At 42.4% G+C, this 239,525-nt stretch overlaps 10 protein-coding genes across 16 annotated transcripts; 5 read left to right on the forward strand and 5 right to left on the reverse strand.

Annotated features, from left to right (window-relative positions):
* The first annotated feature begins 1,495 nt into the window (after nt 1-1,495).
* On the forward strand, nt 1,496-10,385 carry penka (proenkephalin a). Its single transcript, XM_080476716.1, has 3 exons — nt 1,496-1,782; nt 3,145-3,291; nt 9,520-10,385. Exons 2-3 carry the CDS (start codon nt 3,148-3,150, stop codon nt 10,099-10,101), a joined length of 726 nt encoding a protein of 241 aa, XP_080332842.1. The 5' UTR covers nt 1,496-1,782; nt 3,145-3,147; the 3' UTR covers nt 10,102-10,385.
* A 10,684-nt stretch (nt 10,386-21,069) lies between these two features.
* sdr16c5a (short chain dehydrogenase/reductase family 16C, member 5a) lies at nt 21,070-45,918 on the forward strand. Of its 2 annotated transcripts, none has more exons than XM_080485202.1 (7): nt 21,070-21,397; nt 24,388-24,715; nt 28,710-28,841; nt 29,881-29,980; nt 30,109-30,253; nt 35,685-35,810; nt 45,110-45,918. In XM_080485202.1, exons 2-7 carry the CDS (start codon nt 24,395-24,397, stop codon nt 45,204-45,206), a joined length of 921 nt encoding a protein of 306 aa, XP_080341328.1. In that variant the 5' UTR covers nt 21,070-21,397; nt 24,388-24,394; the 3' UTR covers nt 45,207-45,918. The 2 variants fall into 2 exon arrangements, with proteins under 2 accessions (XP_080341328.1, XP_080341327.1); XM_080485201.1 differs by lacking the exon at nt 45,110-45,918 and adding an exon at nt 38,025-38,678 and having other exon boundaries at nt 21,082-21,397.
* A 12,051-nt stretch (nt 45,919-57,969) lies between these two features.
* On the forward strand, nt 57,970-83,968 carry LOC308113685 (choline transporter-like protein 5-A; the record flags this gene model as incomplete). Its single annotated transcript, XM_080470105.1, has 22 exons — nt 57,970-58,057; nt 67,206-67,254; nt 67,456-67,529; nt 74,056-74,140; nt 75,034-75,118; nt 76,050-76,178; nt 76,264-76,324; nt 76,419-76,542; nt 76,628-76,711; nt 77,312-77,424; nt 77,514-77,645; nt 78,322-78,421; nt 78,518-78,610; nt 78,722-78,809; nt 79,707-79,975; nt 80,063-80,157; nt 80,253-80,356; nt 80,479-80,552; nt 81,473-81,543; nt 81,722-81,810; nt 81,908-81,992; nt 82,092-83,968. 22 exons carry the CDS (start codon nt 57,970-57,972, stop codon nt 82,187-82,189), a joined length of 2,190 nt encoding a protein of 729 aa, XP_080326231.1. The 3' UTR covers nt 82,190-83,968.
* A 2,120-nt stretch (nt 83,969-86,088) lies between these two features.
* Nucleotides 86,089-113,973, forward strand: agla (amylo-alpha-1, 6-glucosidase, 4-alpha-glucanotransferase a). The gene is made up of 35 exons (XM_080464718.1): nt 86,089-86,172; nt 90,647-90,774; nt 93,008-93,218; nt 93,918-94,087; nt 94,792-94,995; nt 96,730-96,911; nt 97,820-97,931; nt 98,016-98,142; nt 99,610-99,712; nt 100,404-100,501; nt 100,648-100,787; nt 100,946-101,133; nt 101,517-101,640; nt 103,261-103,424; nt 103,505-103,606; nt 104,342-104,497; nt 105,172-105,322; nt 105,397-105,521; nt 105,599-105,711; nt 107,258-107,392; nt 107,992-108,122; nt 108,218-108,354; nt 108,461-108,594; nt 108,941-109,116; nt 109,205-109,307; nt 109,631-109,754; nt 109,848-109,949; nt 110,243-110,354; nt 110,430-110,565; nt 110,752-110,864; nt 110,938-111,149; nt 111,243-111,340; nt 111,672-111,759; nt 112,591-112,724; nt 112,807-113,973. The coding sequence occupies exons 2-35, from the start codon at nt 90,687-90,689 to the stop codon at nt 112,922-112,924; spliced, it is 4,611 nt and encodes a 1,536-aa protein (XP_080320844.1). The 5' UTR covers nt 86,089-86,172; nt 90,647-90,686; the 3' UTR covers nt 112,925-113,973.
* An 802-nt stretch (nt 113,974-114,775) lies between these two features.
* Nucleotides 114,776-116,360, reverse strand: LOC308113767 (putative ferric-chelate reductase 1; the record flags this gene model as incomplete). Its single annotated transcript, XM_080470229.1, has 6 exons — nt 114,776-114,844; nt 114,924-115,005; nt 115,088-115,185; nt 115,305-115,381; nt 115,716-115,790; nt 116,156-116,360. 6 exons carry the CDS (start codon nt 116,358-116,360, stop codon nt 114,776-114,778), a joined length of 606 nt encoding a protein of 201 aa, XP_080326355.1.
* A 3,061-nt stretch (nt 116,361-119,421) lies between these two features.
* On the reverse strand, nt 119,422-143,446 carry LOC308118848 (ADAMTS-like protein 2). Of its 4 annotated transcripts, none has more exons than XM_080478482.1 (20): nt 143,292-143,446; nt 137,775-137,864; nt 136,879-136,982; nt 130,592-130,667; nt 130,406-130,508; nt 130,170-130,315; nt 129,919-130,042; nt 129,287-129,367; nt 128,132-128,307; nt 126,506-126,878; nt 126,158-126,226; nt 125,724-126,027; nt 125,499-125,599; nt 124,862-124,988; nt 124,537-124,750; nt 123,341-123,496; nt 122,226-122,396; nt 121,965-122,141; nt 120,049-120,202; nt 119,422-119,970 (listed from the first exon to the last, which is right to left on the reverse strand). In XM_080478482.1, exons 1-20 carry the CDS (start codon nt 143,388-143,390, stop codon nt 119,822-119,824), a joined length of 2,994 nt encoding a protein of 997 aa, XP_080334608.1. In that variant the 5' UTR covers nt 143,391-143,446; the 3' UTR covers nt 119,422-119,821. The 4 variants fall into 4 exon arrangements, with proteins under 4 accessions (XP_080334608.1, XP_080334609.1, XP_080334607.1 ...); XM_080478483.1 differs by having other exon boundaries at nt 125,724-126,003; nt 143,292-143,434; XM_080478481.1 differs by having other exon boundaries at nt 119,702-120,202; nt 125,724-126,003; nt 143,292-143,428.
* A 2,933-nt stretch (nt 143,447-146,379) lies between these two features.
* rnf2 (ring finger protein 2) lies at nt 146,380-155,906 on the forward strand. Of its 2 annotated transcripts, XR_013936356.1 has the most exons (10): nt 146,383-146,442; nt 150,228-150,324; nt 150,437-150,597; nt 151,820-151,902; nt 152,069-152,201; nt 152,283-152,382; nt 152,497-152,669; nt 152,756-152,945; nt 153,861-155,550; nt 155,771-155,905. XR_013936356.1 is itself a non-coding variant. In XM_080488603.1 (9 exons), the coding sequence occupies exons 2-9, from the start codon at nt 150,238-150,240 to the stop codon at nt 153,960-153,962; spliced, it is 1,029 nt and encodes a 342-aa protein (XP_080344729.1). In that variant the 5' UTR covers nt 146,380-146,442; nt 150,228-150,237; the 3' UTR covers nt 153,963-155,906. The 2 variants fall into 2 exon arrangements, 1 of the variants encoding a protein (XP_080344729.1); XM_080488603.1 differs by having other exon boundaries at nt 146,380-146,442; nt 153,861-155,906.
* Nucleotides 155,907-158,088: 2,182 nt separating this feature from the next.
* On the reverse strand, nt 158,089-162,699 carry LOC308114404 (actin-related protein 2/3 complex subunit 5-A-like). The gene is made up of 4 exons (XM_080471269.1): nt 162,438-162,699; nt 160,673-160,744; nt 160,404-160,580; nt 158,089-158,598 (listed from the first exon to the last, which is right to left on the reverse strand). The coding sequence occupies exons 1-4, from the start codon at nt 162,576-162,578 to the stop codon at nt 158,536-158,538; spliced, it is 453 nt and encodes a 150-aa protein (XP_080327395.1). The 5' UTR covers nt 162,579-162,699; the 3' UTR covers nt 158,089-158,535.
* Nucleotides 162,700-164,383: 1,684 nt separating this feature from the next.
* Nucleotides 164,384-174,068, reverse strand: LOC308119413 (uncharacterized protein). The gene is made up of 7 exons (XM_080479413.1): nt 173,827-174,068; nt 170,174-170,318; nt 169,981-170,076; nt 167,952-168,096; nt 167,716-167,861; nt 165,440-165,579; nt 164,384-164,817 (listed from the first exon to the last, which is right to left on the reverse strand). The coding sequence occupies exons 1-7, from the start codon at nt 173,924-173,926 to the stop codon at nt 164,669-164,671; spliced, it is 921 nt and encodes a 306-aa protein (XP_080335539.1). The 5' UTR covers nt 173,927-174,068; the 3' UTR covers nt 164,384-164,668.
* Nucleotides 174,069-174,589: 521 nt separating this feature from the next.
* cUnh5orf22 (chromosome Un C5orf22 homolog) lies at nt 174,590-200,337 on the reverse strand. Of its 2 annotated transcripts, none has more exons than XM_080479391.1 (10): nt 200,110-200,337; nt 199,184-199,329; nt 198,222-198,371; nt 197,986-198,119; nt 180,220-180,533; nt 178,720-178,782; nt 178,402-178,523; nt 177,636-177,702; nt 176,704-176,843; nt 174,590-175,913 (listed from the first exon to the last, which is right to left on the reverse strand). In XM_080479391.1, the coding sequence occupies exons 1-10, from the start codon at nt 200,176-200,178 to the stop codon at nt 175,757-175,759; spliced, it is 1,362 nt and encodes a 453-aa protein (XP_080335517.1). In that variant the 5' UTR covers nt 200,179-200,337; the 3' UTR covers nt 174,590-175,756. The 2 variants fall into 2 exon arrangements, with proteins under 2 accessions (XP_080335517.1, XP_080335518.1); XM_080479392.1 differs by having other exon boundaries at nt 197,986-198,089; nt 200,110-200,297.
* Between the last annotated feature and the right edge of the window lie 39,188 nt (nt 200,338-239,525).

Genomic DNA, 239,525 nt, shown 5'->3' on the forward strand with positions numbered 1-239,525 from the left:
TCACAACAATAAAAGCCATAAGGACGGGCTTGGGTGGGAGACGACTGGAGCGGATCAGATTCCTGAATGAACAAGGACACACTTGCCTGTATTTGGAAGGTTTAAACCATCGATTGGTTTCGCCCATTACCCTGAGCGAACAATCTGCATGTAATTCAGTGGAGGCAGAGAGCGATCCATGATAACACCGCTATAGGTTCTGCCCTTTTTAATAACTTAAGCTGGTATGAGTCGGGATTTCGATTCATTTCTCACTCAGGCTTCACCAGAGTGACGTTACAGTCGCTGATTAGTCGTGTTGTTACTCATCGTGAAGGTTTCTTCATATTAATCTGGAAAATCCGGTATCTTGCGTGTGTCGAACCATGCATGTCTCTCCGCCGTCATTCACGAGGTAATCAGCCTCTCTTGTTAATTCAGAAGCAGAACAAAACACAAGGACACCCCAAAGTGTTAGCTGCAAATGGAGGCCGTTGTAAGTGTGATTTCCTCTGGCTTAGTGAAGAAATGGGAAAAATGGGGAACTCCTGCTGTGTGTTGATTGTCTGTTTACACAACAACATGAGCCACTGAACTTTTGGAAATCTCCCTGACTTTGTTTCTGTGGAAACGGGGGGAAACCTTTCGGTAACGCTGCTATTGCACATGTGCACATGCTCGTGTAGATGGACAACAACAACGACGGTGGCCTCCAGAGTGTCATGACTCCCAGTCCATATGCTCCTGGGACTTGGTAGTTTTATAGTTGAGTCATTGTATTAATAGCATTCCCACTTCCATATTGGAGGTGCCTTAGAAAATCAACCACGAGTAATGCAACGTTGACGGAAATAAAAAAAAAACGGCGGAATTAATTTGTTTAGGGTTCGGGTTTTTCTTTGCTTCTGACATTGTTGAAAGAATATATCCACTCACAGCTTTAACCAGACACCTTTTCTATCTTTTACATTTGCCTATGATGCAATATGGACCATACAAATACTGTGGTCGTGTATTGAAACATCATGGTAGCATCCTAACTACCGTACAAAACACTTCATGTAATTGGATGGATGGAAGGATGGATGGATGGATGGATGGATGGATGGATACTCCCAACTTAAACAAACTGGCAGATATCATCCGTACCCTCCCTACATATAGCGGCTGGTCTCTCCATTGTGCCGCCCTTCATAACTTGCTCATGTAATTTCCCTGATTATGAAATGAGAAGCGGTGGCCCTTGACCAGCAAGCGGCTGGCGGGGGCGCCGAGGAGCTGTTCCTGCAGGCCCGTTGATATGTGCTAATGAATGTGATTACCATGACACTGGCCTGCCCGGGCTGGTCTGCAGAGGAGCCATCAAACACATGGCTGCACGAGGGCAGGGTCAGTGCGTGACAGGGGTGTGCGGGGAGGGAGGAGGGGGGGTCGAGGGTGGGTGTCGCAACGTCACTTTCTGCCAGTGACGTAAGCCGCACAAATTTCTTATAAACCAACGGAGCGCCCGTCCGCCGCACTTCTTCCAGCTGCGCTCTCCGAGTTGACGTGTGCGCGCCTGAAAACACCGCGTGGGCGCTCACAGACCCGGGGATTGACTGACTGACTGACTGCGCGCGCTTCTCGTGTGGGGGTTTTACCTGATAGGCTGCAGCGTCACCGCGTGCACGCGAGGGAAGCCGCTTATATTGGCCGCGCAGGCTCGCGCTCAGCAACAGTTTCCCACTCCGCCGGACCCCTGAGGGCACGCGCGGACGAGGAGCGCACCAAGAGGCGAAAAGTAACGGTTAGAACAAAGCAGAGGTAAGAAAAACATACTTTTCCAATGAAAATAGACTACTACTACTATTACTACTATTACTACTACTACTACTACTACTACTACTACTACTACTACTACTACTACTACTTTTTACTCCTGATTTCAACGAGGTCTATCTATTATTATTTCTTTATTTTATGAGTATTGTAAGTGTATAATAGAAGATATAAGTACTATATAATTATCAGTAAATATGTCATTGTATATGTTGTGCGTGCAAATAATGTATTTTTTTTAAATAATTGTTGTACTATTAGGAGTGCGATAATGACTGATTTATAATAGTAATTTAAAACTTATTTGATCGCATTTGAAAGATTAAAGGGGATTTATATTTTTCTTTTGAATAGAACAGAATAGAAATACTTTATTAATCCCAGAGAAAAATTCTTTAACATTCTTCTTTAACATTCTTGAACAGACTATTAAATACTAGTAAAACCTGAATTCTTAATAATAATAACATTAATAATAGTAATAAAAATACACGATTTTAGCAAAACTCTTTTTTTTTTTTTTTTTTTTGAGGAATGAGCTGTACTGTGTATAAATAATATATATCAAAATCCATTATACTAGCACCATAATTAACTCGTATTCTTAAAAGCTCCCTCAATACTCATAATCATAATGAAATGAAATGACATGAACTCCAAATTATACCTAAACTGTGACTTAATGTGTAATTTTATTGTTTGTAGAGGGGGGAATTGTGTTAGTGTTGAAAAGACTGATTTATTGATTAAAAAACATCAGTGTTAATCTCTAATTTAAGAGATGCGCTATCTATCTCTAAATAGTGTCTCTTTATTGGTCATTCTTTAACATAAAATTAGGGATTAACACAGGTTTTGATTCCCATTAGTGTTGGAAAAGATGATTTAGTGATCAAAATCAGTGTTGATCCACAATTTTATCATTTTAACAAAGCTCATTGAAGAGATGCACTGTCCAGACATTAGATTTAAATCGTCTATTTTAACTTCAGTCATAAGAACATTTATGTAAAAAAACTGGGGGGAAAAGTGTCAATCTTATATAACAGACATACAGAAAATATACTAAACAGCCTGTTGATGTAAAGGGAAACCAAAACGAGTGAAAATACAATAAAAATTGGGTAATTAAACATATATTTGTATGATACATTAGGAGAGATGAGAAATCCAGATCTATAGACACATAATTCAAGATTAAAGTAGATTAGGTAATTAAAACTGGAAAGGAGTTGACGGATTTATTAATAATTTAGTGATAAAAGTAATAGAAATAGCTATCCTGGTAAACTGTCTTTGAGTTTTCTGATTTTGAAATTGTGTGTGTGCGTGCGCGTGTGTCCTCAGTCCATGGCTGCCTCCGCACTCAGCAGCTGCTTATGGATGTTGGTCCTGGGAACGTGTGTGTCGCTGGTGGTGGGAACAGACTGCGGGAAGGAGTGTGCACTCTGTGTGTACCGTCTGCTGGAGCAACAGTCCGCCTTGTCGCCCCTGGTAATGCCAACAAACACACACAGCTGCTTTCATCTGTGTTAACGTCATTTCCACTTCTTACATTCTGAGAGATGTAATTCTCCACATTTCACTGTCGACATTGGCTTTGGTCTTGAATCAAGCCCACCGTGGAGACTATTCCCAGCAGTTGTCGGGGTTCTCCTCGTCCCCATTGTGGGCTCTGTATATCACTGATCAGCCAAAACATTATGACCGCTGACAGGTAAAGAAAATGACACAATGCTGATTAATATTAATCTGATGAGGGCAGCGCTACCGTTCCTCCTGTAATCTGATTGGCCACACCTCAAACCATCCAGTTCTCAAAGATGGCGACGAGGGCGTGAAGCATATGCACCCTCTTCAAGGACAAAAAGAGGAAAAACAAGCAAAACAAAGATATAAATGCACTAATTGTACAATTTCAAGAGTTTATTTCCATTCAGTATTCCAGCGAGGTCCATGCATTAATCGAGCAGGACTTGTTTTAGCAGTAAAAACACAAGGATGGTGATCATAATGCTATGGCTGATTGTTATTGAGAAGAATTAACAGCACCTTTATTTTCTCATATTTGTCTTCTCTGATGTCCTTTCTCCCTTGTGGATGTATCGCACCCCGCTGTGCTTTCTACACCCTCCTTATCATTCATTCATTCTTTTTAATGATCAGTTTTTGTCTAAAGGGTAAAGGGGGGTAAAGGGGAGGAAAACGTATTTTCAAAAAACTTGTTAAACTTGAAGTTGTATTTGTGAAATAATGCAGACAATTTAAAAAATTGCATATTATTGGTGCATAAGGGTGAATGAGAGCTTGGAGTTACAGGTGACTGGCAGGCTTTACTCAGATTTTAATATACGTTTATGGATGTCCTCAGTCTGATCTGCCTGTGAAGTAGCTTTAATCACTATGTAGGTGAAATAAACTTGATCCACTCTTTTCAAACCCCCCAAAAAATCACTCACATTGATTTTTAAGCACTTTACCTTCCGTTTTCTATCTTCTATTGTCTTTTTCCTCTCTTAATATCCATCATTTTCACCAATTTTCATCCGTTTTATCTAATTTTCTACTCCTTAATGACAGTAATTATAATAATCTTGCGCTGCAGCCTTTCAATACAAGATGAACCTTTTACCATTTAATTAATTGATTAAAAAAGACAAAATAACTAACAATTAACTGTTTGAGTGAAGCTTAAATAATTCAGTTGTTGATGTGTGTTATATGTTTTCAGGAATTTTACACAAAGGTTTTCTCTTGCCTGTATCTTGTGTCTATATAATCTTATGTAAACTATTCAAATACAAGTACTTTAAGTTTTAATCGAAAAGCACATCCTTTTTTAAGGTTTTTTTTCAGTTGTCGTAGGGCTGAAAGTGGATCCACGGAGGTGAAATATTGCAGTGCAGGGTGTTAATAAGTGTGTGACTGAGGTTCCATTTTTATTGCGGGTAATCTTCCATTTCGAGGGTTAGTAGTTTGATCCCTCCTGGACAAGATGCTGAACTCAGAATCACTCCCAATGGAAGCCAAATGACCATTTATTTCAACTGAGTATATAATAACTGCTGTAAAAAGGACAGTCACGACAATTCAGTCCAATTTGGCCACTAGAGGGTGCCGTCTATCACCTACTCCCCCCTGCGCAGCCCTCCCTCCCTCCTACGCCCCCTCCCCCCAGGTGACAATACATCCCCAATTCAATTTTCCTCTTCATTAATTCCGTCTTTGAAAGCTCAGCAAGAATCCCCACCCCCACCCCCGCCATGAGACGGGGGTCTTCTGATGGCTCTAATAAGTGAAATCCAATGACACACATAGCAGGTTATCCTGACAGCGTGCAAACCCACCCCGAGGGCCCCCAGCGGAGACCTTTGTCCTGATTACTATCCTGCTGCCACAGAGAGAACAGATGATTGAGATGATTGCGTGGGAGGGCAGGCGGATGGAGGGGTGCGTGGGGGTGCATCTTTGTTTTATGGGGGCAGCCTTCAGCTGCAACTGTTTATCAGGTTATGCACCAATAGCACTTTTATAACGGACGAGAACTGGTACTAACCTTTAAGCCCTCCCGAAACCGAGTACCGATATGAGTACTTATTAAATGCCATGAAGTTCAATATATGCTCCTTAAGCAAATGATATGCAAAGGCCATATCAGTATCAGTCATACTTTAATCATGTGTGGCATCATTGGTGTGTGAGCCCCGAAACTATTTAGCATGTAGCATGGCTATGTGCTGATTAGTTGAACTAATGAATGACGTTGGGCTAATTCTGCTCCTGCAAATGTCTCTGGTGATTAAGTTGCCGGTGTTGTACAAACTATCTTTCTCCTTCTCTTGATATTTTGACAGAACATAATTCACTTTCTGTCTTATTTCCCCTAATCCCCGGATATCGCTCATGCTCTCTTGCCGGCAACGTTGCTCACACGTGACGTCACATAATACTCGCCAAGTTGTACCGGGGAGCTTGTTTCAAATACTAGTAGTCAGTGCAGTATCGGACCCCATGCCCAATACTGTAGTATCGGTGCATCCCTGCTATTTATCTATCGACACATGTTCAAGATCAGCCAACTTAACTAAAATTACCATTGTCTGGTTAAGTAGCAACAATTTTAGAATGTTGTGGATCAGATCAGTAGGAATGACCTAATTTTTGGTTTAAGCTCCAGATCACAAAGAGGAAATCATTATCTGACTTTATTCCCAACCTGCAACGAATTAAAATTACAAATACATTCATTTTTCTTTCTGTTGGAAAAGTTGCATTTACGGCTACAGGATTTTAAATTTATTTTATTTTGGGGTTTTTTTTATGAATCACCTAACTGAAGGAGGGATAGATAAACCAGAGATCAATTATCCTTGGTAATTCATAAATTGATTATATTTTGACATTTTTGGGTTCTTTCAATCTTTTCTTTGGCATACATTTGTCAAATCATGTACAGTATTACTCCAAATGACATTAAAGTTAGCCATGAATATTTTCTTCAAATTGCTCTTATTTTTGATCCTTATTTGTCACTTATCTATCCATTAAAGACAGCTAACTAACTAGCCACAGCCTGCCCACTCTTGTAATACCGCTATGTGCCACTAAGTGGTGTTATGAGTCCACAGTGCGAAACTAAAAGTGGGGAGGGGCAAAAACTGTTTTAATAAGTTTTTCATAATCCATTGAAATAAAAACAAACAGAGCTTAAAAAACAATTGAAACAGAACATACTTTGTATATCAAAGAGAAATTATAATAATAGATTAAGACAGGTCCTTGTTATAACACTCGTATTTTCTCCCAAGCCTCTTAACAATAGTAAATAAATAATGTCATTTATTGAATGAGTCAAACTGCTGTTCAGTTTGTTTACTTCCAGGTTACTTTTTGCCATGAGGCAGAATAGAAAATAGAAAATGCTTTAATTAAATTATTTATGTCCAATATATTGGTTTATGAAGCATCCGAGTCAAATGTTTTACTTATGTTGGTTAATATTTTTTCTGTACTGCATCCAAAGCAGCATTCATCACTATAGCGATTTGAATCCGTCTGTATTAAGATCATTCAGAAAAATGGGAATATGATGAGCACTGTGCAGATATATTTACTCCCATTCCCCAACCGTCTTTTCATCCTCAGTCCAACAAGAGACAATAGAAGGAGTTAAATTAGATAGGAGACACAATCTACAGCTCAAAACAAGTATTACTTCAATTTTCCATGTTCTCTTCATGTGGGAAATTACATTTTGAAAAGCTGTTAGGACAATTTCTTCCCTTTAATATCCTGGTTTAATGAAAGTTAAAAGAGAAGCACAAGTGATGGAATGAGACCGGATGATTGGGATGAAAAAAAAACTTTTGTGGTGTCCACTTACGAACCGATTAGAAATTGTATTTCTTTTACTTTGGAATTCTGTTGGCTGGAGAAACCACAGCTCAAAGCTTTCACACTGTTGTCGCAGCACAAATTAAGAAAAAGTTCCTTTTTATCCATTTAAAAAGTGTCTGGTTCTCATATTCAGTCATTTTCCGATCTGAATGAACACATTCAGTGAGCTGTGGTCAGCGAAATGTGATGGTTTCTTTCAAGTTTAGAATTAGATTTGGGGAAAGGGTACTTGAAAAAAAAAGTCACTTTTCATACATTGTCATTGTCCTCATGGGTTTCACCAGCCTTTTGTTACAGATCCATCTGAAAATATCTGAAATCCAAGCTCTAACTTAAAATTCAACAGTATGTCGATGATATACTGTTATGATTTGCCAAAGTATACAATGTAAAATGCGCACAAATCTTTCCACAGTTCAGATTTTTCATTCCTCCATTTTCTCTATACTGATTGGATGAAGGCAGGATCCACCCAGATGGGTCGGAATTAGATTTAATAAAAAAAAGTAAGTTCACACACCTCTAAAAATGTTAACAAACCTTAAATTTCGTCGAGCATATGCAATAGTTCAATGAAAAAAAAATTAATTGTTTGATTAAAACACATTTTCAGAACTGACTTTTATTGTTAGCGTGTGTAAAATGTAAATAGGTGTAACAGTTGCAGAATAAATATAAAGACTAACAGGATATTTTAAAGCCCCCCCCCATTTCCACAAACAGAGTCAAAGTGCTTTCAAAAAGATCCACCTTGGGAGCAGTTTTCAAAAAACTTTCAGCACCTCTGAGCACCGTTGTCGTGTGAATTGACACCCAAAACTCTACGGAGGTTTTTTTGGTTTTCACTTGAAAACACTGTTGGGTAAACAAAGACAAATAAACCCTGATTGAATTGAAGCCAACTGCACCCACGCCTGGGGGTGACCTCACGACACGAGCACCTGCTGCTACTACACTGTTTACACTCAGTTTGTGTTTGACAGTGGGAAGCAATATGAGCGTGTTAGATATCATTTCATTTCAAAGAGACAAAGCAAATAAACCCCTGGATTATTAAAATATACCACCTTGGCGTATATATGGCTTACATATGAATACAGAATAGAATCGAAGAAGATCCTGATCTTCTTATAATATTTGTGCTGACACATGGTCTTTCCTGATCAGACTCCATGAGTATCTTTCGCCCACATAAGCTAAATTAAATACTTCCTCATCATCCCCAATGTTGCTACTGACATGTATGCAATTGTAGAAACAAAAGAAGTCTATAAAAATAGCAGTTTTAGATGGTGCTGACCTAATGTGCCAGATTGATTAAAATAGTTCAAGAAAAATTAAGAGTTAAGACCATTTAAAGGTAATATTTCCTCATGTAGTTTTACTTTTATTGTAGTTGTATACCAGACTGGCCGTAAGTGCTATTTTAATCCAAATGTAACATTTATTATGAGTGTGAACAAAAGCCAAAAAGTACTTGGTTGCTTTTTTTTCTCATTGTCACCCGTTCAGAAACCTGCTTCGTCCAGATCGTAGAGCATCTTCCAACTAACTGGTGTAAGTTCAGCTCAGCCTCTTGAGTAAATCAATCAAGAGACCACAGCTTGGCTGCTAAAGCAACAATAATACAAGTATGAGAACAATATGAAGGCCCCTTTAACGCGACAGCATTTCAAGTGAAAGTCCCAGGAATATATGGACTCGGAGTCACGACACCCTGGAGGCAAATATCCACTCTTGCAGGTGCAGAAGAAGTATTTATTACGGCCTCAATGCGCATGTGCAGTAGCAGTATTTCATCATCGTTCATGAAATATGTTTCACATACGGTGTACTCACGAGCTGCACATTGCCCAATAGGGCGAACGGATTGTGGGATACAGAAACAGTATGGGACATTATCAGACTGACAGTATGTATAGGAAAAAAGCCTTGCATGGATTTGCACTCCTATGTCAAGACAATACAAATTATAGCAACAAACACGTCACCACTAAATTACACAGTTAATACACCATCATCTGGATAACATGTGGAGTTTCTTCACATGACTAATGACGTAGGAGAGCGGACCAATTCCAGCCCTCGTAGTAGTTTCCCCTAGCGAAGGCTCTTCAGAGGTGATTCACGGTAACACGATCTGAACAGCTTTTAAGTGCTTTAAAACCAACAACTTGAGTTCAAACTGTGACCAGGAGGAGGCAGTCTTCAGTCTTTTACAACTTCCTTCCCTCAGCCCAGAAAACGACTCCGATTCTGAGGTAGGAGGGCAGTTTGAGCGCGTCATGATTACAGACGTCCTAATAGCAGCGTTGTTTCTTCCAGACATGCTCTCTTGAGTGCGATGGCGGGTTGGACAGCCAGAAGCTTCGTCTGTGCCAGGACTTCCTGCTGGAGGAGGAAAACCAGAACCCACTGGCCCCACAGCAAGACCAGGAGACGGTGGACGCCGCCGCGGCCGACGAGGAAGACGCGACCTCACCGGAGCACCAGATGGCCAAGAAGTACGGCGGCTTCATGAAACGCTACGGCGGCTTCATGTCACGCCGCTCTTCCCCCTCGTCTCTGGAGGAGGCCGTAAACCAGGACGAGGAGCAAAACATTCGCATGGAGATCCTGAAGTTCCTCAACGCGGCAACCGAGCACGGCGGCGAGGGCGACGGGCAGGGTGCCGAGGCGGTGAAGAGGTACGGGGGCTTTATGCGACGGGCCGACGGCGGGGCGGCGCAGGGCAACCTGCTGGAGGCGGTGCTCGGCCGGGGGCTCAAGAAGCGCTACGGGGGATTCATGAGGCGGGTGGGGAGGCCCGAGTGGCTGGTGGACAGCAGCAAGAGCGGAGGGGTGTTGAAACGAGCTTGGGAGAATGGCAGTGAGCTACAGAAGAGGTACGGGGGCTTCATGGACTAGGACGCCACCGTTAATGTCCCTTCAGTTTCATCTCTCCAGCCTTTTCGTGTCCGCCAATCACCCTGTAGTCCGGACTTGTTGGTGTTTCAACTGCCCCCACCCACCCACCCTAATGCTAACTGCTTCATCTGCCTTTGTATAACGTGCTGCAGCCTACGTCATTGGTTCAATTGGTCCTGTAATGATAAAAGAAAAAAAAGAAACATTCAAATGTACACAAATCATTTTGGGTCTTTTTGGTTTTCATGATGATATTATTTATTAAAAGAATTTGTTGATCAAGGCGTGTTGGTCGAGTGTATGATTTCCCACCTTATGTGTAAGCACAAGAGTTTAGGTTCAGCAGAAAAAAAATGACACCTCTTGAGGTTTTAAAAGATGCAAATATGGTTCATTTTTGTGTCGGCACAGCTTACGACAAACCAGTCTCCTATTACGCTTCCCAGGAAACTAATCCTCAAGCCAAAGCTCCATGTGAATGTATAAATACAACAGTATCATTTACACAGTCACTGGAATTAATTGAATATTTTGAGTTTTAGAGAAAACTGTGATCACATTTTATAATCGCTGTAAAAGTCAATACGTTCTACCAGACAAAGGTAAAAAGAAAAGCTTTTGCACGAGTCATCCTCTCACATTAGAATAGTCTTAGTTACTGAGATCCTTTTCTGCGTGCTAATTTGCATGCTTAAGCAAATAGACCCGGCGTTCAGTGTGTGTGTGTGTTCAGCAGGTGAAACTCATGATATTACAATGAGCAAACAGGAGTTTTGAAATAAATGTTTTGTGTGCATTAGGACCAGTTTGCACGATCACATATAAGAGCTCTTCAGGCTTTGTAACTCACTTTTAAATCCATTAAAAGCAGATGCATTCATAAACAATGCAAGATATAAAGGCACAAATCACATATACATCATATTTAAATGCATCTATTTACATATACCCCCCCACCATTATTTTGTATAATCTAGTAGAACTGCTCGACATTCCATAATAAATAATGGATTCATAAATGATGTGCATCTCTTTAATACAATCCACAGTGTGTCTTGTTAGTAGATCAGCTTACACAAACTGCCCACAATATTAAATATATTATTAAATATGTTATTCAATATTTAATATTGTGTTTGCCCACAATATTAAAGCAGCAGAGTACGTGCCCGGGGCGGGGCGGGAGGCTACGGTAGGGCAACGCGCACTCAGGCCCAACTCAGTACTCAGTACAGTAAATGTAGGCGGGGTTGTGAACGACGTGGGTATGTGTCGGGCAAAGAACGCGGAAGGTCCACGGCCGTCAAAGTAAAAGCCTCGATGCCTCATTTCTCCGTGACACAGCTTAAACTTTGTCACTCTGAGCACCGGCGTCCATCTCCCGCTGAATCCCCTCCTCTCCTGTCACTGAGAGGAGCTTCAGCACCTCGTTGGACGACCACGGTGCTGTGTCGCGCGCCGACGTCTCAATAAACCAAGTTAACAAAACAACCAATGACCACAAAGTGTCTTATGCCAACAACAACGGGAGGGTTTACGGCCGATGAAATATTAGAATATTGCGGGCAAGTGGAGAATGACGATGGTCACTGACCAATCAGCAGACGGCTGCATTGTCGGTCCTCCTGAGGAGATCCCTTCCTCGGTGCTCGATACCTCAACGGCGGGGTGACGACAAATGTAACCGGTAATTAAGGTTTTTTTTTTGTACAGTCCACAACTTTTCTCAGTGGGGCCGCATGAAAACCCGTCCCACCGCGTTCCATCCCTGCACAAACAGCGCGGTGGAACCGCAGCTTCTGTTTGCATTTCTTTTTTACAAGGAACGCACAGATACCAACACCAGTATCAGGTACCTGTCCGATACTTTATTAGTATCGGTGCATCCCTCATACTCATTAAAGTTTCCTGATACTCTGTATCAGGAAGTCGCCAAAAGTTAGTCTTCGTACTTATACTTTCAAAAACCTTTAAAACAGTGGTATTGGTGCATCCCTAGCTTTTACACGAGGCCTAAAGTTCAATAATCTTAACATTCAGTTTTGCTTGCTAAGCTAAAGTACGCTACTGTGAGCTATGATATGCTACCCGCACAATACAACACAATGCAATTATTTTTACCTCTGACGGATCCTTTTTATTGTTTTTTGCAATGATACAAGATGCTAATCCTCTAAATGGATCTCATACCATTAACTATCTCCATGCTTATTTAGATCAAATATTAGCCTTTAATTAAATGATATGCTGAACCTTGGTGTATGACGTACATGTATAAAAGATTTATGGATTTGAACAGGTATAGGGCACTTTATAATAATTTAAATTAAAAGTTAACTAAATGAAAGTTGGAAAGGTGCTGCGCCTTTTACAGTAAGATAGTGTTAGACAGTATATGGAAAATACTGCAGTCACCCTCGGTTAATGAACCGTATGGCATTCCCATTTCACAATATTCAAACATACACAACTACAATTCTAATTAAAATTCTAATAAGGTCCTGTAGTTCATGATAAGTTGCTTTTGAAAGGGAGAGAGAGGGAGTGAAGGATGTTTGATACACAAACTCAGAGCCGGGCTATTTGTCATGTACACAAAGTAAACCAACTTAATTTTCTAACTGCACAGCAAAAGTAATCTCCTTTCAACCCTCGAAAATATGTGCAGTGTTGTGGAGCAGGGCACGACTAAACTAATGGATTAGGTTTGACTGACCTCTAATTGTTTAAAAGAAGTGAACATTGAAGTGAATTGGGGGCTGCTGCAGAGATAATGGGTCCTGTTCAAACAACTAACTAGTACACTTTGTTTTGAATCCATTCTGTGGGTCCACGTGTTGAATTATTTAAAACATTACATGACCATTTTCTGCAGCGCCGACCTTTTAGTGAGTGCAGCTGTTCCACTTTAAGGATGCAAACATGAATTTTGGTGGTTCAGTGGAACAGTCTTGTAGTAAATGGTGACCAAAAGCCAAACAACAAAAATGTCATTTCAGAGTTGTCATTCATAAGACCCGTGGGTCAAAACTGGGCCACAAGAGGCTCCAATCCAGCCTGACAAACCACCAAGCAAATTGTAAAAATCTGAAAGAGTATATAGATTTTTATTTTAACAGGTTTCTCAAGAGTAGGAGACAAACGACAACACTGAGGCCTGTATGAAAGCTTGTAAACTAGCAGTAGCCTCAAAGCCATGCTTTCAGGGTTTGATTTGTCAGAGTTTGTAAAAACATGTATAATGCAACAGCTATAGGAGAAGACTTGAACATTTCACCTTATCTTGCACCCGAAGTTCATTAAAATGGTCTTTATGTTGAGATTTTAGTCATTTGTCGTTGTAATTCTTTGGTTTTTCAGAAAATACAGAAATCTTCCTCACGTATACTCTGCATCACAACAAAGAAAAAGATTAAAGTTTAAATTTAAAAGTTATTATGGCATCATGTGACCAGTCTGGCCAACTGTAGATGAAATTGAACTGGTTCACAGGCCACATGCAGCCAAATTGCATTTTGAACGGATTGAACTGGTAAAATAGTGCAAGAATAACCTTCAAATTTCAACTTTAGTTTTTCTTTATTGTGACGTAGAGTACACATATTAAGAATGTCTTTATTTTCAAAAAACCAACGATTACTACCAAAAATGAATGACGTGTCGAGGCTTCGAAGTGTGCGTTAAACGACTTCGGAGGATTTTTGTGAAGCGCTTGTAGAGTCGCGTGTTGGCGACAGACTTCTATCTGTTCTAAAGCTGTTGCATTACACATGTTTTTAAAACTCACCCGGACAGCAAAGCTATGAGGCTATCAATGATTAGCAAGAATTATTAATATCTCAGCTATGGACTCAGTGTTCTGTTGTGTTGCTACTCTTAAGAAATCCGTTTAAAAAAAATCTATGTTTTCCTTGCAATTGCCACGATTTGTTTGGTGGTTCGGCCGGATTGGAGCCTCTTGTGGGCTGGTTTTGACCCAGGGGCCTTATGTTTGACACACCTGGTCTATTATTTTACGTATTCCATTTCGGATGTACAAACTCCATTATTATAAGGGGGGACAAAATCCTTAATATAAATCATTTGGGTCTATGATGTCTATTTTTCATAGTCCCAATGATGTCATTGATCAGCTCATTTATCTTGTCCATCCTGTTGGTGCGCTGTTTCAAGAGCAAATTCTCCTGGAAGGCGGCTCGAGAAGACATAAGTGTCCTCAGATCTCTTTTATCTGTGTATTTTGTTACAAGTATCCTGATTATAAATTGCAGAAATTCACTGATTCTCTGTGTCCGTAATCAAATCACAGCTCCTCTTTCATTAGACGGTTCTCACTTCCTCAACACTAACCCTCCTTCATCCCCAGCCCTTCATTTCTCTTACTGGATTATTGGGATCAGTCTCATAGATAAATGAGGTAAAGCAGGAAAATTTGATTAGCCACGTCTGCAATCATCAGATAACACAATGAAAAAGATATTTTCCTTCCAAACTTTTTTTTTTTTTTTTAATCATATTTCTCGGTCGTCATATGACACCTGCACTTTTCAGAAACAGTTCGGAAACTTTCTCAAAAATCATAAGCGATCGCTCCAGCCTTGAGCATGTTCAGTAAGGACTAACAATACAAGTCGTTCCACGGAAATGAAATCAGACTGCAATGTGTGTTTTGTCGTCCCCAGCTGCTCAGAATTTGCCCTAATTACTCCCCCACGGCTTCTCATTCCTCCCGAGAACAAGCTGCATCGCCCGCCACCCACCTAGCACGTCTTATTCCTCTCGTCTTTTCTTTCTTCTGCGACGGGAGAAAACTTGAAATGACACATTACCTTTTTCTGATTGTTACAACGTGATTGTAATTACCACTAAATTGGGCTGCGTCAGTTATCCCTGTTTGAAGAAGAAAATGGATAACAATCACATAATCAGACAAAAGTTTGGGTGTATTAAAAATCCCTCACTTGATTGAGTGCATCCCATTACTGGCATTTCGGATACAGGTACGTTTGATGTTGGTGTTCTACCTCGGATCTATTACTCTTTTAAAACTGCTTTTTACAATATGATGGCGCTTTGAGTCATGCCGGTATCCACTCTGAACTCAGTCCAACAGAAATACCGCCAGATGACAGATTAGCATTAGGGAAGCACCAATACTGATACCTGCATTGACTATCGGGTCCTATATTGCTCTGTGTACTCCAATACACTCCAGTGAGTAGTTACTTGGTATCGACAAGTGGCTTAGTGTTAGTACTTTAAAGAAGTGGTATCAGTGCATCCCTGGGTAGCGTATAAACGCCGCGGTTCCTATAGTAAAGCAACTCTGCAACTATTTTCCTGGACACCGCTTTATTGGAGGAACAATAAGGCAATATTTTGAGATTGAAAAAATCTGTTTTGTAATTTTGATTTCAGAAGCAGTTTGCGTTTCCACAGCAACATCTCCAAAGCCCAGAAATGCTGAAAAGGATGTAGTTAGCACGCGAGGCCACTAGTGGATGCTGTTGGTGGTTTTTGTTAATGAAATCACACACGGAAGCATGCTGAAAAACTATACCTTAGAAATATTAAGAACAACACAGAGATTTGTATGGATAGAAAACCAAACTGGATTCCTATTCCGGGTGACTCTCAACTCTAAAACTATCCAGTCCCAGGAGGACATGGACTGGGAGTCATGACACTCTGGAGGCAAACATTGTTATGATCGTCAATCTACTCGCACATGTGCAGAAGAACTATTTACAGAACAATTTAAGAACAACTTTCTCCGGAACATTTGAATGGAAGGCATCAGATTAATAAACTATTCTATTCTATTCTATTCTATTCTGTGAGGAGTTCTGGGTCAAGAGTTTTTCAGTTGGGGTTAAGACAGTTTTAGGTGGAGCTGGAAGAACCAGACCAAGGTGTTTGTATTGACCAGAGAGAAATGTGCTGAGGGGCTTCATCTTCCTCCAGCTGAATGACGCCAAGAATCTTCTGCTGGGAGGACAGAGTGGAGAGATTGGCAGAGTTGGTACAGGACATAGCAGACTTTGTGGATTTTGGTGCGACAAGAGTCCAAAAAAATGATGGCCCCGATCATCTGCTAAATCAGAGTTTGTGGGAGTTACACTACAAAATTGATCTATACAGAGAATCTGCTTTGAGCTGCCGGGACTACTCTGAATGACAAAACAAATTCAATTTTCCACAACACTGGTATCACCTCCATGCCAAATTCACTGATCTGCTCCTGTTTCGGGTCACATTATTGCACTGTTATCAACTGCCCCCTTCTCTTCCACTGTTATGAGGACAGTTCATAGCTATTTTATGTTCAGTGAGCCCACTATCGCATCAGATAACTTTTTTAATAACACCTGAGTGACTCTTTTCTTTCTAGTTTTATCACATTCCCTCTCCGCTCACAGCTCTCTCCTCTTTTCTTTAAGTTACTGAAAGAAATGATTAACTGGATGGAAACAGAATCTTATTTGTTTTGTGATAACATCACTAAAGATATTTCCTCAAACTTCAGCAACATTCATGTAGATCAGGGGTGTCACACATTTTAATTCAGGGGCCACATACAGCCTGATTTCATCTTGAGTGGCCCAGACGAGTAAAATAGTACCAGAATAACTTTTAAATGTTTTAAGTGTTTCTTTGTTGTGGCGGAGAGTATTCTTTTTACAAAAAAACCAATTACTAATAAAACTGGCAACAATTTCAACAGACAATTTTAATGAAAGCTTCTGCTGCCAAAAATGCAAATAAAAAAAACTACATGACAACAACGAACAACAGCACCCACTCGTGGCCCTACATCCTAACCACATTGTTCTCAAAACATTGCAGTGTAAACATGAAACAAAAGCGCAATAATTATGTGTTTTCACATGAAACATAGTGTAAATGGGATCTGAGGCAAAGATGCATCAATACCACTATTTTAGAGGGCGAGTACAAGTATGGGTACTAAGCTTCAGCTACTTGCCGATACCGAGTACCAATACGAGAACTTCATAAATGCTATAAAGCACTATTTTACACATGGATACACCAAGGCTATTGCATACTTGCGGGCAACGTTGCTGCTCTCCTGACGTCACGTAATACTCGCCAAGCTTTCACGAGTACGAGTATTCTCTCCAGTACCATACCCTATACTGATACTGGTATTGGTATTGGTATTGGCGCATCCCCATACCAAGTTATTGAGTTGAAATCAGTTCTATAGTTCATCAAATATTATTTCTGGATAATGGCAGCATATCTCGAAACAAAGAAGTACAGGTTGTGCAGGCAGTTATCATAGGCGTGTTGGGTAACTTAACAATGCATCTTTCAAGCATAAATGTACTTCAAGGATTCACGTCATCACTGTGTGAAATATAAACCTGCTATTTTTGTGAAGCATAGACATTACAAACTCAGCAAACAAGTCTTTCATACCTTCAAATATTTTAATAACAGTGCCCTATAAGTCAATGATTCTCAACCTCTGGGCGAGCGCCAACTATTGGGCCGCGAAAAACTTTCAGTTGTGGGCCTTGGGGGCCAAAGGACTGCAATGCCTCTTCCCACCACTTGGGTGAATGACACGTCATTCAGTTGTTGAACACGTTTGAATAAGCAGCAGAAGAAGAAGCCGGGTATTATCAGAGTGTGCGCCTGTGTGCGTCGCCTCTCTTGTCATCAGACAGGGAAAAAAAATGAAATGAGAGCCATTAAGATAAAATTCAATGATGTTTGTCGGATCAATAAAATGATGCGTGTGCCCGATTAGCAAAACAATATAAGATATCCTTCACTCAAGAAGCAAATAGCATCAAGCACAAGTCGCCAGGATCTCAACTGCATCTATATTCCTTTACCAGTGACGTAATCGCCTTCATTATGGCAATATTGCCTTCAGGCATCATTGGATGGATTGAAAGCTCAGCAGGGGTTTCACCCACAATGTCACCAATTCTGTCCTGTGAGACAGTGAAAAGATCAAGGACCATCTAGTTTGTATATTTTTATGGCAGAATTCAGTCATTTCGTCATTGGTGCCACCCACGCTGTGAGTAAGAAGCTTTTGTTGGAGTTTGCCTACACCAGCCTCAGGGAACAAGGAGAGGCCCACCTTCTGAACGGCTGCCCAAAGCTTTGAGTCAGGTCGGACATCTGAGGCTCAAATGAAGCCGTGAGATTCAAAGGTGGGCGTGAATCCGCAGGAGCAGTTGATGCAGTCAAAATAGCACGATCAACGTGAGTGCGACTGTTAAGGAACGCAACGGCACAAATGTCAATTGGTGGGAACACTGACATAAATATTTTGACTGGAGAGCCAGAACACTCAAGAGGTGGGTGCAACGGAAGAACGCTTAGAAGTTCTGTCAGTGCCCAAAAAAGGGATTATATATGAGTAAAAAATCCCTTTAAACATTGACATTCATAACGCATGGTGTCAGAGAAAAAGAGGTAATCCGATCTTCCAAGGAAACGGCTGACTCGTTATATTACTCAAGGTGAAAGGGACATTAGAGTAACTATCGTCTGTATTGACAGGGCAGAGTCTTCATGCTTTGGGCCATGATGTCCTCTGGATTGATTCACTGATGGTCTTCTCCCCCTGTAGGTGATCATTTGGAATTAAGAAGGGATCCACTCATACCGATACCAGTATTGAATATCGGGTCCAATACTGCACAGCGTTAGTACTCGTACTCATTAAAACTCCCCAAAACAACCCGGCGAGTATTACGTGGCGCCATGCGTCAACAACGTCAGCAGCGGGTACACAAGGGAGGACGAGCATTATCAGGGATGTGTTTTAACAAGTACTCATATCGAAAAGTAGCTAAAGGTTTGTACTCGTACTTGTATTTGTCCTTTAAAAGAAGTGGTATTCGTGCATAGCGAGAGACGTTGAGAAGGATCGATTCCACGGTGTGCCAAGAAATTGAAGACAAACTGCAGAACATCAGCGAGGTCATCTTGTGACAAAGTACCAAAATAAAGTACAAATTCTGCAAGTAGCAAATGTAGACTTACGATCTGTTATGATAAGAAAGAAACTGTGATCCTTGACAACGTTACTTTCAGCCACAGCAGGCTTTCATGCAGACTGTCTGTCTTTTTTAAACTGATATTAAGGTTATTAAAGTGACAAGAAAAGGCTGAGACGGTTCTAGGACCACGGAAGAGCTTCAAAATAATGAGATGAACCAATGTCCTTGACTTTATATTTCAAATTAAAATCACCCTCATTTGATGTCTGTTGATATGATCTAATCGTATCGTCGCGCACCAAGCAACTTGTCATAAAGTTAGAAGTTCAGTTTAAGATTAATTAACACAATTAAAAATGAATATTAATTCCTGTCTTGACATCCAGTCTGAATGAAGATGGATGATAACTGGCATCACAGTCAAAACGCTTTTTATTAACTGTTCACTCAAACACTGAGTTGAGGGAGAACCGATTTAATGATATGTTACTGCACCAAAGGTCGAGATTGCTGTTTCACTTATTAATTCCTAAATTGAAGACTTTTAACTGGATTGTCAGCCCAAAGTTTTCTCTATAGAAAAACCCCCTCACAATGCCGATACTTCACATTGGAAGGTAATCTGGAGGACCATTTGCACCTGCTCTTAGAAAAGGATTCAAACAAAGTTATGTCTTTGGTGGATGCATGTTATCCACGCACTCTTTCATCCATTGTAGCTTATTGTTCTCTGCTTTTTAATTCTTTTTAGTCACAGCCCAAAATGTACAGAACAAACTCCCCATTCATAGTAAGTGACCTATCTTTTTTCTCTTTGACCTACCTGGACCAGCTCAATGTGTTACTATGATATTTAAAAATAAATAAAGAAATGCTGCAGTTAAAGTTACATATATTTAAAACCTCTATATTTAACAAGGCAAAATGAAATATAATGCTTTAAATTCTTCATTTATCTATTATTCACTTATTTACAGATTTACTTATTAAACTTGACTGAAGCGGTTTGATTTGAGTTCATCGACTCCCTCAGAGATGTCAGAAGAGAGACGACCAATTTTCACCTTATCTCTGAAAGCATCTGAATTTGCAATGTTTTCCCCCCTCTTTTTTTTTTTACCTTATCTGTATGAGCACTGAAATGGTGGAGGTGCTGATTTTTGTGTTTTTTTTTGCAGTCATGTTCAGGTCCAAGTTAATTTACTTATAAAACCTTGTTGTTACTGGCCAGGGACTTAAAAAGGGGGAAATGAAATTGCACGACATGGATCAAATGAATTACTCAATTACAGAAAAGGATATAAAGACCACATTTTCGATAGGCAAGAAAAAAAAAGTCTCAAGAACTGGGAGCGTGAGATTCAGCTGGGCTGGTTCACTCTGATGTCAGACAGTGGGAGTTTATGGAACTGAAAACGTAATGTTGACTCTGTGTGAACCTAGGACTGTTGCCAATGACTGCAAACATAAATGGCAACATGCATTATGGAGGCAAGGTGCTTTTAAAAGATTCCCAAAAAGTTGGCACTATGAAAATACAATGAAGACAACGCAGTTTGATTCAGTCTCATATATCAATATTTTGTGAACATATCAGTGGCAGTTTAACTGCATTCGCTCTTCTTTTAACAACAGTCTGACAACGGAGGAGACAGAATGAATGAAAGATTTGCAAATATTTGCATTTTCTTTTATTTCCATATGACAGGGTGCCCAAGCTTTTTGGGGGGGTTGTTTTTGTTGTTGTTGTTTTATTTGAATAATTAAACTCAAATTCTAATCCAAGTCATTGAATTTGATTTGCAGTTTGCAGGTTCGAATCCCACCTATCTATCCATCTATCTATCTATCTATCTATCTATCTATCTATCTATCTATCTATCTATCGATTGTGTTTGCAAAGATAAAACTTCATTTCCCATAATGCTTTGCGCTTCGCAGGAGACGCACGGGTTTGTGATTAGTCCATCTGCTGTCACGTGACGCGTCGGGCGTCTCCCGGAGTGTTTGTTGAGCTATAAGTGACATCCTGCTTTTCTTCTTCCAGCCAGCCGCAGGCAACAGAAACGCGTGACTCTCCTCCTCCTCCTCAGCCTCGCGGTTCACGTTTACCGGGTCCCTTCACGCTCCGGTACCCCTTCCTCCCTCTCGGCTGCCCCGCGTCCCTCTCCGCTCGGCTGTGCTCCGTTAAGAGCGGGCGTCGTGTTTTCGTAACGCTCGCTCGGACCTGAGAGTAAAGGTCGCGCTGAAAGTTGATAAAGTGGGAGCTGAAAGGACAACAAACGATCTGTGATACACACTCAGACTCGGTAAGTCAAGTTAATTCACTAATCAATAAAACGATCCAGTCCGAAACACTTCCAGCTGCCCGGGAGGTGGTTAAACTCCTGGAAGTGGTCGATTTGGTTCATTTTGAGGAATTAATTATATAACAATGATCGATCATCATGGATGACTTTGAGCTCCACACACACCTGTTCCAAATCAATCCATCATAAATCGGTGATTTATGATGACACTTGATTCTCTTATTTTAATACTTTGTGCATTTAAACTGGTAATGTTTAACAGCTGTGACTCCAAATTAATAACATTTTTCCAATTACAGCTCATTTTTCAGCTATTAAAAACAAATAGAACAACGTGTAGGTTCTTTTCTAAAAATTCCAAACTTTTTTGTCTGACCTTTTTTTTTAATTATATCCAGGTGTTACATTTTGTGACAATCCTAACCAGAGCAGGTCATTATCTAAGAGGTTGGGGCTGGTTCCTCTTTCTGGATCAAAGTTTAACCGTTTAAACATGTCGTTGAATGATTTAGTAAAGCGTTTCACTTGCTGACTAACCTTTATCTTTTTAAAGGTCCTGTTCAGAGAATTCAAGTTTAATTTAAAGAGGATCCGTGTTTAAATGTCCACGTGCACCTCAAACAGTCAATTATCTGGTTTCTGGGAAAAATATGTATTTTTTTTTAAGCATACGTTTACTTTAAAGACATAAAATCTGTTTTGAAAATTGTATTTTCTTGAATCTAAGTGTTTTTAAATGATCACAAAGAGACTTTATTCACTTTTTAAAGACCACACTTCCAAAGTTGAATTCTGTCTTGAAGAGGTTTGGAAAGCCCCGAGGCCTTTACTACACAGCTGGATTAACTTACCCAGACATTCATGAGCCTGATAAGCGATACTACAAAGCAGGTTATCAACTTGGTAATTCAACCCAGGGTTTTTTCCCACCATGATCAGTGCGTTCACATAAAAGGGGAGGAGTTTACAGCATCTGGCCAATCACAACCATGGAGAAGCCTATGAACCAGGCCAACAGCAACGCTGTTGTTGCAGCGAAGGCCAGGAAGGAATGCTGCAGAAAATCACCATATTTGTGAACGTGCAACTTTGGGAGATTATGTGTTATTAATTCATTGGACAATATAAACAGACCGGCGAGGCGTTGTGATCATCGGTGTCACTTTATGACGGCACGGACGTTTCGGGCAGAGTTTCCTCAGTGTTCTTCCTTCAGTTAATAATTTCCATTGAATTCTTTTGAGGTGTGTGTGTGCGGGTACATTATCAACCCCATTATTCCAGATCAACCCCCGTGGAGCCAAACAGACTTCGGAACAAGAAAATAAACCTTAAAAGCCTCAGTGACGAGGATTTATTTTATGTTAGAAGGATTGCGTTTATCTAAAATCGCTCTGTCTTTCTGAAGCGATCCGTGCACCAGTCGGGATCTTCTAAGCATGCGCAGGTCATTTTCAAAACGATCTGATTGGTCAGGAGGCGGAGCTTTTATGCTGTTTGGTCTCTTATCCAGGACGTAACCTGGTCCGGAGCAGGTTAGACATTCAGAGCAAGTTACCAGGATGATTTCCCCTGGTAGGAAGTGAACCAGCGTTGCAGTACAGAATACTCTAGGTTAATCCTGAAGTTACCCCCATAAGAGAAAATCCCGCTTTGTATTATAGGCCTCTGGTCTCTGTGGATACTTCTGAGATCATTGGTCTTGATTAAGAGGTCGTTAAAGGGTTTAAAAAACTAGTTGCCCACCAGACCAGTTCACTTTGTGCTTACATTGACATTTTTCACCCCGCTGTACCAGCAGATCATGTTTGTAGTTCTGTTATTACTCCAAACTCCCATGGTGGTCAGTGAATTCCACTTTCAAACATTTTAGTTGCAGCGTCCTCTACTGGATACGTAACACCGGACAAGAAGGACATCAGAAAAAACACTATTACCTGATTTTTATTAATGAAAAATAAGTCTGAACATTGACGTCAATCGGTCAAATTTCGTCTGGTTACCAATTATTCTCTAACGGCTATAATCGGTCGGCCGATCAATCAGCTGGGCTCTAGAAAATACTATTAAGTCTTCAAGGTTTAAGTAGATTTATATTTTAGACATCCTTTTATATTAAATTTCTTGCCTTTATCGCTCCACTTTAACAAAATTGGCGATGATCAGTGGTCGTAATACGACAGGTTTTAAAAGATGAGGAAGCTGTAACGTTGGAGAATCACCTGCAGTTGTTGGACAGACGGGGATGCTGAGGCAGAGTATCTCTATAAAGCTTGCTCACGGGCTCTCACCAAAACCTCTGGGGCTGTTTGCGAAGCCAGAATGCATTGCAATAATTGTCAACAAACGTGGGGCAGTAAATACAGTTGTCTGTTTGGATAAAGGCAATGCGGTTTAGATTTGAGTTGTGTTTAGGATTTTATACTGGAAGAGTTGTGTTTCACAATTGCAAGTCATTGAGACGGTGTTGTTGGAAATATTGTGTCAAAGTCTGATGGGAGGATCTTAATGTCATCAGTCCGTTTATCTGTGAGGATCAATATGGTGCTGTCGCTAAAGACCAGTCATTCGTATTGTGTATCTGATAGTTTTTTGTGGTTTGAGTGATTGTGTTTTGCATAGCGGACAAATATGGAAGTTGAGATGTTTTTTTTAATGTAATATCTCTTCACTATATATTCTGGTAGTTACAGTGATCTGGAATAGTTGATCCTTTTTAAATTCCATTTTTGTGGCTGGTTTTCTCATGGGTGAATAGCCTTTTTATCAGGAAGCTCCTCTTGCTCACTTCTCTAGACCCCGTGTTTGAAATAGGTTGGCTTCATAAAGTTAAAACAGTTGGAGACATGTCGACCATCATTACACTGTGGTGCTCACTCAGTTAAGACCCGTTAAGCTTCATGTGTAAAGTTTATAATTAAGGTTATTATTCATACTTGATTGAATCTTTCTAATCCTTTTTGTTCTTGTTTCTCTTCTTCATTCCTCAGAGAAACCATGAATTTCTTCCTGGAGACGTTGCGAGTCCTCCTGTTGTCCTTCTGGTACAACATCGAAGCGTTCATCCACCTCTTCGTGCCCAAGAGGAGGAAGAACATCGCGGGGGAGGTGGTGCTGATCACGGGGGCGGGCAGCGGGATCGGTCGCCTCATGGCCCAGGAGTTTGCTGCCCTGGGTACCGTGTTGGTGCTGTGGGACATCAACCAGGAGGGCATGAAGGAAACGGCTCAGCTGGCGACAGAGTGCGGCGCTATTAAGGTCCGCTACTATCTGTGTGACTGCAGCGACAAGAACGAGGTTTACCGAGTGGCCGACCAGGTGAGTCTCCACGAAAAGACCTTTTGAGCAGCGCTGATCAGTGCTGGTCCTGTTCATTCATCAAAGGTCTTCATCAGGCATCTTCTAAGCCTGGTGATCTGCTCGTTAAAATCATGTTGCATCAGGAGATCATTAAAAACATGGAGGAGTGCAGCTTTAGCATTGGAGGTGCTTTCAGCCTGCAGTATCTCACACTTGTTTGAGAGTAAAACATTAAGAAAATGGCTGAGAAACTGTAGGAAAATTGTCATTGTAGCATATCGACATTTAGTTTCAAAGATATCTAATTCAAGAAGCAGACAAGTCCATTTTACTTTGGTCCCCTAGTGGCCCCACACGAAAACTACATAGTTGTCAGCATTTCTGCCATTTCCGTGTAGACTGAAATCGCTTTCAAAACGTTGCCGTCTGAACGTGAAGCTTTTCTGATATTAAAATGCAAAAATCAGGCATTTCCACTTCAGAAGTTGTCGTGTAAACGGTGCCTGAGTGTCCTTAACTGCAGTTGAACAGTAGAGAAATATGCTGACACGGCATTATATGTTCAGTTATACTCCCAAGATAAAAGTTCTCATACTCTGCACATGCAGCAGCAGTCACAAACACATGACAACCAAAACCCAACAGGACACATCAAGTCATGTCATTGCTTCAAAGCCTTTAGGTCTTTAGCAATTCTGATTCCTCCAAGCTAAAATCACTTTTAAGTAGCTTTTTGGCTCAATCGTTTAAAGATGTTTTGGAGTAAATTTGTCTCGGGATTGTTTGTGTCAACCTGTTGGTCAGTTTTACATGATTTCATCCGGGATGCAAGTGTCGCAATACAAGGAGGTTTTTTGGGGGGTTGTTTTTTGGTTTTTTTACACAGATGTTGGTAGTGAGCTCAACGTGGGTCACGCTATATTTGCTTTAAGTCAATATAAATTGTCTTCTACATGTAGTGGACATTTTTACCTGCAGCACTGGCAGATTGGACATTGATGTCTAGCACTTGGTAAATAATCTGTGGTCAAGATTTAAGCTCTTTGCAGCAGCCAACCGGCAATAAACTGCTGCAACTTGGAGACAGACGGACCGCTAAGTGGACCAAATTGATGCACAGCAGCGACAAAGCACTTAAAGGTGGAATTAATTTAGCCTTTCAGACCTTATTAGAAGGGATGCCAACAAAGCAAAATAATGTACAAGGAAAATATGGCCCAACTCGGCCCGTTAGTGGTTTCATAAACCCTCAAACTGGCAGAAGATCCCTGACGCTGCTTGGCCTGTCATACTCTGCACATGCAGCAGGTCAAGCTTTTCTTATGTTTAAAAGTTGGATCTTTTACACCAAAGACGTCAGTGATGTGGGAACACGGAAGCATCAAAGTCAAACACAAGCGGAGGTTGTTGAACATCCTGTTCATTTGAATTATTTTAAGCCTGGACTCATCGGTTTCAGACTGATTTATACTGAAGCAGATATTGAAGAAATGGTAAATGACCCCGTTTTCGCATGTGAACACGTACCAAAGCAGGTGGGCCAACAAAGTCCTGCAAGAGCAGCAAGCATTTTGTAAACATTTCAAGGAAAAGATTGATGATATTAACACATTTTTTAAGAGTAGTGGACACAACACAGCACTGAGGCTCGAGCTGGGACATCAGTCATACTGCTATGAAAAATATAGACCCTTCTACAGGGTTCGCACAGTAAAATAAATAATGGCTGGAAAAAGACGAAGACTCAAGACGTGCAAAGTGCAGAGAGAGGCTGCGCTTGTTGGCCACATCACAGGGAAAAGGCACGGAAAAGCCGCTGTTGCTGCTCGTGCTGTGGTTCCTATTGCTGAATTTATCAGATGTGTCATTAAAATTGATGAACTCGCACTACTCTCAAGTCATCCGAGGACACGAACCGTGTTGGAGCCTGATGCGCAACAACAAGCCGAAATGACGGCTGGGGAGAACATGGCATGTTGAGCGCCCATGATTGTGACATCATAGAGCAAGTCAATAATTTATGGATGAAATAGGCAATTTTTTTTCAATATAGAGTTCAGTATGCAATAAAAACAATCATTCAATAGTTTTTACTGTAATTCAAAGCTGTGTTGATGAACTAATGCACATGTGTGCATGCTTGTATGTGTTTTGGTTGTGGAAATTAGGTGAAAAGTCATGGAAAATCATTGTGACTGTAACATTAAAGTTTAAATTTAAAGGTTATTATGGCACCATTGTACCGGTCCGGCCCACTCGGGATGAAGTTGAGCTGCATGTAGCCGCTGAACTAAAATGTATTCGACACCGTTGTTCTAAGGCGTCATATAATGTATCCCATCGGCACATAAATGTGATTCAGATGCTTTTTGTAGCCACAGTTGTGGAACTTGTTGCTCTCCTGGTCATTACAAGTGATTAATTTTCTTGGCAGAAAGGTTTCAAGATGGAAACACTTTTGTCTTATCAGGCTGGAATGGTTAAAGTATTGATCCTCAGAAAATAAACATTGTTTTGCTGCTGCATATTTGCATGACCTAGTTCCTGCTCTTTGACCCTTTCAGCCTCGACTGGAGTCGTCATGTCTGTCAGGAAATGTCTCGGATCTAAGGGAGCGAATAGCTTGTCACTGGCGAAGTAGATTCAACTCTAATTGTTCACACCTCAATGAATTTGTCAGAAATGTTGCTGCTTCATAAACCTGAGTCACTTTTAACCCTGACATTTCATTATATTCTGGATCATCCGCAGCTGATACCTGCCAGAGAAAGCGTTTTAGTAGTCAGTGTATCATATAGTGAGAGCAGTTATCAGGACCTTGGGACAGATAATCCTCCTGTTGTAGAACAGGGAGAAACTGCTTAGCGGGATCATTTTGGTTGTAAAAAAACCTCTTACATCTCTCATTGTGCAACAATAAAGACTTCCACATTTCAGTCAGACTTTGGCGACGTCCGTTTTGTTGATTCAATCTGGTTACTATTCTGGGTTCGTACAGTCTGGTTGGTGGTGGGGTGGGGTGGGTGGGGGGACGACGACGACGCAGTGATCCTTTGAATAGCTGTGCTGACGAGGACACAAGTTAATGGACTGAAACCCTAATCAGTTTGAAAATGCACCGTCTTCAGATTCTGGTTTAATTCTGAAAGTTTGGGTGATTTGTAATGGAGTCCAATGTGGAGGATGTAAACCCTCGTTGTGATCGTGTCTCCATAGTTTTTATCAAATTGTCCTCGCTGCACATTTCTGTAGTGTCGTCACATGTGATGGATTCAGAGGACAGACCAGGTCAGCTGAGCTTAGAATTTTTATCTGTAACTTTAAGAACTGCAGTGCGTCATTGATATGGGCTCCAGTTATTTGAGTTTTTCCATTTCTTATTGATGAGGTTGTTATCATAGTTTCCTCTGACTCCTGACCTGGCCCCACTCTCTGAACTAGTCTTAGACGGTGACTTCAAAGGCTCCAACTCAAAGAAAACGACACCAAGACAAGTTCTCTTTATAGAAAAGTATAAAAGAACAAGTGGTGACCCCTGTGGTACTCTTTCAGAGATATGTACATACTAATTGCTGTTGTATTTCCTGTTTATAGGAGATCGTTTCATACAATCTTTTTCTTTCCTCTGGGTTCACTAATCAAAAACCTCCTGTTGACACCAGGGCTGGAAAAAGAATCTTAACTTATTGATCAGCAGTTTGACTTTTAAATGCCAGAAAACCGAGAAAAGAAATGTCAACTGGTGTTTTCATGAAGCCCGAGATGCTCGGTACGATCTTTGGTCCTGTCCTGACAAACACCCCACGATAGAAACTTATTTAGTTTATTATCAAGAAGATTAAAGAAAACGGAACATTTTAGGAAATCAGGCAAACAAAATAGGCTCAGAATGATAGTTTGATTTCAGTGATCTGTAATAACCTTGGTAACTTAAGTATTTCTCTCTCAAGAACAGACTACAGAAGTAAAATGGATGATTTGATGATTTATTTTTTTTGTCTGTCTGGTGCAGGTGAAGCGGGAAGTGGGCGACATCGACATCCTGGTGAACAACGCTGGCATCGTGACAGGAAAGAAGTTCATCGACGCTCCGGATTCGTTGATCGAGAAGACGATGGAGGTCAACACCATGGCTCACTTCTGGGTGGGTCAAATAACAGACATTTTGCAGCATATCGGGCTTTGACCTTTGACCTCTATGTGCCTGTACACAAAGGCTAGTGTTGGTATATTTAAGGCCCCAATTACACGGCAACATTGTCAAAACAATGTCCGTTTTTAAAACGACGTGACAGATGCGCTTAAAACGATGTAGGTGGCATCTGGGGTCACAACTTGGCGCTGTTCGCTTGTTTTTGTAATAAAACCACACACACACAGAGAACAATATGCTATAAACATGAACAATGGAAGTACATGGACATTCGTATGCACGACCAAGTTGGAATCTGATTCTTGGTGACTCGACTATAAAACTCCCGAGTCCCAGGAGGATATGGACTCGGGGTCATGACACTATAGAGGCAAACATTGTAACGTCCATGTAGTTGCACATGTGCAGAAGAGCTGTTTACTACGGCCGTGTGCATGAGCAGTAGCAGCGTTTCAGAAAAGTTGCATTTTCCCCCGTTTCCACGGAGATGGAGTGTTTTCAAAAAGTTTCATGTCACTAACGTGATGCCGAAAATGCAACAAATGTTTTCACTCAAACGTCGTGTGAATGGAGCTTCAGATCATAGATACTATCGCTGCAATCCAAGGCTTCTCTGAAACTGTAGTTCTACCTTCCCATAGGTTGTAACCTTTCAGTTATACACATAAATCGGTATATTTCTACTCCAGGTGAAACTGCAAAGGGGAAAAAAAAAAAAAGACCCTACATGCTGGCAAACCAGAGTTATTGGTGTCATTAACGATGTCTGAAACGGCTGTGCACTACTGTCATGCTGAATATCGACATGTTTTACTGTCCATGTGCGATCAGTCCTAATTTACAGATGAATTGCATCGTTTCGTGAGTATGGATGTTTTTTGTGTTTTCTGTCCCATCTAATATGAGAGACTGTTCCATCCAGAGATCCACTTGGACACGTCACTTGGACACGTCAGATAAAATATTACTAGAATGTATGAAATGTTAGTTGCCCCTTTTTAATTTACCTGCTTTTCTTCGGTTCGCTCAGACCTACAAGGCCTTCCTCCCTGCGATGATCGCCAACAACCACGGCCATCTGGTGAGCATTGCCAGCAGTGCTGGGCTCATCGGAGTCAATGGCTTAGCAGGTATGGCTTTAATAATGGATCTGTATCCTTACGTATAGAGTGAAAATAATCCCTCTGATTATTAAATGGTACGAACATGGACTGACTCAACTCTCTGTGCGTCTGATCAATGTGGCTCCTCTCGGCAGATTACTGCGCCAGCAAGTTTGGTGCCGTCGGGTTTGCCGAGTCGGTGGGTCTGGAGATGCTGGCAATCGGAAAAGAAGGGGTGAAGACCACCATCGTGTGCCCCTACTTCATTAACACGGGAATGTTTGATGGATGTCAGACAAAGTAGGTCTTTCTACATCGTTTTGAACAAATAGTCAACAAAAGTCCAGGACAGTAGCATTGCGGACGTTCGGGAACATTTACCGTGAGATAAGATGGATTTACTATTGATAATAATAATAATTTTCTTTGGATAGCACTTTTCTCACCATAGTTACAAAGTGCTTTTACAATAAAATCACAATATTGAAATACAGATCATTAAAAAAAAGAAGTTTTAGGAAGGGAATGCGCAATATTGTGTTCTCTCTCGTGACATCAGCTATTTACATTGTAAAAATACAATAGAACACGGGTCCTAATTGTCCATATTAAACAAGCTTTGTAATGAAGCTGGTGTCTCTTACTGAACCATCATCCCAAAAGCAGCCATATCATGTGATGTCTACTCCAGAAATTATTCGATTGTTTTTTTTTTTTTCTTCAGTTTGTGATCAGCCGGCCCAGATTGTAATTCCATGTTGACTTTAAAGATTACACCAGTCATTCCAGAAAACATATGTGACGAGAGAACGTCATATTTGTGAGAGATTTGGGACGACAAATACCAATTCGGGAAAGTGAAAAGGAAAGTTTATCCAATGAAAAGGATGAGTGTGTGAGAGGTTTGAAAGTATTTCATACTCTTAATAGCTTGAGATGAAGAATGTTAATTGCTTCCTTTAATGTATTTCTTTTAATTGTTTGCGAAGCCCTGAGAATTGCCTTGTCTGAGTGGTGCTCCATAAATACATTTGCCTTGTCTTGCCCAAGAATGTATTGGTAATTTGAAATGCCATTTTAATTCAAATGGAAAATAATCGGCAAATTAATGGAAAGACCAGACAAACAAGTGCTAAACAATAATCATTGTAAGTAATGGATAAAATATTTGGAGAAGTGGAAGGATTAAATAAAATTTACTTCTTCCTCCCAAATGTCAGACACGTTGAATTAGATCTACGTGATTAGAATTCCAATACGGGCCGGCCAGATTCCACATCTGGTCTCCACATATGCTGTATATAGGTCAAGGTCACTTTATTTGTACCTGTGGGTAGATTTGTCTCTATGCATTTCCACATCAGGCCGCTGTTTTAATCGGACATTCAAAAAACTGCTTCTTTGTCCAAATATTCTTTAAATTGAAAAATGTTACAGTTGTTCATTCTCTTAATAGCCAAAAAATCGAGAGTCATGTCTTGTCAGTTACCACAAACAAATCCGCTTTTTAATCTCCCAAACTTGTAAGTGTGTCCGAGAGAAGACTTGAGTTATTTATTGCACTCGGCTGAAGTCGCATCAGTTACTAATTTGATGATGGAATTTGTTACGAACGCATCATTGCTTGAATAAACTCACTGATCGTCTTTCATCAGGAGATAAAACCACAAAAAGGTATTTAGATGTTTCTTCAGGTGCTGCGGATTGGAAACGACAAACTTAACTTCTCTGCACAGGATGTGCTGTAACTCCAGAGAGTAACTGATTTACCACAGTGAATCCATGCAGCAGTTTGAAGTCACTCCATTTTTTAACGGAGTATAGCTAATCAGATGTCACTGGGTTATTGTGCAGTTACTGACAGTTACCCAGTTAAAAGTTTGGGGATTGTAGTAGAAATCCCATAAATTGTCCATTATGTCCTCGGGAAGGGCAGATCGGGACAAAAATTGGCCCGATTATCCTGTCGCGTGTGCCAGCCAATCAGGATACTCTTAATGGAAAAAAAAAAAAAAAAAAGGAGGAGCTTTTGTGTGTTTTTCTCTGGTAATTGTGTGATTTGTTATGGATCCTCCTCCTCACTCCAATCATCCTGGCTGTCTTGTCTTTTCTTCATGCTCAACCAATTGGCACGTACGTGAAAATTTAAATAAAACCCCAGATGGTCCGTGTGGGAATGTTTCTTAAACCTCGTGCCTCTGACAGTGAGGAAAACAATGGTAACGTCCAGTATTATGTGAAGAGCAGAGCAGACATCAGCCCAATGACACTTATTTGAGCCAAAGGTCAATATAGCTCCTCTGATTCCTCCGATGGCCTTGGATGACTGGCTATTATCTCCACTTGTCTTGTGGCAGATTTAATAAACCACTTTCACAGCTTATCTCCATCTCTTTTCATCCTAAGATGATGAGTAAACCAAGCTTTTCCATTTTTGCATTATATTTTCGCTCCGTGCCCTTAGTAACCATGCGACTTATGTCAATAGATTAGTATGTGTTATTAGCTCTGCCAGTGATGGGAGCGAGGCCCTCTCGGGGAAGATGATGGAGTAAGACTTAATTTTTGTTGTCTCAAACTTTTCACTACAAAGCATGTACCACGTTTTCTGGACTATAAGGCCCCGTTTCCATGACAACGTTTCAAGTGTTTATGCGAAAACGTCAGAAAAGCTGAAAATGTAGTTGGCATGCCAGATCACAAGTTTACGCTTCTTCTTGTTTTTGTGATGAAACCACACGCACTCTGGAGGTCGCCCTGTTGTTATTCCCTCGTCTCTTATTGTTCGTGAATAAGAGACGAGGGAAGCTGTTCCTGACAAAATTGTCAACAAGCTGTTCTTCTATTAGACCATTTAAGAAAAAACAATGAGACCTAACAATGCTGCTGAAAATGCCTGGCTGATTCAAAGGTTTAAGAATTAGATTTGAAGTATTCTTCTCCTTTCTATTTCTCTGAACAGTTTTAATCCAACTGCTGTTCAGCCTGAATGGACTGTGCTTTTATTCGATTTATTTGATATCTCAAAACTTGATTTAAAAATAAGAAAAACTGAGGTTTGGAGTATTATAGAAGTCGTCACAGTGGCCCCAAGACTTTTGCACTATAACCGTCAAAGCTTTTCTGTACTGTCAATAACGCATGGTAGTCATTAATGGATTAGATTAAAATTCTTCTGCCATACAAGCTAAACAAAACCAATGTGAATGACCAAAAGTCATCCTGTTCATAGGGTTATTAAAATCAACTGACATCTCAATAATTATTTGTCGTTGGAGAGCTGAAACTTGCAGTGAGGACCTTGTTCAGATTCGTCGTCTCGGTTCCTAATTTCCCCCTGGGGTTATTAAAGGTGTTTGTATTCATTCTGTTCCACCTCCAACTAAATATCTTGGCTTGTCGGGTTAATTGCGAACTCTCTATTGGCCTTTGGTATGTTTATGTGTGTGTCCAGGTCACCTTATATCACCTCGTGCGACCCGACGTTGGACAAAGTTTATAAAGAAGGAAGAAAAAAAGCAGCTACTAAAATCAAGAAAAATGCACCCATGTAGTTGAGTGTGGTAGTAAAATTCCTTTCCTCACTTCTCCTAAGAACACACACACTGTCGCAGGACCCCGCTGAATATCCTGAGGTGATCTTTTCAACGTGTAGTCGGACTTCTGTCGGTACCGGTTTACATTCCCCCGCCTCCGTGTGTCCGTCAGCCCCCGAAGCTAACGGGACACATGCTTGGTGACATCAGCATACACCTGGCCTGTCGCTTCCTGGTCTTCACATCGCTGCATCCGCACTTAAAATAAACACAAAATATCCGAAAGAAAAGAAAACAGTGGTTACAGTGACGCAGTGAAGTTAGTTGGTGAATCTGTAAAGGAATAGTTGTGAACATAACAAAAACCATTGGAACAATGAATTGCAGTCATGTAGAAAAATGAAGGCGCCAGTAGTTTAGAATGAGATGTTCAGATGACGTTTGAATTATTATAACCCCTATACCAGTTTCACCCAGAAGTTGGGTTGTTGGAGGGAACGGGTTACTTTCAGGTCAATTTGCAGGATATACCCTACTCCGACTGAGTCATGATCTAAAACGGCCTCGAAAGGCCGGCACACACGACAGGATAATCGGGACGATTTTTGTCCCAATCTCCCCTTCCCGAGGACACAATGGACAATATATATGGACCTGCACTGCACTGTGATCCCTAAGTTTTACTTTATTATTCCTAACTGCTCTACTTTAAATTTGTTTTCCATCAAGTTGGTTCGAGGCCGTTTCCCCCGTGTGAATGCATTTTGTGTTGGAATATTAATTCCTCACCGTGATGGCAGAGTAGATGTGCGCTCCATTAATTCATGTTTTTGCAGTTCTATCAGACGTGACCATCATTATTAACCTCATTGTTGCAGATCAACCCTCATGGAGCTCAACAGACTTGCAACAAGTCAAGAACAGAAACATCCTTCTAAGCCTCAGTGGCGAGGTTTTATTTTATTATTTCCAAAAGATCACTCTTAACACTCTTGTCTCCGCTCCACTGCACTATGGGAATTCCACGTGGGCGGGACAATCCGTGCACCAATCAGGATACTCTAAAAATAGGCAGGTCATTTTCCAAGAGCTCTGATTGGTCAGGAGACTGCGCTTTTATACTTTGCTAGACATTCAGAGTACCAGGGTGATTTATCCTGGTAAGAAGTTAATCTGCTCCACAGTACGGAAAACCCAGCTTTAATCCTGATGTTACCTCGATAAGAGAAAATACTGAGTGGTAATATAGGCCCGAGGTTGAATTGTGGCAACATGATTTACATGTACATGCCGTGTAGAGCCTGACACTCTGCTGAAGGATCGCTTGGTGTGTGTGGTGAGCGCCGTAGTTCACGCCACACACCATCATATCAAAAGAGAGAGATCTTGCGCGATCTGTTGTGATGAAGTGTGTGTCTCTCAATCTGTGAATCTTTGAAAACATCCTGTGGTGCGTACCAGCCTTTAGGTAGTCTCAAACTCATGTGAGCTGAGGCCCCGTTAACATATTTCCAACTTTTGTTGCATTTTAGGTGTCAGTTTACGTGACAACGGTGCTCAGAGCCACTGAAACCACAACTTTTTGAAAACAGCTGCCAAGATTGAACTTTTAGAAACTGCTCTGACTCGGTGGAAACGGAGGAAGACGTAGCTTTATTCAAACCCTGCTACTGCGCATGGCCAGACACACTCCAGTACTTGCGCTCATCTTGTGTTTATGTTTAACTGCTGGTAAAACGTAATATTTTATTTCATTAAAGAGTAAGACTTCTTATGATGTTTATTCTACTACTGCTTCTTTATTGTGCATCACTGACTTTTTTTTGTTGATTAAGATAATTGGGGTTTCTTCTACCATTCAAAATTTGCAAGAAATTATTTTAATTGTAAAATAATTGGATTGTGTGTGTGTGTGTATATATATATATGTAATATAACCAGTCAAGGCCATGCTAAGGCAATCAAAATAAATATGGAGGATGTGTTTGGGTCTGGTAAACAATAATAAAAGATCCATATGTGGTTTAAAATCAATTAATCCAATATAAGAACAGTTGATTTCAAACTAATAAATAATCAAACAAATTTGCATAAATATGAAGAAACTCCAGGCTACGAAAAGACCCTGGAGACCTTGGAAAGTTAACTCAAGAAAAAAAACGTGACTTTAATTTCAGTTCTATTCTTTTCAACAGGTGGCCGACCCTGATGCCGATCCTGAAACCTCACGATGTGGCCAAGAAGGTCATTCAGGCCGTCCTCACAGACCAGGTCTACCTACTGATGCCCAAGAGCATGTACCTCATATCGGCTCTCAAAAAGTTAGTCCCTATCTCTTTTCTTCTCTTTCACCCGACAGTGAAATCACTTTTTAGTAGGGATGCACTGATGCCAGTATCGGAGTACTCGTAAAAGATCCCCGGTACAACCCGGGGAGTATTACATGACGTCATATTTGCAAGTAGCTAAAGATTTGTACTAGCCCTTTAAAAATAAGTGCTATCGGTGCATCCCTACTTTGCCAAAATGGCTCTGTTGTTTTTGTGTCTTAAATTTAGTGTTGATCCATTTTCTCATATGCACCTCGGTGTGTACAGATTAGCAGTACTTCTTGAATGGATCCACTTGCCTCATCAAGATTAGGCAGACGTCTTTTGCCAGAAGTAGGTTGGACCTTGATTCAGCAGTGTGCTGGAAACCTTCCTCATGGCTTCTCCTCCATATTGATGTGACAGAATCTTCCACTTATGGCACATTTGTCTGCTACACATCCATGATTTGAATCCCTCTGGACAGAGATCTGCTAAATGTGGACGTTCTTTGAGTCCATTGAGCTCATTTCCCTGTTCAAGAAAGCATTTTGAGATGATTTGAGGTTTGTAGTAGGGTGTGTTATCCTGATGGGAGTCGAAGATGGTACTTTGTGTTCGTACAGGGGTCAGCATAGTCAATGTTAAAAAGATATTCTTGGCTCACTTTGGGTTTGTTCGTACCCACTGTTAGACTACTAGTCGCAGCAGCCTGAACTGCCGCGACTAGTGATGCAAGGCAGGATGTACTCATGTTGTTTTTAGTTCATAGCAGACCACAGGGACAGCAGTCGCACCAGCTTCCTGTCTTCAGTGTGTTTGGTGTTTCAGAGACGCTCCTCTGCAGAACCAAAGGTTTAACCAGTGGCTTTCAGAGTTGCGCTCTGTTTCTGTCATCTCCAACCAGCCTGACTGTCCTCTGACTTGAACATCTTCACTTACTGGCCATTTTCTCTAACACCCTTCACTGAGAAGTATGCTGATATTTCTGTGTGGAAATCTCAGGAGATCAGCAGTTTATGAAACTCCGACATCTTGGATAAGTGGCGAAACCTTGAAACGTCTTTCAACACGTACGACCAAGTCCAGTTGATGTGGTTCAGCTGCTCCGAGAAGACGCTGAGAAACCAATGTTCTGTCATTTTAGTCATCTGATGTCCAGTTTGACCTTCAGCACCTCATCTTCACCATGTCTACATGACTGTTTTTTTCCAGCAAACCCATGTTTGTACTGACCCATCACAACCAAACGCAATGCCAACTGCATCTGTTAGTTACTGGACCTTCATCTAACATGTATTAGGCCGATGTTCTACTTCTTCCAACGATGTACCTTGCCAAGATATATGCCCACTGATAAGCTAGTTGGAGCTTGAGCCAACATTTCTCTGGTTGGGTTACTTCCAATCCCAAGCTTGCCTTTCTTGGCCTGAACTATGCGTTGAATCAGCTTGGGGACAACGATGAAGCCAAATGATCTCAATGGTCTACGAGTGCCTCAGGTGGCAGCCGTTGGTGTGCGAGTGGTTTGACGCTTTTGACTGAGCATGTAAATTGTTGCAGCTGCTCAAGTGGTAAAAAGCTCCTTATCAGTCAGTAAAGTGCATCTTGGGAACAAAGAATGGACAAACGTTTTGACAAAAGCCTCCTCCTGACAGTTGGATGGTCTTGTGGAGTGTTTTAATGACATGTTGGTGAGTACCTACCAAAAGTGTCCAGTTCCTAAGCTGATCCCATCGTTTGATCCTTTGAGGCTACACTGTATTTCAGATCACAGAAAATCTCACAGAAGCTCACCATGTGTGAGACGTCGTAGCCAGCAGTAACTGCAACTCCAGAAGTTGGCTGAGATTTCAGGAAAATATTGCAAAAGTAATCTCAAGGTCGGAACATAAGGGACGGCAGGTCCCTCAGTTCAATGGAGACTGGGTCAGCAACAAAGTTGTTTTACAAATCTGACATTTTCAGGCTTTCAAACCTGCTTTAAAAACAAAGGAAGCAGGCATTAGGAGTGAGAAATACAAAAAAAATGATTTATGAGTTCCCTTACTCTTTTCAGGCACATTTGAGTCATACTGTCACACTATCAGATGAATCCTTGTAACCGGCTTGTCAAAGGTTTTTGACCCACTAGACTAGATTGAGCAATTTAAAATGCAGGTCCAACAGGTGGGTCATATGAAACCAAGTCAGTTGATCTCATACTGTTATCATCCTCCTCTTCAGTGTCCTCCAGTGGAAGCAGAACTCCCTCCTGGCCTCTTACCTGGGATTGACAATCGAAGTAGACGACCTGACTAACGTCAGTCGGCACCACATGTTACAGTAGCGCGCGTTCGTCTTTACCGAGATCTGTGTGAGTCAGGATGTGGCACTTTACCGGGAAGCACGACCAACATGAGCTGCAGATCAATTTTCACTGAATGGGCTCCTTGAAAATGGGACTGGAATATCTTCTGACATGTACTTGAAGTGAAACTGACGCTGAGCTTGTTTCTAGTGGAAACTGACTTCACATAAAGCAGCGTCTTTACATGTTGGAAGAAAAATGTTTAGTTGTGTTCACGCTCGGCAACACACAAAGCCTCATATGTTACAATCAGTGTTTTGAGTCTCATTTCCGAGTCCCTGTCTTGTCTTACCCATCAGGGTAACTCCTGAAATGGGATTTACAAGAGCAGCTTTCTGATGATTATTTATGATGGCAGAGAAATGTTTGTATAACATAATGAAATGATCTGAACCACACAGGTGTGATGGGAAAGGTTTTTTTTTTTTTTAATGTTGGGGGAAACTGCACTGTGGGTGATGCTGAAGTGAATGGATGAACAATGGAAAAAAAGTACCACTAATAAACCACAGTGACTTTGTTTGCCCAGTTGATTTGTCGTGTGTGTTCACTTCATATTCAGAGCTCAAAGCACAGTCGACGTGGTGGCGTTGCCGTCGAACATGGTTACAACTCTGAGGACAGAAAATTAAACTGGAGCTTCTCTATAATGTAGGTGCTTGTCAAGCTGTAAGGCTAAAATCAAACCACAAAGTGAAAGTCCAATCGCCCCCAAATTCAACTACTGACTGCAAATGGTCTGAAAAAGCAGCGAACATTCTAATATAATGAATCTTATTGGAAACTCTGGACATTGACTGGGAGATGCTGGTGGTGGTGACTGATGCTCCATTCAGCCCCACTTAGTGGTAGTACAGAGTGCTTTTAATTATTGATGCTACCACTCTGTGAGCTATAAGCCATACATATTATGTTTTAAAATTGTTGTTAGAAGCTGTGGAACTTCTTCAGCGATCACCTTCCTTGATGTTGTGACTCGAGGACAAATTGATTAGACGTTTTTGACTAAAAGCTCTAGTTCATTTTACACTATCACCTGAACACTGGGAGAAATGTTCTTACTTTAGACATTTATTCGCCCTCAGAGGCAAAACGACGCATGTGAGAGAGAAAAAGACGTCTCCTGATCGCTCGCGGCGTTTTGTTAGAATCCGTGTCCACGAGAGGACTGTCGTTTTGCAGTCACTGATCACACAGTATCTTAAAGCGTTTGAGAAAATGAGGACATTTGCATTCACAAGGTAAGAACTGCAATTACAGTGATTCCTACTTTGGTAACTAACGGTAAAGTTGTGCAGATGTCCAAAAACCTACTTTATCAGAGCAGCTTTCCTCCTGCACCGACTCGGACATTTTAGGACAGTGACAGCCTTTCTCAATCTCCCCTTTGTCTCTGAAATTTCCCCTTGCTGCTGTGTGTTGTTTGTTCTCCCTCACACAGCCCTTCTCTGTTTACCTCTTTATCTTTATGTCCATTTTAATGGAATGTTTGCGGATTTTTCTGCTGGTACAATCATGTTCAGGACCTTTTTCTATCACTAAAAATAGGACATGAGCTAAAAAAAATTGCACAACATGAATCAAATTAATTGCACAAGAAGAGAAGAAAAGTCCAAGTGAATACAGTGTTGGTCTAAGGGACGGATGATGATCTTGACTTGATATGGACTTTGGACTGGTGCCAATGATTGTAAAAGTAAACGGCAACATGCATTATGGATGTGAAGAGCTTTTGCCACAAATTCCAAAAAAGCTGCGACGCTGCAATTATTGGCAATCATGGTCACGTATGTTATTCTCAACCAACATTAAATCTGTTTAAACTGACTATTTTCAATGAAAGAACTTGGATTTGATAGTGGCAGCAACATCATCTCATTCTCCTTAATGTCCCTGAAAGATTTGTGAAACTTTGCATTGTTTTTTTTTTTTTATCCGAGCTGCCCCGATACCAGTATCTGGTCAGATGCTGCACAGAATACTTGTACTTGGAAAAAGTTCCCCAACACAACCTGGCTAGTATTGCATGACGTCGTGCCTCGGCATCGTTAGCAGCAGGTAAACAAGAGAGGACGAGCGATGTCAGAAGATTCTTTCGTAATAATGACAAAAACATGCTACATATTAGTGTTTTGGGGCTCATATGGCGGCTCACAGCAAGCTCAATCCCTCGGTCTGCAGTTTATGCGCTGCGTTATGCGAACTGTAGACACTACACGTTGCCCTATGTGTACTATGAAGATTCCAGTATAGTACTGTGTCTAAAGTTGTTGGAGGTGTGCGTAGCGTCAACTCAGAGGCTGTGGTTCGGGGCAACGCATAACCTTCGCATATCGTTTGGAGTGTGAATCAGGCTTCATAGCATGTGATAAGTACTTGTATTGGTACTCTATCATCAAGTTAGTACTTGAACTTGTCTTTTCAACAAAAAAAAATCTCGGTGCATCCCTAGATTTTATGTACATTGAATACACCATTCCAACTTTCTGGCACAGTAGTGCTGTCTTTAGATCAGTGGGCTGCCACACCCAGTTCCAGTGTCATCATTAGTTTTATTTCTAAATGTTGGTTGCAACTAAGGCATGTCCAATTGTGCTTTAAAACACCCCACACGTTTGTAGTATTATCCGTCCCATCAACTGATGAAAGCCCACTGGAAGGCAAAATGGACCATGGAGCGTCTCTCCATGAGTCAAGAGAGACGCTTGGCGATCAACTTCTTTCCATGAACCATCAGGGTTTTAATGTCTCTCAGGATCGGTACTTGTAACTGAGTGGGGAAACATTGATGAACACATTGAAATGCTGCATTTTTAATGGGGTTTTTAGCATCATGAGCTTGTCTGCCAGAGGGAGATTTTTTTTTTTTTTGTAATGGCAGCAGTGATTTTTTGTTTTTTAAAGGTGGTCCATTTTCTCAACTCAAACAAATCCATTAAATAAAAAGTAAGCTTTTTTTTTCAATAAAAAAAAACAAAAACAAAAAAAAACTTGGCCTCTAAAAAGGAAGCTGTTTTCCATTTGGCTGCACTGCATAGAGATACTACTGGTACTACATGTAAGATCCAAGTAATTCTGTGTTTTTAAGTTTTACAATATTACTTTTTACACTCCATTTACAGTGTTTTCAAGTGAAACTGACAACTTTCATTGTGTTTTGGGCTTTGGTTTAGACAACGGAGCTCAGAGCCAGTGAAAATGGAACCTTTCAAAAACGCTGCAACTGCACATACACACTGTGGCCATTGTGAATAGTTCTTATTCACATGCATCATTCGATGGACAATAACAACAATGGCGGCCTCCAGAGTGGCATGACCCCCAGGCCATGTTCTCCTGGTAAAAGGAGACCTCGTTTTGAAAGCATTGCCTCAAACACAGCGTGATGTGTTTTCACTTGAAATGGGATGTAAACCGGGGATTTAGTTATTGCTGTATTACTGTACTTGAAACCAGTTTGTGGCCTGGATCGGTCGCCAGTTTATCACAGAGCAAACACAGATTGACGGAAAATCTGTCTAATTCACGGGCAATTTAGCGTCCCCCAATAAACCTTAATGGTTGAGTTGAGCAGTAGGAAGAAAACTACAAGCAGGATAAGATCATACACACTGGAGGGGCGATTCTTGCTATTTCAGCGTCACAACCGGCTCTGGCTGCTGCTTTTCCTGCACTGAATGCATCAAGAATGTATTGTGACTCTCTGCACCACCTTGTGGTACAAATTGGTATTACAATAGCATAGGAGCTCCACCAAGACTCTACATGGTTGGGTTGCTTTTGATCCATTCACACATAAAATATATACTTTTTAAATCAAAGTGGATCGGCAATGATCAGCTGCACAACAGAAACTGCCAGCCCACGTCGCCCATTTCTCTCTGCAAGACCTTGAGCCAGAAGCTAGAAGTGAATCGAACAGAATTGCTTCAAATTAAAGATAAAACCTTTTGTAATGATCCAGTCTGAGCTCAGACCTGATGCCTAAGAAGAAGCAGAGTGAGCTCAGATATTCACAGCAGACACATGAAGAATCTGTACGGAGGAATGGTCCGAAGTTAGTAAAGCTCTAATCATCCTCTAAGATGTGAGTGTTGCATGGTGGTGCTCAATAAAGACATTTTGGTTTGAATCGCAGTGTATGTCTCTGACTTGAGAGTTGAATGTTGGTAAGACCAATTAATGCTAGAAACTGGGACATTTCAGAAGGTTCAAACTTCATGCTTCTGGTTCTAATGTTCATAATAAAATTAACACAATTAAGTCTATGACCAAATGGTGGTCCAGCGTCATAGTGAGAGGGTTTTCTTTACCGAGCTCCAGTTTAGTTTCACCAACACTGCATGTGAGGTTAATGGCTGACCTGTCGGTGTGTGTATGACGCCTTCAAGCCACTGTGAGCTGGGATTGGCTCTGTGATCCTGACCTGGATGAAGTGGTGCAGAAAGTGGATGGATGGATGGATGAAAGACCTTTTAATAAAACTTATAGGATATTCTTTTATTCTAGGGCTCTATATATAAACGTTTCAGAATGTAGATCGAGACGTGCAGAAACATACTATGGTAAGTGAAACAACTCTCAATCTGTGTGTGAGTGTCTACACCCTCCATTTCCAACCACGCGAAGGTCCCAAACTGCTTTTTGTGTAGCCACAGCAGCTGGAGCCATCAGTTTTATGGTGATTAGGGCTCCGTTTATGGCAGCCGGCCTGGATATCTGGCAGGAGCCAGCTCATGGAGCACGATAATGGTCCTATCAGTGATTGTCTTGCAGTCGTGTTGAACAAATCATTTACAAGTACTCACATTTTGTATAATGTGGCTTCCTAGGCATATTTGTGCTGTACAGGAAGAATCCCAGTCACTTTCTTGGGTATAAAACAAGTCTGTCCGATCTTTCTCAGAAGATGAGTGAATAAGACACTTTACCTTGGGGATGTAATCTGCTACGGTACTTATCATACTACTCACAAAAGACAGTATTGTATGACTGATCAGGCAGCACTGCAATAAAATGTCAATTAGCGCTTTTAAGTTTAAGTCAACGTCACAAATGCAGTATCTCCACGAGATTTGACGTTTGTTTTTAACATAACTCGGTTTAAAACATTTTTTAAAAAGCTTGAAACGTTTTAAAGGACAGGAGATACCTTTTTTTTTTTATTTGGTATTAAATGTTCATTAAATTGAGCAGTTTCCTGAATAGAAGTACAGGTTCCTGTAGGGATGCACCGACATCACTAAGTATGAGTACAAGTATTAACCTATAGGTACTTGCCAATAACGAGTACTTATAAAATTCCAATAAGCCTAATTTAGATGCATTATAAACATCCTACAGTTTCTATGAAGAAGTAAATGGCAATTTTAACTTAAGTTGGTTGTGTCTAAATAGTATTATTACATGTTTGTCTGCTCTTTGCTGTGCACTCCAGGTTACTGAACAATAAATTAAGAATGCAGAATAATTCGGACAAAAATGAACAGAGGCACGTCGAAGGGTTTGCAGTGATTACTGTGAACTGGTTGAACCTTATTGAGATTAGTGTAGGAAACCAAAGTGAGAAGAAGTGACCCAACTCCCATCACCTGAACCCGAATAACGTTTTTTTTTTTTGAGTCCCATCTGGTGACTACTTTGTCTCTGATAGCCAGGCCTCAAGAAAGAAGTTATTTCTTCCTTCAATTGCACTTTATTCCAACAAAGTCTTGTCTCATTGTTCTGTCTTCTATCCATTCATCTGAGGAGGGAGCCATTATTCTCTATTAGAAAGATATTTGCCTCTGGAACAGTACCTCGGTCTGTCACATCAGTTCATTTTACATGAAAAGCCATTGTAGTCAGGCTTTTGACAACGTCTCGAAATTACCCAGCCTTGTCTCGGCTTCGTACTCGAACACTGTTTTTGTTCAAAGATTGTCAGTAAAGAGCTGCTAACAAGGGACGCGTTCAGGAGACGTGCAGCAGACAACATCCTGACTGGGAGATTTCATTGAGTCTTTTTGTACAAACCCAAATATATTGTCGAATAAGAAGGTGCTTGTGATTTTATACCTGTTTTTGACACTGTTCTGGTCTCCGTCTCGTCTCTTGGCGTCGGTACTCTATTCATCACAAATCTTCACCAGGACTGAAACAAATAATGCGGGAAACATGAAAGACGGTGTGTCTGAAAAGATGAAAGGAGCCTCCCTGATGGAAATTTGGATTTCCGGCGAAACAAGCTACTGATATCCTGGTGACCTTCACTAGAAGATGAACATATTGTACTTCCAGAGTCATTCCAAACGTGCACCACGTTTTCAGAAAAGTTTTGAGTTAATACAGCAAGGTTTTCAAAATGATATCCGTTTGACAGAAATGTTGAAAATAAAGCCAGGCTGTGAGTTGACGCTGTGGTTTTCTTTTTGTAATAAAACCACGCACATTATAAACGTTAACAAATTGTGAGTGCACTAATTGAGAGATGACCAAGTTGGATTGTTATGAATAATAAACATTGCTGTTATTGTTCATCTACACATGAGCAGGTTTTTGAAAAATTGTGTTTTCCCCCATTTCCACGGACTTGGAGTGTTTTTGAAAAGTTGTGTTTTCAGTGGCTCCGAGCACCGTTGTTGTGTAAACAAACCTCCAAAACACAAAGAAAATTTCCCCCTTTTACATAAAGATATTGCCGCGTCAACGTTTGACCCCTTTGTGATTATTCTCAAATGGTTGGTATTTATTGTTAAAGTGGTGAACCTGCAGCCTTATAAGGGTCCTGTGCACATCATTCAGGACTTAAAGGATCTGCTGCCAACATCACAACACACCTTCAGAGATCCATCATGGAGTCCATGCTTTGGATCTGTTCAGTCATTAAAAGGGAGACACACAATTTAGGACCAGGGGCTGATCTGTGTAAGTCGTGCTGAATAACTCGGACTGATTTCATGTCTTTCCCTTCTTTTTGCAGCATCCTCCCCATGAAGCAGGGCATTCTGCTGGGCCAGTACCTGGGAGCCTTCAGCCTCATGGATACGTTCAAGGGACGCTCCGGGAAGCAGGAGTAGGGTCACGAGAGAGGGAGAGGGGAAGACGTCAGGTTTTAATGTGATTTTAATGTTAATCCTGTCATTGAGTGGTAATATAGATGAATCAACGTTAGATTCCGGCAGAACAGGGGTTTATACTTCTCTATGTCAGGCTGTTCAATTTGTGCTTTAAGCATTCACGTCCTGAATGAAGTTGTTGGGATTTTTTTTTTTTTAATTCCATCATCATGACAGAAACAATTATTGGGAAATGAAGAGACAAATCGATGTTTATTAGCTGCAGTTAGCGGGACCATTACTGATGCATTGTGGGACCCAGTGATCGATATGCTTTGAGATCCTGCGAGAAAGTGAGCTCGCTGATGTTTACAGAAAGTTTCCAACCTTTCCCGAGTGTCGACCCATGAGCCGGTGTCACATGTGCAGAGAGGCAGGAAGTTAACGCCTCTCAATTTATTTCTTCATGAAACAGATGGTTGACTCTTAACATTTTCACTAAACATTGCTAAAATAACAACCTACAAATTTGGTTCCAGACCATCGCTATACACTGTACACTAAATACTAAATACAAAGCTTGTATAGAAAGAGTCTATTAAGGGTCTGCAACCTTTATGACCAGAGGGGAAAAAAAAAAAGTTTCCACCAAATAGAATTTGTCTGGAGCCGCAAAACACAGAAATTATCTAAAATGAAGAAGAATAAAAACATCTCCAAATAATTGCTATACAAATAAAAAAAAAAATAGGTTGTATTGATTGTCTGAGGTACAATTTAAATATATTTTCAGGTCTTATGTCCAATTTTAGTTTTTTCCCGCTCTTTTTTTAAAATGATTTTTCCTTTTTAGTTCATAAATACGTCTTGGCTATTTTACCCACTTTAACGATTTATGTGCGTTTCTTTGTCGTGAGAGCAGTTTTAGGTATACTAGCAAGTATTTTTCAAAAATTTTTCCTTCTTCCCTTTTTTCCTCTTTTTCTTTTTTTCTTTTTTCCTTTCCTTCATTTAGATTTTTTCTTCTTTTTTCTTTTTCTTTTGTTTTTCCTTTTTTATTCTTTCCTTTTTCTTATTTCTTTTTCCCCTTTCTTTTCCCTTTACCTAAAACTAACTATTAGCTATTTTATTCATCTTATTTTAAGCATTTTTACTGTATTTTATCATCATACTGATTATTTGAATAGTTTTTCATTATTAAGGTAGACAAGGCGAATTTTACATGTCGTGCTCATATTATCGATTTGTCTCGTGTGGACTGTTCCGTGAACCGACTAAATGCAAAGCACATGACCTGATCTGTGAGCCAATTGATAACTGGCTCCTGTCATATGATGATGTCACATGAGAACTACCTGCAGGTGAGAAAGGTACGAGGGAAAGAGAAGCATGTGACACCGATGCTCATTGGTCACGTTCATCCATTCAGATGGGGGTAGGTGGAACCAAACTACATGAAGCAACTCGACATCTGTCGTAAATATTGTAATATGATATATATATATGTGTTTATTTCTTTTCACCTGATTGGATGATTGGCTGGATCCCCGCCTCTATGGATCCGTGTGTGTAGCCATGACTGGTGCCTCTGTACTCTCGTTCAGTGCAGCCTTGTTCCACTCACTATAGAGAACTATAAACTTCAAATCATAGAATTACAAGTGTACAGTTGCAGTTTAACATCTGCTGACCACTCTGAATGCTCATCCAGATCCAGTGCTTTTAACTTCTCGAAGTTTATCATCGTATCTTGCCTTTGCTTTCCTATTGAGCTTGTCATGGTACGAACCCACTCCCTTTTCTTTAGCCTGGTCTATTCAATGTTATTTTTCAAGGAGCAGTTGGCGTTGGCCGGCAGATACTATAGAAGACTATGTTGTTTTGAATACTTCCCAGAAAGCGTTGCATCTTGTTTGACGCAGTCTTCCGTGTTGGTGTCATGCTCAGGCAATCTCTCTTTTCAATGAATATTTCACATATAAGCTGAAAAACATTTCAGGCTGCAGCAAAGGGGAAATTATGAAAATGCACAAGAAGATTAAATCCATCAGTGTGCAGTCGTGATAAAGGATGTAAAAAAAAAACTAATACTATGAAGTTAGAAAAGCTCTGACACAAAATTACAGGAGAAGTATTGAAAGCAAGTCATTTTTAATTTATTCTTTCAAATGCCATACTAATAATATAATAAGGCTCCGTTTACACATTTCAAGTGAAAATGCAGAATTTTTGCATTTTTGTTTCAGAAGCTTCAACGCTTTGAAAACGAAATGCTGAAAACTCTGTAGTTACACTGTTTGGCCACTAGTTGATACGCAGCAGAGAACAATACGCTAGAAACATCCTCAATGGGAGTACATGGACTCATGACACTGGAGGAAAAACGTTGTTATTGTCCATCTGCTCACACACGTGCAGAAGAACTATTTATTACAGCCGTGATGTGCAGGTGCAGCAGCAGCAGCGTTTCTAAACCGTTGCATTTTCTCCCATTTCCACGGAGCATTTTCAAAAACCTCCACTTTGGAAGCCATTTTCAAAAAGTTGCGTTTTCAGAGGCTCTAAGCACCGTAGTCCTGTAAACAGACGTCCAAAACGCAATGAAAGTTTTCCATTTTCACTTGAAAACGTTGTGTAACAGGGCGTGAATGTAGCCATAATTATTTACAGTTTTAAATGTATGAGAACATTTGCATTCGTTACTTTTTTGACATGAGTTTTAATTTTTTCCTGGAAGTCCTCTGGTGTTTCTTAAAGTTGAATGGCTGCAGCAAAGACCTGTAGACTAAAGCACTTAAAGTTAAAGCGAACTGACGTTTAACCGCGGTCAACTGACGAGTTCTGCGGTTGTTCCATGCTGTGAGAAAGAAGTTTCAGCCATGCTTGTTGTACGCACTCACTCCCGATGCATCGAGATGTTTTAGAAAGCTCACGAGCACAAATAGATTCCACGCTCAGTTTGCAGCAGATCCCCTCCGAGCACAAAGCAAAAGTTGCACGTCTTGATGCAGGAAGGTTTTAAATCTGAATAAAAAAGCACAATATATGAGTCGAACAGTCACAAAGTTAAAGTTAGATAACATGGAAAGTATTTGATGATAAAGTCTGCAAATAGAAGTCGTGGGAAGCCAGATGAGGAAATGCCTCCACCACAGTAACACATGAGCTTTTCGCCTCCTCTCGATATTTTTGGCAGAACATAATTTGCAGTCTGCCGTACCTGCGGCCAACGTTGTTGACGCATGAAGTCGCGTCCGTGCAGTATCGGGCTGCAGTTGTATTTATTCGAGATGCACTGATATCGATGTTTTCAGACATAGTCGATCACATTTCGCATTGTACTTTTGTAGATCATTCCCACAGTGTCATAACATCACGCCACAGAGCCGTATGACAACAAATGAACCAACTTCCAGTTACTTCTCGTCTTTTTGTTGTGAACTGTGCAATATGTGTCGCCCCTACTCCAGTGTTTTGATCAACAAACTGCTTGTAACTGCTACGAGCTGCAGCCTTCAGTGTTACTGGTCTTTACCACTCAGGAACATCTTCAGCCATTTATTTCTCTAATGTTGAATAAAGACCGATTAGCTGCTATAGGGACTCCTTCCTTTACGTTGTGGTACAACGTGACATTTCGAGACCGATCCAGTTGTTCCTTCACATCCGTTCCATGCAATAGGTTTGCGCATTTGTAGCTCTCGGCGCAAATCGTAGATTTTAAATGCAGGTCAGCACAAACTCAGGAAGAAGCAGACGCACAAGAAGACGGTCTAGTTGAAGTGTGAAGTCTCACGTTGTGTAGCCGACGGTCCCGTCCATTTCAAACTCTCAGGTCGTGTTCACGCCTTTTCATCTTGCCTTCAACACACTTTCCTCAAGAGTTCTTTGCCAGTTCACAAGCCTTTTCCAAGAAGTAAAAACCAACTCGTGTCAAACTGAGCTGATTTCTGAATGTCAGAAAAATCGTAACCTGAAGTAATTTTTTTTATGTTTCTTTTTGTGATATTTTTTATTTCCACATACAATTTAATTATGTCATTTATTCAACCTGTTTACTCCATGTAATACGGCAATGTAAATAAATATATAACGTGTATCTATTCCGTGTCTGACTTTGCATTTGTGTGCATGTTAAATACGCCCACCGTGACTTTAGATACACTTCAGTCAGTTCTGGTGAGTCGGTGATTAACTTATTGTTTTTCACATTAGTATGTAGCTCAATCTGTTTGATGTTGAATTTTTAGCCAGTCGTTGAATTCTTGCAGGTTTGCGGTCCGTTACCTTGAGCTGATCCCAGGTTACACCGAGGACAGATCGCCACTCCTTCAAAAAGTCAATTTAACCTCAGATTCACCTAATATGCATGAAAAACTGCTCCACCCAGAAATGCCCCCAAATCTGGACTCGAACCAAGAATATTGTCACATCGGCGTTAATTACTACATCACTACAAACACGGTTCTATCGTTGATTTACATACATGTTTGGTCAGATCCTGGCATTACAGGACATCATCAAGAAAATATCCCAATTCTATAAAATCATTGTGGAGTTTGAAACTATTTATACTAGAGAAGCATGGTGGAGGCAGCATCATGGAATGTGCTGCTTCCAACTTCCATTATTTTCTCTACCACGGGCTTATTTTCAGTTGAGTGAACACTTGATGTATCACTGCCGTCACATTGTGGTTTGTGGTTTAAAGCCTCCGTCGGCCACAAATACGTCGAGCGATCGTTCATTAGAAAAACAACACTGGCTGTAGAATATGCCTTTCCATTTGTCTTACATTCTTAATGGCTCAGTCAGTTGTTGGAAAATAATGAGCGTAGGAAAGGATTTGGTTAATGTTTCAGTTTGGGAGGGGTTTTGTTTTGAGGGCTTTACGCAGTTCTTCTGGAAGTTCATGAAAACTTCTTATAAATCTGCATCTTCGCTCAAATGCAGCACCAACGAGCTTAAAACCCCTGCTGACATGCAGCGAGCTGTGAGCTGTAATTTGACACCAGCGTCACTTTTTGTCCCAGGAATATGCTTAATATCAACCTCCACAGTTTGTATATTTATATACAGTGGCAAGAAAAACGTAAAATTTTGCTTGAAATGATCATAAATCATTTTGCAGCGTCTTGATTCAAGAATAGATTAAGAAACAATGACGCCTCAACTTAACCACGGGTTGAAACTCTGTTAAAACTCTTCCAGCGGCGGCCGAACAGAGCTGCACAAGGAGTTCTGTAACCTTCCTCCTCACAGAGCTGCTTCTACTATGGCAGGCTCTTTGGAAGCAGCCCAAATCATGATGCTCCCTCCACCGTACTTCATATGAAGTGATTCAAGGTACATGTAAGCCTGTTGTTCTCCATGTTGTCAACTTTATTTGTTGTACTTTTGGAGGTACTTAGGAGCAATAACAGTTTTATTTTAGTCACACTGTGATTGTTTATTTGCTAAACACATAAAATTAGTTTTTGTTGTATTGGATGCATTTGACTTACGGAAGTTGCAGATTTGTTAAGTTTTTATCATCATTTTAAGTACAAACTGGAATACTCCAAATATGTTCAACTTAAAAGCCTCATAAATCCTCATCAAGGAACAATTTGAACCTTTTCACCACATGTTTTTTCGAAGTAATTACACTAAGTTTTCAGGATTTTGCCACGATGAGCACTCCTGAGCTGCACACTCACCGAGGATCAATGGAGCGTGCCAATGACCAGTTTTAATCTGCCCACAAATTACATTTCTCAGATTTACCACAACACTGAGGATGTGTTCATTAAAAATTAATGATGCAAGAGTTTATTGCACCGGTTTCAACACCAACGCATAAAACTGGCTTTTTGCTAATGCCGGCAGGCTGCAGTAACAATCTGTAGCCAATAACCATCTATTCAGCTGTATAGTTATACAACTTGAGCCACGATTGTTCATATTTCTTGACGTGCTGACAACAGCTTTACTTGAATTATTAGAACCCCTCCAAAAAATCTGATGCAGAATCTTTACACAGGACTGACCTTATTTCAAAACGTCACCACCTGCAACCCGCCAATCATAAATCTGTCCACGTCTATTCTTAGCAGTATAAATTAACTTGACTGTTCCCATGCAGACATACATGTTATAAAGTACTGTAATATACCTTGATAGATTCTAGCAAACCAACCATTGACTACCATTTTCATAATCTTTTGTCAGCTGCAAAGCTCCAAAGCAGTTTTTTTTAACTCTGTTACTATTTCAGAAAACTCATGTTTATACTTTTTTTTTTTTTTTTTTTTCAAATTTGATCATTGTAAATTGCTTGTTTTACTTTTCACTCAATTTGACTTAACTACAAAGTCACAAATATTTACAAGGCCTTTTCTTTTTTAAATCGCATATCTACAAAATGTATTATTTTTCAACTAATCACCTTTCAGATGCATCTGCAACATCACGAGAGTCCATTTCTGGTAAGTACAGTTCATTGGTCATGCTGTGTGGAGACATACGCCTATATGAGGTCCAATAGTTGCCTAAACCATACCCTGTAGTCCAAGGAATTGTCTCAAGACTTCCGAACACACGTGGAAGGATAAACAAACATTTCTGCAGCATCCCAAATGAGTGCAGAGGTGTTTGTCATCCATTTGCAATCATCATGACCACTCTCAACCATTATTATAGAAAAGCCTTACTCTGGGGGGGTAGGGGGGGGTGTCACCAAGAACCCGATGGCCTCTTTGACAGAGGCATTGGTTGTCCTCCCAAAAAGGCTCCACCTATCAGACCTGTTTAGCGGAGTTTCAATATGAAAGTGATTCCTTTCTACGAGGGACATGAGAACACACTCCTGTGGTCTGTTGAAACAAAAGGTCAAACTCTTTGGTCTGGAGATCAAATATCACATGTGGAGGAACCTTGCATAACCTGGACAAATACCACTCCTATAGTGAAGCATGGTAGTGGCAGCATCATGTTAAAGGGATTGTTTTCAGCAGGGATACAAGTCGGGGTTGAGGTAAAAGTTGACAGCAACAATATCTGGTGTTGTTATTGATAAGCTGCTACAGAACAACGTGGACCTCAGCCTGGGGCAACAGTCATCTTCCAACTAGGCAGCGACCCTCAGCACACGGCCGAGATAACACAGGAGTGGCTTCCAGACCTGAACCTGATTAAAGTCGCCGCATCCAACGTGATGGGACGACAGTGGTTCAACAAATAGAAGTGGGATAAAGACTAATAATGGGTGGGCCAAGTTTGTAGCATCGTACAGGAAGAGTAACGAACCAGAGTATTTAGCAAAGGCTGTGAATATCTATAATGTTCAGGTTTCAATGTTTGTGTTTTTCACCAGCTTTTACATTCCAGTGGAGCAGAACACTGGTAGACACACCTACTCGCACATTAAAAGACATTGTCATTACTTCATAGATACATCCAAGAAACACAGATATATTACACATATTACAGAGCATCTTCCTCCTATAATATCCAGATTACAGAGCAACTTCCTCCCCTGGGTTTACCAGGTATCTCAGTTAAAAGCAGTGTTATTGCCTATTGATCCAAACAGTGGTTAATACTTTGTCTTAAAACTTTAAGAACATTAGGAAATCCTTCATTCAAACAAAAATGGCTTCTTACTCTGTGACAAAGCCTGAGCAGTGTGAGAGCTGTGTGGAAACAATGTGGTTGCAACAAAATATCACTTTTTTTTGTGTAATTTCAGAGTGAAAACAGGAAAGGAACTGTGTGTGACAAACTTGATGAAATGTTAGCCCGGAACATTACTGCTGAATAAGTTTGTGGCACGCAGGAACTCATTATTGAACAATGGCACACTCAGTGTCACCGTTCTTTACGCCGTGCTGTGTTTTCAATCGGTCCAACTAAAGCAAAAACAAATTAGGGACTTGAAAAATGGCCGCTGGTGAATTGTAGTTTAACAGATGATGGTTGAGAACAGTTTACCTGAATATTGTGACTCCTGCTTATGTGGTTGGTGCTGATGGTCTCCGTGGTTTGGCGTCACACCAGCACATCAAGAGACTGGAATAAAACCTGCTCATGTTATCACAGACCCATGTGTATTCAGCTTTTGTCGGACTTAATCCCCGTTATTTTTGTTGCATTGCTCCTCTGTACGGCATCAAAACCAATTAAAGACGTCTGGATGGCTGCAGAAAGCGATCATTCTTTCATTCCAACAATAAAGGAGGCGGAGGAGCTCATAATGTGAAAGTGTTTGTGTTTCTATTCCATCATTTGTTTCTCCTTATCGTGGTTAATTTTATTTACTGGTGAATTGGAAATCTGACTCACAATCTTGAGAGCGAGTTACACTTAAAGATACAGCTGGTAGATTTTTGGTAATTCCATATTTGTCCAGTGGGTGGCAGTGATATGCCACTGTGAAAATCTGAAGTCAATTTGTTAGTGTTGACTCGCTGCTACTGTAACGCTATGAGCTATTGTTTTTAAATTCACTAATTCTTTGAATTAAGGCGTTTTCGAATGAAAGCCCTGATCTAGAGATAGATAGATAGATAGATAGATAGATAGATAGATAGATAGATAGATAGATAGATAGATAGATAGATAGATAGATAGATAGATAGATAGATAGATAGATAGACAGATAGATAGATAGATAGATAGATGATGGAGGAATGATTGAAAAGTGGAGTATTTTCACATAATAGCAGCACTTTAATTGGACAATGTGACGCTGTAGGATCTCCAAGTTTCACATCGATTTGTTTCACCGTGTGAAGAGGCTCAGGCTCCACACTGATGATATGACTCCGTAGTAAGTGTTGTAATAACAAACAATCATATTTCAGAGCTGAGGTGTTTCTCATGGTGCAGTGTAACATCACTCCGATCCCTGATAATTAAAACCAGCAGGAGGAGGAACTGCTGTTCTGCTCTCTCATCTGGACCGCTACTGCCATCCTCTGGACGGCCTCGGGATAATATGCAGGTAGGCGAGTGTATTTAAATGTTTTCACATGGGTTTCCACTCATGTCTGGTTTACATATACCTCCTGATCAATCAAGATGAAATGAGACGGACACTAATTGGAAAATCCAAAGGCAATATATAAAAGCTATTTGAAGTAAGACACACCAGAAACTGGTAACAGAAGCTTTATTTGCATTGTTACGTTTGTTGGATATATACTTACATATTTCAAAAGACCTGAAGCTTTGTGTTCATCGTTTTTTTAAACTTTGAATGGATTTCTACACATGCCATAGTAATCACTCTCACAGATTAATAAGTGATGATGAGATGTAGTGGTTCACCGTGGTTATATATAATACAATACAATACAATACAATACAATATAATATAATATAATACAATATAATATAATATAGTATAGTATAGTATAATATAATATAATATAATATAATATAGTAGTATGCAAGTGACATGTAGTCATCAAAGCTCTACCCGCCAGTTGTTAATGCTCCATTTGTTGCAGCCAAAGCTCAGACTTCACCTGAGCAGATCAGAAACCTGTGATCGCTGCGGTCTTCCTCCATTCTGCTTCACAAGCAACTCTCGCTATCAGGCTTCATGCTGAACAAGCGTGAGCCGTCCTTTATTCTGTAGCATTTACAAGCCTTTCCAGGACAGAAACGGCATGTTGCTGGCACCACATTGCCTCACAGTGGAGAAGATGTCTCACTGTGTTCAAGTGTAACGACGCGTAAATATAAAATCTCATCTTGATGACCTGAAAGCTCAATTTTGGCGTCATCAGATGGGAGAACCTGCGTTACGCCGCAAGCCTTTCTGTGATGTGATAACTGCAGTGAAGTCCACGTTGAAAACAGGAGCACAACAGGTCAACCTGGAAGATTAAAAAATAAATAGATAAAAAAGGTAAATCTCAAGCAGAACACGTTGATGTGTGTTGAATGGAAATGTCAGCCAATCAGCAACCACAGCTTGTTTGAAACTCCAATCAAAATCAACGACTTTGTACTTGTATCATCAGTTAAAATCTAGAAAACACACATTTTTACATTAACTGTGCCTGTTTGACCCCACGTGTGTCTGAATGGTGTGTAACAAACAATAGAGTAATAATTCGGGCCTTTTTCACTGTAATAAAGCCCATCAGGTAATAACTTGCCACTGTTGTATTAAAATATTTGATCCATTATCATAACATTTTTCCAATAATCTGATAAATTACTACATGAATGAAGTCGCATTACAATTTTTTTTTATAAAATATTAGAATCAAACAATAATAAGGGCTGTATTTCTTGGAAATGAATGCCTGTTTTGACAAGTTTTGTGCAGTTTCTTTATGAAAAAATCAATATACTTTCATTGAGGATACACACTGCAACACTCGCTTATTATTTTTTAATCACAATATTTTATTCTGAACAGTTAACATATTATCTCAACCACACATACAAATATGGATCATTTCCAAAATCGCCCTCAAATGTTCAGTTTAATCCAAATTAAACAGAAATTAAAAAAAGAACAATTTACTCTAATTACTTACTGTTAAATAAAGATGACTTCATTGCTGCTCATCAGTGAGTGCACAAGATGTTATTACTACTACTACTACTACTACAAATAATAATAATAGTAATAATAAGAATGAAAATAATATACATACATACATACATACATACATACATACATACATACATACATACATACATACATAATTTACCAACCTGCTTATGAAAAAGTATGAACAGAATTATATTGCTGCAGGTTGTAATACTACTTATCTATCTCTAGGTGGCAGCACAATGTTAAACAATGAAAGGCCAGACTTTAACTTCATCTCCACTGCATTGCCTGGACCAGGGGTTTTGCGACCTGCGGCTCTGGAGTTACATTTGGCTCTTTAATGCCCTCCTGTTGTGGCCCCATGAAGCTTTCAGAACAGGATATCTAAAAACAAATTTCATCTTATTTTTAGCTTATTTACACACCAGTCATTTTCAATGGGACACTTAACTCCGGGCAAAAAACGCCTTTAAAAAAAATAACAAAACCAGGAAAAGAAATAGCATAACCACTATAAGTGGAGGAAAAATGCTAAAACAGCTTGAAGAAATAAAATGACAACAATGACTAAAATTTGAAAAAAGCTTAAAAATGAGGAAAAACATGCACAACTGCTTTAATGAGAGCCACAGTGGTTCAAACGCTCCAAAGTCATAACTGGCTAAAAAAAGAAGGAGAAGAAGAAGAAGAAGAAGTGTGAAACCGCAGAGGTTTGGTCCAAAAACTGTAATGAACTGTTTCCCATCCTAAATTGTAATTAGAATGGATGCAAATGTCTGTATGTATATCCAAACTACACATACTTCAGGAGCTGCGTTCGCCTCAGTTTAAAGGTTAAATGTGTTTTGCGGCTTCATTTAAACGTGATTCGGTGGAAAGTGAAATGTCTCTTTTGGACATAAAGGTTACCTCCCGATCAGCATTCAACATATTACAAATATAATGCCAGTGGATGCAGAATTATTCACATGGGGGGAATCCTGGTTTTTAGTGTTGTTAAAGTCAGAAGGGAGCTATCTGGCCTCATGTGGACTGGACAGCAGAGTTGGACACTTTGATTGTTGCCTTTTCTCATTAAAAAGTGTTTTTTTGGCATGTGTTTGGTCTCATTGTTATGAGCCATTTGGGGGGGGGGGGGGGGGGGTCATACACACCAGATTGATGAGGAATTTTCACTTGAAAACGAGTAAATGGGGCCTGAAAGTCCAAAACAGGTCTCTCTAGAAAATAAGAATGGAACTTCCTGCATAAATAAGGCCTGATAAGTACATTTCTGTCCACAGTGATGTAATGGATAGCGCTTTCGCCACACAGCAAAAAGGTCTGGGTTGAAATATTGTTTGAGCTCTCTCTGTGTGGAGTTTGCACGTTCTCTCCGAACTTGTGTGGGTTTCATCTGGCCACTCTGGGTCCTCCCATGGCCCAAATGTGAGGTTAATTGGTGACCGTAAGTGAATGTGAGTGATGGACTGGTGATCTGTCCAGGATTAACCCTGCCCTGGCTCATAGTCAGCTGGGGTATGCTCTGGCGCCGTACGACCCTGCATAGGGGACGGCGTCGGCTATGGCTCTGGTTCAGTTGGAAGCGTGGTCGTCTATCAATCGGAATGTGCCTGGTTTGAGTCTTCATCCACTCTTATGGTACGAACAAGACTTCAAGAATTTCCCTCCTGGATTAATGAAGTATTTCTATTCCGTTCAAAAGCAGTATAGAGGATGGATGAATGTAAAAGTAGCCTTAGTAGATCTGTCTGTAATCTAATAAATGCTCTTCAAGATCAGAAAACTCGATCCTCAAAGAGCAATACTGTAGAGAAAGTATTTGTCAATGCCGATGGGGGGGGGGGGTCTGTCTGTGCCTCAATCTGCGTATCTGACGTCAGCACATTCAGTATTGGTAAAGTATCTGTACTTTTTTTTTTATCGTTCCATCTCTTTTTGGGTTGGTGGCTAAACATTTTATAAATCCGCCCCTGTCATTTCTCTAACACAGATATCCCGTCATATTTTGTTTGTATCTGTAATTTTATTTTTATTTTTTTAGGTTTAAAGTGTTAATCAATATCCACACACTTGAATGTGAACGCGTCGGGCTCCACGTGAGTCAGAGGGGGAGGAGGCGGCGCGCGGAGCTCACTTCAAAGCGCCCGTGCAGCGAGCCGCCGCTTCATTCATTCACGCGCTCCTTTTGTCCCCGGACGGTCGGACGGAGGGACGGCACGCGGACATATGGCGCCACACCGGTACACACCGACCGGCTCGTCCGCCGTGCGGAGCGAGAGCGCGGCTGGAGCCGCTCCGCCGGGACCGTACTACGGTGAGTAGCGGAGCACCGTGCGTGGACCGGAACCGGAGCACCGTGGATCAGTCCCATCAATAAATATCACCATTACAACCGTCATATGACAGGAACTCTTATTTAATCAAATTTCACAATCATATTATGCATTTTAGTATTTTTTTTCAGGAATATATTTTTTCATGTTTTTGTCAAAAGAAATTCTCACAAAATTATATAAAGGAGTCAATTATTCTTTTTGTTTTATTTTTCATGATAAGTGTGTATTTAACAAAGTACTGACAATTTGTGTACGAGTAACTGCTTTACATATAAGAATATTGTTTAATTCTCCAATTCTCAAAAACGAATCAAATATTAGTTGGTTCTATTAGTGAACCCTATTTTACTGCATTGCCAACAGACAAAGTCCGAATTATCTGGATATATTCACAAAAATAGATTCAAAACTCAGTTATCAGAAATAAAAGTATAAAATAATGACACAATTATTTCTGTTTTGTAAGCAAATGTAAATATGAATCAAGACATTTCAAACTCATGGACTCCAAACTTGCAAATGAAATAATTTTTATTTGACTTTGACTTTGTAGCATTTTGTTTTATGATTTTGACAGGAGCAAAGCAGAAGGTACAAAATGTATAAGCACGACAACAAACATCACATTTTCAATTCTATAGTCCCACATCTGGTATTAAGTACGTATCTTTTTATTTATTATCTTCTGCAATTTTTGTTATGAGTTCAGATCACTTTGCATTTAAGAGATTCTCCAGCTCTCCCTGGTGAAGTCGCTTCTCCCAGTAAAATATGTCTCATATAAATCACACTTAGAGTAAAGCTGAAGATCTGCTTTGTATTTGTACCGTAATTAATAGATTTCCCTCTCATGAAGTGACTGGTGGTAAATTTAGCTGACTATCAGGGTGACCAGCTCGTTGTATAGTAAGCACTGTGTGGTTATTCTGGTGAGCAGGCGGGATAAAGATTAGCTGAGTATTACTGCTCGCTAATGCCATCAGCTGACGTCAGGACTGTTTATTTCACACTGCCTGCCAACTGCTCACGGGCTCACCTGGAAACACACACGACGTGGACTGTTCGGTATCGGGTCAAACCCCAGTGGCACCAACTTCAGGCCACCACTGAACTCATGAACTCACGATACAAAGGGACCAGATGTAGTGTAATGACCAGTCAAGAGGACAAACTCCAGTGTAAAGTGGCTCCAGTTGAACTCCATATATAGAGGATTTTAAAGTTACTAAAAATGTCCACTTGTCTTTAGATCCTCAAAGATTTTAACAATGATACCCTTTATATGGATGGATGGATGGATGGATGGATGGATGGATGGATGGATGGATGGATGGATGGATGGATGGATGGATGGATTGATGGATGGATGGACGGACGAACGGATGAATGGATGGATGGATGGCATGCTTCTTTTGTCCAATGTCTCACATTAACCGGGTTTTTTTTTAAAAATGGGCAGTGATTTTAAATTGGACTCCTAGATAAGCGCGGGGGTGAGGTTAAGTCCATTTTCTTTTTCAGAGGTGAAGCCCATTCTGGCTCGTCAGCACTTTGAAACAGTAATTCATGGCTTCATCATATCTGGGCTTGATTATAGCAACGTGCTTCATGTTGGAGTCAGCCAGTCTTTCCTCACACGTCTCCAGTTGGTCCAGAACGCTGCGGCGCCACGACTAACGGGAACACAATATATAGGAATACAATATACATAACACAATACTCACTTTGTGTACATACAGTTGTAGATTGGAGTTAAAGTGAGTGTTGTGTTGAATGGTAATTGGAAAAGTGCTTCAAATGAACTGGCCTCGTTGTTACAGCGTGACTTCAAGGAGACTGATCAGATGTTTTATTATGGAGGTGGTTTTTTTTCTTTCTTCCTGATATTTTATTGTGGAGGGTCACCAAACCTCCAGGACTTAAAACCGATGGTCACACCTGTCAAATCTATAAGGCCGGGTTAACAATGGCGGTCTCTAGAGTGTCATGACTCCCAGGTCATATTCTCCTGGGACTTCGTAGTTTTAAAGCTGACAGGCACCGTAATAACAAAATGACTTGGTCGTCTGTCCACACACACACACACGCACACACACACAATCATAGCCCAACATGCTAGATCCAAAAATATGCGTTAGAGATTAATTAGCCACTTTAAAATTGCCTGCTGCTATGACTGTGCCCTGTGGTGGACGGGCGTCTTACCCACTGTGTTCGCATGCTGGATTAAAAGACGGATGTATTTAGGTTATGTTATCATTTTATCGGTCTGAGATCCACTTGGGCTGTACGTAGCAACTGAGCAAAATTAGTTTAACACCCCTGGTGTAATGCGTCTCTTCATGCAGTGTGTAAAAAAAAAAAAAATCCCCCTGATTAAAACCATAATGAGGCCATTGGATGTAACATATTGAGAAATTACTCATCTTCCAGTATTGCTGTTGTAAGTCGGACCCGGTTTCTGCAGTCTTTCCACGCTCCGCACTCTGTTCGCACTTTGGTCCGGCTTTGGTTTGGAGCTGAATCCCTCGTCTTTGTCGAGCAAAGCAGTCTACACTTTTCATGTTTTCCACACTATCACAATGCTGCTTAGTCAGCAAGAAGCTCTTATGAATATATTTCATCTTTATTAGCGAGCGGACTCCCTGTTTTCTGGCCTTCATTCATTAAAAGCTGCTGTCGGTGCAAACTGAACACCTGCTTGTCTTCATAAATTCAGCACAACGTGCCTCTTTGTGTTCGAGTTGAACAGAGTCCTGTCAAAAATCGGCCTCTCCGTCATTTACTACAGATCCTGCTTTCTGAAAAGGAATTACAGACCAACCCCATTTCCAGCACTATTATAATGAACTGGTATTTCCATTCCAGGTTGTTTTTGACGATTTTTCCCTTTAAAATAAATCCCATGTTCGTATTTAGTATAAATCCAACTTGTTTTATTTGCAGTAGTTGAATATATATGGAGGCAGATGGTCCTCATCTGTCTGGAGGTTTGAAAAGCAGAGCTGAAGAAACCTGAGGTGACCTCGGATGTCACGCAGTGATTGGCCGGGGGGTAATTTAGTTAATCTGCCACTTTAGTTTAACAGGATGATTATTGATGTTGCGTCTGTACAACGTGTCCATTGTCCAGGTCTTCAGAATTATATTGGATTTGAACTGTATGACCCGGTGAAGTGGTTTGCGCCGTTGCCTCACAGTGAGAACATCCTCAGTTTGAGTCCAGACTTTCACGGCGTGTGCACGTTCTTCCTGAGTGTAACTGGATATGCATGGTGCAGATGTATGATGCATTTAAATTGATGCCGTGCAGTGGTTAACACTGTTGTCTCACAGCAGAGAAGACCCTTGTTCAGTTCCGTGCTCCCGTGCCTGTAAGTTTTGGCGATTGCATGTTCTCCCTGTGCTTGAGTGGGCTTTTTCTACAATCAGTCAATGGACATGGCCGTTTGGTGTCCATTTAAAAGACAGCGGCCCGCAGGGCCTCCGAAAACGCTATTGTTTGAGAATGGCTCCCAAGGTGGACGTTTTTGAAAACGCTCCGACTCCGATTCCATCTCCGTGGAAACGGCGGGAAATGCGACTGCGCATGCGCACCACGGCCGTGGTAAATAGTTCTTCTGCTCATGTGCTAGTAGTTGACAGCAGCAGCAAATGACGGCCTCCAGAGTGTCATGAGTCATGACTCCCAGTCCATATTCTCCTCAAGCTTTTTGGCAGTTCTGCTGTTTCCCTGTAAACGAACATCGTTTTCAAAACTTTGCTGTGTGAATGTGAAACTTTTCTGAAACGAAAAACACAAAAAAGATCCGTCTTCACTTGGAGCCTTGTCGTGTACATGGGGCCTTATATTGAGAGATGGATTGATTTGGCCCTACATTTTCTCACTTTTTCTTTGGGGGCATTTTGTCAGGAATCTGGATGTTTTACCTTCAACAAGATGACCGAAAAATGCCGACGTTGAAACGTCAGGATGCAGGAAACCAATGAGGATACCTGTAGGAATACAGAAATATACCGATGCTTTAAGCGAAAAGCGAATATCTGAGTCGAAAATGAAAGATCTGTTCAGATTTAAAGTGTAATATCTATTTTATTAATATCGCCACCTTTTCGTCGATGTATGAAATGACAAGAATTCAGCATGGGAATAGTTGCATGAAAACCTTTCTGCTCCAATCAGCGACAGAAGCGATAAAGGAAATGGAAGTGCAAAAGCAATACAGCTTTAGTTTCTGTTAAAGTACCTCATCTCCGCCGTACAGGAACCTTTTTTTTTTTTCTTTTTTGCGAAGGAATACAAGTGTGTGCTCCATTTGGGTGTTACATAACATCCCATGACTTTGATAGCTGATGGGAGACGAGGGGGATGAAAGACGATGAGATGCCTCTGAATATTTCCCCCCGGCGAGCCCTGAAATCTACATTTAAGGATGTGTGGGTGAATTATATGTGCACATACTTGGTCTTGGTCAGATCTGGGCATTATAAGGCCCGCGGACCTCGTGCAGCTCTTTTATTATCTACACACTCAATGAAACTTGGCCCTCCGCAAACATTCCTTGTTTTCCGTGTGGCCCACTCAGGAAAATGAAATGCTCAACTCTGATGTAGGTCAGGGGTCTGTGACTTCTAAGAGCAGTTTTTGCAATTTTTCCTGCCAAATACAATTTATCTGGAAACATGTTAATTCTCTGAAATGAAGAGAAAATATTCACACACCTCTACAATAGCAGAATGTGTCCCGGGGAGCTTCGGACAGTTCACAAAGGAGACTGCCCAGAGCGAATCGGGTAAAACTCTGCTATTGTATGTTAATTTCAGTCGTAGTGCTGGTCCCTTTTTTTTTCAGCTCAACATTTCTTCAGGTGGAACTCGTTGTAAAAAGTCTGCGAACCACCGGCTTGAAGAATACTTAATGCCTGAGTTTGAGTCCCACAGGAAACTCTGCGAAAAGGGAGTGTGTGTGCGTGTGTGTGTGTGTGTGTGTGTGTGTGTGTGTGTGTGTGTGTGTGTGTGTGTGTGTGTGTGTGTGTGTGTGTGTGTGTGTGTGAACAGAAGTACGGAATTTTTATCCTCGGAAACACTCCGTGAAGGTCAAAAGAGACAAACCTCTGCAATAAACGATCTGGTAGTTGTTCTTCCATAATCAGATCCTCCGCGGTGTTATGGACTGCACAGTGGGTACTTGATTTATTCATCATTCCTCCCATGGAAGTGCTTGATATTCCATGACTGTAAACCTGATAGATGAATGCCTCTTCCTTTATTAAGAAATCCTTATTCTATAGAGTCACCTCGTGTGACTGGTCTGCCTGGACTCCTCTCACAGAAAGGCGTGTTTCTATTAAAGTATTCAGAGGCGCTTGACTGCTTCACCTCCTTGAGTCCTCATCAGAGCCTCCATTGTCCTGCAGAACGCCGGGCACTTGTAGCTGTCCTGGATAAATCCTGTCTTCTTCAAACCTCTTGAGCCCTGATGACCGTCTCTCTCTCTCTCTCTCTCTCTCTCTCTCTCTCTCTCTCTCTCTCTCTCTCTCTCTCTCTCTCTCTCTCTCTCTCTCTCTCTCTCTCTCTCTCTCTCTCTCTCTCTCTCTCCCCCCCTCCCTCTCAGTCTTTGTCCTCACTGTTGATCCTGGAGAGTGGGGTCAGTAAGTCCATGTCTGACTCACCCTTCCCTTTCAGGTCAATGATTTCTCTGATGGTTTATTCCCACCAAGAACATCAGTGTGTTAGATTTGTGGTTGATTATTCGGTTGATTTTGGCTGATCACACTTGCATGGTCTTGAATGACTCTGGGGCGCTGTTGATGTTGCATCGTTTTTGCGTTTGTTTTAGTTGAGAAAAGTTTCACTCATACAGTACGGACTGGGAGTCATGACGCTCTGGAGGCAAAAGTTGTGATTGTCCACATACCCTCGCATGTGCAGAAGAACCGTTTATTACAGCCGTGGTGCGCATGCGCAGTCGTTAAGCAGCATTTCAGAAAAGTTGCATTTTCCCACGGAGATGGAGTCGGAGCCATTTTCACAAAGTTCCTTTTGTGTTTTTGTTTTTTTTCCATATTGTCTCATGAGCTTTTCAATGTTTCACTTTCAAGTACGGGACACGAAGTGGACCGAAGCATCAACATTAACAAATAAGACTTTTTGAATTCGCTTGAGGAATTAAAGCATCTCAGTCAATAACACTGCTGTCATGACCGCATATCTGGTCCTATCTGTCATCTTTTATGACTTTTAACAGAGAAATCCTGGTTGAAGGTCCCACACGTCTCAGAAGTCATGTGAAAATACACATGCCGCCTTTTTGAAGTATTTTTGAAGACAACGGCTGTCGACCCGGCGTTAGAAAGTGTTCCATCCCTCAGCGCAGTGTCCGGGCCGAGTGTCATGGCTGTAGTTGTTTTCCAAAGTGCTGCTGCCAGCTGCTGCAGGAGTACCAGGAGCAGAGCCTGCCAGCTCCTCCAGCTGCATGTGGAGATTAATGTTGTTCCGGCTCCAGATGAAATAGTCAGAAATGACCACTGTGATTACCAGTGTTACTTCAACTATTTGACACTAAAATTAAGCTTTCTCCATCTAAATGTGGGGGTCGGTGATTTAAAAGGGACCAGATGGCACAGTAAAGATGTGATGATGACTCCACCGTGGTGTGGTGATCTCTTAACGCATAGTTTCAGTATCTCGGACTCTGTTTTCACGTCGGAGTATTTACTAAAAGTTACACCTTGGGAGCCGTTTTTGGAAAGTTGTGTTTTCATTGGCTCCGAGTGTAAAGGCTGAATTGAAATGAATGAAATATTCATTTTGATTATTTGTTTTAATTATAATATAATTATAATAAATTTTTCAATTTCCGGTAGCTTACAGTACCTATAGGTTTGAAAGTGTCAGCATTTTGTCCTTTTCATATCCCAAATAACTCAACACCGCTATTTCCTGGTACGGCAGAGAGTCTGCACAAGTCGCTCACTCCTGCACTGAATTACTGTGAAGGCCACACCCGCTCCTGAGGGCCACACCCCCTCCCAAAGACCACACCCTCTAGCGAAGACCACACCCTCTCCTAAAGGCCACACCCTCTCCCGAAGACCACACCCCTCCTAAAGGCCACACCCTCTCTCAAAGACCACACTCCCTCCCAAAGGCCACACCCTCTCCCGAAGACCACACCCTGTAAAGCCACACCCCCTCCTAAAGGCCACACCCTCTCCCGAACACCACACCCCCTCTTGAAGGCACGCTGCTGCTCTGCCTTTGCTGGTCATATCCAGTGTATGGGTGTTTGTGCATGTGCAGTCAGTTCCCCAATATGAAAATCATTTACGTAAAAAGGCAGATCGTTACGCTGCCTTTGGACGTAACAGTGCTATGCTAAATGCTATATGTATGTTCACAGTGCGTTAGTGAATTGATACAGCGCTGCTACGCTCTCTAGCTAGTTGGCGGGTTAACAGGCAGGCTGACAGCGCCGGAGACAATAAAGACATTTTAACAACTTTCTTTTGAGGAAAAACAGCAGCTTTTAAAAGATGAGAGACCGACACCTGAGCTACCAGACCTTCAGCAAAGGAAAGATCAGAAAATTGTTCTTGCTTTCATGTGAATTTGGGGAGCAGACACGCCGTAAAAGTGGTTTCAGCACCACAGACAGCTCCGCCGTCAGCGTTTTCATTTTCTCTGTGTTTCAGTGTTTCTAACATAAACAACTGATGCGCTGCCATGTCATGAGCTAAATCTTGTTGGGGGAGTATAGAGACTGCTATTGAATAATTGTATAAGTTTCTCTAATGGTGTTTTACCATCTTGATTTTGTTAAATTAACTCTTGAGCTGATCGCTGCAATGCATTATGGGAGTTCAGTTGTTTCAAATGTCTTTATTTGGGGTTATATTAGACTTGTTAGTGTTGGTAATGATTTTGTTGTGTTTTTGTTGCTTAGTTCATGTAGTTAGTTAGATTATCTAGTTTGGTTTAGTTTAACATTTGGAAGTTGGCAGGAGTGAAGAGGGTTTTGTGTGTCATGTCATCATGGTGTTCCTGTTTGGTGTGTCAAAATAAAAGTCTCTGCGGATTGCAGTTGGTATGAAGGGAAAAGGACTTTATCATTTATTAAACCTACATGTCGCCCGACACAATATATAACTGTTGATGGGGTTGACATCCTAAGTTATACTGCAAAGAAATATGCTGCATTCTGAAAGTATTCACATGAAACTTGCTTTACAAAACATTCATATTGGTCAACTTTTATCTTGTAAACCTCTACCTCTAAAAAAAACAAAACAAAATGAAATAAGCTCTCATCAATCACAGTTTCCATTCATTAGCCCAGTCTCCGATCAACCTACTTCCTAACATCATCTTATAGTTCAATTTAACTTCTAAACCTTTTGAACAGGAATGAGCTCATAAACAACCTGAAATTCCTTGAGAAAAATCTAAATCTGAACTCATTTTCACAGACTAAAATCGTCCAAAGCCTGCAGTGTCCTTGGGTTTGTTTTCGCCTTTTCTGTAAAGTATATTGAATATATTGTGCAACTATTTACTCCAGACTGAGATTGGTCCAGACTGAGATTGGTTCATCATCAGACCAACGCTCATCGTAGACTTTTCTTAGTATTTGTACTTATCTGGCCTGTCTGCCACTCTCTCTCTCTCCCTCTTCTGTTCCTCTCTCTCCCTGTCCTATCCCATGTACTTTCTGGGTTTCACGGTCAAGGCGGATGGCCGCCCTTCCAGAGTCTAGGGTCCGCCCCACGGTTTCTTCCTGAAGAGGGAGTTCTTATGAACTTTTCTTCCTGCGAGGGAGTTTTTCCTGGCCACTGTTGCTTGTTACATCTGCTTGCTTTGGAAGGGTTTAGTTGGGTTCTGTTGTCCTCTGTCATTGTAAGAGGCTTTGAGATGTTTGTTGATGTGATTTAGCGCTTTACAAATAAAATTGAATTGAATTGAATTGAATTTAGGCCTACTGGTTCGACATAAAACAAATATTTCCCTACTGTGCACTATCACCAACCATTACCTATACACCCCAGCCACTGTAATCTACTTTATATTTCCAAGTAATATTTGCTTTTATTTGACTTAATCCATTGAAGTATTTTTTTTTCCTCTCAGGAGAACCGCACAAGTTTGATGCGTCCTTCAGTGGACCAATCCGCAAAAGGTAATTATATTTTTCCCAAAGATTAGTCTGTTCTATGTAATGTTATATTTTCATAAAACTCTCTTTAAAAATAATACAGCTTTGTTATACTTGTTTTATATTTCAGCTGGTGGAGTTTTTGCTTTGATTATGAATTATCTGACTCCAAATCCAAATGTCTTCATGCATCCCTACCGACATGTTTCTTCTGTGTCTCTTTAGGAGCTGCACAGATGTATTATGTTGTTTGATCTTCTTCCTCGTCATCCTATCATATGTTGCCCTTGGGATTGTAGGTGAGTCTACACCCTGTCACCCACCCACCCACACACACACACACACACACACACACACTGACATTGAGTGACAAAACCTCTTTAATCAGAGTGATCCTGGAGCGCATTCTTTGATGAATCCATGCACGCATACTGTCTTTGCCGCTGCTCTTGATCTCTCTTGCTTTGAGCCTTGCTCAGTGCATTATGGTACAACAAGTCTGTCTGCGTGCGCTCAAAGAACAACTCCTCAATTAGTCTGGAAGAATAGAAGTTGTGCAGCACTTCACAACATGATGGTGTTTTTTTTGCCCGGACTGTGTTTCACATTCACGTGGCAATTTTTTGGGACTGATCTAAAAATAGAGACTGTAAGTCGCTCAAGCTGGTTCACAGTGACGACGGCTTCAAAACAGCTTTAACGACCCCTTATTTGATGGTTTTACAGGTAATAATTGATAATACTGTTGGTGGTGAAACTGCTTCAAATGTTTTAGATTCAAGGCTAATCCAACGCCATCCATCCATCAAGCTTTCCATTCATCCATCTATCCATCTCTCCCTCTGTTTATCCCTTTTTATGTCATGTAGCCATCCATCCTTCCATCCATTACTTTGTCCATCCATCCATCCATCCATTCATTCATCCATCCACCCATATTTATGTCATTCATCTGTCCGTCTATCCATCCATCTGTTCCAGTTGACAGTGCTGACCACCGATCTTTCTCCGACACACAATCGTCAAAATTATCCAAAGAGTCTTTGCACACCAACTTTTTGCTTTGATGACATCATGATGGTAATTTTGGTTGGCCGCCCTGAAACTTTCACAACGCTATGGATTTCCTGTGCTGCCGGGTTGCGGGTGTGTTGTGAGTTATCAAGACATCCTTTTAAGAATTCATTGTATGACCCCTTGATTCTGCACATATCTTCATTTAAGTGTTTGAGCTGCAGTCGGTTCAGTCTGTCTGCTTTTCAGCTTCTCGCCGGGGAGCTCTGGCTCCTCTGATTTATTTTTCTTCACATTTTGAATCCCGCATAGAATTTGTAAGTGGATGTGTTTGGAGGTGGAGAAGCATGTAGCGAGGGAAGAGAGCGAAGAGGAAAAGAAGTGAGGAAGCGGCGAAACAAGTGACAGCATGCTCCTGGGAGGCCTATCAGAGGTTCTCCAGAGGTGTTCGCTATGGAAAAGACCTAAATCGAGCAAGAGAAAGTCTCTCTGTTGGCTAAGGTGATTGATGTGATCGGTGGATCTCCAAGTAACGACTCGAAGGCATTTTGTGTGGGAGCTGCAGGAAAAGTTTTGCACTTTTATACTGGAGCTCTTGATGAAACAGTTTGGTGAAGTTCTACACGAAGCACAGTCTTTTATACTGTTTAGCCACTTTAGGCTTTAACCACGCCACTCTGAAACCAAAGAGTGCACCATTGCAGAGCGAGCTGTAGAAAAGTATGTCAAAGAAAAGCCAGTCTCGCCTTTAACCTGTGCATTTCACTACGGTCGCTACTGTACACTGACACCATCAAATCAGGTTGTAATTTAAAAAAAAAAAAAAAGGGCTAAGATAGTGTTAAATCGATACTGTTATTCATTATTTGTAAGCTGCATAAACATACTGAATATCATTAGGGAGTGTCCAGTGACACTTGATAAATTCCACTCAACAAACAGCAACCCAAGTGAGCTTGCATGCACACAGCAACTGGTCAATTTAAGTCCCGTTTACACCTTTCTAGTGAAAGCGCATCGTTTTTACATTTTGATTCCAGGAAGGTTTTATGTTTGCGAGGCAATGTTTTGAAAACGATGTCAGTTGGTTGTATCTGTAATGAAACTACACACACATATTGACAAAGAGAACAATAAATTATGAATATTAACAATGGCGCGCACACAGACATTCGTATGAGCAGATGGCAAAGTTGGATTGTTATTACAGTGACTGTCAACCATAAAACTACCGAGTCCTGGGAGTCATGACACTGTGGAAGCCGCCATTGTTGCTGTGGTCTGCTCACACATGTGCAGAAGCACTATTTACTATGGTCGTGGTGTGCATGAGCAGTAGCAGCGTTTCAGAAAAGTTGTATTTCCCCTCGTTTCTACTGAGACATTTTCAACGGCTTCAAGCACCACTGTGGTGTAAACAGACAACGGAAGTTTGCTGTTTTCACTTGAAGATGTCATGTAAACGGGGCGTGATTGGAGTAGACATGCTCTTTCTCAGGTACTTCAGTGTAAACAGGGCTCTAGTTTAAATAGTCTTACATTCACACTTAGAGCGTGTTCACATTCCCCTGTTTGGTCCGGACCAATCAATGAGCCTTGTTTCTTCTTCACTTCTTCTCTGGTCAACGTTTGTTTCAGGCGACAGCGCCCCCCAGATGAGCAGCTGTTGTAATTGCGTGACATTTCCCAGATGGTTTGGTCCGGTCTGAAAAGTGAATGTAAACACCACCTGAACCAAATGAAGGTGTGAAAATTCTCGGCTCCCCTCCTTCCCAAGTGAACCGAGTCCCGGACTATCTAATGTGAAAAGCCCCTTAAGGCCCTGATATGCTCCCTTTATGTACTTTGGCGTGGTTGTGAAGCAACGTATCCAGTAAACAAACATAAAACAAAATTCCATCAACCATACAAAAAAAGACAAGCTTCATCTATAATTTAAGACTGCTCACACGCAGACACAGTCTGAATAAAAAAAACGCATGCTGCTCTTTTTAGTCCTTGGCCCAGTGCAGCAGCAGCGACAGAATCCTGTTGTCCTTTCACAGATTTAATGTCGGAAAATGTTTCCAGACATTGATGAAGCAGGATTCAAAACCACTAGTATTTGTGGCCCTGGTAGTGTTTAGAATGTGTCGCCTTATGTTTTCAAATTGCTAGCGGAGACATTTCTAAGCATCTTTGTCCGGATGCCGAGGTGAAGTAATGTCGTACATTTGCTTGTGTCCACGCACACATTTGCATTCTTTCCTCAAACGGATCGTCATTTCTATTGTCTTCCAAGTTACATTGTCTTTTCATTGTCATTTCGTCAAAGACAGATGAGCTACAGTATACTGCACAACACCGCCCCCACAGGTCATCAGTGGTATTACTCAGTCGTTGCTTGAGGATTTGGCAGGAATAGCCTTTTTTTTTAATTTATCAACTCTCAACTATTCAATTCAATTCAGATAACTCATTAATCTTGAAAAGGCAACTCACTTTCAGTCTTCCAATCACATAAGCAAAATAAAATTAGTCAGGGCAGGAATGGGAATGCGTCACTGTGGCCAGCCCAGAGGCCATCCTCAAAGTCGATGACACAGGGTCTCTGATAGATGTCTACGTATGAGCAACCCCCTAAATACTTTATATATCCTGAGCTACTGAAACCATGAACAACAGGGTAGTGCCTCTAACCTTAACCGTTCGACATTTAGGATCCAGGAAGAAGCACAAACCAAGTCATCCCTTTCAGGAATCCACTGACTCACTGAGTGCAAACTGTGGCGTCCTCTTCATCAGTATGTGACGGTGCAGATCACAGTATTTCTTTCACTTTATAGACAAAACCAAGGTTTTACTGTTACTCTCCCTGTTCATGAAACAAATTTTTTGCTGTGTTAAAATCCCCATGATCATGTAGGTCGTTTGGCATTTCAGCAAACTGGCATGTCATTGTTAGCCCCCGTAACTTTTTGCAGCATTCCTGCAGCTGGGAACCGAGATGATCACCACTTGGGGATGTCTCATTTCCCTGTTTATAGCATTTATATGCCAACAACAAGCTTGTAACATTACTGCCTCCAGGGGCGCCTTGTTGTTCATAAAAAGGGACGAATAAGCTCATCATAGCATACATCAACCGAGAATGAAATGAAGCTCAGGAGGTTATGCTCTTTTTTCACAACTTTTAAAATTTTTCACCATGATGCCACTTTGGTGGCAGCTCAAAATATGAAAAGTGGTATACAAGTGAAATCCAGGTATGAACTTTAGGTTTGAACTATCTGGGAATTCAACTAAATCCAAATTTGGATAAAACGATGCGGACAATTATCAAACCTCTCCTCCAAAATATAACAAACAAATGTGCGCAAACAGGAAAAATGTAAGCTACCTATGGGGGAAAATGAAGGCGGTTTCCCCACAATTCAATTCTTTTTCCATGATGTCGGCTATTAGCATATCACCACAGCAGTTTAAGCAATATGACAGGATTATCAAAGACTTTCTGTGGGACAAGAAAAGGCCAAGGCTCAACATAAATAAAATGAGGCCACCAGGGAACATAGGACGGGCTGGCTCCACTGAGAGGACGATTGAAAAGGAGCTATTGAAAGGAGATATCTGTAAAGCTCTGAGGATCACCTGGCCGAAAGACCTGGGATGTGACCTGAGTGATGAGGTTTGGATAAAAATATCAAATACTGGGAAATATATAAAGGAGGCTTGGGGGTGAAATGTATTCCGAAGGGGTAAGATAAAACTTGTGTATTAACCTGTACTAAGTTTCACAGAATGGGTTTGATGGCTCATAACCTTTGCTGGAAATACCGGCAAAAATACCAGAAATACCTCAGACTGTGGAAAACTACATCCTCTCCAGATGCATTTTTCCCGTTGTGAAATGGAGGTTTTCCCACCTCCAAATCTCTCATGAACGCATCATAATCAAATACGATACCCTTAAGCTGTATTTTCCTCTCACAATTAGAAGCACTGAGCATCAGCAAACAACGATTAATTCATATACTATATTGCAGGCATTTATCATTATCAATTTGATTATGCTTCAAGTATTAAATATTAAAATATTCATTCTTTTAAAAATTGGAGGAATGTTCAAAAGCAGGCTTGATGGTGAGCTCATTTCCATTATGAAGCCGTTTTTCTCTTGTTTCGTGTCCCTGCGGCAGGTTTGCTGTTGTTTCTGTATTTTCACTACATCTCACACTATTCAGCCCTCCGCCAGAGGCGAGACCGACTGTCCCTCAATTCACAGCATCAAGAATCCTTTGTGTGAGTTTCTGTACACAGAGTCACGTTCCCTCTCCAAAATAATGTGATGATTCAGATGCTGATAATTCATGACCTTATGAATTGTTATCATATTTCTGTTGTATCGCACTTATATCCTATTGGTATTATATTGGTATGTGATAGACATTGTATTGTTATTGTATTAGTACTGCATTAATATTGTATTACTGTGGGATTGGTGTTCCGTTTTTATCGTTTTCGTATCATATTGATATTGAATTTTAACAGTATGGTGTCAAATGTTTATTTTATTAGTATATTTTCTCTTTCATATTGTTGAAATATTAGTATTGCATTTAGATTGTATAAGTGGTATCCGATCATTTCTATGATATTTTATCTGTATATAAATCATGTAAATGTGCATTTCTTTATATTTTGTACTTGCACTATTCTTTCTATGTGGGTGTTTTTATACCTATGTTTTTCTGTATCTTCGTGTGTATTGTTGCTGAAAACACTGAATTTCTCTACTGTGAGAAAACTAAAGGCATATCTAATCTATCGAATCTAATAATATCTTACCTGTACTGTATTGTCAGCATATCAGTATTACTTTTGTATCTAAATGAAAACCATCACTGGTCAAAATGTATGTATGTGTTCATTTACTATATTTGTATAGATTTTCCTTTTATACCCCATACAGTTTTTACAGACATGAATCAAGACAGACCAATGTCGACTGTGAATCAATGGGCTGGTGTGTGTGTGTGTGTGTGTGTGTGTGGGGGGGGGGGGGGGGGGGGGTATAACTGGCAGTTAATAATTCCACCTTCTGCTAACGATGCACATGTGTTGTCCAAGCGATTAGGTTTTATGCATTTGTTCTCGTCTTGTCGGTTTGTACGCGTTTTACTGAGCATCTTGAGTCAGAAAAGCCGCTCATGGTGTTCCGAGTGCAAATGAAAGTGTTTATCGCTGCTGTCTGCTGGATTATTATGGACTCTTTTCTCCCAATGTGTGTATGTGTGTGTGTGTGTGTGTGTTTTCCCTCATATCGTAGTATGAGCTCATCCTTGAAGAGCAGTGTGTGTGTGTGTGTGAGTGTGTCATGTGGTTGGAGGCGCTCCACTAAAGCTACTACAGAGAATGACATCATTTCAAATGACATCACCTCTTACTACCACAGAAATACCCCCCTACCTCACCCCCACCTCCTCCTCACACCCTCCCTATCTCCGGCTCCCTTTTTTCTTTTGTGTCTCACAAACTTGCACGTGGAGTAAAAACACAATCCCCAACACTTGCATGAATAATCAGTTTTGCATAATTTAATAAAATGTGAACATCAAATAACATCAACTCCAGAGGGCCACATTGAGAAGCAGCTGCTTCATGTTTTGTATGTCTTAATATCCCCTAGACATACATCTCTTCCTCTAGTGGGAGATTCCTCTGGGGATGCTTTATGTCTCAATATTTAGATAACTGAGTTTCAAGATTAGGTAGAGTCACTGTACTCATTTCCTCCGTTCTATGTGTTGAATGCTGTCTTTGTTCTTGCAGCTTGGTTACACGGCGACCCCAGGAAGGTTCTCCATCCCACGGACAGCTACGGACACTTCTGTGGTCAGAAAGGAACTCCGAACGAGTAAGTCACTGCTAAACCCAGTGTGTCACCTAAAGAGCGGGGTGGGGAGTCCTTAAAATAAAAAAAAGCCAAACAGCTTTCATTGTGTAAGAAGTAAGTGAAAATGAGGTGATCACATGAGAACTGGTGTTTTTCAGAGGGGACAGAGAGGTGCTGAGGCTTTGTTTGCTCTGAGGATAACAAAGTCAAGATTTCTAAATGTCAAATGAACCAAAATAGGACAATTTCTACAATATAGAAACAGCTCATAACATATTATCTGTATTAAATTCAAAATGACATTTCAGTTTTAACACTGGATGACCGATTTCTTTTCCACAATGTGCAGTCATTCTCACAATAAAGCTACAGGTCCAAATATGCACCACTCTTTTATTATACCTCCAGACTCTCAAAGTCACAATATCACATTATCATGCTCATTTTTAAAGAGGCTGATTCACCGAGCATTCGTGTCTTCAGTCTCGAAGTACATAAACACATAAAGAAAACCTGGAATCAAACCAGATTCCTTAATTTTCTAGACAATATTTTCTTAATATTTGTGAAATATAGCAGCCCAGACAACACATTACAGTTCCTGTTTCTTGCCACAGAGCTCATATAAGATCTAATGCATTTATACATGCATTTATCTGATCAGAAGAAAAATGCAAACAAAGAGAACTTGAAACTGTGATTGCCTTGGTTAGGCTGCCACCTGATGGTCATTGTGTATTACTACAATCGAAATACTGATAGGTAGTTCAGGAGTTTTCCACTGATGCCGCTCCACAGAGCCTCCACACAGCTCCAAGACACTGAAGACTAAAAGTGAAATGACAGTATTGGTCTGTAATTGGAGATCAGGCTTGTTGAAGGCGACAGAGTGACACTGTTTTGTTGTTTTCCAGGGGGAAACCCATCCTGTTCTATTTCAACCTCCTGAAATGCACCAATCCAGCAGTGCTCATCAATCTGCAGTGTCCCACAACTCAGGTACAATATCAACCCTGATGTGTTCATTTAGTCTTTTGTTGTTGTTGTTGTTGTTGTTGTTGTTGTTGTTTGTGAGCAGCTTTAGAACTAGGATCAGCTCACTACACAACAACGGTGCTCTGAAAATGCTCTGACTCCGTCTCTATGTCGATTGTCTAAGCCGTTTTCAAAACGTTGCCATGTAAAGGCAAAAAAAACCAAAACGCGAAACGATGCATTTTCATTTGAAGTGTAAACGAACATTTTATTTGTATGGAACCGCGTAGCTCCAGATAGTAGTTCTTGCGCATCTCTGTCCACCATCAAAATGATGCATCCCCTCCTCTGCGTGAATTTCTTTCTTTCTGCCGAGCATCTCATGTGTTGTTAGTGAAAGTTACACAATTAACAGTGAGATCGTATTTACACATCAGTCAAAAGGTGTTAACAGCACAAGACTAAGAAAACCTAAAGAGTTGGAGGATTACATTTTACTGCATGTAGTTTGGTGAGAGGACGACTGCTGGAGGAGCTTTTTTTAATCTTTCTTATTATTATCTACAATAGATGATTTTTATCATTTTGATTTGTCTCTATTATAATTCCATCTCTTCTAAGAATCAGCCCGCCTGCCTTCACACACATTAGATTGAGTGACATCTCGTTCTTAAACCAGAAGATTTAATATGATGTCAGTAATTCCTTTGCCGTTTTAAACAGCTTCAACTCTTTCATTTGAAATTTTCTCGTTTGCATTATTCATTTCTATCAATACTCATTGTGTTCAGTAACAGGTTTGCCCTGGACTCAGAAAAAAAAATGGATAACGATATACACACACACACACACCCTCACACCCATAGCTATAGTTCAGTATCACACACTCACCCAGAGAGAACATGCAAACCCAACACACCATGTCCCCGTCTCACTGTAGTGATTCTCCTTCCAGATGTGTGTGTCACAGTGCCCAGACAGATTCACCACCTACACCGAGATGCAGCTGCAACACAGACTGGGCGGACGTCACTGGGATTATTACAGGAGGTTCTGCAAACCGAGTTTCAACGATCCTGAAAAGGTATCGACACAAGAAGACGCGGTGCTGAGACTACTACGTTATTACTGACACTCTTCTCACTGATCTTTAACTCTGCTTCCTCCAGCCGGTGTCTCAGGTGCTGCGAGATGAGGACTGTCCCTCCATGATCGTCCCCAGTAGGCCTTGTAAGTATCTCGACTTCATCCTTCTCTTTAAATAGAATAAATAAGGAATGTGCGTGTGTGTGTGTGTGTGTGTGTGTGTGTGTGTGTGCGTCAGTCCTCCAGAGATGCCTGCCGGACTTCATCACTCTGAATGGGACCGTGACGGTAGCCAACAGAACCAGGTTTAAGGACGCCCTGGAAATCCCACGCAGCGTTTCTGAGCTCCAGCACGCCGCCAAGTACTGTCACTCCTTCTCCGACCGGAGATTATTTGATCTGAAGTTTGGCAAGACCCATATTATCCCTGTTGTTTCTTCTGTTCAGAGGTATAACCGGACTGGTGGACACTAAAGAGCTGGGCGTGAAGATAGTGGAAGATTACGCCAAGTCATGGAAATGGATACTTACGTAAGTACACTGTCAAGTATCTAGGTCAGGAGTGTCAAACACAGTTTAGTGCAGTGGCCACATACAGCCCAGTTTTATCTTTACTTTTGAACTTTAAAGTTCTAATTTGTTGTGGCACGTGATGAAAATGTCTATAGTCTCACAAAAAACTAACAATTACTACGAAAGATGACGACACTCTCAACATACAGCCAATTTTTTATAAAAAACCTTCTGCTGCAAAATACAGTGAATTTTCCAAAAACACACAGCTACCTAAACATTCATACTCAAATATCTCGTTTAACGTGTCTGAAAAGTGGTATGATTGTATCGGATTTTCGTTTTTGTTCTGAAATAATGTTTCAATAAAAGAAAATGTCCCTTTTTTCTTTTAAGTTTCTGTCGCAGCCATGCGCTTGCTTTGTGTGAAATGTAATACCTTACTACGCCACTTGGTGGCTTATGTCACAAGCTGAAGCAGGTGCTGGTATTTAAGCACCTCCCGTTAAACACAGGTGTTCTGGTGAAGGAGGCAAAAAAATCAAAAAGCTGAATGACTTTTTCAAGAAGTGGAAGCTGTTTCTTTAATTTCTTTCTTAACTCTTGATGACTCTGCAGAGGTCTGTTGATGTCTTTGGCTGTGAGTCTGGTTTTCATCCTGCTGCTGAGATTCACAGCTGGACTCCTGTTGTGGGCCACCATCCTCGGGGTCATACTGCTGCTTGCATACGGTGGGTACTCGGATTATTCCAAAGAGCCAGTGATCACAGTTAAACACTTTCCGTTTGAATGGATTAAAGTTTTCAATGTACCTGTGCAGGTATCTGGTACTGCTCCAATGAATGGTCCCAGCTCCGATACAGGCAGGGTTCGGATGTCGCCATCATGGAAGTGGGCCTGCAGACCGACCTGCAGGTTTACCTGCAGCTCAGACAGACGTGGATTATATTCTGTAAGTTAAGTAGCTCTCTCAGTCCTCACACGTCAACTCTGAGCAGCCTCCCCGTCGCTCCTGAGGAAAAGCAACCACACAGCATGATGCTGCCTCCACCATGTTTCACATGCGAGTGTTCCACCACACGTAGCGTTTTGCATTAAGTCCAAAAAGCTTTGTTTTGTTCCTCTTCCTCTACATGTTTGCTGTCTTGAACATGGCTTGAAATCCAAGTCTCATTTTACTTCCACTTCGTAGTTATGCAGCAAAGTTGTGTTCGTCTATCACATTGGATCCCAATAAAATACAAAATGTGGAAAAGTTCAAGGGGTATGAATCCCTTTGCAAGCCGCTGTCGTGCAAGAAGAGCTTCGGCACATGCAGCCTTGGAACATCACAACCCAGTATGTCTCAGAAAAGTATCTAATTTAAGTTAACAATTCCAAGTATGAGATGCAACCGTTTAGTTTTTCATTGTTCTGAATTGCTTTTCTAATGTACCACTTCACCACAACCCTTTGTAGGACCAACACTTCAATGCGTACTTAAATATGTGTATTTGCATTTTTCCTGGAAAAAATGACTCTGTTTATCAACAACTTTGCTCTGGGGGTTCAGGATCGGGCTCTGACATGTGAATTATATCACAACTTTGGTGTTTGAGACCATTGTGGACTTTGTGTGTGTGTATCAGTGGCGACTCTGGGAGCGATGGAACTGTCCATCGTACTGGTGCTGATCTTCTTAAGACGGCGAGTCCGAGTGGCAATCACCCTGCTCAGAGAAGCTAGCAAGTATGAACTTTGAAATATGTGTGGACAACCTGTGAAGTTCATTATGACGTTTGAATAACCTGGAATCTCTCTGGCCTTGTGGTTTCTCCGCTGCAGAGCGATTGGTCACATCATGTCCACGCTCTTCTTCCCGGTCGTCACTTTTCTCCTGTTGTGTGTTTGCATCTCGTACTGGGCCGTCACAGCAGTGTATCCTACAAGTAAAAGATACTTTCGAATTAATTTGAACTCTCCGTTAACGCTTTTTCTTTGTTAAAGTAAATGCGATGGATGCGTCCTTAACCAGCTCCACTGCCTCAGTTACCTGGCGTCTTCAGGTGAGGCCGTCTACAAGGTGATGTCTCCTGATGGGAGCTGTCCCTACGTCAACAGTACCTGCAACCCGGAGGCACGACAACTTCACTTCCTTTATCTTCCTTTGTGTTAATGTCATGACAAAGGCAACCGTGTATCTAGTATAGATTTTTACAGTATTCACCTCTAAAATACTCCCATTCTGGTAAGGGTTTGACACAGACTCTAAAACCCTAAAATTCTCAAAATCTTAAGACGACACCAGAGTCAGGATATTACTTTGGAACCCTCATATGGTACTGTGGGTGGGTCTGTGGAAATGATCGAGCATCTGCAATGCCGGCCTGCAAGAGGCTCCAATCCGGCCACCAAACCACCGAGCAAAGGGAAAATCTTTCAAAGAAAACTGTGACTTTTAACAAGTAGTGGACTCGACACAACACCGAGACCCGAGCTGAGATATCTGGGATGGTGGAATGAAAGATAGCATCATTGATAAATTTACAAGCCACGGGTTTATAAAGATTTAATTTCAAGATAAATGGATAAATCTAACTGGATGCTCGGGGCACATGCGGTCTCCGTCCACTTCTCAAATATTGTTAGGATGACGCACATTTGAAACTGGTGTCAATTGAAATCCTCCAAATTATTGCATTACTGAGTTTATTTCGATATGAAAAAGATCAATTGCAACGTGTTTCAAATCATTAAAAAAAAAAGAAGCTTTTTTTTATTAATTTATCTGTCTAAAACTAAATCTGCCTTGTGGTTGAAGTACTAATTCACAATTTAGCCCTGTAGTACTGATGAAAACGATTTCTCAAATCTGCCTTGTCCCTTTAAAAACTCTTCACTCTCGCAAATCATAAAAGCCAAAATAACATCAGACTCTGACCTGACATTGGATGAAGCAGCATTGATGAAGATAGATGAATGTACAAATCCTTAGAAAACCATCATAAACCCCTGTCCCGTGTTCTTCCATCAGACCTTCAACAGAACCAACGTCTCCCACTCTCCACTGTGTCTGGGCTCCCAGTGTCTTTTCGCCTTCTACGGAGGGGAGACCGCCTACCACCGCTACCTCTTCCTGCTGCAGCTCTCCAACCTGCTGGTCTTCTTCTGGCTGGTCAACTTCAGCCTGGCCCTGGAGCAGTGCACGCTGGCCGGCACCTTTGCCAGCTACTACTGGGCCCGGAGGAAGCCCCGGGACATCCCGTCGTGTCCTCTCTTCTCGTCGTTCAGCAGGACCATCAGGTCGGGGGGCTTGCAGAAAACTCGTCCCGTCGCATTTAAAGTCGGTGACACAAAACCAAGCAGCTGCCATCCATCTTCTTTCTCCAGGTATCACACGGGATCGTTGGCGTTCGGCGCTCTCATCCTGGCTGTCGTCCAGCTACTCAGGGTCATTCTGGAATATCTTGAACAGAAGCTGAAAGGTTCGCTCCTCCGCGCGTCACATCGCCTGAAGTCTTCGCTGCTGAGCCTGCCTGCCGCCGTCACGACACCCATCCTGTGCGTGTTTGTCTCGCAGGGGTTGATAACAGCCTGTCCAAGTTCATTGTGTGCTGTCTGCGATGCTGCTTCTGGTGTCTGGAGAAATTCATCCGCTACATGAACCGTAATGCCTACATCATGGTGAGTATGGTCAGCAACACCAAAGACTCGCATGTCTTTGACAGGTAATATGAGTATTTTTTTCAATTATCTACTTTTACTCATATCTATATATAAAAGTCCTTTTTTTTCTTCACCTCTAGGTGGCGATCTATGGGAAGAACTTTTGTACGTCGGCTCGGGAGGCTTTCTTCCTGCTGATGAGAAACGTCGTGAGGTAAGGCACAATTAATACTTTATGAGTAATACTAATAATAGTTGATACTAACTCAGACGAGTTAAGCTTTTTATAATGAAGGTGATCAGACTGGGGACAGTTCCAGGTCCGTTGTAGGAGAAAAGTTTCACGTTTTCACAGCAAACTTTTGGACGACTGTTTCCATGGAAATGGAGGAAACACTGAAAACAATGCAGTGGCTGCATTGTCCGTGGCTCTGAGCACCGTTGTCGTGTAAACAGACCCTTCAAAACACAACAAAAGATTTCCCTTTTGATGTGAAAATGTTGTCGACAGTAAATTCTACAATCTCACAGCGACAACAGCCGTCTGTGAACTCGCCACACCGTCAAACACAAGACCAAAGACTTTAAGCAATGCACGAACATTTACCAGAATCGAACGTCTTCAGTCGCCGATGGCTGAAGTCACACATTAGATTGCACAATCTTGGGTTTTAAGAAATGATTCAGGCTTTTTTTTTTGTTTCTCTCAAACGTCACATAACTTATTTAAAAATGAATTTTTCAAGCTTTTTTTCCTTGAATCCCTTTGAGAAAACGCAATAGACCCAATGTCTGACATTCAAACCCAAACCACTGTAAAAATAATAATACAGAAGCAGGAGTCTTCAAAAAGCAATGGATGTTTTTTTTTTTTTCAGGCCTGCTTTAGATTCTAGAAAGTGTTTTATTCTTTGTTTTCATTGGCATGTCAAAATCAAAATGGCTCCCACTGAGATCCTTGATCCTCGTTAAAGACCCTCAGCTCTGTCGGGCTTTTTAAATCCTCCTTTACGCTTCAGCGTCTCCATCTTTAACAAACCTGCGCCAGCGATCTTCCAAATGTTGCACTAAAATGAATTTGTTTTTTTTTTTATTGTTTTGGCTCGACTCACCTTTCCGACGGTCTCTGTGCAGGGTTGCAGTCCTGGACAGACTGACTGACTTTCTCTTGTTTCTGGGAAAAGTCCTGATAGCAGGAAGTGTTGGTGAGTGACGACAAGTGATTACAGCCCGTCTAGAAATCAAGACATCTGTGTTGATGTGTGTGTGTGTGTGTGTGTGTGTGTGTGTGTGTGTGTGTGTGTGTGTGTGTGTGTGTGTGTGTGTGTGTGTGTGTGTGTGTGTGTGTGTGTGTGTGTGTGTGTGTGTGTGTGTGTGTTTCAGGTGTGGTTGCGTTCCTCTTCTTCAACAAGAAGATCCCGGTCCTCCAGGAAGAAGCGCCCAGTCTCAACTTCTGCTGGGTCCCAGTGCTGGTCAGAGTTTTGGTTCAGCAGCTTGTGTTCAGAGAGGAAGGACCTCAAAGCGATTTGAATTTCGATTCCGTTTCTAACCTGTGCTTCCTCCCGGCAGACGGTGATGACGGGCGCCTACCTGATAGCTCACAGCTTCTTCAACGTCTACGCCATCTGTGTCGACACCCTCTTTCTCTGCTTCTGTAAGACTTTAAGGGTTTAAGAACGCTGCTGCTGCAAGAACAAACTGGCCCCGGTAATCTATTGTCCCCTGTCCTTCTGTCCATTCCTTCACCCAACAGGTGACGACTTGGAGCGGAACGACGGCAGTTCAGAGAGACCGTACCTGATGTCACCGGAGCTGCACGGTATTCTTGGAAAATCCCGTCAGGCTCGGTAACGTCCACATTTTTTAACATCCACTGCATCAAGCAGCTGAACCGAGACTCCTGGGAGGAGTTGGACTCGTCCAGCCCTGGGGGGGGGGGGGGGGGGGGGGTCTCTTTCTCCTGCTGACCGTTTGCTGTTGGAGGACTTTTCTTTGTTTGCACAGCTCGGATGTAGCTCATTATTATGCATGTTGACGCACAAGAAGAAGACTCTTCACCTAATCAAAGTCCGAAAGATTAAGTGAAGCCCACTTTGCCGAGGACGAGCAGCTGCACCTGCCTTTTGCTGTGTCATGGATTGTCAGTCGTTGTCAAATGTTCCACTGTCTCCGTCCACAGCCTTGATAATCATGTACCGCCGACCGAACTCACCGGGGAGTTTTCGCTCGGTGTCCGCTCAGTACTTTGAGACTCTGTTTACGCGAAACGCGTGTTTTCGAGTGAAAACGCACAACTTTCGTTGCGTCTTACGTGTCACTGACACAACAACGGTGCTCGGAGTCAGTGAAAACGGAACTTTAAAAAAAAAAAGCTCCGATACCGTCTCCATGGAAATCCTGGCAAAACTCAACTTTTTGAAATCGCTCCAACTCTCAATTCTCCATGGAATTGAGGGGAAAAGCAAGATTTTAAAAATGACTCCCAAAGTGGAAACAAGGGGGAAAACAACTTTTTGAACTCATTCCGATTCCCTCACTGTGGAAACGGAGAAAAAAACGCAACTTTTTGGAACCATTCCAGCAACGTCTCTGTGGAAACATAGAAATGTGCAACTTTTTGAAATGACTCCGTCTTTGTGGAAACGTGGGAAAATACAAGTATTTGAAATTGCTCTTACTCCATCTTCGTGGAAAAGGGGGGGGAAATGCAACTTTTCTGAAACACTGCCACTGCACATGCGCACCACGGCCATAGTAAGTAGTTCTGCACATGCTCAGTAGATGGACAATCACAACAATGTTTGCCTCCAGAGTGTCATGACTCCCAGTACATATTCTCCTGGAACGTGGTAGTTTTCTAGTTGAGTCACTTGTAATAACAATACGACCTTATCGTCAGCCCATACGAATGTCTGTGTGCTCGCCATTGTTAATGTTTATAGTGTGTGGTTCCATTACAAAAAAGACCAACAGCACAAAGTTGTGGCCTGACATGCTCACTACATCGTTTAAAGAACGTTGCAGTGTAAATGTGAAACTTTTCTAAAAAAATAAAACCCACAAAAACGATGGGTTTTCACTTGTAACGTTACCGTGTAAGCAGGGCCTCAATCACTTGTTTCCAACCTTTCCTCTGTGAATCACCCCCAGATTCCCTCGGAGAAAGTCGACTTCGCTTTCCAGTCTCACACATCAGCTCACCTTCACCTACTTCTCAAAAACATGTTAAACATGGGGGGTCTGGACCCTCCATGGTGAACCACTTCATAAATGTGGGAGTATTGTGTAATTACAGCAGCTCACTTAGTTTTACTAACCTGCAAACCTGCATTTCAGTAGATGACTATTCACACTTCAGACTTTCCTAATGTTCAGATTATCACCTCAACACATGCCGATTTAATTTAATATTACAGTTTTGAATTGTTGGATTACACAGTCATATTGGGTTAGCGATGAAAAAAACAATATTTTGAAAAGAGTTTCAATGATTTACACTCCTTGATATTTTTTTTTTTTATATATAAAATCATGATTGTGGTATTTGTAATGTGGTTTTGTATTTTTAATATTCATCATTTTTTGCTATTTTTTTTTATTTGAAGTTTCCTCAAGTTGAAATAAACTGACAAAGAAAGAGAATTCATTGTTTCTTTTGTTGGAGTTTTCATTTGGATATAATAGGCCCGGTGCCTATTTCTCCTGCTTTGCGAACTTAGCTTTATTTATACTGCAGACACTTGTCAGTGAGCAGTGGTGGCCTAGAAGTCAGAGAAGCAGACTTGGAATCGGGAGTCCGCAGGTTAGAATCCCACAGCTGATGTTTCACCACTGTTGGTCTTTGAGCCTGACCTTTGACCCTCATCAGCTCTCTGGAGCGCCGTAATGTGGCCGCACCTCCACATCCTACAAAAAGGATGGGTCAATGTGGGGAAAAAAGGAATTTTGTATTTATTTAAATATATTATGCACTTTCAATCTAAATGCTTTAAATGTTTAGTTTTGTGACATAAATTAATAAAATGCAACTTCACCTATTCATAAGACATTAAAAAAATGTTTTACTCCTTGAATCAAGAGGACTTCACGACCCCCCCATGAATCTCCAAAGGGGTCAAACCCCCCCTGGTTGGGAATCACTGATCAAATGGATATACAACTCAAGAGAGGTAATGTAGATGGAGGCCAAAAGAAGAAATTATGTTATTGAAGGATGTCGCATAGTTGAAAAAATTATCCTTGTTAAATATTCACTGCCGTTTGATATGCTGTGTCTCATGATTGGGTTCATTCATCATTATTATGTTCATACATGTCATTTACACAGATACAAGTGCATCTTATCTCAGATGTTTTGCATATAATCTACTTAAAGCATTTTTATTTTTATTTTTTATTTTTATTGTCCAATACTCTAAATCTGTAAAATCATTTCCAGTCTGTAAACCAATAAAAACAAACACAATCTTCCACCAAAGAAATCTTCCAGCCATTCAAACATGAATCTACATGCATGTTTGTGTTTGTGCTTATGTGTTGGACATGCCATGAAAAGAAATGTAATACGCCCCCCCCCCCCCCCCCTCTGCAGCCCCCTTCCTGCACACACTCTGTGCCCCTGTGAGGATGACATAATGCTGCCATCATGTCTGCAGCCCTGCATCACCTCCCTGGTCTGCTGGTCTGCTGGTCTGCTGCCTCTCTCTCTCTCTCTCTCTCTCTCTCTCTCTCTCTCTCTCTCTCTCTCTCTCTCGCTCTCTGCCTACAGCTGCACTGCTCTTATGTAATCTGCTCCTGAGTCTATACGCGTGTGCGCGCCGCGCGCACGTGTCCGGTAATAAAGCCTGGAAAGTGCGCAGGAGGAATTACACAGTGGGGGGAGCATGGAGGCTGCATACAGGAAATATGTGGGATCCTACATGACTTAAAAGTCTTAAACTTTGATTTAAAACTTTGTGCATAAATTAACGCCTTGTATGACAACTCCTTTATATGATGATGATGATTATTGAATACAATACAGTATAAGAATAACAATACATGAAATATCTTGTATATCATGATATACTATAATATGTGTTTATACATTGTTAGATAGACAGATAGATAGATTGGAAGCACTTTGGGGTTCAGTGTCTTGCTCAAGGATACTTTGGCACATAGACAGATGGAGATGGAATCAAACCAGCAACATTCCCATTGGGAGACGACCGCCCGACCAACTGAGAGAGAGAGAGAGAGAGAGAGAGAGAGAGAGAGAGAGAGAGAGAGAGAGAGAGAGAGAGAGAGAGAGAGAATTTGTTTCAGGAACGAGTATTAGGGCAATCAAAAAACAATATCTTGAAAACATTTGGATGAATTTAGACTTTAATCCCAGAAAGTGGCCCATGGTGACAAATCACACTCAAAGGTCAGTCAGTTCAGAAACAAAAGTCAGAATTCTGAGATTAAAGTGAGAATCGACTTTCTAAAGACGTTTCTAATCATCTTCCTTTGTTATCAAGAAAAGAAAATCAAATCCAAAGCGGTTCAGGTTGAGTGAACTTTGTCTCTAAAAGCAGGAGCAATATAACAGTTTATTCTTTGATTAATTTAGTCACGTCATAAAAATATACATATTCTTAAAAAAAAACCGTAGTTCAAATTTTCAGAAGAAAACACGCAGTTTAAATTCGCTCCATTATTGGTGTTCTCTTTTTTTCTGTCTTTACGGTAAAAGCCACGCCCACTAGCGTAGACCACGCCCCCTCGGTGTGGAGAAGTGGAGTGCAGTGAGCCCGCACGGACCGAGCTGTTCTCCGGTTTCTGAGGCGCACGCAGGACTCGTCTGACAGGTGAACTGCTGCTGCGGACTTCTGTGCATTTCCACCGAGCATCGTCCCACACGTCGCCGCTACGTACTGCGTCTTTCTCACGCCACGTTAGCCGGTTGCTACAAGTTTAACCGGGTGGCGAACGTGACGCGTGTCACGATGCGTTTGTTTTGGAAGATTGACGCCCTGATGTTTGTGCTCATTGGGCAGTTTGTGTTTCTAATGTCGCTCCGCTAACTCATCGTTGTGTGGAATTAAAGCTCTGTCCCAAGCCGTGACCCGTGGTGCGTTATCTTCCTGTTAAATTCTAACTCTGGGGGCCCGCCCACCACAGTGTATTCTGCCTGTGACTGACTGCACCCGCTACCCAACCTACCTCTGAATAAGTAGGTGTATTTTTAAATAGGATGCTGCTGGATGAATTCTATTTAAGCCGTATTATTAACTTGTGTCGAGGATGCAAGCTCGGATTATGTGTTTTGGTCTACGATGAATGCTAGTTTAATTATGAGTACATGAACTCTAAATTCGCACTTTTTGCCACGGAGTTCCGCGCGCCGCTGCACACCGGCCGCTTGTTGTCTGCAGAGTTCTGCAAAATAATCGCCCCCGCCATTATCGTCGTTGTGGCCGCACGTCCACATATTTTTGTTGCTTTGTGTGTGACACCGATGCAATGAGCAGTCAGACCAGAGTTGGGAGTTTTATAAATAGTGTGACATTAAAGGCTGGATTCCTGACCTTGCTCCGATGGGACCGTGGCTGCAGTGCGCGCAGTGCGCAGGCCTGGGGGGAGGAGGGGGGGGGGAGGGTTCTAAGGAGTTCAGTGACTTGGGGGTCCCTGAACCTCAACCTGCTCCGATTGCTGCATAAGTTTGAACCAAAAGCCCCCTTGTGCATGTCTCCAGCCAGTGTGCGCGTGCAAGTGTACACAGACTGCTACCATGCAGGACTGCAGGTGGCCAATGAGGGGCCTTCACCGTGGTCATGTGACCTTATCATTTAACCCAAGTTGCATTTACAGTCATTGATAATCTCCACTGTCAATAAATCTGATTAGTTAGTTATTATCCCCGTGGGCCGACTGCTGTATAATGAATATAATATAGTATATTGTATATAATTCTGTGAAGATTCATGAATTCCTGAGCAAAGGCTGCTGAGCTTTATTAAAAGGAGCTACACGGTTACATGAACACGCAATGCAATGTTCAGCATTGCAATAACATTACGATAAATGCCAACACTTAAGTGTATAACCTTAATCACTTTAGGATTAGTTCTTGTAACACATTTATTGTCATTAATCACACTCTTGTTTCTATATACTTTGTGCAAACATATGCTCAAATAAGACTACAAAGCACTCTCTCCATTAAACCCATTAAAATGAGCTGTTACTTTAACTGCAGTCGACTGCTTAACTTAATGAAAAAAACGAAATATATAACCCAAATTTACTTCCAAATCGTAGTAATGAGAGTATTTGTAATCCTCCACTGCTGTACATGTCTAACAACTGATGTTACAACAAAGCATTTCTGTATATTAGTTGTGTGACTGTAAAGCCCATTTTATCGTTTTTATTCTCTATTTATTGCTTAGTTCCATTCATGTAGACAAAGCACATCTCAAAATTGGAATAAAGTTATTTGCTTTGTCAATAATTTCTACACTCACAACTTAAAGACGAAAGACTTTCAAATATTTTTGAAATTTGAATTGTGGTCTTATCGTCTTTCAGTATGAAAATGTGAAAAACATCTGTTCTCGTGAAATTAATAGGATTTTGAGATGTTGCGCATTCCGTCTTTTGTGTAATGCATTTAAAATGTATCTGAATTTAACAGTTTTGAATAAAAATATAGTAAAAAAACAAAACTTTTATATTGTATTTTACTTTTCTGGGATACACCTGTAGTCCAGTTGTATCACCCGAAGTTTAAGGAATTCATTTTCCCTCCACAATGAAGACCTGAAGCAGAAAAGCAGCCTCGCAGTATGATGTTCCCTCCACCATGCTTCACCTTTAGGGTGATCTTTGGCGTTGGTGTGCGGTGCCAAGTTAATTAACATTAACAGAACAATTTTCCCGGTAGCATTGTCAAGTGTTACATTGCGTTTTGGCAAACTATGTGTGCAGTGATGGCTTTTTTGTTGGCCTTGTTCGCTGTCTTGCTATTTAGTTCACGAAACTTCTACTGAAGTTCAGTATGCAGACAGCAGATATTATCCAGTAGAACACACTGAAGCAGCAAAAGAGCCTCACAGTATGATGGTCCCTCCACCATACTTCACTTTTAGAGTGGTATTTGGTGTTGTAATCGTTTTCTTGGTGGCATTATCAAGTGTAAAGGTGCTTTTTGCCAAGCTTCAGGTGTACAGGGATGTTTTTTTTTCCCCTTTGTCATTTGTTTGGTCTATAGCAGTAGTGAGACTTTGTTCAACTCAGCAGATGTTTCCTGTGTGTAGAACAGTCACAAGATGTTTGTGATTCTATGTCCCAGTTTGCTCTACAACTTGGTCCAATCTAGTTTCTTTGATGACTCCAGGTTATCCCACTCATGAATGAAGTCATCAGCCGAGCGATCACTTAGTTTTTACATCAACATTATGCATGTGTTCCTTAGTGACACAAAATATATGTATTTGTGTTGTGGTATTATCTTATATGAACACTTTGTGTATATGTGTGATATTGGATCAACTTGTATCACACATTATTCAGAAAAGTAGGACATTTTCTTGCTATTGGGTGTTTATATTTCCATATTTAGGACTGTACACACTGCTTTTTGTATGACTACTGGCTTTATATAGATCGAAATATATAGATTGAAACACAAAATATTTGCTTTTTGTGCCACAAGTTTCATTCTCATAACTAACTGAAAATGGGGATTTTTGCCAAATGTGGGCAAGAAATGCAATTTCCTCGCACATGTGTTTGCATCAATATCCAGAATGACTTAATTTGGGGTTTTGAGGACTCTTCCTGCACGGAATCAGCTCTAACTTGCATGTCGGTGTGTGTTTTGTGAGAGAAACTAACTTCCTCATGTCGCGTTCCAACAAATTACACAGAGCATGTCCCAACCGAGTCATTGCCTCAATGTCCTCGCCTCACATTTAACCTCCTTATCGCCACGCTGTTATCGCTCCACGCTCTGTGCATGTCGGCGCCGAGTCTTTTTAGGTCATTGATTAGTGTGTGTTTAGTTTGAGTGTTTGAACCATGAAGCCCTTTTTCCTCCTTCGCATTAACACATGAACCTGTGTTGTGGTTACAGATTATTTCAGCCTCTTCAGAAGTTGTTGATTCCTTTCACATTGCTGTAGATATCTCACATGTGGATTAAATCTCTGATGGAAGCACCTTTAGTTGATGGTGTTCAGTCTGCTGTTGTCTCGGATTAGAAGCAGTCATTCTGAAAGCTTCTGACAACATGTATGAGCATTATGTATTTAATTAATTTCAGATGAAGTTAGACATGCGAGTGGGAAGAATATGTTCTATAATCTGGATGTTGGTGGGAGGAAGATGCTCTATAATCTGGATGTTAGTGGGAGGAAGATGCTCTATAATCTGGATGTTAGTGGTGGAAGATCCTCTATAATCTGGATGTTAGTGGGAGGAAGATGCTCTATAATCTGGATGTTAGTGGTGGAAGATGCTCTATAATCTGGATGTTAGTGGGAGGAAGATGCTCTATTATCTGGATGTTAGTGGTGGAAGATCCTCTATAATCTGGATGTTAGTGGGAGGAAGATGCTCTATAATCTGGATGTTAGTGGTGGAAGATGCTCTATAATCTGGATGTTAGTGGGAGGAAGATGCTCTATAATCTGGGCGTTAGTGGGAGGAAGATGCTCTGTAATCTGGATGTTAGTGGGAGGAAGATGCTTTATAATCTGGATGTTAGTGGGAGGAAGATGCTCTGTAATCTGGATGTTCGTGGGAGGAAGATGCTCTATAATCTGGATGTTAGTGGGAGGAAGATGCTCTGTAATCTGGATGTTCGTGGGAGGAAGATGCTCTATAATCTGGATGTTAGTGGGAGGAAGATGCTCTGTAATCTGGATGTTCGTGGGGGGGAAGATGCTCTATAATCTGGATGTTAGTGGGAGGAAGATGCTCTGTAATCTGGATGTTCGTGGGGGGAAGATGCTCTATAATCTGGATGTTAGTGGGAGGAAGATGCTCTATAATCTGGATGTTAGTGGAGGAACATGCTCTATAATCTGGATGTTAGTGGGAGGAAGATGCTCTATAATTTCATCAACTCTTACATAAAACTGGATAGATATGATCACAGTTTGAAAAACCTGCTTCAGTCTGACACGGGTACCTTTTAAAAACTTCCTGCATTCATGTTTGGATAGAGAAACTCACTCCGCCTGATTCTCTTCCAACAATAAATCAGTGTATTGTGCATTCACTTGTGTTTTTATTCAGGTGGTTGATCAGAGGAATTTTCCCTCTTCATTTCCACAGGAGGCCAGAGACCGGTCCAGTTTGAAGAGAACCACTCAAGATGTTGCCCCAACACCTGAAGCAGATCCGAGTGCTCGTCCTCAACGAGGAGGAGAATTTAGAGAGGACGCTGTTCCGGCTGGAACAAGGTGAACCATTCAGCGTAACACGACAATCTTCTGAAAACAAACCCACAAAAACGTCATTACGTTTTCAAATGTGTAGAAAAGAATCTGCTAATCTGGATTTAAATGTGGACATGTAATAAGAGTTGTCAATGCGTACAAAGATATCCATGGATAAAAAGTCTCTGTATTCGGCTACAAGTGCTTAAAATACAGATAAATCAGCAGTTACGAGTCGAGAGACACGCTTCTGTAAAACCAGGGTTTTCGTCGCCCCGAGTTCAGGCTCACAGGCTCATTTCTTTCTGGCTGCGCACCGTTTCAAAACAAGTTAAATTGCTATTTTGAGTGACTCTCATATAAAACTACGAAGTCTCAGGAGAATATAGACGGGCAGTCATGACACTCTGCAGGGTAACATTACTTTTGTTATTGTTCATCTACTCGCACACGTTCAGAAGAACTGGTTACTATGGCCGTGGTTCGCATTGGACAGTAGTGGCGGAGCCGGAGAGTTTTCAGAAAGTTCCACCCTGGAAGCCGTTGTCTTGTAAAACGAGGCCTACATTAGTGGACTTAAACGGTGCTGATCACTTGTGGCAAAACTAAATGTTAAAACACGTCTTTCCTCTAAAATGCCACACTTATGGTTCATATTTTTGATTAAAAACAAAAGTTTTAAACATAGCTGCTCCCTCTCTCTCTCTCTGTGTGGAGCACATTTAACCTCACTAACTAAACAGGAGTAAGATAATATGAGCCAATACGAGGAATCACTCGGGTTTTCTGGAAATCAAAGTTAAAAAACACTTTAAATCCAAACCATCCCTTCAGGGATGCTTCTGGAGTACAACAGAAAACTAAAGATCACAAGGTGTGTGTGTGTGTGTCTTTCTGTCTGTCTGTGTCTGTGTCTGTGTCTGTGTCTTACTGAAGGAGTCGTGCAGAAGTGCACCACTTGACATTTACAGCACTCTGAACCTGATAGCGGGTTTTGTGAACTGCCTGTTAAAACGGCACTATATATAGACGTCCCTGTCATGGTCCGGACTCTGGAGGTCGAACAGGACCGACTTTCTCTCCTGGGTTATGTTTTCATTCCAATAGAGACGCTATTCAAACCCTTTACGGATGAGAGCCAAAAAACTACAGTACGAGAAGAGTTCTGGTGCCGACCTGTTGGAAAGTCTGTATTTTTCCTTATTTCTTCTCATCCGTCACTTCAGTTGACTTCCCCCACGATCCCTCCATTGATACCGACATATAGAAATACTTATACGTTATTAATCTTTGGGGTATATTGATGTCCTATAATGGGGATGAGGCGAGGCACATTCCTCTTTCTAGTATATTCAGAGGTTTTCCGGAGGGTGGGGGTGGTTACATAATGCAGCTGCTGCTCTTTAGTAGTGTTTACGATGTGGTCCGCTACCCTCACCTCCACCTACACGTCCTCCTTATTCTCCACTGTACAGCTGGAGTAGTGTAACAGTAGTGTAACGGCAGGCTATTTATGGCCGAGTCAGAGATGTGTAATGAAGCAGCGGGGCAAGTTCGAGGCCATATTGTTCGAGTCCCGTCTCTGCTGACCTAAAACTAAACCAGGATTAAAAAGGCACGAAATCACAAAGGATAATTGACGTAAAAATGTGATTTAAAAAGATGCAAAATTACCAAAAATATACAAAAACATAATAAAAGACACGAAATGACAAATAAGCTACATAAAAACATGATAAAAAAGACTAAAAATGTAATTAAAAGCATGATTAAGTGAGAGGTTTAAAAAAGTGCATGAAAACAAAGACAAAATTCTAAAAGTTGACAAAAATATAATTAAAAAGAAAGAAAAAACACAAGTTCACAAAAAGTGACAAAACATGAAAAAAGACCCCAAATTACTACAAATTGACATAAACACAAAGTCAGAAGACACAATGACTAAAAATCTACATTAAAATATGAAGAATCACTAATAATTGACATAAAAACATGATAAAAACACACAATTACTAAAAAGTGACATAAACAAGATAGAAAATACACAATCCCTAAAGACTGACGTAACAACAGGGTAAAAACACACAAAATGAATTAAAAAATAAAATTTAAACAAGATGTAAAGACGCAGCATGATTAAAAAATGACCATAAATACCAGATAGATAAACGTAAAATGACTGAAAACTTGTTCGGTGCGGGAGAGGCCAGCTGAGATGACCTCTCCTGACGTAGTGAGGTCCGCTGTTTCTCTTCAGGCTTCGAGCTGCAGTTCCGTCTGGGTCCGAGCCTTCAGGGGAAGAGGGTGATCGTTCACACCAACTACCCCCTGGATGGGCAGCAGTTTGTGCGGAGCAACTTCCGTGCTCTGGCGTGGAACTACCCGACAGGACGGGAGGATGACTCCGACAAGTTCTGCTCCCTGGAGATCAAGATGGCCGGCTCCTATCAGTACTACTTTGGATTCCCGTAAGCTCGGCTTTCTCAGGATTTAGTACCTTTAGACCTACGTTCTTTGTTGAAATATGCTACATACTGCAGACTATTCTGTAAGACTGCCTTTGGGTCAAGCTGTCTGGTTGCAGCTCCAGCAGGAGTTAAACGTACGGCCCCCAGAGAGGAAGCTTTCCAGCTGTGAGAAATGATGACAGTAATTGCAATGTATTTATTTGACCACCAGGGGCACACTTTCTGTCTGCGTCCTGAGGTGAATCAGTTCAGGCGGTGGAGATCACTACACAGGACTCATACATATGTTGTGTTTTTAGCCTCATTAATAACGTCATTATGAGGCAAAGCTGAGAAATGGAGCGGGAAGAACTTCACATTGATTCTGGAGCACAAATGTGTTTTTCACCAAATTTACTGAAACGGATGCAGCAAAAATGTAAGGAGGTCTGTTTTTTTAATCTGAGACTTATAGAATAGGATTTCTGCACATGTAATTAAGAATTTGTGAACGCGCAAGTGTGGTGTTGTATTTGTGGAGAGAAAAGTAAATCTACAAGTACACAGCTCACAACTACAAATTCCACTTTCACAAGTGCTCAAACCATTTTTCACCAATAATCCCCCCATAGAACCTGACGGGTACTAGTGATGACATTTAGCTTTTATTTCATTATCCATTCCCTTTTTGAATCAGTTTTTTTTCCCCCCCCTCTTCAGAAATATAGACCGTTCGGGTGGAGGCTACTTTGTGGTGGACCCAGTTCTTCGAGTCGGAGCAGATAGCCACGTCCTCCCGTTGGACTGCATCACTATCCAGACCTACCTGTCCAAGTGTCTGGGCCAGCTGGACGACTGGCCGGACAGACTGAGGGTGTCCAAAGAGTCAGGTGGGGTAATGTTTGAACACAGCAGTTTAATAACTTTGTGGTTTGTGTCATTTTTAATCTATTTTGTGCTTCTGAATCCTGCCAGGTATAAAATATTTAGAGCTGTTTACTTGAATTATTAATTGCACCACAATTGTTAAATAATCAGTTTTATATCATATTTAAAATTGCACAGGGGCAATGGAAACATAATTCATCACAGTCCAGTCAGTTTTTTGAGATATACTTTTATGTTGTCATGTGCATGTCGATGTTGTCATTAACTGGAGATATATTATACAGCAATACTGCTTCATTTGACGTTCTCACTGTTTCCAGTTCATAAGAAGCATTAAGAATCCACATTATGTTCCCTCATTGGTTAATTCTAAAAAAAAAAAAAGTTCACTCGTAGTAAATGTCTGTTTAGTCAAGTTGTTGCTCTTTTCTCTCTAAATTCTCCAGGATGCTACAGAAAACCAAACGTTACTACTACAAGCATGTTTGCACACAACTCTAAATCCATAAAATGGAAAATACTCCCTTAAACCTTTTAGGTTTTTGCTCATTAAGCTCTTCTTGTAAGTGTTTATGTCTGCAGACAAGCAAAAATGTGACATAAAGCTTGACAAAGGGGAAATCCACAAAGTTCAGGTGTATGTTTCTGGATTTCCTTGCGTTTACCTTGTAAAGTTCTCATCTTCTTCTGTGGATTTCACCTCCAGGATACAACATGATCCACTTCACTCCTCTTCAGACTCTCGGAGAGTCTCGCTCCTGCTACTCCTTAGCCGACCAGCTGACCTTCAGCCCGGAGTTCAGCCCCGAGGGTCAGGGCTACACCTGGGTGGACGTGGGCGCTCTGGTGGAGAAGCTGACGGCGGAGTGGAACATGGCGTGTATTACCGACGTGGTGTACAATCATACCGGTGAGTGCATACTCTTTGCAAAACACAGAATAAACCCAGAAAGTTTCCACAATGGACATTTAAATATACAGGTTCAGCTTCAGCTATTTGCGAGTAAATGAAACACCTCCAGGTGAAAAACTAAGCATACAAAGTAACCTAGGGAACAAGTACAATTGTTTTTGCACACAGACGTTGTGAATATTGTGCCATGAGAGAGCAAAAGGCTAAATAAGCGAGGAACTCTATTTGCATACATAAAGAACCTGCTGGCATTAACCTGTAAATCACAGGAATACTGAGGAGAATCCCGACAATGAAAAAATGTTGAATAAATTCAACTTTTTCGGGGGTTTTTTTAACTGAAGGATGTGGAGATCCAGTGTATTAATTAGCCAATAGATTTCTTTCTGTTCCTGTTTCATTAAAGATTCTATTCATTTAATTTGGAGAAAATTAGAACTGGTTTCATTAATAAAAGTTTGTCATACGGTGACGAGTCATAACCAGAAAAGAAGGTAATGAGCAAGAGTGGTGTGCCCCAGGGCTCTGTGTTGGGTTCTCTCCATTTCTTTTTTTTTTTTTTTTTTACACAATATCCCTTACATCGGCGATGTAGAGTCATGATCTAATCCAGTCCAAGGATAATTTGGGGAAACTCCCAAGAAAATAATTTTTATGTAAATGACACTCAGTTATTCGTGGCCTTACTCACTAAAAATACAACCATAAATGTTCTTGAGGGTTTTTTTCACAAACCTATACAAAACTATTGAATATTTCAGTTTGGTTTTTATTTGCGCCTCCGTAGGCCAATGAGTGTTGCAGTGAAGTATAAAACCAAAAAGAACACACAGACATATATACATTAGTGACTGTAGGTCGCAGCAGCAGTCACCATCACCTACATACCTACATAGCCGTTCTGGAGCTTCACCTGTTGTACAGATCTGTGTACTGTCGAACTCCCACAGTCTTACTACTTAAGTCCTGAGAATGAGAGTAGAGAGAAAGTAGCACCTCAGGGTCTAGGACTTGAACCACCTGGAGTCGGGAAATGCAACTTATAACAATAAGTTATAACTACAACAATGTGTTGGAGCGAGAGATTTTTTTTTTTTTGACCTGATAGTCAGCCCTACTTTTCTATGTAAAAAGAGACAATGTTGCACAGCGAGAGCACATTACTGTGGAGAGCTAATGAAAATACACTCGGGGAACACACATTAAATATGATGATCCAGGTTTATGGCACCTTTGGATAACGGTTACCACGTACCATGTAAATAACTTGCCCAACATATGGCTGCCATGGAGTTGACCCAGAGCGCCTCAAAGTTTCTGTTGAATCTCCCTCGCCTCTTAAAACCCAACTGCTATTTGTATGCAGAAGTGGAGCAATGACATCGAGTCCTCCTAATTCTGTATATTGATAAGAAAAAAAAAAAAGCCTCTGGACTCTATGTCCCGTCCTATATTAGCACTTTGCACGTCTCGGCCTCCCTCGCTTTCCTCAAAGGTCAGCTTGTAAAAGGAGCCTGATTAGAAGGTTATGTAGCACCTCCGAGGCTGATTTACCGACTGGCTGTCATACCGTCAGCAAGCCTCCATATATCCACACGAATTCTCTAATTGTGACACGGACGGAAAGTCTTGTAATACCGGGGAGTTATCGACACTGAAAACACGAGGCGTGTACATGTCGATCCATCGATCGCACAGCGGAGTCTTTATACGGTGTCTCTGTCTGTGCAGCCGCTAACAGTTCCTGGATTAAGGAGCATCCAGAATGCGGATACAACCTGGTGAACTCGCCCCACCTGCGACCCGCCTGGGTGTTGGACCGCGCCATTTGTCATCTGACCACCAGAGTCGCCGACGGACGCTACAAAGCTAAAGGTCTGCCCGCCGAGATCACCGACGAGAGCCACCTCAATGTAAGTGTGAGCCGCGGTGGAGCTAAGGTAGCACGTGGGGGGAGGGGGAGTGGTCAAACATTTACTTCAGGGGCCACGTACAGCACAATCTGATCTCAAGTGGGGACGGACCAGTAAATAATAGCAGTATAATCTTTAAATAACTGGAACTCTTAATCTGTCTTTATTATACTGCAGCAAAGTATTTAGAAAAACCTGAAATTTGAATAAAATAACTATCGCAGTGGATTTTTATGAAAATATTGACATTTGACTCTAAAATATAGTAGGTTAGTTCATATTATGATCAGAATAACTTTTCAGATTCCAGAAGTTAACTTTAATGTGAAGCTTTTATGAGGCTGTTGAAGACGTTTTTTATTCAGACAAGCTTTTGGTTGATTCGACTAATTTTATCAATTGTTTTGTTCATGTATGGTTTTACCGCTCTGTATCTTGGCTGTGACTGCCCTGTTTTATTACGAGATACACTTTATTTATTTTCATAAAAATAGAAAAAAAACCCCAATATTTTAGGAAATTCCATGGACGCAAAATAAAAATATAAATCAATCAAATATACACACACCTACAGTATGTAGACATGCATGCTGAAATCGTTGAGCTCGTCTTGGGTAAACATGGGGTTTAAGTGATTCAGGCATCATTGCGCTCTTCCCTTATTTACATTTTCCATGACTTCCCTGGATTTGAAGTGATCTAAATAACACGTGAACCTCAAATTATCTCCCCAGGATGTCATTCTCTATCTGATCATCTCATTTTCCTGTTTTCCACAAACTTTGATTCCATCTCAAAGCGACATATGATGCCTTGCATTTATTTGTGAGACCTAAAAAGCCACAGAACGAACGGCGTGTTTCAATTCTTTTCTATCTATATTTTTCTTTTTTCTCCCCTCACGACAGGCCATGCGCTCCGTCATGTGGCAGGACGTGTTTCCTCAGATCAAGCTCTGGGAGTTCTTCCAGATCAGGGTGGACGGCGCTGTGGAGCAGTTCAAAACGCTGCTGCAGAAAGGTGAACGCCCATGCATACATGATATATACAACGCTGAGAGACACTCGAGCACAAACACTCATTTATCCATGTGTTGTTTTTAAGGTACAAAGCCAGACCAAAGCAAAACTGAAGGGAAGAAAGGTCTGAAAATTATCCAGGACCCGCAGTATCGACGGTTTGGCAACACGGTGGACATGGACTCTGCTCTGGAGACGTTTGTACCTCACAGGTGAGCCTCCGCTGCAGGAAGTCAGGATTTTCAGTTCAGCTGCACCACTCAATCAGAATACATTACAGTTGTCCCGGTCAAGAGAGAACACATTATTTGTATAGTTTTAGACTCTTAGTGCACTTATATACACTGCTCTGTGGTATGCAACTACCTAGGTTCTTAACAATAATACATATACATACATTTGTATTATATATACGTATATCTCATTAAAGCATTTAAACCAGCAGCTGTTGGCATAAGAAAAATAATCTGTTAACCGGGGGCCGCTTTAACATGTTTGGAACTCTTCTTCCTGCAGTAGGCAGAAGTTTTAGTGGACGTTGATTGAATTTGTGGCGTTTACGTGTATTCAGGTGTACTATTGGACACAGCAAGAGAATAAGGCTGGTGTATTGCAAGACGCTTCCTGAATGTCGGCTTTTTTGCATCGGACCGCTAAAGAGAGGAGAGTAAACTTATCTGGTTTCAGGCAGCATGATAACAAGTATTGTGGGGTTTTTTTGTGGGTTTTTTTTAGCACCTGAAAATCTAATTTTGACAACCTCAGAGCAAACAAAGCCTCAGTTCCCTCAATGATCTCTGGTACTTCCCCAAACGAACGGGTCCTGAACAACTAATGTGTACTAAGATCAAACTTTGTGTGCTACAAGTACTTTAGAGTTCATGATACTCGATAAAGTCTGACACCTCAGTGACGCCTGTTTGTCTACTCTGCTGTACATACAAGACACACAGTGGAATAGGAATTTCGTCTCGCTTGCCCCCCCCTTACGGTGTAGAGTAGACGTTTATCACTCAGAATGAAAAGGAATTGAGACTATAGACAAAATAGCACCCAAAATAGAAAAAAAAAAAAAAATAGAGTATATGGGCAGGATAAAGAGTGGAACAAGACTTTAAAATCAATATTCAATTCGATATACCCCTAAAATATACAATAAATACCATGTTACATAGATATTTATTGAAAAAGAAGCAGAAAATAAGGTGTTAAGTTATTTTTACAATTCTATCCCATTTGAGAAATCCAGGCTCGCGTCACGACATCATAAATGTAGTGTTGTTGCTTTTTTCCAGTCTTTATGTGCAGCAATCAGCCATGGCATTATGTACAGGCTGCTTTTCAGCAACAAGCTGGGATACAGCGTTTATCCTGACATCTTTCTCTCAGAATCTGCAGCAGGTTGACAGACGTTGATCAGACAATGCGGGTCATTCTTCACTCCCCACATTCCTCCCTGAGCCTGTGTGGAGAACCTGTACCACTTTTATACTGACCACAAGAGCGGCAGTTTGGTAGAAGCTCTGACCCGGTCCCTGACCCATTTTTGTGTTTCCAAAATCACTTTTGAGGATGAAATAGTCACTGAGGTCCTGATATATCAGTTCAGTTGATCATTATATATATATATATATATACAGTATATATGTTCATAAACATGACGTGACCTCCCTCTGCAGCTCGTCCTCGCAGCACATTGATGAATGCTGCGGCGGGCTGAGGCAGAAACTGAACGAGCTGAACCAGGAGCAGCGGAACATCGTGAACCAGCATCAGGAGCAGGTGAGACTCGGCGCGACGCTGCACCACCTTTTTGTACATTTACTGAGGAGCAGCGACATGTGAGCGTTGGCCTGCCGGAGCTAAAGCTGACACCTGCTGGTGAGAAACCTGAATGAGACGATCATACCCAAGCCGTAAATGTCCAAGTGCCTCGTGTGACTCCTATTGCCACAGTATTCATCCTTTATAACGGCATAGTGTGTAATCTGGTCATGAATGTTAAAGGTCCCATATTATGCAAAATTCACTTTATAATGGGTTTCCAACAGTAATATGTGTCCCCAGAGCCTGTGTATGAGGCTCCAGAGGTGAACAGAGTCTGTCATCTCCCCCATTTGCTTGCTCCACGTTTTCGCAAATGTGCGCTCATTTAGACAATTCACAGATTTTCCCTTCATGACATCATGCGGGGAAATAACCTCTCTCAGGTAGTGGAGCTCTGCCTTACTGATATACTGAATAAATTCAGGATAATATGAAAAACTAGAACAGTTACCAGGAGCAAGCATCAGCTACTTGGTAGTGAAATTGTTGAAAAACTGTAGCCTATGGTACCTGTAGAGCTTAGTTTTCTTACTTCGCTGTTGTTGTTGCATTTCGTAACCCTCCGTTAGATTTGTTGGAGGTATCCAACGAAAATGCATCGTGTTTTTTAAAAGTAAATATTTTCTCTCGTCTTCTTTTCCACCAGGCCGTCAACTGCCTTGTAGGAAATGTAGTGTATGAACGTCTGGCCGGTCACGGCCCCAAACTGGGTCCCGTCACCCGCAAAGACCCTCTGGTCACCAGGTAAGGGACGTTCCACAGAAAAGCATTCATGATAAAACTAAACCTGCTTTTAACTCATAAATTGTATGAGATCAGCATTTTTTTTGTGCGATCGGGACATTCTCGGGTCATCTCCTGGTCTCAGTGTGTCCATCTGACCGTCTCAGATATTTCACCTTCCCGTATGAGGACATGACTCTGGAGGAGGAGATGAAGCTGCTCCAGCAGCCCGACAAGATGTCGCACTTCCTGGCTCACAATGGCTGGGTGATGGGCGACGACCCGCTGCGCAACTTCGCTGAGCCAGGTAAGGCTAATAAAGACACGAGAAGTAACACAACCAAGTATTTTCCTTTCACCCTTCTTTTGTTTTTACATTTTGTGCAACAAAACAACAGTTCCAGAGAAGATGTGCTGAAATCTCCCAACGTTCTCTGTGTTATGGATTCCTGCTCTTCTCCCCAGGCTCCAACGTGTACCTGCGCCGCGAGCTGATCTGCTGGGGCGACAGCGTCAAGCTCCGCTACGGCAGCGGGCCGGAGGACTGCCCGTACCTGTGGGCTCACATGCAGAAGTACACGGAGATCACGGCCCAGTACTTCCAAGGAGTCAGACTGGACAACTGCCATTCGACCCCGTTACACGTGGCTGAGGTATTGTCATGTTAATCCTCAGATCGGTTAGTGATCGGAACAGGTCAATGTTTTCGGATGACGCGTCGGGATGCGGTTAAGCATTCCAAAATATTACTTAAAGGTCTTTCCGAGTTTTTTTTTTTTATTCATGGAGCAACCTCGCATTAAATCTGTATACCGTCCTTCTGGTTTCTGATTCAAAAGTAAGCGGACATTTCATTCCAGTCAACGCATTGTTAAGGTATCAGTTCATTCACACTGTAAACAGACTGGTTGAATCAGGTCCTGTCCCCGTTAACCTCCTCTTCTTCCTCCTCCTCTTCTTCCTCCTCCTCCTCCTCCTCCTCCTCCTCCTCCTCCTCTCTCCCTGTCTGTGACAATCCTCCCGCCGTCTTGTCCAGGCCATGTTAGACGCAGCCAGATTGGTGCGCCCCAATCTGTATGTGATAGCCGAGCTGTTCACGGGCAGCGAGCTCATTGACAATGTGTTTGTAAACCGGCTGGGGATTAGCAGCCTGATACGAGGTACATCCGCTCGTGCACCAACTAATCGGAGTTCTTTTTTGTCTCTGTCTTCTCTCCGCTACCAAACTCTCCCCCTCGCCATCCGTCTCTCTCCGGCATGCCTGCATGTTGGAGGCCTGTTCTCGCTGTTCCCCCTCCACATTAACCCCTCCTCGCCCACGCCGCCGCGCTCTCCTCGCGACCGTTCTCCGCGGCCGAGCAGTTCATGCTGGATGTGGCCAGGAGAGTGTGTCCTAACCTGTATGTGGTGGCTGAGCTGTTCACCGGCAGCGAGGAGCTGGATAATGTCTTTGTTACCAAGCTAGGGATTTCATCGCTCATACGAGGTACGCCACTGTTGTCGTCACTTCATACACAGACACGGCAATCTGCACTCAGGCATTCACTGAACCTTCATGAAATCACTTTTCAACTTTGGTTGGATAAATATGACTGTAGCTTTCACCCATAATTCAACCTCATGGTGTTTCTTTGATTAAAACTGGTGGCTGATATTACTTTGAAAAGTTTTTAGTTAGTTGATTTTATTTCATTCACTGATGGGGAAAACAAAAAACCAATTCAATAAAATACAAAAACAATTATGGAAATTGTCCTTTGTGTCAAACAATCCATTTAAAAACGACAAACAATGATTATAAGCTCATATCAGTTATCTCTCATAACAAACACTGTGATAATCTTACTTCATTTCTATTGTATTTTAGTAACAGGCTTCTTTTTTACATAATTACATCTTGCAAGTGATTTAGATTCTTTCGCTTCCTTGTCTAGATTGTCCCATTAAATGACCACTTTTACAGAAATGCAGCATTCTGTTAATTTTGTGCAAAATCGTGATTTGATCCAAATCTCTCTTTCTTTTGAGTTCTGTTTACTTTCTCTTTTTTGCAAATCTGTGCAGGACATTAACTGGTAAAGTGTGTTTATGAGTTTCATACATAATTTTCAGAATGCCATCATCTACTATATTAAAACTTACAATGAAATAGAATAAAAATAGTTGATCAATTCCAGAGGGGAATATTTTTCAGCATTGCTCCACACAGAATTAATAGAACGAAAGTTGAATATGAAATAAAACTGGATAAAAAAAATGTAATCAGTAATTTTAAATATTGATATGTACAAAGATGAATTTAGACTAATATTAGTATGGAACAGTATTTACAGAGAGGAGTTATTATGTAGTCTTGTGGTAACAATGTCCACACTGGCCCCCTGGATGGAAACCCATTCTGCTCCCTCTTTAATCTAGATAGGATTTAAATACTGTAAAATGCTAAACATTAGAAATAATCACCTGATTTCCAGATATAACTCAAGAGTTTTACACAAAGTGCTGATCTGAAACAACCGTAGTGTTTTAATGAAGGTGAGTTTGCAGCTCTTAAAGGGAGAACTCTTGCTTTGACTGGAATGTGGCTTAAAGTTTGGATGTATGAACTCACACACTGTGGACATGCAGTTATTTGTTAAAGCAGGAACAAGGGAATTGTGGGATTTGTTCAAGCATTTGGGAACTCAAACTCTCAAAATCCTACAGTTTCCTCTTGTTGTTCTTGCGTTGACTCTGTGTGCCGTTCCCTCACGTCCCTCTCCTCCTCGTCCCGTCCACAGAGGCCATGTCAGCCGGCGACAGTCACGAGGAGGGCCGCCTCGTCTATCGCTACGGCGGCGAGCCGGTGGGGGCGTTCGTCCAGCCCAGCCTCCGCCCGCTCATCCCCTCCATCGCCCACGCCATGTTCCTGGATGTGACGCACGACAACGAGTGTCCCATCCAGGTGGGGCGCTACCAGGATGTGTGTTGGAAGACGTCGTGATGTGATCCCGAACGGGTTTCTAACTGCTTGTCGATCCGCAGCTCCGGTCGGCGCTGGACTCTCTGCCCAGCTCGGCCATCGTCTCCATGGCCTGCTGCGCTACCGGCTCCACCAGAGGATACGATGAGATGGTGCCACATCAGGTCCGCTATCGCCACACCACACATTCACTCTTGATATTATCGTTCTCCAATCGTCCTCTGCCATCAAATATACATGGAATATTCTTTGTTAATTTACCTTTTGATGTGGAAAAAATCCATTCTCCAGCGCTCCTGCTGCTTGTGTCCAGCACTTTAGTAGGAGAAGAAGAGCCGAGTTTCATTTTGAATGGGCCCGACTGGTAAAATAGTGCCATAATAACCTTTAAAATGAAACGGTAAAGTTTGTCTTTGTTGTGGCGCACACTGTATGTAATGAAAATATCCACATTTTCACCAAACCAAACAATTATCTTAAAAAATTTCTACATCTGTAACATGAAGCCAGTTTTAATTATACTTTCTGGTGCAAACTACAATGAAATGTCCTAAACACTCAAATCAAAAGAATCCAAAACAATGTTTTCTATGAAATGTATACAATTTACTTTGTGGTTCGGTAACACCTCTTTGTTTTGACCCACGGGCCTCATGTTTGACACTGTGACACAATTAAAGTCCATTACAGCTGTTTATTAAAAGCTCTGGTTCTCCGTCTCAGCCTGCATGTCTGTGAAGAAAACACACTTCTACTTGGATTTTCTCCTTCTTCCTCCTGAGGAAGTTTGATAGAAACGTAAACTTTATCCTCAAGTAGTAGCGATGGCTGATATTACAGTAATTCTGCAGCAGAGGGCAGAGAAACTTAACCTGTGTGTGTGTGTGTGTGTTTTCTAGATCTCCGTGGTGAAGGAGGAGCGGTTTTACCCCAAGTGGAACCCCGCAGCGGTGCCCACCTCCATGGGGGAAGTGGGCACCCAGACTGCCATCATAGCAGGGAAGCTGGCGGTGAATAACCTGCATCAGGAACTGGCCTCGCAGGGATTCATGCAGGTACACACTCATCATGGGAAGTCACTTAAAGGGGTCATATTATCCAGCCTTTCAACACTTTCACATGGGTTGTATTCAAACTTTATTACCCCAAATCCATGACAGATTTTCTTCACTTCTGGGGCGTCATTCCAGGTATGGTATGGCAACATTTTCTGTGTACACAAAAGACTTATTTCTCTCAAATATGGTTCTGGAATGTGTCTAAATCAGTGTTGGCGAGCACTTCTCCTTTGCCGAGATAATCCCCGTACCTTCACAGTTGTGGCAGGTCGAGATGATGATTAGACAGCAGGATTATTGTACTTGTATCTTAGGCTGGCAACTTTAAAAGGAAGGACACTCTATGTGCAGTTTTACGATCTATATCAGGGGTGTCGAACACGTTTTAGTTCTGGGGCCACATTCAGCTCAATTTCTTCATGAGTGGGTTATCACCGGTAAAATAGTGCCTTCATAAGTTTTTCTTAGTTGTGATGCAGAGTGTGCGTCATGTAAATTTTGACACCACGATCTCAACATGCTTAACGACTCCCAGCGTGCCGTATTATACCAACAAAGAAGAAGAAAATTCCCCAATCCGAAGCAGAGTTAAATTCCCACTTTAATCCTCCTGATTGAGTTGCCCACTGATCCGATCGGCACTATATAATCCCCCTTTTCACTGTCTTCAGGTGTTTGTGGACCAGGTGGATGCAGACATCGTTGCGATCACCCGTCACTGCCCCAGCACCCACCAGTCCGTGGTGACGGTCAGCAGGACGGCCTTCTGGAACCCCAAAACCCACCAGTACGACGCCAACGTCCCGCCAATGTTCATACCCGGTACGACCACAGTATCAACCGCCGCCACCATGTCGGACGGTTTGAAGGCAACACTGACGCTGTCTGTCCATCAGGTAAGATCGAGGAGGTGGTGCTGGAGGCGCGCACCGTGGAACGACAAGCTGGGACCTACGAGAAGGACGAACACTTCATCAACGGCATGCCCGAGTACACGGTGGAGATTAAAGAGCACATACCGGTGAGCTCTTCTCAATCGCCTGCGATCCCAGCGATGGAAGCTCCGTTTCGCTGATTGTCCACTAACCGTGTGCGCAGTTGGAGGAGAGCACGCTGGTGAAGAAGGCCGGCGTGACTTCTAAAGGCCGATCGGAGTTTGTGCAGGAGATCACCTTCCAGAAGCTGACGCCGGGCAGCGTCATCGCCTTCAGGTAACCCCCCCGCGAGGTTCCAGACATCAGGGCAACTCTGCAGACACGTGGTTCCCCGAAGCTTTAAAAGAAAAGGCACAATCACTGAAATGGGGGAAAAAATTCAATGGTAAAATGACTCGAAATTCTGAAAAACACAAACAAGCAAAACTGCTTCAAAAAGAGATAAAATAGTTAAAATGTCCCTGTGTGGCCATAAGACTTTAGAACTCCTTCCTTTATTAGTGTTTGTTGTGTTTTAGTTAATTTCATCCTCTCTGTTCTTTCATTAGTCACCGTTAGGAATTGTACGTATTAATATTTAAAATACTTTTTTTATCCTGTTTTATTTATGTTGTGTGGAGCAATGCTTAAAGATATTTCAGTCTGGGATCAAGAAAGGTTTTCGGTGGTATTTTAATCTCCAATGTGTCTATGACCAGGTGCAAAAACCGCTGAATATGGAATGGAATGTTTTCCATTCTAAATTTGTCATTTAAACTTCCTAAATGCAACATAAAATACAGTTTTTAAACGTGTTTCTTTGGAACAACCTGGACGACTCACTTAAAAAAATGCGACAAAGCTCACCACTTTGGAAAAACATCAAGCTCAGGAAGGACGAGATTAAAAGCAACTTAGTTCCCTTAGAGGACAGTTTATGTTTTTGGTTCTGTTACACCAATTGCAGAAGCTTCATGTATGTCATGTACAGGGTTAGGCAAAATAAATTAAACTTCAGCCTCAACCCTTCGTTCTTCCTCTGCTTGTTTGTTTCTTTATTTATTTTTTTGTTGCTGAATTCAGTATTAGGTTGACCGGATAAACCATTACTACTACTAGTACTACTACTACTACTACTACTACTACTACCATGACTGTTGTTCTTAAAGGGCTGCTTGTAACTGTGAAGTTAAGTAACGTAGAATAACAGAGGTAAATAAATGTCTCTGCAATAGTACATTTCTCTTAATGAAATATGAATGAATGTCTTGATTCATCCTCTCTTGACTAAGAAACTATGTGAACGTCTTGAACCACTTTGACTTAATTCTGCTTTTTAATTGAGAGAATTTCACGTTTTGGACACAAGTGCTTCTTTTTTAGGCTTTATTTTACAGTATTAATATAGTAGCAGAAAAACATTCAGGACTTGTCTGTGTGTGTATTTAGATGTTTTATATGTATTTATATAAATATATATATATATATATACTAGGACTGGCGCATACGCAGTAACTCTTCCTCTTCTTCCACCTCAGGCAGGCCTGCATGTCAGGTTGTACTTTTGCGATTTGTTTGATTTTGAGGAATGTAAACAGGCTTAAAGTGGAGACATGTTGGCCTGACACTGTGTCTCCTCACCTATACGTCCTTCATTTAATTAAAAATAAAATGCTGTTATGAGTCTCAAACCAACATTTGGACTCAAACGGGCCCTAAACTGACCAAGAGACGTTTAAAACGAACGACAAATAAAGCCGAGCAACAGAGACTGAGTGAGGTTTGAAGTTTCCATGTGGGTGGACTCTTAAATCGGTAAACTCCCCCCGTCTCGTCTTTACAGGGTCAGTCTGGACCCCAAAGCCCAGAAGCTGGTGGGAGTACTGAGGTACTATCTGTCCCAGTTCAGCCCCAAGTACAGGAGAGGCAGCGTGGCAGACGACAACCCCCCGGAGGCGCTGCAGAAGCCGCTCTCGCAGTACGTACACACACACACACGCACACACGCACACACACACACACACTTCTACTGTGTGTGTGTGTGTTTAGTGGTCCAAAATGGTTTCTACCGATATATTTATATATATTTTTGGTATTTTGCTCTTTTCTCCCCTTGATTTTTGTGCGTTTCTCACTCTGCCGTACAATAATCCCATTAAATGTTGCAATAATGATAAAATTTGGAATAAATATTTCTACTTTGGTAGATTACATTCATGTCTTTTGGGGAATAACAGTGGTCATTCTGCCAATATTTCAAAAACGAGCAGTTGATGTTTGTAGTTTTTTTGTTTTATTCTTCCACGATTTTGTTTTTTTAAATGAGTTATTTCTGTAAATCCTCTCACTGTAAGTTGTGATTTCCTTTCAGGTTTAAAATAGCATTAACACACAGTGGAATGAACCATAAATGTATTGCCGTTTCTATTTTGCGCAATTTGACGAACACGGCGATAAAATGTCGACATGTTGTGCTGCTTTAATTCAAACTTATGAGCATCAAATAGATGCAAAGGACATTAAACGTGTCTGATGTCTCATTTGAAACTCGTCTTTTCGTCTCTTTGTGTTTCCCAGGCTGATGTCCAAGCTGACGTTATCCGAGCTGAATGTCCTGCTGTTCCGATGCGACTCGGAGGAGCAGGAGGACGGCGGCGGTTGTTACAGCATCCCCGGCTGGGAGAGCTTTAAATACGCTGGACTGCAAGGTGGAGACGCTGCGGTGGCGGCGGCGGCAGTAGCATCCCGTCTGTAGTCCGTCAGGTTTTCCACAGTGTGCTGGATCTGCCTTGTGTCTTTTCAGGTCTGATATCCGTCTTGGCTCAGATCCGTCCCAACAACGACCTGGGACACCCCGTGTGCGCCAACCTCAGGCAGGGCGACTGGCTCATCGACTTCGTCTCCAACAGGCTGGTCAACAAAGAGGGCGCGCTGGCGCAGGTGAGCAAAGAATCGACCCAGCAACTCGCCGTTCAACAGACCAGTCCTTGTCATTCACCTCCTCCTCCTCCTCCTCCTCCTCCTCCTCCTCCTCCCCGCCCCACAGGTGGGTCAGTGGATGGCGGCCATGTTTAACTACCTGAAGCACTTCCCTCGGTACCTCATCCCCTGTTACTTCGACGCCATCCTGGTGTCCACCTACACCACGGCTCTGGACGCCGCCTTCAAGCTCATGTCCAGGTAGGACATTTCAGTCCAACAACACCACTTCATTCAGGAATTCCTCACTAGTATTTGGTGACGAGTGAAGTTTTAGTAACTTGTTTTCTCTGCCCTGCGTACCGAGTACTCTCTGGTAATGGCACTGTTACTGTTCCTGTGAGAAACTTTTCCCTGGAAACGGGGCTGAGGAGAAACACAAAAGTTACACTTTTACTTTTAACTAGTAAAATATGTACACTTCTTTTTCACTAAATAACTGGAATTCATTACAAACCTCTAACGCCTGCCCGACTGATTTTGCGTTAAAGTGGCTCTGCTGTCGCCTTGCGTACCTTTTCTTTATGCGCTGGTTTTCTTTGTCCAGCTTCATCCAGAACGGTTCGAGCTTCGTGCGCCACCTGGCGCTGGGTTCGGTGCAGATGTGCGGCGTGGGACGCTTCCCGGCTCTGCCTCCTCTGTCCAGTAAACTGGACGACGTCCCGCTGCGCATCAGTCCGGCCACCGGCCTGAAGGAGCAGTGCTGCGTCTCCATGGCTGCAGGTGACCGACCCCAACCCCCCAACCCCCCCACGGGCTTCATCTTCACTTTCTGTGGTTCAGTTTGAAAGTAAGACTCTTCCTTCTCCAGGTCTTCCTCACTTCTCTGCCGGGATCTTCCGCTGCTGGGGCAGAGACACGTTCATCGCTCTCAGAGGACTGATGCTCATCACCGGGAGACACGCCGAGGCTCGGTAGGTGGAGGAGCTGTCAGGAGAGAAGCCGCCACGTTACTTCTGGCCTGGTTCAGGTCATCGGTAAACCTTGAGGAGCAGATGAGAGGAGATGTTTGAGACCGGAGGCCCAATTCAATGTGCTTTCTCAGCGTGTTCACATCAGCAGTAGATATCTTGAATTATTAGAGAAATGAGGTTTGACATGTCGGGAACGCTCGACTTCTGACCAGAGCGGAGAGAAGACTCCTCAAACAAACATTTGATAAAACGATGGATGCACCGATGCCGATATCGGACTTGATGGATAGATTCGACGTACTCACTCATGTCGGCCTCCACAGTAACATCATCCTGGCCTTCGCCGGGACCCTGCGCCACGGTTTGATCCCCAACCTGCTGGGAGAAGGTCGCTGTGCCCGCTACAACTGCCGGGATGCCGTGTGGTGGTGGCTGCAGTGCATCCAGGTGGGACTGTGGGATTACCGGGGCAGATGTGACGGTAAAATCCTCAGTCGTCAGGATACGGTCACATGTTCACTTTTCACTCTTCCTTTGCAGGACTACGCCACTCTCGTTCCCCAAGGTCACGAAATCCTCCGTTGCCCCGTCACACGCATGTACCCCACTGATGACTCCGAACCCTGCAAACCTGGGGAGGTGGTATGTACACACACACACACACACACACACACACACACACACACACAGTTTCTACCGATATGTTTCTATATATTTTTGGTATTTTGTTCTTTATGCTTTTGACTCGTTTCTCACTCTGCCGTTGACATCATGACTATAGATTTGTAATACACAGTGCAGCCTTGGTGGAGTTGATAGGTTCGACGCCACAAATCTAAATAATCCCAGATTTCTGACCCGAGAAAGATCATCAACACAGGATTTGGCATTTCATGTTGTCAGGTTACATTTCATTTTTTTTTCCCACTGAGCAGGAGCAGCCTCTGTACGACGTGATCCATGAGGCGCTGCAGCGCCAGCTAGAGGGGATTTCTTTCAGAGAGAGAAACGCCGGACCCCAGATAGACCGGAACATGAGAGATGAAGGTGACTCGCTCGCGGTCGGTGTCGGACGGCGCGGCAGCAGCGGGACACTTGGCTAACCTCGGGCGCTCTGTGCAGGGTTCAGCGTCGCCTCCAAGGTGGATCCGGCCACCGGCTTCGTGACGGGAGGAAACCGCTTCAACTGCGGCACGTGGATGGACAAGATGGGAGAGAGCGAGAGGGCGAGGAACAAAGGCATGCCCGCTACGCCCAGGTGACTCGCGTTCCTCCTCTTTGACAGTGTACAGGGCAAAGTCGTTGAGTCGTCACGGTTCTCTGATCAGCTGCAACTTTACTAAGTGATATTATGTCGATCTTAATATTCTAGCTGAAGCTTGTCGTTTCCCTAAAAAGATGCGTTCGTGCAGTTCTAACGTGGTCTTGTTGTGGTCGTGTGCAGGGACGGCGCAGCAGTGGAGATCGTCGGTCTCAGTAAATCGGCCGTCCGCTGGGTGGTCGAGCTCCACGCTAAAGGACTGTTCCCTTACGACGGAGCCAAAGTGCACACGCAGGGTATCGTACCTATTAAGTAGATACTCCGGCGTCCTGCGACGGTCCACGCTGAGGCTCTCCCCCTCTGTTCCAGGTGCAGAAGGCTTCGTCTCCTACGCCGACTGGAACCGGCAGCTCCAGCAGTCCTTCGAAGCAGGATTCTGGGTGTCCGGCGACCCCAAAGACCCCAACGAGAAGCAGCCCGACCTGGTGCACAAGAAGGGCATCTACAAGGACAGCTACGGAGCCTCCAGCCCCTGGTGCGACTACCAGCTCCGACCCAACTTCACCATCGCCATGGTGGTGGTGAGTACGACCGCCCGGAGTCCACAGGGAGCTGGAAGCAGGAGTTCTTCATGCGTTTGTTTTGTTTGTTTGTTTGTTTGTTTGTTTGTTTAGGCCCCAGAGCTGTTCACAGTGGAGAGAGCCTGGCGGGCTCTGGAGGTGGCTGAGAAGAAACTACTGGGACCACTGGGAATGAAAACGCTCGACCCAGAGTAAATACTTCATCACTTTATCACGTTTTACAGGATTTAAAGCTTTCACAGCTTTAAACACGCCGTGTTTTCTCAGTTTTGGTTCCATATATTTTGTTTTTATTGACGTTTGATTGATTTTCTACATCACGTTTCGACACATCTGGACAGATAAACTCATGTTGGTGTGAAACTCCATCAAATATTTAACAGAAATCTTGCTTGAGTTTTTAGCCATCCTAAACATCTTTGTTATTTTCTAGCACACAGTCTCTTTACTACGCCACCGTCATGTTAACGTTGCCCTCCTGGTAGGATCTTTGTGCTGAGACGTGCGTTTGTGTCCCTGCAGCGACATGGTGTACTGCGGCGTGTACGATAACGCGCTGGACAACGACAACTACAACCTGTCCAAAGGCTTCAACTACCACCAGGGCCCGGTGAGTCCCACACTGTCCGCAGACGTCTTCCATCCAGTTTACCTCATTTTCCCCTTCATGACATCATGTGGGGAGGGAAACGGGGGGGGGGGGGGGAACACCACTTAAATCTGAAACTCCGGAAAGCTTTGTCCCCCCGAGACGGGCCGGGAGTAGACGTGGACAGACACAGACACAGCCTGTTCTCAGTAGAGCTCAGTAGAAGGACTTTTAGACTGAAATTCAGGACCAAGGCTGGACTTGATTGAATTACTTTGAATACAATGTTGTTGGACCTCTTGACACTGATGAAAAACTGTATTATATTGGACCTTTAAATATAACATCTAACCGTTTATAATTCCACACAGAAATCAAAGACTGAGGCTTTTCTTTGGAAACATGTTCAAAAAGGCCGTCCAGCTTGACGACTCATTTAAAAATCCATCTTATCGAGGAATATTAATGCAGAGCAATATTAACATGATAAACTGTTTCTCAGCCGAGGCTAAAAAGTTAAAAGCACTTTTTCACCGAAATTAAATAAACCCAGAAGAGTTGTGCAGTTTTAATCCTATGTTTGAATTTAGAGAAATATCACTGGACATTTAACATGTTAAGAAATTAAAAATGAGTGTAATATTCCACTGGCTGTCTCATTTCATTACATGAAAATTTGACATTTCCTATCAAAAAAAAAAAAAAGATTTGCATCTCAATTTCAACATTACCAACATCAGGTGAAATTCCTGCCCGAGTTGTTCTGATCGACTCCAATACTTTGGACTATTAGTTATGGGACTTTTTGAAAACCTGTTGCTAATAATGAAATATAAATACTGCTGTTTTTAGGAGTGGCTGTGGCCGGTGGGCTACTTCCTGCGAGCTAAACTCTACTTCGCCAAGAAGCTCGGCGAAGACACGTACGCCAAGACGGTGATCCTGGTGAAGAACGTGCTGTCGCGACATTACACTCACCTGGAGAGGTGAGACGGGACCCCGGTAGAGTGATTTTTTTTTCTTGGTTTCCTTCTCATCACTTCCTGTCTATGCCCCACCCCCCCTCAGGTCTCCGTGGAAAGGCCTCCCAGAGCTGACCAATGAGAATGGACAGTACTGCCCCTTCAGCTGCGAGACTCAAGCCTGGTCCCTGGCCACCGTGCTGGAGGTCGTGTACGACCTGTAGATCCTCACGTCACTAGTCTAACTTTTATTTTTTATTTCAAAGTGGAGTTTAACCTTTATTTTCCTTGGAGAAACTATTTTTTTTTTACAGCCTAACAGCATTCAGAAGCAGAGTTCTTACTAAAATGCAACACCATAATAACAATAGCCACATAGGGCTGCATACTCGATACGATATCGATCAAACTTAATATTTATTTTAGTACAATATTTTTTTGCTTTATGGCTTTTCAGTCTTGTAATTCCAATTTGAGCCACTAGAGGGTGAGTCACTACAGATACTTGACTCAAATTACAATATAATTGAAAAGTTCAGAGTTTGGTCAGTTATTTCTGCGTTTCAAACAATTAAAAAGTTTTACATTTTCAAAAAATGTGACTGGGAAATTATGTTTGGTTTAAAACAAACCTGACTTTTTTTTCTCACCCTCGTAGCAAGTCTGAGGCGGAAAAAAAGGGATGAACAAACATTTCTGCCAATTGAGTAATTATTTTTATCTCGTGGAAAATCTGCTTTTCTACAAACACCTCCAACCACTGTGTCCTTTTGACTCTTTCAATGTCTGTGAACTCCTAATCCGATTCAAAGCTGTAGCAGCAGTTTTTACGACTGTTTGTTAAAGGTACAGTGTGCAATGTTTTTGGCTGAAAACACCGTGTTGTAATACCAGTTTGTACCACAAGGTGGTGTATTGAGACAAAAACAAAAGGGACCGCTGGAACCAACCAGCGAGCTCCAATATCCTATAACATCTCGTCAAGTCTTTCCTGTGCAGACTTCAGTTTTAGATACTGCGTTTTAAGTTAAAGCAAAATTGACACTGTAGCTTTAAAGTATCTCAACAGTCCACCTCTCGCCTTCAAACCCATCGTCTTCATTGTTGTTTTTCCCGGCAGCCTTATCGTACGCAGTATGTGTAACTTTAGCACGTTTAATTTCAGAGATTCACTGGATAAATGTCCCATGTTGCGAGTGTTCGTCCTGTCTGTGGTGTTGAAATTTCCCGTTTGTCGAAGACGCAACAACTCTGAATAAACTGTTACATGACTGATCCCTTCGTGAAAACTGATCCTTGTTCTCAAGCAAAGTGAATGTCACCTCTGTTGTTCAACACGATCAAAACTAAATCAGAAACATTGAGCCATTGAGACTTATAAGCCTCGATATGCCCTCGTATACATGAAATAGTTCCTTCCATATATTAATAGATGTTACAAGGTGCCAGCATCACTTTACAAGTATTGACGTCCACAACTAGCCTTTAGACCTTAAGACAGAAAAGTGTTCTCGTAACCTTTAATCGCCACATCCTGAGTCAGATTTTGGACAATTTCCTCCACAGGACACCGATCAATACCATGAGCAGCTCACACCGTCAGGAAAACACGCCCACTTTGACTCTTAATATCTCTAGAAAAGCTGTGATTGCTTCAACCTTTAGCAGAGCCACGTCACTTTGCTCCCACTGTGAGATGAGATATCCAGCCATAAATCCTACAGCTCACATTGAAGGTACAGTATCTTTATTTGTTCGTGTATTAAAATAAATTAAGAGACGTTAGAATATTCAGATGTAAACCAGCTGTTGCATTACCACATTGTACCACAAGATGGTGTGTTGAGTCAATAGCATTCTGTCTGTTTACAGTCACACAAAAGGCAAACTATGATCTGTTTTATGTTTTTTGTACAGTATAAAAGTTTTCAGAGTATGCAGTAAGAACCGAGAGCAGAAACCGGTTTGTCATTGCTACTTCCTGTGCAAAGGTGATTTTGCATAAATGTCCCAAAACTAGAATGAAACTCCTAATAATCTTTAATAGAAACCAGATCTTCATGAAAGGGGGTGTGTCAGTAGTCGCTCGACAGACCGAGCAGGCTGATGAAGAGCAGAGCCGAGGAGGAAGAGGAGGAGAAAACCTGCAGCGGAGAAGAGAGAAGCACGTCAGCCTCAGTGTGGCGGGTGAGTCAGTGAATGCATCACCAGGTCCATCCTCACCGAGGTCCCGCGGCTGCCCGCCCTCACAGTGCTGCTGTTCAGCTGGACCCAGAAGGTTCCGTAGTTCTGGACCAGAGAGGCACTGCAGCACGGACACACGTCTGCTCACGTCCGGTGGACAGTTTAAAAAGTTAAAAATGACCATGAATCGGATGTTGAGTTACCTGAAGTAGACGTCCCCATAGCTGGTGTCGCTCGGCGCCTCCCAAGTCAGCTGGACTTTGTTCTTCTTGGATCCTGAAGCCTGAGTGACTGTAGAGTCCTGCTCACACATTATATACATGGATTATAGAGCATCTTCCTCCTGCTCACAGCTAGATTATAGAGCATCTTCCTCCCCCTCTAACTGATGGAACTTCAGCTGAGCTCCTCCCTTCATACCTTCTTGTTGTTACAGTCCAGAGCGGTGAACGTGGCCGGGTCGATGTTGGTGAACTTCCCCACCGGCCACAGCGAAGCTGTGAGCAGAAAACATTCAGCTGCAGTTTGTGTCACAGCTGAGACTCAGACACTCTCAGGCATGAACTGATAAACGGACTTATTTTTGGATGGGATGAATAACTGCGGTGATATAGAAGTGAAATAAGCAACTTGGTACTTTAGAAGTGTAAACTGTCCCTGCAGGATCACGTCAACATCACAGATTTAAAGCAGATCTGAGGACAGAAGGAGGTAAAACGCAGTACGAGAAGGACGGTCTTCTTAATAAAGTGGCCAGTGAGTTGTAATCCTGATCCCCCACTGCTGGATCAGGATTAACAACCACATGTTCAGATTAAATCTCTCCGTTACCTTGTTGCTGTGTGCTTCTGGCCTGCAACATGAAACCCTGAAACTCTGAGCTGCTGTTCACTCCCTCCACGGTTACTGATGGAGGAGAAAGACACAGGGACACAGGGACTTGGTTGTTTTCACATGTTCTCTCCAGAAGTGTAGTGGTGTAGAATTACAAATTTGTACTATTTCACACACAGTATTCAAGCATCAAAAGAAGATATATGTGAAGCTCCTGCTGAAATAGATTACAGGTCCAAACATCATTTACATGAAAATATGCAGCAGTTCTTCAACCGTCGGATCAAAAAGGAAAGGACAACCAATCAAATCTGCACAGACTGAGCTCCGAGGTTTAAGACGTGCGTCTTGGCGACACCGAGGGGAAGTGGTTAGGACTCTGTCCTCAGTGTGCAAACCCCAGGTTTGATCCTGGGGCCTGTGCGCGTGTGGCTCACCGGTAATGACTCCTCCCGGCCTGTAGGTGGAGTTGGAGGCAGTCACGGTGAACGGCGGGCTGTTGTTGGAGGCGCTGTAAGGCGGGTGCGCTGGCATCATGCTGCCGCAGGAGAAGGCCACCGAGCCGTTGGGGAAACACGCACATCGTTCTACGTGGCACGCACACACCGCGGCGAGCAGCGACAGCGCGGCACTCAGAGACATCTGGAGCCAGTTGTCCACACAGACATGATCGTTCTCAGTGTGCGTGTGTGTGGTGTCTTGACGAAAACAACCAACTGCACTCACTAGTGGCACAACATGGTAACTACATTGTTTTCAGCGTTTCTGCCATTTCCGTGGAAACAGATTCTGACCCGAAAATGTAAAAATGCACGTGTTTTCACTTGAAACCGTAACTTTAAACGGTTATACCAGGTGAGGGAAGGGAAGATTCCACCCTAAACACGTGTGTACAAGAGATTTATTAACTTTTTTTTGAGGATTACCTCCACGAAGCACCACTAATTCCTCTGCAGCCTCCTTCTATTTCACCGCTTCCCGTTGTTATGAAGCAGAATTCACCAAACGGGTTATTCGCCCTCTAATCTGGAAGGTGAGCTGGGCTACCCACTGCGGACGTCAACAGTTGGAATCACGTTTCCTATCAAGTCCATAATCAATGCAAATTAATCTGAACTTCACTGTTCAGATCTGCTACAGGGACGAGATTACCGCTGTTCGAACTACGACTCGTCAATGATTCTATAAAGTTATACAAATTTACTCCAAGCAGGCACCGAATACCGACCAAACATGTGGAAAGAAGTACTCGAATACCACAAGTGTCACTAGTTGAGTATTTTCAAAGTTCTTGCAGTTGAAAAGAACTGAAGTAAAAGCGGAACGTACTTTTAAAACACAAATTAAAGCAATTTAAATGACATTTTATTAATTTTGTTCTCAATCGGGAATTTTTTCTGTGAAAAGAATAAAACGTATTAGCTTCAAAACTGCAGTAAATCTACATAAATACATAAATGTGCATACATACTGAATAATCTAGAGATGTGAGTATTTTTAATTCATTAGTTTATATTAAATATCATTTAAATAGACTCTAAGTAGTATGATACTGTAAAATATCAATGAGATACAAAGTTATGAAACCAATAAGACAGAGACGTAGATTAACTACAGATACATTTTCTGAAAAATGACACAAAGGTACAAAAAGACTTAAAAGCATGTTTGAAACATTAAATAAGTACAAAGAAACAAATTACACACAAGGCATATTGAGGAAAATATGAATAAAACCGTCAACTGAGATTAAGTCTGAATAATTTAAATTATAAAGTTTCTTTTTCTGATCTTGAGTCTCTTGATTAACAACACAAATATATATAAAAAAAAACAACCTTTAAACTCAGTATTTTACATTATTTTTTGAAATAATACAATTCCGGATGTACAATATACAGGTTGAAATTTAATTTCTTAAATTAAGGATCCAAACAATGATTTTACATAAACTGAAAAATCCTTTTCTTTTAAATAATAGTAGGTATGATTTTACTGTTTTAAAATATATACATTGTATACAAAAAATTGACTTTCATATAATCAGAGAAAAATAACTGGATATAAAAATAACTGTAAATCGTGTCAGTTCCACTCTTCCATGCTTCTATTAGTCACCGTCAGTCATGTATGTATTAATTTTTAATTTGTATTCACTATTTTTCTTTATTCTTAACATAAAATTGTATTTATTCTATTCTTAAACAATCAACTTTTCAATTCCAATCAGACTTTTGGGAGAAACTTGGCTGATCCTGAGCACTACTTTACCTTGAAGACGTAGTTTTCTTGATGAATGTTGGGTCACGATCACGTTGAACCTGAAGTATCTGAGCTTTGTCACCTTCTGTCCGGAGCAGCTGGAAGGATTCTGTGGAAAGATTGAAATGAGTGCCGGAGATCTTTCTACGTGAAAGTGATATTTCTGACTGAACTCACCTGAATCCGTCTTCTCTGATGTGTTTCTCCTTGCGGAGGTCACTTCAATTAATGTGATTTGATGTGGCGGCACACGGCAGCCGTCCAATAGGATGGCCTCCCCTCGTAACCATGGCAACGCTATTTGTGCAGATTTAAGGTATTCTGAGCGACACAATGGTAAATAATGACTGTGAGCATCACAACAGAGCGCGCAGCTCATGTTTCTGTGGATTAGGACCCAGTGTTGGATGGTTTTTCCATTGGTTCCGAGCATGTAACCACTGCGGCTCCTTTAATTGTTTCCCAGCAGCTCTACAGCTTGAATTACCCATAATTAACCCAAACATGTGATGGTCATGCTTTTCACTCCTTTTTACAGAGCAATTGTTCTCCTGCTCACACTAAACCCACATTTGTAAGGAGCAAACCCTCCTTGTAACAACCAGTAATGTAAGAATGCCAATGTATATATTTGGGGCTTTTTGATGTAATAAAGCAAAAAATAGTACATGAATGTAGTAGACTATTTTTTTACTACATGGAGCGACCAACACCCTTCACAACCATAATGTGTCAATAAATTACTCATGTATAGATCTATTATAAATCTATTATAAAAGCACGTAGACGGAGAGTTGTGAGAGCTCCTGATATTTGTTCGTGCTCACATTTGTCTGCGTAGAAAGAGCCTGACGGAAACCCAATGAGCTCTTTTACTGTGGGTGACACAGCCTCCCCACCTCATCATCCTGAGGCCCTGGTCCTCGACATCAACGGAGATCCACAAACAGACACTCCAGCACAAACACCCACAAGTCATGATGCAGTTACTTACCGGTCGAGAGCAGATTGTGCTCCATGTGGCATCTGAAGTAACATGAGTCTGACACGCCTGAGTTGGAGCATCAGACTGGGTGATGAACCAAAAGAGTGAGGCTCCAGTTTGCATCCAAAGTCAAGAAGCTCACAGAAGTGATCCTTTACAGGTGAAGGTTCACTGCTAAAGATCTGAGAGACTCATACTCACAGGCTGGCGAGCCAGAGTGGAGAACTGCTTGAAGTTTCAGGGTCACACCAGGTCTTCTTTACCCAGATTTTTCTGGCTCGTCTTCTGTCATCACGACACTCTCTAAGCTCTAATGAGCAGGCATCTACTGCAGTAGTCCCCCATCTGCTAAACCATTCATTTAGTGTGGACTTTTGAGAGGCTGAATAGTTGCGGACATTTTTCTGGGACCTCTCACTCTTCTACACGGACGACTGAAATGATTCTCACAGCACTGCATTTTGTTCTCATTTATATTTCTCACATTGAGGTTGCACCACAGATGAACACAAAGGATGAAGCGTGTCCCAGTGTGTTCTATCGCTAGTCTATCTTCACATTGTCGGGGGGGGATGAAATATGTCTATTAGCACACAAAGTTAACAGGGCCTATGTCAAATGAAGGTAGCTAAAACAAAACCAAAGGGGAAAAAAATCTTTCCATTCTCTCGTGAGGGAGAATTAACTCTCATTGCTTTAGCAGTGTCGATGCGGGACAACATGGAGGTGAAGAATACAGTGAGCACGTGATGACCTTCCAGGTGAGTGATAAGGTCACAGAAACAGGGTCGGAGTCCAAGTCCTCAGCAGCAGGCTTCTGTAGCACCAATAAAGAGGTCACAGTTTGAAGACTCCTTCAGGGGCGCGGGGCCTTACAGGACTGGCAGCAGGCCTTTCTGTAGTACCAATGAGAGCACAGTTTCACCTTCAGGACCAGGGCACAGTTGGCCGTCGGCTTGTCTTGGCAGGAGTCGTCCACTGCTACTGAAGCTGCCGGCGCCGCCGCTGGAGAAACGGAAGAGAAAGGATGTGAAGCAGGCTCCAGGAGGTATGAGACGCTCATATCTGTTCCTGGTGTAGTACCTGGTGCTTCTGTCGGACAGCTCTGGATCTCACAGCTCTGTCGGGCTTCGGGTTTTAGAGCCGAGTCGCAGCTGTGGCCCCGGGTCACCAGCTCCTCCCCCTGGTAACACTTCACCTCTCGGACCTGGACGCCGCTCCCGCAGGTCTTACTGCACTGAGGTGGTGAAGCAGGAAGTTACTCCTCAATTCATCCACGACACTGATTGAACGCCCACCTCATCGTGCTCCTTATACAAGCGGCTTCATCACTTCATGCTGTTGACTAGTTACACTTAAATCTAAGACCTTTAGACAACTTCTCTATTCCGGGTGACTCAACTATTAAACTACCAAGCCCCAGTAGAACATGGACTGAGAGTCATGACGCTCTGGAGGCCGCCATTGTTGTTATTGTCCCTTCACTTGCACATGCAGAAGAACCATTTACTATGGCCGTGGTGCACATGTGTTGTGCAGTAGCAACATTTCAGAAAAGTTGTGTTTTTCCCCGTTGTCATGGAGACAGAGTATTTTCATAAAATTCCAAGTTTCAAAAAGATGTGTTTTCAGAGGCTCGGAATGACATCATTCAAACTAACTACGTTTTCCATTTTCACTTGAAAACATTTAAACATGTAAACGAGGCTCAAGTCCAGACTTAAACTCCTCGAGCGTCAACAAGGTTTCAAACTCTAAAGACCTCGGGTTTCCATGGTGATGGTTTCTATGTTGACGATCCACAGCTCTCAGGGTGTGGCTCCTTCATGCTCTATTGTGTTTTTAATGACCTTCATTGTTGGGAGTCACATGAGGTTTCATCGGGTTCATAGAAGGTTGACCATGACCCTTTGAATCTGGATTAGAGTTTTTATACACGGATAGAAAGAACAATGTTGTAAATGGGGGAGAGATTGACGTAGAAACCTTCTCATCTATCATGAGGTTTTGTTTTTTCTATTTTCATTTTCACCTCCATCTGTCTGAAGTTGTTTGGGACACCTGCACTAAGAAAAATATTTGAACATTTAATGGGTGATCATAAAATGCCTGCTTTTTTTTAATAGCTCATAATTGAAAAACTTATCAAACTGAAGGTTTACCTCACCATCAGTTTTATCTTTACATTATTATATAATATCATATGTATCACTGGGATCAAACTGCTTCTCCCTTTGTACTTGGAAACCTGTAGTTTCTCACTTACCTGAGCATCTGCACTTCTATTTAAGTTAACAATTTAAGTGTTTTCTCTCAACTAATGCAGCTGGATTTATAAACACATTTCTACAGAGCAGATCAAATCTGAGGTTGCTCCTTCTGAGGTTTTTCCACAGTAAATTGCTGACCTACAGTCGGAGATTTGCGAGCCTCACTGTGACGTCAGTTCACCTGACGGCATGATGTGACCACATACAGAGTAATTTGTGCCGAAATCATGCGAAAATAGCGAACCAATGCTCGTTTCTTCCTGATTATATTTTGAACCAAGAGAATGATTCTTTAACGTTGCAGGTTCCCAAAAAATAATAATTAAAAAAGAGGTGCCATGAGCATAATCGCTCTAGTCAAGTCCATATCTATAGTTTATATGTTTGGGGGCCTTTCGATGAGGAGTTTGCATGTTCTCCCTCAGGTTTTCTCCATCTTCATGTCTCTAAATCGGCCATGTTTGGGCGTGTTCATCTAAACAGCCTTGCGCTAAAACTTGCAAGTCCTTCTACTTTTTTTGATGTCAGCAACTTTCTGCTTTCCGTACTTGCGGGTGATAGCTCTGTAGGAAAGAGACTGCGATGCCGCCAGATCCAAGGTCCAGATAATCGAGGTAAAACTATACTCTTTTCTTTACTCGGTATTAGCAAGTAGTTAACGATCAAGCTCATTCTTTAAATCGGTGCATCCCGAGTTTTCTGTGTATTCGAGACGGCAGTGTCTGTTACCTGTGACCAGGATGTGGTGAACCACTTGGAGCAGGGTCTTTGGAAGCAGGACGATCTGGTCTCGGGTTTGTTGGCTTGTTCGCAGCTGCTGTCGGGGAACTCTTTGAACACGCCTCCTTCCAGGCCGGCGCACACGACCTGGCGGTGCCGCACGCCGCGGCCACAGGTGGCGTTACACTGAAACACGAAGACGAAGAGGACCGCGTGAGTCTTTTTAGATGAAATATGACGCAAAGCATCTGCATGACGAGCTGCAGTTACCTGCTGCCACTCCTGTTCCACCCAGTGGGGGGCGCAGTCTCTGTCTCCACAGGGGTAGATGGCCAGCGGGCGCAGCGATTGGTCGCACTGCTCCTCCGACGTCACGAGGCCGCTCGATGAGCGGCAGGTGACCACGCGCACCATCCGGCCCTCCCGGCACACACCTGAGCACTGCGGCAGCACAGGTAACAGAGGAAAACACAAACATTACAAACAAGTTGGGACAAAGTGGAAAATATGAATAGAAACAGAATGAATCATTTCAGCATGATGACTTGAGTCATGTCAAAAAAGCCGGGGCAGGGGAAAATCAATGGTATCCTACCAATGAGGCTTATTTGAAAAGAACAGTGAGAACTTTTAACAATTCCCAGGATTTAAAGAAATCTCTCACTGTGGATCCTCTGGTAGCATTTCGATTAGAGCAGGGGGGGGTCAAGCATACGGCCTATAGGCCAAAACTTGCCTTTAAGAAGCTCCAATCCAGCCTGCCACCCAACTAAAAATATTGTTCAAATTCAAAGAAAGCGTGGATTTTTTTTAACTAATTTCTTAAGGGTAGTGGACACAACACAACAGTGAGACCTGACCTGAGATATCAGTGATGCTGCCATGAAAGCTTCAAAGCCATGCTGTCCGGGTGAGTTTGTAAAAACATGCATCATTCAACTATAGGAGCAGTTTTTTGGACATTTCACTGTATTTTGCACCAAAAGGAAAACCTTTTAAAGTTTAAATTTAAAGGTTATTATGGCACTATTTTACCAGTCTAGCCCTCTCAAGATGACATTTTGGTGAATGTCCCCTGAACTGAACACCTGATATAAAACGTTTTTTGAGTTCACTGTCATGTTGGAGATCCTCTGCTTGATATTGTAATTGTTGAAGGAAAATGTCATCTGAAAAAGGTGGGAAACAATTAATGGTGACATTAATCAAAATGACAAATATCTATAGGAAACTGTTCTTTTCTGTTGTTTATGTTCCCGTCGTAATAAATTATTAGTTTATGAGATTTACAGATCATTGCATTCTGTCTTTGTGCCAGTGTGTTTTACATCTCAGGCAGTTTTATCTGAAACCCGGAGACCAATAAGACTGAAGAGTGAACTCACGGGTCCCCAGTCGGAGACGGTCCAGCGGCGGTCACAGGGCGGGCCTTCACACTCCTGACTCTCCACCGGCTGGGACGACTTGTTGCACAGTCTCATTTCCATGGAGCAGCGGACGTCTCGAGTGCGGACACCCCGCGAGCCACAGCGAGCCGAACACTGTGAGAGAGAGAGAGAGAGAGAGAGTGAGACACACACGTTCAAGTTTTGGCTGCTCATTCATTTGATCACAGTGGTGTTAGTGGTGTTAGTCATAGTAGGTTCAAGTCCGGGCCTTTCTGTGCACAGTTTGTATGTTGTCCCTGGATTGTTTGGTTTAGTCAAACATGTATTTGAGGTTTAATGGTGATTCTGAATTGACTTGGTGTGAGTGTCTGTTTCTCTGGTGAATGACGGGGACAGAGGAGAAACACGCATTTTATAGACAAACTCACATGTGCTTCTTCTTCGATCTAGTAATTTAAAAAAAATCTATACATTAAATTTCTTGAGCTTATATTTAAGATTTATCTATTTAAAAAGCATCAAATTGACTAATAGATAAATGTGTTTTTTTTCCATTTATATATACTTTATTATAGTCCAATTGAGGTGTGTAACAACAATAATGCAATACTTTCCAATAACTAGCAGTAATGTAATAAAATACAACCATAATTGAGAGAGAGTGCTGCACAGTATTTATTCTCAATCAATGAACATAATGGCGACCCCGTCCAATATGTCAAATTTTAATAGGCAAACTACAGAAAACCTGCAAAAAATTGCTTTTATTTCAATGTAATGTTGTTTTATTCATGTTTTATTACACTATTGGCTACTCTTATAAATGCCACTCAATCAATGTAATAACTTAATAGATCATTGGAAAGAAGGTATTATACAATAATGGCTCACATATCCCATTACACTATTGGTAAGTTGTTACATTATTGTTAATTAATTAATTGATTGTTAGAAGTTGAAAGTAAAACCAATAAAACATATACACAAGCACCAACAATAAAGAACAGTAAAGTTTTATGTCATTAACTCAATGAGCCTTTCTCCTCTTTCCTTTCTGAATTTGTAAATGTGGAGCTTAAACTTCATGATTACTCGTCTGGCTGTTTAGTCATTTTTATACTCCAGCCTGTTGTTTTATTCTCTTGCTTATCCTCGGACGGTGACCAGTGGCGACGGCTTGCAGGGGCACCCACCTCGGACCACTCGGACACCTCCCACTGGGGGCCGCAGCTCTGTCCCACGCAGACCTTCCGGTTGGCGGGTTTGTGCAGGTCGTGGGACAGACACAGGGAGTCGTACACAGAGGAGTCGAGCCCGGGCGACAGCATCTTCCAGCAGCGCACCGTGCGGTACTGAACGCCCTCTCCACAGGTCCGCGAGCACTCGCTCCACCCACTCGTCTCCCACCTGAGGAGACACGGAGGAAGCACTGCTTTTGTTGGAGGTCAGCTCTACGGCATCCTTTCACTTACAATAGGATATATTGAGTGTGAGTTGAAGGGAAGATTAAATGTGTACCGTGGAGGACACTCCTTTCCAGTGCAGAACTCGTGCGTGGGCTCCGGTCTGGTCAGAGAGTCGCAGTAGCTGTCATCCACCTCAGTGCCGTCGTATCGCACACATAGGGCGTAGCTGGTGGTGATACCTGAGAATGAAAAAGAAAAAATTTTCTCTACCAAACATCCGGCACAACGTGTACACACTTGCTGTGATCTTAAGGTTTAAGGGCCTAATTGTGATCCTTTGTGCATCTGGGATTGGGCAGATTGAGAACCAACAGACATGGCGGTAGACATCTTGTTGTCATTTGTTTAACTACAAAGAAGCATGAACAGGAGCCACATTTAGCTCTTGTTCACTGAACTGTTCGGCTCACATTCTGGGTTGGAAAAGAGCTTTTTCCTGACATTCTTCCAATTTAGGTGAAATTAGTGCATCACTTTCCAGGTTTTTGGAGCAGCTGGGAGCATCAGCAATGATTAGATCATGAATTGGTTGAGGCCCCTGCTGACTTGTAGATTGGAGATGTTTTTAAACTCGAAGGCATCCCCAGCTTTTTTTCTGAATGATGGAAAAGAGTAACTGTGTAACTTGGTAGTTCTTGCTTCTACACATGAATACATGTCTGACAGTCACAACTAAACTCAGTGTTTACCCGTTGTGCAGGTGGAGCTGCACGGAGCGTACGCAGAAACCTTCCAGCGATACATGTCTGCCAGACTGATATCTGGCTCCAGACCCACATCGAAGTCATTGCTGGAGGGGAATCACAGACAGACAGTTTATGTAAAGCCGTTTCCAGTCTTGGCTGTTTTTACTGCACAATTCAAGCGGCCAAGGCTTGTAAACCACAAAAAGATGTGCATCTGCTCCCTCGTACCTCTCGGTGTTGGCTTTCTGGACTGCCGACACCTGCTGCAGCTGCACCAAAATGCCAGGGTGTGTTCCGGTTTCTGCGCGAGCAGAATCGGAGTGTGTGTTGGCGATTGCCACCACGTCGGGTTGCATCTCCAGCCGGGGGTCGGTGAGCAGCTCTGCATCTGCTGGAGGCTCGGCTCCGGTTTCCGCCGGGTCACCGTGCGTCTCTTCAACAGTGTGTGTGTTGGTCTGGTTGTAGTGTAAAGCCTCCTGCAGCAGGTGGGGGGTTTCTTCAGGCAGGCCTGCAGGGTGAGCAATCTGACTTCCTATGATTGATAAATAGGAAGCCCTATGGTATCATCTGAAAGAATCTCAGGCTAAAAACACAACCCTTCCCCCTCAAGGCAGTAAAACAAAAACAAGCATCTTATTGGAAGGACAGTGAATCTTTTCTACCTGGAAATGAGAGCAGCAGCGTGTTTTCATCAGCAGTGGACGGCTCGTCAATCGAGTTGGAGGAACTCCCTGAATGGAGAGAAGAACAAGTGAAAACTTCCCAAAGACTAGGTTATAAAGGTTATAAAACTCAATTTAAGTCAATAATTAAGATAAATATTTAGATATGAACTCCCCAAGAGCTGTTTGACCCTATATCTTTGTAAAATCTCTGAAGGAATTGTCCCATAGAATGACAAACATCTAAAATATTGTTAGTAGCAAGTGAGAAAAAAAGTAAAGTGGCATTTATTCTGGAGTTACAAGAATGCTCGCTTTATAAGAAATGATACTAAACGTGTGACTTACTGTAAGCAGACGGTGCGAGAGGTCCGGGCTCCTCCACGTCGTTGTGGCTGAATACATGACTGACATCAGCGGGTCTGTAGACCAACATGGCGGCTGGTGGCGGTGGTGGAGGTGGGCTGGATGTTTGGATCTCCCACACCTCCTCCTCCGCCTGCGCGTGGCTGTTGTAGTGACGGACGGACTCGTCGCCTCGGCTGTTGTTCCCCGAGCTGCTCTGGAGCCCCCGGACGTCCTCGCTGACCTCTACGTAGGTGTGGTTCATGCGTGAGTGGGCGGGGCCTGGGGGGGTTGCTACATCTACCACGCCGTGAGACTTGAGGGGTATCGTGTACTCGTAGGTGATGTGAGGGAGTTTCCCATTCAGGTTGTAGTACTGCACACAGAGGGACAAAAATCACACCAACAGCAGTACAACAATCAGAATGTAATGATGCAAAACGCGTTAACTATTTGCCATATTTTGTTCACGTAAGACTGCACAATATATCGGACATTCATCATCATCATCATCATCGCAACATCAATATTCGCAATAAAAATGTTTCGACACTCTGCATACCAACTTAAATGACCAATCAGAAGCATAATTTCAACTTTACGCCGTTCTGATGACAACAGGCCAGAAAGTAAAAGCAGAAAATTACAAAAATGTGAGAAAAATGACTGAAAAGAAGCAAGTCGACACACAAATTTATCGTAATCGCAATGCGCACAATTATGTCACAAAAGACTAAACAGTAATAAATTATGTTTTAATGCACTATGAATTCATGATCAGAAGAAAGAAAAGTTTCATTAACAGCAATTTATTCACACAAATTGTGTCGTTAACCTTTTTTTTATTATTATTATGCAATCGAGTCACAGCCCTTATTAATTCATACCCGGTAGCCACAGGACAGAAGTCAAAAGAACAAAAATAAAGAAAACCCGGCCAATAAACAACAAAATGCAGGATTCTAAAATGTTGCTTGTAGGATGATTTTTTTTTTTTTTTTTTTTTTAACTAAAACCAAACAGAGCCTAAGTGTGTGAATAGAATAGAAATACTTCATTCATCACAGAGGGAAATTCTTGAGAAATTATCTTAACTTATCTTATTTGGAAATACAAATTCCAAAGCACAAACTCATAAACATCACATACTTTAGTGTTTATTTATCTCAAGTCATATTATGAATGACTCATATTAACTAATAATATGATGCAATTTTGAAAACTATTTTATGCAACTTAGGGTCAAAGGAAAGGTCCATCAATTGCCCACTGGAGGGTTCAATTATAACAAAGCACACATACTTTTTGTAAACAATATTTAAGGATCGATTCACAGTTCATGTCCTTCAGGCCCCGTTTTCACTACGTTTCAAGTGACAACAAATCGTTTTAGTTTTTTTTTGTTTCAGAAAGCTTTATATTTACAAAGCGCCATTCTGGAAATGACGTAGTTTTCGTGTAGGGCCACTAGTGGGTGCTGTCGTTTGTTTTTGTAAGGAAACCACACTTAAAATCTAACGTGTCGTCTTTGAACTACTTTCTATCACACATCTGGTTTTGATATCATTAGATTCTGTTCTTGTTTAGGCCACATATCACAGCTTCATAGCAAATAAACTTGTACTTCACCATGACATTGAGGCCCAGCTGTGTGGGACCCTGAGCGATGATGTACTCCAAGCCGTCGGAGAACACGTTGCTGGGACGCCGGTATTTGAACACCGTTCCCGCCACGTGGAAGTTCTGAGGGTTGTCGAACACGGTGTTCCCATTGAAGAAGAAATGTCCTGCCTCATCCGACAGAGCTGAAGAGGAGCGACAGCGTCCCGGGACAAATGGAGAACAGTGACTTTCATAACCGAGGTACCAACAATAACACCGAGTGGCGACTTAAAGATACAATATGAGAGATGTAAATTATGCCACCTAATAAGAGGGACTTACAAAGCCACGTTTTGGAACTAAGTGGTTTTACAAGAAGTGGTTTACTTGTACAATCCTGCACATATATATTGTCTGCATAATTAATGTTGTGAAAAATGTCTAATTGTGTCAATATTGAAAAACTAGCATTGGCAGTAACATGGTATTAACTTACTACTTATTTGACTAACAGTAATTATTGTTATGAAATATGCAATTACAATACGGTGCAGTTACTTAAATTGTGTTGGTTTACTCACTCTCTACTCACTAACCAACTAACCAATAGACAAAGTCATGCTTACTGTAGGAGTGCGTCAATAATCCTGAACTAACTCAAGTCCTCCTCACGGCAACATAAAATATTAGAGACGCACCAACATCGGTATCCAGTATCGAGTCCGATACTGCTCAAAGTACTCGCGCTTGTGAAAAATCCCTGAAACGACCTAGAATAAGTACTTGTATCGGTACTCGGTATCGGCAAGTCGCTAATGGTTAGTACTCGAATTTGAACTTGTCCTATAAAAAAGTGGTATCTGTGCATCCCTATAAAAGATGTCACACTGCAAGAAACATTTGAATTACTCAGTAATTAGCATCCCTGAATAAACATCAGATTTTCACTTTATTTTAGCTGTATAACTGATCCTATTTCATGTGAACTTAACCAGCAAACTCAGTCACAGCAGTACAAGATTACAGATTTCTGTATCTGTTGAAGTAAGAATATTAAAGGTTTGTTGAAATTGAGAGATGTAAAGATTGCTGAATGTTTTCTTTTGCTCTTTACTGGTTAACTGCTGAATTTACTTGTTTTATGTGAGGAGTATGGACCTTAAAGAAGTTGTAGGTTCTCACCCAGGATGTTCTCAGTCTTGCGTCTCTCCACGATCTGGATGTCTGAAGATCCAGCGGGGATGTTGGTGATGAGCACATAACCTGAAGACAAAACAAACATCCACTTTAAACTCTGGTGATCAAAACATGATGGATAACATTTATCAGTTCCTTCAGTCTTTTATTAGAGGATTCTGAGATGAACCGCATTCTTGAGCCGTTGCAGTCTCACCACACAGTGAATTCTTCCACATTTCCTCTTAACTACTATTTGACGTGAATTATTTTAAATTCATTTCAGTTTAGGGACCACATACAACTCGGTTTGATCTCAACTGGGCCAGAAAAGTAAAAATAAAGCTGATCAACTTAAATCGAAATACCAAAATATCTTAAAAATGCTCATATTGAATGTAATTTTACCACCTCTGCCTGGAAAACCCTGAATTTTCTCTTCAGTTAATGTTTATGAAATTTTGTTCAGCCTGTTACAAAATAGACCTGCATTTTCAAATTTTGGTTTCTGTACCTTTCCAATGACTACCGGAGATATGTCAGGATATAGGAAGTGATGAGGTGAGAGGGCGTTCAGTGGTGCACGGCTGACGTCCCACATGCACATCTGTCTACGTGCGTGTTTGAGTGTGTGTTACCTAACTGTGTGAGTGCCTTCCTGTACGATCCAGAGATGCGCTGGCATGACGTCCCGTTGCCTCCGCACACACCGCATCGGTCCACTGTCTTGCTGCTGTACAGCTGCCCGTCGCAACCTACAGACTGGAGCGGAAAACGGGCTGTTGAGTCAACCAATTTCAAACCTTTACATACTATCTGGATCAATATTGACCCATTTTTGTCAGTTTAAAGTGGTGAAAAAGAGGCTTCTGTTGCCTTGTGGGATTACCTGACAGACGCCTTCGATACAGACTCCTCGGTACTTGGCGTCGCGGCAGAAGGTTCCGTCGTGGGCGGGAACCAGCAGCTGCCGCTCCCCGCTGACCGTGGTGCACTGCAGGTCACACGGCTTATTGGAGATGCTGATGTAATCAGCTACACGGAGAATTTAACAAGACATCAATCTCATTTGTATTGCAGGGGAACTCGGCATTCATTTTAAGATCGTTGACGGGGCTGTGTAACCTGGATAAAGCGGTATCCACTGGTAGTATCTCCTTCCGAAGGCTTTGGCGTTGAACTGGGAACACTGGTGCTGCTTGAAGCTAATGCTGGAGCTGGGGCAGGACTGGGAAACACAACACCACAAAACCAGCTGCATAGCATCATATCAACAAATTGATTTTTTCTAAGAACAGGTGAAGGCCATACCTGGTTGGCACAGAGCTGGTACTGTTTGGGGGAGCCGACACAATATGAGCTGTTCACATTCTGGGTGGTGGAAAGCCTGAAAGGGAGACAGGACAGGATTTACAAGACTGACTGGTGAAGCTGACCTAAACTGGGCTGATACATAGCACAGCGCAGGAGTTGTAATGCTATAAATCACAATATAAGATGATTATGATACAAACCTAATGTAAGGAAACCGCATCCAGACCCACAACGTTGGAATTAGAACAGCTAACAACTTTTGTGGCGCTCAAAGAGAACATGCTGCCTTTACATAATTTGGCCACTAGGTGGCCGTGTTGCGATCAATTCTCAGTCATTTCTTCCGGAGAACAAACACGGAAACAAAAAGTCAATTTCAGGCACGTAGCAGTATGTTTTGATCATTTTTCTTTGATTTTTGTGCTTCTGAGTTCTGCCATTTGGCCTAGAGATATGAAATAATGCTGCAGTAATGAAGTGAAACAAGAATTTATTCTGACAAAAGCTGGATTTATGGTGTCTTTCTTGTGGCAACTTCCTGTTCGGATCGGTCTTCTCGAGGCACCTTCCATGAATTTCACACGTATTGATATTGCAATGACGATAAATTTCCATTATCTTGTGTGACCCTATATAACATTATGGAAATACTTCATGTACTTCTACCTGACGAGATCACACAGGATCATTCAGTAGATTGTATTTTTGGCACTAATAACTTCATTTTTCATTTTTAAACTACACCCACAGAACAGGAAATTAAGAGAAGGGTCTTCATCTATCAGAAGATGAGATTGTGTGATTTTCTTTCAGGTTTCTTTAGTCCTGAGTTTTTTCTTGTTTGCTCAGTGCTGCTCATTCTGCACAAAGCTCCACCAGAAGCAGCTCAGTACTCAGTACAAGGATGGCACACGACCCATGTGAGTTTACTTAGTGGAGATCAAACGTGACAGGAAGTACACACTGATTTGGAGGCGACAACCTACATAAGTAAGAACATACGAATAAGAAGTCCATCCAGGTACACTGTGGTGCCTTCAGGGGATAAATGATTGAAATTAATCTAAAATGGAGCCATTGTTCTCGTAGAATCTGTACAGAAGACAAGCTTGGTATAGAAGTAGAAACTGGATGGAGTCTACATTTTTACCTCGAAGAGAAACTGAAGATTATGGTGTTGATACTGTATAAGTACAAAAAAATCCTTTACAATACCTATATTGCACATGTTGATATCACGAGACATTCGTAGTATACTGCGCAGCCCTAGTGGGTATATTTCCTTCCTTTCATCTCCATCAACCCCTTACAGAACGATCTCCCTCGTGAGCTGATAAATGTCCTTCTGTATTTACTGGAAATCACAACAAAAAGCTAGAAGAGGCTCCAAAGAAGGTGATAGAAATCATCATGTTTTATAGTACAATGAGTTTAGAACTGAAATGTGACAGTAACAGTAATGGAGACCATTAGCGTATATGTGTGTGTGTGTAAGTACTATTTGCACAAAGCTGCAGCCGTTATTGGAGCTGCTTGTTACAGAAACATCGCTCCTCTAAACTCTAAATGTCACAGAATCACTGTTTATTTTACGAGGAAGTCGCAGTGGGCGAGTTGTGGGTGTAATGGTCTGCAACCCGCAGGAAGCCTTCAGTCAGACGAAGGGTTACAAACTGTATCGTAAATCTCTGTTTTCCTCCTCACTACTGAAAACAAGGGTGTTGAACATGAGGCCCATGAGCCAAAATAAAAAAAGCCTCCAATCTATCCCACCAGGCAAATTTTACAAATGTCAAATAAAACATCGAGACCCAAACTGAGATATCAGTGATGCTGCCAAGAAAACTAGGTACCTCATTACGATCAAACGAGCCTCAAAGCCATGCTCTCAGGGTGAGTTTGCAAAAACTCCCATAATGGAACAATTATAGGAGGCGTTTTTTTGGACATTTCACTGGTTTTGCACCAGAACGTAACATTAGAATTGTCTTTATGTTGAGATTGTTGTCACTTTCAGTAGTAATTGTTTGGTTTTGTGAAAATATAGACATTTTCATTGTGTATACGCTGAGCCACAACAAAGAAAAAGTTCAAATTTAAAGGTTATTACGATACTATTTTACAAGTGTGGCCCACTCAAGATGAAATTGGACTGGATGTGACTCTGAACCAAAATGTGTTGATACCCTGATCGATATTTTCGTCTATATTTTCACAAAACCAAACAATTACCACTGAAAATTACAACAATTTCAACATAAAGCCAATTTTAATGAAAGGTTCTGGTTGAAAATACAGTGAAATCTTAAAAAAAACGTATGTAGTTGTTCCATTGTGCATGTTTTTACAACCTCACCCTGAGTGTGGCTTTTATTCACAGACATCAACTTACATATATCCCTCAAATTACTTTTTAAACATCCACCAGGCTCTATTAGTCCTATGTTCGTGATTTTTAGTTAAATGGGTATCCATTATAAGGTAGCTACTGAGGATCATGCAATGGGATACACCCGTCCAACTTTTTTAAAGGACAAGTACAACTACAAGTACTAACCTTTAGCTACTTGCTGATGCCAAGTACTGATGCGAGAAATTGTGAAACGCTATCAAGCCTAATTTATACTCTATAGTCAAACGATATGCAAAGGCTTTGCATCACTGTCAATCATTTCCAACAGCCGCTGCATCGATGCTCCACACACGTCCAACAACCTCCAACCAGACTACCTTGTCTGCAGTACGTATAAAGCAGTGCGGAGCTTTTATCTACACAACTGCGTTCACTGTTAATGAGTGATTCAGCCATCGCTGGTGTGAGAGCTCCGAAACTCTTTAGTATGTAGCATGTCAGCACAGCTCTCAGGAAACTGGCTGTCATCCCTCTAACTCTGCTGGTCCAAATGTCACTGGTGACTCCTGGTTTACTGGTTTACTCCTGTCATTCTCATTAATATGAAAGAACCTCAAAACCGCAAACATTGCTCGTGCCCTCTTGTCTACCTGCCCCTGACATCGTTGACGGCTGACATCACATAATACTCGCCAGGTTGTATCAGGGATCTTTTACGAGTACAAGCATGTTGTGCAGTATTGGACCAGATACTGGTATTGGCATCAGTGCCTCCCCAATACCCGAATGTAGATTAGGAATTTGAGTTAAGAAGTCTTAATGCAGCATTGCAGCTGTTTTGGACCAAGACAATCTTGAGCTGTTGTTACGGATGTGGAGCAGAAGTAATATGAGATATTGGCGGCTATCTGGAGACTATGGAGCTTCGAGAATGTTTAGTTTTCAGTATGGGTGTGCACAAGGTGACATGTTAGCATCAGTGTATAAAAAGAGCTTTACTGTTCACGTTTATTCTGTTTTCTGTCCTTCAATTGCAGTATAGTAAAGAAGTTGTCTGGAACAATTCCAAAAATGACATTGTTTTAAGGGAATCTCACAGTTTATGTGTATCGGAAATGCATGAGATCAGGCCAAAACGAGGCGACCGCAAAGAAAAGTACACATTTGGTTTTGTTGAGAAATAACGGAGTGAGTGAACCTTCTTGGACCAGCTGGCGGAGATAAATCTGAAGCGTTTCAGCACTTTAAATTTTTGCAAAGTTTTACAACACGCGATTTCGTTGCAGTGCCTGTACCGAGAAAATCCAGAAAGCACTCTAGTTTATGGCTGATTCCTAGTGTGTGTGTGTGTGTGTGTGTGTGTGTTAGGGAGGTCCGACAGAAGTCCAGCTCGGAGTTAATGCATCTGTCTTTCGTTAAGTACACCCCCCACAGACACACCTCCCTCTTTCTCAGGCCCATCCTCCAACTCTGTTTAGACACCGAGGTACGAGAGACAGCGGGAGGAGGTGAGCGGGAGGTCACTATGCAAGAGTGTCACATCTAATTGGCAGGAGGTGATGAAGGGGGAGGACGGGAGAGGAGAGACCAGGAGGAGAGGAGGAAGAGGAGGTGAAGGGAAGGAATGAGGGGAGAGAGGGGGAGGGGGGTGAGGGGGGAAGACAGAGGGCCAACTGAGAGGGCAGAGTGGTGTTAATCTTGGTTGACAGAAACTTCCGCAAGTCTGACAGGGCATGTCAAATGTACCAGCGTGGCTGCAAACACAGTCTCTGTCAAAGCTGTACCTCCTCTATGGTGTTCTCCACCTTTACTGCTTTTGGAAAGTCATGGTCAATAGAAAGTGGCTTTTTATCACAAAGGAAATCTACAAGACTCGTTCTGTAAGGTCTCCCTTCAACTTAAAATAAACAGTCAAACGTATTTCTAAAGTCTTGTGACCTTCACACACACTCATCTTACAATAAGTCATATGTCCACCTTTCTGGTGTCTATAATAGTTTAATACAGCTTTGATGTTTGACAAATAAGTCTTTTTTATTTTGTAGGTTTGTTTTCTAGTCATGCTTGGAAAACTCCCTGTTTACACAATGTTTCAAGTAAAAATGCATAGTTTTTCACATTTTAGTTAAAAACAGTTTCCATTTTACGACATTTTGAAAACGGTAGAAATGCTGAAAATGATGTAGTTAGCATGCCAGGCCACAAGTTGACGCTGTTGTTTGTTTTTGAAATGAGATAATACACACATATGCTGAAGTGAAGAAAAAGTGAGAAATGATTAACGTCTTAAAAGTGATTGTTTTGGGTTCATTATTAGGAATTTTCTTTGTTTAAATAACTCCAAAAGCAGGAGGAGCAAAATTATGTTAGCTTTTGGAAATGTAGTTAACATAACTGACGCACATAAAGTACAGTATGATTTGCAAAAACATTATGAGCATTGTTATCTTCATGCATAATGTTGAATATTGTTTATGGCTAGAAATAAAAGTTGTATTTGGTTAGTGGCTGCAAAAAAATGCTTATTTTAGTCGGAAAAGTTAAAAAAGGTTTCTCGCCCTGACACCTGCAGTAAGGAGCTGCTAATTTACCTGCAACACAATAAAGATACACTCTAAAGGAAAACAGAAGTCAGGAAAAGAATCCTGAAAATGTTCATTTATTTGTCTTATCAGATTAAGTTTAAGCTGACATTAAACAAAAGTCATCATGAAGCATGGTGGTGGCTGCATCACACGGTTGGGATGCCTCTGCAGCAGGCTTTAGAGGGCTTTTAATGCTAAAGAGAAATATGAGAAGAGTAAAATGAAATCCTTTATTGAGACCTATCTTCACAGGACTGCAACTGTCATCAGGCTACATCTATGAAAAAAAGAAATATATATCTATACTATAGATATATATATATATATATATCTATAAAGAGCGTGATGATTTCTAAAATTACTCATGACGAGACCGGCTCGATGCATTTTTTTTATGGCATTAGAATTGTTAAACAATATTCAGTTAGTGAGTATTTCTGTCCATTTTTTTAAAGTAAGTTATTATTGGTTAAAAGCTTCTCTCTATCGATCATGATTCCATTTTTATAAGCAACAGAAGGTAAATAAATGTCAAAGACCCATTTTAAATCGTTGAAATATGTCTTGCTTGTAGGACACAACGTAAAACCACAACGCATATGATGGCATCATAATGTTTCCAGACATCTTGCTGAAGCTGTCCAGTAAAGTCGGAGATGTGAGATGTCTAACAAATAAATCACTCGTTATGCCAGTCAGTTAATTTCAATCTGCACATTCCAGCCTACTGGATGATGGCTAAAGCTCTTGTCAATTACTAGAAAACAAACTACTAAAACTCATGTTAGGCAACGTTTCAAGTGAAAATGCATCATTTTCACCTTTTTTAATTTTAGGGAGATTTTTGCATTTACACAGCAATGTCTTGAAAATGAATGTCCACCATTTGATGACAAAATTGAATTGCTATTACGGGTGACTCTCAACTATAAAACTACCAGGAGACTCTGGGCTGGGGGTCATGACACTCTGGAGGCCGCCATATTTACAACGTCTGGGGGAAGCACGCGCAGTAGCTGCGTTTCAGAAAAGTTTATCACTATTTACACGGCGACAGAGTCGGGGTGTTTATGAAACGTTTTCCGTTTTTCACTTGAGAACATTGTCGTGTAAACGGGGGCCTCAGACGTCCAGTAACTCACTACTACCAACGACACACAGAGTTTGCATTGTTCAAATGTTTTATGTTGCATCTCACGGTGAACGATGGAAAAGGAAGACATTTTCCGTTCACACTATTATGAAGGTTAGACCCAACGCAGACAGATTGCAACACATGTGTACCATGTTTTTTTTGGCATAACAGATGATTCAGGTTACTTTTGGAAAAAAAAAAAAAACACTACCTCTGTATGAGACAGTGTCTCTCCTGACTCCTTACTCCTCCCCCACAGTTCCTGGAGCAGGAGGACCAACTGGACCACTCGCCCCACCACTGAAATACTTCCTCCTGAGAGAAGAGATACAAAGCAGCCAGTCAGACACGATAACAGAAAGCACTGTGCATTTCTTTATGTACAGTTCGGGAGCTCGATAGGTGGAGGGGAAGTTCAATTGGGCCATTAACCAGTTTGGGTATGGCAGCAGACGTCATATATGTAGCTTAAATCTGTAACGTTCACGATTGATGATGCCTTCCAGTTGCCTCAGACCTCGAGAGTTTTCAAGCTTAGAATGGCGTAACTCCTTTGGAAGAAAAATGGGTTGAAGTGTTCCAGTTTATGAAACACTTTGCAAGTCAGCCAACAGTATGGATGTGTCCAATAAAACATATTTTTCCAGCTCTTTAAACATCATGCGGCATTTTACTCACAAGCACTGCCTGAATTTACCCTTAAGAAACCCCAACACCAAAGAAAAAAAACACTACACAGAATTCCCAGGTCTAAAGCAGCTGGAACGCAGCATGACTTTGCGTAGAAATGTACATTTGGCATGTTAATGCTACCCTTTAGCCTCTCTAAACCGATAGAGACCATTAGAATGAGTATCATGTAATGCAAGTCTAATAACAATAAGCAATAATTTGCAGTACAACCAAATATTTGGACAGTTGGACGCACCCAGTAGCAGCAGGAAACTGCTACTTTATTTGCTTGCAAGTGTTGGGGCATGCTTTGGTCTGCTCTCAGTTAAATGTGTTTACAAACTGATGACAAGCACATGTAGCTGGCAGTGTCCACGTGCAGAAGAAGAACCATTCGGCGGAGCAGGTTGAAACATGGCTGTGTGATTACGCTACCATTTTGTTGGGTTGTTTGGCGCGGCGACTTTCATCGTTGTGCGACGGCAGATGGACGTCATGCAGCTCCGCCCTCCCTTCACTACTGTCCTGACAGACACACACAGAGAACACGACACACAAACACATGAACATGGCGAACAAGCAGGCTGAAGGTTCTACGTCTTTCGAAGGACTTGGTCTTCTGACCGTTAAGTCGAATTTATATGCAAAGAAAACGCAAAGGCTACGCGTTGCCGCGAAACACCTCCGCAGAGCCGCATCGCCCGACGCACACCTCTATGTGCAACGCCATGACACTGACCTCATGTGTCTTTCTTCAAGGAAAGCTTTCACAGTTTTTATCTCGATGGCAAGATGCATTATCATCTTGGAAAATCATGTCATCATCCCCAAACATCCTTTCAATTGATGGAATAAGAAAAGTGTCCAAAATGTCAACGTAAGCTTATGCATTTATTGAAGATGTAATGACCGCCATCTCCCCAGTGCCTCTACCCGACATGAAGCCCCAGATCATCAATGACTATGGAAATTTCCATGTTTTCTTCAGGCAGTCGTCTTCATAAATCCCATTGGTACGGCACCAAACAAAAGTTCCAGTGTCATCACCCTGCCCAATGCAGATTCGCAAATCTTTTAGGGCAGGCGGCTTCTTACAGTTCGGTCACAGACGTTGACTCCAGTTCACGCCCGTTTGTTCCTCATTTGTTTTTGCTGTGCATTTTCTGTTTTCAATACATATCGCTTTAAGTTTTCTGTCTTGGCGCTTTCATGTCTTCCTCGTTCTACCAGCATGCTCGCCTTTTACAACCTTCCCACGCTGTTTGTACTTGGTCCAGATTTTGGACACAGCTGACTGTGAACAACCAACACCTTTTGCAACGTTCCGTGATGATTTACCTTCTTTAAGAAGTTGGATAAATCCTCTCCTTTGTTTCAACTGACACTCTCGTGTTTGAGCCATGATTCACGTCAATCCACTTGGTGCGGCGGCTCTCCAAGGTGTGAGCACTCCTATTTAAGTGCAGACTAATGAGCAGATTTAATCTGATGCAGGTGTTGGTTTTGGCAATGGAAATTTACAGGGTGATTCCATAATTTTTTCCTCAAAATTGAGTGATTCCATAATTTTTTCCATCTGCTTGATCTAAAAAAAAAAAAAGCAATTGTTATTGACTATACCTATTTTATTTCTTGATTTCTTTTAGTGTTTCTTAAAGCCAGGAAGTTTCCATTTTAAATGACTTTAGTTTTGTGGCATGTCTGATCTGCTTTTTTTTACAAAACTAAACAACTGAATGAACATCCCCCACGACTGGTGACTCCATAATTTTTGCCCGGGGATGTAGTAAATGAAAACTTTATTGGAGAAGCGCTGTTAAAATGTTGAGTGATCAGCACACAGTGGAGTTTCCCTGTGCGTGTCTCTGACCTGTGATGGACTGTTGACCTATTCAGGATATAACCTGTTTTACCCATAATCAAATCTAGATTAACAAGATTGATTTGACAAGTTTTTGAAAGTAGTCTCTTTTGAGACTTTTGAAGGCATTGACTAATAAGTCAAAACTACTGTGGATTAATAAGGAGTCATGATTACTTACTATACAAATTAGACTGCATATTGTAAAAAGATGAAGAATGTTTCACCAAAATTCTGAGAAACTAGTTTTTAAAGACAGCGTTTTACCTCCTGCTGACTAACGTCTAACTAAAACTTTCTGCTGCTTCTCACAGAAAGTTAGCGATCCTCAGAGAAATTATAACGGTGCTCCACCAACTCTAAAGTACAAAGTGACCTCTACCTTGTGCAAAACTCACTCACTGTTTGATTCACGTGCACCGGAGAGTGAATATCAAGTGCCTTTACAAACACAACTTGACAAATGTGTCTCAATGTGGAGGCACCTTGACGCTTAAAGAAATGATCCATTCAGCGGTTTTACTCTCATCTCTCCCACGGTGCACAGGAAGAGGAGATTGAAGAGCATCAGCATGAATCAGAAGGATGTGGCTTGCTTTGAGTCTTGGGGAGGTGCTCCTTTCCTCATCCTTTTTTTTTTTTTTTAACCACCAACATGCAAACACATACACAACAAGGCTCAAAATCCCACCACCGTCTTCTCTCAGCAGGGTCCTAAACAAGCCTACACAAGCTCCCTGCAGTCAGATTACCCCGTGGCTAATTCGACACACACACACACACACACACACACACACACACACACACACACACACACACACACACACACACACACACACACACACACACACACACACACACACACACACACACACACACACACACACACACACACACACACACACACACACACACACACACACACACACACGGACGATGAGCAGCTTGTGAGGTGAAACGATGCAGTAATCATGGTTTGCGATCAAAGAAAAAGCAATTAAAGTGCTAAGACAATGACTAGGAGTGCAGAACAATTGTGGCACAAGGTATTTTGGCAGCAGAATGCTAGAATGTACAGACGAAATACATATTCAAAAAATACCACTACAGATATATTTTTTTTGTAGTCAAAACTGAGGGAAATTGCAAAATAAAAAATACAGACCCGGCACAAACGTCCACCTCGGGCTATGCAACAAGCTAAGAATAAGGACCACAATGTGTTTTTCCACATTGTTCATGCTACGGAGCAGGGGTCCCCAACCTCCGGGATGTGGACCAGTACCAGTCCGTGGATCATTTGGTACCGGGCCACAAAGAAATAAGAAAAGCTATTGGAATTTCCATTAGTCTGCATTGAATTTCAGTTTCAGAAACTCTTCACTTTCGTCATCACTTCTTTCCAGCACTTGACTCGTAGCAGGGTTTTTTTTCATGCGTCGTACGCCCTCAAACTAACGAAAAGCAAACATCGATGAAGAGCTTCTTTGAAAGGGAGGAAAGGCCAAAGGATGAAATGAGCCTCGTCTCTTAGAAGCTATTCACATTGCAAAAGCAAAGAAGCCCTTTACAATCAATGAAGCGACAATAATGCCGTGAACTTTCAGGAGGTGGCTGTAGTAAAAACAAATTGTAGCAAAGGTTTCTATTTCGGCTCCCACCATAACGAGATGAATTGTGAAATAGTGGAAGATGTTAAAGCGGAGTTGATTCTGCAGTAGACTGGACATAAGGTACACACTCTGGGTTTCACTGTCTCCCATCAGAATCAGATGTAAACAAGCTCCACTGAGTCTTATATCATATAAATTACAACGCGGTAACTATAGAAATATATGTGCATATTATAAAATAATAATTATACATTTACAGTGTATGCGTAACCAATGAACTCCATATGATGCACTTTATAGTGCTTTGTTATGTGTGCTACATCCCCTCATACACCCTCCTGCCAGTCTGTGGAAAAATTGTGTCGCTTAAAACTGGTCGGTGGTACAAAAAGAGTTGGGGACTACGGATATAGAGGACCTATTAGAATATTGTTTATGAAGAAATAAAAATGAATAGAGTCCACCAGGGATGCAATCCTTAAGTATAAAGGGAGAAATGTCTGCTACTTTGCTAAATAAAGGATTATACGCAAAAACAAATTGCCTCCCTGATAGTCTATGTGACAGAACAGACAGATTTCATACATATCTGTGTTTTCTCAAGTTGAATTAAAGACTATTGTTGGGGTTTGAAAATCCAATATGTCTTGCCTTGTGGGGTTCAGGTTATATATTGTTTTATGTTGTGTTGAATCCGGACACACTTGGACTGTCGGCAGGCCGGTTGGGCAGCAAAATTTGGTCTGTACCATCTGGCTGAAGTAAACAACAGCCTACCTGGATACATCTGAAAGTTTTGTTCAGAATTTTTGGGAGACTTCACACCAGTGGGAACTTTAAAGGTGGTAAAATCTGCAGTCAGAATTTTTTTTTTAAGGGGGGGGATAAAAGAGGACACCAGAGGCCTAGTGTAGTCAGATTAGCCAACCTGTACCCTCGTCATCTGTATTCTAACAAAAACTGATGACAATTATTGACTGCGTATAATTAAAAAAAAACATTTACCCACATGTTTTTTTGTTTCTATTTTACAATCCTATGTTTTCTTTTCTATCTGCCTGCACAAGTACAGAAAGGCTGATAAATGTAAATCTAGTGCACATGTGCAGTCCTCCACATCTCAGAAAAGTTTAATTTTTTATCCTTTTAACAATGAGAATTTCAAACAGCACCAATTTCAGAGGAGACATTGTCGGATAAATAATAAGGCTGCACAATTTGTTTAAAAAAAAAAATCCTGAATATTGAATTGACTAAATTGTGTAATTAACTACTTTTCATTAGAAAGTCAAAATTATTTCAGACACTGTGGACCCGGGACCAAAGTCAAAAGCACAAATTACAAGGAAAATTAAATTACTTTTATTTGTAAGAATAAATCATGAACATCTACTTAGGCCCCTTCTGTATCACGTTTTCAAGTGAAAACAGAAAACTTTGGTTGTCTGTTTACACGACAATGGCACTCAGAGCCACTGAATATGCAACTTTTTGAAAACGGCTCCCAAGGTGGAACTTTTCCAAAATGCTTCTTTCTCCAGGGAAAAAAAACTACTTTTTGAAAACGTTCCAATTCCGTCGCCATAGAAATGGGGGTAGAATACACCTTTTTGAGAAACGGTCCGACTCCATCTCTGTGGAATCAGTGGTTAAATATAACTTTTCAGAAATGCTGCTACTGCACACTGGAGACTTTAATGTCGAAAGTCAGCTGTAATAGCAATTCAAGTTTGTCATCCGTCCATATGAATGTCCGTGTACTCGCCCTTGTTAATGTTTATAGTGTATCGTTCAGTGCTTGCATGTGTTTGTCGTTTCGTGTCAAAAACAAAAAAACAGCACCCACTAGTGGCCCTACGTGCTAACTACATCATTTTCAGCGGTTTTGCCTTTTTTGCTTTAACAGACATTGTTTTCAAAACGTTACAGTGTAAATGCGAAACCTTTCTGAAACGGGGCCTGAGTCAGTCTTGATCAAAATCTATATCGTGCATGTTGACATGTTCAATATATCAAATATAATCTTTTATTTTTTGTTAACTTTTGGCTCCGCCATAGCACTTTAGACCCTGTTTCCCACTACCACCACCACCACCTGAAAACTCTCTGGATCCGCCCCTGAACTTCTGATTTTGATGATTTCCCAGCTCGTTTGCTGTGCAGACTTCAGTCAAACAATGCATGCTGCTCCCAAAGCATCTCATGGAGAAAGTACCGCAGGAGAAGAGTGACACTGGGGCGTCTGGAAACACTTCTCCTCCGCAAACCCCTCCACAGACGGAGTTTGGGCCAGAAAGGACGGGGAGAAAAAGCTTCAACATACAGTTTAGAGGTAAAAACAAACAAAACAAAACAACAATAGCGAGGTTTAATTAAAAGTGACAGACTTGTGAAAGTGAGCGAGCCCCCTCGCCCTCCCTCTCTCTCTCCCTCCCTCCTCCCCCCCGCCTCCCTCTCCTTCGACACGGAGACATTTACCTTAACGGTCCGGCCGCCGGTCAGCGGGGCCGCCGGGCGGAGCAGCAGCGGGAGCAGGACGGAGCAGACCGGGAGAGCCAGGCATCCGTTACCGAACATGGTTCATTCATGTCACGGAGCGACCTCCGCTCCCCTCCTCTCTCCCCTCTCCTTCTGCCCTCCTTCCTCCTCCCATTTCGACCCGCCCTCTTTTTCTTTTTTTTTTCTTTCTTTCTTTTTTTCTTTTACAGAGCGAACTAAGCCTTCTCGTGCTCATCGCGCGCACGCGCACGCCTCACCAGGCGCCACTTAGGAGTCACGTGACGTGATTTGTTTATGTTTTCATAGTTTCACTATTCTTTCATTTTTGTATATTATTGTCTTCAATATGTGTAAAACAACTCTGAATACAACAACCTGAATTATTATCATTGTTGTTGTTGTTGTTGTTGTTACCGCTACCATTATTAAAATAAAGTTTGTTTTTCGTTTAAAAAAAAATTAAAAGTTTAAACTCTTTTTCTCTTCTATAGAGCAGGATGGTCTACAGAGCAGGGGTCTGCAGCCTGTGGCTCTTTGGCCCTTCTGTAGCGGCTCCCTGAACCTTTCACAAAATTATACCTAAATAAACATTTTATCTTGTTTTCATTTTATCTATGCACACAAAGTCATTTTCAACAAGACTTTGAACTCTTGGCTAAAATTGGGGGGGCTAAAGCTAAAACCATATGAAATGGAAAAAACTGCTAAAACAGCTTAAAAGACTAAAATTATTTGGTTTTCTAAAACAAAAAAGCTCTCAATATCAATATGCACGATATACTGTATACTCCCCTCAAACAGTATTCAAATAGTGAGGCTAATCCCTTTGTTTTATTTGTAGACCAAAAAATCGGGATGCACCGATACCGATACCAGTACTGGGTATCGGGTCAGATACTTCATTACTTGTACTCATCCTTTAAATATGTGATATTGGTGCATCTCTACTTTAATCATTTGGGTCTGACATCAAATAATCAATACAAGACCAAAGATCAATATCCATCTATACGTAACATCCAGAAGTGGGCCCAGAATGGAGCCTTGAGGAACTCCACATGAGTTCGACCGTAAAATCACCCCTGATCATTTTCCACGTGAAATAGTCATGTTTTTCTCTAAAAGATTGCTTTGTGATGACTATGTTGTTATTGGCACCATACAAATAGCCCCAACCTTTTTCAAAGGTGTTTTTACAGCCTTGTAGAGCAGCAGGCCAGGTGCTCCAAATCTAGTGAGTGGCAATCAGCTGTTGAAGAGACATGGAAGTTAATAGGCAGCTCACCCACTTGCAGACACAGCCCTGGGTCATCACACTGAAAGGCAAACTGCCAATATTCTGACTGCCGCTTGAGGAAAGAGACTTGCTGCTACAGTGATTCATCACCGAACAGTGCATAAAATAGATGTTACTGAAGTCTTACATGCTGCACCTCTGTACTTCTGAAAACAGAAATGAGACATGACTTTTTAATTTGTCAATTTCTCATTGAGGTTTAGTCTAAAATGAATCATGTGCCTTTTTTTATGAGTTAGGAGAACACATAGTTGATGTATCCTTCTACACAGAAATAATAAGCACCTCTCTAAGTGTTGGTATGTATACTTCAGTAAGCATCTTACTCCTGTTGCAGTGTGTTTCTGATTATTGTGTTTGTCCTCTTAGTCATCACTGTCTAGTCTCTTGGTGGTTGGTTTGTGTGTCCCTGCAGGTGATTACTTCTTTCCCGCATTGTGTTTCCAATTCAATGTGTTTGTAATTGAGATTTTTTTTTTGTTTTTGCTTCATTTATTCTTTCAAAAGTTTCAGTTTCATGGAAAGTTTGTAAAAACATGCATAATGCAACAGCTGTAGGAGAAGTTTTTGGACATTTCACTGTATTTTGAAAAAAAAAATAGACACAACAACTGAACTGTCAAAGAGTGTATTTCTACTTAACAGTCTGAATTCTATAGCGAGAGAGAGACAGTAACCATTCAAATAGTTTTTTTCCTCTTCTGGATGACACCAAGAAGCTTAATTGTATAACACAAAGTTTTTTGATACCTCAAATATGACTTTTTGAAACATCCAGTGTGACATTTTCCCCCCAGAAAAAAAAGTGATTTTCCAGTATGGAAACCTGACAAAGATAGGTAGACAAATCAGTATTTCTCTAATCAGTCCTCGGGTATTCAGGAAGTTTGTTCCACAGATTTAAAGTGGATCCTTTGACACGCAGGCAGCCGGTGTAACGTGCTTCACCCTCTTTGTTTTGATGAGGACTCTGGATGAGCTGCAGCTGTCTGACAAATCATTTACTGAGACCTGTAAACACACTGTTGCAATAATCCACCTTGCCGAAAAAACAGGTTTCTCTGAATTCTGCTTTGTCAGATAGTGTGATAATATAATTTAAGCAGATGCACAATATATTTGTGATGTTGTTCTGCAATGACTTCAGGATAATCATTCAAAGGGAAGTTAATATTTAATGATGAAAATGTTTTTTGATGATTTACTTGATTAACACAAAAAACTGAGGAATGAATTACATAAAAATGCCAGATTTAGCAACTATGATTCAGTTCAATTTTTTTTCTATTGCCAAATACAAATATAGTCTTTTCAATCTCCTTTGATCTCCTTCATGAGGTGCCTTTCCCAGCCGCTTTCTATGGGACATTTCTTTTGCAGTTTTTTAGGATTTATTAGGAAATGGTTTGCCGTTAACGTCCCAAAATGTAATCGATTGGTCCTTGGATGATGAAAAAATCACCCCTGAACATTTTATGCAATTCGGGTTAATAGTTTTTCGACAAGTTGGTAAAATACATGCACACAAACCAATAAACAAATAAATGAATAAATAAATACACGTAGATGAAAACATAACTTTCTCTTTCATTGGCAAAGGTAACAATAATAATAATAATGATAATGATAATAATGTATGTCGTATAAACACTTTTATATCTGCTTGATTTCGAATTTTATTCAATTATAAAAATTTTCATTTGTTGTTATTGTATTGACCGTGACGTTATATCCGCTTCGCCTACATTTCCCAGCATGCACCGCTCCCTCAGCCCCGTCCATATTGCCTTCACCTAAACGCGCTGGCTGAACGGCTCGTGCCTCCACTGAAATGTAAGTAGACAAACAATAATATCTAAACAAAGCTTTACATTCTTACACATGTTGGAGGGAATCTGTGCATTAAATAAAATCCTTGGAAGAGTTTCCGACTGCTATAAATCGGGAGAAATTGAAAGGGCCGGTAGTGCAGACATACATCTCTGCTTTGGGAGATTTGGTGCGTCGGATCTGTTGTTTTTTTTTTTTTTTTTTTCCTCTCCTCTGTCACAGCGACAAATTACATGCACGAATACCCTGAAATATTTTAAACGATGGCCGGTTATTTCACAGTTCTCACAGCTTCGACACAGACGAAGGGGATCCCTCTCCCTCCCCGTGTTTTCTTTGTAATCCTGGTTTATTCTGCCCACGAAGAATAGCTGATTCCCTTTGGTAGCTAGTTAGCCTGTTAGCTTTAGCGCGGGGGTCTTTTTAAAAAAAAATATATATTATTAACGACTGCTAATAAAAAAATCTATACTAAAGTTGATTTAATCAGTTATCGCCTTCCGAGCACAGGCCGTGTAACTGATGTAAAACCCGAGCTGAAATGAACATATGTGAGCTGGATTAGCCGTAGCATGTAGGCTGTGTTTATTGACATGGATTTATGAGTGCGGTGTACATTATTATAGCCGGAATCTAATCTGTGAATCCCAAAAACACCAAGTTCTTCATTGTCTCCACATTGTATGGAAATAGAGAAAATGTTTGTAATCTAAAAAGCTACACAGTGTGGGTTAATCTGGATCACCACCACTTTCCACCCCTCATCTCTCACATGTGATCTCCAGAATATAATCTCCAAGATGTGTGTGTGTGTATATTACAATCAGATTTACTTCATTAACCCATCTCCAGTTCTGAGAGGTTATAGATGTATCAGAGGCAGATATTCAGGCCACTGAGGGTCAAACCGGTGGTCATCTGGAAGGTATTTTGGTTTGGAACTGCTGTAAGGTCGAGACCCAAACACCAGACCACCAGGCTGAAAAGAGTCACTATAACACTAAAGGCATGAGCAGTCCTGGAACTTCTTACTGGCACGAGAAGCTAGGAACTAGTCTGATTTTAATCAATCAATCTGGTCCAGTTAGCCCAAAGGATTTTACTCCCAAGAATTTGTGGTAGCTGCGAATGACATGATTTGAAACTTGAGACTTAACCACAATCCCTCAAAAACCTCCACCGGCCAGATTGAAACCACCCAAGAACCATTCAGAACTACTATATGTAGTAAACTTTAACAGCCTAAGCCAATAGCTGTTTGAAAACAATGTAAATACAGTTAGAAAATAAAAAGACTGAATTAAGTTTTAAATAATAGGTGCAAAGTCGGTTAGAATGAGTTAGAAACTTGCGTAAAATATGACCAAAAAAGCAGGTCAAGACTAGGCTTAAGACATTCCCAAAAATATTTGACAAATGCCAGTCTGAAAGCAGCCGATCTACCAGATAACGTGACCAAAAACAGACGAAGATGAGTGTAGGTCTCATTAGAAACCTGTGGAAACTCAGTCCAGAAGTGAAAACTTGATACGATTAGTCAGAATTCCCATCAGAATCTTGCCAAAATCAGTTGGAGACCACTAAAGCAACAACGGCCAGAATATAAAACTAAACGCAGTCCAGAAAGCGATCTGAACCAAAGCCATAATGTCCTGAAACCAGACTTGAACAAAGACGAGCTGGAGTCCAGCCAGAATCCAGTCCTCAAACCATACGTCGAATGTGATGCGGGACAGATTTATGGTGCAAATCTGTGCTTCACGAAACAGTTTTACAGTTATAAACTACGTGGCGGCAGTGATAAACTGATATAGATATATATATATAGTTATGCTCAGATTTATATAAAGCAGGATGGGGACAAGAATGCTGCTCATGATTTGTTGCCCTTTAAGCTTTATTAACAGGAGCTGTGACACACACACACACACACACACACATACACACACACACACACACACACACACACACACACACACACATTCACATTTCCGTCCAGGGTCCACATTCACTGGATGTGGTCGTGAAATAATAGCACAGTAACCTTTAGATACCAACAACTTTTAACATTTCACTTCTTCTTATTGTAATAAGAAATACACGCTCACTTCAAACATGATTGCAGTTAATGAGTTTTTTTTTTTTTTTAAATTGCCACAATCAAATCAGATGAGGTGGACTTGTTAACGTCCTGGATGACACTTCACCCCTCATCCAGGTGGCTTCTTTATTTTCTTAACATCTTTGAGCCAGATTAAATCTTTGGTCAACATGTTCGACAATTTTGTTCCGAAAGAAAATGTTAGCTGCATATATTAAAGTGATGACGTTTGTGTAAATTACTGCAAAATCACATCGCAGTCATGTTGCATTATTGTCGTTTGTTCATTTTGGCTTCAGAATAAATAATGGTCCTGTTACCAGGCTATAGATTAAGATCCCAAATGTACTTTTTATATATAAACTATGAATAAATTGGGTGTCATTTGTTATTGACTCTATTAATAAGTAGATTTCTATGTTAAAAAAAAAAAAAAAGCTTTACATTTCAGGTTTAGAAACTCTCTTACAATCCAAGTTTTGAGGTGAATAACAAATGATCACATCAGAATATATATTCTGCTGTATTTGCAGTCTGCCTTTTATTTATTGTTTTGATTGACCTGGCGAAAATATCAGCCGAAGTGGTGCCCACGTTCATTTGATAGAAAAATAACTCATTGGTACAAACATGATTTAAAAGACCATTTCAAAATGAAACATTAAAATACAGGGTTTCTTTTTTTTCTGCTCTCGCCACCTCCTGTCTGGAGTTCATAATGTTCACTTTCATCAACTGTTTCATGTTTTGTTTGTTTGGCTTTAACGTTTTTCACAGTTTATGAAAGTGTACATTGATCGAGGTCAATTTAGAGAAATTCACCGGACGGAAGTTAATTCATTGAGTCAATTATGGCAGATCCAATTAATTTCAGTCATTTAAATTGTTTTGAATCAATATAAAGTGGTTTTAATCAAGTGGATTGACATTATGCCCCAAATTCCACTGATACTTTTCATCTAGAAAAGGAGTTTACACCTGTAGCAAAAACTCTATTATTCAGTTTCCTATTCTCTATTATTATCGCCTGCATCCACTTTTCTCTATTTTTTTTTTCTTTTTTGAATTCATTAAATCTCTCTGGTCGCTTGTAATCAGTCCGCTGGAGCAATGCACCATATATAAATGTACATTAACTTGCACTGAATGAACCATAGAATGTGTCTCCAACTTCAGGACAAATTAAAATCCAATACGTGTTTTTTTGTTTGTTTGTTTTTTAACTAATGGCTTCAAATGTGTCTAAATAAACACAATATATTTTGCAAGCGATGATTGAATATCAATTAGCCAAGACTTTTCTTTGACTAGTTTTTCTTTAACGCATACACAAACTTACAATCTGCGCATTTCAGTCGGGCTCTGCAGCGCACGGCCTTCGTGTATCGTGTCCGTATGGAGTATAAATTATGCTTAACGGCATTTAAAAAGTACTCGCATCACTACCTAGCTGAAGGTTCTTACCCGTACTTTAAAAAAGGTTTTGGTGCATCCCGAGTGTAAATTATATTTTTCTCATGTGTTTTTTTTGCAAATGAACGTGAATATTATAGCATATTTAGTTAGATCCCAGATTTTTTTTTGTTTCTAATGGTTGAGGTTGAAGGTTTTTAAAGTCGCCTGATGTTTGTTCAGAGAGAGCTAATGCCGTTGCTAATAAGATCCCACTCGCTCGTCTTTGTTGCAGTGTTGCAGCGATGACGCAGACGGTTCAGACCAACGGGGTGCAGCCCCTCAGCAAGACCTGGGAGCTGAGCCTGTACGAGCTGCAGAGGACCCCACAGGTAACGCGCCACGCCGCCTCGGGCCGGAAGAACATGGCGCCCCTCGCCCCGTCGTCTCTTTGTGTTCTGTGTGTCTTGAGTGCTGACCTGCCGCCGCCGCCTCCTCACGCAGGAGGCCATAACGGACGGGCTGGAGATCGCCGTGTCGCCCCGGTCCCTCCACAGCGAGCTCATGTGCCCCATCTGCCTGGACATGCTGAAGAACACGATGACCACCAAAGAATGTCTGCACCGCTTCTGCGCCGATTGTATCATCACAGCTCTGAGATCCGGGTGAGTGTGGAAGTCAGGGGGGGGCGTGTGTGTGTTGGTGGGAGCGTGTGTGTGTCCACCAGTGTTTAGCTCCGATGTAATTCTGCGTCCATTCAGAGATCGGATGTTTTCTATTATTTCTATTTTTTCTTCTCTATTTAAAACGAGGGTCAGATGAAGCACTACACCAGGAATATTCAGTTAGCAGTCCAGAACCAACCCTGGAGCGGTCCAACCTGTGGTCCGGCCAGAGAGCAACCCCTTTCTTAAAAGAACATGAAATTCCAGAAATTCCCACATTATTTCATTGAAAATGACGAAATGGTCATCTGGTTCTCTGAGCTCCTCCGCGTCTTTACTTCATAGATGTCTTGTTGAATTGGTTAGATTTCTACCTCCTGCAGATATCGCAGGTGTTTGTTAGTGATTGCTTTTTTTTTTTTTTTTTTTTTTTTTTTTTTTTTTTGAAAGTGGATTTTAAGATGTCAGACTAATTTTTCCATCTTTTCTTCGTCACCAAAAAGCTGTTTTCATGATTTTCCACAAAATAAAATTTGCCTGGAGCCACAAAACATTAAATTATGGGAAATTAATAAAAATCATCTGAAAAATAAAACTGCTTTACATACAGCTGTAATTTAGATATACTGTATTCTATTTAAGCTCTTGTAGCCATTTTTAGTGATTATTTTTTTTTTTTCATGGTTTATCCCACATTTTATGGATCTTTGCTATTTTAGCTGCTTTTTCTATTTATCTGTTTGCAGCTGCTGCATGCGTCCTAATTTTTAGAACTTATACATTATACCCTTTTTTTCTCCTTTCATGTTTTTCCTTTTTTCCATTCTGTTTATTTTTTCCCCATCTTTTCTGTTTTCCATTGTTTGTTTTTTCCTTTTTATTTTCCTTTTCATGCAAATAAAAATCTGAAGTCGCCAGTTAATTCATTTTAGTTCCATAATTTTTCCTGTATTTGAAGTTTTCTTTTTTGTTTAGCTATTTTATCCTCTTTTTTTTTTTTTTTTTTTTAGCTGTTTATAGCTGGAGATTAGATCATCTTTGAAAATCAATGTTACATGCAAATAAAAAGAAAATGAAAAACAAAATGTTTATTTACACAAAAGCTGCTCCAGAGAGGTTGAACAGCCACATGTGACTCCGGAGCTGCATTGATGATGATGTGCACAGTTTAAAAAAACAAAACAAACCAAAAAAAACCCTACATGATTCTTCGTCTTTGCAGAAACAAAGAGTGTCCCACCTGTCGCAAGAAGCTCGTGTCCAAACGGTCGCTGCGCCCAGACCCTAATTTCGATGCTCTCATAAGTAAGTAAAAAGGAAGAAATGTGATGAATCAGCACTTAAAGAATCCGTTTCAACTCCCCGGGTGTCTCAATTTAGCAGGTTAAAGTGTCACGGTTTGAATCCGCTGTTTGGTAATGATGTTCTATGATGATGCAGAAAGACACAGCCGCATTGCGTTTGATTCCAGGTAAGATTTATCCCAGCCGCGACGAGTACGAAGCCCACCAGGAGAGAGTTCTGGCCCGCATCAGCAAACACAACAACCAGCAAGCGTTGTCCCACAGCATAGAAGAAGGGCTGAAGATACAGGCTATGACCAGGTGAGCTGCGGCACTTCGGCCGCGTTAAATACAAACTAACCAATCCCACCGACACAATGGATTTCCTTTTGTTTTTGTCAGACTGCAGCGCGGCAAGAGACACACGGTGGAGAACGGCAGCGGCGCCGAGGACAACGGAGACTCCTCCCACTGTAGCAACGCCTCCGTCCACAGCAACCAGGTATTTATTCACAACCTCTTCATGTCACTTCCAGCTGGGAATAAGCGTCCATTCCGTGTGGACGTCAAGTTTCCCTTGTTTCAATGATTTTGAATGCATGTGGTGGACTTGCAGGAGGCCGGTCCGAGCATCAAGCGCACCAAGACGAGCGACGACAGCGGTTTAGACATGGACAACGCGGCCGAGAACGGCGGCGGGGACTCCGTGATCGACGGCGGCGCCAGCGAAATAGAGCTGGTGTTTCGGCCGCATCCCACCCTGATGGAGAAGGACGACGGCCACAACAGGTAAACGCGCCCGAGACGCACAAGGTCCAGTCGCGTGGAGCTCTGCTCACCTTTTACTGTCTCCCCCCCCCTTCATCGCCACGCAGCGTGGAGTTCGTCCCTCGCTACATCAAGACGTCCGGGAACGCCACAGTGGACCACCTGTCCAAGTACCTGGCTGTGCGGCTGGCGCTGGAGGAGCTGAGAAGAAACGCCGAGGCCAGTCCCGTCAACGTGGAGGCAGCGTCGGAGAAACAGTACACCATCTACATCCCCACTGCTGGAAACCAGTTCACTGTGAGTACAAACGCCTCCCGCGGGGTCGGGCCCAACCCCTCGTTAGTCGGGACGGGTGCCGACCGAAGTGAGTGTCGATTCACAAAAAATCCAACGGTACCATGTTTCGGTACCTAAACGTGTCCTTGAGACTGTGAAGGAGTGGAAGAATAGGCGATTTTTCCGAGGTGGACTTGAATGCAGCATTGTGGCAATCATTGGCTCAGTGGTAGAGTTGGTCGTCCAATAACCGGAGGGTTGGCGGTTCGAATTCCACTCCATCAATGTCATTGGTCAAGGCACTTTACCCGCATTGCCTTGTATGAATGTTGGCTGTGAATGAATGATGTTCTCTGTGCGGGCTTTGAGTCGGCTTGAAAAAAAGCGCCATATAAATCCCAGCGAGGGTAATGACGTCGTTTGCTGCAGCAGTGAACGGAGCAATGCAGCGCTCAAAGGGACAGCACCACTTTTCACACAATGTTTCCAGAGGAAAGAGGAAGAGTAGGAGGTGGAGCTTGGTTTTAATTTGTGCATTAATAAGAAAAACACCACTGTATTAGTAGTTCAGTGTTCAGTGTGATGTTACAATACAAATAGTTGGATGTTGTTTTGATATATTTCTTAAATACGTTTACATATTGAGAATTTAATATGTTAAATTGACATTTCTTTTTAGATTTTATTAACACGCAAATTAACATTTAATACCACATAAACACACACAAAAGTACCTAAAATTGGTACTGCTGAGTACCTGTATCGGTACCATGTCAATACAAATGTGAAAGGTACCCATCCATACTCGTCATCCCGACTCGCGAAGTCATCCATCCGTTTTTTTCCTCAGAGGAGTTTATTGGCCTGTAGTCGCTTGTGTTTGTTGGATTCCGGTTGTGACGGAGTGAAACTGAACGATTGCGATTGTGTCCACAGGTCCTGAACGGGTCCTTCTCTCTGGAGCTGGTCAGTGAAAAGTACTGGAAGGTCAACAAGCCCATGGAGCTCTACTTTGCCCCGACTAAAGAGCACAAGTAGACTCGTCTCAGACACACATACACACACATACACACACACACACACGCACACACACACCCTGTCACCAGTAGGAAGTGAAGTGATGGACTTGGTTACAACTCCGCACACGAACAAGAGGAGAGTGTGCGTCTGAAGGAGATGAGCGGGGGTTTTTCCCCAAACCCTCAAAAGGACTCTTGTAAAAAGCAAAAAAAATAACTGTGTTTTATATACTCTGTATCTTCCTGTGTCTCTTTCTATCTTTTCCTCAGTAGAAGGTAGCAGGTCAGTGCAGCAGCGGCGGGCTCGCTCCGCGGCCTCCCGAGCTCTGGGAGTCGGACGTCGCGGGCGATCTGAAGCTTCGGAGAGCAGCTGCGCTCCAGCTGTGCAACGCATGTGGCGAACTGGAAACCAGTTCGAGAGAATCTGGTGGCTGCTGCACTGATCTGTTGTAGGAACAAACTGTTCTCTAATATCTGTGGCTGCTCTCTATGGCTCGTCCTTTTATAAATGTCTTTTTGTAACATGAGAGGAAGCCGTGTATGTGTGTGTGTATGTGGGGGGCGGGGGGGTGAGAATGTGTGTATGATTGGACGGTACCTCGAAATGCCCCGCAGAGACGGACCCACCATGACAGTATTTCACCTCTTACCGATGAAGGGCGTCCATCTTGAACAGCGGTTGTTTGAAGGTGCAGCAGGAAACGCGTAGATTGCAGTCGTGAGCCATCTTTCAGTATTGTTGGTTTTTTCATTTTTATTTTTTTTTGGTACTTCAATGAGAATGACTCTATACACCACCCGATGGTCTAAAGTGGTATTACTTGATGGGATTAGTTGTGGCCACACCTTAATTAAAAGACAATTATTTGGTCAATAAATACGACGCTGTTGCTTAAAAAAATTTATGTTTTAGTTAACGTTAAAGTGGCTTTATGTTCAATAAATGTAGGAGTTTCGAAATGACGCTAATGCGTAGCTGCGCCGTAGCCGTTCTCTATAAGTCGACCTAATCATGAGTTAAATGGGTCGAGAGGAGTTTCTTTAATTGCAATAGATTTTAACACAAAGTGAAGCTGGAATATGAGGTGAAAGTGCTGCCACCTTGTGGCGATGATCATCCTGCAGACAAGACTTCACAAAAAATGGCTGACATATTTTTTTATTTAGAGTGTGAAATCCTTAAAGCTTAATCTTTGTTGACAAAGTGGGTGGAGATTGTTGCTTATACCGCAACAAGCCACCAGGGGGAGGTCTTCACATTTACTTTTGTCACTCAACATTATAGTGACTACGCTCTCTTGTGGCTTCACACGACTTGAACGCAACGCATATATGTCTGGTTATTAGTTTACAGGTTGTCTGTGGGTAGTTGTTTTTTTTTCTTTTTCTTGTACCACTAGATGGTGTATTGAGTCACGTTGTAAATGTCCATACTGATGGATGGAACACTTGTGCTTTTCAGTGAAACTCGACTCATAATGCGAACGTCGAGCCACTAAATCCTGACCTACTGCACCTTTTTAAACAAAAGCAGATGCGAACGGAGGCGTGTGAATGTTCCTGATTAAACACTCCAGAGAACCGAAGTGGCTTTCGAGCTTTCACAGGTGAAACCAATGCAGACGAACACTAACGGCGGAGGACTGCACAAACGGAAGAGGACTGTCCGTGGGAGCTGATAGTCAAGTGTGTTCACAGCACAACGTCGTCACATTCCTCGAGTAAAGTTCAGGAAGAACACGTGGTCGGTAGGGGCCCAAACACAGAACCCGGTGGAACTCCCGGGGTTAACTTTAGTCCAGGCTGAAGAGCTGGTTGGTTTCACAGACTCATTCGAACCTCCTTCAGTCACAGCTACTCTCCTGTCTCATCCGGTACCAGTGTGAGTGTGTATTACCTGTATACTGCATTTTTCTGTTTGGACAATAAATCTGAATTTGTGTGATCAACATGGAGCACGCTGCGCCTGCTTTCTGTCTCATTGAGCCGCTATTTATTTCACCGTTTTCGAAGAGTAAATACAATCTGAGAATGAAGCGCCTGAAATCCTCATCAAATAACCCGATTCCTTCAAATAATGGAGTAATTTGGGTAATTTTTAATGTAAAAAATCCATTGTAATGTGACAGTATTGTTTAAAATAGGTATAGGATAAGTGCTCTTCCTGTTGTTAGTGCTAATATAAAAGCAATTGTTTAATCCAACCGCTCTAATCACTTGCAGGATTTTGTTGCTGAGCCTTTTTATCTTGACATCCTGTATTGATTTATTGAGCCCGAGTCACTTAAAGCCACCAGGGGGAAGTTAAAATCTGGTGAATAAAACCAAACCTCCTTACAAATGGGAAGGAAGAAAAGCAGCCACAGATGATTAGGATCTCCACTTTAGGCTGTCAGCTTAATACTCGGACAAAGTAGTCCTGGTAAAGATTGGCAGGTAATAGTTCAGTAATTGACTTGTTAGATTATTGTTAGATTATTTTCTAATATTCTGTCACTACATTATTGGCTCAAGTGTCCGTGAGCAAGACATGGAACCCCAAACAGCTCCCAATAGATGGATTAAACACCAGATGTGTGTGTGTGTGAATGTGATGAAGCGATTTGGGGATTACGTAAGTGGCGGAAAAGCAGTAAAATGAAATCTCTTTACCATTATTGGCTTTATTACAGTTAAAATTGTCACAATTATTATGGTATTGGCAGATTTTACATAAATAGTCATGATTAAATTATTAGGGCGACAAAAAAATTAATTGTTTTGAAAGAATCCCACCATGTTCGTGTGGATTTTTAGCCTTTAAAAGCTTTTCTTGCCCGTGAGAATCAGGTCAGACATGAGCATCATAAGGCCCACAGGCCATTTGTGGCTCTTTAGCTCTGCAGGAGTGTTCCTCGGGGTGCCACCGGGAAATCATCAATCAAATGAAAATGATGCTTAATGAAAAAATATTTTTAATGACATATTTTCTCAAGTTATGATTGCCAGACAGATTGGAAAAGGAAAAAGTGACGCAGTGGCTCAAAACATATGTGTAAAAAACCCCCCAAAAACAACCCTGCTTTTTATTAAGAGATAATTATTGAGTAAAAGTCAAGTCAACTTAAGTCTCGGCCCTCGATAGTAGTGCTAATTTTTCATTTAAAAGAGTTACCCGCCCCTGAGGTAGATGCCAGATCAGTAAATTTATGTCACATGAAGTCTGTGAGTGAACATGCAGATTTGGATTTCCGACTCTGAAATGAGTGCTGTGACTCCCGTCTGCCACTAGATGTCAGTGTCGTCCAGTATAACAGACCCGAGCGTGACTTCATATCAGACTAACTCGAACGAGACACAGAAGCAAAACATGATGGAATATTTCTTTAATTTATTCATTTCTTTTGAGTTATATACATGAAACTGAATTAGAGCTGAAACCACACTGTGTCCCACAGCCCATATAGTTTGTATAACGCTGATAGGAACTCATTTCTTAGCACATTTTCACTTTGTTGCATTTAAATCAGGGCTATCAAACTCATGTTAATTACATGTATAAATAATTATAAATCTCGGTCTGTTTTTGTTTGCAGCAAAGTAATAATACATCGTTAAGAAGTTCACCTTTGTCATAATTATTTATCCGTAATGTTTGACGTCTCCAACTGTTGCCGTTTCATTTAGACCTTTTTAATTTTTATATTCTATTATTCTACAGATAAAGATGTTTTCAGTCTTTTCGGGCACTTTTTTCCCCACACAAGCCAGTAGTTTTTCTTTTGCTGCTGTAATCACACAGTTTAAGGACCCTTTTATGAATTTATCACCCATTTACACAATAAATTGGTCTTTTTTACTCCCCCTTGCCAGTTATAAGCTCCACAGGGTATAAAAACTTTTCTCCTTTTAATTAGATCCCTCAAAATTTGAAATATCCAATGGGTCTTTATTGTTTGAATTTGTCTCCATTAAACTTATATGCGATTCAGTTCCAAAGTTTAGTGTTTGGTTGACATAATTATAGTTTTATATCTATTCTAAAAGGAATGACATCATGCTGGGAAAAGGCATCCATCCCCTCATAACCCCAGATAAATTTTTTTCTGCTTTGGAAAACTGGTGTAAGATCAACAAACTTGATCCAGACAAGAAGAACACACGAATGAGAGTTCAGCGCTTTTAATGGGTTTTTTTCACCTATAAAAAAGAAAAAAGAAAAAAAAGAACCGTGAGCAGAGCGACATGGAAGCCGAGCTCCACCGAGCCGCTCGGGTCCGGTGTAAGTAGAAATAAAAAAAAAAGAATGAGTCAATGAACACATCGTGTTCAGAGAACGATGAGCCAATCCCAGCATGCACTGGGCTCAAAGGCAGGGAAACAGCAGTCTGTGCATCTCCTCTTCGGCTGAGGGAGGAGGAGGAGCAGGAGGAGGAGGGGGCGGCGAGAGGCGCCGGCACCTCCTGACGCCGGAGGTGTGGCTGAGCAGAGTCAAAGAGAAGAAGAAGAAGAAGAAGAAGAAGAAAAAAAGAAAAGAAGAAGAAGAGGAGACACTCTGAGGGGGAAAGAGTGAGAAATCAGTCGGTGGCCACGTGGTTCCAGCTCCCGGACCGTTACACCGTCCTCCGGGCGGTCAGCACTCTGACGATGGAGCCAACTCCTCCCACCGCCAGCGCCTGCAGGAACACACACACACACACACACACACACACACACACACACACACACACACACACACACACACACACACACACACACACACACACACACACACACACACACACACACACACACACACACACACACACACACACACACACACACACAAAACTGTCACTCCAGCTCCAATCAGCTTCTTTGAATCCAGTTTTATAATATTTTTCCTGCTTATTAAAGTAGCAACGTGTTAAAATGTGTTACATTTGTGTTCATCCCCTTTTGTATAAATACACACATTCATGTCTTTGGTTTGTGTGGACATGGCAACAAGGACCCGTTAATGTCACCTATGTTTTTAAAGGTGGATTTTTCTCCACGGCTGTGGTTGCGATCAAGCCGCGATGGGCGTTTTTTTGCCCCCAGTCTAGACTAGCAGGCACAATCCACTTCCTGTAACTTGGATTCGTTGTGGTGTAAAACAGGGCTTCAGTGTCACGGAGGCTGTTTAGCTCAGGAGACGATACAGGGAGGCAAGGAGGAGCCTGCAAGACTAAACCGGGGAGAAAAATGCACTTTTAAAGCATCCAGCACATTTATAGGTCCTGAAAACAGACTAATCAATTACACATGTCGATAAAAGTAACACTAATATATCACCCTGAAGACACAACTGAAGTAGAGATGCATAAACAGTTGTATGTAGATTAGCAATCAGAATTAGTCACTTTGATGCACTTCTTTTATCTCATTTATGTGCTTAAAAGAAGAAGCTGTTTGTTTCAACAGTAATCAGATAAAAAAAAAAAGTCTGATTATTAGCTTCATAATCACATACTGAACATCAAACCTTTGAATTTTCTTTGCAGGCTGAAAAGAAGGAAACATTCTTGAGCACATAGCTCCTTGCAAGTCAGAACTCGCAGCAGGTTTTTACCCTGTTAACCCCTAAAAAGCTGTGAGACAATCACTTCACAAGTTGAAATCTGAACGTTGTGAAACAACCACTGAAATAAGATGAAAACTTACAGCTCAGTTTGAGTATTTTGGTATCAATTAGGTTTGATCTGTTGAATAATCACATCTCATCTTGGAAAACCTCCTTTTTTCTTTAATACATCCTATTTTCTTTTTGCTGAACTGAAAATTTCTGAAGACGATTAAATTAAATATGAAATAAAACCTGCGACAATATTTTCTCTGTCTGTTTAAAGGTTAGTTTCTATCTGCAGATTTATATTTAGTTATCTTGATTGTTGTTACAGCAGCGTGAAATTCAAATATCCTCCAGGATCAATGAAACATCCATTTGTCATTTTTCAAACGAGAAACGTCATGCAGTCGGCTGGATTGGAGCCCCTGGTGCCAGCTTTACACGTTGCACACGCCTTCTGCATGCACGCTATTTCACTGCAGTTTGAGGACGGCGGGAGGAGACGGGTTATGAAGAATCTGCTGATGAAGTCAAGCAGATGAAACGCTCAATCAAGTATTTTCAAATGAAAACGCAAAACCTCCGTTGTGCTTTTGGCGTCCGTTTACATGACAACGGCATATGCGCGGAAAATAACAACTACCTGAAGAATATTCACTGGGAGTCCAGGCGATCCAAACACAGTAAACAGCACCCACTAGAGGCCCATCAGGCGAACTACATCGTTCTCAGCGTTTCTGCATAAACCGAGATCGTTTTCAAAACGTTGCCGTGTGAACACGAAACGTCTCTGAAGCGAAAACGTTAAAAAAACTATGCGTTCTCATACGGAACGTCGCCGTGCGGCGGTTTCCCAGTTGTCTCGGCGGGCCACATGGAGGATCTCCTCACCTTCTCGTGCCACTGCAGCAGGACGGCGCTGCTGTTGTCCGACGGCTTCTCGAAGCCTTTGTAGATGTACTTCATGAGCAGGTCCACGTCGGCCCGGTCCAGGGAGCCCACCGCCTTCTCGATGTCGCTGCTCTTAAAGCTGCTCAGCACCTTGACCACCAGCATCTCCGCTCGGTCCTGCACGCCGCGCCACACGGACACGCTGAGGGTCGGGCACACGGGCGGGAATACGGAACACATGCGGGGAGGAGGGGCTCGGCGGCGTTTACCTTGGCGTTCTGGTTCTTGGTGTTGATCGGCGGGTTCTTCAGGACGGCGACCAGAGCGCCGCTCATGTTACCTGTGCAGAGCGCCGGTCAAGGAGAACACACACACACACACACACGCGCGCACACACACACACAAAGAACGGAGATACACCAAAAAAACACTTCCTTATTTAGTCATCACATCTGTGAGCTTCTTCCCTTTTGACTCACATCAAGAAAACGCCAGTGACAGTCTGCCTCCATCTCCACTGATTCAAACCTGATTCTGAACTGCTTTCAGACTGGACTGTGTGGATTCTCACTGTTATTAGACCCAGTTGACTCGAGTGTCCGACTGTCATTACCTTCGCCAACAAAGTTGGGTTTGCGTGTATTTAATTAGTTATTGGTTTGTACGCATGGATTTTACCAACTACTCGCCCTAATTGCATGCCATTTTTCAGGGATGATTTGTCATCATCTAAAGGACCAAGGGCTTAAGAATACGGGACGTTAACGGGTTCCGAAAAAAAAACAACCAAAAAACTGTGGGGAAAAAAAAATATCCCATTCGTCTCCTTTCCACTCATCACACCAAGTTTCCATTGAAAGCCTTGGAGCCTCTCTGGAACTGAGCCGTTTCCATAGGGACAAGTCACGTTTCACAGTGAGGTTGCTGCCTGATCTACCTGGTGAGCATCGATATGAGCTGATAACCTGCTCCGGAGTAACGCTGATCAGGATCGCGCCCGTCTGGATAAGTCAACCCAGGAAACAGAGCGAGGGCCTGGATATGTTTATCACGGTTCGTAGTACAGGCCTCTGGCGGTTACTGCAGTGTTTGACGTGAAAGAGGAGCTGGATGGATTTAAGTTTCACCTCATTTTTGACTTTGACTAGTTCTTCTCAAAACTTCTAAACACATGAACAACAGCATGCGGTTGGGCATTGGTTGTTATTGCACAGCATTGTGCATAATAGAGGAGCTGCATGGATGAATAGATTTTAGGTTTCACCTATTTTTTGACTCTCAATAGTTTATGGTTTGACTTTAACCTAATTTCCAGCTGCTAATCGACTTGACTACAATCTGGTTTCTGGGTGTTTTGGACCGTATTCAAGGTGGTTTCTTACAGATTTTGATCTAAATTTGATCTATTCTTACAGGCTGAGGATTTTCCCCAAAAATATATCATTCTTGGTTTCGATCATCATAATTTCTAAGTTTGTTTTTACTGATAGAGAAAAACTGTACAACAAGTCAACATGACAAGTTTTTGACATTTTGCCACCATTTACAAATATCAAAATAAACAAAACTTGCCATAACCGCATTAATAAAAGCATGCTGTTGTTATTGCTCATTGTTCTGCATCAAAGAAGAGCCGGATTACAAACTGCTGGATTACAAACTGCCGGATTACAAACTGCTGAGACAGTCAACTTCATGACTTGTATAAATTCTCTGGTGCTGATGAAGGGAAACTAACAACACAGCCTCTTCCTGACTTCTTCGTGGTTTTTATTTTATTTTTTATCAGATCTCGAGATTTAAAGTCATAAATGTGAGTTCTCAGCATCAGATCTCCACTTTAACCTCCAGAGGAGTTCAAACCGGAGGAATGTGTCTGAATGAGGGGGTTCAGTCCCGGAGGGGCCACACCCTCCTCTGTGACACCCGGAAACACAGTGACAGCCCCCCCTGTGGACCCCTGAGCCCCCGCCTGGGACCGGCTGAGGGTCTCGGGGGTTCAGGTCGGACCTGGTCGTACCTCCTGGAAGGATATTGCCTGAGCAGAGAGTCCACCTCCGCCTCGTCCGGACCGCCCTGGCTCTCCCCGCCGTCCTCCTCGTCCACGAACTTGTTCTCGTCGTACTCGTCCACGTCCACCTTCCTGAAGCGGGCTTCGGTGGTGTTCTTCGACATGTCGGCGGCTAGAGTGAAGCGTCAGAGGGGAGAAACAAGAGAAATCCAGCCGGTCCGGTCCGTTTCTACTCCTCACTGATCCTCTTCCGCACTCCGAGTCCGAGTCAGAACCACTTCCTGCTTTCGGCACGCCACCGCTTGAGACGCACGCTGCCGCCCCCTGCTGGACTCAGCGTGGTACTGCACACAGACGAATTACACACTAACTTCTGATCTGATGAATGAAGGGGAAATGTGTCACTTAGGGAGACAAATAGTCTCAATGTTGGACTTAAGACGTTTCTATTCAATAAAGCTTATAGTTAGTGCTGGTTCAGGCCACCCTGGAACATTTCCTATTCAAACTGCAATCTATTTTGTCTGTTTGATATCTAAACACATTAAACATTTGAATAGTTGTCATGGTGTTTGGTTAAGAAAAATAAATATTAAGCTAGTTTGTTTGGTATTAAGTTAAAATCTGAAATACTAGACTAGTTTGGCAGCCGCTTGGTGGCACAGTGGTTAGCGTTCTTGCCTCACAGTGACAAGGTCATGGCTTCAACTCTGACACGGGTGTATGTGGGTTACCTCTGGGTATTTATTGAGAATGACTCCAGCACCCCATGACCCTGAACTAGATAAGTGGGATGGATGGATAGAGCCGTTTGTTTGGTATGAAGCTAAAAATGAGAGTAGTTTGGTTTCCAGTTAAAAACACAGTGTGTCATAGGAAAGCATTACATTCTGAAGGCTTATATCTGTAGTTTGTCTCTGTCTTAATTCATTCGGATGTTTCTATTCTAGTGTTGGCTCTGTATCTCTCTCTCTCTCTCTCTCTAGCTCTCCCACACATTTTGAAGTCAAATCTAATGGACTCCTGAATCATTTCAGTGAGAGCATCTTCTCAAGTCTGAATGTTTCATTTTTTTCTGAATGTGAAAGTGGATCTTCTTTACAAACTGACTTTAAATTTGCCTGCTGCACTTTCTCCGCTTGTGGTTATATCAAAATGCTCTGGGACCAAAATGAGATTTCTCAGGCTCCAATTCAAATGTTGTTGAAGTGAAGACGATTTTCTCCCCCCCCCTCCCGATGGTGACGCAGCTTTATTTGCTTTTACCACTCAGTTCTTCTCCACAGAGCACACTACTGTGAATGAACTGAAGTGGACATTTCCCTCTCCTGCTGCTGCAACAGAAATCTATGTGTTAACTGTTTTTGTCCTCACTGGCGGGCTCACGAAGCCAAAAAACACCATCTGGTTCTGAAGAAATCTATAAATGATCCAGAGAAAATTCAAACTCCACATAGACAAGCCCCAGGAAACATATATCTATATATACACATGTATACATATATAAGGCCCAGATTGTGATTCCATGTTGAACTTAATGTACAACAAAGTAATAATGAATAAATGGAAATTAATCTGCAAATAAATGAAAAGATGAGACAAACAAGCGCTAAATAATATGACATTAATGTAAGTAAGTAATAGGATGATTTCTTAAATGAGATTATTTGTTATTAGAGAAATGGAATGATTATTTAAGTTTTACTTTTACCAATTAGCAGACATGTTGAATGAAATATATGTGATTAGAATTCCATTCTGGACTGGTCAGATCCCACAAACACGCACTATATATAATCACAACACGATATATTTTACTTCTATAGTATCTTCAGCAGTCCTGCCTTGAGTTACATGCAGACACTCGGTGACGTCTCCCTCTTAAGCTTGTGCTATAACACCTTTTCTTTAAACACATGTGATCATGTGGAGTGGGTTTGTTTAGCTTTCAATGAATGCAGACTATATTTGACAACAGGAGAATTTAATGGTGGAAAAACCGTCAAACAAAGCAGGTCAAACTTCATTACAAGTTTCACGGTCCGGAGCATCCACAGCGTACAGAGTAAGAAAAGTGCAAAATTACAAGTGCAATAACAAAGAAGCAGCCCGAGAAGATCGATACGAGACATCTGAAGGGAAGCGTTGGTCAATAGAAAAGAACTTCATATGTTAAAGTAGTGGTTTATTAGTATTTATATTCTCTGATCTGGGCCGCTGTTGAACTGTAGTTGTAAATCAGAGCGCCGGAGCTTTAAGAGAAGACCCTGAACTTCCTGCCGTCCAGAGGCGAGACCATGAGGCGGGCCGAGCCCGGGGAGTGCAGAGGACGCCACTTGTTCCTCCAAATGACGGTGAAGACGCGGGAGACAAAGAGGATGCAGGACAACACCAGCAGCACCACTGATGGAGAGAGACAGAGAGAGAGAGGAGGGTGAGAGCCCAGCCACAAAACATTTAAATGATCTGAAATAAAATAATAGTATACGAACAGATACTGAGGTTGTATTCATGAAGTGACAAAGCTACAATTTAGTTTGAGGTTTTAGTTCATGGATTTTCCCGCTTTAACGTGGCTGCTGTGGTTCCTGTTACAGCAGTTTTATCCATACGTGCTAATTTATTTACGTTTTATTTCTTTATTCCGACTTTTATGTTCCTTTTATGTTTTCCCCCTTTGTATCTTTTTTTCCTCTACTTTTTCACTCACCCCAAAATTAAAAACTTTTTTATTGTATGGCTGTACTTTAAATCCAGTTTAATTCCTTTCTGTTCTGCATTTTCATAGATATAAAGCACTTTCAGATGGGACTTCCATTTCTACTCAACAATTCACACAACTTCTCAACATTTTTGGATTGTGCTTGCATTTGTGTGACGAAGAAACGTGCGGCGTTTAGTCAGAGGTAGCTGCTTGGTTATAGTGTAAAAACAAACTAATTGCGCGAGTCGATGGACAACAACAACAACAACAACAATGGCGTCACAACATCACAATCAGAGGGTTTCTGCTCCTCGGACTCACCCATGAACACCGAGTTGGGAGTGGGATCCACGGGGTCAAAGTGCTTGTAGACGTTTCCGACCAGAGCCACGATCACCACGGCGTACACCGTCAGGATGTTACGCACCCAGCGGTCCAGCACCCAGTTCTCCAGAATGAACCTGCACACAGTGGAGAACAGCCATCAGAGACCCCAGGGACGTTTTAGTGAAGGAGACCAACGGCTTTAAGGAGAGCATTCGAACCCCGACCCGAGAAAAAGAGTCAATATGTCCATCAACGTCTTGTTTATTTGTGCCGGTACCGACGTCGCTCACACAGACTGTCCGTTGTGATGGAGGATGGGCCAGTTTGAGACCTCGCTTCATTCTAACGAGTAACGCAGGATTAAAAGAAACATTCGAACTGCTTCGTCAAGTTTCCTCTCACGCTGCTCCTCTCGAGGACTCGAGCAGTGTTTGGTGGTGCTGCTCTGGCCACAAGGAAAAGTTCATACGAGAGGTTCATTAATAACAATTAGAGACTCGCTCCACCACCTTGTGGTCAAAACGAGGCATTACAATGGACTCCCCCCCCCCCCAGCATCCTCTAATATCTCCTTTTGTCTTAAAGGGGACATATCATGCTAAATCCACTTTTTTAGCCCTTAAATGCATTTTGTTGTATATTTAGAGTGTTTAGAAGTACAGAAAAGTTCAAAGTAGTCTCTTCAGGTGCTCCGTTGATATCTTTATATTCTGTTTTGGTCATATTTTGCGATCGGTTTCGATTTTTCTATTCTCTATTACGTTTTTTGAACAATGACGTCACAGTATTCTCAGCGGAACTGCCAAATTAGGACATCGACATTTCGAGCAATCCGCCATTTTTGTTTCTCGCTGCGATTTTGTAGTCCAACCGAAGTTACGAGAGGATAAGTCGAAATGTTCGGTTGTTGGATGTAGTAACCCACAAGCTTCGTTACACCGTCTCCCAGCATCAGAACCTTTTCGAAGTGCCTGGTTGAGTTTTATTTTTCCACAGAAATGTACCCATATCTGTGGGTAAGGTCATTTTTGTGTGCGCGAATCACTTTAAGGACGACTGCTTCAGCAACCTCCGCCAGTATAAAGAAGGATTTGCCGAAAGACTTGGTCTGATTGAGCGGTCAGTTCCTTTTATCTATGGAGACGACGAACAGAGCACTTCGGTAAGCTGTATATAACGCTAAAAAGTGTGATGATAAGACGTCCCTGTCATTGTTTTGTTAGCATTAGCAGTTGCACCGTCTTCATATGTTAGCGCTGTGTGCTCGTTTTAGATTATAATGTAACTTCTGTGTTAAATAGTCGTTGTAATACAGGCAGTATTGTAGTAGTGGGCATGGATGGAGAAGTTAGTGTAAATATAGTAACACACCATTGCGTTACATCCATATGAAGACGTTGTTCTGTAGGTGCATCATGGTCATTTTCATCTCGCTCTGCCGGGTCCGACTCTGGCTCCAACATGTATGGCTGGATGGACAAATCTTCCGTTGTTGACATTTTGTAAATAATGTGTGAATATAAAGTTTCTGCGCCGCTAGATAATTGTATCTGTTCTATCAAACTACAAAGATGGCCGAACAGGGTGACGTTGAACCGAGTGTCACCTCTGCAACCTGGAGAGGAGGCGGGGTATGAAGTGTCTCATTTGCATTTGAAGAGACCGCCCCAAAACGAGTTGCTCTCAGAAGCGCATCAGAAAAGGGGTTGAAAAGGGGCCTGTGGAGCTATAATAATGAGGAATTCAGACCCAAGCATTGCAGTTTCGCGTTGTATAGACCACAACTGTATGATTTATATGTAAAAAGGAAGGATTTAAAAGCATGATATGTCTCCTTTAAAACAAGTATTGCATTTTGCTTAAGTCCCGTAGTTCCTCTGTGGTTGAACGTTCAGTTTGTGACTTAGGCCCCGCCTATACGACAACGTTTCAAGTGAAAACGCATCGTCTTCGCTTCAGTTTCGTGTCTACATGGCGAAGTTTTGAAAACACACACAACAAAGTAGTTAGCACGTCGGACCACTAGAGGTTGCCGTTTGTTGTTGCAATGAAACCACACACGTACGCTCCAAAAAGCTACGGGAGTTTAGCATTTTCACTTGAAGACGTTGTCGTGTAACCAGCCACAATTTACAGGATATTGTTTAGTGTGTGTAAAAACCAAGAAAAAAAAAAAAGAAAAGAAAAAGAAAAAGTGTACGCGGACAACGCGGACAGAGATGTTTAATCTTCACGGCGCTCAGTATATTACTGGACGTTGGGACTCTCACCATGTTGCCACTTCGCCCAGCAGGATGCAGAGCGAGGCCGTGGCCGCGGTGCTCCTGTCCACACCCCACAGGTGGAGCACCACAGAGAAATTAATGAGCGAGGCGATGGACGTCCAGGTGGCGTACACGGCCAGGCCGTTCTGGACCTGGACACACAGATGGGAGCCTTTTACAAGAGGCTGCAGCAACACACACACACACACACACATGCACACAGCAGAGAAACACACACGCACCAGTATCCGGAGACAGGCCAGGTCTTTGCGGTGGTACGTCTCCAACCACAGTCCGTAGTAATCGGTTGCATAGCAACAGCAGAACAACGCGCTGTAGTTGGTGACCACGATGAGGATTAACACAACCAGGGAGACCAGCATCATCCTGAAACGCGGCGAGAAAAACACACCGGTATCATTCAAAGCACTTCTTTTCTTCGATCAAGGTTCATTTCAAACCTGGAGCACACTTTGTGGCACTGAAAGTCATTTTCTTTGTATTACACGCCTGACAGGAGTCATTGTTTACCTGCCGTGTGAGCGGCAGTCCCTGAATGCCTCGTACAGAGACAATGAGCCCTGACGCTGCTCATTTTTTCCTGAAACGACGCCAAACAGGATAAAGACCGCTAAACTTTTGCAGTTTGTTGGACACGCGCACGGTAGGAACAAAAAAGAAGCCATTTTTAGTCTGTGCAAGTCAAGGACTTCACACAAAAGAGGTATTATTATTATGTTTGTGCAGCACATTTCCCAATCACAGTGAGTTTGGTACAGATCACTGGATTTTGATTTGGACTGTTAAAACATATGAGGAATGTCTTTTAAGGAGATTCAACGAATCATAATTCAGCCTTTTCTCCCCATAGAGGTGGAAGAAGATCATCACAGGAAGAGGACTGGGTTTTTTTTTTTTTTTAGGTTTGCCTTCATATTTCTGTAACACGGCAGCTTGTTTCGATCTTTACGTCTCTTTTATTTGTTACACTTCCTGTTTGTAAAGCACTACATTAAAGACTGATTTTAATCGAGACAATTCTAAACCATCTCTTCAGCCTCAACATGTTCTATTAACTTCCTGAAGCTTCAACATTTAAGCGGATTTGTTGATGGGATGAGATCGCAGTGTCTCTGGGTAAACGATATCCAACTGGTCCGAGTGCGACTGGGACTTGAGTTGAACGTGGTCGTGTTTTGTTCCTGTTGAGTGATTCGCTGTACGTTTACTGTAATGTAAACGGAAAAACTGCACACGTGCAGCACGAAATCCGAGAAGTTTTTCCCGTTTACATGGAGACGAACCATTTTCAAAAAGTTGAGGTTTCTTACTCTCAAATTGCTTCCTTTTTTAAGTTTATTCATTCTTTTCTCATATTTTTGTTTGTTAGGTTTAATTACTCATAGCTGTTAAATATTGGCTGCTACTTGTACCAGTGTCGTAACTTTCTTCTATTCATTTATTTACTTCCTTCATCTCCTTAGATTGGGATGCCCTGCCTGGGTTCTTGTGTGTGTGTGTTATATTTGTATATGTCCTGTTCATTTTTTTTTCATTTTTTAAATGTCATCTTCTTTCTGTAACTTGTTCTCAATAGAAACGTAATTGGAAAAAAAAGGAAAGCTTCAATTTTCCTGTTTCCACGGAGATGGGAGGGTTTTCAAAAAAGCTGAATTTGGCCCCGTTCCCATGAAGACGTAGCATTTCTAAAAAAGTTACATCTTAAGCTTTCAGTGGCTCCGAGCGATGCTGTAGTGTAAACGGGACACCCAAATTGCAACAAAAGGTTTTGTGTAACGCGTAAACACTGGCCCTAAACGCCGCCCGCACCATTACCTAGAATAGAAACTAAACTGGTATTCTCATAGATAGCACACTCCACCATATAGTCAAGACAGGAAACTTGAAAAGGAGATGTGCCTTGTAAGAAGTTATTTTCTTCTTTCACTCCAATCTTGTATTTACTGTCTTTTCTCACCGCGATAATCATCTGTGAAGCACTTTGAATTATGGCAGCCTGCATGGAAGCTGCTGTGTCGGGACGGTTGGAAGGATTGATCGCAGCCTTCCCACACACCAACAAACCAGCGTGTGTGGAAGAATCTGCAGTAATGAGTCCCAGACGGAGGCTCCTAAATGCGTGTTCACAAAAAAAAAGTGCACCGGGTCGGCAGCGCCAACAAAGAATGTGGACAGTTTATACTGAGAGGAATCTGCGAGCGCACGACGGCGGGACACCGATTCCAGCGGTGGTGGTAGTAAAAGACGTACTCTCTGTCCCACACCAGGAGCCAGATGATGTTCAGCACCATGTTGCACAGCCAGCAGAAGTAGAAGGCGTACGGCAGCAGACGCTGAGCCCAGGATCTGATCACAGAGAGAGAGAGAGAGAGAGAGAGATCAGCTTCACTCACAAATCTGCCCTCCTCATTACGTGACGTCGCTCTTGTCCACGGTAGCGTACCCTCTGAAGACATATGTGGTGAGGTAGATGACCATCAGGGTGAGCCACGTGTAGATGACACCCCAGATGGAGAAGGTCCACCCGGCCGGGGTGATGTCCGTCTCAAAGCGGCTCGAGACATTTCCAGTGGTGGAGTGGAACGGACCTGGAAGACAAATCGGACTGAGCAGGGGTGTCAAACGTGAGGCCCGTGGGCCAAAACCGGCCGGCAAGAGGCTCCAATCGGGCAAACCACCAAAAAAACCCGTAAGAGTTTTTTTTTTAAAACAAATTTCTTAATAGTGGACAAAACACAACACCGAGACCCGAGCTGAGACATCGGTGATGTTGCCATGAACGACAGCAAACTTAGCCTGTAAGTTTGTATGTGTGAGCCTGTAAAAAACACCCACAATGCAACAGCTCCAGGAGAAGTTTCGTGGACATTTCCCTGTATTTTGCACCAGAATGTTTCACTAAAATTGGCTTTATGTCGAGATCGTAGCCGTTTATCACATATACTCTGCCGCCACGAGAGTTACGACACGAGTTACATAATCCTAACAATTGTTAACGATGCGGCTCGTCGCTGGGAGTCCACATCGGCAGCAGATAAGAGGAGAACACACATCCACTTCCACCGTCAGCACAAACATCTGGGCTGGATTGAGTCAACTACCAAGAGGACGTAAAAGTTTTCCTCAAACAATCCTCAACTTTTACTTAAAGCTCCTGAAGGTATTATGAGCCAAACTTACATAAACGTACTTATTCAGCAGAAAAGAGGTGTGTGGGGGGGATGTCACAGATATATCACATGTCATTAGTCGGTTTGTGCTGATAGGAGTGTCGAGGCAGTGAGCCGGTGCTGAGAGACTTCAGTTAAATGGGTGAGTCTTCGCTTCCCAGTGACTCACGCAGGCTATGCGAGGTGACTAATGCTGCAGGGAGAAGCAGAAGGAGGGACTCCTGCACACAAATTGTTAAGTGTGGCCTTTCTCAGAAAGGACGGCTAAAATTAGCCGGGAGAGAAATGAGAAGAGAAAGCCGAGTGGAACTCTCTGTGGTGGAGACACGACGACTCAGACGCTCGTCCCTTCTAGTTTGCATCTTCAGTTACTGGTCCAAAGGTTCTCTGGTGATAAACGGAGGAGAAAAGAGTTGATGTTTCAGTGCTAAAGTTTATATCAAACATGCAAGTCGTATGTTCGATATAAAGTTGTTGTTTTTTTACTTCCTTTCTGATGCGGTTGAGGTTTAGCATTCTTGCTTAAGGATCCACAGCGGTAAAAGTGGGATTTGAACATTCGTATGGACAGACGATGAAGTTGGTTTGTTATTCTGGGCGACTGTCAACTCTAAAAAAAATCCCAAACCAGAAAGTTTGAGGCTGTTCTTGGAGAATTTGAACATTTAAAGATGGACCAACACAAAAAATGCAGACGTGCCGACGATCCATCATGGAAAACACCTGGAGACCAGATGAGTCGCTCTCTTTCCGAGCAAACTTTGCATTGAAGTAAATTAGAAGTAGGAGCAAACAATCAAAGGATATCTCTCAATTCGTGAGCGAAAAAACCCCCAAAACATGTACCCAAAACATGCAAGCTTTGAGAATACTCTGCATGTCTGCAATGTGTCACGCAGACACAGAAATGAGGTTGAACCAGAACTCTGACAGTTTGATGGAGACGCTCTCGGCTCTATTTGTTTGTTTCTGTAGCAACTACCGCTCCGTCTTGTCCAGCGGGAAACTTTAAAACGTAACGTTTATATGCGAGTGAAGGCTAACGAGACAACAATATCTCCTCCAGGATTTATTAGTGTTGTGTAACAATCACTGAGCCAAAACGTTAAGATTTTCAAAAATAGCTGGAAATGTGTCAAGTTCTTCTTTAGTGAGCTTCAAAAGATTGGCCGGATAATGACGGGAGAGGTTGTTAAAGCAGATATGGTGACAGGAAAACATAAACAAGCCAAAAACAAACACAGATTCAGTGCAGGCAGTGTGATGGTGGATGTTGAAACGCTGACTGGGTTTTCTGTTTCTGGAGGGAACGTGTGTTTCCTCAGATCACTTGGACAGTTGAATTCATTTGGAAAAACTGTGTGAATGTGTCTCCATTGATAGGGGTTTTTTTTTTGGGACTTATTTCTTCCATTAAGTAAAGTTAATTTAGAAAAGTCTTGACTAATGAATATGTATTCAGGAATATCGTGTTTCTATGTGCTCATTTTCTTTAAATAAATATAGAGTGTTGAGCTTAGTTTAAGTCCCGTGGTTGGTCCAATTGCAAAATTCAGATTTTCCATCAAAATACTAAAATGTTTTGGGAAAAAAGAAGCTGCTGTATTCTCTTTCGTAGGCCCTGTTTGCACGACAACGCTGCTTGAAGCCACTGAACATGAAACCTTCTCGAAAACAGATCCCAACGTGGAACTTTATGAAAATGCACCGTCTCCGCGGAAGAAAAAGTGTTTTCACTTGAAACATTGTCGCGTCCCATTCTTTCGATATGAGATCGGATCACTACTTATACTAACTTCACTGAGAAATAAAATTCTAAATGTTGTAATAGTTCTTTTTGTCCTCCTCATTGTTTCCCATCACATCTGCAGTCCCTGCCAGCTTTGTTTTCAGAGAAAAGCTTTTGTTTGTACTTTTCCACTGAACTTTGTGCTTCTGTTTTACACACACTTCTGTTCTGCTATAAAAATACTTACAGCCGACTTTTTTTTCCCCCCGAAATTTTTAATTAGTGCAACAAAAACTTTGGAAGGGAAAAGCATACTTATCCGAGGACAAAGGGACATAATTCACCACAGTTGAGTCATATTTTTGTCTTTTATAAATACGTTTTGCCTTAAAAACATTGCATGAACAAGGCCTCAGGCTTCTTTTTCATTCAAACAAGTTTTAAGACAGTGAGTGCCTTATTTCCAAGTAATCTGTAACTAGTAAAAGCCACATCTGGACCCTAAAGTGACAGATTATTTATCTTACTGAGCAGAAATGAACTGAACACATAAAGAAAATGAACAACTCTCATATGGGGAAGCAGAATGAGTTATTTAACCGTGTTTCATCCATCTGTGAGGCTGGCACAGGATTTTGGAGCCACACCCTGACCAGAAAAGCAGATTTTTGGTTAGTTTGTAGTTCCAGAATAACAAACTCTGATCCATGCGAACTATTTCCTGATAGAAAAGAAGTTCTAATCGAATCTACTCAATGTATAATTGGCATCAACTACTACTTTTAACTTTAGCTGCAATGTATACTTATATAGGGATGATCTCGATGCTTCAGATTTATACAAATAGCATATGCATTATCCCCATTGATCTAAAATGCGTCCTGTTTGATTCGCTTTAACATGTTACGTCTTCTGTGAATTGGACAACGTGTCAGAAATAGTTATGGAAAAAACGTGCAATTGTTTACCTCAACAAAACGTGACAACGTAATGAGATGCAAATAACACACCCCAGCTGGAGAATTGTTTCGCAACAAGAAGGAAAGCTGTTGTGTAAGAAGAAGAATTAAACATGTGTTTTGACATTTTGGATGGAATTAAAGCAGGCGAAGAACAACCCGCGGCGGAGGGATTCGGGTGCAACTTTTTCTGAGATATTTTGTGGAGTGAAATTGAGGAGGGGTCGTTTTAACTCACCTCTGCCTGCTCCGGCCAACGCGTTGATGATCAAAACGGCGATGAAAACCACCGTGCAGACGACAATAACCACGATTCTGGATAAACTGTTGTGCTTCATGTCGGCGGTGGTCAGACGGTGATGCGTTCAAGGACCGGAGCGCAGAGGAGAAGCGGACGGAGAAACGGACACGAAGTAAACACCGCACGAGGTCTACGTGATGCCTTCATGTACACTGCGTAAACGCCCCCGTTGGTAAGCCCCGCCTTCACTTACGTATCCACAGATACGTCATCACCATTTTCAATTATTATTAAACATTTTTGCGGTACATAAAAACTAATTGGGTCTAAAATAAAGACTTTCTTTTTTTCACTGTGACAAATTAAGAGATGGTAGCGTTTTGGAGATTTTCAAAAGATGTAAGAAAAAAACAAAAAAATAAAAATAAACTAAATGAAACAAAAACAAAGCAAACAAACCCAGAAAAACCAAACGAGTAACACTAAATAAACTAAAATATCCATGACAAACAAACAGAATCAAAGAATCATAAATAATCAATCCCCCTCCCCCCCAAAAAACAACACAAAGCAAAACACCAAAGAGTACACATAACCCAAAATAAAACAAACAACCCAAAACAAAAAAACAAACAAAAAAAACAAAACAACATAATCTCGATGGCTTTGTTTGGCACTCCTTCATTGAATCCATGCTAAAAAGCTCCTGCACTGTTAAATGTAGTTTAAAAAGTGTATTTTATAATGACAGAATCAAATTCATCCAAACAATTTTTTTATTGACTGTTTGAAAAAAAAAAAAATTGATCATCAGAGGCATTTTGTTGCAATTTGAACAATAAAACACAGCAATTGTTTACAAAACATTGTCAACAAACTCATTGGATTGAAATGGCCAGTGGAGCTTGAGTCCTATGTTTCCTGCTTCAGACACATCAGAGCACGAAAAAAAAAGCTTCCTCCTCCTGAAGGACACTGACTTCCTCTCATTTAAGGGAAATACTGGCTGCAGAGTCACTGCAGGTCACAGAGAGCTCAGAAAGCCCAGAGTCTGAGTCCTGAGCATCCTTGGGAGGAGCTGCTGCCTCTTTCTACTGGGTGCATCAGAAACAACAGAGCAGCAGACAAACAGACTCAGACCAGGGTCTGCTGTGGGGTCCTGGCTCGGGTAGGACATGGTTATGAAGGGCTGTTCCAGTTTGGCCATCACGGCAGCAGTTTCACATAAGGTTGTCTATTACCCTGAATGTGAGAACCAGAATCTTGAAATCAATGTGTCGGTGAACCACGACCCAGTAGAGCTGTTGGAGCACTGGGGTGATGTGGTGGGTGGAGAAGGTTCGAGTGATGATCCGGGCAGTTGAGTTGGAGTTTATGGAGGGTCTTTTGAGGAAATCCATGGAAAAGGGAGTTCCAATTGTCCAGACGTGAAGTGCCGGGGGATGGCGGATATGTCAGTGAATTATTATTATTATTATTACCTCCTGCTCTGATTGGAGATATAATTCTTCATTGTGCAAAAAGTGTAGATATCAAACTGATTTAGCTGGCGGCCTCTTACTCTGCAGGTGTAGCACAAGAGTCTGTGGACTCACAAGCGCCCCCTACCATCAGGTGGAAGAACTGCCTTCAGTAACTTCAGTCTTTCACTCATACTGTGACGTTAGCAGGGAAAACAAACCACCAGAAGAGCCTTGTTTCGGTTTCCATTTAGTTTAATGTAAATATATATTTAAAAAAAAAACTTTTTCTTCCTATCACAACAATGAAGAACAGGAAACTTGGTTGACCACAAGTAAACACAGTATTCCCACATGTGCTTTCACAGTTATCCGGTGTCTGTTGTGTATCTAAGTAAATGGAGTCAGAGTCTAAAGCAAAAACAAGATCCGAGTAAAGATCCAATAGGAAGTCCAACATGTGTCCGTTAGGAGACTTGTGGCTGGTGCTCGTACGTCTCCGTGAAGCTGCTCTCATAGTCTTTGTGCAAGTCCAAAGCTCCGTACAGACCCTCCAGTATGGCCAGTACTCTGCTCTGGACCGAGTCCACCTGCTCCACCGGGCAGTACTCATCCAGACTGGACCTGAACACATCGGAAACAGACATTTAACCTTCAGAGCAGCTCAGATCTGGACGGACTACAGCCGTGATGACGGATGTGGGATGTGCAGGGAGCAAACCAACACTCATGGTTAGAATACCACGTAAAGTCCTTTTGTAGGATAAGAAAGTCGTGAGTCACTCAGAAATTAAGGTGTGTTCTCCTTTTGAGACGTTCGGGTTGGAGAATCTTTTGTCTGAAAGGTTTGACCCGGCAAAGAGCGAAGGAATCGGTCCTTTAGAGAACACTGGACTTATTTCATGTGTGTTGTTTACGCAAGTGAAGAGTCCAATTATTAAATAATGGCTGTGTTGATGTTGATGTGATGAGCATTCTGAAAGTAGTGCAACGTTGCCATAGAAACTAGTAGACACGGTATACATGTAAATGTCACATGCTCCGGAGATAGCAAGATCTGTAATTATCACGCGATGATGAAAATCAGTGAACAGGCCAAAATCTTAAAATAAAGAAGGCTAATTATACCCTGACTGGAATTTTTGTATTTTTAATGATTTTGAAGACGCCTTTGTTGTGACGCAGGCTTAGGGCCCGTTTAGCACAACATTTCAAGGGATAACCGATACGCGTTTTTCTGTTTCCCGTGTTTTCCCGGAGATGGTGTCAGAGTGTTTTGATAAAGTTGTGTTTCTCCCCCAAGGGCCGTGCAAACGGACACTCAAAATGCAAGGAAACTTTTTTGTCTTCACTTGGAAAAAAAAAACAACCCCAAAACAAACAAAAAACTAAACGTGTGTTTTGAGTTGTTGACCTGGACATGGTGACCAGTGTGGGCACAGGCAGAGCCTTCAGGAACAGCTGGACGGCGGCGATGAGCCCGTCGATCTCCTCCTCCGTGCTGATGTGATGAGGCAGCTCCACCAAGTCGCAGGTCAACCCGGCCTGATGGACCTGAGAGAGGGAACGGATCAGAGCCGGCTCCAGACACGAAGCCCTCGGTGGGCTCCAGCCACACAACCGGCTACGAACACACCGCGAGAGGAACACCCAGGAATAGCAACGATTTACACTTACTGGTACTTAAAGCGGCAAAAATGTCATACAAACCATGGGACAATTCAACTGGAGTTCACAAAACGACTTTATAGAATTGGAGTCTCAATCCAGTAAACTGTGGAAGATTCCAGACAAATTAGAGGGAAAACTCAATGATTCTGAGGTTCATGTTAGTGGGTCCATTAATTAAAGAAATTAAAGAAAATCTGTGGAAAGCCAATGAGGTATTGGGCTTTGGAATAACAGATATAAGCGCTGAAACAAACTGGGTGTTGTAATTTGTAACTTGGAATTTAGCTGCAGGTCCAGTCTGGAAGAATAAGTCAAATTACCCATCATCACATGAAGTAATAAGGTATAATGTGTTTTTATTGAACGACCTGCAGAGGCGTTGCTTCAGTAGACAATAGAGAATAGTGTGTGGGGCGGGGGCGTCCCTAATGTCGTCCTGTTAACGTGTCCACGTGTGATTGGTTAAAACCCTGGAGATCAAGTTTGTACCTGTCGTGCATCTTGCAGCCGCCATTCATAAATGTGACTGATCACGTGGTGAAATCATACTATTAAGGAGGAGTCCATTTAGAAATGACTGCATTTATAATACAAGTACAGTAATTTATTTATAGTGGCTCCACGACCCATCACCTGTGCAAAACAGAAATAGTTTAAAGTCTCAACGCTTCTTACCATTTCATAGTCAGGAGACGGATTTCTTGCCTTTAAACTGGAAACCAGTCGATCTAATGACGACATGCTGCGAAGACAAGCACAGAGAGAAGGATGATAAACTGGATTTAAAATGACTTGCACACATTTCCTTTGAGTTTTGGGTGAAGATTATGTGTTTGGTCGTCGGAAAAGTTTGAAATCCATCATATTAGAATAAATTATGTTTGAATTAGAACATTTAAAAACCTTTTTAATGTCTTCAGGTGAGACTTTATAACTCACTAACTATATAACTGCTGTTTTGTCCAGAAGTGAGGGGAGTCCGGTATTTCCTTCTGGGATTAATAAAGTACTTCTATTCTAGTCTATAATGTCATACTTGTCTGAAAAATGATGGAAAAGAAGGTTGAAAGCTCTAAAATCAGGAACAAAAACAACTATAAAAGCAATGAAATGTTTACCATCCTAAACTGTGACTGAAACTTCATAACTGCAACATAAATTTTTGTACGCATTTCAAAACTACTGTATATATGAAACTTTCGAAGCTGTGTTTCAACGCGTTTTGCGGCTCCACGTCAATTTTGATTTGGTGGAAAATCACAAAAATGGGTCAGAAAGGTTGCAGACCCCTGCTGTAGGCCACCACAACCCTCCCAGCGTATCCTCCTGACACACAGATTTTCCCTCCAGATAACTATTTGGCAAGGCCACGCCCCCTTGTAAATCCTTGTAGAATGATGAGCTGCATTACAGTTCATCGTCATTGTTTCTGTACATTTACCCGGGGTTGCTGGACCAGCGCGTGACCGCCTCCTCTCCGTCATCCTCCAGCAGATCGGCAAACACCGCCTCCAGATCCTCCAACTGACGTGTCCGCCTATCGACACACTCCTCCAGTTCCTCCTGCACACACACACACGTTAATCTGAGCATTCTTCTCTTTAATCATCGAGGCGAAAACACAGCACATCTACTAAAATTAGTCTTTGAGGAATCCTCCATTACTCGTTCTCCTCCATGCTGCATTCATAAAGAGGGATTGTTTTCGATAAGTGAAACCACTGCCGACAAAATATCTAGTTAAAACAAAGCGTCTCACCTCATTAGCATTCGGGCGCGGTGCTTGGAAGCTGTAGAGCTCCTTCAGGATGCCGTATTCCTCCTGCACGGAGTTAATGCGAGGAACAGGTCAAGCTCCAGGAAGAAACCATGTTACAGTTCAGTGACAGCGAGACACAAAACACGTGGCGACATCTGCGATCCAACGTTGACAAGTCTTCATATGCTATCTACAAATTAGAGCTCGATATTCTCTTCAGCCGTCGGGATCATCGGTGCCTACTTAACTCTTTCACAAAGTTGTGACACTCTTTCTCAAGCCCTTGTCTTGTTCTAAACCATCAAACCTGTGATTACAGCTGGATGACGCATCGGCGTCCTGCAAGCCAATAAGCTTGATTTAAACTTTGGCCATCTACAATAATTTAAAGAAAAATTGGTATCCACTGGTGTAACACACTGGTGGAGTGGAAATGTGTTCAGCGGAGGGACAAAACTCCCCTAATCTGGTCTGTGCAGGAAGAATACCAGGAGAAACAAATCAGCGAGCTCAGTTCAGAGAAGGATTCAGAGGGAGGAAATGTCATGAAGACTGTGGAAGGTGCATAGTGCAGCTGCCCGACTCCTTTTTTTATTATCTATAATGAAAGTTTCAGTAGCTAAACTGGAAACTTTTTAGTTCAGAGAAAAAAAAACAACCCATTTTGAACTACATTTTGCTTGTTTGTACTGTAACTTCTGTATTCATGTGGAGGCTTTCTGTTCCGGCTGAAGCGTTTGTATCGTTGCATCCACCAGGTACAAGGGGGAGAAAAAAATGGTGCGACGCACAGAGTGTGTTTACAATCCGTTTATCTACTCGTTTATTCCTTTTGCGGTTATTTAAGTTCATGAGTATGCGACTGCAGAAAAAGAGGAAAGAAAAAGTAGAAAAAATAAAATAAATGACAGGATGCACATGGAGAGTCCTCCCACTTCTTTTGAAGCATGTTAAGAACTTCCATTGTTTGCATTTTATATGCTCGTTCATTCAGCCCTTTGCATTTGTGTTTACGGCTTTTTATTATTCACGTTGTCACATTTGTATTTGTGTGGCATTAACTCTTCATAATGTGGCTTTTGTTTTCACGCTGGAGCTTTTGAATTGTCACTTTTTGTTCACGCGTCTGTTCCTTTTGTAGCTTTCCTATCTGTTTCGCAGCTTTGTATTCAGGCTTTTGTGTCCCCAATTTGTGTTTGGACATGTGTTTTTGTTTTTGACCCTTTTAGCCACCATATCTAAATTTGCAAGCAGAGAAGCTTGCACACGAATAGTGTGGTAGAATAACAAAGTGTGCACATATCCAAGATTATCTGTAAAATGCTGCTTTAACAGAACAAAAATGTCTTACTGGTGTTTCGCAAATCTGTTGGATGAGTTCTCCAACACCTTATTTTTGTGGGTCAAGCAAACAATCTGTAATAAACCGTTAAAGTAATGCAATATCTGTTTGTTAAATGAGTACAAAGCAATGTAAACCACTTGTAGTGTGACACATACCTGTGTGTACAGCTCCTTGAAAGGATTTTTACAAGTGAAAAAATCCAAATCAATGTCCAGGATGTACGGCTCCGTCTCACTGAGGAAAGGAGATACTCTCTTAACTACATAACTGGTGGATCCTTCATCATCGCCATCGTCCTCTCTGAGGTCTGTCCCATTGATGCCGCGTCCTGTCTGGTTGTTGCTGCCCTCTGCTGGTGGCAGGCTGTCAGTGTCGGCCGTCTGTGAGCATCCGGCCTCATCGGCGCTGCACCAGTCTGTACGAGCTCGCTTAGCACGTTGCTTCTCCGTTTCCGCCTCCGTTTTCTGCCCTGGAGGGAAACATGAGGCAGATGAGAGGCTGAATTAGGGTTAAACTAAACCTCTTGTCTCAGAGAAGAAGTGTTTTAGTTTAATTCTACAACGATGAAGAGTACAAAGTGATCTGAGAGCTATTAAAAATACAACAATTTCAAAGGGTGCAAGGTCATCGAATAAGAATTGTGATTGAGCTGAGATCTGCAGGAATAGTTGAACACATTGGAGTGGAAGAGTGGATCAATGCAGTAAGAAGCTGCTTGAGATGTTTAGAGGCTGTTAATGCTGAAGGAGCTCCTGAAGTGTCACAGTAATTATAAGAAGGTGTTGGGGTCAGCGTGTGATCAGAATATGCAAATTACCCTAGTGGTAGGCTACCGGAAGGTTCTACCCTGTCAGAGGTAATTTACATATAAACGAATCGCCAAACAGAAGTAAATTGTTATTTACGGGTTGACAATTACTGATCACTAGCGGTAGGCCACCAAAGTAATGGATTACTGGAGTAATAGATTACTAAGGTAATGTACCAAGTGTAAGTTATGCAAAGCTATAAAGGTTGATTGGAGTAAATAGTCAGTTATCGGCCAACAGCTTTGAGCTAAAAAGGGTCGCCTGACGGGAGGAACCTCCACGGGGTCCAATCGCGAAGGCGGTCCACCAGTGGCACGACCGGTCAACAGGCGTGACGGGTCACTCCTTTGTTGACAACTGCGGGTCAGTGGCGTGACCTACCGAAGCGCCTGTGGGCCCACAGGAGGCGACTCGCTGGAGTAACCGGGGAAAAGCTCAAGCTGCGAAGGCGTCACAAATGGCTATTGACCTATCAATGAACAACGGTACTTGATTACGAGTGATGATTAAATTACGGAGAGCAACCTATGATTCAAGTTATCAATGAAACAAACCTGCGATTTGTAAGTCAATAACTGAGGGGAGGCTGAATTACTTCGGTGGAGTGGACCACCGAAGGTGATCTGCAAGTAATTTAGAATGGATTGTTAATCAAACAAGTTTGGTTATTTATCTAATAACAATCGGGAGTAATCAAGGAGGAGTTGGAATTAATTAAGTAAAGTCGGGGTTTACTAATTAAATACAATGAGTTATTTGAATGAGCTAAACCATTGAAATTGAATTAAATGCAGTTAGGATTATTAATTGGATAAACTTGCGCTTTATGAATTAATAATACTGGATAATTGGATGCTGAGATGCACGAAAACCACTTAAAAATGATTAAAAGCACTCTTGAGTATTAATTGAATAAATTGACTAATTTATTAATTAATAAAGCATACAAATTATCTATCTGCAACAAAAATAAATGAACAATAGCTTAGAGACAATTCAAGTTGTGATTAGGTTAACTGGGTAACAGATCAATCAATAATAGTGCGGGTAATTAACCACAGAAAATGCGATGAAACACTTAAAATTATTTAAAAGCAATGCGGGTTATTCCCGTGGAAAACCTGCATTCATTCGCCAACGCCTCCTAGGTGTGTTAAATTACCCAAAGCGTTAAAATCATTGAAATTGATTTAAACCATTCAAACTATTAATCAATTGAATATTACCGTTACTTAATCAAAGTCGGGGCACCAGCTGAAGTTAGGGTCTTAAACGAAACATCAGTCTTAAAAAAAGAAAGTTCAATTAAAATGTTTAAATTATTATTTCTGATTGAAATGATAATCGCAATTTAACTGAAGCAGGAAAGGAAGGCTGTAAATCCGAGCACTGACTGTTACAACCAGCAGTTGTCGCTGAAAAGCACACAAAAACCACCAAGAATCGTTCAATTCAACTATTAAGTGTTTATTAACAAACGTCTATTCCTAAATCATCAATCTATGAATCACATCTAATCAATAAACATCAAGCAAGATCTCATAAAACAACACAATACAAAACAAAGCCAGCTAATAAAGTGTGTGTGTGTGTGTGTGAGTGTGTGTGTGTGTGTGTGTGTGTGTTCGAGTGTGGGGGAGCGATGTGTGTGAGTGGGTGTGTGTGTGTTCGAGTGTGGGGAGCGATGTGTGTGTGTGTGTGTGCGGGTTTGTGGAGCGAAAGGGGCGTGACTTGGTGAGAGGGTAATGACCACGAACGTCCACCAGAGGGAGGTAGACGTCGGCGGTCCGGTGTAATCACCCGATCTGGCCACTAGGTGCGCGTCGGCGCGCGGGGCAGTTGTGATGACTTAATGCAACCACCAGATGGCGGTACGAGCGGTTGCAATTACCCACGCGACTACCGGAGGGCGCCAAACGGCTCGGCGACCCGGCGAGGAAATCGATGTGATTACCCACCCGGTCACCAGAGGCGCTCGGCGTGCTCTGCCTGGGATAGCGTGACGTCACTGAGCTCCGCACGGGCCGTAGCCGTCGGGAGCGCGCCGGATTCCTTGTGGCCGAGAAATCCGAGCCGCAGTGAACTACACACGGTCCCAGGGACGCACTGAAAGGAGGCGCTTGGAGGCAGCGGCGGCCGTACCGTGCGCTGGTTAGTGAACAGGGAAACAGAGGAGAAGAGGAGAGAGAGAGAGGAGAGAGGAGGGGGTGTCTGACTGTGTACACTGACGCGACCGCCTCAGCTTACACGTACAGAGTCCAAAAGCGGCTGTTCAGGCAGATATGGACTCTGGGAGCAGAAGCGTGAGCTGAGGATGAGGAGGCTCGCGCGTGCGTGCGATGATTCGCGTGGATGGCCGTCCACGCGTAGACACAAAAGTACTCAGAAACAGGGATCGGCGTCCCAAAGTTACAAGTACCAACAATAAACACACAGCAATAATAATATCACGTTATTCTAATTCCTGCCCAGACTCTAAGCCTTACTTGGTTGGACGAGGGGGAAACGTGCTTCCGTGGCCAGGTGAAATCCGTCGATTTGTGGCCGCGGGCGGTTCTCTGGCGTCCCAGAAAATAGAGACCTGACGTGGACTACGGAGGGGAAACCCGTAGTGTGATCCGAGGGGCGATCAGCAGCTTCTTGCGATGAGGGGGGGAGTGAAGAAGCGATGCTCAGGTCGGTCTGCAGACGAGCGTGCGGTTGCAGCGCGCGCTCGGGGTCCGGATGATGCAAACAAAAAAAAGGAAGAAAAAAAAAAAAGAAGGGGAAACCAAAAATAAAGGGAATTCCCGCTTTTCTTGAGCTCGTCCAGCGAGGTGAAGAAAATTCAGGCCCGGTCCAGGTGCGTTAACACGAGGCGCTTTGTCTCCTTACGAAAAGGTGCGTCTGGGTTGACGCGATTTCGTTTTGGAAGAGGCTGGATCTCTTCCCGGGCCTGAATTTATACCGTTATGATGTCTTCCGGGCTCCCCGCGGCGTTGGCCGTGGTTCAGCCAATCCACGCGGGGTTGGCTTGCGCGTCACCGGGCCGGTGACCCGGTGATGACGGGATTTTGGGTCCCCCTGCCGTCGAGCTGCAGTGCCGCAGCTAGAGGAGGGGGGACCCGGGGGCCCCCCAGGGGGGGGTCATGTGATCAATGGCGAATTTTCCAGGGTTGAGCACATGGTTTCTTTGTTCTCAAAGAAACGTGGCTCACCCCCCTCCTCGCCCCCCCCCCCTTCCTCATGAGGGTGAGTGAACAAAGGATTTTGGCTCCAACATCCCCCCTTTGTTCCGAAGAGTGGGATGCAGGTCACAGTCTTTGGAGCAAACCTGGGCCGAACAATCCATAGAATCTGTGAACGTCCCCATGTCCTGTGAAACATACTGTCCTTCTCTGTCCACCAGTTCACATGTGAGGTTATTTCCTGAGCAGGCTGGGCTAGTCTGGGCAGGCTAAGGCTAGTCTGGGCAGACTTACTATTTCTATTCTAACTATCTAAGCACACATACATTTCATTTCTTAAGGGTCGTCACCAGTGAACATGAAAGAGGTAGGAAAGGGACAGGAGAGTGAGAAATAGGAAGGGAACGGGTGGTTAGGAAAAGGGTTAGTAGGCCGTGCCTTCACCTCTTGGTTGGGTGAGGGCTGGCCTATTGTGTGTTTGTGGATGGGCCCACAAAACGTGGCGAGACCAGGGTCAGGGAATCCAGTCGGGCCTGTAGTTTCTGGATGTACTTGTACATCGCGTACGCCACTACGGCCGTGATGATCCAGCCACTGAGCAACATTCCGAGCGCTGCCATGCTGATGGGATGGTCTTGGTATGGGTGTCCACCTGCCCGCCTAGGGAAAGTGGCTGAGAGCCCTGTGGGCTTTAAATTGAATTTAATCAATTTGGTTCCCTCAGCCAGAAGCTGGCTTTGGAGGGTGGCATCAATTGTGAAATTGTGCCCGACGAATGCATCCATCATCTCAATCTCCACCTCGTGTCGGTCGGCATCGAGATGATGGAGGATTATGTCGTCAATGTGTACTGTAGCCCCTGGTGGGACATTGAGGAATATTGTTTGATTGGGCAGGGTGAGCTTGGTGGCTATGTCATGGCGGTCGTAGGACATGGTCGCTTCAGAATGAGGTGTGTTGACGAGCCATCGACTACCTGCTCTCTCTACTCTGGTCTCGGTTCCTTCATCTTTGATGGACAAACTACCTTGACATTTCTGCTCCGGGGCGTCTGCCCTCAGCCCACATAGATAGTTGGTGACATCTCTAATGAAAGGGTTGCTGGGACAGATCCAGTGAATGTCTTTGGTGTTTGTGCACATGCTGAGATTGGGGACCAGGTAGAGTGAGGGGTTGTCGTCGTGGTAGGCGAGTGTGGGTGGCGTTCGGAGGTGTACGTGTGTGTTACCCTCCCAGAATCCCACATTCAATACGGTTTTTAAACGGTACACATTCTGCTTTTCAATGATTGGTAGGTTTAGGATAAATCCTAACTCTAGGTTCTGTGGGTTCACAGAGATCGGAATAGCACTGCCGAGACTATATGCCAGATGTACCTGTGAAGGTTGTACAACAGTGGTGGTAGTGGTCTTGAGAATCTGTTCAACCAGTGTTAGTGGAACTAAGTACGTGGGGATCTTCCCGGTACTGAGGCTACTCACGGAGGAACTGACTTCTCTAAGGAGATCTTGCATAAGATCCCTGACTATTCGCACATACGTTATGTCCTCACTGACGATACTTGACAAGGTTGTTAAGGCATGCAAGGTGTTATTGATTAAAGCAGAATGCAAGTTTACAGTGAGTATGGTTCCCTGAACCGTTTTGGTCAAGCCTTGTAACTGTTCACTCTGTATTAGGAGTCTCTGTTGGATTTCCGGCATTTCTTCTTCGAGTTCCCCGACATGTCTCTGAAGGGCCTTCAGGCTGACCGAGTTGGCTGCGGAGAGGCCAATCGAGAACAGCGAGCCGATGCCTGCTGCTGCGGAGAGCAGTGCACCGAGGAACCGCTTGGGTCGCTTACCGTCGCTGAGGTCTTTCTCAGTGACCATGAATTTGTCCAACTGTTCAAGCATGTGAACCGTTGCCTGTTTCGCATGCTCGATGGTGTCGGTGGTCTGGATTCCGCTTAGCCTTCCCTCAGTCAGCTGGGGGGGCTTGCGGATGTGGTTGCGGTATACATCCCAGGGGTCTAGGCGCACGTAGAACCTCTGGGTGTATAAGCCGCACCGGGTGATGAGAAGTCCAGGCGACCCCTGAAGGATGATGCCCGTTGGGGGGCCTGGTTCAACTATCACCATGGATGAGGTGACTCGGAGGCTGAGCAGGATGCCAAAAATCCAAGGGAGATCCATCCTGGAACAGATGAAGCGGAGAGATGTGATCACTATTGGGGAGTGGATGGTGGTAGCAGGGTTAGTGCATGCAGGGTGTTATTTGCATGCAAGTTGCCAGGCCCTACTAGTGAGCTTGTTATTGGTCTTGGCCGAGAAGTTCTCCCCCCTCGCTTGGAGGGGTTTCAACCTCTCGGCCCGGGAGACTGAATGGCTTGAATGGTTTGATCTGATTTGCATGGACCCATTTGTATACCGGGGGTTGTCTTAGCTTTGGGATCCTGATCCGGTAAGCCACCGGTGACAGTTTCCCCACGATTTCAAACGGGCCCGACCACCTCGGGAGGAACTTCCTTGAGGTCCCTGCGGGATGAGCATATTTGAAGTAGAACACCTTGTCGCCCACCTGGTACTCCTTTGGGGATGCAGCGCGATCATAGTAGGCCTTTGCCCCCTGAGCGCTGGCTTCCAAGTTTCCTTGGGCCCAGGAGAAGGTGGTTTTAAGGTGTTCCCGCAAATCGGTCACGTATTGATGTGCAGTGTAGGCTGTGGCCACACTGACATCTTCGGGGTGGTACAACAAGTGGAGTGGAAGGGTCATTTCCCTGCCGGTCATCATCTCAAAGGGAGTGACTCCTGTGGAGCGGTGCGGGGTGGACCGAATGGCCATGAGCACCAGGGGGAGTTTCACGTCCCAATCCTTACCATTGCTGCTGACATACTTCCTGAGCATGTGCGTGATGGTACGGTTGGCCCGTTCAACTTGACCAGATGACTGGGGGTGGTATGCCAGATGGAATTTTACCTCCACTCCTAAGATGTGGTACAGGTTTGTCATGACTTGGGACGTGAAGTGAGTACCTCTGTCGGAGTCGATGGAAAGGGGAAGTCCCCAGCGGCTGAACACGTGGTTCAGAAGGAGCACAGCGGTCGTGGTGGCTGTGTCGTTGGGTGCTGGGAGGCACTCGACCCACTTGGTGAAGGAGCAAGTGACTGTGAGGAGGTATTTGTTACCTCTGGCGGACTTGGGGACAGGTCCGACCCAGTCTACTTGCAGGTGCGACCACGGGAAAGTGACCCCCCTCCTTTGGAGTGGGGCTCGGTTCAGTGGTTGTGACGGTTGGAACTGGCAGCAAACTAGGCAGCTCTGGACGTATAGTTTGGTGTCATGGGCCATGGTGGGCCAGTATGCCACCTGCTGGAGGGTTTGGAGGGTTGCGTGGGAGCCGCGGTGGCCACCCACCGGTAAATCATGTGCGTGTGCTAACATGATTCCCCTGTGGTCGGTGGGAACCACCCAACGGGTGGGACCCTGGCCTTTAGTGTGAACCAACAAGCCCTTCTCTAGCGTCAGGTGTGGCAGCTCGCGGAAGAAGGCTTTCAGTTCGGTTGGGCTGCCCGCTGGAGCTTGTGGGGTCCCGTCCGTGTACAGGTCCTCCACCAGCTGTCGGACAATCACGAGCACGGGGTCTTGTTCCTGCATCGCGATCAGGTCTGCATCACTTGGCTTGCGTCCGAGGTGAAGTGTCTGTGCGTCAGCGTCGGCACCCTCTTGCCTCTCTCGCGCTTGCCTGCGGGTGATAGCGTTGACCCCACACGGTTGAGGAGGGAGCCACTCGTGTCGGAATTCCCAAGGCCTACCCTGTTCTGCCCCCAGCTTGGCTAAGCGATCAGCCTCATCATTCCCAGCTTTGTCGGGTCCTTCAACTTGGGAATGACCCTTGACCTTTTTCCAGTACACAGTCATTCCCTTGTCAGTGACGAGCTGGTCACATGTCAAAAACAGCTCGGCGTGTTTGACGTCTTTGTTCCGGGCATTCTTCATGCCATTCGCTTTCCACGTGGGGAAGTGCGAAATGAAGCTATGGCGGGCATAGTTCGACTCAGAACAAATCACCAGTTGTCTGATGGATTGCCCAGCTGCTTGCTGGAGGGCGATGACCACTGCTGCGATTTCGGCGTACTGACTGGTTTTCGGACCCAGCTGGAAGTGATCAGGCACCTCGCTTCTGCCGACCCAAACAATGCCCACGCCTGCCCTCATTTGGCTGTCGTGGTGGAAAGAGCAACCATCGACATAGACTTTCGGCATGCCGTCACAGATGTTTTCATCATGGTAATGATGATTGGAAGGGAGGGTCTGTGTCTTGACCAGGAGAGGTTGGATGTTGGACTGTCCCTCACAGTCACAATGTTGGCACGCAGCCAGACCTTGGCCCAAAGCCATTTTGTGGTTTTGTGCGTATTTAACCTCGATGTCATAACCTTGGAGTGCCATCATCCAGGCCGCGATGCGGCTGTTGGACACGCGTCCTTCCCTGAGACGTTGGCTGTTCAGGAAAGAGACTGGTTGATGGCAGGTTTCGATTGTCACCTTCTGACCCCCAATGTAGCTGCGGAAGTGCTCCACAGCCCAGACGGTGGCGAGGAGAGATTTCTCACAGTCGGAGAACTTAATCTCTACACTGCTAAGAGGTCGGCTGGCGTAGGCCACGACTCTCTTGTCTGTGTCGTACTTCTGTGCCAGAGCCGCGCTCAGGCATTGAGCAGAGAACCCTGCCTCAAGGAGGAACTCTTTGTCCTTATCTGGGTACGCCAGACAGGGTGCCACGCAGAGTTTCTCCTTCATGAGGCGGAAGGATTGTTCTTGGGGGGCTCCCCACTCAAAGGCCTTGTCTTTGCGGAGGAGTTCTGTGAGGGGTCTGGCAATGTCCGCATAATCCTCGATGAATTGACGGGAGTAGTTGCAGACCCCAAGAAAGCTCCTCAGTTCTGACACATTAGTTGGGGCTTTGATGTCTTGGATGGCGCGAATCCTCCCCGCTTGGGGTTCGATTCCGTCAGCGCCAACTGTTAACCCCACGTATTCAACCCTGGTACGGCACCACTGACCTTTGCGAAGTGCCAGTTTGGCGCCTGCCGCCAGGAGCTGGTTCAAGACGTGTCTTATCTCGGCTAAATGCTCCTCAAAGGTGCAGCTTCTCATGAGGATGTCATCCACATAGATGAGGTTGCCTCGGGCGGCGGCGTCACTCATCGCTTTGTGGAGGAAGATGTTGAACTCAGATGGTGAGTTTGAGTAGCCGAATGGGCACCGGTTCCAGGTGTACTGGCGGTTGCCAAAGGAAAAAGCAAGTTTGTACTGGTCAGATGGATCCACTTTCATGGTCCAAAATCCATTTGCCACGTCGACTGTGGAAAAGAAACGAGCACCTTTTACTTTGGCCAGCTCCTGATCCAGGTGGATCATGGGCCAGCGAGAAAGAGGAACCTGTTTGTTCAGCGGGCGATAGTCGATGGTAAGCCGCCATTTACCAGTGGGTTTTAATACTGGCCAGATTGGCGAGTTGTACGTCGAGTTGCACTCTCGGATAATGTTCTTCTCTCGCAGTTTGTCAAGGATCTCCTGGATGGATTCATAGGCAGCCAGCGGGATTCTGTACTGGCGTACGAAGGATGGTGGCGCCATTGGGTCGGTAGGAATGCGCACTAGGTGAAGGTCTGTAACCCCACAATCATGTGCATCCCTAGCAAAGATCGCTTGAAATTCGCGGAAAACATTTCTGAGTGCTTCTCGTTGTTCCCGTGTCGTGAGAGCATCTGCTTTTTCAAGTTGCTGCTCCATCTCTGACTCAAAACCAGAGTACGGTTCCTCCGGTGCAGACCCTGGCTGCCCACCGGGGTTCTCAGCACTTTCTGGTTGAGTCGCCAGCGCGTACACTATCATGTCACCTTCGGTGCTGAGGGTTGAACCACAGATTGCCTCCTGTGCGAGGGCTTCGTGACGAGCAATGGTGATCATGCGGGTGGGGAACGTGTACAACACCTTGTCGAGTGTCTCGTCCCTGATGAGGGATGGAGGTAGGTCGCCAATGACGGGCACCCTGAGCTCGAAGTCGTGAAATGAGCTGTCGACCAAGACGCCTAGTGGTTTTCCCGCATTCACCTGAACCGGATTGTGGGTCAGGTTCTGGACTAGCAGGTAGGCTGAGCGGTTGGTTAGCTCTAGAAGGGGTGTGCCACAAATTGTCAGGCAAAGGTCAGAAAAGCACGGTAAGGGTTGAAAGAATGCTTGTGGGCCAAGCATCCTCTGCCCCTTGAGAAGTGCGAGACGGATTGGGAACCCGGCTGTCCGTGCTGGAATTGTGGCTTCCAACTCACTAGCAGCGTGACACGCCTGCGGGATCGTCTGACCGGATGCCATTTGCTCCGGCTCGGTCGTCAGATGCTGCGTGTCCGCGCTCGCCAGTGACCACAAAACCTGGTTCACGGCGTCCAGCTGGACTCCAAGCCTGACAAGGAGATCCGCTCCTATGTGACAAGGAGGGCGGAGCTGCGGGACGACACTCATATAGTGCATGGCTTTCTTCTGCCCTATCTGCACGGAGAGGGCACATACACCAGTTGCTTTGATTAGTGTCTGCGGCGACCCTGCAGCAAGCAGGCGATGGCTGTGCTGCACTTGGACAAGGAGTGCGTTGTGTTGGCACAGATCCTTTAGAAGATCGGCATCAATGGCAGATTTCTCTGACCACAGAGCCAAGAGTGTCTCTGGGACCAAGGTCCCATTCAGGTGTACCCCCCCCACGATGTGGGGATTGTATAGTGGAGATCCATCGTTCGCCAGTGCGCATAGGAATGATGGATGCTCTCTCAGAGACTGATAGCTCCTAGACTGCCGCGACTGCTGGCCGTCAGGGAGCATGACAAGAGGGGTGTTTGAGCCAGATTCTTTGGAAGGCGTACACATGGGATTAGAACTTCTGGACTCGATGGCAGCGTTCATGCTGTCAGAAGAGGGAGGGTCCATGTCTGGACCGATTCGAGTCGGGTTGCGTACTTGGGCCCAAAGGTACCCGCGACGGCAATCGATCAGTGGGGCTAATCGGTTAAGGAGATCTTGGCCAATGAGTAATGGTTCTGTGTCCAGCGTGGTGACATAGATGGGATGCACCAAAGACATCTCTTGGAAAGTGACATCCACCCAGACGCGTTGGGTGATGGGTGAAGTGTCCTGAGTGAAGCTTCTGATGTTAATGCTGCAAGCTTCGACCTGCAGTGGCTTTCCAAGAGACAGCAGAGCTCTCGCAAGCTCGGCGAAGGTGGCTGAACACATTAGGCTTATTTCGGACCCGGAATCTAACAGCGCGAGGGCGTTTACACATCCTCCCACCACCACGGATGTGTAGATGCGGTTGGCGTTCTCTCGGTGCACGAGATTGCCTAAGAAAGTCAGGAACGGCAAATCGGTGGACTGGGAAGCTGTCGTTCTTGAACGTTCTCCCGCCTCACCTGTTTCTCCCCCCCACCCGACAAGGTAAACCTTGTTTGTGGTGGGTCGGGGCCGCCGCTCTAGTCAGGAGGGGGGGGGCCTACGTCCCCGTCCCCTTGAGGGGGGGTGGCGCCCCCTTTGGTTGGACAGGTCCAAGTTCTGTACAGCCTCTTTGATGCAGGTTTGAACCCACTGCTGTAGCTCAGTCTTTAACTGGTCAGCTCTGTAGCGACCGTGGTCCCTTTCCGAACCTTTCATTTTCCACTTTGAATTCGGGTCGGGCCCTTTCTTCGGTTGGAAGTTTTGTTCTGACCTGGCCCATTTTCCACCCTTTTGATTCGGTGGAGTACCCTTCTGGCTCTGTTGTCCCCCCTTTTGATTTGGTTGTGCGCCTTTCTGCTCAGACGGAGAGGGTGTACCAGACCCTCCTCCAGCATTCGTTCTGGGTGTCGGCAACTCATCGCCCTCAAGCCTCAAATCCGTGTTTTCCCTTGGCTCCATTTCCAGGACCCTCTGGTCAATGTCAGGCTTCTTACCCGGGCATTGACGCAATTCCCACACCATCTGCGCGTGCTGGCGCAGTTCCTTCATGGTGGGTTTGGCGGTCCTGCAAAATAGAGCCACATCGAACCTCCCACTGTCGTGGAGGTTGTTGACAAACAGAGACTTGAAGGCGTGATCTTCCTCCAACCCCGGTGCATTGCGGCCTTGGAAGTAGGCCACTCGTAGGCGCCTGTAATACTCCTTTGGAGGTTCAGACTTCCGTTGGGTGATCGCGAATGCACCAAACGTTGCCGAAGCAGGGTCATTGTACAATGAATACTCTTCCCGGAGAGCCTGGCAGAGGGTGGAGTACCGGTCTCGGGTGTCTGGCGGCAGGGATTCCATGAAAAAATGGACTGTTCTGGACGTTGTTTTCCAGAGAAGCTTTAGCTTCTCCCGCATGGAAGGACGTGCGATGTCGAGGAGGCAGCGTTCAACCTCACGGAGGTAGTCCTCGATACTCGCGTCCTTGTTGCTCGGGTCAAAGCGTTCGATGTCCTTTGCGAGGGATTCGAGCTGGCGGGTCCGGACATCCCACCCCCTCACGGGACTGGGGCCGTCAGAGTCCTCTGACGACAGTTCCCCGTGGACTGCTGTCTGACGCGGGTCGGGGCCGCTAGGGCCATACAAGGGAGGTCTACTGGGGTGTAGAGGCACCCTCCTGGACCCCTGCTCCCGACTGCTAGCGTCGCGTGGGGGCTGCAGATGGGAAGGAGTGGCGGAGTCGTCGAAGCGCACCGTGCTGCGGCTGCGCGTGGGCTGAAAAGAATCACCATCTAAGCTATATGAGGCGTCATACCTCTGCGTTGTGGCGCATGAGGAGTCGATAGTGCCAGACCTCTCTGGCGAAGCCAGATTACGACGACCCCAATTAGGGTCACGTTGCGCACCTAGGGTGGCAGTGTAAAGCTGGTGTCGGAGATTTTCTTCCCTCTCCATGCCCATCGCGATTAGCGACTGAGCTTCTTCTAGGTTTTCCTTTAACTCCTGGATCTGAGGCTCACTCTCTAGTGTGCACTCATCGACCTTCGTCTCCTTATGAGGAGGCAGAGCCCGTTGCTTCTCGGGCTCTGAAGGCTGATCCTCGTCCTTGGAGGCGTCCAGCTCCTGTCGGAGGCGAGCGTTGTCCTTGGATAGCCTCTGGTTGTCCAGACGCAGCCGATCCGTACGCTCCTCCGCCTCCTTTGACTGTAGCTCTGCTCTACGCTGGTAGAGCAGGCTGATCTGGCCCAGGACGTCCGGCACTGTACGTGCCGGCTTGTCCCCTGGGTTGTTGACAAAACTTACCAGCTCTCGGATCTTTTCTTCGCAAATCTCAACGCTGTAGCGTTCGAGATTTGCTTTCTCCTCCAAGGAGAGACGGACGAGGTGGGACACCACGTCTCGTATGGCCGGCTCAGTTAGCACCGGCGGAGCCTCGGCTCCCTGTGCCCGGGAACTCTTACCCTCCATTGAGTGGTTGAGATTTACGCCCGAAGTCAACAACGTTAGCTGTGGTTAACGGCAAATTAGCTTTGCTACTGCACAGGTAACGGCTGTACCTGTGTCTTACAAACCTCTCGGTTTCGTTAATTGCTCGAGCTGCACCCTATCCAAGTTAGTCAGATGCGTCTAACACCTTGGCGAGCAATATTGTTAGTGTCTATTAATCGTAGTCAGAAATCTTAACACAGCGTGTTAATCATGCGTAGAATGCAGGGAAAGCAAGGCACTAACCACTTCACAACTGATTTCACACCACAAGTGACTTTGTTCGACAGTGCTGAAAAAGTGTATCTTGAAAACCAATTCTGGGAGAATAAAGTTAACGGCTACACCTTAAGTGAACGATTCAGGATTATTTTGTGCAGTTATTCGTAACAATGCTGGCTTACAACAGCCTCACACGGGGCACCATTATGTTGGGGTCAGCGTGTGATCAGAATATGCAAATTACCCTAGTGGTAGGCTACCGGAAGGTTCTACCCTGTCAGAGGTAATTTACATATAAACGAATCGCCAAACAGAAGTAAATTGTTATTTACGGGTTGACAATTACTGATCACTAGCGGTAGGCCACCAAAGTAATGGATTACTGGAGTAATAGATTACTAAGGTAATGTACCAAGTGTAAGTTATGCAAAGCTATAAAGGTTGATTGGAGTAAATAGTCAGTTATCGGCCAACAGCTTTGAGCTAAAAAGGGTCGCCTGACGGGAGGAACCTCCACGGGGTCCAATCGCGAAGGCGGTCCACCAGTGGCACGACCGGTCAACAGGCGTGACGGGTCACTCCTTTGTTGACAACTGCGGGTCAGTGGCGTGACCTACCGAAGCGCCTGTGGGCCCACAGGAGGCGACTCGCTGGAGTAACCGGGGAAAAGCTCAAGCTGCGAAGGCGTCACAAATGGCTATTGACCTATCAATGAACAACGGTACTTGATTACGAGTGATGATTAAATTACGGAGAGCAACCTATGATTCAAGTTATCAATGAAACAAACCTGCGATTTGTAAGTCAATAACTGAGGGGAGGCTGAATTACTTCGGTGGAGTGGACCACCGAAGGTGATCTGCAAGTAATTTAGAATGGATTGTTAATCAAACAAGTTTGGTTATTTATCTAATAACAATCGGGAGTAATCAAGGAGGAGTTGGAATTAATTAAGTAAAGTCGGGGTTTACTAATTAAATACAATGAGTTATTTGAATGAGCTAAACCATTGAAATTGAATTAAATGCAGTTAGGATTATTAATTGGATAAACTTGCGCTTTATGAATTAATAATACTGGATAATTGGATGCTGAGATGCACGAAAACCACTTAAAAATGATTAAAAGCACTCTTGAGTATTAATTGAATAAATTGACTAATTTATTAATTAATAAAGCATACAAATTATCTATCTGCAACAAAAATAAATGAACAATAGCTTAGAGACAATTCAAGTTGTGATTAGGTTAACTGGGTAACAGATCAATCAATAATAGTGCGGGTAATTAACCACAGAAAATGCGATGAAACACTTAAAATTATTTAAAAGCAATGCGGGTTATTCCCGTGGAAAACCTGCATTCATTCGCCAACGCCTCCTAGGTGTGTTAAATTACCCAAAGCGTTAAAATCATTGAAATTGATTTAAACCATTCAAACTATTAATCAATTGAATATTACCGTTACTTAATCAAAGTCGGGGCACCAGCTGAAGTTAGGGTCTTAAACGAAACATCAGTCTTAAAAAAAGAAAGTTCAATTAAAATGTTTAAATTATTATTTCTGATTGAAATGATAATCGCAATTTAACTGAAGCAGGAAAGGAAGGCTGTAAATCCGAGCACTGACTGTTACAACCAGCAGTTGTCGCTGAAAAGCACACAAAAACCACCAAGAATCGTTCAATTCAACTATTAAGTGTTTATTAACAAACGTCTATTCCTAAATCATCAATCTATGAATCACATCTAATCAATAAACATCAAGCAAGATCTCATAAAACAACACAATACAAAACAAAGCCAGCTAATAAAGTGTGTGTGTGTGTGTGTGAGTGTGTGTGTGTGTGTGTGTGTGTGTTCGAGTGTGGGGGAGCGATGTGTGTGAGTGGGTGTGTGTGTGTTCGAGTGTGGGGAGCGATGTGTGTGTGTGTGTGTGCGGGTTTGTGGAGCGAAAGGGGCGTGACTTGGTGAGAGGGTAATGACCACGAACGTCCACCAGAGGGAGGTAGACGTCGGCGGTCCGGTGTAATCACCCGATCTGGCCACTAGGTGCGCGTCGGCGCGCGGGGCAGTTGTGATGACTTAATGCAACCACCAGATGGCGGTACGAGCGGTTGCAATTACCCACGCGACTACCGGAGGGCGCCAAACGGCTCGGCGACCCGGCGAGGAAATCGATGTGATTACCCACCCGGTCACCAGAGGCGCTCGGCGTGCTCTGCCTGGGATAGCGTGACGTCACTGAGCTCCGCACGGGCCGTAGCCGTCGGGAGCGCGCCGGATTCCTTGTGGCCGAGAAATCCGAGCCGCAGTGAACTACACACGGTCCCAGGGACGCACTGAAAGGAGGCGCTTGGAGGCAGCGGCGGCCGTACCGTGCGCTGGTTAGTGAACAGGGAAACAGAGGAGAAGAGGAGAGAGAGAGAGGAGAGAGGAGGGGGTGTCTGACTGTGTACACTGACGCGACCGCCTCAGCTTACACGTACAGAGTCCAAAAGCGGCTGTTCAGGCAGATATGGACTCTGGGAGCAGAAGCGTGAGCTGAGGATGAGGAGGCTCGCGCGTGCGTGCGATGATTCGCGTGGATGGCCGTCCACGCGTAGACACAAAAGTACTCAGAAACAGGGATCGGCGTCCCAAAGTTACAAGTACCAACAATAAACACACAGCAATAATAATATCACGTTATTCTAATTCCTGCCCAGACTCTAAGCCTTACTTGGTTGGACGAGGGGGAAACGTGCTTCCGTGGCCAGGTGAAATCCGTCGATTTGTGGCCGCGGGCGGTTCTCTGGCGTCCCAGAAAATAGAGACCTGACGTGGACTACGGAGGGGAAACCCGTAGTGTGATCCGAGGGGCGATCAGCAGCTTCTTGCGATGAGGGGGGGAGTGAAGAAGCGATGCTCAGGTCGGTCTGCAGACGAGCGTGCGGTTGCAGCGCGCGCTCGGGGTCCGGATGATGCAAACAAAAAAAAGGAAGAAAAAAAAAAAAGAAGGGGAAACCAAAAATAAAGGGAATTCCCGCTTTTCTTGAGCTCGTCCAGCGAGGTGAAGAAAATTCAGGCCCGGTCCAGGTGCGTTAACACGAGGCGCTTTGTCTCCTTACGAAAAGGTGCGTCTGGGTTGACGCGATTTCGTTTTGGAAGAGGCTGGATCTCTTCCCGGGCCTGAATTTATACCGTTATGATGTCTTCCGGGCTCCCCGCGGCGTTGGCCGTGGTTCAGCCAATCCACGCGGGGTTGGCTTGCGCGTCACCGGGCCGGTGACCCGGTGATGACGGGATTTTGGGTCCCCCTGCCGTCGAGCTGCAGTGCCGCAGCTAGAGGAGGGGGGACCCGGGGGCCCCCCAGGGGGGGGTCATGTGATCAATGGCGAATTTTCCAGGGTTGAGCACATGGTTTCTTTGTTCTCAAAGAAACGTGGCTCACCCCCCTCCTCGCCCCCCCCCCCTTCCTCATGAGGGTGAGTGAACAAAGGATTTTGGCTCCAACAAAGGTTACCTATGAGTTTCTTCTTCCTCGACTTCAATATCAAATATTTACTCCCTTCGATCTAAAGTCAGCAGGATATTCCTCTTTTCTGGTAAGTCGATTCACTGGAGTATTTACTGAAATATAACCCTCCTAAACCCGTCAAATGCATCACGAAATGGATTGATTTAGAGCAGGGGTGTCAAACATAAGGCCAAAACTGGCCCGCAAGAGGCTCCAAGCCGGGCCGGCAAACAATCAAGAAAATTGTCAACATTTCAAAGAAAACACAGATTTAATTATTTTTAGCAAGTTTCTTAAGAATAGTGAACACAAGACAACATTGTGACCTAAACTGAGATATCGGTATGAAAGATGACTACCTCGTTGCTCTCAAACAAGATTCAAAGCCATGTTCTCAGGGCGAGTGTGTAAAAACACCCATAATGCAACAGTGACATCAGAAGTATTTTGGATATTTCTCTGTCGTGATGAAAATGAGCTTCATGTTGACCTTGTGGTAATTTCAGTCGTAATTGTTTGGTTATTTCTAAAAATAAAGTCATTTTCCTCACGTATACTGTGCACCACGACGAAGAAAATCTTTATTCTAAACTTTAAATTTAAAGGTTATTATGGCGCTATTTTACTTGACCGGCCCACTCAATATGAAACGGGGCTGTTTGGCGCCCCTGAACCAAAATGTGTTCTACATCACTTGTTTAGACTCTTGTCGCTTGTTGAATGAAAAGGATTCACAAGCCAACTCTTTGACCCCGTCCAACCACCGGCTATAGTTGAGGCATGTACCTGTGATCGCCCGATGACTCGGCTTCGCCGGATCAACTCTGACCACGTTCAGCTGGAGAGGCTTGGAGTTCTCCAGCTGGTCCGCACAGACATACAGCCCATCGCTGAGGAAGTAGTTATCAGTGCTCGTCACTCTTATGAGGAGAGAAAAAAACCCAAAACAAACAGTTGTCATGACGTGAGTAAAGATGACACACCGGCATCATAAGTGTTCTCCTTTCTCGTCTTTGTCCTACCTGATGGTGGTGGTGGACGAGTCTCTGCCCACGGCCATCCTGTGCTCTCCTTCTCTGATCTGCTGGGCCCAGTAAGGATGCAGCCAGGCCACACAGGAGACGTGACCCGCGTACACCATGGGCATGATCCAGTTCTCTATACTGAGCTCACTGGGATACAAGACAATGGAGAACCCGTCATTGTCGTGGAACGTCCATCTACCTACTGGGCTGAATGTAGTGCCTGAACTCAAATGTGTTGGATGCAACCTTTGATCTACAAGGTCAACTACACCTACAGACTGGAGGAAATTCATAGAGGGGGTCAGGATGACAAAAAAAACTAAACAAATGGAGCTAAAAAATGCTAGATTGTATTGAGTAAGACGCATTTTGTTTTTGAGTTTTGTTGTTTGATTTTTTTCACTCACGCAGTTTTTGCCCAATGACTCTCATATAGAATCAAGATATGTGTAGAAGTTCCTTCTCCAATTTGACGGGACTGTGGTTAGCACTTGAAGACACTGGTTTGTGTTTCTATTCATTCTTTCTCATTATTCAAGCTTCTTTCCATCATATAAACTCTTTGTTAAATAGTGAATTTGTTGGAATTGGTCACCTGTCCAGGACCCTATGGATGGATTTATTTATGACAAACACATGAGAGATCATGAATGCTACATTAGTGGAGGACTGGTTTGAGAGTGAGGTGAATAAATAAATAAAATGACAGATGACAGAAGATGTTATAGAACAGAAGTTATGGATATTTCTAAAGAGTATAAATTTGAATTTGTTGTATTTAACCGAGAAAACGTCACCAGTATTAAGAATCTCTCAGGAAAACTGACAGAACTATGAAAAAAGATGGTAATAATCTTCTTTCCACTAATAAAGGCGGCTGCCGAGACCCTGAGGGAGAATCCTACAACGAGACGAGCCGAGGCCACCGAGCGCGGTACTGCCAGACACATGAAGCCCACCCGAAGAGCTTCTCCTTGTCGAACACCATGTCGGCACACATGTTGACGGGGATGAGGAGGTCGGGGTGGGAGTCCAGGTGAACCATCTTGATGTTCTCCATCGGCAGGTGCCTCGATGCGATGGCCCGATAAATGTGACGCACCACCTGATCGGAAACACATGGTTAAAATCCCCCCACGATTCAGCATATGTACTGCAATAGTCAGCCACAGAATATGAGCCCGGATGTTCATTTCATTTTTAAGAACAAAAAGAACACAAATAAAGGCATGCATTAACACATAAGGAGTGAGATGTGGTATTGCTGTACACGGTGTGTTATCTAAGGTTTGATCTGTGTGTCGTTATAAAAATCTATCCATTTCTTTCAATGACTCAGAAACTATTCCAATTGCACACAGTATTGTTGTTGAGGGCGATGGTAATTTGTAGGCTCATTAACAGATAATCCGTGAATCCCTGTATTCTCTCATCAGAGTTGGGAACCTTTTATCTTATTGTAATAGTACATAGTAGTATAGTATAAGTGATCCCTGCAGAGGCCGGTGTGGCTACTGATGCTCTGCTCTTAAAGAACTGATCCACTCTCTACGAGGAAATTCTAACAAGGAAGCAAGTTCCTTCTTATATGGCTGAACTCATTAAAAATGGGACAAAATCACAACACCCCACCAAAAACAATGTTTAACCTATACCGTTTAAAAAGAAGTACCACGTATAGATCAATGTCCAGTCCTATTTTAACGAGTTGTACAATATGGAGCTCCTGTGAAGACTTAATTTCCTCATGTGGCAAAGAAAAGGAGCAAGTTTTAAGGAATTAACCCTCAATATCTTCGAAACCAATAAAGACATGTGCAAGAATAATCTACGGAGACATATGTAATACATTAAAAAGATCAAATGTGTCAAGTGTTGGACTCACATCGTGGTGGTCCTCCACCACCCACACCGGCAGCTCCTTGTAGAGCCTCTTCAGCCGGGCACAGCTCATCGGGATTCCCGGTATCAAACGTCCGCGGTCCCTCGGCCTCACTGCGGCATCTTCCACCCGGTTAAAAAAACCGTTTGAAAGCTAAAAACAGGGATGTTTTTACTCTCCGCCGCTGCTGCTGTCCCTCAAACAGCTTACCACGGCGCCGGAAATGACGACAGCTTTGTTATTTTGATCGGGTGGAAACAAGAAAAAGAAAAGCGTTCCGCCACACCTGGACTATTTTGTGAGGGAGTAGAGTAAACTAAACTAAACTAAACTAAACTAAATTAATTAACCCCCTTTGGGAAAATTTATTTTTCTGTAGTTACCCGTCCTGTTTCTTGGATGTGGTGTGCTGCCACATTAAGGCACTCTGGGAGCTGGTGGGGGTCAAGGGTCATGCTCAGGGACATGCAGTGTTGACCTGCCCCCCTTGGGATTAAAATCTATGAATTTCTAATACAAAATCCTCCTCTCTTACCTCTAGGCTACCACTATACTACTGTATCCCTTCATCCTGAAGTCCAAGTCTGAAAACCTTTAAGACCTGAAGGGGCAAGACAAATTTATTTCGAGACCAGCATTCAGACACGAGGCAATTCACAGTGATTCAGAAGGAAATAAAGGAAATACATTAAAACAGAGTGATTACGAATGGAGAATGAATAAAGTAAAAACCTTATTTAGATAATGGTAATAAAATAAGTAAAATATATATTATATTGCAAAGCCTGAGCAGATGATAATGTTTTAAGTCCTGATTTAAAGGAAGTGAGTCTGTCAGCATGAAGTTTGTTCCACAGGTGAGGAGCGTAGGAACTAAGCGCTGCTTCATCTTGTTTCTAGGGACACTAAGTAAACCTTTTCCTGAGGACCTCAGGGGTCTGGAGGTTTTATATTCTACTAGGAAATCTGAGCAGTATTTAGGCTCAAGACCATTCAGAGCTTTATAGTCAAGAAGTCAGATTTTGAAGTGGATCCTTTGACACACAATTACAACCACATTTCTGTTTGTTGTTTTTGCAACTTTACACCAAATAAAACATTTGGTATATTTGGTAAAATACTGGAACTATTTTGGTTGTTCTTTGGTTGTTCTTATTGGGTGTTAGTTGTTTTAGTATTTTCAACTCTTCTCGATGTTGTGCTGTTCAACATAATTTTGAATTTTCCCTAACTCTTGACATTGTCTCATGTTTAAGCCTTTTGCACGAATTAACAAATGTTGCCCTTTTCAAAATAATCTATGTCAGCAAATTTACCTCCAGTTTTGACTCTATTGGATGGTTTGTCTTCTTTTGGCTTTTAGCCATTTCCATTAAACAAAATATTGAATGTTTGTTTTTTTCCCGGAGTCAGAAAAGTCACATTAAAATCTTTTTTATTCACTTCCCATACTTTATAGACTGGATGTCTCTGGTAACAAGTTACTTTGGTTACAGTTTGCAACCCTTTTACCTCAGGTGGAGGCTTCGGCTACAGATGCTGGTGGGATTGCAGATGCCAACATTTGTTTTTTGCTCCCCAGTTACTGTATTGAACAGAGCCAATATAGTATGCACTGCAACAGATGGAGCAAGTGTCTAGGTAGCAAACCACCATCCTGTGTTTACACAGCTTAAACAGAAGCAGCCTAATTTACAGTTCATTCGCTGCGTATGCCATTCCCTGAACCTTGTAACTAAGAAAACAACACGGCAGCTCCCTGGCAATATTGAATATATAATTAGAGAGACTTACAGCTGGTTTGCTCATTCTGCAAAGCCTCAGAGTGACTACCAGGCTCTTTATGAGGCTGTTAACAGCCGAGGATGTCCTCTGAAAGAGCTTTTTTTTCCAGGTCTCACCGGCTGGCTAGTGACAGCAGATTGTGTTAACGGGATCTTCGATCACGAGGACGATCTCATTCCACATTCCAGTCTTCCCGCATGCTCCGAATGCTGCTATGCGGCACATCTTCTCAGTTAAAATATGCAAAGACCAGACCAAAGGACATGAGTTGCCGTCTCTGCCCTGCACTGAAGGCTGTCAACTAGTTTTTCAAGTCGGAGACTGGAGACGGTCTTAAAGCTCAGGCCAGCAATGAAAAGGATGTTTTCTGTACAAACGATGAGCAACAACTCATGGAAACAGTCCTCCAGCTCAAGCCTCTCAGCTCTGGATGTGGACTTGGGGACCACTTTCAAATCAAACCTTCAGACAAATGCTCTTTCGCAGGAGACTGCTTCTCCTGTGAGAAAAGACTTCACTTCAACTTACTAATGTTGAATAAATTCTTGTCCCAGCTCGAAGTTCTGCAGAACTTTTTCAAAATGTGCTTAAATATGACCAGCATTTGACCTACTGGTGCAACTTTTAGTGGTAAAACCTTCAAGGATTCAAATACAAGTAGATACATTTAAAATTTTGACATATGTTTAATTTAATGTACACATTTCAAACAAATCAAGACAAGTCCCATCCATCCATTCATTCATTCACATCTAGGATCATCAGTTAACCTCTCAGGCATGTTTTTGGACACCCATGCACAGGGGGAAAACATGCAGATTCCACACAGAAAGGTCCTGGCTTGTATCCATGACCCTCTTCCTGTGAGGGAAGAGTGCTCACCACTACGCCACCATTTAGCTCAGGACTAGTTATAGCCACAAAATAAGCAATACCTAGCAACGAACCCGATAAGACAAACAAAGTATCCCTGAACTCACAGTTTTATAACTGGCTGTATTAAGCTAAAGCTGCCAGGCTGAGGGAAACGGAGGAGCAGTGTGACAACGTCATCAATCATTGCTGCTGGGAATCAGTATTGCCGGCTGAGATTCATGCTGATTGGTGATGGGGGGAAAAGCCTCTCCGTCAGGGGTATCAAACATAAGGCTCGTGGGTCAAAACCAGCCCGAGATGCTCTGTTCTTTCAATTTCTTTTCTTAAGAGCAGCGGAGACAACACAACACCGAGACCTGAGCTGAGATAGCTGAGATGCTGCCATGAAATCGAGTTACCTCCTTGCAATCAAACTCGCCTCAAAGCCATGCTGTCAGGGTGAGTTCTGAAAATACCAGAAAGTTTTAATTAAAATAGGCTTTAAGTTCTGATTGTAGTCATTTTCAATGATAACTGTTTGGTTTTGGCATTGAGCTGAGAGGCAGAGAGGAGACGGTACAAGTATACCACAGTGCTACTGCACAGAGAAAGACAGCCATCGACACACACTCACACTTATGGACACGTTACTGTCACAAATTAAAATGCTTCTAAAACGCATGTTGTTAGACTGTGGGAGGAAACCAAAGTACGCAGAGAAAATCCGTACAGCCACAGAGAGATCTATTTAAAATCCAGACAGAAAGGCTCAAACTGTGAGATGTACCCAGGTCTTCGTGTGCTAACTGCACCAGCCTCAATTATAAAGTTACTCACTGAGAACTTTGCCAATCCTGGATCCCGTGGCCAACTGTGGGATCGTCGAAACATCTTGATTTTTGCTAATTTCATCTCAGACCTTGATGAAGTTTGCGGCTTTATTTAATATACCTGCAGAAACAGACTCAGAGGTGGAGACTTTCTGCTGATCCGGTTGGAATTCGTGGATAGAAAGAGAAAATAAAAAAAAAGGAGTGGACAGAGACAGAAAGCAACAAGAAAACAGAAATTAATCCACTCGTTTAAATGTTTTTTTGTGTGTGGGAAGTTGTGGGAGTTGAAAACAAACCGCTCTCTCAAAGACTCATGAGGTAATTTTGTTGCTTGATCTTTTGTGACCTTTCTTGAACGTTCCTCTGCTCGTTGATGTCACGTGTTGATGTTTGTAATGACTTCTGGTCTCACAGAATTCTGTGTAATGTGGAGAAAGTGCAGAAAGTTTGAAGAAACGCAATCCCACTGGTTTATAAATACAAATTACATAGTAAACGAATGTAAATGAAGCTCGAACGTTCACTGTTAAGAATCTGAATTTAGAATAAACATATTGACCTCAAAAAAGGACCTCAAAAAGTTTAACAAATCTTTCAGATTGTGAGTGTACGCTATGGAGACATAGGGTTGGTAAAGCAGGAAAGTAAATTGGGCTTTACTATGAGTGGAATAATGTTCCCAAAATACTACTTAATTGCAGTAATGTGAACACTTCCCTCTGAGATTAATAAAGTATTTCTATTCTATTCTCAGAAGTGCAAGTATCCAACAACACAGTAATTTTACTTTTAAAGGCAGCGAGGTTTATTACATGCTCTGAATGGTCAAAAAGGGAAATACAGAATGGAAAATAGAACAATTTTAACCCAGAGATACTTCTTAATTACAGTAATATGTACTGATGGATAAACAAAGCTTCATGAACCACTTACTTAATTTTCTCATTCCACCAGATGACACTCTTGGTTTGAAGATCGAGGCTGAAAGACTGGCAATGAAGTGTGCTTTAGAACATCTGTTGAAAAGACAGCGCCATCTTGTGGCTTCAGAAAATAAAGACTGGTTCATGAAGCTTCATTTGGCCATCACTAGTAACCTGGGTTTTACGCTGAATTATTAAGTAGATGATGTAAGTAAAAAAAATAATTCTACTTAATTACAGTAACATGAGAATTTATAATTAGTTCATGCTGCAGACTGCCTGCCTCTCTTCCACAAAGACGGTGAATCAAGTGAATAAAGTGTTCTGCTGGTTTTGTCTATGTGTCGCTGCTCCTAACAAGTGTGTGAGAGGAGTCAGTTGCGGTTGGGCAGAGAATTATCACCCAGCGCTGCAGTTCACCTCAACTCTACGGAGCATTTAAGTGTCTTTTAGCTCATTGTTTGGCTTTAACGGCTCATGGATTTACTGTGTTGGCTCTGCCTGCTTCTCACTGCAGCAGCAGGCACATGTTCAGAGGAGCTCTGATACACCCACGGAACACTACACCTGCTCAGCAGACGCAAAAGGCCGTAGATCAGGGGCGTATAACATAAGGCCCGTGGGCCAAAACTGGCTTGCAAGAGGCTCCTATCTGGCCAAACCACCAAGCAAATTGGAAAAAATAATAGAAAACATACTTTTTTTTTTTACACAGATTTTTTTAGAAGTAGTTTTGTTGAAGAATCTATCATTAAAATTGGCTTTATGCTGAGACTGTAGTCATTTTCTGTAGTAATTGTTATGTTTTGCGAACATGTAGACATTCTCATCAGGTATACTCTACTCCACAACAAAGAAAAAGTTTAGGGATTAAATTCAAAGGTTATTAAGGCACTATTTTATCAGTCTGGGCATGATATTGGACTGGATGTGGGGCTGAACTAAAATGTGTTTGACACCCCTTCTATAAATGGTGAACACATTTACACCAAAAAAAAAAAAAGCCTCAAATCTTCCTGAAGTCTGATTAAAAGTAAAAGACTGACATGGATGCAAACGGGGCTGCGGGGGATTGACGCGGCAGATAAAACCAATAAAAACATATTGTATTTTAGTATTCAAGAAAAGCAGAACTAACAGCTCTTATTCTTAGATCATTCACAGCACATACTGTCCTTTTCTCAAGCTAATTAACAGCTGGTGGGATTCAAAGGTGATTACAAAGTGTTACACGATACTTGCTAGTGAGCAGTGTGATGACAGCTACTTAAATTACTGCTCCATTGCTTAGTTGTAGTAAGTTGCATAAGTAGTCAACACGTTCAATTTTAATAATCAATAAATGTATTCAACATGATTGCATTGCACTGGACACAGACCACTAAAATGTCTTAGTTGTTGACAACAAATAGCTCATGAGTTGCTTTTTATTGTCTCCTGCCACAATCCTAGTGTGATTTCATGGACACACGCCTTATTTTAGTCAACATCAGTGTATTTTCAACTGTAAATGCTCCACTGCATGGCTGACGTGAGGGTTTTGAGATGACGCCTGTTGTTGAAAGAAACAGATTTATAAAGAAATCACAAGAAGAACAAACTCCCAACACACACAGTGGGCTGTCCAACCAAAAACTAATGTTGATGATAAAAATGAATGATAATATGATTGACCCATAAAGCCAGAGGGAGAGCTAAAGCCTATGCCCACTCCTTCATTTTCATCAAGTTTGACTCTTGGTGCCCCGTGCGATTACATCTAGGCAGGAGTGTTTCCAGATACCCTGGGGGTATGTAAGTAGATCGGTAAGAGGTACTTTGCGGGTCCCCTTCATCGCATTCCAACACAGGTACACAGTAAAAATGCCTGTGTTAATCTAACACTCATATTGTTCAATTTAACACCACAGAAGTGTCTATATGTGTTAAAGTAACAAGTGTTAAAAGAGTGACACACATTTTTTGTTAACTTCAAACCCGCCATTGTTAATATTCAATGCTACTGGGTGTCACATTAACGTTACACTGGTGTTGGTATTAAATGCAATAGAAACAACACTAGCATAGTGTTATCCTGACAAGACATGGTGTTGGAAAAGTTCATAACTGGGACACTGACGGGTATCAAAACAAACCCTAAGTGATATTTGAAAGCATGACATTCTCATTGTGAGTCAAGCGCATCAACCACTGCTCCACTCTATTCTATTCTATTCTATTCTATGATTCTGTCTACCAAGTGAAAATAAATCGCGCTGGCAAAAAATATTCTCATATTGCAGCCGTGACGTGTTGTGGGCGTGGCTTATTTTATCACCGGCTAATCAACACTCCAGTTTGACAATATGAAAATCTTAAAAATAACACCAGCAATGTTATTTTATAGCTGCGTGGTGTTAAAGTAACACCAACACTGTTTATTGAACACTGACATCTAATATTTAACGGTGGAATTTATTTGGGGTGAAAATGCAAATCTGTCTTTGCGTTTTGAGTGTCTGTTTACATGACAACAGTGCTCGAAGCCACAGAAAACATTTTGAAAACTGCTCTTAAGGTGGATCTTTTCAAAACTCTCCATCTCCACCTCTGTGTAAATGGGGGAAGACCCAACTTTTGTGAAATGCTGCTACTGTGCACACGCACATGTCCATGTATTGCTGATTCTTAATATTTGAATGTGTGTATTGGTTTATCCAGACTACTAACAGGTAGTTCAATGAAAGCTCTCTGTGATGTATATTTTATTATCCTCATAATACTTTGTGAAATGATTACTGGAGAAAACTGTTTTCACGATGAAAGTAGAACGTTTCAATGTAAATTATTATCAAAGAAAACTACTCATATTGATATCGATTCCATTTGTAAATTCAACATGAAAAAAAAAAATCCATGTGGCTACCTTTGATTGACATTGTAGGCACATTATTTGACACGAGGACAGCCAAAAAGTTTTTAACACTAATGAACAATTACAAACACAAAACTTTAGAAAGTTAAAATTTGGTAAAGGTCAGGAATCGGATTTCAGCTTATTACACTGGCTGTGGAAAAAAATATACTAATGTGCTAAAACGGCTTTTACAAGCCAAAATAAATGCAAGAGGGCTGTCTATCAATGTTGAAGGTTACAGAAAGGATAAAAACATCTAGAAAATTGTAATGCTGCGGCTGAATGCTAAAATCACGAGCTGGTCGCTTCCATTTGGAAGGGAAAAAGAGGACAAAATGGTACCAAAATCACAGCTTTTGTGATCAATAACTTATCAAAGACAGACTTTCACATAAATGGAAGCCCAGTGCCAGAAAAAGCTTTTTTCTTTATCGCCTCCCAAACTCTATCAGCTGGACCAGTGGTCCTGTATCTGTGTGTGATGGGATTTATCCGGAGCGCGTGCGAGGGAGAAGAAGCCCGCTCATATATCCACCCTTTGATCTCGGTGGCCTCCGAGAGCAGCGGGAGCCTTTGATCTGGCTTCTTCTCTGGGTTTTGGGCCGCAGCCCATAGGAGATGACAGCAGGACGATGAGTGGAGGTAGCAGCAGAGACACGGGGGGAGAGACGAGTGGAGTGCTGAGGGAAGGACGAGCGAGGGGCCAAGATTAAAAGTACAGCGGCGTACCGAAGGTACGGCCGGAGAGAGCGAGGAGGCAGACGGAGAGGAACAAAAACACAGCAGGAGATTTGGTGTAGATAAAAGAACAAGAGTAATGGGTGCAAATGGAAAAGATGGAGCATGTGAGGGAGGGGGGCTCTTCTAGAGGTGAGGCTGACTCTGTGCCTTGGTTTCATGGTTCCTTTTGAAAAAGGATTAAAGGGTCAGTTCACCAAACGATGGATCTTCTTCTTCATTCTGTGGTTTTTGCTCTGTGAGATATTTCTTATATGAAGAAATTTCAGGAAAAATATTTTCTCCGAGTTGTCAGCTTTCACTGAGACACACTGAGAGTGAACGGAATTTACCAACAAAGCTCTCTCCGGACAGTTTCCTGTTCATTTTGTAAAACCCTATAGGAGCAGTGTTTACATTACATTTTTATTATTTGGGGACAAAATTGATTGAAATCGGAGTAATTTTGACTGAAAATATACCATCCTAGAGGTACAACCTGTGAAATATTGAATCCATATTTTGGATGGTGTCCTGGGAGTCCTATAGATGAACAGATAAGAAACAGGAATTCCCCCGTTTCAATGGAGACGGAGTTGGAGCATTTTCCAAAAGTTGTGTTTCTGTCATTTCCACGGAGATGAAGTTTGAGCGTTTTCGAAAAGTTGTGTTTTCGCCATTAACACAGAGACAGAGTTGGAGTTGAAGTCGGTGCTGGAGTCTTTTCAAAAAGTTGCTTTTTCCTCGTTTGCACAGAGACGGAGTCAGAACATTTTCCAACAGTTGCATTTTGCCCTGTTTCCACTGAGACAGAGTTGGAGCCTTTTCAAAAAGCTGTGTTAATGAAGTCAGATTAACTTTTTTTTTTTAAGTTGTGTTTTCAGTGGATCTAAGCACCGATTTCACTTGAAACCACTTCGCCTAACTCCGTCGTTAAAACCAAGCTGAAAAATGAGTGGTGTGAAAGCACAATTATTTTGAAAGCCACAAATTTATGCGCTCCTGCTTGTGGTGTTTCTTCACTTCTCTCCAAATCCCGGCTCTACAGGTTATGAATGAGAGACTAACATAACCAATAGACACATAGCATACACATTGATGAGATCTAAAGCAGGATTAAGTCAGGTCACCTACCTCTACTTTCTCTCTAGGTTCTACTCTTGCGTTCAGTCTGTGGTCTGAATTTACTTTACTTCACAAGAAATCCGACTTAAGTTATCAGCTTCCACGCGCTATTGAGAGGCTCTTTGAGGCATGTAATTCTGTTTCTCAGTGTGAGGCAGCGCATGTGTGTGCTTGTGTCCTGCACACGTTTATGATGGATCACTTTAATGAAATTTGCTCAGTGCTTTTCATCCATTCCCTCACACCCCACCGTTCCCCATCCCTCTCTGTCTTTTGCTCTTTCCACTGACTCCCCTTTATTCCGCTTTCATTTCACACTGCCTCTGAAATGAAAAAGTGTAAATTGTTTTTCCCTCTGATCAAAAGGATGAAAGCAGGGATATGCTTGGCTCGGCTGATTGCATTAGATTGGAAGTGAATAGAGCGACATAGATTTGGAAATTCCTGAATCATTTCCCATTGAAAAATAACATCAGGCGTCAGGGTTCAAAGGGACTGATTTCAATGGGGGCCTTGGCTGATTCACTTTTTCTGTGCCGCCGCAGTGTTTGTGCTGTCACCTCTGGTTAGAGAAACATACCAGGTTATATTGTCTTACAAGTAAAAATAGAACCTGCTTGAAAGAGCGCCACATATTTCGGATACGACACGCTGCATCGCCTCTCGGTTCGTACAAATGGAATCAAACATCGGCGCCAGTTGCATTGGAAACGTTTGAGAATACAAACGATTTTAATCAAACTCCTATTACCAGTGATGAGAACGATTAACATTGGCACCATGATATACTGTATTATCAGAACATTTGCACATGCAGGACGTGTGCTGGTGTTATGGTTTGATGACTCAAAGTACTGAATGGGGTCCCTTTGTTTATGGGGGCTTCATGAGGGGTGGGGTAATTGATTTTTGCCTCTTTTCTCACGGTATGGGATGTCATGATTAAAGAAAAATAATCTTACTATTACACATCAGCAAAGACAAGTATGTTAATTTCATACAGATAAGTAAATGCCAATAACAACCATGTCTTTCAATTTTCTTGAGATAATAAGAAGTCTTGCATTCCACTTCCAGGAGATGTAAGCAACTGCCGTGTACCAGTTGATCCTCCATGAGGCAGGTGACAGGTGAAGACTGACTCCAGTCTCTTTAATGGCAGTGGGCAGAATAACTTCCATTATACTGACTATTGAACGTTTCACTCACTCAGGCTCCGTTTAACGTTTTGATGTGGAAACAGCAAACCTTCGTTGTGTTTTGCGTGTCCGCTTACATGACAACGACGAAGTCGGACTGCCAAACGCGACACAAGTTTTCAGTTTTCACTTGACAAATCTGGTGTAAACGGGGCCTGACAAACTTGGCGGCGGGGCTGGAGGAGACACACCAGACAATCGAGGTTAACCAGGTTGTGGAGAGGAAGGACAGAGGAGACAGACAGGGAATACTAAACCAGACATGAGTACTTTACTCAAACTCTACCTTTTCATGCCGACACTCAGGAGGTGTTTTTTTTTAATTTATTTATTGCTAATTTCAATGAAAAGATTCCAAATTAACATGATTACTGTTCATGAAAGCACTGAAAATACTCCACAAGGTGAATACCTTTTTAAGGCACTCGAGATGTGTTATTAGGAAGATTCTCGTGAACAGGCTGTTCACACGTCTTCATCCAACCTTTAGTCACACCATTCAGAACGGGCTCTTATGCTTGTCAGTACCTACCAATGCAAAGTCAGCTCCGATTAAAATAATGTGCCCTTCATGGTAAACGGACGTGTTTTACATGAGATCCCTGCTGCTGGATGAGAAAACAGGAAGGATGGTGAATATGGAAGAATTCTATGAGTCCTAAGACTCGTTTTCACTTTTATGAGCCGCATAATGCAAACCTTCCAGTCCACACCGGCGGAAAGGTTACGTGGTAAGGTTCTGTTCTGGGTTCACATTTCCCATAACTGTGTTCTCATCCAATTATAGATGAATGACTTCAACAAGATAGAGTCAGTTGGATTACAGCTATCGAGGGAACAGGCCTAATTACGCTCGAGTCCGACTGACTGGTCAAAATGGTTATTGTTATGATCTAGTGAAACAGACTGCCGAGCGCCCGGCGTAGGTGTTGAATGTAATTATGTTTTTCAATTTGCCAAATGTCAAACCGTTGTCAGCTGTCACAGTGCCACACGTGGAAGCAGCAGAGTGGTACTCTTACTGTGTCATTGGTGATCGTTGTGGCACATTTCTCTTTTAGACGACAGGCTTGGTTTCAGGTTCCAGACGTCATACCGACGGCTGACAATTTCATTTTCATGCATATGGGATCGTTTCTGAGGCGGTGAGGTACCGACTGGTCCTTGAGCGATAGTGTTGTTTCTGTAATGCAGTGGTTGGTGTCTATTAGGACACTAGTGGGGAAGTGGGCTTCCTCTTGGGGACATATTAATTACGACAAGACCAATGAAAGATGGTGGTTGAGTGGTTATAACTATTGATCATCATCTGCTAGAGAAGAGTGACTACTTTTCATCTCTATGAGAAACCATTGACACATACAGTACAAAAGACATTTTGGCCTTAATAGACTGCACATCCATTGTTACACTAAACCTCATTGTTATCAACATAAATTATTTCTGTTTTTCAAATAAGCCCTGTGTGTTTGGTACAGACATTATCATGAATAATACATATTGTGATCTGATGACCAAAAAAAAAAAAAGGTACTTTGAAAAATCAAATTGGAAATGTTACTTGATATTTTATTTATTTACTGAAGGGCTATCAAGCTTATTTTAGTTCAGAGGCCACATACAGCCCAATATTATCTTCAGTGGGCTGCTCCGGTAAAAGAGTGCCACAATAACCGTTAAATTTAGTCTTTAAAGTTTTTCTTTGTTCTTGTTGCAAATGATATGTGATGAAAAGGTCCATATATGTTTTTTTTTTTTTTTTTTTAAAGAAATGAACAATTACTACAGAGAATGACTACAATTTCAACATAAAGCCAATTCTAATGAAAAACTTTGGTGCCAAATGCTGTGAAACGTCGAAAAAAACTTCTCCTACAACTGTCTTTACAAAGTCACCCTGGAGAGGTGGATGGAGTCTCCCCTAAAGGACTCCACTGAGTCAGGACTGCAGTCTATTCGGTAGAGGAGGCCTTTTGCACTGAAATTGACAGGAAAGTTCCCACTGAGCTGCTTTCTTTATCAGCTGGAGGTAGAGCTACCTAAGAAGCTTAAGCTCCCAGAGTACATCACTTAAAAGGTACTCAGACCTGATACGGTCTTAACACTGACAGTACGAAGTCACTCCAATCTGGCGACTTTATGCCGGTCAATATTAAGAGATGCAGTGCGAGAACACTCAACCTTTCAATCTGCCCTCTGGGACAGGAAGAGGCTGAACAACAGAGACAGACTCCAGTTAAACAAGCCTGTTTGTTAAAGCTGTTGTTATTGGGGGGGGGGGATCTCTAATTCTGTCAACATGTTGGCCAACATGCAGATGAGTTCCAGGTGAATTTTGACTCAAAGTTAGCTGGAGGTTTGATTTGATGCTCTCGCAAAAATTGAGTGACACACACAAAGTTCTTTTCCATTGTTCCTTTATGTTGCAGTTCAATTCAATAAAATTTTATTTCTATGCTGCCAAATGCAACACAGTCCTTTCAAGGCACTTCTACAGAGGATAAACTATTCCACGAGCAAGCCGAGGAGACAATGGAAAAGAAAAAAACTCTCTTTTAACAGAGGAAACCTGCAGAAGCAGACGCAGAGGTGGAGATTTTCTGCAGAACCAGAGTCAGAGATTTAAGACTTTTTGGAGAACCAGACCCAGAGGTGGCTGCCTTCTGCTTTTCCGGTTGTTTGTTTGGGGACAGAAGGAGCAAAAAGGATAGCACAGATTATGGGGAAGGATTCAAACCCTGTTTTTATTTTTCTTTGGCATTCGCTTGCATTTTTGTGTCTCCACTATTGTGAGTTGCTTCAGTCCAGACAGATAAGGATAAGGTGCAGGATGTGCTCTGAATAACCATGTATATGGTTTTTGAGATTTTCGATCATTTCCCCTGCCTACTGGCTGAAAGTTCCTGTAATAAATGCATGCTTGGAAAAAGTCTCCAGCAAAGCAAAAAAAAGAGAGAAAAAAAAAAAAGAAAAATTACAATATAAAGTCCTATAAGCCCAATGTATACTCCAAACTTTGACAACCACAGGCTTCATACCAGACTTCCATGAACAGTTTTGTTGCTAAGTGGCACAAAAGGTCACTTCAAAAGCTTTTATAGTGTTCACCAGTTTTATTGTACTTGGAAGGTTTTTTTTTTCTGAGAAAAACACCCCAACAAACTCTTGTCCAAACCTGTGCAAAGAGTCACGTTCACATGAGTCGCGTACATACAATGAACGCTGCCCCGACACCGAATGATTGCGTCCAAGACAACCAGCCAAATCAAGCATCTCAAAAAATAGCAGCTCTCAGACATAATACTGCCTCCCCTTTAAAGGACCTCGGCAACTCGCAGCCTCAACAGCTGTTATTGAGGTGACTAAAGCCTAGCCTGCGACTATTCACTGAGCTCCAGCAGAGGACTGAATGTCCCGCAGCTGAATGCACATAAAGCAGAATGCTTTGTCAACTCTTTTGTGCAGAAAAAAACCCCCAAACAAACCCTATAAGACGAAAAAAAAAAAAGTTTTTCGCAGAAATGTCATTAAAATCTGCCCCCTACCCCTCATGAATTGTCTCCCTGGTGACATGTTTTACTTGGACTTCTCCGCACATTGTTGTGTTTGGAGGCGAAGGGTTTTTGGGTTATCAGTGTTTTGGATGGATCAGCAGTCAGAGGGAAAGGCTGCGGATTGGACTGAAGAGCTCGAGGATGCAGAAACAGCTTCGGGCTGCACAGCCCACACATGGCTGGCACAACGGCTTTGGGAAAAAAAAGAAAAAAAGAAAAAGAAAAGATGAGTGGGTGGCTTGTTGTGCATATTTCTTATGTGTGCATATTTCCTATGTGCTTATATGCATGCCCGATGTTGGCATTTGTGATTATTCACTGCGCGTGCAGACATGTGCTTGATCATGGTAATAACAGCGTCACGTCAGTCAGTGTGCTGCGGCTGACATGACGCTGTTATTGGCTGTGTGTGTGTATGTGTGTGTGTGTGTGTGTGGGCACGCGTGCATCCTTATCGAGAGTGCTGACTCCTTACAGAAGCATGAAAAGGGAGGATAAGGGTGCAGTGTCTCTTTAAGTGTTTCAGTGTTGGTTGGACTCTTGTCTTGTGTCCGCATGTGTGTGTGTGTGTCTGCGTGTGTGTATTTTGTGTTTTACAGTTGACTGTGTCCCCCCAAATGTCAAGCGAGGCATGAAAGATAATGCCACAAATCAATAAAGCCTCGGCTCGGATGGTGACAGACAGCTTGCGGGAAACCTATGAGTATTTTTCAAAAAATTTCTTTTGGACACATCTCAACTTCTTGAACCTTTTCAGGCCTGGCTGATCAGAGCCAATTTTCTATGTGGCTACACCAGAGCAGCTGTGAACACAGCACATTGAATGTGTGAACGCGTTTAGCCAGTGGATCAGGGAGCAGCAGTCCCAGCCAGACAACAGGCTGTCACAGATCTTAGGGGACCAAGGACTGCAGGAAAAACCCATTCAGTGCCTCCAACAAAATGAGCACTTGGGACAAATACATTTCTTATTTGCCTGCCCTTGTTGGGGGGATTTCAATGCTTGACAGGCCATTCTCTTTAAAGCGGGCTTCGTCAACCATGGCCATGAGAAATTCTCACCCGCTGCTGTCCTTACATGACCTCACAGTCTTGTCCCTTTTTTCTTAACTTCCTATTGTCTGTACATAGAGTGAAATAACAGGCCATTGGCTGCAGACTCAAGGACAATTTTCTTTTATTTATTTATTTTTTACCATCATTGGATAACTTCATTATATATTAAAAAAAAAAAAATCTGCCTCATCTTTAGTGATTCAAAATAAAATCTAATTTAATTTAAGCTTCTGTTGCTGATATTCGGTTACGGAATAGAAAAACTGAAAAAAAAACAAAAAAAAAAACATATATATATATATATATATATATATATATATATATATATTTTTTTTTTTTTTTTTATTGATGGAATTATTGATAAAATTTTTTGCACATTTGATGATGACAATGAGTCCTTATACAACCTTGTTTGTCCTCTATAACTAAAGATAATACAACCGTTAGTATTGTATATATTTGCAAGGCTCTATTTGTTTTCAAAAGTAAAAGATAAATAAATCTATACTTAAATAAGATAGATATATTATTTATTTATTTGTTTATTTATTTATGTCCAGGCCCTGTTTCCAGGACAACATTCTCTTTTTTGAAAACGGCTTCCAAGGTGGAACTTTTTTGAGAATGCTCTGACTCTGTCTCCATGGAAACGGGGAAAACCCAACCTATCTGAAATGCTGGAACTGCGCATGCGCCCCACGCACGGCTGAAGTGAAAAGTTCTTCTGCACATGCACCGTGTGCGTGTTGTTGGCATTCGTGAGTTTCAGAAGACTATGGTAGTCGCAGAACAATGGTGGCGGCCTCCAGAGTGTCATGACTCCTCGTCCACATTCTCCTGGGACTTGGTAGTTTTATAGTTGACGGTCACCAGTAATCGTAATCCAGCTTTGTCGCCTGTCCATATGAATGTACGTTTTATCTAAAGATAAACTGGAAGTGATGATATTGACATTCTAACATGAGAATCAGTCCAAGAACAGACATGTGTGGTATTGGAAGTATTGATATTTTGGTATTGATCTGCACATCACTACTGCTGGAAACCTTCTTCCGAGATCTTGATATCGACATCACACAGTTTCAGCAGATTTATTAATCTTCCGTTCCAGCGCCTCCCAAGGGTGCCCAGTTGGACTGAGATCTGGTTGAAACAAAGGTCATATACTTCGCTTAAAAAGAGATATAAGCTGTGAGTGAGAATCATCTGTGGGTTTAAACCAACACTCAGTTGGTACGAAAGAGCCAAGAAAATCTACAAGCGGCAGCACAAACCATTGATACAAGGATGAATGTTGTCATGTTGTTTCCACCAAATTCCAGATTAATCAGAGCAAGAGACATCTTTCCAAACTTATATTCACCCAAATGTCAGCATTTTCTACTGTAACTTCTGCCATCAACAAGACATCTTTTCTTACCGTTTGCTGGGAGTCTGGACGGTTTTCTTTTTCACACTATTTTCTGAAAACCTCACTGCCTCTGCTCCAACAGATCAGCAGTTTATGGAAGACTCAAACCACCAACCGTGCCATGTTTAAGTCATGTACAGTACGTCTAATTTAAAAAACTATTTTATTGGCTGGTTAAGTACATTTTTGTGAATGAACAATTAAAGGGGTGTACCTAACGCTGTGGCTGGTGATTGCAGCATGAGGTACACCGAGATGAGATACGCAGATCTTAATGCATGGACACAGCTTTAGTTTTTAAAGACAACAACAGTTGAGGCTCTTGACAACTACTGCCTGAAAAATGAACAGTCAACAACATGATATAGCTTTTTCAAGTGAAAACGTAAAACTTTCGCTGCGTTTGGCGGTTTTGGTTTGGAGTACAAAGGCACGGGTCTCTGAAAGCGGCTTCCAGAGTGCAATGTTTTTGAAACACATAAGAAAACTAACAGACAAAGGAAAAAAACAACAACATAAAAACCTTTGTGTCTCTGGCCCCGTTTACAGGACAGCTTTGTTTTGAGTGTCTGTTTCAACGGAACAGTGCTCAGATACTGAAAGCAGAACTTCAGAGTTTCTCTCCATGGAAATGGGTGGAAAAAAACGCACCTTTTTGAAAATGCCCCGAGTCCGTGGAAACCTATGAGTAGATGAACAATAACAACTTTTGTCTCCCGAGTGTCCCGACTCCCAGTCTATTTTCCTGGGACTTGGTGGTTTTATAGTTGACAGTGACCGTAATAACAATCCAACTTTGTCGTCTGCAAATACGAATGTCTGCGTAATCGCCATTGTAATTGTAATAAATTATATTGTTCTCCTCTGCGTGCATGTGTGTGTGTAGTTTTATTACAAAAACAAACAACAGCGCCAACTTGTGGCCCCACAAGAAAAAAAACATTGTTTTTATCGTTTGTGCCGTTGGCGTGTAAACAGACATCGTTTTAAAATTTCGCCAAGTCTTTGTGTGAACAAGGCAACTTTTATCAAACGTAGAGCACAGCACATGTGCAAGTAGTTTGACCACAATAATAATGGTAAATCCCAGAATGATGCTGATACAGCTCACCCTTCTTTAAACTGAACAACTTCAACATTTTTAATAACTTCATCCGCGTCAATGAAAACACGTTTCTTAAACGTACCTTAGCGTGGATTGTGGTGATGTAAGTGACATAAACATGGCACCAACTAGTTATTTAGAATTGAGATTCTTGCATTTTCATGATTCCTGGTGTGACTATGCATACAGCGATTATCATCAAAACTAGTGAAAAAGATGCACTTTCCATTCAAACGTTCTTATGACAACAGGGCCTGAAAGTGTACAAGATTTATCTCTTGTTTGGAGAGTCTCCCAGCTCTGAAGAGCGCGGTATGACACAAATGTGGCACCTTTGTGCTCCATCCATTTTAATGTGAGCAATAAAGTAATAGCTGACCTCTCAATTTTGGCCATTTAGACGGTCTTGTTTTTCAGTTGGGGTCATTCATTATACGTCCCGGTATCGAATCTGCCAGTGTGCAGAAGGTTAACCTCATAAAAGTGCAAATAGATTGGCGCTACTTACTATGCTTTCTCATTATAAAGCCCTTTGCCACTAGTAAAAACAAGGACAAGACCAGTGGTTTTTGCTGAGTCCTCCATCCAGCACCGTCCATGGCTGAGTGAAGGTTTCTCCGAATGAGTCCCCGGAGGAAAAATAAGGTCAGACGAAAAAGAAGCGCTGGTAGTTAATCAAAAGTGGAAAGGACAGAGGAAATGAAAAACATTAGATGGAGATTAAATTCATTTGTTGTGAGTGCAATAACCTGTCAGACGGCGCATCCATTCAAGGTGTTAAATTAAATAATCGATTACTTTAATGGAGAAGTCAAACGGAATGCATTGCAGTTAATGGTTCTGTTTTATGCCGTCTCTCAGAATTAGTTATTTCCAGCCGTGCCGTGAGGAATGGATTTCAAGGTCACAATTTCCCTCTTGTACTGTGCGAGATCAACCTTGTGTGCTATCCCTCTTCCCCCTGGAGGCTCCGTGACGGCTCCTCCCCACTTCAGACAGCACAGGAGTTATGAGGAAAGAATGAGTCAGTGGTTCCCCAAAGTTTTACCCTGAAGAGTCACGTAGTAGAAGAAAGCACTTGGGCTGTTAACAGTGTTCGTCCAGGTTTCCCTACATCAGGGCTTTTTTGAAGCGTGGGAGGAGGAGGAGCCCGCCCAAGCAGAGCTTAAACCACATGGTACCCCCGCAGGGTAGCTGCATGCTGGATGTCCTCATCTTTGTCACATTATGAGATATTAATATTACCAGCAGTCGAGATCCCAAGGCAATAAAAAGCATAGCTTCTCGTTCCAGTGAGAGACTTATGAAATATCAATATACATAAATATAAGTCAGTATATAAATGCTGGATAGTCATTATTGTTACATTCTTAGTTTTTTTGAGATTTTAATTTATCGCTGTAGCACTAAAAAGCAGTTCCGTCATAAAAATGTGCATTTTAATAAAGTTATTCCATCTAATAAATTAATTTAATTGTGATTTCTTAGAAAATAACTGAAAAACAGCCTTTGGCTGACCCCCAGACTTATTCTGCTGGATTCAAATGGAAAAGTACACCCTTTAGAATTAAGTGGCTTTTATTATTGTTTTTTTCAGAAAAGCAATCGATTATCTTACAGTCTGGACTGCTTGCCTTGCTGCGTTTGGCTTAGAGGAGGAATCAAGACACCAGACACTTCCATCGCTGGAGCAGAAGCTCATTTTTATTCAAACATGAAAAACCAAATAGGGTTCCGATGATGTCACCACAGCAAATGGCTGCTTGACAGAATAGCTCCTCAAAGATCTTTGCTATTCCACCCCAAATATAGTCATATAGTCAGGCTGAGACAATCGCACGTGCATAGGTGGAATAGATGAGGGCAGGGAACAGCAATCAGACATGAGGAGGGGAAGTCAGGGAGCCTGAAATCACAGAGTTAGAATCTCAAAATAACATGACAATAAATATGTATCATGACATGCCACCCACTTATCTTGCATATCTGCTTGATTCAGATGAGCATAAGGAGGGGTATCTCTGGGCAAAGGTACTCAAAATCTCAAAAAAGTCCTCAAAAACTTCCTTTCCTGTCTTTTACCTGAAAGAGATTCTTGTTTAAAGTGATTGTTCACCAGTCGCTGACTTTTTCTTGATGAATTTCCTCATTATCTTTCATTCCTTCGCCGGCGGCAACATTACCGGATACCTTCAAATGTTATAAGTAGATAATACAACCAAGACATGTCTTATCAAAATACGTATTCTAATATACCATTAACTCTGTTGGATGAATAGGATAGGCTTATATCTAGATTCGTATGGGAAGGAAAATGACCCAGAGTACATCACTCCATATTGTAATTGAACAAAGACAAAGGAGGAATGGCGCTTCCAATTCTGAAAGATTCCTTCCTCGCAGCCCAATTATGTCATCTAATCTATTGGTGTAATGCAAAATATGTAGCTCGATGGCAAGAAATTGAAGTCCCTGCATCCAAACTAGTATTCATGGTTTGTCAGAGCCTCTGCAAATTGCAACAGTTTGTAAACACTCAGGCTTCGCCTCCATTTAGACAGTGGAAACGCTGCTCCTGCACATGGGCACCACAGTCAGAGTAAATAGTTCTTCTGCACATGCGAGGGGATGCGCAATAACAACAGATGCTCTTCCAGAGTGTCATGACTCCCAGTCCATATTCTGCTGGGACTTGGTAGTTTCATAGTTAAGAGTCACATGTAACAGCAATCAAACTATGCAACTTTGTGTTCTGTCTGTATAAATGTCCAAACAACAGCGCCCACTCGTGGCCAAACATGAAGACTACATCATTTCGTTTCTGCTGTGTCCGTGCAAACAGTGATTGTTTTCAAAGCATCGCCGTGTGAACCTGATCCTTTTCTGAAACAGAAATGCAAACAAAGTTTTCACTTGTAACGTTGCTGTGTGTACGATGCCTCAATCTTTGGGTCATGAAAACTTTTGGTCTGGCATGAAAAGAGCTGACATCTTCTCATGAGGGACAGATAGATTACACGACTGGTTCTCCAAAACAACACAGCAGATCATTTCAGGTCTACACCGGCCCGTCCTGTTAATTACGTCACAGGGGTGTCGGGCGCTCTCTGACAGAGAGCCCATGTTCTCTTTCATCTCAGGGATGTGGCACACATTAGGGAATAATCACGCAGGGAGACCTCAGATAGCACTACTTAGGCTCTGGTCATCTGCTAATACAGTGTGTCGGGCATAATGGACTTGCTTTACATTAAATCACATCGTCTGCTTGTCAGGAGTCCCGAGCTCTGCGGGAGTGAAGGGATAATGGCCGTGCTGATGCATGGGAGCAGGCAGAGCTGGAACAGTCCGTGCAGCAGTTACTATCTATTATTTACCAACAGCACAGGGAGAGTAAGGAGGTATGAAGAATTCAGAGAGGTGCAGAGAGTGGGGAAGCCATGGGCCTCAGAGACCTCTCTGACACACACACACACACACACACACACACACACACACACACACACACACACACACACACACACACACACACACACACACACACACACACACACACACACACACACACACACACACACACACACACACACACACACACCGCATGCTGTGTTTTCATGCCTTGCTGGGACTTTGCATTGACTTACATTCATTTCCTGCAGACTGGTTCGAAACTCAGCCACAACAACTACTTGCTGAACTAATCCCAGTGCGCACACGTACACAAACACTAAACAAAGCATGATGTGTCGGAATTACCAATCAGAAGCAACCTACTAAACATACCATCAATGTTTCTAACTGTAACTATGTCCTTGGAAAGATGCTAAAGATTTTGGGGTCTCGCATTCTGGTCTGTTTTTAGGGTGTGGACCCCACAGAGTATGCAAAATAAACACACTCACACATTCACACACACACATATACAGCTGCGAACAGTGTGTCCTCCACTGGGGAATCTAAAAGCAGATACCATTAGTTCTCTCAAGTCCAGACCTGGTGGACCTGAATCTCTGATTTGTTTTTCTTATTCAGTTTCAGCTCAGTTGGCTTCGTCTCAAAGTGTGCCAAAGTAAATGCACAAAGTGATTCTGTTTATTCATTAGTATCTCAGTTTGCTGAATCCATTTTTCTGCTTCACCTCTGCCAGCTGCCAATGAATGAATCAAATCAGGCCTAATATTCAGCATTTTGTGGGCCAGTGTAGCTCCTATCAAACGCGATTGAAGAAGCTTCTCAATGTCGTTTCAGCCGTTTTTCACCAGCTGAGCTGAAGTCGGTCTACCTTCACCTTCACTTGGTGGTACAAGTGCAACCTCAATTCCCAAAAGTTAAGGATGATGGATACAACTAGTGGTGTAGTTCAGGATATACGCAGGTATCCCCACTATTATTTTTCAGTCAGCATTGCGTACACCAGCATCCAAGTCCCCCATGATGCACCACTCAGCATTATCTATAAGTCAGATCGCTCTCGTTTTCCTCCCTAAGATGATGAAACCATAACCCACCCTACCTAGTCTCTGATTAGCTGGTACTTGCAGTATTCTTTGATTTGATTGGTTTTTGTCTATTTTTAACGCACTGCTTGAAGAATAGCGAGCCAATCAGAGGCAGAGTAGGGCGGCAACTATTGCTAATACGATTTTTCCTAAATAGAGTCATTACTAAACAAAAAGGCATTTCTGGGCTGCTTGAAAAGAAGGTAACAATTGAGCGTGTACTCACTTCTCCAGGGAGCACTTCATCACTGACAAAAATCATTAACAATATACATGAATTCATTAGATGTCCAGCCATGTCGCAAGAAATCTTGACCATTTGAATTTGATTGCAGGAATTTAGCTTGAAAAGAAAAATGGGTCAAGGCCTTGTAACAAGTATCTGTGGTTGTGATGGTGCTCCAGAGGTTTTCTGTTGGTGACAGGAGTTGACGGCCACTTCAGCTCACAGATCCTTCTTCTGCAGAGCAATGCTGTTGTGGTCAGTGCAGTATGTAGTATGATCGTTGTCTTGCTGAACTATGCCTAAAAGAGCTGCTGCCTGGATGGAAGAAGCTGGAGCTCTTGAACTGCCATATGCTGAAGCATTGACGTGTAAACTGCCCATAAGCAGCAACTCCAAACCATCAGAGAGTCTACTGAACTGTCCCCCGACAGATTTTAGATTAAGATAAAATATAGACTCACAATACGCATAAACCACCAGAATTGTACAACAATGAGCTAGAAGCATTCAAAATGATGTGTATATTGTTCTGGTGAGTACAAGGCGAATTTTCCGTACCGATAACCTTCTGAATTTCTCGGACCCTTCTCGTGGTGTTCTACACTTCAGGTGAAGAGATCCTCAAATTCTTCGCAATTATATGGCGGCAAAGAGTATTCTTGGCTTGTTGAACAATGGGACCACTTAGTCTTTCACAGGCTCCTCAGCGTTACCCTTCAAGTCTTTGTGACTGATCTTTTGTCAATTAACCTCATTAACTAGGAAATCTTCAACCGAGTGGACTTTGCATTTTCTTTTATTACCTGACTTTAGTTTTTTGTTGCTCTGTTCCCACTTCTTTGTATTTTTCAGACGCAGCAATTGTTCTCGGCTTGAACATTTGGCAGAAGTGTCTGTTCTTGTCTTTGATTCTCAGATCAGTGCCTTATAATCACAATTAGACAACTTGTGTAATAATCATTTGCGCCACCTCGCAACAGTGAATTTTATAAGTGACAAGTACAATGTATTATAAGTATATTCACAATATAGCAAAGGCAATGGAAGTATCGGATCTGTATTGGCCGATACTCAAATCTGGAAAATCAAATCGGTATCAGGGGCTCAAAAGTGTGATCAAAAGACATCCCTACTCTGAAATATCAAACTACCAAGTTCCAGGAGAATGTGGATGTGTGATGTGTTTTCCAGGTAAACCATGCACACGTACCTTGACATTTACGTGACATAAAAAAAAAAAAAGAAGACATATTTATCATAGCAGGCTACCTTCTTCCATTGCTCCATAATCCAGTTCTGATTCTCATGTGTGCATTAGTGCTTTCAGTGGTGGACGGCATGAATCTGCGGCTCTACAGCCACACAAACACAAACTCTAATGCACTCTGTGTTCTGACTAAGCAGCGTTAAGTCCAGCTGCACTTTGAGCTGCAGTAGTTCATCTGTTGGATCAGACCAGCAGGTCAGGCTTCACTCCTCGTGTGAATCAATGAGTCTCGGCCGCCCATGAGCAGGGATCAAGGCTCATGCCCTGGTTCAGATCCTCCAGACTGGGAACACCAATCAAGAGCTGCTGTTTTGGATACGCAATGTATCAAACCCTGTGAAGTCCTCACACTTTCATTTTACTGTTCAACTCTGAGGACTAAATATCACCCATCCACCAACACCGGGGTGTCAGGTAACCTATACAGACGGACAGGACTGGTAAAGTGACACTCGTGTACAGGAAACAAGTATACGTACAGCTGATGCCAGGTGTTTGGAGGCTATGTGTAGTTGTAGGAGAGGGATGATATTCATGTATTTTCTGATCTCTATATTCAAACATTTGTAATGCTGGAGTCTGGGTGTGAGTCTCTGCGTTTTCACCGGGAACATTGTTGTGTAAATGGAGCCTCAGTTCACGTCACTTCTCACTGGTCATAATGTTATGGCTGGTCAGACTCACTCACAAAAACAAGCACCACATTTATTGTACACCCCATGCAAGTGAAAATAAAACACAGTATTCCTACATTGTGTTAAATTCGGGAGGATCGCACTGGGTCATTAATTAAATTTTTACACTTCTGTGGGATTAGAGTTGTACATTTATTCAAAAAAAAAAAAAAAAAAATTGTGTTCATGATAAAATGTGTTTCATTCAAATGCGACAAAGAAAAAGTGTGATCTTTCGGTGTTATGATGGCCCTGTTTTTTTTTTTGTGTGTGTGTGCTTCGTGTCTGGGATGCATTCATTTTTAGTCTCATATTAACAAAAACAGCCAAATCATCGAGTCTCCACTCATGACAATAGAATGTACTCGGCTCCTATTTAGGCAACAGGCTCTATTCAAATGGAGCACCAAGGCGAATGCAGGAAATTTACAGTACATCCCAAATCCAATTTAGCGGCAGTGTGCGAGAAGCAGAGAGCGCAGCGCTAAATAAAGTAGCACGTATGTTGCTGTGGCTTTTAGGCAGAAATAGAGGATCTGATCCCGTTACAAACCTCAGATCTCGTTTCACTCTATCAGAATCAGATCATGGGGCTTACGCGTGAGTGCAGCAAACAAAGAAGACTTGATCTGCTTTGCATCGTTGGCAGGCCGACAGACGAATTGTCTCTACTGTATGTCTTTATCTGTAATTTGAACAAACGGGGCAGAGAAATAATCCCATTTAGCCGTCTGTTTTACAGTAGAAAGGCCTCGGCTTTGATGTTGCGTCGCTAAAAGGGGAGTTACGTGGGAGTACTTGGTTTGCATTTTGCTTAGAGGTCTGTATCGATCAAATTTGTTTTTATTTTGGACACATTTTTCCGGCGGCGCAGCAACTCGTTGACAGCCGCTCACATTCCAATGGTGTTAATGAGTGGGTCAACCACAATGAAGCCCAGGTGGGTTGTAGCCGAGGCAGGAGTGTGGCGGGATGCAGAAATGATTAGACGCACGAAGAAGTTGAGACGCCGTTAAATATAAAAAAGCACCAAATGTGCAAGTCTCATAAAACTTTATTTAAATTGCGGTAGAGGATGGAGAACACACCGTCTCATCAAAAAAAATGTGCTTCTTATGAATTTGACACCAGCAACTCATCACAGCAGAGAACTCCAGCAAGAAAAAAACTGCATCTATTGAATAATAGCTTGAAGGGAATGGCCCATTCTCTGGAATGAAATAAGACTTGGTATCTTTCTGTTTGGAGTTTGCATGATATCCTAGAGATTATGACGAGGGATGCAATGAAACCAATATTGAGGTAATTGTTTTCATAAAAAGAACCCTGATACAACCCGGTACAACGCCATTTAGTAAGTACTCATATCGGTATCGGCAAGTAGCTAAAGGTTAGAACTTGTACTCATCCTAAGAAACTGTATCAGTACATCCCTCGTCTTGACCCGGGGTTTATGTTTCTTTCTTTGTGTTTTCTTTTGATTGTTTGTTATTTCTGTGCCTCCCATTCATGGTTCCTTGTGTTTCTGGTAAGTGACGCCATATTTATTGTTTACGGTTCTGGTTTTGTTACTCATCTCAGATCTATATTCTTTGGTGTGATACTCATGGTGCGAGCCAATGTCTGCCGTTGCTTTGCAAAACCATGTTTCCGTGTTGAATTTTCCACCCGTTTTGCTCTCGTCTCTTGTGACTCCTCCTTGTGGACTCTTCTGTGATCCCGCTCTGATTTGATTACCGCCTTAAGTGTTTCCACCTGCGTCTCATCCAGTCCTGCCTCCTGGTGCGTTGAACAATGACGAAAACTCCATTGATTTTGCCTTTTCCTTTCAGAAGAGTTTCACCATCAGTCGGATATGCTGAAAATACTGTAGTTTGCACGTCACGCCACTGGTGGGCGCTGTCTGCACGCAGAGAACAGTACTATGAGGACATTCTAGCTCCTTTAAACTGTCTTTGACGTAAAGGCTCACTCATTATGTGGTGTATGAAAGAAAAGTGTCTCTAGACGATGGTTTAGTAAATGTAGACTTTACTGAAGAAGCATTGTTAAATTCACAATTTATGGGCGTCATATAGGGCAGGCTGAGTTTCTTCGACGTTATATACTCCTGCATGTGCAGAACGTTGGCGGTTGATCAGCATCGTTTTCTGATTTTGATCTCTCTTGTCCTGCATTGTTTCCTGTATATTTAACTCTCTGCATAGTTATCCAATGCGTCTAACTGTCATCGTAATAAAGACGATGGTCAGGTCTGCTCTCAAAAATAAGCCCACATGAGTCTTTCGATGAATACACTCATTTCATCCGACAATCATCCAAAGTCTCGTTTGTTGGTTCACTGATGACTCTAAGGTCCTGTTGACACGGAGTCAGGCAAAAACACATCATTTTCACATTTTTCCTTTCAGAAAAGGTTCACGGATACATGGAAACATTTTGATACTCGCGGGAGTTGTTGTTGGTTTTTGTAATGAAACCACACATTCATGGGCAAGGAGAACAATCGGCTACAAACATTAACAATGGGAGTACTCAGACATTTTTATGGATCAAGTTGGACTGATTTTCCGGTGAGTATCAACTATAAAACTACCAAGTCCCAGGAGAATACGGGCTGGGAATTATGACACTCTGGAGGCAAACATTGATGGTCGTGTGGAATGACGGAAAACACAGTGGTTACAAACTAAAGACGGCAACAAATCAGATACACAATTTTCAAAACAACACAAGTCGTCTCAGGGTTTTACTTGGTAACATGAAGCCTGGCAGTCAAATAGATTAAACCCCCCCCCCCCCCAAACAAACAATTCACTTCGGCAACTATGGAAGTGGAAAAACTCACATTGAATATGTTTCAGTAGTGTGTGACAGTTTTCACCAGCCAGCTGGGACAAGGGGAGTGATGAAAAGAATACAAAACCATCACTGTTCAGAAACTGCAGATCAGATACAGAGAGGAGAGAGCACAGAGAGCAGGCGAGAGACACACCACGTCCCCGTTGTTTTTCAGTTTTGTTTTCGGACAAAAAATCCTCTTCATTGTCTTAATAATGATGGCTGAACACGTGGGAACGCCGAAGACACTGATGACGCTGTTATTACTATGACAGGCCATAAGTTGGTGTTGTGTTTTTGTGATGCAACCACACACACATGCATGCAGAGAACTGTACGGGTGGAAACATTCAGGTGTCTTTTAGTTATCTTCCTTTGTTGTGATAGTAAATGGTAATGAAAGGACACTTGGATGGAATGGCTTTAGATTCCGCCATCAGTAGTATTGTCCAACTACTCGCACGTGTGCAGAAAAAAACGGTTTACTGAGACAGAGGTTTGCATGCGCAATACTTGTGATTTCCTTGTTTACGTGAAGACGGAGGCTGGTGTTCCCTCCTGAATGCATAAAACCTTCGCGACGAGAGTCAGGCTAACTTTCTAACTTGAACTGTACAATAGTTGTCACTATCGCGTTTGTGTGCGCTTACTCGGGCCAGCGTGTTTGTCTTCTCAACACTCCTCCCAAAACTCAGGGTTGACGTATTGAATGCTTTGCCCATAATGCTACTTTCTTAAAGAGACAGGCTCGGCCTGTAATGCTGGTGTGTTTGGAAAAAGTAACACTCTGGAAACTGTTTCTAAAAAGGGCCCTTTTCAGGGACTCACAACGCTGTTGTTGTGTGAATAAAATGTTATAATTTTTACTTAAAAGTCTTGTCAATTACACTGAACTAATGCTTTGTGTATGCAACCCAAATGTGAGAATGTTTCAGAAATTTGTGTCAAAATTAGTCATGTCACAAGACAAAACTTTGATAATCGGATAGAATTACCTGCTTGGCAGTTGACAGTTATGTACAAATACGGTGTCCAGTCCAGATGTCAGGATAAATGGAGTTCATTGAACATTGAAGTGCAGAAACTTCTGGATCTGGATGAAGATCTGATTTCAATCGCTTTTCAATCTGAGAAATTTACGAAGACTGAAGGCCCCTGCATACTCCCATAAGAACAAGAAGAAAAGTTCAGCTGTGATGTCAGCCAGCTGCCGAAAAAAAAAAATCTTGTTTGGCAGGAGAGTTTGTACTCCGGCGTTTTAACTTTTCAAATGCACAGTTTATTTCTCACTAAACGTTTCCAGAAATACAGTTCGCTGAACTGTTTCAGTAACAAAAGAGAAAGTTCGTGTTCAGGCCGCGATGTAAGTCCGGTTTTAACTGCAGAAGCTAACAGCCCTGAGTGATGCGTTCGGGGGCTTCATGTAACTCTGATCTGTGCTACGTGCTACACGCTAACGTGCTTCAGAGCTCATACAGTCGCGAGGCTACATGCTAAACATGATTAGAATATGACTGATATGACTGATAAAGTCATTAGCAGGCTGGAAAGTCTGTACGCGGCACGCGGCACTGTGTAAATGCAAAACGCACAATCCCTTGTGGCAGAATGTGGAAGTAAGCAAGTACAGTCTGGCCAATCACACAAGAGTTTGTGGACCACGCTGCCGTTTGTGGCGCAGACACACTTTGGCTCAGATGGTTGGCACTGCCCAACAAAATTTCTTCAGCCAGAGAGAGCTTGCTCTAGAGTGCTGAATTTTCTCCTTGCTCTTATGAAGGGGTCTTAACAAAAGTGACATGCAATATTTTTCAACATGTTTCAACATGTTCAAAATTCAAACAGCAGATTTGTGAACCATGGTGAGAATGTTTTGAAATATTTTGGAAACTTCTTTGCAAATTCTCTTTGCAATTTGTAGCAGCCCATAGATAAAGGTGGATGGCTTGTGAATTGACGGGAAGAGAAATAAAAGATGGATTGCACAGGAGAGTTTGAAGCTTTATCTGAAAAGTCGGAACTGGGATCTTTTTTCCACGAGAGAGGAGCCTGATAGCTTAAAGCTCTGCCTCCCATTCTGCTTTTAGAAAGTCTGCAAACCTTCAATAAGCAGCACTCTGAGAATAAAGTGTTCTGCTGGGATGATACTGGGATAACAGCTCTCTAAGATATGATGGATACTGGCTGCTGCGAGAAGCATGGAAGGAATTATACTTCAGATTTTACAAGGAGACAATAAACAGGATGAATTATTGTTAAAACACAAGATCCACTGCTGATACAATATATACTATCTTTCAGCGGCTGCAATCATAAAACTTCAATTCAAATTCAAATGTCAATCGTTTTAATAGCTTTGCTGATCTGTGTCGACCAAAATATGAGAAATTCACCTGCAACAAAATAAACTACGCCCATTTACCTGCTTGTTAGGACACCATTGGATCAGCCAATCACATGACAGTGACCCTGTGAATATTGGAGCATGTCAACATGGTGAAGAAGGCTTGAGGCACCGTTTACACGGCAACGTTTCAAGTGAAAATACATGGTCTTTGTGCTTTTGTTTCAGAAAGGTTTTGTGTTTACAAAGCAGCGTTTGGAAAACGTGCATTTACACTGAAACGGCAGAACCGCTGAAAACGATGGCAGGAAAAGAGTTGGTTGATTTTGTAATGAAACCATCTAGTTAAGTCAGGCCACGAGTGGGTGCTGCGTTTTGTTTTACCAACGAAAACCCTTTCAGAGATCAAGACGCTATAATCTTCGACAATGGCGAGTACCCAGACGACCAAGTTGGATTGTTATTACGGTGACTGTCAACTACAAAACTCGGAGGCAAACATTGTTTTTATTGTCCATCTACTCGCACATGTGCAGAAGGACCACTTGCTACGGCCGTGGTGCGTATGAGCAATAGCAGTGTTTCCAAAAAGTTGCATTTCTCCCTTTTTCCATGGAGGCGGAGTCGGAGCATTTTTGAAAAGTTGCGCATTGGGAGCCGTTTTCAGAAAGTTGTGTTTCCAGTTGCTCCGAGCACAGCTGTTGTGCAAATGGTAAATGTCAGTTTTCAGTTTTCATTTGAAAGCCTTTCAGTGTAAACAGGGCTTCAATTCACTGTCGACAGCACCAGGAACAGGAACTAGTCTCATTGTTCAAACAATAGGTAAAAACAAAACAACCTTTTTAAAAGATGTGTTATGGTAAGTCTAATCATATAATGAAAGACAGTTATCCTCTTTTAGGCTCAAATTACAAATGACCAAATAATCCCTTCAATCATTGCAACATATAAGTTCTACACTTCACATCCACTTCTTAAAGAAGGTTTAGCTGTATATTTGAAGGTAATTACAATAAACAACATTTCCATATATTTTTCTCCACCTCTGGAAAAGGATCCTCCTTTGGACTAAAAGCTAGATTTACAAGTGCCTGTACCGACAGCTCAGCACATAGACACAAACGGAAGAACATTATCACTGTTGTTTTTTTTAATTTGAGATTTTTTTTGATTTATTACCTTATTTTCGAAAAAACTGAGACATTTAAGGGTCTTTGCATATTTTTCTTCTCGTCGCTGTCGAGGAGAAACACCACTCAATAAAAGAAAAAAGCTGTTCCTAGAAAAAAAAAATGCACATAATAATAACCAATCCCTCTTCATCTTCCACGGATGGCGCTGTGTGTGACTGCTTCCAAGTGGTCGGTGTTTGCTGGCCGTTTCTTCTCATCTGTGCGCGCCGGGCTTTTCTCCGCGGCCATCTGTGGCTGTGTCTGATTTAACAAGGATCTCTCCGCTCTGAAGTAACTGTTCAAATCAGCGGCTCTCTGCTTTTATCAAAACAGCCAGGAGGAGGAAGAGGAGGAGGAGGAGGAGGATTGTGCCATTTCGACACACGCCTTCGCCAAACCTCCACCAAAAAGTCACCGTGAGAGAAGAAACTTCACATTATTTGACACTACTGGAGCGGATCATGTTTGAATATACATGAATGCATGTGTTATATTTGGTGATCTTTGCAGGGTCCCCTGCTTCGTTAAATTGATTTCTAACTGGAGCTGTGTAACTGTCATGTTGCTGCATGACAAAATGATCTGAGCAGACAGCATTCTCTCATCATCAATCCACTTTTTTTCCCTTCCTTTGTGGTAACAGATGCTTCACAGTACTGTCGCTCTGACACTCCTCACTGTGTTTGACTGCACACACACACGCACACACACACACGCACACACACACACACACACACACACACACACACACACACACACACACACACACACACACACACACACACACACACACACACACACACACACACACACACACACACACACACACACACACACACACACACACACACACACACACACACACACACACACACACACACACACACACACACACACACGAAAGCTCTTCAAGCTTTCACCCCACCTTCGATGTCTTTGCTCTCCTGGCATCTTCACTGGAATCCATTAAGAATTTCTGCACACCCACCCACCCACCCACCAACCTACTTGCCCACACACGCACCCGAATACACCACTTCTCCATCTTCCAAGAAGCACTTAAGGGCACCTGACCCTCCCTTCTGTTCTCCCACTTCCTCGTTTTTCTCTCCTCCTCGGTTGGAGGGCCCTCAGACGGAGGCTGGAGATGAAGGATAGAGAAGAAGAGAGCCTCATTCCACTGTTTGATTATGCAGATGGGACATGATTGGCTGATAATCTGTGTGCTTACATCACGCTACAGGCCTGTGGAAAAAATTATTCTTGTCGACATATGGTAGTTGCAAAAGCATGGATCCAAGTGAATACATAACAATCTTCTACTGTTCCATTTATCCACTCGCCCATTCAGTTGTTTGCTGTTATTGATCCACCTTTTCCATCCATCCATATTTCATTTATTTGTTAATCTGCATTTCTGTCCGACCGACCAACCAACCAACCAACCAACCAACCAACCAACCAACCAACTTCAGCATCAGACCCAAGTCAAAGTGTGATGACCTCTCACTCGTGCAGCAGCTTTTAACGGGCCGGGTGAAATAATCCCAGTCGGATGGACCGACTGAGCAGACAGAGACTGACTTTGTTTGAACTTGGGAGTTATGTATCGACTCTTCCATGTTTAACGGGGCTCAGCGTGACTTTAATCCCTCCCAGCATGTCTTTAAACAAGCTCCTCATTAAGACAAAGCAAGAAGGAAGAGATTAATTAAAAAATCTAATCGTGTATATGTTCAGAGGTGAGAATAATCAAAGCACAGGATAATCCTTTAATCGTTTGGAAAGATTATTAAACAATTTGCAATTAATTAAGTGGTATCTGATTAAATATTGAGTATTAAACATTGAGATTAAGGATGATTTGCTCATTTTGCTGCTGCCATCTGTCTCTTATTTCATTGCATATTTCATCTGTGTCTTAACTCATGTTGGGGCTTTTATAATTTACTTTTTTGGCTCCCTTTCCACCTGCTCATCATTCATCTCCACTCAGCTGCAGCTGATAATACCCTCTCATCTATTCAGGGAGGTCCAACCGAGAATTAGCAGCCATGTGCCAAATCTTTGTCATTCCAGCTGACTGGGAAATAAGCAGAGTGCCAGTCGTGTTTGGGTGGCGTCTCAGGAAGGAACAAATGACTTTAATTAAAACGATGACTTTATTTAGCCACTTTCCGTAATCACGGTAATTCATGAAAATAAGTGAATGTATCCAGCTATTCATTTTTCTCATTCTTTCCTTCAATTCTTGAAGCATCAGTTACTCATATATGTCCTCAATCTGTCTTTTCTGCCACCATCCATCCATCCATCCATCATTTCATTCATTCATTCCTCAGCCCTCCATTCATTTTTCTCTTCTTCCATCTGTTTACTTCATTCAATCATTCATCATCAGATTCCAACAAGGGCTTCAGTGGCTGCCAGTCAACAGCATCCAATTATGTCTCTCTCTGGTGTTATTCTCATTGTTTCAGCCACTTTCAACACTTCTAAGAAGTTTGTGCGATGACTACAATTAATTATAATGTCTGGCTGTGATTTGTGAAAAGTACGATATAAAGATTTTGGCGTACGTCTTGCTTTTTGCCTCCTCCTTGCGATGTGTGTTCGCACCATATTTTCTCCTGATTTCTCCTCCACCCCGCTCAATCCGCGTCTCCAAGAACGAACGGCCATGCATTTTTGAGCGAATCTGTGCATGTGTCCCTGAACAAACGGTGCGGTGCTGGCTGTGCGGGGGCGGGGTCACCGAGTTTGACAGCCAGTTTTCATCTCGGTACATGACAGCACCATCAAAGATTAACCGTGGGAGGGGTGGGGGGGGGGGGGGGGTATGAAACACTAATGGAAGCATGTGGTAAAGTTACAGCTGTCATCGCTGACCACGAACACACTCATACATGCACACACTGAACCCCGGGCCAAGGTGACGGTGTCCTCCGCCTCTCACAATATACTGATCTGTACTGTTAGTCGACACGTACAGTAGGAAAGTTTCCAGATAGGGGAAAAAAAAATAAACAAAGGAAACAATCATAAACAGTAAAAGTGAGTGAGTGGAAAATGATTCTGTCAGCAGCTTCACTGCATCCATTTTTCTGTCTGACTTCAGGGCCGGAGAAAAAGTGTGAATGTTTTATGTAATTCAGTTTTATCCAACTATGCGGGTTATTTATTCATTCCTCCGTTTCATTTACTGACAAAAACATGGTCATGTGCCGTTAAAGATTTAAACCGGTGCAACTCTGGCCCATTTCCCAGATTCCCGGGCTCATGCCTGGTGGTAACGGACAGAAGCCGACCACCTGACAGCTCTGTGTGCTGCCTTTACCCCAAAGTCCAACGTGTCTGATGATTCATGCAGTCAGAGCAGCTGACTTAACCCCGGCGATGGAGGAGGGGAGGGGAGGGGAGGGGAGGGGAGGGTGGGCCGGGGATGAAGCAGTTGAAGGGAGTTTGATGAGTGAAGTCCCCAGCGTAGGCTCGAGTGGCTGTATCCACATCTGAATTGTGTTCATTGCATTGTGCCACAGTTTTTTTTTTTTGTTTTTTTTAATCATATACTGTATATACATGATTTAACGTTGGGCATGCCACCGGCCGGTTCCCCCACAGAGACCCGGAGTCAGAGTTCCAGTTTGCCATAATTTATTAAATGAAACACGTTCTACCATGTGTCTCTGTGCAGCTCCTCCTTTATGGACATTTGTTTGGGAAATGTCTTCAAATGAACCAAGATCCTCCATTTTTGACTTAAAATGTATGGGTTGACTTTTCACGTCCCCGTTTCTAGCTAAAGGTTTAAACTATACACACACACAGAGAATGTCAGATACTCCTACTGTCTTCATTCTTGGTGGCACAGATTCAAAAATATGGTAAAAAAATCTTTAGTCCATATTGGTCTTCAGATTTGTCAGCATTGTAATGAAAATCAACATCTCAAAGCTGCTGTACAGGACTGACATCTAAAAATAGACTGGAGAGGTATTTTGATTTCATGTTAAAAAAAAAAAAAAAAAGTAAAAAAACCTTGAAAAGGACCAGAACCATCCTGAACCATTGACGGATTTATGTTGTCATGTTTCCCGTACCGCCGTCTGAATGTGGCAGACGTTGAGAGACCGTACATTGGTTTTCTCATGGTGTTGGTCCAGTCGTGGTGAGCCCGTATTAGCCGTCGCCTGCGTTTTATTTTCCTAAGTTTGACAGGAAGGATTCTCGGTATCTGGTATCTGGTCTTCTTCTGCTGTTGTGGCCCATCACCTCCTCGGCTTGACCTGCTGTGAGATGGATTCCTCCATACCTTGGTGGCAAAGTTGACAACCGTGCTCCTCCAAAACATTTTGTCCTCAGAGAACCGCCACTCGCCGGATATTCTTTTTTCTTTTCCTCACAAGTCCATAAACCCCAGACGGAGTGGTTTGTACAAATTCAAGTCGATGTGCAGATTGTGGAACACTCAGCCCGTCTGGCGCCGACAACCATGCTACACTGTTAAAACATCTTTCCTCCTCATTCACATTTGGTTTGAACTCCAGCAGCTCATCTTGACCATGTCAGAACTGAGCAGCTGCCATGTGATTGGCCGATCAGCTATTTGCGTTAATGACTATTTGAACAGATGTAGCCAATGCAATGTCAGATCTGTGCTACTACATGGCTCGGAAAGTTGGCGACTCGTCGAAAACAGACACATGGAGACTGGAAGTTTCTCACAATTGAAGCCTTGATGCGTATGCCAAGTCTTTTTTGGCGAGCAAAAAAAAATAAAAAAGTCTCCAACCAACGACACTGGGAGTTGGACCCTCACCAAGGAAATCACACACAGACGTCTGAGATGGCGAGGACACGTGCTGGGAATGAAAAGTGATCGGCTCGCAGAAATCGCCTTGAGAAAACCTGGACGTCTCCGAACCACCTGGTGCAGGACGGCGACGTCGGAACTGGAACGTACAAAGCGGACATGTTGGGAGCGGCGCGACATGCTGTTCAGAACCGAACGGACACGGCTCGCTGTGTCCTCGAAGGGAATGAGGAGGAGTTGTAGGATCATAAAAGCGTGTGTGTGTGTGGTGTGGTTATCAAAGAGGGTTATCAGCAAGTTCCTTTGAAAATGGTGGCGTTACACTAAAACCTTATTCCTGACGTAGCATTTAAAGTGCAAAGAAAGACGTCAAAATCTCGATTCATCACTCTGTTTGGATTGCTCCAGTTTGTCTTCAGTTGAAATTCTCAATATTCGTGGTTGCCACACTTGAAACTAAAACAAAGAGAAGAGATCACATAACTTCTGGCCCTGCTTGCGTGGATCTTTCAGCATTTATTTTACGGTCCTCCTGCTGGTTTCTAAAGCTTTGAACCATCTCGCTCCTCCTTACATCAGAGAGTTCTTGTCGCTTTATGTCCCTGCTGGATGGCTTAGGACCGCCACTGTGTTTCATTTCAATGTTCCTCGTGTACTTCATAAAAAAACAGCAGGCTCTGCCTCCGGATATCACAACGGCAAACTCTCCTGACATCTTGAAAAAGAAAAGAGGGACCTCGCTCACTGGCTCAGCTTTGAACTCAGACTGATCCCACATGTAGGATTCTTAGTTTTATTAGTATTTTCTGAAGTTTAACTTTGATTTACTTCCATTTCACCGCATCGCTCATTCATTTGTGTGTATTACCATGAAGTGCTTTGCATTGTTTGTATAACAAGGTGCTGGATGAATAAAGTCAAGCCTTAAATTAAAAATCTACCACGGTTGAAAGTATTTTCTCAGTCATAATATACGCGGTCGCTCACTGGTGCCTGAGCACTTCTATTTGGAGCATTTCTGTGCAGTTTACGAGTTCTACCTGTGTGAGAGTGTGATGATAGATCTCCGTGTTTGTCCTGTGATGGACTGGTGACGGTGTTTCAATTGAAAATGCAAGATTTTTACATTTTCATTTCAGAAAGGTTCTGCGTGTACTGAAAGCCTTAAAAAAAAAAAGTTTGTTTTCACGGAAACAACAGAAACCAAAACATTTTGTATTTAGCTTGCCAGGCGACAAGTAGGTGCTTTTGGTCTGTTGGTTCATTAAAAAAAAAAAAAAACAACCGACAGAAACAATGGCGAGTACACAGACATTCATATGGACAGACGATGAAATTGGATTGTCATTACGGTAACTATCAACTATAACACTATCAAGAAAATGGACCGGGAGTCATTGTTGTTATTGTCCATCGACTCACACATGTGCCGAAGGATTATTTCGTAAAGCCGTGGTGCGCATGCTCAGAAGCAGCGCTTCAGAAAAGTTGTGTTTTCCCCCCCCGTTTACATAAAGTCAGAGCCTTTTCAAAAAGTTGCGTTTTCAGTGCCTCCGACCGCCATATAAACTAACCCCAAAACACGACGACGGCTTTTCCGTTTTCACTTGAAAACATTGCTGGGTAAACGGCCCTTGGTCAGCTGGGATTGGCTCCCTGAGTTGTATAAAAGGGATAAAATAAATATAACATTCAACTGGGTCTTACAAGATAATCTTACTACTTTGGCCTCGACCTACTGACGCTTCGAGAGCATAAAAACACAGAATTGTGTCTGACAAACAGTCAAAATAACACGAGCTGCTTTGATTTGGTGAACAGATATTATCGGGTGAGTTTTCCAAATCACGTAAAAAACTGAGAGGAAAAAATGCAAATATATCAACGTACATCACACAATAACACTTTTACTACTGCCTCCTCACGACTTTCTGTTTTGACGGGTATTTTTCGCGTCTCAAAATTGAGCTTTGTGAGTGAAAACTTCCTGGATTGTGAGTTGATTGGTTTTCATTTTTCTCCCAATGTTAGTTCTTTCCCTTTTTTCTGGCCATTTGGAGCGTTGACTCCACCCCACAAATGTTGATGCTCCAGATACTCAACCTGCTCGCAGGGAGGTCAGTTTTATAGCTTCTCTAACCAGCTCAACTGTCTTCAGCTGTGCTCACATGATTGCACAAGGGTTTTCTAATCATCCATCAGCCTTCTGACACAATGAGCAAACGCACTGGACCGTTAGAAGGCGGGAGTGATAGGCCTCTATACACCTCTGTAGATATTGCACCAACAACCAGACATTTGCAGCTAGAATAGTCATTTACCACATTCACAATGTATAGAGTGTATTTCTGATTTAAAGTTCTCTTCAGTGAACAAAACAGTGCTTTTCTTTCAAAAATAAAGGAAATTTCTAAGTGACCCCAAACTTTCGAACTGTGGTGTATTTATTGAAGTAATAATGACTACTTATAAAGCACTTATCACTTCACCGCCTCACAAAAAAAGCATAAAAAGCATCATTCGTCTCGTGCTAAGTAGCAGCAGGTCTTTTAATACAGTGTGGAACTGTTAATGGTGTCGCACCAAAACGTATTTCATATATCAGAAAGTGTTTGAGGAAAATGATTAAAAGGCACTCCTAAGTTTTTTTAATCCATGTTGTAGATGTACTCCTCTGACAGTGAGGATGAACTTTTTGTTTCAAAACAATCCCTGCTATAACTCTTTTTTTTTTTTTTTTAAAGAGAGTTAAAGAAAAGTAACACATAATTGGAACTGGAGAAATCCAGTCAAATATTCACATCATCTATAAAAATCCTTGTACGTGATTTGAGAATTAAGTTTCTCAATTTACAAAACTTTTTAAACTACATCTAGCTCGAGTTACTGTCCTGTTGTGTCTGAAATTGTTTTTAAAAATTTTTTTTTTCTGTTTTTTGTGGCCTCTTGCGGGCTGCTTTAGTCCCACGGGCCTTATGTTTGACACCCCTGATTTAAAATGCTCCAAAAGGAAAAAAAAGAAGGAAGTTGGATTTCAGTATTTCATGGACCGATCTATTAAAAAGGTTAAACATGAAATCCAATAAAGAAGCCACATTCACTGTAAAAGTTTATTTTCATAAAATTAAACAACTTGATAATACATCATCATATTACGGACGATAGACTGTCCACAGCGAGTTTCACAACCTCCAAAATGACATTAAAAACAGTGAAGCTGGACGGCATTTTTGATATTTTTTTTTTTTCTTCTTTTTTTTTTCCTTTCAAGAATAGCGTCGTCGTATCCTATAAATATTTGGTACAAAAAAAAGAATGAAATATATCCTACATCCTAAAGAAAAATATGTGGACGGTTTTTCTTTTTAAGCCTTCAGAGCGAAGCACAGTCACAAAACACAACTGGAACAAACTGCTGCTTTTTTTTTTTTTTACTGAAACTGCCAAAGTACACGAATACAAACTCCTGATATCATATCAGAACAAGAGATTAAAAAAAAAAGAAAAAAAAGAAAATAAAAAGGGGGGAACAAATGTGACCTCATGAGTTTCTTTCCTCTTTTGAATGTTGTGAGTTTGACCTTTTGCTTCAGGAATCAGTGTGACATCCAGTGTTGGTTAATTACAACATTTAACAACAAAAACCTCTCCAGAACAGAAAACAAAAAAAATAAAAAAAGAGTGGGCTGAATTAAATTCAGTAAATAAATCACTGGAGGAGGCTTGAGGTTTCTTTTTTTCCCATAACATTTCATACAAAGCAGCGAGTGACAACGGTGCCAGAATCCTCGGGGTAATAACTTTTTGGAAGTGAAGCTATAAGAGTATATGGGTGGAAACGGGTAATAATATGAAACCGAAAGTCGAGGAAAGACATTCAAGCCGCAGCGCTGGCTGTGAAGTAAGGCTGTCACTCTCTCCAAAAACATTAGGCGGGAACGCATAAGGAGGAAACTTTGTTCGTTAGCGTTCGGATTCATCCGGGAGATCCCGGAAGGGTTTCACCGCGAAGGTTGGTCCAAACCCAGCGAAGAGGTTTGTTTTCCTCAAAGAACAAACTTTGTTCTGGTTTCTTCATGGAAAACTCTTTTTAAAAAAAAAAAAAAAAAAAAAAAAGAGCATGT

Source organism: Lipophrys pholis, assembly GCF_963383615.2.
Source record: "Lipophrys pholis genome assembly, chromosome: 1".
In the NCBI taxonomy this organism is placed as follows: Eukaryota; Metazoa; Chordata; class Actinopteri; order Blenniiformes; family Blenniidae; genus Lipophrys; species Lipophrys pholis.

Bases quoted from the DNA above. Each gene is read 5' to 3' on its own strand.
- agla (XM_080464718.1), top strand. From the start codon at position 90,687: ATGTTGCCCCAACACCTGAAGCAGATCCGAGTGCTCGTCCTCAACGAG. The intron at 100,788-100,945 runs GTAAGGCTAATA...TCTTCTCCCCAG, and splicing joins GCGCAACTTCGCTGAGCCAG to GCTCCAACGTGTACCTGCGC. The intron at 108,595-108,940 runs GTAGGACATTTC...TTCTTTGTCCAG, and splicing joins GCCTTCAAGCTCATGTCCAG to CTTCATCCAGAACGGTTCGA.
- cUnh5orf22 (XM_080479391.1), bottom strand. From the start codon at position 200,178: ATGAGCTGTGCCCGGCTGAAGAGGCTCTACAAGGAGCTGCCGGTGTGG. The intron at 198,372-199,183 runs GTGGGCTTCATG...CTTGTATCCCAG, and splicing joins GACAAGGAGAAGCTCTTCGG to TGAGCTCAGTATAGAGAACT. The intron at 198,120-198,221 runs GTAGGACAAAGA...TCTCCTCATAAG, and splicing joins TCGTCCACCACCACCATCAG to AGTGACGAGCACTGATAACT.
- LOC308118848 (XM_080478481.1), bottom strand. From the start codon at position 143,390: ATGTTCGGTAACGGATGCCTGGCTCTCCCGGTCTGCTCCGTCCTGCTC. The intron at 128,308-129,286 runs GTGAGAACCTAC...GCTCCTCTTCAG, and splicing joins CAAGACTGAGAACATCCTGG to CTCTGTCGGATGAGGCAGGA. The intron at 122,142-122,225 runs GTAACTGCAGCT...TTCGTGTTTCAG, and splicing joins TGGAACAGGAGTGGCAGCAG to TGTAACGCCACCTGTGGCCG.
- LOC308114404 (XM_080471269.1), bottom strand. From the start codon at position 162,578: ATGTCGAAGAACACCACCGAAGCCCGCTTCAGGAAGGTGGACGTGGAC. The intron at 160,745-162,437 runs TATCCTTCCAGG...GCGCTCTGCACA, and splicing joins TGGACTCTCTGCTCAGGCAA to GGTAACATGAGCGGCGCTCT. The intron at 158,599-160,403 runs GTGAGGAGATCC...GTGTTCCTGCAG, and splicing joins TGCTGCAGTGGCACGAGAAG to GCGCTGGCGGTGGGAGGAGT.
- LOC308119413 (XM_080479413.1), bottom strand. From the start codon at position 173,926: ATGAAGCACAACAGTTTATCCAGAATCGTGGTTATTGTCGTCTGCACG. The intron at 167,862-167,951 runs GTGCGTGTGTGT...CTGTGTGTCCAG, and splicing joins TGGCCTGTCTCCGGATACTG to GTCCAGAACGGCCTGGCCGT. The intron at 164,818-165,439 runs GTGAGTCCGAGG...TCTCTCCATCAG, and splicing joins TCCCAACTCGGTGTTCATGG to TGGTGCTGCTGGTGTTGTCC.
- rnf2 (XM_080488603.1), top strand. From the start codon at position 150,238: ATGACGCAGACGGTTCAGACCAACGGGGTGCAGCCCCTCAGCAAGACC. The intron at 150,598-151,819 runs GTGAGTGTGGAA...TCGTCTTTGCAG, and splicing joins ATCACAGCTCTGAGATCCGG to AAACAAAGAGTGTCCCACCT. The intron at 152,383-152,496 runs GTATTTATTCAC...GTGGACTTGCAG, and splicing joins CCTCCGTCCACAGCAACCAG to GAGGCCGGTCCGAGCATCAA.
- penka (XM_080476716.1), top strand. From the start codon at position 3,148: ATGGCTGCCTCCGCACTCAGCAGCTGCTTATGGATGTTGGTCCTGGGA. The intron at 3,292-9,519 runs GTAATGCCAACA...TGTTTCTTCCAG, and splicing joins AGTCCGCCTTGTCGCCCCTG to ACATGCTCTCTTGAGTGCGA.
- sdr16c5a (XM_080485201.1), top strand. From the start codon at position 24,395: ATGAATTTCTTCCTGGAGACGTTGCGAGTCCTCCTGTTGTCCTTCTGG. The intron at 29,981-30,108 runs GTATGGCTTTAA...TCCTCTCGGCAG, and splicing joins CGGAGTCAATGGCTTAGCAG to ATTACTGCGCCAGCAAGTTT. The intron at 35,811-38,024 runs GTTAGTCCCTAT...CCTCCTCTTCAG, and splicing joins CTCATATCGGCTCTCAAAAA to TGTCCTCCAGTGGAAGCAGA.